At 41.3% G+C, this 227,383-nt stretch overlaps 10 protein-coding genes and 1 non-coding gene across 17 annotated transcripts in view; 2 read left to right on the top strand and 9 right to left on the bottom strand.

Annotated features, from left to right (window-relative positions):
- IARS1 (isoleucyl-tRNA synthetase 1) overlaps positions 1–6,365 on the bottom strand; it is a 91,911-nt gene extending 85,546 nt beyond the window's left edge. The window contains exons 1-6 of one of the 2 annotated variants that reach the window (XM_042823313.1): positions 6,296–6,365; positions 3,950–4,040; positions 2,726–3,085; positions 1,849–1,968; positions 1,181–1,337; positions 593–712 (exon numbers count right to left, since the gene is read on the bottom strand). In XM_042823313.1, the coding sequence (XP_042679247.1) occupies positions 593–712; positions 1,181–1,337; positions 1,849–1,967 (396 nt within the window). In that variant the 5' untranslated portion in view covers position 1,968; positions 2,726–3,085; positions 3,950–4,040; positions 6,296–6,365. The remainder of the gene's footprint in view (positions 1–592; positions 713–1,180; positions 1,338–1,848; positions 1,969–2,725; positions 3,086–3,949; positions 4,041–6,295) is intronic. The other variant, XM_042823312.1, reaches the window with a different exon arrangement.
- On the bottom strand, positions 2,902–3,036 carry LOC122163051. Its single transcript, XR_006169776.1, has one exon. It is a non-coding gene; the product is annotated as a small nucleolar RNA SNORA84 (small nucleolar RNA).
- Positions 6,366–41,834: 35,469 nt separating the features above from the next.
- NOL8 (nucleolar protein 8) lies at positions 41,835–56,958 on the bottom strand. The gene is made up of 17 exons (XM_042823415.1): positions 56,876–56,958; positions 55,834–56,004; positions 55,610–55,672; positions 54,623–54,701; positions 54,186–54,333; positions 53,880–53,948; positions 51,660–53,576; positions 51,247–51,363; positions 50,358–50,477; positions 49,931–50,015; positions 48,828–48,975; positions 47,099–47,182; positions 46,195–46,469; positions 44,272–44,398; positions 43,767–43,837; positions 42,746–42,828; positions 41,835–42,431 (listed from the first exon to the last, which is right to left on the bottom strand). Exons 2-17 carry the CDS (start codon positions 55,970–55,972, stop codon positions 42,372–42,374), a joined length of 3,585 nt encoding a protein of 1,194 aa, XP_042679349.1. The 5' UTR covers positions 55,973–56,004; positions 56,876–56,958; the 3' UTR covers positions 41,835–42,371.
- Positions 56,959–57,331: 373 nt separating this feature from the next.
- Positions 57,332–174,087, top strand: LOC122162666 (centromere protein P). Its single transcript, XM_042823175.1, has 9 exons — positions 57,332–57,437; positions 59,030–59,184; positions 59,876–60,033; positions 60,399–60,487; positions 63,362–63,450; positions 70,398–70,494; positions 172,281–172,360; positions 173,308–173,399; positions 173,697–174,087. The coding sequence occupies exons 2-9, from the start codon at positions 59,048–59,050 to the stop codon at positions 173,816–173,818; spliced, it is 864 nt and encodes a 287-aa protein (XP_042679109.1). The 5' UTR covers positions 57,332–57,437; positions 59,030–59,047; the 3' UTR covers positions 173,819–174,087.
- OGN (osteoglycin) lies at positions 72,750–83,716 on the bottom strand. The gene is made up of 7 exons (XM_042823174.1): positions 83,383–83,716; positions 82,518–82,770; positions 78,594–78,672; positions 77,264–77,422; positions 76,497–76,699; positions 75,878–75,973; positions 72,750–75,309 (listed from the first exon to the last, which is right to left on the bottom strand). Exons 2-7 carry the CDS (start codon positions 82,683–82,685, stop codon positions 75,139–75,141), a joined length of 876 nt encoding a protein of 291 aa, XP_042679108.1. The 5' UTR covers positions 82,686–82,770; positions 83,383–83,716; the 3' UTR covers positions 72,750–75,138.
- OMD (osteomodulin) lies at positions 91,720–96,379 on the bottom strand. The gene is made up of 3 exons (XM_042823172.1): positions 96,304–96,379; positions 93,082–94,042; positions 91,720–92,204 (listed from the first exon to the last, which is right to left on the bottom strand). The coding sequence occupies exons 2-3, from the start codon at positions 94,019–94,021 to the stop codon at positions 91,888–91,890; spliced, it is 1,257 nt and encodes a 418-aa protein (XP_042679106.1). The 5' UTR covers positions 94,022–94,042; positions 96,304–96,379; the 3' UTR covers positions 91,720–91,887.
- On the bottom strand, positions 107,805–123,213 carry ASPN (asporin). Its single transcript, XM_042823173.1, has 8 exons — positions 122,889–123,213; positions 116,962–117,232; positions 115,174–115,286; positions 113,288–113,501; positions 112,814–112,924; positions 111,335–111,428; positions 110,177–110,315; positions 107,805–108,998 (listed from the first exon to the last, which is right to left on the bottom strand). The coding sequence occupies exons 2-8, from the start codon at positions 117,206–117,208 to the stop codon at positions 108,801–108,803; spliced, it is 1,116 nt and encodes a 371-aa protein (XP_042679107.1). The 5' UTR covers positions 117,209–117,232; positions 122,889–123,213; the 3' UTR covers positions 107,805–108,800.
- On the bottom strand, positions 136,514–155,336 carry ECM2 (extracellular matrix protein 2). Of its 4 annotated transcripts, XM_042823170.1 has the most exons (11): positions 154,223–154,454; positions 150,764–151,077; positions 146,090–146,278; positions 144,336–144,887; positions 143,886–144,001; positions 143,409–143,544; positions 142,119–142,276; positions 140,711–140,850; positions 139,349–139,675; positions 138,367–138,617; positions 136,514–137,182 (listed from the first exon to the last, which is right to left on the bottom strand). In XM_042823170.1, exons 2-10 carry the CDS (start codon positions 151,050–151,052, stop codon positions 138,410–138,412), a joined length of 2,115 nt encoding a protein of 704 aa, XP_042679104.1. In that variant the 5' UTR covers positions 151,053–151,077; positions 154,223–154,454; the 3' UTR covers positions 136,514–137,182; positions 138,367–138,409. The 4 variants fall into 4 exon arrangements, with proteins under 4 accessions (XP_042679104.1, XP_042679103.1, XP_042679101.1 ...); XM_042823169.1 differs by lacking the exon at positions 154,223–154,454 and adding an exon at positions 155,150–155,336 and having other exon boundaries at positions 136,514–138,617; XM_042823167.1 differs by lacking the exon at positions 154,223–154,454 and adding an exon at positions 155,033–155,129 and having other exon boundaries at positions 136,514–138,617.
- Positions 173,590–198,393, bottom strand: IPPK (inositol-pentakisphosphate 2-kinase). The gene is made up of 13 exons (XM_042823171.1): positions 198,260–198,393; positions 187,678–187,725; positions 185,571–185,666; positions 184,940–185,006; positions 184,276–184,397; positions 183,777–183,866; positions 183,115–183,173; positions 182,700–182,772; positions 181,409–181,688; positions 180,652–180,802; positions 178,718–178,820; positions 178,139–178,218; positions 173,590–177,138 (listed from the first exon to the last, which is right to left on the bottom strand). The coding sequence occupies exons 1-13, from the start codon at positions 198,338–198,340 to the stop codon at positions 176,913–176,915; spliced, it is 1,476 nt and encodes a 491-aa protein (XP_042679105.1). The 5' UTR covers positions 198,341–198,393; the 3' UTR covers positions 173,590–176,912.
- A 13,992-nt stretch (positions 198,394–212,385) lies between these two features.
- On the bottom strand, positions 212,386–213,581 carry LOC122162898 (protein BTG1-like). The gene is made up of 3 exons (XM_042823656.1): positions 213,464–213,581; positions 213,029–213,380; positions 212,386–212,930 (listed from the first exon to the last, which is right to left on the bottom strand). Exons 1-2 carry the CDS (start codon positions 213,579–213,581, stop codon positions 213,031–213,033), a joined length of 468 nt encoding a protein of 155 aa, XP_042679590.1. The 3' UTR covers positions 212,386–212,930; positions 213,029–213,030.
- Positions 213,582–214,561: 980 nt separating this feature from the next.
- Positions 214,562–225,517, top strand: LOC122162922 (ATR interacting protein). Of its 3 annotated transcripts, XM_042823711.1 has the most exons (13): positions 214,562–214,871; positions 214,951–215,036; positions 215,797–215,967; positions 216,611–216,726; positions 217,050–217,216; positions 218,284–218,379; positions 219,119–219,284; positions 220,381–221,100; positions 221,798–221,940; positions 222,269–222,360; positions 222,942–223,025; positions 223,245–223,494; positions 224,403–225,517. In XM_042823711.1, exons 1-13 carry the CDS (start codon positions 214,562–214,564, stop codon positions 224,462–224,464), a joined length of 2,463 nt encoding a protein of 820 aa, XP_042679645.1. In that variant the 3' UTR covers positions 224,465–225,517. The 3 variants fall into 3 exon arrangements, with proteins under 3 accessions (XP_042679645.1, XP_042679648.1, XP_042679647.1); XM_042823714.1 differs by lacking the exons at positions 214,562–214,871; positions 214,951–215,036 and adding an exon at positions 215,052–215,217; XM_042823713.1 differs by lacking the exons at positions 214,562–214,871; positions 214,951–215,036 and having other exon boundaries at positions 215,052–215,967; positions 217,053–217,216.
- Positions 225,518–227,383: the final 1,866 nt, after the last annotated feature.

Below are 227,383 nucleotides of genomic sequence, written 5' to 3' on the forward strand. Positions count from 1 at the left end.
GGGCCCCCCCCCCCCCCGAGTCCTTTTCCCCTGATTAAACAGCCCCAGTTCCTCCAGTCTCTCCTCACAGGCCATATTCTCCAAGCCCTTCCCCAGCCTTGCTGCCCTTCTTTGGACCTGCTCCAGCACCTCCATGTCCTTCCTGTACTGAGCTGCCCAAAACTGAACACAATTTATTTTTTTTTTTTTCCCCCCAAGGCTCAGCTGAGGTTCAAATGCCTGAAAGCAAAGCACTTAGATGGATACATTCAAAACAGCTATGGAAAAAAAGCATCAACTAGAATCAACTTTTTAAAGTTTAAAAATTATTACAAAATATTTTAAAAATGTAAAAATTTTTAAATTTTAAAAGAATCACTGAAGTTTTTGAAATATAAAATTCAAGCATGCATGAGCAACTGCTAAAATTCAAACAGGCTGCACTTTTGATTCCACATCATGATTCCAGACACACAGCACAGAAACACTCGCTTCAAGTCAGTTCTCCAACTGCTGTGCTTCCTCACCCATACAGTGGCAACAAAAAGAGGTCCAGTAGATATACATACCATTAGGGAACACAGAATGGACTGCACACTGAGCCTTCACTTACCTCCCACTCCTTTGAGTATCTCATCACAATTCCTCTGCACTGATTGTTGTATTCTGCAATCCCCATCTTTGCCACATCCTCTGGCCCTTTGATGCCTAAGGTTTTGTCAATCTCATATTCCTGGGAACATTGAGAACAACCAAAACAAGAAGATCATAACAAAAGCTTTCAGAGTTTGTCCAAACAGCTTCTTTATGTTCTATGCATTACAATGGGGCTGAAGGGCCTTTCTTATTCTTCTGAGTTTTCCTGAGCACTGCAGGTGAAATAAGCAGATGTTCTGAAGGATAACCCAGGTGGGTTTGCATCTTTACTATCTTAAGGGAAAAACATGTTTCCTGAAACACACACCAGATTTGGTTACAGTAATGAACAGAGTGCCTGAAAAAAAGAAGGCTGTCTGACCAGAAGGATGCATAAGAAACCTCTACACAATCTAAGGCCAGAGCAACACACTGGCCAGTGAGCTCACATTGCTCCTTTCACAACAAATCCAGCATAAGAGCAACATAAAAGTGACTGATAAGCAAGTAATACTGGGGAATAGAAACCAACAGACGTGTCTGTAGGTAGACTTATTGCACGTACCACAGGTAAGCCATGGCAATCCCATCCAAATCTCCTGTCAACATGAAAGCCACTCTGATGAGCAAATCTGGTAACTATGTCCTTAATGGTTCCTGCAAGAATATGGCCATAGTGTGGAAGCCCAGTAGCAAATGGAGGGCCATCATAGAAGTTAAACCTGTGACACAAAACAAGATTATTAATGAAATCAAAAATCAATCATCAAATCTTCAAAAAGACTAACTACATCTCTGTACCAATGCTTCCTTAATAAGAAGTAACATATGTCTCAACAGGACAACATCAATTCCCTGGTCTGCTCCCAGTCAGCACAAGTTTCATGATGGCAGTGGAAATAAACCCATTCCATTCCTGATTGCCAGTTCTACCAAGATTATTACTGAAAATGCCAGAATGCTGCTCCCCAGCTGGCAGATGTGGTCAGGAACCATCCTTCCTTACCTGTGGATTTGTTTTATACACCCACCAAGCAGGAAGCTGTCATTTTATTTCTACTGCCTGCATACTCTTGATTCTCCATAAACTGAAACATGCAAGGCAAATGACAGGGCAGCTGCTATCTCCAAAGGGAGTGCTCTGTTAACAGAGCTGAGGCCAAAAACAGTCAATCCAGCTAAGCCATCCTTGCACTGTCACACACAGCACTCCAGCTTTTAGCTGATTCTTACCTAGGTCTATTCTTTGACTGCTTCAGGCATTCCTGGAAACAATTAAGCTTCTTCCAGAGCTCCAGTATCTTCTCTTCCTCATTTGGAAAACTTATGTTTTCTGGAACTTGTTGCACCATTCTTTCCCAGCAAGAACCAAGCAAAGAAAACACGTGTTTAACAGCAGGGAGAGGAAAAAAGGGACACAAACGACTCTAACAAATTTGTATCAGTGAACACATCTTAGCACATGCAGACAGCTTGTTTCAGCATCAACACAGAAGCAAACCCCACATTCTTAGGACATCTTAAAATTTTGATAGGTTAACACTGCACTTTTGTAACAGGAAAAAGGATTTACTATTTACTCATAGAGCCCATTACTTTTTTGGCTGTGACAACTAAAATCAGTAAGAAGGACAACAACTATTCCCACATCTACATTCTCAAAGGCTTAGAAACATGACTTTTCTCCCTTTGGCTAGGCCATCATTCTCAGGGACAACTAAAAGCAGCTCAGAGTTCAGACAGAGTAATCGAAACACATTGTAACAGAACATGAATGTGGGCAGAAGAAACTGAGCAAACAGATTAGGACAAATCTGGAGGACTTCAGCTGGGCTCCATCTTCAAAAGCACATCCGACAAACCAACCTTTTTTCCCCCCTCTCTTCATTTTACAATTATAATAGAAATAAGGCAGAAGTGGATACTTCCTGCTGGCTGTCCTGACAGTCTTTTACTTGGCTGGCTTTGAAAGGGCCCACAGAGCCCAGAGCCATTCTTCAGTTTTGGCTAAGTCAACAAAAATCACTACAAGCAAAATTACACAGATCTTTCTTTGCAATATAGAGAACTTTCAATACCATTAGACACAGACAATCCTGGTCTTCTGTACCTGCTAGGGGATTCGGAGCATCAGAGGCAATGGAGATGATAAAAGAATTCAGTCTTACAGTTCATTTCCTAGATATCGAGTCACTTCAGCAACACCTAATTTAGTGATGTCTGCTACAAAGGATTTTCACAACAGGCTCAGCGACTCTACCAGGTTAAATACACATCCAGGGTTTGCTCTGTAACTGTGACCGGGCTGTGGAAGCTGCTCACATATCACAGACTCCACGCGTAAATCACAGCATCACTTTTGGGCCATTTCTTCCAACTGAAGCACTGCACGCACAAACCAGTGTCCAGTAACCACAGGCCACAAATTCATGCTCTTTCCAGTCTTACAAGGAAAGTCTGTTATTCACAACTGGAGGAAAAAAACAATTATTGATGGTAGTTACTGTACTGAAGTCAGTCACTGCCAGTCAATTTTTTCCAGTTAGAGAACAGAATTCTAAAAGACAAACCTGATTTAAAAGCCATGCATGTCTCATCTCACCCTTAACTGAGCACAAAGTTAAACCAAGACGTCTGTGCTCAGTAAAAGCAGGACAAGCTCACACACTGGTGCAGGAATAATTCAGCATATTCCAAGAAGAAAAACATTCATGACTATAAACGATGTAAGTATTCTAACACCAAGAAAAAGCAAAGGAATCTCATGGCTTTGCACACAGACCGAGAGAAAACATCACAACTAATGACAATAAGATGGTTACACAAATGTATCTAACAATAGAGAGGATTGGGGTTGGAAGGACCTCAAGCCCACTTGGGTTGCCCCCCCATCAGGTCATGCTGCTCACAGCCTCCCATCTGACTGCGAATACCTCCAGCTCTCCGGGCACTGGCACCAGCGCCTCACCATCCTCTCTCTAATTAACTTCTTCCTAAGGTCTCATCTAAATCCACATGCCCTTCTCAATTAAAGCCATCCCTCCTTACCCTGTGCCTATCCCCCGATGAAGAGCCCCCTCCTCCCCCCACCATCATCTTTCCTGCAGGTCCCCTTCAGGTACTCAAACTGCCTGTCCTTATAGGAGAGGTGCTCAATAACTTTCAGGCAAGACTTCCAATTTCCATACAGATTAATAAAAACACAGGTTGTTTTGTTGTTTTGAGTTTTGCATTCTTGTTTCTCTGTTCATTTCCTTTTGACAAAAAGAAAAAAAAAAGATAGTTTAAGACAGTGCACCAAGGAATGCTTTATTTTTCCTAAAAGGACACTTACTTGTTCTAAAAGACAGTAACATTCAACAGCAAAGGCATCAAAGTCTGCAGATTGTGCTACAGCGGTCTCAAGCTTATGCTGAGCTTCTTTTCTAGAATAAAAGAACACACAAGCATGAAAACCATGAAAGTCTGTTGGAAAGGCTTCTTTTATATTAACATTTAAAAAAATGCATTATTCAGCAACAACAACAACAAAAAAAAAAAACAGCAAAAACCCTACAAAGATTTCAGAAATGCACTCAACATACAGCACACATGGACTAACAATTAACAGGAAGTGGATTTGAAGACTATTACTCACTTTGTCAACAGAAAAACTGAAAATAACCCAGATGAACTAAAAGCCCCCCTAATGACACTCTGATAAGCAACAAAGTCTAATGAATATATCACACTCTATAGCAGAGGTCTCCCAGCTTCGTGGGTTTTATGATCACCTTCTCAACCCTGTTCCAACCATAGCAACCCACAAGATATCCTATGAGACCTATGCAGGACCTTCCTTCCTTCCTTCATCCACACACACCCTTCCCAACTTAACACATCACTTTATGCTCACACAGAACTAGACTCTCATGCTGCCTTTTTATGCAATGAGCTTTGAGATAAGGCAATTTCTGGGGTAACAACTATTTAAATTATCATCTGATAACAAAGAGCATCCACTTCTGGAAAGGATGGAAAGAACGACGTTTAAAATGAAAAGGACAGGCAGGCACAGAATGCTAAGCCACAGAACATTCTTCTGAGAATCTCACACTGATGCCTATAATAGAGAATAAAGCTACAATGCCAACTCAAGACCTCAGAGCAGGTAAGAAAAAATTATCACGGGCAGCAATCTTTGAAACCTCTTTTTAAAGTGAATAATAGCATCCTGCTCTAACCAGCACCTGCTGTTAACCAACACCTGGTCGGAAGCAAGAACGAAGTTGTATTTTAAGCCACCAAAAGGAGAAGGTTGCCACCCTATTGGCCACCTTCCTTCATTCATCTCCCTAATTTCTCCTGCAACTCCTGAGAGAAATTACATCAGAAAAGAATGAAAAACAGGACTGCTATCACAGCAGCTTTGTACTTGATGGTAACAGATCAACAGTGACCTGATTATTTGACTAAGATAGCTGATGGCAACAGAAGCAATGAGTTCCAGACCTTTCTTATTGAAAAATATGTCCTAAAGCGAGCAGAACAGCAAACTAAAGTAAGAAAGTGGGAAGCTACAAACTCTAACACCTTAACTGCTAAATGAACTAAGGTTAGACCAATACGTGAGGACAGGTTTGGAAAAGTGTACTGAAATTAACTCCTATGAACCTATCGCTGAGGTGAAACACTGCCTGAGGTGGATTACAGCTCATCCCCTCCTCTGCAAGGAATGTTTGCTGGAACAGCTGCCCAGAGAGGCTGTGGATGCCCCATCCCTAGAGGTGTTCAAGGCCAGGTTGGATGTGGCCCTGGGCAGCCTGGTCTGGTACTGAATGTGGAGGCCGGTGGCCCTGCATGTGGCAGAGGAGGTGGAGCTTCATGATCCTTGAGGTCCCTTCCAACCCTGGCCATTCTGTGATTGCTCCCTTTTATGCTGGAAAGCCAATTAAAAGAGCACTAAATGAGCGCTCTGATTCCTATATTAAGGCTACATCTGGACAGAGACGTAGCTTTAAGACATCCTAGGCACGAACACAGCCCCACCCAATGTTATCTCTTCAGCAAGTTTCCCTGCTGTCTTCACACAATTGAAATTAAATGCACAAGTCCTCGCTGTTGGAAGGAAACAAGGACAAACCCATATTATTTCGAAATTACTTCAAACCACTGATCAAAACCCAAAGCTGGCAGCTGAAGCAACAAACGCTGCCGCTCCACAACAGCGGGGCAGGCACTGCAGTACTGACAGCAGCTCCCTGCGTGTCGCCACCGACACCAAAACAGCCTTCAGGCCGCCTTCCCACACCTCTGCCCTCCCCGAAAAGCACGCCGAAGGGGAACGCTGAGGGCACAAACGGCTGCAAGGCGGTTTGCGTGCTTCGCTCGGCTAAGCTAAGCCTCGATGAACATCACATCCTGCAGGAAGGGAAGCCCTTCCTTAATAACCGCCTCTGTCTGAGCGACAGAGAAAGCCAAGACGCCGCACGAGCACTCGGGAGGAACCCGCACAGCGCACGCAGCTCCAGAGCCCCAGGAGGCGGCCCCGCCAGCGGCCTCACGGAGCGGAGCCCTCCGAGCAGCCGCCGCAGAAGCCGGCAGGGCCGCCCCGCCTACACAAGGCGCCCTCGAGGCCCCTCCGCAGCCCCGACGCGCCCCGCGGAGTCGCGGGGAACAAACAACGCGCCTCTCCTCTCACCTCAGCGCCGCACCGCACAGCCCGCGCTGATGCAACCCCGCGCGCAGGCATGACAGGAAGCGGCGGCAGGCGCACGCGGAGCGGTCAGCCAATCAGCGCGCAGCACACGCGCACAGCGCAGTAAGACCGCTCGCCATTGGCGGTGCCCGTCGCCTAGGAACAGCGGGAGGTAGGGGGGCCGGGAGGGGCCGTGCGCGTCCTCAGGAGCGAGCGCCCCCTGGCGGCGGGATGGCGCGGGGCGCTCTGATCCGAAATTAGAGCGTCTTGTAAACGGGATCCCGTATGCAAGAAGAATTAAAAACTGGGAGAAATCACGTTACTGAGTGTACTCATCCGACATCCACAGACCCCTTCTGTACACAGAAAGCTTTCCTTGCCGTATACACAGGTGGATATTACATTCGGGGAGCCTTTCATTTAACAGCGGCTTCTGTTAGTTTCATTGGAACATTTTCCCCAAAGTAGCGCAGGCTTCTTCAGGACACAAAATACAACCGCCCAGGTTTGCAGCCCTCCGTGAGTTCCCTGGACATCTGTTAGCACACGAGATTCGAGGCTCCTTCAGGCTCCAGAAGGGGCATTTCTCAGACAGGCTCACTGCAGCCAATGCCAAGCCTTGCCATTACAGACTGCAGTTTTTCAGCACACAGTGGTGTTGAGGCCACTGGGTTTTAAATGGAGAATTATTTCCGAGTGGGACTTTAAGCAAACGCTGCCATAAGTGTGTACTCTTTAGCAACAACGAAAAACGTTGGCACGTTGCTGGTGACAAGGCTCGGGTTACCCTCGGATGTTTTGTACTTCCCCGTCACAAACGGTGCCCACATGGCAGCGGCAGCCTTTCTCTGTCACGCCCTGAGGGAAGCCACTTGGGAACAGCACTGAGCTTATTTTTCATAAACGAAATGACTGCAAAGACGGGCAGAATAGGGAAGACATATTTAGGAGTGTAGCGGATACGTCGAAAGACAAAAATAAGGTTCCAAGTTCCATTTGAACTTGGAACCTCGAGATCCGGGCACCGCCTCCCCGCGGTGCCACGGCAGCCATCCAACCCGGCGCTCAGGGGCGGCTTACGCAGTTTGCGTATCAGCACTGCGCCAGCGGAAAGCGCAGCTACGCAAAGAACCGAGCGCAAAAGGGGTTCGCGAATAGCGGGAGAGCAAAATAACGCTCCCCGAGCGCCGAGCCAAACCAACGGGCCGCGGGTGCGGGCAGATCCCGGGCTGCTCGGCGGACGGAAACGGCCGGCACGGAGATGCGCGGCGCGGAGCGGAGTGGCACGCGTCCACCGCTCATAGAGGGCGAGCGCCGGGAGGACGGGCCGCATCGGGAGCGGCCGTGCTCCCCTCCGTGCACCCCCGCAGCGCCGGGCCGTGGGCTGCGCCGGAGGGTATAAGTAAGGGTGTGCGGGTGCGCGCCGCCAGTCGGCGTGGGGCGGCGGCGGAGGGTGCGGTGTGAGGCGTCCTCCGCGGTCCTGCCGGGCCCGGCCGCGGCTCCTCGTTCCCCAGCGGAGCGCTGACAGCGTGGGAGCGGGCCGAGCGTCCGTCCGAGGCGGCTCAGCGGCGGTCAAGCTGCCCCACGGCCCGCAGCCCTTCGGCCAGGCTATGAGCTGCAGACGGGCTCCGCTCAAGAAAAAAACGGAGCGGATCGTGAAAAGGTAGAGGTGGCCGGCGAGGCCCCGCCGGCGGGGAGACGACACGGAGCGGCAGCACGGAGTGGCAGCACGGCTCCGGGGAGCGGCAGCCGAGCCCGGGGCTGAGCGGAGCAGCGCGGAGGGGCGGCGTCGAAGTCGGAGTCGGACCGTCCCGGTGGAGGACGGGAGCATGTGAGAGCGCGGCCGCGATGCTGCGACGCGCGGAGCCGGCGGCGTGGAGCGGAGCGCGGCGGCCCCGCTGGACGCCCGCCCGCGGAGAGGGGCTGCCGGGCTCCGGCTGCCCGCTGCCGAAGGGCGAGGCGCGGCGGGGAGGCAGCCGCTCGCGGTGGCCTCCCGGGCGGCGGGGCGGGCAGCCCGGCGTGTGGCGGAAGTTGCTGGGCAGCCGCACGCACAGCCACCTGCAGCACTCCCTGCAGCTGCAGCAGCGCTGCCGCGCCGTACGCCGCTGCCACCGGCCCTACCGGCCGCGGGTGCTGCTGTCCCTGCGGCCCGTCAACTTGCTGGGCCGGCGGGCGCCGGGGATGCGGGCGCCCCGCAACACCAACCAGTTCCTGATGCGGGAGAAGTACCAGCTCATGCACCTGCGCTCGGACTCGTTGGGCACCGAGAGCGGCGGGTCGGACTGCGAGATGGACCCGCTGGACATGGACTCGTACCTGGGGGTGCTGGAGAACGCCCGCGGGGCGCTGACGGGCACCGCCGAGGACTCGCCGCCCCGCCCGGCCGAGCCCCAGCCGGCAGCTTCTCTCCTGGCGCAGGAGGAGAGCCAGCAGTACTTCCCTTCCGAGGACGATGTGCTGGAGAGCGAGCTCTTCATGGAGAGGGACTTCCTCGAGTTCTGCAGCCGGATCGCCTGAGCCCGGCGGGGCCGCGGGCGAGCGCTTTATTTATTCCTCGGTCGCCTCTCCCCGTTTTTGGCAGGAGGCAGCGGCCGCTTTTAGTACCGCGCGTGTGGACAAACAGCGGGGCTCCCGCGGCTCTCTTGTAAATAAAAAAAAAAAAAAAACTTTTCTGCAGGCGAGCCTGGAGCCGAGTGTACTTTACTTGGGGGACGAGGGGGGCAGAGCGGGGACAGCCGGCTGAGCGCTGCTGCCCCCGGGGAGCGAACGCTGGGGTGGGGGGGGAATGGGGGGTGGATGGAGCAGCGGAGACCCGGGCACACCGCAGCCCCGCCTCGGCCGTGGAACCGCTCCTCCCGAACTCCGCTCAACGCCCGGCGGGAGAAGAGAGGGCTCCGTACGGCGGTAAACAGCGGAGTCACCGATTCTGCAACGCGTTAGGAATCCCCCAAGGAACGGCTGCAAAGTGGCACTTGGTGCACGAGCTGCCGCCTGCCCCGCTGTGCCGTTCTGTAACTGCCTGCCTTACAGTTACAACGGCGGGGGAGCCTTGCTGTTTTACTAACCCCAGCAGAGGGAGAAATGTCTAGAAAGAAAGGTCTTAAAAGGCATCCGAGCACCTAAACAGCACTGCCCGGCCCCAGAGCAGAGCTCTGCAGGGATGGGTAAGGCGGTAGGGTTAAAGTGCATGGGTTTTACCTACCACAAAGGTAGCAGATCGCGTAAGCCAGGCTAGAGCAGAGCCGGGAGGCACCAGTACAAAGGAGACCGACCTGAAACAGTTAACAGCGGCGGTTTACGCAACAGGTAACATTCCTGCAACTTGTTGCCACAGGAGCAGAGAGCGGCGAATGGGATCAGCGGGGCTGAAGCAGGCCGATAGCCGTGCCGTGCCCGCAGCCTGCGGCCGCGAGGAAACACGCTGCACTTAAAGGTGCCAGGGCAGGAAGGACGGAGCAGACCGTGGAAGCGGCCGCTCGTGCTCCTCTCCCCCACAGCCGTGCCCCGCAGTACTGCTGGAGCCAGGAGAGCCCCGGGCCTCATCCCGCGGGGCGGTCCTTACTCGCATCCCAACCACAGCCCAGCTCTAGGACGCTTAGAGCTGCAATACCATCTTTGTTTCCAAACCCGTTTTCCCTTCAGCTCCCGGAGGACTGCAGCATGCCTTGTTTTTTTTCCACCGCATAAAGGGGTGATGCGTGCAGGCTGCTGAGCTGGGAGAATTTGCTGCCTCTCCTCTAGAGCACAGCCATGAAACCAGAGTTGGATGTCAGAACCAACAGCAGCCCAAATGCCGGCTGATCCACACACAGCGCCCTTTGTGATCACACGCAGACAGAAGTTAACCCTCATCCCTACAAGGGAAATCATATTTTCAAGCAAAATCTATGAGATCTGAAATTCTTAAGTTACGGTCCGGTGAAAATGGGAGCACCTCTCCTATGAGGAAAGGTTGAGGGAACTGGGCTTGTTTGGCTTGGAGAAGAAAAGGCTTCGGCCTCATTGTGGCCGTCCAGCGAGCGTATAAACAGGAGGGGGAACAGCTGTTTACAAGGGTGGTAGTAATAGGACAGGGGGGAATGGTGTTAAACTGAGACAGGGAGGTTTAGGTCAGATATCAGGAGGAAGTTTTTCACCCAGAGGGCGGTGAGGCACTGGAACAGGTTGCCAAGGAGGCTGTGGATGCCCCATCCCTGCAGGCATTCAGGGCCAGGCTGGATGTGGCTCTGGGCAGCCTGGGCTGCTGGTTGGCGACCTGCACACAGCAGGGGGCTGGAACTGGATGAGCATCATGGTCCTTTTCAACCCAGGCCATTCTGTGATTCTATGAAAAACAATATCCAAAGGTAGTATTTTCCTAGGAAAGGAAGCTGCAATGCATTACATTAATGACGTGTATTTATTTGGAAAAAGCCAAATTGATGGCTATTTTTATAGGCCCACACAGATGAATTTCAGACAATACAATGTCTAACATGCTAAAACATCACTCTTACTGGCAACAACAGGTTTGTGTCAGTCATGCCTGTGCTGGGAGCTTTACTCCATGTTAAGCCCTTCTGGGCAGGAGATGAGGGATAACCTCATACAGGTGAGGGGAGCCAGGGTTTGCATCCACACAAACTGCAAAGACTTGGACTTCAGGATGCTTGTATGTCATTAATGAATCCAGCTCTGCACTAACATGCTAATTTAATGGCTTGAGTGCATGTTTTGTTCTGTTGTTTCTTTTTCCCTTCACTTGCTATTTGAACAGGTAGGACAAAAACTCACTCCTGAACCCTTATTTGAAACTTGGCCTCCATTCTGTAGTGCTGCTGGTGTATTTCCATTATAACATGAATCTGCTTGAACACAAGCAAAGTAAAACAGAAGTGTAAATTAACAGAATAGGGAAATAATTACAAAGTTGGTCAACATCAAAGCTGGGGAAAAAAGCCAAAAGCTCCTATTTCAGGAGATCAATCATCAACCCAGTGGCCAACAAACTCACCCATCTTCACAAGCTTCCCAACAACACGTTTTACACATGCATCATCTGCTTCTATTTCTCATGCCACTGACTCAAATCCAGTTCATACAGGTGCCAAAGCAGGTCACAAAACTACAAGGATAGCTCTCGAATGGATCAGTGCTATTATTGGGCTGAATTTATTATATATCTTGAATCCTCATTGCTTACTCTGCAATACTTTTTGCTTTGACAAGACTGATTTAATTGGCACAGTGATCTATCAGATCATACTACAGTGAAACACCAAACACTGACATTTGTAGAAGGAAAGGTAGAGCAGAAGTATTATCAGTATTTGTGCTGAGAACTACTGCGTCCATCCAGCAGTGAGTACATTATAAGAACTGCTGTGCCATTTAGAAATATTTCCACCTACATTTTCAAATAACTTCACCACAATATGTATTTTATAGCCACACAACTCACAAAGAAATTCTGTTACAAACAGAACCATACTGTGTTCTGCCATCTTGTACAGCAAGTCAGTCAATCATTGGGTTTTTGTTGCAGGACAGTTGGGAGTCACTGCTCTTTTGTACAAAAGTTCATACATTGTTATAAAGGAGAGGAGGCTTTCGTGGCCTGCAGAAAGTGACATGCAAATGTAAGTTTGGGAGGATCTTCCCTGACACATTTCTCTTACAGAGGAGCTGGTAGTTTCCAAGGATTGCCCATCATTCAGATAGCTCCTTGTAAACCTTCATACAGACATCCATCCCAAAATGCCAGCTGAGTCTTCGGGCAAAACGTAATGGCATTTATGGAAGTTGATGTTAGACTTAGTCCATCACATGGAATTAATTTGTTAAATATGAACCCACATTTTCATTATTTGCTATCTGATTTACTACAGTCCTTTCCAGAATATGATTCCTTTGTTTAATAGCAACAATCGTCCAAAAGTTGATTCAAAAATAATTAAAATTCCAAGCTCCAGAACAACTCTTTTAAACATAAGCCAGCAACTTCTGCCAAGGGAAAGAAAAAGAAGAACAAAAAGCCTCCTCCTGGCATGCCCGAGCATCTTGCTCAGGTTAGGAACCGTAGTGTGCTTCAGTCAGCAAAGCACTGGCCCTCACCAGCCCTGCACACTGCACTTGTGAGCCCAGTCCAACTGGAAATTGAGTCAAGGAGCTTCGTTTCAGCAGGAGGCCCCAGCATGCCATGGTAATGACACCAATTTTGCCATTCAGAGGTTCTTGCAGGAGTCAAATCAGTGGTGAAAAATGTAATACTCATCTTTCCTCACCAAATGAGTCAGTGCAGCAGTGCTATCTGCTGCCAAGTTAACGGCACAAAGTCAACTTTTTCCTCTCTGTTATTATCACTGAGACATGCCTGGACCAGCATTTCCTAATTATCCTGCTCACCCCTTTTTCTCTCCACAAATGAGCTCTGTAATTCAATTCCTCTCCTTAACTACCCCCAAAAACAGCACCACACTGACAAAACTACGCTGCTTCCAAATCCAGACCTGCTTCCATACCATGTCTGAATACTTCTTGTGCCATTGATAGAGTAACACGTCCACTCTTCGGGAAACATCAGAGAAACAATTATTTGACTTGGGTCTGTGTAGTTTGCTTCCATGGGATACTTAATATAGATGTGGAGCAGGGGAGAGATCACCTCCATGGAGAATGCAAACTGCTCCACATGCTAGTTGAACAGTAATTGGATAGACAGTGCAGAAAAGCAACTAAAGAAGTTTAGGGAAAGGGTACCATTGTTTCCCCCCAGTCAGATGGGGTTCCCTACACCTTCAGCAGTCCTCAGTGCATTTCCATTCTATAGACCTCTTCACTCATTCACACATAAAGAGCTTTGATATCCTTTGGGAAATAAGCTTCACAAATCGACAGTGCATTGCATGTAAGGTTCCCGTAAGGTTTATGCAACATCTCCAGAACTATTTTATTAGAAAAGATAGTGAACAGCCTGTTTATGTGTCTCACTAACAACTTACTGAATCATAAAATCACCCGAGTTGGAAGGGACCCCTAAAGGCCATCAGGTCCAATCCCCTGCAGTAAGCAGGGACGCCCACAGCTCCATCAGTGCTCAGAGCTCCCCAGTCTGAGCAGGGTGTCCTGTAGGGAGGGGGCAGCCTCTCTGGGCAACCTGTGCCTAACCATCCTCATTGTAATAACTTCTTCCTTACATCCAATCATTCAGTTTGAAACCATTTCCCCTTGTCCTGCTAACGAGTCTGTCCCCTTCTTTCTTACAGCCCTCTCAGATCTCCCTTTCTCCGTGCTGCACAGCCTCAGCTCTCAGCCTGCCCTCATAGGGAGGTGCTCCATCCCTGGGGTCATTTGTGCCCTCTGGACACTCACTCTCAGGCCCACATCTCTCCTGTGCTGAGGACTCCCATCAGGACACAACACTCCAGGTGGGATGTTGCAGAGCAGAGGGACAGGATCACCTCCCAGCCCTGCTGGATGCACTCCTTAGATGCAGCCCATAGTATGATTGGCTTTCTGGGCTGTGGGGACACACTGCTGGCTCATTTCCAGCTGCCATCCACCAGCACCCAAGTCCTTTCCAGCAGGGCTGTTCTCCATCCTTACATCCCCCAGCTTGTACTGACAGTGGGGGTTGCCACAACCCAGGTGCAGACTTTGCACTTGGCTTTGTTGAACCTCACGAGGTTCACCTGGGCTCACAGCTCAGCCTGCATTGGCCTCTCTGGATGGCATCCCACCCCTCAGGCATGTTGACTGCACCACACAGCTTGGTGTCATCCACAAACTACTAAGGGTGCACTTGATCCCATTGTTGATGTGCTCCATGAAGATGTCAAAGAGCACCAGCCCCAGCACTGACCCCTGAGAAACTGCAGCCTCTGCCTCTTGGGTCGTGTCTATCTTGACTGAAGAATTCCAGCCTAATCATCTGCTTCTCACATTGGTCAATCCTGTGGTTTACACAGAACTACACGGCAAGGGTTGTCACTCTTGCAGTCTTTCTAATCAGTTGTCTATGAGAGTCATTGATACCATCTAAAAAATTAATATCTAAAAGCTTAGTCTCTGCATCTTGTCTTGTTAAATTTCAGGCATCTTATATTAAGTTTATACTTACATATAAAAGGCCATCTTACATAACTTATATTACTTCACTGTAACCAAAAGTTATTTCATTTGTAATTTGTTTTTACTACAGATCAATTGCCACGACTCAAACATCTTCCCTATTTCATGTAATGGCTGCCAATCTCATCTCTGAAGAAAAAGCTACTAAAAGTAATTTAGAAAGAAAAAAAATCTTAGATTCAGTATTAGGAAGGAATATTTCAAATGCTGAAATTTTGCTAAGTGAAACATTTCCTGTGGTTAACTGAATGTAGGTGTCAAGTTGTGCTCACTGACTTTTATGTACTAAACTCAGTAAATTGTTCAACCAAGTACGTGCTTCCAAATGTGCAAAACCCAAGAGGAAAAATAAAGTTACCACTACTCACCAGTATTCCTTGTTAATACACATCATACATTTAAAAAAAAAATCTGTTATATGATTTGACAAGCCTCAAGGAGGGTGACATTTTCTATTGTATTACAGTCCTATCACTACAACATCAGGCTGGGGAAAAAAGTCAGTGCATACTGTAGTTCCAGCTGAAATTTATCATTCTTACCAGCAAGAAGACTGAAGCTTGTTTTCCAATACACTTATGCCTGGTGGTTGAGTTATTTTCAATATTTTTATTACGATTCTTTATCATGAGTTTATCCCTCACTGATGACAGAAAAATGACTCAGAAGAAAAACAAACTGAGAACTAAATCTGGTGTTTTATAATGGATGAACTCCCACTGAGATCTCCAGGAACAAACAGATGTGAGGGAATTGTCTTTCGTGGGTTCCTTCCTGTCCAATAAAGGTAGAGATCACTGCTTTCTTTAATACAGCTTCAGCCTATTTCTTCCTCTTCTGAGCAGAAATATTGATACTTCCTACCTTTGAGACCTCAAGGCCTCTCTTGACTCCTGTCACACAAGACAAATAGCAGGACACATGGTCCATAACAGAAGGCTAGAAAGGAAAAAAAAAAAAAAAAAAAAAAAATCAATAATAAATGTATTTCAAAACATTTGAACAAATGTTATTATTCTGTATCTTGTAGTATTTACAGAGTGAAGCTTTACAAGCACACACAAACAGGTGCGATCCTTTCTGAAATCTGTATACTGTTATCATGTTAGTATTCATGCTATTTTGTTCACAGATAATAGAACAATCTAGATTAGTGCCTCTTTTCAAAAAAGGAAGGTGACATGCACCTATGGCTGACACTAAAGCAACTGAAAACGTCACCATCTAATGAGATATAAATTAAGTAGAGCTCAGAGATGTTTACTGCGACGATTAAAATCGCTGAGTTCAGACTGCGAGTTCACGTCGCTCCCACAAACAACACCACCCCTTTTTATCCATAACCCTTGTCATTCAGATCCACAGCTACAGTCACTAAGTTTGGGAAGATAGAGACTCGATTGCTTTCCTCTTGGTGCAACGCACGTGGCACATACTGCATCAATGTCAGTTATCCACCCGCTGGCCTGCTCATTACTTGCCGTACTGCAGGTGTCCAACCTCTGGGCTTGCCTGGGCTGCACTGAGTGAAGAGGAATTGTCTTGAACCCTATATTACAAAAATACATAAAATATTTAAAGCATTAATGCATTAAACAGCAATTTTTATTTATTTATTTATTTTACATTAAAAAAGGAGGCAACGAAAACATAAAACTAGGGGTTGGGCATGCAGGGTATCCGTAATCACACAGTACTGACTGAGCCATGGCACTTTTTGAACCAGTGTATAAATCCATCCCTACGCTCTCTTCCTGGGGCAAGTAATCTGCTTTGCAACATACTTTCTTTTAAGGCAACTGCCTACTAGTTTCAATTTATACACCCCCCCGTTCTAACTGTTCTGGGACTCCTGACCATTCCTCAGACATTTCATACAGGACACTCAATAAACATTCAGTAATTTTTCAAAGCACAGAGCTATTCTAAGGCCACTGTGCACTATTACTCATTTTTTACACAGATACTTAGGACAGACAAGCTTTACTATTGTCTCATAGCCTAACCTTATGCAAGCAGGTCTACATGAGTGCCGCCACAGCCATACAATAACATTTTGAACCTGATCCTGCTTTGACATGAACGTAACTCCTACCAAAGCCAGTAGGAGCCCTGTCAGCACTTGACAAGGCTAGCTTGGTCTTTTTACAATAACAGCTTTCCATCCTCTGTGTTTCGTTCTCCCAAATTCTCCTGTTTTTTGATGTGAATCAGGAAAAAAAATGTATTAACTGGGAGAGAATTTGCATAGCCTTTTTCTGCCTCACCACTGGATCTGTCAGTCACTACCTGTGGGCTTTCCAAGGCTGTACAGGAGTGCACAGAACTCGTTTCCCAAAGAATAGACAATTAATTTTCTACCAAATTACTGTTTTTCTTTCTTTTTAAAATAAATCCATTCTTACATTCCATTTCCCCAACCCCTCACTCTCTACTGCAACATATTTTTCATCATGCAATAATCTTGCTCCCATACTCAGGAAATACAGAAACTGATGGAAGAAACAGCACTGTTGTGAAGTAGTGTAACAGGAAAGTGGAGCTAGATATTTATATTTGACTACTCAGAATAAACATGCTGAACCAATACTATGCCCCTCTGAAAAGCTTTAAAGCAAAACTGTAGCGTAAACCAACTTCTTCATTTATAATGAGATCCATTAGATGAGCAAACTTGCATTCATCTTAGTTTATGTTCGTATTAGTTATGATGGCCTACCAGTACATAGCAGTGCCTGCTAGAGATCTCCATAAATCAATTTTTGGAGTACAGGCAAGCCATGTCTAATCCTACCCATCTTTAAACTACTGCTCTGCTTTGCTTCTGTACACAAAGTGGCCAGAACCACTATAAGAAAAGACTTCATGCATCAACATCTCATCTGTCCAAAATATACCCTATCTGCACAGTGTTTCTGAAAGGAGAGAATCTGGAGAAAAATAACCTGTCGGATGAATTTTCAAATGCTATCTCTGCATCTTGCCCATCACTGAATGCAGAGACATAAAGCTTTAGGAAAATGATAGCAAATTTGCAAGGCACAGATTTTGTTCACCTGTGAACACCAATCACACCAATTAAACACCTGCCCAGTCACTGAGGTGACTACATGTATTATAGCTCAGTTTCAGGCTGGAATTTTCCTTGTTTAGGAAAATAACACAAACAGAAGACTTATTTGGTCTCTAATTTTAGCTAACTGCTTGCATGAGATTTGTGAATTATTCTAAGAGGTGACCTGATTTTTGTTCATTGGATCAGTGTTTCCTAATCTACTGGAGGTTATTTTGAAGAGTTTGGGGTTCTAACATAGATATCTATATATCACTACATCGTGTTGAGAAGACATGGCAAGCAGCGAGGCACCAGGACCCAGCAGAGCAGACAAGTGGAAAGGGTGAGCAGTTTGCTTTCCATGCAGCTCAGTGTCCATGTTGATTGACATCCGTAAACTTTTATTACTGGGGAAAAAGAAGTAGAAAGGAGAATAAAAAGCATCAGCTATGCTAAAAGTCAACTTCAATGTAACCTAGTTAAATAGGAACCAGAAACAATTAAGTCCCCCTTGAAAAAAAAAAAAAGTTTCTAATCAGAACTAGGAAGGGGGTTGGCTTTCAGCTATTTTTGACTTTGAACTTAATAAAAGCTGTAACATCAGCTTCCTATTCTGGCCAAGCTGCCCCAAGTCCCATCCAGACCAGTCCCCAGGGCAGCTCCCCACCCTGTTTCTAATGGGCCATATGATTTCTTTTTATGTCCAGGGTGGAAACAATGAGCCAGCACTACTCTACTACCTCAGACAGGGTTGTATTTTTATGTCATTACAACTTTGATTATTAATATTTCTCATCTAAATTGGCTCATGCTCTAAGAGGCAGACAGAACACTACCCAGCAGCCCTGAGCTTAATGAAGCCAGGCTCCTATGAATTCACTTAGCAAGACATGTGAGGGTGATGTTTTTTTTTTTGAGAGTCCCTTCAGTACAGCACCTCCCCAAGAAGCAGAGCATCAGCATTTGACTGTTAAAGGTATGAATTGGAAGAAGTTCAGGTGTGGAAGCAGGGCTAGGTACTGCAATACAATTCTGACCATGAACACTAGAAATTCCCCATTCCTGTACACACAAGAGGCAAAATCTGTGTTCAGCACACGTTAGCTGCAAAAAGATCCTTCATGCCAATAAATCCTGCCAAGTCCTGAAAGCACAGGCCACAGTCCTGCTTGTGCTGTGCAATGCATTCATGTCGTTTGTTCAAGAACATTACAGAGAAAAGCAGCCGTTTTCTAACAGCACAGTGTTTGCACAGCAACTGGTAATTTGGATACGCATCAGAGCTGTTGCACATCTGTCACGGTTGCTGTATCTCTAATGTAGGTGTTCAGTGCTCCCCAGACAAACTGGATTTAACTGCAGCACATGCTGCAAGTGCAGAAGTATAGCTCTGGGATGTACATCACAGCCACACCCAGCCTTGCTGCTCATTCACTGCACATTTACAAATCTCCTCTTAGAAGTTCTAGAGAAGACTACAAAAGGGCTGTGTTTAGAAAGCATCAAAAGAAAGGCTTTGCCATTAATACCACATTCATTGCTCAGCTGATAAATTGCAACAAATTCAGCATTCATGGTCATGGACTCAGACCACGTTCCAAGACTCGTAGTAAGACAACTGCTTCTATTTCTTCTCTGTTCTCTGCTTTCATACCTACTGCCTTCAGAAAGAGTTGCAGAGATCTCATTTGGATGTTGGTTTCCTTTCACTAAACAAGCAATAAGTGTGCCTGAATGTGGCTCCAGGAATTCAGTGCCAGTGAATATTTTATAGACACATTTTTAAAAATTCATATGAGAAAGAGGCTGGCTTGACTGGTATTTATCCACAGCTGCTGCTGTAACAGGAAACTAAGCTAATTAGAAACAACAGCAACTATAGCCAATGGGGGAGAGTAAGTAATTATAAAATGCAGACAACAGTTCTTGTAAACTTTCACTGTGACAAAGAGGCATTTGGTTTCCAAAGTTGTCGGTCTACAATATTTTAACATGGACTCATTTACCATTCACTAAAAATAAAACACATCCACTATATCACACATTACTCAGCTTCTAGCTTGTTCTTATCAAAAAGCAAGGAACAAAATCCTGCTAGCAGTTCAAACCCAAAAGGTGCTGCAGCTCACTGGTAGAGGAATGAAGGCTACCGTTCCAATGCTGTTGGGAAGCAGCAATGTTGAGTTGTGCAGGACAGTCTGTACTGCTAGCATTGCTACACTTGTGATCCTTAAGCAGCTTCCCCAACCCCTCCACGCCTCAGATACATCCTCTGCAATGGTACAAGGCTTCTCTCTGCAAGCTCTGAATGACTGCTTGTAAAATGCTTTGGTTTTACTGCTACATTTTCACAGAAGACGCTCTCACTGTATGTATTGCTTCCTCTACTGTACTGCCTCAGTGTGCCTAAACAAGCCTGAAACATGCACTCTGTGCTGCCCAGTGCTGTAGAGCGAAATACAGTAATGAGTAAAAGAACTAAAAAAGATAAGATGCCAAAACAAGTGAAAATAATAAGAAAAGCTCATCTTCTCTGCTACAGCAACAAGGCAGTGCACAAATCTCTACAGACTGAAAACCTGACCTTCCCACCAGTGCTTACCACAGAGAACCAAGATGTTGCCCCCGCTGACAAATCACAGACACTGCTGCCACCGACCAGGAACCAGAGACTACTTCACTATAAATACATTGCTCACTCATCTTTGAATTGGAGACGAATGTCCATGTAGTCCCAGGCCCTAAAATACACTGGTCAAGAAAGTGGATGCTGCTAAGACTGTGTTCTCTCCTAAGTTCTTTGTCCCTTATAAATCAAAAAACCTGAGGGCTTTCTTAGTAATGTGCACCAATGTCTTTTCATGATGCAGATTGAAAAGCCAGCTATTCTATGGTTTTCATACAGATGTACACTTGTATCCAATTCCAGTTTTGTAACTGGAACAAGATGTCAGAATGAGCTTCTCTATATTTCAGTCTGATTAACATTACAGTGGAAGGTCTAGATTATATGCTTGCTAACTTTTTTAAATGAGTAAACTGTTGAATTTGAGCAAAAAATGTTTGAAATAAGGGTTGTCTCATTTCTTATCTGGTCATCTGCTTGGCATAAGGCACAACCTGTTTCTGATACATGAAGCAACAATTCTGTAACAAGTCCTAAACTGAATTTTTCTTTTGTACCCATTTGGCCACAAGTGGTTCATTCATTCAAGAGATGCTTTTAAGCAGATATTGGAGTTGCAGCCAGGACCAAATGACAATAATGAGATTAGACAGTTTAAAACCTTGATATTGTTTCTTTTTCGTTCCCCACTGACACCCCATTGAGCTCTTTCCACATTTGCCTTCCTCTGCGGGAAGGCAAAAGGCACAGCTCAACACAAACAACATTAATGAGATTTCTAGTGGGATTACAATACATTTTTCTATTGGGACCATTTGGACACTACTATTTGCCTAATTATTCTTCTCCTAATTAATTCTATCGGCAGTTGCAGATCTTCAGTTACATAAACAGTCTCCTGTGTTTGCTCACTTAAGTGGAAAGATTCCTGTAACCTAATACGTTAACAGTGGGATTAAAAACAGTTACACAACCTCAATTCGATACAGAAAATATGGGAATTCTCTGTAGAAAATATACATGAAAGCTCCTCAGACCTCCATTTCCCAACTATAGCTGATTGCAATTTTCAAAGGTATGTTTCAAACTTTTTTTCCATCTTGCAGAGCTGGGACAAGGCCTACCATGACCAATGGGTACAACACAATTTCTTTGGATAGCAACATGACAGGAAAGAGTAATACAGCTTTACTACACTGAATGATACCACTACAATCTTGAAATATTTGAGAATAAAAGAGTTCAGCACTCTACTAAACTGTTCCACACATAAACATAGCAAGTAATGACAGAGTACTTGGTGTGTATTTATTTTGTCTTCATGGCTTCCATTCAAATGGAGAGGTAACTCATTTACCCAGCTCTTCGGAATCTGCAGCGCTGTCAACATCAGCCTCATCTCATAAAGGGAGACGAAAGTCAATTTTCAGGAAATCTCCATACAACGGATTTTTCTCAGTATTTGCAGAAAGTCTATCCTGCAAACAGTCAGACTGGCTGCAGCTGTCCACACAGTGTGCTTCAAAAGGAAGAGGCACCAACCAGCCAAGGTTTTGTGCTGAGCGCCCATTTGCCATCCAGGCATTCTGCCCCAGGCTGCCCATCCCACGTAACATTTTAGGCTCAGTATCTGCTTCAGACATGCACTTTTGGGAATATAAGCAGGATAGGTGAACATTTTAAGTAACCACATGTCAATGGTTTCCACACTTTCAGAAGTGTGCACAAGAAAATAATTTGGTTTGGTTCATTCATAAAATTTAGGGAACAAAACCTAGCCTCGTGTTATCAAAAACCTCAATAATTCACAAAAAATTTGCCTTTCAACTCTATAATGACATGACAACACTTCAATACTTCAGCACTAGATGCAGAATGAGCTTTATGAAATGACGATCTGGAATTTGTAAACCTATCATAAACAGTAGCTCCTTTAAACTCCTCCCTGTTTCATGGATGGTCTTGGGATGCCTAGCTGTGACTGTCTTTCAGTTACATCATTGAATTAAGAACTTAAAATATTCATAGGCAGGAGCTGTTAATGTGAAGTAAAGCTAGAACCAGTGCTTTAACAACTCCACTGCATTCTGTGCCATTCTCATTATTACTGTATATTTAAGACAAGCACCTTAGGTCACAGGCACAGACTGATCACAATGTCTCCATTGACTTCTCCTTATCACAAAGTTATTTACTTTCCCAGTTGCAAGCCATCACCTTTGAAAGAGCTGTTTGAATATATGAATGAGGGGCTGGCTTAGAGCTCCAGTTTTAATACTTCAGAAAACAGAAGTGATAACTACCAGCCTTTAAGGTCACTTGCCACATACTGCTTTCCACAAACACAAACAGGATTATTTGGTGTTACAAAACTGAACTGGACTTATTATTCTCTGGGACTGTAAAACTACGTCAGTAGTGATTAGCTCTATGTTTTCCAAATATTGTCACAGCATCTTCAGTTCTATTCAATGCAAAGACTTGAAGATGACTTTAAGCACCTGAACTCGCCGCCTGCCACGATACCACCACCTCCTCTGCAGAGTTAGTGCTCACATGAAGCAGTCTGCTATCTTATCACACAAGCAAAACTCCAGACAAGTTAGCTCAGGCCACCAATTTAAAGTACTAATCTTATCTGGCCCACTTTGCCTGGAGCAGGTAACAGGACACGGGTACCAGCCGCCAGCATGCCGCGCAGAGGGCTGCAGTCACCAGGAGAGGATTAGGAGAATCTGCAAGTCAGGGGAAACAAACATCTCATGACAGCTGCATGGATCTAATGAACATTTCATTTCAGTAGCACCACTGTCACTCAGACACTCAGTTCAAGCTTCATTTTATGAAAAAAGAAGCATAAAATGTCAATTTAAGCCTATTCATCAGCCTGGTTTAAAAATATTCTGACAGGCCACAAATTAACTAGAGTAGATTAAAATGCAGTAATTTTTGTGCATTATTTTGTAAATATTTACTTGTTCCTGTGATAGGAAACAAAGACAAATTTGACTTGATCTGTTCAAGCATCTCCACACAACGAAGAGTGCATTCTTTAACCTACAGCAATAACGAGAAAGTACCAGTGAACTGCCTCAGAGAAACCAATGCATTTTGCAAGCTAGAGGTGACCTGACTCCTCAAAATCAACCTTGGCTGCCCATGCTGTGCTGCTCAGGTCTCCTTGCTCTGGGGAGGGCTGCTGCCTTGGAATCCACACAGTGCAGACACACAGAGGCCATGAGGCCCATCGCGATGGGCTGTGTCACACAGCACGGGGACTGCCCATGTCCCTCCACAATCTGGAATTTCAGCATTGCAATCACACCTGGTCACGGCAAACCATGAATCAGAATACAATCTCTGCTAAGAACATGTACTGACATCAGGGGTAAAACTTCCAAAACACAGCACTTCCATCAATTTCTAGTTACACAAACTCTCTTCCAAGTAAGGAACACTGACTCTGCACACCGACATCATTCCTGAATCCTGTTTGTAGTGTGCCTGCATTTGGTTTCCTGCCATTTTCTCCATCTAAAGAAAATAATCCTCCAGCTTCTAATTTCTCCAACTATTTGACAACTAAATGCATTTTCTCTGCTCAGAGAGGCTGTGGATGCTCCATTCCTGGAGGTGTTCAAGAGCAGGTTGGATGGAGCCCCAGGCAACCTGCTCTAGTACCAGACCTGGAGGTTGGTGGTCCTGCCTGTGACAGAAGGGTTGGAAATCGATGATCCTTAGAGCCTCTTCCAACCCGAGCCATTCTATGTAAAACAACAAGCTATTACAACACATTTCAGTAATCAACACAGATAAGTATTTTATACATAGATTTAAACACTGTCATGTCACAGAATTACTGGCAACCCAAGTATTACCAAAATATACAGTCACAGAAAGACAAATGATGAGAGCAAAATAATCTGTATTATTGTCCTCATAAAAGGACAATTAGATGAAGAAAGGGAACCAAAATTGACACACTAATGTGCCTTGGAATGCTTAATGCAGTGGTTTCTTAGCTGTAAACTTCTTAATACAAATTATTAAATGTAGGTTTCTAACAATTTGAAAGAAAAACAGAAGATACATCACAAAGGTGATGTGACAGAGTGAATTGAAAATCCATAGAACATTACATCCATGGAAAACACAATCAGTGTAGTAAGAAGCCCTCTTTGAAGATGGATCCCCCAGTTCTTAGTGATAACACCGCACATCTCCTCCCCTTCTGTGCAAGAAGTTGTCTCTAAGCAAGTAGAAGTGGTTTTAGTACCGTCCATGGACAATCACAAAGCAAATTTACTCACATACTGCAGCGGGGGCACTCGGACAGGAAGCAGGCAAGATGCCAGAACAGCACTCAGTTCTGCACAGCCTTTCTACTTGTACAGCATACATGGAGTAATATACCACAAAAAACAGCCAAAAAAACCCCAAACCAACCCACAGGTAAGTACCTGGAAGCTATGGGTTACATGTTAAAAGCCACAAAAGAGTGTTTTTAATTTCTCTCCTTTCCCACTTCTGCCCTAATCCCCACTGTCACAGCCATGTGCTCCTCCTGCATCTCAAGATGGCTCTGGGACCCGACTACACCATGACCCAAATCAACTGTAACAGAAACAAAATTAACTGAAAGCACTTCTGCTGCTGGATTAGGAGATTAGGACCGGCTTGCTGATCATGTGGTCAGATGAATGCCAGGCACAAAAGGAGCACACACTCCTTCTGTCAACAGCAAGTCCTCAGCTCAGTTCATTTCTGCCTTTTATATGCAACCAAAGAGAAAAAGTAAGAAGATGTAGTGCAGAGGAGGATATGACTGAGGATTTACATAGTAACCCAATTCAGCAGGGATGAGACATCTCTAGCATCTGTCATATATTTAATTTTCATGTCATGTCTTTTATGAGCAGCAAAAAAATAAAGTCAGCATTTCAATAAATCCTGTATTTTACTGTCTGAAATATGGCTTCAGACAAAATTTCAAGAGAACAACAGCTGTTTGTTTTGTTCAGAGAGCCAGACAGAACAATTGGTATTCCAAACAATCCTTAAAAGCATCTGGAATAAGTGCCTAATGACCATTTCAGCTGCAGGTTTTAAAGCTTTCATGTACTGCAGAAGAGAACTTGGGCTCTGTATTGGTGCTATCAGAGTATCTGTATATATCTGTGCAGGAAAGATTACCCTCTGTAAATATTTTTGATGAGTTCTAAATGTCACTGCATCTTACATGCCACTTTAATTCTGATCAGGTTCATCTGATCAGAAATTAGTTCAATTCATTTGTGAAATAACAGAATAACCTTTCTTGTTTCAGATTGCTGCTTCAGTAGAAGGGCTGACAGAAAAGATTTCTCATACAAAAAGCATTTATAATTTTCAGCTACTTGCTGTCAGTCACCAGGGCTAATAGCAGTGGCTTGCCGTTCTATCCTACATCAGGATGCAATCAGTAAATTGCCTTTCAGTCCTATTTCTATTAGCAACTCAAACCAAGCCAAACTTAAATGGAGAGAGGTCTGGTATGAAATAGTTTCCTTGTACCCATGATAACTGAATGAAGCAGTGAACCTCACGCTGCCTTTCAGGAGGTCAAGGATGGGGACTTCTCTGCTCGTACAAGAAATTTTCCCTTTCTGATCTGACATTAAAAGAAAAGCTGCACAAGACAGAAGTCATGGGCCTACAGCTGCAGAGGATGGGATGCAATAACCCACGTGTTATTTTCTACAACAATATGAAATGCTATTATGACTTTTAAAAATTATTTATTTTGCTTAATAGTGAAGATCAGAAGCAAGAAAGGAAAAAAACAAAGAATAAAAAGCAATCAGGACAGGCAGATAACTACAAGGTCCACAGATAACCTGCAGGCATTAGACATATCATTTCCACTTGTATCCTTACAAATGACTCCTACTGCCAAAGCTGTAATGTTGTTTTCAGACACTACAAACCAGAGACATTGCTGCAAGATCCAGCACACAATGGGGAAAGGCACTGCTCTACTAATGCCAAAAAAAAAAAGCAAGTCACTATTAGCAACTAACTCTGAATAAACACAAAGCATAATAACACGGCCACCCAAAGTCCCAAAGCAGACAGTTCTTATCCAGTGTTACACTCAGTATGTGCCTGAAAGACTTCTGAGCCCAACATACACATTTGTCAGTTCTTCTCTTGAAAAATGTTATTAAGCAAAACTATTAAATAAATCAGAAGCAGAAACCAGCGCCTGGTGCAGCTATGAAACCTAAAATCAGCCCCTTAACAATTGTTTATTTCCACTGTCACGCAGTAAGACTTTCATCTTAGCTCAAAACAGAAGAATCCCAGGCTTGTGCCTGATGGTACAGAGAGCTTCTGAAAGATGGTAAGAACTGTAAGTATGAATAAAGTTAATTGCATGTTGGAAAGTTATTTATGAAGAGCAAGAACTTGGGGCAAAGGGAATCAAACTCTTAGAACAGAAAAAAAAAAAACTTTTCTACTTCCTCTGCTATTTTTATTGTACTTCCCTCCAAAGAGCAAAGGTGAAAATCTTGCTTTGCAAATCTGTTATCACTACAGAGTCCATTTAGTTGTTCTCTCAAGTGGAAAAGTTTTACAAACAAGAAAATTTGCCCTTTAGTAGATTTGGCACAGTTGCAAAGTTTAGCAGGACAGGAACAAATCTGAAGATCTCCATTTCAGGAAGCACATACTGAAACAGACTCCTTTAAAAAAGTTACAGTTTCAACTAATAATCTATTAAAACAAGAACATGAAATGGATCTTTGAAGCAGCCCATCACAACAACAAGTTTTCAGAAATCAGTCCCAATATTGCTACATGGGACTGGAATTAAGCACCACCAACCAAGGCACTGCTGCTGCATAGCAGGTTGCACATTGCAGCCTTTCCAGACTGAGATCTGGGAGACTGGAAATAATCGTATTTGTAAGGTATTTTTGTTGCTGTTTAGTCACAGTTCTGGTTAATTTAGGAGCTTTAGATACTGTTTTATTGTATCTTCTGCAGCATAAAAGCTCTTACCTGTAATTTTAATGCACTACTCCAGTTCCAAAGAAATTATTTATAGTGCTTTAATCCCCAGAGCTCAACAAATAAGGCCATACAAGCAGACATGGGCTTGATTTTTTGGGGGTCTGCAGAAACTAGTAAGCCTTGCCTACTTCTTAAATTGTTTTATTTACTTATTTTTAAACATCTTGACTTGTTCAACAGGTACCCACACGATGAGTAACCCAACAGTTCAGCTCTTCACTACTCACCATCATCTTCAAAGTATCAAGACTACCTTTTGTCAAAGATGAACAAGGCCACTGCATTAAACAGGTTTTTCCTACCAAGAACCATCACCTGATAATAATAATAACAATAATAACAATAATAACAATAATAACAATAATAACAATAATAATAATAATGCTGTCAGCCTCTCAAATTTCACTTACAATTAAAAACAGCGTCTGAACTGTATGATCTTGTTTCTTAGGCACTGCTACTTCCTGTCTTCTTGACAGTACAAATGACAACATTCATGCTTAGAATCTACTATCTTCCCAGTCACAGTGCAAAATATGTGAACATCCTAGGTATCTACACTGGTATCTACAGGTATCTACGCTGAAATACAAGTAGACTGTAACTCATCAGTTTGCTTATGCATAGTGGGCACAAATCACACCTGAGAGGACTGTCTGCAGAAGATGTCTAGAGAAAACCTGGAGGAATTACACCAAAAAAGAGATATGCTGTTGAGGCAGGAAAAAAATAAATAAATAAATAAAAATCAAACCCACAGCTGCCTTCAAGCAAGTACAGCATGCCAAATTCAGCTCTGCTTACATTTTAGAAAAATCCTTCTTGGAAAGAATGCAATATTTTTTTTTCCTCCAATTCTCACTTTTCCTCTTCTCCTTTTTCTAAAGATAGTATAGTACACAGATACACATCTTTCAAAGAGGAAACAACTGCACCTGAGAACCTCTGAGAAAGACAGTGCCCAGTGACTTCTCTGCTACCTATGCATTCTCCCCACCATTACTGCAATTTGGTACTTGCATTCATGGCAGGGACAAAAGCCAACCCAAAACAAGGAAATTCTAAAATCTGCAATATTTTACATTCCATTACTGTCAGAACCACATGCAGAAATCTAGCAGGTATAAATAGCCCTCAACTACATGCAAAGGATCTAAAATAAGATCTTACATAATGGATGTCTGGTATGGGCAATCTTATTTGAGATGTGCTGATGCAAAGCAGGTACTGCATCACCAGTGGCTCCTTCAAAGGGAGAATCCTGTAGGAAGAAGACTGTATAAACTTGTATTAGGTTTTCAGGAACTGCAATATGTGCACAGCTGAACAAGGGAACAGCCCACACAAGTAAACATATGAAGAGAACCCCACGTAAAGACAGAAGATCTTATATGTGACAAACACATGGGCAGAGGTCACCTGGCTCCAGACACACGGATACCTGAACAAGGTAACTTCATTTCTCAGATAAAATGCTTTGAGCAGTAAGACAACACCTAAAGCTGTACAGCCATTTGTCTTGTCTGCATTTCTGGAAAGGTAAAGAAAAAAAAAAAAAAAGGATTAAAAAAGGTTGTTCTAAGCCAAAACTTCAGCTCCCTCTAGGTACTGATTGCTCAGCACTCCCCTAGCTGCATTTTGACATGGTCTGTGAAGCCAGTGCTTGTGAGCATGAAGGGAATAAATGGTGAACAGAATCTGACTCTGAATTTGTCTCTCTGCAGCTGTCTCAGCTGTGCTGCCAGGAAAAAGCCAAACACAGTGACATTCTATGTTTGCCTAACTGCTAAACACCTCCATGAAATCAGAAACCACAAATTTAAGCATATGTAAAGAGCTTGCATAATAAAAAAAAAGACTATCTTAAGCAATATTTTATTTCTTTTCTTAACCAGAGGCTGGACTACCCATTAACAGTGGTTTGGTTTGATTAAGAACCAAGTGCTCAGCAGTTTGAAGAGGGTAAATATTGTCAATACACGCTCAGAACTCAAAGAAAAAATAGGATTTTTAGATTTATAGATTTAAGATATATAGGCAAAGTCTAGTGGCAAGCACTTCACCAAACATACTAATTGTCTTATTGCTGTTTACAGCAATAGCAAAAAAAATATTTGGAATAATGAAAGTTTTATTGCCCACTCAAGATGTAGTAGTCTCTCTAAAGGCCCAGGTGTTGAAATAATGATTTCAGTGGGATTTGATTTTCACCTAAAATCAGACAAGCAACACTTTCTATCTTTCAGCTTCAGAAAACAAACAAACAAAAACCAACAAAAAAAAACCAATAACCCACAGCAAAACCTCAAAGTGAGATCTTTGAGCTGTGAAGGTCTGCAAGCCCATTGCACTGAGGTCTGACCAGTGCTTTGCTACTACTTCAGGTTGCCAGTAGTGAGGAGAAATACATTGTCTTCATAGAAGGCAAAATAACTTTTAATGAGAATAACTATGATGTGTTTTAATGAACCTGCTATAATATACAATTATGGAACTATAAGAAGACACAAGACCATGATGCAAAACTGACTGGACTGTAATCACCTCCTAATTTTTGTTTGACAAAAAAAAATGGCATGCTGCAACAATGTGCACCAGTTCTAAGTCTGACACTGGAACACAGACATCTTTTAACAACTAGCAAACTTCCTCTCATTGGAACTTACCTTGGCTCTGTGGTTGGTAGAATTCACACCCTTAAATTGAGGTAAAAACTGAGCAGTGAAAATTCATGACAGTGATTCAGATACAGATTAGAGGCAGGAATGAAATAATTCAAAATAATATAGCACTTGCTGAACTGTACAGCATGGAAGAGAAAGAGAAGTTAACAGAAATAAACACATTGAAATCTTGAGCTACCAAAGTTCACATGAAACTTACTGTGCACTGGTTTGACTTACCAGCTTCCACTCTTTTTGTGCTATTATTCTGTACTGCTATGAGAATAGTGGTTTGTATTCTTATGATGCCAGTAAGACTACTTCAGCCAATGCCATTTCACCAACACATCTGAGATGTTGCTGTTTACAGGCTAGAATTATTTCATGCTGGCAGTCCAGAGGATATGAGGAATATATCCTGACCTTCCTGGTCTTCTGATGGTGGAAAGAATCATCACGGGTTCCTGTGCTTCTTTCATCTGTAACTCCTGCCTAGGCATCAAACAACTTACTCCACCAACCTGCAAAACTTGATAGACAGATCCATTCTTTTTTAAGTTATATGCGTGGAGAAGTCAGTGAAATATAGGAACCAAACTCAGTGTTGTTTTCTAGTCAGATAAAAGGCAACTGGAAAAACAGCAGAGACAGAGAGTTCCTTCTGCATTGAGAGGAGTAGCATAAGGAATAAGATACCAGGAAAAGAGGCTTCTCACTCCATTCTCCTCCTCTTCTATTCAGACAGTGACCTCTCAATCATGAACAAATGCAGTCAAAACAGCAAACGCACCTAAACTCAACAAAAGTTTTCTGTAGGGTAAAACAGGGCTGTCTAGCATCTCCTCAGAACATCTGCAAGTTGAAACTCGACAGTGAGAGCATCCCAATTCCATGCAGCTCATGGACTACAGGCTGTCTACAAAATAGTTACTTGTTTTCAGTAATGAAAGCAATAGTCAGTCTCCTTTTTCTCTCCCACTCCTACCTTCCCAAATACATCAGTTTCGAGTTTCTTGAACACAACTCTTTCTCTTACCAAGAACACAGGTAGCAGTGCTTTACTGGTCAGTGATATTTCCTGAACAACCAGCTGTCTACTGAACTTCCTAAAACAAGATGCCTCCCTTGCAGTCATGCACATATCTTAGCAATACGTACAGAAGTCACTGAAACACATCCATCACGTCGACCAAAAAGGAAAACGCGATACTTAAAGAGTGCTGCAGTACTACAGCTTGCTTTCCTGATGCCAGGATAAAAGCTATTTTTAGAGGCCAGTTTCACAGTGCTTTATTCAAAACACACCACAGCAAATTTAGCTAATTTCACTGTGTACAGGGGTCATGCCTTGGCATCCAGAGTAACGACTATTTCATAACAATGTCGCTTTTAATTCATAGAATGGTGACTGGTTCACAGCACCCACACACGGATCAGCTCTCTGTTTAGCTCTGTTCTGTGGCCTTGTACACATGTAGCATTTGTGTCACATATGGTTTCATTTCCCCAATTAATGGCCTCTTAAAACGGACCGCGATGTTTATTTCCACAGGAGGAGAACACAGAGCACCCTCTACAAGTATCATTCAATAAACACTCAGCTTGTAGCCTACTTCCAACTTGTTTGTAGGAAAACTGCAACACCAATAAAACTGCAGCCTTCCACAAACAACCTGCATGGATGTGTGGGTGAAAATGCACAAGTATTCTACCAATGAAAATGATATTTTAAGGTTTGGTATATATGGAGTTCAGTGTTTGCACAACTTTTTTTTACCAGAAAATAAACATCCCATCTTTTTCCTGATAAGCACTGGAAACACTTTCACTAAAATTGGTCTTTTAAAAGAGGACTGCTTGTTTCCAAAACGTTACAGACTTTGCTGTGTGATCAGTGCCCTCGGCCACATCTGACAGCTGAGCAACAGGCTGTCATTCCTTTGGCTTTGGGTAATACAGAATTCTAAAAAGAAATGCTAACAGGGCTGCAGGATATGAAAGACCATAAAACCGAATTCAAGAACTTGTCAAAAACAGCAGGACATGTTATTCTGCAGAACACAAGGCCTCTGTGTGTAACAACAGGAGATGCAATGTGTATCTTCCCCGAAACTCAGCTGCTGCTACTTTAGGTTGGACCTTTTTTTTTTTTTTTTGAACCAAAGCAAGGACACTGCTCACCACCACCATGATACAGCTTCACCAAACAGCCCTGATATCGGGCTGGAGATGTTCCTCAGCAGAAGAAAACTCAGCTTATTTAAGTAAAAGACTGATCTCCCTCTGTTCCAAAAGAGTTGCACAGAGCAGTGGACTGAGGCGCTTCAGAGATCATTTTCTTCTGTATTCCTATTATCCAGTGCATCCAGCTGTCTCAAATAGCTGTAAGGTGGGAAGAGAGTTCAGTTCCTCAGTACTAGCTTTTCTGACTTGCATTAATTCTTAACCTCTCCCATCTCCTCCCAGCACAAGGCTACTTGCCAGCATCATCTGCATGCACTATCCAACCCCCTCCGCCTCATTAAAGGAAACTCCTAATAGCAGAGCGAACCGTTTATGAGTCAGCCCTCTCTGATATGGTGAGCCACGTAATGCTGTATGCAGCAGCTTCCAGAACTCCCTCTGCTGTAGTCTAGTTAATCAAAACACACATTGAGAAACTAAACTAAAGGCCAATGAGATTTTTTTTTTCCTACTAAGTCCTCTTAGTAAAATGCCTACACACAAATTCAGACATCTTACTTAGATGAACAGCACAGCCAGCACTGCGAGGTACTCTCCAAGAAAGGCAGAGGAAAACAAAATACAGAACCTTCTCCTGGCAAACATGGCTCAAAACAAAAAGATTACACAAAACCAGCTAGGTTCAAATTGCAGTTCTTTCCAATATCCAAATTCTATTGCGCAGAACAGAGTGAAAGCTTCAGGATGCTGTCTGATGCTTGCAGTGGAGGAGGGGGTTCAGGAAAGAATATGGCCTAATTAAAAAGAAAAGCAGAGGAAGTGCTACAAACGCTTCCACTTTATCTAACACCTCCGACGATTGGCTGGAGAGCCGTTGCTACACAAACTCTGCCTGCTCCAGCTACACACAATAAGCCCTCCTCTGTTACAGCAGGCTGCTGCAGATGCAACCCCTGCCAACACAGCCCTATCAAACTGCACTGAATTTCAGCACCCAATGGCCGTCTCCCCTCAGGCTAAGAGGAAAAGCAATAAGCTTGCCCAAGAATGTACAACTCCCTGAAATTAAGCTCAGTGTATGGGCTGAAAACCTTCGTCTGCAGGATTTTCATGAAAACTTCTCTTCTTAGTTGTTTCCAAAGCAACAGAACAATGTGGTTCCAATCCCTGCTGGTATATTTTCTGATCAAAATCTTTTACAACAGTGTGAGTACTGGAGGAAGAAAAGTGGAGAGAACAAAGGGAAGCAATTTCAAAAGGCGCTGTATGAGATCTGGAAGCAAATTAACCCCCCTCCTAAATTCAAAACAAACAAGAAAACCAACGAAATCAAAACAATCAAAACAAAACCAAGAGAGGTCTTACAATTAAAATACCTCTCGAGTTTTTTGCCTGTTTTTATTAAACCACCCCCCCAACATTTTCACCTTTTGTATATTAAGATCAGTGCTGACAAGTCTGAAGGTCTGAAAGTCTCACCCCTCCCAGCGTTCACTCTTGTCACTAACAGCATGCCTTAGCCCAGGAAAAAGCAAAGGAAAAATACCTGCTGATTAAGATATGAAATGGGCAAGGCAGTGTACCACCTCCTCTGCTCCTTTTCCGACACAAACCAATGCTGAATTCAGAAGGAAAAAAAAAACAAAACAAAATAGAAGCATTTAATAAAATGAACAACTTCAGTGTTCAAAGAACTGATTTGCCTGAGCATGCACCAAGCAGGCCATGGGATTCAGTAGCATTCTTATTTATTAAAAAAGTTACATTTAAGTAAATTGTCCTAGGTAATGGGACAAACTACTGAGAAAATCATCCAGGAGTAATTAAAAAGAGTGAATTAATAAGGATGTCTGCATAATTCACATCTATCAATTGTGTAATTGTGACAGCTCAGGTGCCATCTTCAAAAGCAGCATTGATTTGAAACACCATACATGCAGACCTCAGCAATAAAGGGGACCTACAAATCCAACATTAAAGCACCCTTCGTTTGTGGTACGTGGGAAAACTCTCCTCCAGTAACCAAAAGCAATGGAATGAAAAGTTATGAGCCCTTTGTCACTAGAGTGAATTGCATGCAGAAGAAATAAGGCATGCACTTTTTGGCTTTTGTGACACACTGGAGTCACAAAGTGAATTATTGCACGTGCAAACACACCCTACCAGTAGGCTAAGTTCTGTTTTTCTGCCTATGCAAATTATCGTGTTTGAATATAAAGAGTGATTTGAACTCCACCAATGCTAAAGATCAGATGCCAGTGATACAGGCAAACAGCCAATCAGTGAGGCACTTCTACGTAACCCTTCTGTTTACTTACTGCACCCACAGGACACGCAATAGGAAGGAATGCTGCCACATGTCCCAGCTGCTCCAGTGTGCTTGAGTGGCTGCTTCCGCACAGGCAGGCACTGCAGCAAGCTCCTGTAAGAAACAGGAAACTGCATTTCTGCAGAGTCCAGTTATAAACATGAAAACAAAGAACAGAGGCCAGCAATATCTTATTTCATCAAAAATGGAAGATTATCTTTCTTAAACACATTAGTATTTCTTCCAATTTTTCAGCTTTGGATGAAGCTGAAAACACAGAAGTTGTTTCTGACAGAGGCATGAACAATTATTTTTCCAAGTGTTCTTTGCAATATGGGCTGTAATACCTTAGCCCCATATCTGTGGAAGCAGCACCATGAGTGAGGCTAATTGTTTTCATGGCAGTATCAGCACATAAACAGTAGTGTCACCCTCCCATTTAGGCTGTGCCAAAAGCCCTGTGGTTGGGAGCAAGGACACGCCATGAAAAGGAAGGCTTAGCTCCTCGAGGGAAGGTTTAGTAGGAGCTATTGGGAATAGGTGAACGGTTGGACTGGGTGATCTTTTAGGTCTTTTCCAACCTTGGTGATTCTATGATTCTATGATTCTAAGGTGAGCTCAACTTCACACATCAAAATTAACCTGCAGTTCTCTAACAAACAAAAAACAACTCCCTCTCTCAAAACAAAACATGAAAACCTTCAACTCGAATTTTTTACAGTTTGAAAAAGTACTCATTGCCTCATTGCCTACTTCTGCCCACAGCAGTGTATTTTGGCACGAGGTACATCCATCCCTTTATTTACTGCCTAGGCAGTTAGTACAACACTAGCTCATAACAACTGCTTTCTGCAGAAGAATTTCTATGCAACTGCTTGCTGAGGTCCTTCACCGATTTCTAACATAGAGATTGCCTTAGACTGTAGTCCTGTAGAGCTAGCACTGTCAAAGAACTGGCTTATAACTTCAGTGCAAACTGCAAGCAATATAAACCGGCTACCAAATTAAACATTAACTTTAGTTTTAAGACTTACCTGTGTTCTGAACTGCCTTCACCAGCTATCAAATGCCCCAGTTTAAAGCAATAGCCTGCCAACCTTCAGTAACACCTGCACTGAAAGTACAGATTTTAACTTAATTCCAATTATTTACCTCATCTCACCTTCCAGTGTCATCTCTAAGAAACTAATAAGTACTTCTAAGGGAAAACATTTTACATTTATATGTAAACAGAACTAAAAACAGAGTAACAGATTTTCTTTCTGTTCCATGGCATAACTCTCAGGGTTAAAAAGCCACAGATCTGATCATGCAAACCCAAGCTCCAGACACGTATTCTATAAAGAAGTCCCCTTTTCATCTTCTCAGCAACCAATTTGCACGGGTCATGTGAAGTATTTTTATTTTTTGAGACATAAAAACATCTTCAACTCTGTAACACCTTTCTTTGTTCTTCCTTCTTTAAAGAGAGCCACCCAAAAGGTGTCATTGCTTCTTTAACTGACAAAACGTTTCAAGAAAATTGGTAAGGGATTGGTCTCTCTTTCTTCCTTTGTAAATGATTGCCATTTTATCATGTTCAGAATGTTTTATACAATGAGAGAACAAATTATTTTCCATGGAAGATGAACTCTGCAGGACAGCATTGAGGATAGCAGCTGTATCATTCAGTTAACAATATGGCATCTATATTTAACGTAGCAAAGCATAAAACAGAAATAGAGAACAGAAGTCAGACTGGAATTTCTTCTATAATCTGAAAGCTAAATACAGGATGTACTGGAGGTAGAAAGATAAAGAAAGATGTGTCCAAGTTTTATTAAAGAACACACTTTGACAAAGCCAAGTTAAGTCCAAACATATACAAGTGAAACGGCCACTCAGGAGTGGAAAAGCAGGAACACCCCAGTCACACTTACTCTAAGAAAGGTGATGTTGAACAAGTTGTAATTATCAGTGGAGCTGCTTCAAACACTAAATGCTGCTTTTACAAACATGGGGAAGATTAAGCTTTAAGGGGAAAGATGCTGAGGAATGCTGAAAAAGTTAGAGCTCTATGTCTTACTGAGATGTAAGCTGTATATTAAAGGTTTATTTTCTCCTGCTCTAGTTGCACTGGATTGTAACTGCTAAAAGAAAACACAAGCTGCAAATACATAGAAAAAGAATGCACGTGGTATGGCTGGGGAGTTAGAAAACTTTCCATGCCAGGGAACAACAAGTCCTCTGAAGGCATCATTGGTTGGTTGAAAATCCTTTGGCTTCTTCCCTCAGCTGTAAATCATTTCAGGCAATCTACTCGCTGGCATGCTGTACTTGTGACTGTGCCAGCCCAGCTAACCTCTGCACAACTGCACTCAGCCTGACACCCCCCCCCCCCCCCCCCCCTCCCAGACCCAGTTTTAACATCACCACTTCTCCTTCCTGAGAAATCCTGGGGCTGGGGGGCAGTGGGGGCCCCATCCGCAGCCTCAGAGGCACACTGCAGGAGGGACCTCAGCCAAGCTGGCCAAGGGAAGAGGAAGGAAATCCAGGGAAACATAAACACTATCTCTAGGCAGCGGTTCACCCAGTCGCACTGCTGGTTTACTTCTTTCTTTTTTGAAGAAGTGGCAAAGCATTGTTTCTTTCAGAGCCCATTTTGTGCTTAGTTCCTTGGGGGCACTACAAGCACGTGGGAGGAAGAAAAAAGGACCGACTAGGGAGCTGGATCTTTGCCTCTGCCTGACTTGTAGCTGGCAAGCAGATTAGGAAGCTTGTGCAAAACAGGACATACCTGCCCCTTGCGTAACTGCCAGCCCGGACCACAAAGAGCTCCTCTCTCCCTCCACAGCTCGCCGAAGCTCTTAACACTACTGAGTGCTCTTACCTCCATTCACCTTGTTGCTTTAGTTTCTGATTTTTCCTCAATTAAAAAAAAAAAAAAAGAAAAAAAAGAAAATCAGATCAAATCAAGTATCGTACGACAAATTAACCAACAGAAGTTTCTACGTACAGTGAGCAAACAGTTTTATTATATTAACATTGCAGAAGTACTCCCCTAGCTGAGTATGCCACTTCCACACTTAGGCGTTGCAATCAAGGACTTTATACACAGCAGTTATCTACACTGAGATGTTAGACATCTTTGCATCCAGAAAAGCCTTGATTTCAAGTAGAAAAAAAAAGTCAAAGCCTCCTGGTAGGAATTTTTAGAAATTTCTATCAGACCGTGCTGTATTTGAGTCAGAGACTGCATCTCTCCAGGGCAAACGGATTGAGTCCAAATATATTAATGCACAAGCAAATCATTTTGTTAAGCAATATATGAAGATAGATATGGATGTACAATGCCTCTAATAAGAATGACTGCTGCAGCACAAACAGTTTTTGCAGGGAACATTGTGAGAAATATTTCTGTTATACTGAGAGGTATGGGGATGACACCAGGATATTGAAGTGTTTTTGTTTTGTTTTTTAAAGCATTTAAATGTTAACACTTATTTGGCTTGGATGGCAACAAAAGAAAAATTATACAGAATTATTGTTTTTCAGCAGAATCATAGGAATTGATGTTACAGTATAAAATGAACTGCCTTAAGCCTCTCTCATGCTGAAGATTTACTCCAGGTCGTCAGAAGCAATGGGATAATATTTTTGTCATTTCAAGGCTGTATACAGAACAACAGCACTACGATTAAGACCCAGCTACCTAACAGCTGCTCTGCATCAACCATCAGCAAGCAGGCCATTAGTCAGCAACAAACAGGCTAAAAAGCCATTTCTCATTGGGGTCTTACACTAATGCACCTTACTTTTCTGTTTCCAGGGAAATAAATTTACTTGCTGTTTCATTCAGCTACTGTGCTGAATACATGAATACACACAGATTTAAACAGCTTAGTAGCATGACCAAGCCTTCAAGAATTTATGTCCTCATGATCTGAGCAATATTCTCACTCCATAGTCACATCTGAAAATTATACCACTATGCCTCACGGCAGTAGAGTGACTACAGCAGCCAGACAAGGGCCAGTTTTTAAAGCCTCAAGTTTCAGAAACCTGTTGAGAACCCACAACCCTTGTTTGGCCAGCTAGCTCACTGTGTTACTATTTGAGTACTGTCATGCTTGGTCCAGCTGGATTGCAGCTAACTAGTGATATGCCTTCTGAACATAGCAGCACCATACCCTTAGGCTCCTAGGACCTTTAGGAAGAAGGTCCACACACTCCAAGCCAAACAAGCTATTTTTGTAATACGCAAAATGGATGACAATGTACCCGCAGCAGCAAAATGCTGGTTTAAAACCTGTCTTCAGCAAAGAGATGCTTAGCGATAGCTTCCACACTCATTCCTAAAATGTTGTGCTGCTCAAATCGTATTTCAAAAGTGCTTCACACATAAAGCTGCCTTAGGATAAGAACAAGAAAGCACACACAGGGAAGAGGGACAGTAGGTGGGGGAGGAGAAGAAAACAGTGAACGATTACGTAACAGCTTTTTTTTGCTTCAGGAAGCAATTGGTCTCTCATTTTTCCTCCCTGCTTTATTACAGTTTTCTGTCCTCTCTCACTGCATTACAGGGACTGAAAGCATACAGAACATGTTGTCAATTTAACAGCTGCAACAAATTGCATGGAAGAAGTTAGGGGCATCTTTTAGGTTCCAACAACAGATATATATTAACATAAGTACAGAAAAATAAAACTGTCAATCTAAATACTACTCCAGCATCTTGTATGTGCATAGACCTCGTATGCACAGCTAGCTAAAAAGACAGACATGCTCCTTTACCTATAAACCAGTTTGAGCAGACTGCAACAGTGCAGAATTTAAACTGTCCTTAAATACGTGCAGCAAAACCAGCAGAAGATGAAACCTCTATGCATCAGAGGAGACAACGCAGGGCTAAGCAGCTGCTAAAAGACCAATAAACAGCTCTGTCAACAAAACAGTAACAACACCAAGGCACAGAAACCCAACCTCATAGCCATGGAAAACCTACGGGGCTGCAATGTGTATAATGTTGCCTTTGCAGTTTCTTCATTTTCCCCCACCCATCTTCATTCCTGGGACTGTGCACCGGTCTGGTTGCTACTGCTCTGCCATCTGTTTTCCGTCTGCAACACTCCAATTGCAATGCAAAGTTGTACAACTGATGCCATCGCCTGGCAGAACCCGGTACACCACTCCGTGACAGCCATTGTAATGTAAATACGTTGGCAACTACAGCGCACAAAAACGGTACGTTTCTACTGTTGACAGACCAGGTGTGTTCACTGAAACACCGCAAATGTTCAATATATCATGCCAGCAGCATATCCAGGAGTAATATTGCAAACAGGTGACTTTTAAACACCACAGGAGAAACCACAGAATTGGCAGAGAAAAGAGGACATAGCAGAAGACAATGGATGAAACTGAAGACTGCACAAAGCTACTAAGGATCCCCATTTGAGACACTGTTAAACATGCCACATAATTGAGACAAATTACTAAGAAAACTATTACATCTTCAGATGCTGAAATGCGTTACCTTCATTTCATAAACATGTACAAATCTTTTTTAAAAAGCACTAATCTTTTCAAGTGGATGTTTTAATTAAGCGATTTGATACAGCAGTTTTCATTCCTATACCATTCCAAGGACATGAGCCATCTGATCAAGAAGATTCCAGGACAGCAGCAATTGTGAGTGAATCAAGTCAGCCATTTTGTGTAAGCATCAGTTCTGATGCACATATCAGCGCAGATTTACAAGAAAGAAGACTTTCTAGTTGTGGTAATGCATAACACTGCCTCTCCTCGCTACCTGGAACAAAGAAAGCAGCCATTCTTTGGCACGGTAAGGGTCAGGCAGAGAACTGAACTTAATGCTCCTTCAAATCTTCTCCAGCTGTCCTGCATGACAACCTATGCAGGTTGAAATGTACAGCTGTACAAACCCTAGCGACTCTGAAGAGCTGAGAGCAGGTGCCTAATACTCCCATCCCTTTGCAGATCCAGGGCCTTGCTGCATCTATTTCTTTATATCTAACAAGTGACAGAAAAAGAACGCCATATACTGCTGTAAGTAAGGACAGGCTAAAGAATTGTGCCCATGTGAACCAAATGAGGTTCAACAAGGCCAAATGCAAGGCACTGCACTCGGGCCAGGGCAATCCCAGGTATTTATATAGACTCCTTGAGAGCAACCCTGTGGAGAAGGACTTGGGGTCCTGGTGGACAAGAAGATGGACCTGAGCCAGCAGCATGAGCTTGCAGCCCAGATGTGACTCTGGGCAGCCTGGTCTAGTGGCCAGCAACCCTGCACATGGCAGGGAGGTTGAAACTAGATGATCTTTGAGGTCCTTTCCAACCCAGACCACTCTACGATTTTAAGTAAGACATCTTTATGTCTTTAAGATGCACTGTGCCAGGCAGTTAACCATGGAAAACCTCTGGATCACAGTTATGAGAACACTACACAAGAACTGCAGTGCCACAATAATTCTTACTCAGGAGAAAGCAGCATTGTAGAGAAGTTATAAGGCAGCACCCTGCAGAACGTGGCACCTACCACAAGCCAGAGGACTTCCCAGCCTCAGAAGGGGGATCATGTGCTACAGAAAAGAGTTTGATGCAAGAACTGTGTTCACAAAGCAGCATGACAAAACAAGGTGCTTAAAAAATTTTACAGCTAACAGACTACCCTCGAAAGCCTTTAGAAGGTTGAAAGAACTTCTAATGTGAAAATGGACTCTAAGGAAAGAAAGTAAAACTGAAAGAAGATAATTTAGACTAGATTCACACAGCATCGAGAAGCACACAAAAAGAGCCCTTCAAAACACAGCACTAGAGAAAAAAAGTTTTTCTCCTCCAGCTCTCATAACTTTCACTATTTGCTTTTTGATCTTCTGTCCTCTAACTCTTCTTTCAAGGATAGACTTGTTTTTGAAATTTCTTATTTCAGCAGCATTAAGAGCTCCTCTATCACTCACTTGCCATTTAAACCCAGAGACAGCCAGCTAACCTCCTTGTTTCCTAATGTAATGCCTGGCAACAGCAGTCTTTGTACTCCTGAGACCAGGAAGAGCCAAAGGAAGTTAAAACAAACCCTTGCTTTAAGTGGTGGACCCTGGCAAGATGAAGGTTAGGCATTGTGACAGAGTTCTTACAAGAAATTGCATTGCACTTGGAGTCAAATCCAACAAGCCTCACTGGATGCAACTAGTTATCTGCCCACAGTCCTGAACAAGTTTCTCTTATTACTTTGAATTTTTGCCCAGCATGCAGCTTTCAACCAAGGATAAAGGACAAGGGGATGCATGTAACAACTTGTACCGTGTGTGAACAAGTATTTGGGCATCATGGTCTGCAGTAAGGTACACTGAGTGACTGCCTCCAGGCAGATCACATACATGCTGAAACGTGTTTTAACTTCCAAGACAATTCGCCAACAACAGAGAATATCTTCACAACACTCTGTATTCTATTGCTGCCATGATTCTGCAGCATATATGCTAATTGGATGCGAACACCTCACATGTAAAAATATCATTCCACAAGCATACAACACCAGCATTTGTCCTTATTATTTATTAATGTCTGTACACAATTAAAAAGTAGAAAAATTATCTTTGTGAAGAAATACAAACCTAGTTTCATAGGTTTTCCCAGTTATATACATATCTTCATAAACTTCTGGTAAACGTTTACTTTGAAAGTAGAACATTCCAAAAACTTGTAAAGGATCCTCCAATAGGATCTCTACTACATTCAGCTGAATATAGGTTATGTAAACGTGGATCAGTCTGCTCTTCATCAACCCCGTGCAGCACAGGGGCCCAAGAACACAGCAAAAGAATCCACTGTTCCTCTTTTAAATGACCCACTTCTTGGTCAGTACACAAAGAAGGAAGTCACATTTAAACCACGCAGAAAAAATCCCAAACAAACAAAACCAAAAGAACTTCTTACATTGACATAATAAATATGTAGCTATTCAGAAATGATATTTAGGAGTCTTTTAAAATATTGCTTCCTGTTAGATCTTTGAAATACTAGAATTTTGAAGAAGTTGCAGAAAAATATCTCTTTCAAAGAAGAAACACAAAACATCAAGACTTATTGTTTGTTTTCACTTTCCTTCTTGCATCCTTATGTTTCTTCCGGCATTCCTGAAAATATTTCAATTTTAACACAGCATTATCAGAAGTTGTCAGTTCACCCACTTGTTTCAAACTGTTTTTTTTCCATGCAGTTAACTAACCAGCCCTGTGCAATACAGGCTTTCAATAACTTACCCAACTACATACAACAACATGAAGTTACAGGTTAAAAAAACAATTTAGCTTCCTGATATGACAAAGTTTGACTTTCTGAAGTTCCCAAGTTTATCTTTACTGCAAATTAAGCAAATAAACAGCCCCATTCCATTCTCATGCTGAGATTTCAGCTATAGTTTTTCAAAAAGGTTGTTTAAAATACTCACCTCGAGTAATAATCTACGCCTGTCTTCCCAGCTATCTTTTTCTTCATTGAGGTTAACTGATCTACAAAATAACTTGGGTCCCTCTGCACAGAACAAATTAATATGGTTAAAGCCATTGGAATATGGTAACACTTCTTAAGTCTCATGCAAAATAGTGAGAGTTAAAAATCAGATCATCTTCTGCACAGACAACTCACAACCCATAACTCCACCACACAGCTGACTAAAACAGGTTTCATTCATTGCAGCTTTGCATGGTAGGAAAAATGAAGGGTAGCTGTAGCTTTCCTTACTATGCTGAAATACAAATTGCTGCAAACCAGCAATCCTTACATTAAGCTCAGCACTGTGATTCTGTGTCTACCAAGAAAACCTATGCCTGCTATGAACTCAGAGTACTGTAAATCAGATACGTAGACCAGGTTACAATACAACAACTGCATTAGGTACACAGTAACTTTTGTATGCTTTTCTTTAAATCAATCTGTAACTTCTCTCAGAAAATGAACATTAATTAAAATTGCCCTAATAATCACTTCTATAAGATATCAGAACCAACTCCATTCTTTTTCTACTATGGGATTCATTACATTCACAGGAAAGAACACACCACATTACTTAGTACCAAGAACCATTTGGGTGTATATGGCTGATAAGCATATTGAATATTCCTAGTAAGAACTGAAGCATGGAAAAAAAAGATCATATAGATGCCTGAAAGGAACCAAAGATCTAGCTAGTTTACCAAGTGCCATTTGTAAGCTCTAAAAGATCAGCAAAAAATTAGGCAGTGATCTAAAAATAAGAGTGCAAGGTAACAGCTGCAGTTTCTGTTGGGATGCACTACCACAACCCACAGCACAGGAGATGACTGAAAGTTGTGATTTTTTTTTTTTGTCTTAACATCTCATCTGTATTTAAGTTAGAAACCATTAATTAATTAACCAGGCAATCTTTTTCCCTCTTCAGTTACAGTAAAGAGACTGGAAGGGAGAGAAAAGGTGAATAAACTCTGTTTCACCTCTTAATCGTTCATCATCTTTGGAGAAGAAGAAAAACCTTGCACTTCCTGATTGTGGTAAAGGGAGAAACCTAGAAAAACACAAAGTGTTAACACCATAGAACTTAGTATCAAGTTCCATTAGCATATATTAAAGCTGCAGTATTTCAGAGAATAGCAGTACTGAAGAACAACAGTGCTCCAAAGTAACCAAATATAGACTTCTGGATAGAAATATTGAAGAACGCTTGACATTATTTGACTTGGCCAAAACCAGTACCCAGTTAAACATCATGCAATCTACTAGAAACTCTATTTTAATATTTAACTTCAAATCAAGTCTGATAGCAACATTTTTTTAATATTATGTTCTGTGCAGTAAGGAGTGGTTTCTCTTAAAAAAGACTTTTCTTGGTTAAGGATGCACAGTGAAGGTTGTTAGTTACCCATGCTTATACTTGCTGCTATTAAAATTCACCCAGCATCAGTTCCTACCAAGAAGACAACAAATACAAAGAGAACTTGCATTTCTTTCTCTCTTTCACTTTCTGTTGCCTCTGGTTCATCATCATCCTCAGAGCTACTGTCCTGGAAACGTGGATCTTCTTGCCATTTGACTTTCATAGGTTTTATTGCTTCAAATACATAAGGCTCTGCAATAATAGCACAAGAATCAGATTACTCTTTTCCTTGCCAGTAGAGTTTTACTCAAGAGCAAAATAGTTATATTGGAAAATAACAGACTTGAACAGTACAAAGACTCCCTTCATATATTTCCTATGACCCTAAGGGCAAGTATGAATATAGCTTGCTTTTTCACATGTTACAAAGCCATCCTCAAAGCGTATCACTAGTATCAAATACTGCACAGGAAAAAAACACAGAAGTTCCTTTGAAGCCCACTGTTAGTGTCCACAGTTCTGATCAGGTTGTTCTGACAAAACAGTTACTATTGAGTTGGGAGTAGTTTCACCTATTCAAATTTTCAGCCTGTAATAAATGGAATCTAAACTTTCTTTCACTGTCTTAGAAAGGCTCTGTGTGACAGGACTCATTACTTTCCTATTTTCACATACATGCTCCCGCCTAAAAAATACACAGCCACTTGCTAGCAGCTCAGTTTACATGTGATAACTGACACGTGCACCTGAGCACTTACTAATCCCCTTAGCCAGAAGTTCTGAGGTTAGAGGTACCCTCTACTTTTAGTACATAAGCACAGTATCTGTGCAGCCAGAAAAGAGAAGATGGTTCTTCCTTATACAGCCCCCCAGCAACATAAAGCCATTTCCAAACCCAGCAGTAGACAGACTATAAAACAAACATTTTATTCCAGTGAAAACTCAGTAAGTTCTAATTTGGACAAAGAGGATTCACAGGGAAGAGAGTAAGTTTAAATGATCCACAACACACTTATAATTTGTGCTGCAAAAGCCATTCTATTCGTGTTCTCCCATCAAGGCTTTCACATGTCATACATGGCCTTTTGGAAGTCAGGTTGAACAAAACAACAAAAATCACTGGAGCAACCAAGGTATGTGAAATGGGGACAGACTTGTCTTTCTGTTTTGTATCAACACAGTAGCTTGCACAGCAGCCCCACAGTGCTACATAGGATTTTTAATCAATACAAGCCAATAAACAGATAACACAAGATAGTGCTTAAAGTGATTCTCATTGCTAGGAAGCCTGTGAATTCTGGACGCAGCCTGTGGTCAGGTATTTTCCCCTTTGCTCTAGTGAGCTCTTGTTGCTACACTGAAACCCTACTGTTTCAGAATGTTACTGAACTAATAGTACTACTCAAGGCTGTGTTATTTTTTCCTGTTTATGTTTCAGTCATCTTCACAGTACTACTCAGTGACTTTATTTCATTTTTTTAATCTTTATCATATAATATTGATTTCCCTTAGATTAGGCCTTCTTCTGTTTTATTAACTAGATAACACACGTGTTACTGAGTTCAAATTTTTCTGAAATTACAATTAAACACATTTTAAAATGTTCATGGATCTCAGGGGCACACTTAAGGACTTCTTCTGCTTGTAATAATCCCTTAATTAACAATTTATTAAGTCCTGCTGGGTTACATGAAACCTGATTGGACTAATGTATCTCTGTTCCTGTTAATTAAAAAAAAAATAAAATAATCAGTGGACAATAATTTTTCTCATTACTGTTCAAAGAATAACTACAGAGTAGTTCCTTCTCACAAGGTTATCCCTCAACACCACCCCTTATAAAATTCCAGGGATGCAAATATGATTAACTGCAATTAAACTACAGAGATCTTAGTAAGAGAAGACCATAATGATTTTGCTCAGTTAGTGACTTTATCTTCTGAAAACTCCCTGGTTCCTGAAATTAAAATACGCAGTGTAACTCCACAGTGTCTGGAATAACCAACTCATGAGAAACAGCACTCTTCCTACGTATGTTCTACTGTTACCTTCTTTTACATCAGACTGATCCTTGTCATCAAAGAAGGAAAATCTGAAATCACTAGAATCCTGAGCCGTGTTACTCTCAACATCAGGCCCCAGATGGTCACGTGGGGTTGATTCCTCTGCTTCATCTTTGTCCCAGGGTATTTCTTCTGTTTTTGATTTGTTCTTTGAAGATCCAAACAACTCCTTCAGATCAACAGCAATGTCACAGTATATTTCTTTAGACACTTCAGGCAGCTTCTCACTCTCTTCTTTCTTCTTCTTCCTTTTAGCCTTACTGAAATCAGAATGTCAATTAAAAAAAAAGATAAACGAACACCACAGTGCTTCTCCTCTTTCTCAGCAATTCCAGACTCTGGCAATAGGACACTCCAGGGTCTACAGGACATCATGGGCATCCTGTAGGTTCAGTTTCTAATCCATTTGTTTTCACCTCACACAAATTGCTACCCTTTGAAGGTAAGCACTGGGGAAACGCCTCAGGTTTGAATCCATGAAAAGACAGCAGCAATTCCACTCTGCAATGAATAGCACTCTGAATCTCCTTTTAATACATGACAATATCTAATTTAAATATAACAGTGTTCAGATCATGTTCTATTCCTGAAAAAAACCTGTTAGGAGCCAATGCTTTCTGTCCACAGATTTGCAAATCCCAAAGCCCAGAACTTGAAACCTGAAGGTGAAAAAGGAGGACAGAAAATAGCACATAAAGATAAGATAGATTAAAAAGACAACATATTACTTTGAGTTTCTACTGGTCATAATCTTTACCTTAGCAATATCAGGGTGAACTTAAAGAAATAAAGAGCTGTCTGCATAGTATCAAACAAATCAGTCACTGTTTTTGAAAGCCAGTATTCAAGGGAAAGAAACATCACAGCAGTTACCAAATTGAAATAATACCTCTCTTTTTCTATAGCTTTTGGTTTCTTCTCAAAAACTGCATGATCTTGCCTCGTGGGATCGTAGCGGAGAGCATTAATATCCCTGTAAAGATAGAGTGAAAACAACATAGAACAACCCATGTGACATTAAAATATCCAACTCAAAGTTACCCTAAAACTTTAAAATTTACTTCTTCACCAGAAAAGCTCAGAAAAGATCAAGAAAAATTACACACAATTGGCTTTAGTCAAGTTTTTGTATTGAACATAAAACAGACTTCAAGTTGTGCATCATAAAGTTCTACTAAACATGCACATCTCCTAAAAGATAAGCAGGCATAGGTATATGGATAGATATTTATCTATAGATAAACCAGCAGCAAATTTTTCATGTTGACAAATAATCAATCTGAGGGGAGGGAAAAGAAATAAAATGAAGACTTTCAACTATGATAATCAAAAGTTTAGATTGACCACAATACTAGTGTGGAAAAAACTATGCTGCTTACAACACAGGTTGAGTGCTTCTAAGTGAGTACATCACAGAATCACAGAATTGTAGGGGTTGGAAGGGACCTCCAGAGATCATCGAGTCCAACCCCCCACCAAAGCAGGTTCCCTACAGCAGGTCGCACAGGTCAGCATCCAGGCAGGTCTGGAACATCTCCAGAGCAGGAGACTCCACCACCTCCCTGGGCAGCCTGTTCCAGTGCTCCGTCACCTCACTGTACAGAAGTTCCTTTGCACATTGGTGTGGAACTTCCTATGCTGCAGTTTCCGGCCATTTCCCCTTGTCCTGTCTCCACTCACCACTGAAAAGAGTCCATACTCACATACTCACTTACTATCATTAACTGAGCATTAGAGAAAAACAATTCCCAAAAGAGTTTCCTAAAACAATCTCTGGGGTTGCACAGGTATTTCCTCCTGTAACAAGCAGGAAGATCAACAGAATGGAATAGTATTACAAGACATACAATGGCAAGGGAACTTGCACAACAGAAAGGTGTTAGAAAGAAAAAATGCTCACCCATTTCTGAAGATCTAGGCTCATAAGGAAAATGCCACAAGGAAAGGATCCCCAACCAGACATCCTTCCCCAGTGACAGTCAGCCCTTCAATGAGCTCTAAGAGAGACACAGCCAGGCTCCACCTTTTCCTGTCTCACAGCTGAATTCCCCTCACCTGCACTCCCAGTGCTGACTGGGTCTTTTCCCCAGGTGCTCAATCAGTGGTTAAGGCTGACTCAGAAGTCACCATACACCTCCTGTGTTTAGTTGTTAGAAAATAAAACTTGCACAGTAGTCAAACAAATAAGTGTGACTGTGCAGCAGTGGAATGGTATTTAGCAGTTAGCAGTCAATTGCTGCAACTCCAATGACAACTGTCTGTAAAAGGTTCCTAACTGCACATCACTACACTTAATATTGTTAACTTCTACCATTGCAGTTCATGGCTGTGTGCAAGAAATTCCTAACCAAATGAAGAAAAAATCTCCACTGGAAACTCTATGTTAATACCTTGAAAGAAGGACACTTACCTTACATCTCACATGCAGTCCAGAGAAAACAATAACCTTATTAACTCCTATGGAAGTAACAATCTAATCAGTGCCTAGCTCACAGTTCTTTGTCTAGCTTGTTTATGTTTGCCCCTGTAGGGAACAGGCAAAGACTAATTAAGATATTAAGTCTCAATCCCAACAATCCAATCATATAAAATTTACTGGAAGAACCTTAAGTACGTACTTGAATTTCTTAGCATTTATGGCCATTTTAGTTGTTTTTGATTGCTCCAGGTCAATATTCAATAGACTTCCCAGTATTTGCAGATTTTTCTTTTTCTCTGCAGCAAACTCTTCTTCTTCCACATCTGCCTCCATTGTATTGGTTTCTCCTAAATAATAAACAAATAAATAATGTTCCCTCCCAAATTATGACCAGAGTAAGCCTGTAACTCTTAATGTGTAACACTACTACCATAGTAGAGCTCATGCAAATAGGCAAGCTGCTTTCCTAGCTATAAAGCTAATTAGAGGCTTTCCTCCTTGTTATGCAGCTAGTCCGACTACAGATATTATGGACCCCTATTTCACGTGGAAATCAGACAAGTTTTTAAAAAAGTGAACAGAGTAAGTAATTATGCAACTTTTGTTTGTTTGTCTTTGGCATTTTTCAGCTTTTCTGCCTTCTAATATATAAACACATAATGGCCTCAAGTTGTTCCAGGGGAGACCCAGGTTGGATGTCAGGGAAAATTTCTTCTCCCAGAGAATGCTCTGGGAGGGCTGCACACGGAGGGATTTGAGTCACCACCCTCGGAGGTGCTCAAGAAACATTAGGTGTTGTAATAAGGAAGATGGTTTAGTAGGGAAATGGCCGTGGTAGGAGGACAGTTGGACTGGGTGATCTTGGAGGTCTTCTCCAGCCTTGGGGGTTCTGTGATTTTACTTCAAAGTTATCTTTCTTTCTAAGACTGCTAAATCAATGGAGTGCAAGCTGACTACAAAACAAAGAGCTGAAATGAATGTAAAAATCAAGAAGTTTATATTAGTTAAGTCATCCCTTATCCTATGAAAAATATGGGTAAATGGTATCATCCTGCATTAAAAAGATCACTTCAAACATTGATTTATCAGCTAAGTTAATACCTTGGTTAGTTACTGAAATGTGTTTGCAACATGTTTTTGAAAAAACACAGCGACCAATACACAGTAAGTACAGCTAGGTTATTTTCTGAGAACTGACCAGAGAAGCAAAAATAGTTTGTCTGTTGCTTCAAGCATCCAAAATTAAGGCTCCATTATATAGCCCTACTACTATTATTGCCTAGGAAACAAGAACAAGCTTACCCTCTTCTTCACTCTCACTTTCAAGGAATCGAGCATCCATGCGAAATCTTTCATCTGTGCCAAACCGTGACTGCAAATTTAGCAGCTAAATAAAAAGAAATTCTATTAAGTGCTGGAGAAGAAATCACCAACACATCACAACTTCTTATTTCCAACACTCTGTTACTACACACTGACAATCTTCAGCTTGATGCCTTTTTCAGAAATTTCTCCATATTCAAAAATGGCAACACCTGTGATTTCTCCTCACCCCCCCCCCCCCAACACGCATTACTTCCTCCACGGCCGTTGTTCTCTCTGGAGGAGACAATCTCATGGTAGCTTTGTCAAAATCATAGTGCACACACACAAGGCTACACATTACACACTTCTGAGGTGGCATTAAGGTGATTTATGAGAAGGTGAAGTCATTAATAGCTTCACTCACTTTTTCACCAGCTTTGCCTTCAAACTGTGGTTTAATTTTGAATCTCTCGTCATCTGTTTCATCTTGTTCATCTTCACTGCTTTCAAAGAGCCTTCTAGAAGATTTAGGATCGTGTTCCTTCTTTATTAAAAAAAGAAAAGCACAGAAAAGGAGCAATTTTCAAAAGCTTGAGAAAATAAGTCAGCATTAACTTTCTTCATGTGCTTCCCAACATATCTGAGAAAATCCACATAAAAATTATCTCAGGTTTTACAATATGAGCTAGCTGTAAAATTCCAGCTTCCTGATTATAGAAAGGAAGATCAACATTAAAATATCAATGTCTAAAACCCTTCTGAACAAGTCTCATTCACAGAACATAGTTTAAGTCAGTTGATAAATATGAACTGCAGAAAAGGTAAGCACTCCACAACTTCAAAACACAATTTCTTTGGACTCAAACATCACTTTATAAAACAACACTCTGCATGAATAAAGATTCTTTGTCCACTGTGTTGGAAAGAGCAACAAGCCTTCCCACAGTAGCGAAGCCAAAACCTTCCCTTCCTGTGACCAAAAGCAGAGAAATTCCAAACTAAACAATTATGCCTTGTAAGCTAAAAAAATCATGTCTTCTTTTTGTTTTTAAATCACAGTTAAAACACCTTGCATACAGATCAGTATCTCCTTACAAATTCTCCAGCATCCCCAGCTTTCACAGATGAATGATATACTCTTCAAATTTTGCTTCATGTTAGCTAGAATAGAATCACTCAAATTAACTGAAATATTTATTGTTTAAATTTTCCTTTCACTAAGCTATGAAAAATAGCCTTCAAAGTAAAAGCTCCAGTCCCATCAATATGGAATTGACTCAAAGAATACCAGAGTTCCTTCTAGCAACACTTACTACTCCATGCACATCTTCCAAACTCTCATCTTGCTTCAATGTTTCTTCCACTTCAGCTTCACTTTCCACATCTGAATTGAATATGATGTGTTTATGCTTGCTTGTTGGCTGGCTATCCTACATAATAAAATAGGCAGGTTAACAGTAAATGTTCAGCACAGTCACACAGAAGTATCTTGGACACATTTCTACGAGAGTAAAGGAAGAATCCAGCACACCTTTTGCATTCTAGAGATATCCCAGGAATTAGGCATGCAACATTTTATACATACTACAAAAACAAAAACTGAAATACAATCAAGAATTACATAAGCTTGCAAAATATCTTGAATTTTATATATAAATTATATATACGTATATTTTCCCCTTTTGCTTTACTGCCCGTTACTCAGATAAGATACAAGTGCAATTACCAAATTGGAAAGAGCTCCTTGAATGAGTTTCTTCTGTAATTGCCTTTCTTTCTGTCTCTCTTCCAGAGCTGCCAGCCTCTTCTGGTTATCCTGCAATTGCTTTTTTGTATCAGATTCCTTTGAAGCAGAACCTTGAAGTTCTTTATCATCCACCAGCCTCATCTTCCTATTTGCACATTGCTTAACTTCACATTCTGAACTTGTGCTGCTTACATCTCTTTTCATTTTTTTGGAAAGCAGTTTTGGGCTTCTCAGTCGTCGTTTTACATGTCTCTGTGACATGGCAGCATTACCACCCATGTCACTGCTCTCACCTTCACTTTCATCAGTGCAAGGAACAGTATCTCCGTACTCTGAATTCTGCTCACCTTGCAGAGAATTTGTCTTCGTGTTCTTTCCTTGTAAACGTGGCCCGCAAACATTCTTACCTGCTAAGGAGGCAGCATCTGACAACTCGTTGTGCTGTTCACAATGTATATTTTGTTTCTTTTTAGTACTGACTTCAAGAGAATAAAACGGATGGTTCTCAGATTGCCCTTCAGGTGACTTCTCTCCACAAAAAGGAAGAGAAGCTTCGAAACCTAAACTTTCTACAGATCTCTTTTTTAAATCAGTGCTGTCCTTAGTTGACTCATCACAAAGGGATCCCATTCCTCTGAAGGGCTGGAATTTCAAACATGAATTATTTCGTCCCTTGAAGCTTTCCTCATCAGCATCCTCCTCCCCATCTAAAATGGCAGCAAGTATATCTTCAGGACAGATGCATTTTTTTTTAACTGCAGGAGAAATTTTAGAATGTTTTGGCTTATGTACGACATTGCCTTTAGCACCTTCTTTAATGCTGCACTCACTAGAACTCTGTGTACTACTGAATTCTTCCACTGATGTCTCAGATTTCTCAGCAGCCAACGCTTTTAGGTCATCTAACGTAAGGTCTAGATGATAACAGTTTTGCATCATGGATTCATAATCGGAACTCATTTCAGACTCTTCTTCCTCAGACTCTGAATAAGAGCTCTCACTATGACTTGCTTTTGCTGTACTATTCCCTGCTGTACTCAACAAGGCAGAAATACTAGGTTTTCTCATTTTCCCTTTGCTTTCAACACATTCTCTTAATTTGTGAGTTTTCAATGAGGAGTCATTTACCAAATCACATTTCTTACTAGATAACATCTGTTTATTTTCCACCTTCTCCTGCTTAGCGTTTTCTAAAACCACACTTTTTGTGCTACTCAGACCTTTACTCTCAGCAATAATCTCATCGGTATCCGCCGAGTCATAACCATTGTCCCAGTCCATAGTGCCTCTCTCTTTACTGTTTCCTTTGACAACCTTCTTCACGCCGTCTCGGCTGCCTAAGGACCAGTGAGTATTGTATTTTAACTCAAAATTATCTCCAACAATTTCCAGGTGGTCACTTTCAGTCTCAGCATTTTTAGTTTGCTCTTTTTCCATCTTCTTCATCATCATTGCTCTGATTTCCTCTTCGGAATCAGTGTCACTGTCAGAAGCACGCATTCTCTTATTTGGAAACACAACTCTAGAAACACTGTTTTTATCCAATAGCAAACTTTGCCCTGATATATTACTATTAAGACTGCTTGGAGGTAATTCTGACTTCTCATTGGATTTGGTTTTCAATCTTTGATCCAGCTGTGATGAGCTTATGTTTCTCAAATGTGACTGACACCCAGAAGGCAGCACTTCCACTCCATTCACATCCTGTCTGCCCAGCTGCCTCAGTTTTTTAGGTTGCTCCTTAGTCACAGGAAACTCCCCTTGTCGCTTCTTGCTTATGCTGTCCTCTTTCTCTTCCAAATGCCAGGTAAGCTTGGATACAGGAACTACATGTGTCAAGTCTTCCTCCAGCTTTCTAAGGTTGTGGCAATATTTTGATGGGTCATACTTCACAATGTTCATGTGAATTAAGGAATAAAAGCAATGTGATTCTTCACGCAAGCAGAATTCTAATCTCTACAGACTAAATTCTAAGGGCAAGGACGAGGAATGCTGTGACAGCATGCCTTTAAACAAAGGCCTTGCAGTCTAAGGAAGTTGTTCAAAACACACAAAACTTGCTACATTTACTTAAAGGACTTAGTAAATCAAACTTGCCATAGTAGTCAATATGAAGACCATTTAGCAAATATATATTTACCATTAAGATGAAAGAAAGAAGGGAATTGTATCTATGCCCAACCAAAACAAAAAGGATATTTTATTTTTCTGTTGATTCCTAAGGCGAAGGATAGGTAGGACTCTGCCAAACTTACCCACGATCCAATTCTAAAAGAAAAGAAAAATTAGCACGAAAAAAGTAAAGAAAAGAATTCTTGCATAAAAGATTCATTACAAAAACGTCAAGGACTTGTAAGGTATTTCCTCAGACTACTTTTAAAAAGTTAGATGATCACATTTCACGTTTCTTTACCTACAGCATAAACGAATGCAATATGAATGTAATAAGTTTGGGCACAATTCTATTTCTTTGTTTTAATTCTCCAGACAGCTACTCCTCCATACCTTATGGTCTGGCACCTCTGTACCTGGTACTGCTCTCATATGAAAGTCTACAACACCAGCCTTTTTCAGTGATTCTAGAAGAACTGTTTCATCATTTCTCCGTGGCTTTTCTTTCTGCAGCTTTGCTTCCTCTCTCTCCATGGCAAGCCTGTATCAAAAAGTACACAACATATGTAAAAACATTTGCCTCTGTGTTAGATCATAACTGGCAGCAACCCTTCCCACAGAAGGAATTAACATTATTCTGATTATAGCTAAGCTTTAAGGGAATAATAGTGGCAAAAAGATTGTGCTATCAAATATGTGTCACCAGCCCACCAACATCAATAAAAATTAGAAAGATTAGGAGCATAGCAGATGCCTAAAGCACTGCCATAATATTACAAGTTAAACAGAAAAAGGGAACATCAGTAAAAAATTTGTCGATTGATTTTTACCTGTGTAAAAAGCTTTCTTTGGCAAATTCAATTTGCAGTGTCCTCCCTCCCCATTTGGTTTTATTTAAAATTGATACGCCTTTAAAAGAAGAAGACTGGAAATTAATATTTTCTACATTAAAAGATACACGCTGAACTTAACAATGATCCCTTCTGTGCATGAAAAGTCCAATATCCTACACTTAACAACGTCTACATTGAAAATGAAGGTTCTGACTTGGAACATTCTCTTTGGCTCTGTATGGATCAGCTCAAACACAGATGTTAAAATTCAGGTACACACACTCTGAAGCTTCTGTGCTGCTGTCAGAGAAACTCTTTGGTAATTAACATCCTGTTTTCTTTGAAAAATATAGTTAAGGAGCAAGGAAAACAACTTGGAACTTACAGAATCAAAGTAACAAGGGCTGGACTATCTTTTAACTAATCTCAAAGAGCTTTCCTATTCCTAACAGCAATGCTTCCTAAATAAAACACCAAGTCACCAGTGCTGCTTCTTCAGGTATAGTTATTGCCATCTGGTATTTTGCTGCTACCTATTATATGTAATTTCATAACTTTGAAATTCAACTATTCTGGAATTTGTGTAACAGTCAGAACACAAGAATGTTTACATGAACTCTCCTTCTGGGTTTCCTCTCATGGGAAGTCCCTTCTAATGGCTTATGGCTCTGAAGGAAGTCGTTGAAACATTTCCTATGTCTTTTGAAGAGCAAGAATAAGCTCATAAATCAGCTCTTCAGTTGCAAAGCAATTTTTTCAGCCTACTTAGTTCCACATACTGAAAACTCTGGCAAAATATCTTTCAAAAAAACTGCAGCTTAAAGCAAATGAAATGCATATGATAACAGAATAAAACTAGGTCCACCTTTACCACGTCCTGCCTAGACAACATCAGATGTATCATGAATAATGTAACTTGGTTCAAGAACATGATTTATTAAAAAAAAAAAAAAATAATATATATAGACACATATACATACTTACATTTTCTAAGATCTGTCTCAGAACTGCTGACAGTGATGTAAGCGAAAGTTTTCGTAGGGTTCCCTGCTCAATGATAAATATTTAATTAATTTCTACATACTTTCAGTTTTTCCCTTAAAGCTGAAAATTATGTTATTTCCTGAAAATAAAGTGCCTCTGGAGCAAAAATCTTACTTCACGTGTGAAAAACAATTCACTTTTAAAGGATGATGCAAAACTGTTACCCTGCTCATCTTTTCTGGTAATAATCTCTACATCCAAAACACGTCCAAACTTCCCAAATCTTTCTTGCAGTTCAGCCTTAGAAACTGTATGGCCAAGCCCTCCGACATACAGCCGTTTTGAAACTTGTTTCTTCTCCATATCGAGAGAGTCAAGCTGTTAAATCTGTTTGCCTGTAAAAAGATAGCAGCAGATCACTAGCACCTAAATGTCAGGGGTTAAGTCAATCACATCAAACACCAAATTATGAAAAAAAAAGCCATTCCATCAAAAGATCTCCACAAAGAACATCTTAGAGAACAATGCTATGGGGATATGAGGAGAAGCTACAAATCTGTTAATCACACAGAATCACAGAATTGTAGGGGTTGGAAGCGACCTCCAGAGATCATCGAGTCCAACCCCCCTGCCAAAGCAGGTTCCCTACAGCAGGTCGCACAGGTCGGCATCCAGGCAGGATGTTAAGAAACAGAGGAGCTGAAGGTGAGCAACTGAGAGGTTACGCAGGGCGTGGGAGCGAGCTGTGCCACCGCTCTGACACTCAACACATCCCCTTCTGGCTTAGCAAGTTCCCAATGGCAACAGCAGCAAGAACAGGGAAAGCCAAAGCACAAGCTCGTGCCTCTCACTCTGCAGCAGCCACCAGCGATCGCTCCTTCTTCAGTTATCGAAAAAAGAAACGCGAGTAAAGGAAGCCTTGCTTGGGATAAAGGGACCCAGCTGATGGCGCTAGGTCGTAAGTACTGATAAGATCCCCCCTCAGCCTTCTCTTCTCCAGGCTAACCAGCTACAGGGCTCTCAGCCTCGCCTCTTAAAGGAAACGCTAAACAAGAAGACGTGAATCACAGAATCACCCGGGTTGGAAGGGACCTCAAGGATCATGTAGTTCCAACCCCCCTGCCTAGCAGGGAAGAAAAAGAAAGAAACGCCACGGGCATTCGGGCGCCCGCAGCAGCACGGCGTGGAACGCACGAGGCGCGCTCCGCACACCGCTCCGAACGGCCCCGCCGCCCCCAGCCGCGAGCAGCCGGCTCCGAACGGCACCTCAGGGAATCTCAGGGCACCTCGGCGTCACCACGCGCCGCCCCGCTTCCCGCCGCTGCCCCGACACACGGGCTCGGCGCCGGACCCAGGCGCTCCCCTCACCGCTGCCGGGTTCCTGTTGGCGGCCGGGCGGGTTTGAGAGCAGCACGCAGCTCCGGGCCGGGGAATGGCGGGAGCTTTGGGCGCAACCAACCAGGAAAAAAAAAAAAGGTAGGGGAATTTTTCACGAGATGTAAGGGAGAAAATAAAAGCGCAAACGTAAATAGCTGCGTGAATAACAATAACATCTACTTCGGATAAGGGCCTTGGGACGCGTCCTTCGAGCTGCTCACCGGTTCCTCAGGGCAGCGGCTCTGAGCGGTGCCCCCCGCTGTGCTGGCGGCAGTGGTTGCGCCCGGGGCGCTGCTGGGCGCGCGCTTCGAAGCAGTGGCGGTGGCTGTGAGGGGCGGCTGAGCTCCCGGCGGCAACGCCTGCAGGCGCCGCTCCGTGCTGCCAGCCCGCTGAACGCGTTCCTGCCGCGTGAGCTGACGGTGCTGCTGATGTAAGCAGCTGACGACTTCAGGTAAAACTTTCTCCCGTCGCAACTGTTTTGTTCTTTGTTTTTGTTTCCAGAGGTTCTTCTGGTTACAGCCGTAGCGATCCTCAGTGCATTCTAGTTTTTCGACGAGCAGACGAAACCCCAACCTTAAGACGTGCTAAAACGCACTTTTTTAACTTCCTTTCGCTTCTGTTTCTCATCCCAGCACAGAGCAGGTTCGTTTTCCTGGTAAATTAATGTATCAGGGTTGAGTTGCACAGCCCTTTGCATGGGCTGTGTCTAAGCCTGGCATTCTAGTCCCAGTATTTAAATTAAAAACCTTATTTGCTTTTTGATTTAGTCGTGTAAAGAGACTGTTCCTTGTGCCTGTCCACTGCTTTTTGCTCGTTAATGCTTCCGTGTTTGCTAAGAGCAGCTGTGCTCCATCCCTCAGCGCTCCTGGAGCACTGCTCACATGCTGCCGCTGACTGCTGGTTTCCGAAGTGAAATCACAGTTCAAGATTCTCAAAGAAATCCTGCTACGCTGCTTCCCTCTTTTTGCTTTGGTATCCGTCGGTTACTGTAGTAATCGGAAGGATCAGTGCAATAGAGTGGTGATGCAGGAGGTGTAATGACAAAGGGACCAACGCAACGGAAAGGTGTTAGAAAGAAGTGCTCGCCCGTCTCTGAAAATCTGGGCTCACAAGGAAAGGATCCCCAACCAGACATCCTTCCCCAGTGGCAGTCAGCCCTTCAATGAGCTCTAAGAGAGGCACAGCCAGGCTCCAACCCTTCCTGTCTCACGGCTGAATTCCCTTCACCTGTGCTTCCAAGGCTGACCAGGTCCTTTCCCCAGGTGCTCCATCAGTGGTTCAGGCTGTGCCTCAACAGTTCCCATACAGTTATGCAGTGATTTATGTCTTGCAAGGGATCTAAGATTTACATTTAGGCTCTATGGATTCTGTTGTCAAGGAATTAATGCAACAAAGCCATTTTTTTTTTCCCCCAAGTTTTTACATACTTTGGAGAGTATTCTTTATTGTTGTTCATTTTTACTTTATTGTTTCAAGACAGTGGTTTGTTCTTTGTCAGATTCTTGCTGGTACAATTGTTAGCATTGTTACATTCACAATTGTTGCATGGAAGAAGCTGCTGCTTCTCCCATGTTTTATCTACTTGTAGACCAGTATCCTTATAATGGGGTTTCATAGGAGTTTAAATAGGAATTATGTTGATGCTAAAGTACTGTTGTATGAAGATTGGAGTTCTGCTTGTCCTGGAGCCTTGTTCTGATTTCAGGCTGATGGCAGAATTCCTGCTGAATTTAGTTGCAGAGTATCAAGGCTCACATATTAGTTTAATCTTCCATAGCAAACAGTGTTGCTTAATTCTACAAATTGATTACAGCAGTGTAAATCATTGTATTTGTCAGAGCTTCTCGGGAGATTTTAAAATGGTAAATATTCTTTAATTTTCAAAAGACATAAGATACAATTAGATTGTTTCACGTTATGGCAGGAGAAATGTTGGCTAATGCCATATTTGTATTTTAAAATTAATTATTTGGGTAAATTTAATTGTGAAATTGATCCATTTTGGGGGAAGGTGAGACCTAATACGTACATTTGTTTTCCCAGTATCTTGCAGTGTGAGAAATGGATCGCAGCGTTTATCAAGTTTATGAAGATGAAATTCAGCTACTGGAAGAAGAAATTAAGCTGTTGTCTGAAAAATATGAAGATATCCAACAGGAATCCACCTTTTTTTCTGATGAAGAAGTACAGATGTCATTGTATGTCTTCTGCTTGTATTAGATTATTGACATTTATCAAAATTCTTTCACTTATGCTTTTGTCTGTGTGTTACAGCATTGAGACTTGCACTTATTTTTGCAGCGCTGTTGTGATACAGATCTTGTTTAGGATATGGATCAGTTGTGATAGAAGATTACAAATAATAAGTAGTTAATTTCTTTTTAGTGACATCTGTGTGTTTTGTTTAGGTTTTTTTGTCTGAAAAAAGCAATAATGTCAGTTCATGTGTGGGCTGTGCAAAGTTGTGCACACAGATGTTACTTAAAAAAGAAAGCTGGGTTCTTGTATAGGCAGTCACACCTGTAGAAGTGGAGCTTTTCATTTTTCAATTGATATTCCATACTGACAGTATATTCTCTAGGTAAGCTATGTCAGGTTGCTAAAGGCATCACAGCTCACTTTTATTGTATGTTCCTCCAAGTGCTTATATATAAAAACTTAAAATAAAGGCTCTGTCTGCCTGGCAGTGAACACAAACAGGTTAGAAATTTAACTGAAATTAGATTTCTGACAGCTGATCTTGGACTGAAAGCTCTCAAACAAATCACAAACGCCTTTAATTTAACGATACAGTTGTACTGATTTAACAAAACATTCTCTCATCTCTTGAGTCTGTTGTTTGTTTATTTATTATACATTTTTTTCTCATTCCCATTTTTTTACTTCCAGAAAATTATTCCAAGGGGAATTTCGGGGAGAACTTAAGGGACATACGTCTCCATGGGACCTGAAGGCTGATCTTGAAAGTCTAGAGAGAGATCTCTCCTTTTTGATGAAGTTCACTGGTATTCAGATCACAAGTCATTCTAAGAAAACATTAGAAAAAAGTAAGCATTTTTGTGGCTGTTACTGGTGCTGTGCTGAACACGTTTCAGTTGATTACATTTGCAGATGCATGTTGTAATTCTACTTCAAATGTTAACAGAAAGAAAATGCTACTGTATTGCAGAATAACTGCCTTTATTGAGAAAACAGTTTCTGAGCAAGTACTGTATTTTTCATGTGGAAAAGCAAAAGTTTCCTATGAAGTTAACAGTTCTTAACATGTTTCACTTAATTTCGTGATTTCTATGATGAACAGAATTGTTTGGTACTTTAAACATGATTAGTGGAAGAAATACAGTAATGGTTGAATAAGTTATAAGTATTTTGCTAACTTTCTTTTTTTATTATTTTTGTATTTTAACAACAGCTGCAAATAGAACAGTTCAGAAGCACAGATTATCAGGAAATTGCCAGTCCTTGCCTTTTTGTTTGGAATTCCAGCTTCTTGAAGTGCAGGTAACAGCTAATGTTAATATTAAAAACAAATAAATAAACAAGCAAAACTTCAAATGAACGAAAGTTAATGCTTAAACTTTTAACTGGTGTTTTATCATTATGGCTGCTTCCTTGATGTAAGCCTCTCTATGACAGATGGACCCAGCTTTTGAGTTCCACGTGCATCCAAGCAAAATAATTCTAAAGTTCAAGTTCTACATCCAGTCATGAAATTCTTACCACATTCTCCTATAATCTGGTATCTTGAACTGGAGAATGGAAAGTTCCAAGCCCCACATCTCTTGAGGGTACAGAGGAAAAGCTAAAATGTTAAAAGCAAGAAGAGCTTCTTTTTTTACTTTGGTTATACTCTTACTCACTTCATTGGTGTGAACTGCCTTTTCATCATGGGGACAGCAGTGGGCAAGAGTTCGCAATAACTTTTTTTGGCATTGGGAAGTTTTCTTCTCAGGAAAACTTGATTTTCAGCTCAACTTTGGAGGTGGCGATGAGAAGCCACTGTGACTGTAGGAAATGAGTATTTGGTTACTCGTCTGTGATTCCATGATATGGAATTTTGAGAGCTGAGTTGAATGAAGTTATTTTGCAGCATGGCTAGAACTTCGACTCCTTGTAGTACTGCTGTAGCATTGATGTGTAGAACTGCATTTAGCTTTAGCCATGGAAATAACCTGCATCAATCGTGGGTCTTGATTATGTTTCTCACTCGCGTGGTCCTTTGGAATGATAAATTCTTTGTGTTCTGTGGTATTTGACGTTGATGGAGTGCAGATGATACATCTGACTGTTGAGTGTATTCGTGGGGTTCCAATACATTGTACCACTAGGTGGCAGTAGCCGCTTGTTTACCACCTAAAACCAGCGCTGACGGAGTTACACTTTGTAGATATGTGAAACACAGAAAACTGAGTGTGTTTGTATTAACAAACCAAGCCTTCCGTTAATAAAAATATAGCCTTTTAATAAGATTGGGTCATGCAAAGCATTAAAATACACAATACCTGTAGATTACTGCTTAAAACACAGTACATGTTACGTGTAAACGTAGCTTCACTTAATCAAATTTGTATCACCAACATTTTGTGCTTTTTCGTGTCTTTGAGTTGTGGCTGTGTTCAGCAAAGTTGTAAATTAGTCAAGCAGACAATTGGAGAGCACTTTTTTTTTGGCCACAGTACGTATGTCTAGGCTTTTGTTTATGCTGTTACCTACACAGGTCAGGAGGTACATGTGTGGTTTGTTTTTGTGTCTAGGGCTGCTGCATTTGGGCTTCTTGTCATTTGCTGTAGCCTAGGATTTTGTAACTGTGCCACTATTGCTGTGCTTTCCATCACATTACTGCATCACAATCATGCACATAGAAAGCTGTTTTCCAAAATACAATTGTGTGAAGACAAAGCAGGTAGATGTGAGTTCACTCTGGCTAGCTTTCCATAGCTGAAGTTGGCTGTGCTGATGCTGTACTGTTTGCTCACTGCTTGACATATTCTGCATCTTGGCTGATCCTTTAGTTTTGATACACCATCAGACTAGGAGAGAACATACTGAAAAGCTGATTAGTGTTTTGCTGGCTTGGAGTGCAAGTGGAGAAACTCCTGTTTGTTTACTCTTGTGCATAGTAGGTGCTTACCAAGGTCAAAATGTGGACAAACAAAGAAGTTTAATGTAAAAGCATTCATTTATTACTTTTCTTCTTGCTGTTTTTAGATGTTAGTAGCAGACGTGTGCAATTAGCTTGAAAATCTGCCTAAACAGATCTAAAACCATTGAGAAAGCAATCATTTAAAAAATTGCTTTCTTCTTGGGAGTTTTCATTTAAATTCTTTTATGTGACCCTGGGATGACATTGATGGCATCTTAGCAGATGTTCTTAGCCTGCTTCCTGGAAAAGCAGGTTTTTTTAGACAACAGTATATTACCTTATAACTGCTTACAACTTCTCCTCCATGCATGTGTTGAACCTTTTGCTCTCAATTTAAAATGGTTTTTCCTGATGTTACTTACCCAACCCATTACACTTTGTAGCCTCTTGGTTTGCCTTTTCTATCTCTGCTGATGGCAGTAGAAGGATTGCTGTGGGATGTTTGCATTTGATTCCACTTTTTCCCAATAGTTTCCTCTGTTGCTGTTTCCCTGTAGTGACTGAGAATAAAGATAAGTACAAAGTCTCCATAATAAAGTGAAACGTTTGCTATGGTCTTCAAGGTATTATTTTTCATTCACTGTTATCTGATGTATTCCTCTGGTGTGCTCAAGAATTTATAGAAAAAAAGATTTCAATTCTTCCATGGTTTCATTTCTACTGAATGATTTTCTTTTCTTGATGTTTTCTTAGTTTGTGAGGTATTTGAATTTGGAAACGTTTTATGATGTATCCCTCAGTGTTGTGTTATTGTAAAATGAGACAAGAGTTTGAGACAAAACAATAGGTTGTAAAATGGAAGGAATGCAAGCAGAAGAAGGACTTCTGAATTTTAGGATTTCAGCATTAGGATGTTTTCCAAAAGAGAGATTAAGCTTGAGATTTCTGGTTTATGTGATGGAGGAGTTGTGTTGAAAAATGAGAAGAATCTGCAGTTTAAGTGACACAGAAGGGAGTAGATGAAGTTCTTGTAAAGAAATCTTCTTTTACAGATGTCTGTTCTCTGCACAGAGCAGCTCAGATGTTACTCCAAAATCTTTGTTGCCTGGATGATGCTGATGTGTTGAAATGCAAAAAAAATTTCGTGAAGTGAGACATAGCTTAAAAATACAGTTTTGTAGGCTTTGTCTGTAGCAGTATTTGTGTAGATTTTGGTATATCTTATGTATGTGTCCCTATATTTCTTTCTAGAGAAACTTCTAAAGTATTGCATTGTTGTTTCTCTGATCTAGGACAACAAGAATGTGTCTGCTGCTGTTACTGACCTCCGCATCCTAATGGAATCGGGGCCGTATTCAGAATTAAGCAAATTTGTGTCCAGGTAATGTGGAGTGTTTTTGTTTAAGAAAAGTTGTTGCATGAGACACTCAGTGCTGAAGCAATACAGCATTCTGATGAAAGCTGTTTGTAATTTCTTTGGGAGGTAAGGTACTGTTAGCCCAACCTTCATGCTTCCTATCACCAGTGCATATCCCTGTGGAGACAAGATGGAACGGACATTGTTCATAAGGCCTGAAAGGGCTTAAAGGAATTCATGCCAAGCAGGAACATGTTTGGGGTTGTAATGTGCTTTAGATGTTTGGAATTGTTGGGTTCAGAGAAATAGGTAACAAGATAAACTCAGATACTGCGTTTTCATTCATGTAATCGTGAGCTTATCAGCTTTTAGTTCATGGGATGATATTTGAGGTTGCTCTGACGTGGGTGCAGGGCCTCGCTCTCCGCCTTGTTGAGCTTCATGAGATTTGCATGGGCCCACCTTTCAAGCTTGTTGAGGTTTTCTGAATGATATTCTTTCCCTCTGAAGCATTTAGCTTTAAACTTGCTGAGGGTACACTCGATCCCAGTCTATGTTATAATTAAATTATTATTACTGGATAGCTAACTTAATCTTGTCCTTTAATGTGTTACTTTTTAGACTTGAGAATGGGGAGGGAAGGCAAGTGTTTAGGAAAGAAGAAAGGTCTGTAAATTACCTCAGGCTTTATTAGTTCATAGGCACAGCTGAGTGTTTTGTTTACAAGATTTGAATTGCCATTCAAATCTATTACAGTTAGTGGTAGGAAGAGAAATAGTGGTAGATTTCTCTCTAGAAGCAGGATTTAGAAAAGGAAATTACTATGATTTTTCATGTGCATTTTTTGACAGCATAGTTGTCGTGGGGTTTGATGGTTATATCAGAAACTAATGTATTGAAATAGCTTCAGACTCCATTTCATCCTGCCTCAATCCTTTGGCTCCTGTTTTGCCTCTGTTTTTTTTCACTATTCTCCTCCTTTTCTACGTTGCACAAGTATTCATAGTAAATACAAGTTTTTGTGAGCAGCATGGGTTAGGGCAATGCTATCAGTAAAGCAAACAGTTCTGCTGTCTCTTCAGCTTCCATTTGCAAGTATCATCTGTTCTTCTCATGTGTGTACATTAATTAAGCTGGAAGGTAAATGATGCCAGTGTACTCAACTGGTTGAAAGAGAAATTAATGGTAATGTATAAATATAGCTCTTATACATTACATTTATTACTCATTTGAGGCAGGAAATACATTGTCAGAGTGGAGTTCATACTGGCAGTGTGTGTTTATAGACAGCAGTGCATCATTAGACTGGCTTAATCTGATGATGTGATGTTCCCTTAAGGTTTGTTTTCTCAGTCCCCCTTCTAGGTTCTTACCAATTCCCAATCCCTTCTTTTCATGCCTAGTTTCAGACTTCATTTTCCCTAATAGCTCTTCTATTCTTCAGTGTCCAGTTACTCTGAGAATTTTGATTCCTATGTCTTCCCTTCCTCTCCCTCCAGTTCTTGTCCACCTGAATCTGGTATTGTTCTTCTCAGTCTCCCTATCACTTTTCTCATTTTTCCTTCACTCCCATGGCCCAGCCTTGCCAAGTGCCTTTTCTCAGGTGGCCTGAATTTTTCCTCTCAGCCATTCTAACTTCTTTTGGTTCCATTTTTCATAATGCATGATCTTTAATAGCACTGGAGTTAGAAACTTGGCAGTCAGTTCTAATTCCCAAGCCCATCCTGCTTTGGAAGAAAACAAGAATAATAAAGCACTTGAGCAACATGTTTTTAAAAGGAGAACTCAAGTTTATTTTCAACGAGGTACTGTTGGAATCCAATAGTTGTTTAAGGAAGAGGTACACCTTTTAAAATATGCTGTAACAGTGAAACATCTGTACAGATAAAATCACAGTGCTTCTACTTTTGAGTTTTGCTCAAGTCCCCTTGCACAAGTTATAACCCAGGTTAAACTTTATTATAGCACTGAGGACTACAATATCCAAGGAAAATCCTCCTCCCCGTTTCGTCTTTTTATTACTTAACTAATCTAACAGGTGAGGGCAGACAAATGATTGCATGGACTACTTAGGAGGAGTTTATAGGCAGTTGGAAAACTGCTGATATGTTTTAGTAATTAATAGAATTGAACAGTAATAGTGAAGGATTTGTGCAAGGTCTGCATTACGTCAAACACTGCATGGACTTGCTATCTTGGAAGTGAGGTGAAACATAAATTATTCCTGCAGCTGTAAGAGTAATTCCTTGGTTTTATATCCCAGTGCAAGAAGTCTTGTGTACTGAACACTGAAATAGTGCTGCAACTTTAGAACTTCTTAGATGCTTTTGTGCTTTGTTGATGTTATACTGTAAAAGGAGACGGTGCTTGGGCAAAGGGCGTGTGATTCTAACCTGGTGCATAGTTAACACTGGGCTTAAAAACGCTGTTTGCTGTTTTTGGATAGCTTCTCTCTTACGTGATGTTGGCTTTGGAGATTGATGTTTTCTGTTTGTAACTAACTTTTCTTTTTTTTTTTTTTTTTTTTTTTTTTGACAGTTTGTGTTGCTTAGTTTGTTCCAAAAAGAGGCTTAAGCTTTAACTTTTTACCACCTTGTCGTCTGTAGGTTGCTCCTATTTCCATAGAGTCTACAATAGATATAAAGAGCACAACAACACTATTTGATAGAGCAAATTCCTAGCTGCAGAACACAGTTTTTCAGTACAATCTCCACCATTAGCTCTGCACTGCCTTCGGCACTACTGAACAAGAGCCTGCATGCCACGGTTGTCAAAATCTGTGCAGCAGAAGTGACCCACTGTCACCACTGCTGGAACGCAGTACCCACTGGGCTCACATCTTCTGTTTGCTCTCCATAAATGTCCAGCAAGCACTGATAAATGCCAATGGATGCAGTTTTTTTCTGCACAGAAGAGCTCAATGGCACACATTTGTTCCATGTTCACTTCCGTGTCAGATCCCGTTTTCTCAGGCTGCCCCTCTGCTGCCGTCTCTCATATGGCAACAACGTGTCACAGAATGGTGGAGGGAAAGTTTGAGCTCTGCTGCCCTCCTGCCAGCACAATCACGTAGGAGGCATTACTTTCAGAGCAGTCCTCATTCTGGAAGTGTTCTCAGCGTGTTGAGATTTGTGGGAACTGACATCAGCATTAAGAATTAAGCTAATTCTGGCTAATTGGGGATTTTCCTATTCTAAACCCAATATTGTTCTCTTTTTTTTTTTTTTTTTTTTTTTTTTTTTTTGTGATGCTATCAATGCTATCAGAACGTTCATTGAAACACAGCTCACATGTAGCTTTTTTGGCTCTCTGTTTGATCCAAAGAACTTCAATGTCAATCTATTTTCTTGGTGTGTGTTTTTTTCAACTGCCATTCAGCAGTGTTGTTCAGGGATGAAGCTGGGTGGTACGAGGATGGCACACTGACCTCCTTCACTCAACAGAAGGCAGTAAGTGGAGAGGTCCCTGCTGCCCAGTGAGCTTCGGACTGGGGAAGCAAGAATTAGAAGTCCTTACTTTCTTTCAGCACTGTAATTTCCTTTTGGCACCTTAGCCGTTTTGTGTGCCTCTTAAAATCTTTGATGCAACTGTTTCTCTGATCTTGTTACGAATATCTGTATTTCTCTACTTGATGATCTGGTCTTAAGAACTTTCAGCTACCATGTTGCCTAAAAAAACCAAATAACGTCATGTAGAAACAATGTCACAAGGCTTGCAACGTGCTTTTAAGCTGCATTAAATTGGTTACCCATGGAAGTGATCACTTTTAAAAACAAACTTCAAGTATGTAAATTGTTACAAACGTTTGTATTCCTCCCTTCCAGGTCGGTGGGCTTAAAATGTGTGTTGCTGTCTGTGTAGAATCAGATTTGCTGGATAGTGAGATTTGGGCAGTTGTTGCAGTCTTGAATTTTACTATACTGTGTGCAGACTTTGTGTAAATGATTGAGTTGTGGTTAAAAATAAAAATCCCATCCAGGACACAGAGATAGTTATTGTAAATGTGTGTGTCTACTTTCTTCCAGGGATTCAATTTAGCCTGTGCTGCCAGCATGGTTTTTTGTTTTTTTTTGTCTTGGCCTGGTTTTGTTGGCAGTTGTGACTACTTGGGTAATTTCCTTTAATGATGTTGTTCTTTCCAGGCTAGGATAAAACTTGTTTGGCTTTTCTTTTACATTTTCGGAATCTGAATGAATGTCCCATTTTTTTATATTTTTTTTTTCCAGTTTGTGTAATGCATAGCAGTTCCTATACATTAAGTAAAGCTGGACCTCAGGCAAAGTTCTCCCTTGAACTGCTGAAGTGAGTCAGTAATAAGCTTGCAGCCATTCTGCTGAAGGAGTCAAGTTTGGCTCTCATCTGTTCTGAACATCCAAAAAATAGCTTATCTCTAACAGGAAAGACATTAATGTTTTTGAAGTATTAGAAGTCTGGATTTCTGCAAGGTCTTTGCTATGTTCCTACATTACATCCTTTTCTCTGTATTAGGAAGAGAGGGGTTTGAAGGTGAGCTGTTTGGTGGATGAGGAGTCAGCTGGATGGCTGTGGCTAGAGTTGCTGCAGTGGCTCTGTCCAGGTGGATGCTGGTGATGAGTAGTATCCTCCAGGGTCAGCATGGAGACTGCTGCTCTTCTATGCCCTTATCAACAACCACAGGGTCAAGTGTACTCTCAGCAAGTCTGCAGGTGACGCTGAGTTGAGTGGTGCAACTGATACAGCAGAAGGAACAGATGCCATCCAGAAGGACCTGAATGAGCTTGGGAAGTAGGCCCACAGGAACCTTATGAGGTTCAACAAGGGCAAGATGTTGCACTTGGGTTGGGGCAGTCCCTGAACTGGGAGAAGAACTTGAGGTTTCTAAGGATGTGAGCCAGTAGTGTGCAGCCCAGAGTGCCAGCATTAACCTGGGCTGCATCAAGAGAGGAATGGCAACAGGGCGAGGGAGGGGAGCGTCCCACTCTGCTCTGCCCTTGTGGGGTTCCATCTGGGGTACTGTGCTCAGTCTTGGGCACACCACAAGAGAGACATGGAGCCCAGAGGAGGCCACAAAACTGCTCAGAGGGCTGGAGCACCTATCTCACAAAGACAGGCTGAGGGAGCTGGACTTCTTCAGCCTGAAGAAAAGACCGCAGGGGGACCTCACTGCAGCCTCCCAGTATTTGAAGGGAGCTCATAAACAGGAGGGAAAGTGGCTTTTTAGGTGGTCTGATAGTGACAAGGGAAGCAGTTTTAAACTAGACCAAACATCTCCTTCCTCTTCCTTTTCCCATACCAGCTCTCCATCTATTTTCTCTAGTCTGTCTTTTGTATTATGTTCTGTGAAGTGGATGAATTGTATTTCTTCTTCTGATTAATTAAAAAAAATTATATATATATATAAATATATATATATATATATATATAGCTTCTCAGATCTAATGGCTGCTTTTGTTGTGTTGCACACAGTAAAGAGGGTGAATAAAGTCTGTTTATGTTCCTAGTTAGATGATCTCTCTAGTTCTCTGATGGCACCCACCTTAAGTGTTCACGTCTCTCAATGCAATTGGTTCTGTTTGTTTCAAGGCTAACTTTTGCATGTTACTGATTTCCCTTGCCTGCCTTCGTGGACCATTTCAGAGGGAATGTAATGGTGTCTTACTAAAAATGTTGCCATTCAAACTAACATAGTTCTGCTGGAGGACACAGCAGTTCAGTGTATAACAAAAGTAACTTCAGTGCCGGTCCTTGAAGTAGAAAAGCTGCTTCTGTTTGTTAACTGCGGTCAGCAGAAATGGAAAAAGCTCACAGTGAGTGTGGAATCGTTGGACTTGGGTATTTGCAGTTGACATTATTCAGTAACTCTGAAAACAGCAAAGATAAATGATAGGAATTTTTCCTTTATTGTCTCACATTTTGTCTTTTGTATTGAAAACTCCTCGGGCTTGCCTTGTGTGACTACTGCTGTGACTGCTGCTGACCCCTCCCTTTTCAGTGGTGTTATAGATGGAAATTAATATTTCCTGTAGCATATTGCTGTTGAAATATTTCCTTGCCAAAATAGCATTTACATTTCAGTCTTGTGGTGTAAACTGGAAGCACAACAGAGTCCTTTCTGGTTCTATGCAAGCTGAGGGAAGGTGTCTTTGTAGAACACTAGAGAATTATGTAATGCAAGTGTAGGATTGTTCAAATGAATGAAACTGCATTTTATCCAGATGTAGATGAGCTGCTAAATCACGTGAGTCTAAAGCTGTGGAGATACTGAGGAGAGACCTGCAAGGATCAGCTCAGCTCCATCCTGGGATATTTATTAGCTTCTGCACAGGGTGGCCTGGCACTAATATCCCCACAGCCCATTTCTCAGTTGTGGATTCATTTGCATCACCTTTTTCCCCTCCAGCCTTACTGTACTGATTACTGAGAACATCACCATTTTTCTTGAAGAAAGATGGATGAAGATGTAACTGTATTTAAAAGGTTACGGTTTGTTAGATCACATTTGCCAGGCATTGTCTAATGAGAAGACTTTCTTGCTTTCTGTGGTTTCAAGGTTACTCTTGAAAAGATTGGATGGCACACAGGCAGAGATGGAGAATAAATTTCGCTCCAAGGTTGGGCTGGGTGGGACAGAAGTCAGATTATTCAGTGCATCGAAATGCAGTTTGGTTCGTTTTACCAGTTTTGCAGATCACTGTTTTACTGTGTGGCACTTGGAAATTTATTCAAGACGAAGAATATTAACGAACAAGCCTAAAGTCAAATTAAAACTTAACAGGAGAACTGCTTTGCCAATTTATCATGTTTTACAAATAGGCCTAATTCTGTTGCTGCTGCTTACCTTCTGGAGAAGCTTGAAATGCTTGGCACTTTTTTTTTTTTTCTCCTTCTACAAAATACTGCACTTTTACATTAAAGAAGCTGATTTTAGGCTATAGAATTGATACTACTTGTGCTGTTTGGGATAAACAGTATATATTTTTTTTTTTTTACAGCACTGAAGAACATGGAAATCTTCTGATGTTTTTCAGGAGCTTTTCATCTTATGCCGAGTGGTGCAAACATCGTAGGTGCACCTTCTTACATTTCAAGGTACTGTCTGTCAAGCCTCTCTATGTGAATACTCTGATTCTTAAGTGGTTGATTAAAAGAGAGCAATGCAGGTGAACTTTGTGTTCTTCAGACTGGTCTGGAAATCTTAATTTTGTGCATTTAGGAGAAGAGGATATTGGTTCAAGATGTTTGTGTTCGAGAGGCAATGACCTGGCTTGGTATTCATGTTGTTTTTACCATGCTATTGTTGGGTTTCCTATACATGGAGGAAAAGAAGTATATCAGTGCCTTTTCTGTGGAGGAGCAAGGCAGCTGTTTATTACTATTAAATTTCATTTTGAAGATCAGCAACAACAGGGGGAAAAGGAAAAAAAAGGCAAAAGGAAAATAAAATTAACGCTTGTGGTCTTTGGCATTGAAGCGTCAGCTCTAAAGGACTGCATCTGTCTCTTTTGAAAGTGAGACAGCATGTGTTTGGGCTACAGCACTTCCAGTTCTGAAATGTTTGACTTGAACAGGAGATAAACCATTCCTCCCTCTGAACTGGAAAATAGTGTTCAAATTTTGTTTTAAGTTACCATTATTTGGCATGTTTATTTTGTCTTTGGACTGGTTTTAAGATAAGAAACTCTCCCACAACATAAAAAAAAAAACAAATACTGCAGTCTTGCAAACGCTGAGCATTTTTTATGATGAATGGTTGATATTATGTGAGGGTAATTAGCTGCTGAATTGTTCTTTAGCTCAATTTTATTTAGCTCAAGCGTTTAGTGTAATTAATCTCAGCATAATCATTGCTTTTCAACTGTATTATGAAGTGTGAACTGCTTGCATTCCTACTTCTTTTTGTTTTGACTCTTTTAGGCTCTTCTAGCACTGTGCTAGGCGAGTATTTTTCTTCCATCTGGTTGCTTCATTCTGATAATGGTTTAAAAAATGTTTCCCAACTTTACCAATCCTTCAATTAGCCTCATGGTAGCAGTCACTGTTGTTCCAGGCAGAGCAGTTTAGTGAACAGTTGAAACTATTTTTCATTTTAAAAAATGGAAAGACATGAGACAGGAGATAGGAAATGTGGAGGTGGTTTTGAAGCTGGCCTGTGTATCTTAAGGGAACAGTTTTAGAAGTTAGTTGAGCTGAGTGTAAACCAGCAGTGATGTTGTCATGGCTTCACGGCTTTTCTTTGGTATTCTGCATCATCATACTGATGGAAACCATGAATTCATGACAGATATTGCATACACAGTGCTGATATTTCATGCATCTACGTGATGGTGTTTTCATTGAAGTCAGTGCATGCTACAGGTTTATGTCAATAGAGCATCATTTTAAAGTTACTTCTTTTGGCAAAGGTACTGTTGAGAAAAATATCAGCATGGGAGAATATTTATACAATCCCACTATAGGCTCATGAAGAGATTTTTTTTTTAGGCCTTCTTATTTCTGCCAGCATTCTTAATTCTTTTATCAAGAAAAGACGACTTTCTGGGATCAGAAAATTCAGAAATGGATGCATGATTAAATCCAACCTTAGTAGCCCTTGTAACTTTGTATCCTATGTCAAGTGCTGTGGAAGTGGCTAAGAGCAGCTTTTAACATTTGGATCATAGAAGTGAATAGTTGTAATGAGCATGTGTGTACTTTAAGTAATAATGGCCATTTCAGACAGATGATAACTGCGTATTTCAAACAAAGCTGCTGATCAGAAATGGCAGTTCTGTAGTGAATTTTTGCACTTAACAAAATAAATCATCCAATGGCTAACTGTAAATAAGCAGAAAAGCGACTTGTATTTGGCAGCAGGCTTTTCTTGTGCGCAGGAGAAGTTTAAGTAGATGTGAGTAGGGCAGTGCTGTGTTAGAAACATTCTGTGCTCTGCATCATATATTCCCTAACGTTGTGCTTTAGCAGTTGTGCATTTTTACTGGAACAAACTGGGATATCACCTGTATGCTTCATACACAGACTCAGGAGCTCTGCATAATGCTGCTACCTTCTGCTGGCAGTCCTCTCTTTCTGTGGAGGAAAAATCCAAGATAGGGCTTTAAATGGCTTTTGGAGAGATGAGTGAAACAACCCACAAATCTTTGGTTATGGGTTCTTGCTTTCTGCTGTGTGATGGTCACCTGGTGTTATCGGGATTGTAGAACTTGCTGCGCTCCAGCAATAAATGTTCATTTGCAAAATGGATTTACAGCTATGGAGAATTTTCTGGTCTACAGACACCTTTGTCTGCTTTGAAACTGCACCTGAAATAAGTGGGATTGTTGAAGAACAGATGAAGGAAGCTGCTATTGATTAACAAGAAGGAAGTTCAAGTTTATTGAAAATACAGAATAGAAATGAGGGGGAGGAGGGGGAATAGAATGGTGTACATTCAGCTTAATGCTAATCAAGATCAGAAAAACAGAAGGGGAAAAAACATACTGAAGCTCTTTCACTTAATGTTTTAATGAGTTAACTTGCTGTGAATGAGGAAAGGAAATTAAAACACATGAGTATTTATTGGCTGCATGGGGCTCACAGAATATACCAGTTGTCTGTGTTTTGCTTGCAGAATATTAAAAGCATTAAATTACTGTTGATATTTAGTACTTTTTCAAAAATATATACAACAACTTCCTATAAAATTTGTGATGTGGTAGTGGTTAGATCTTAGTGTGTTTGCATGCATGTGTACATAACAGAAACGAGTATACATTTGTGTGCATGATGTTTTCATAGGGAACCTGAAACACTTGGGGTGTTTATTGATCCCATTAATACTGGAGAGGGCTTTGTGTAGTAGCAATGATTACTTACGAGAATCAGATCTGAGACCACTGTTTATGTAATGTTATCATACTTCTAACTATGTTTTCTATATTTTAATTAGCAAATAGAGATGAAACAACTTGTGGCTTTCATTTCTTTCCTGATATAAATTTTGGATTGGATTTGGAATGTATTTTGATATGCTCTGCAGTAGTTTATCTTTCCCTAAGTGCCTGGAGACATAAAAGTTTCAAGATTCACATGGAAAAAATGAACAACAAGCACCGTAGGACTTGGTTTTGTTCTCAGATACTTTAAAACAATGGAATTTCTTTCTTGTTATATTAAAACATTTAAATGGAAGAGATGAGGACTGCTTTGTCCTTCTTGACTGGTCCAGGGTGAAAATATTTTGTCTTGATTTTCATAATTGCATCCTCTTTCAAGAAAGATGCACCCACTGTTGGTGCTTGACAGTCACCTGGATCTCAGCACTCTTAGTGGCAGAGCATCAGTATGTTCAGAATTCAGTTCAAATCCTGTAATAATTGTCTAGAGCACAAGCACTAACAAATCGAGGTTTAGCTACATAGACATAATTAATACAAAATATCTTATAAAATCAATACTGGTTGTGGTGGTAGTGATACGTTATCATGCATTTGTGCTTAACTATTTCTACAAATCAGAAATCTACACTAGCTTCAAGGTTAGTATGATGTTGGCTTAGTAACGGTAATTAGCACTTTTTTGGCATTTGTCAGTTAAAAGCATTTAAGCTTGTGGCTGGTATTTGAGGAGATAATAATACTTGTTTAACTCGTTTGAGGATAACACTTGGAATAGTGTTATGTTAGAATTTTAATTTTAAAGATATAATGTTATGCTTCTGCATATTGCAAAAATGTGGGGTGCAAGGGTATTTGTTTCTTTGATCTGACTTCTAGTTGAAAATCTGCTCATTTACAGGTAAGAGCATTAATTCAATTTCTTGTTAACTTTATTGTTACATTTCCTGTCAAGAAAAAGCAGTGGAAGAAGGCTCAGTCAATGTCACGTCTTCATAAAAAGGAAAAAACAAGTGCTTGAGTCATACCCTGCTGCATGCTGATGGTTGTATTAAAATGGGAAAGCTGAAGTGGCAAGAATGACTCCTATGAGCACAGCTGAACAAAGTGTCTATATATTATATATTTAAATCAAAAATATAATGTGTAAAAAACATTTATATGTAACATATACAGTTGAATGTGTTTATATGGATACATTCAATTGTAATATATAATGGCATTTGGATTATTTTGAAAGGAAAATATTAAAAGAAGATTTGATGCATACTTGAAATGTTCCATTCGCTTTGTTGCTTGGTACACTAAGCCTGAAAAAATTCTTCACCTTTTCCATAAGTTTTTAAGGAAACTTCAGTGAAGTTGAACTTGAAGAAATTCTGTCTCTAGACATAATTATCTTTCACATGTGATTTTTTTCCATGCAATTTTGGAGTTTTAACTGAAATAGTTTAATTCCAGGCCCAAACAAATTTGACTGGAGTAAAAATTTGGCTTACTCAAGAAATGTTTTGGCTTATCAAAGTAAAATATCGTGATTTTTTTTTTTCTGGGAACTGGTGAAGAATGTGAAGCAGCAGTTGCAGGATTTTAGCTGCGTGTAATGAGTAACTGCTGAATTGCAAGTTGGAAATATATGCATGTGTACTTATGTACTTTTACACTTTGATTAACAAAGGATTCTGAAGTTTGGGCGGCATTGCAACTCCTAAATAGAATAGCTGCTTTGAAATAATTGTCAGAGGAGACCCTCATTTCAACAGGGAAAATCGCTTTAGCATGGAGAAGATATAGACATGTAAACAGTAATAAGAATGATCTTTTGTTACCATGATTGAGTTTTGGCACGTGTAAGTAGTAGCTAGTAGTATGTTCCTACAGGCAGTGTTCTCAAGCAGGAGAAAGCATTGACATGCTTTGCCAGGAGGATTGGGTTTCCTTCCATCCTTATCTCATCCATACGTGTGCGGATGTACCGTGTGTTATTGGACTTGCAGAAAGTGTCGTCATTGATTGTAGTGATGTTGTTGTGCTGCAAAGCAAAACAAAGGGGGGGGGGAGGTATTTGAAATAAATGAATGCGTTCACACACATACAAGTTGAGAATTGTCAAGCTTTAACTTCCTTCTTGCTCACTCAATTTATCGACGCTGGGATTGGTTTGTGTTACGGATTGGTAAGAATCAAGTCTTTCAAACCAATCAATAAACGGTTTGAGGTTGTTACTGATGTTTGGAATTTATTGTTGACCAAAGGTTATTACTGTTTTGGTTTATTTACTTATTTATTTATTGAATTTGTGTGCCAAAATTTATGAGAAATTCCTGCATGGTAGTTAGGCGATAACTTCTGACAGCAAGGGTAACGCAGTTCTGTGTAACTGTAGGGAATTGTTTGAACGGCTTTTTCCTCCTGTATGTTAATAGAATAGACAGGTTGAACGCTGCTCAGTTGTGACCATACAGAGCAGAAGTAAGCTGTTGTTTGGAGGAGCACCAGGCAGTGATAGCACAACTGCAGCGCCAAGTGCTTTGGAAGGAAGAAGAGGGAGACTCGGTCTTTCTGTAATGTAACGTTAAGCAAAAATACTTCACAAGTACCTGAAGGTGCAGAATGCGCAGGCTTTCTGGTAGGTTAAGGGGAACAGATTCCAGTGCATTATGTCCTAAGTAGAGGTAGGCCAAATTTGTCAGTTTCTAGTGGAACAAAAGAGAGGATCAGTGCTGGTATTACTTACTCTCATATCTGTTATTAGACATCTGCATTTTTTCTCATCACAGATAAAGCTATAAAGGGATCTGACAAAACATTCTTTTGTTGTGAGTGTTGAATTCTGTTTCATCAAGAAACTCATAGAGCAGGCCTTTATGTTCTGCAAAATTCTGTGTCACTGTACTGGTTATAAAACTTGGCTCCACTCTGAAGATGTCATTATTAGCATTTCTGTGATCCACAGACCTCTACTGGAACCATCCGTTTTGAATCTACCATCTCTCTGTGTGTGATAAAAGAAGCAGGTAAAATTGTATCTTAATTTCTTTAGATGAACTTCATGAGAGGGCAGGTGTACAATGAGCCACTATTCCAGAGTGCCTTCACAACAAAGCGTGAAATGCTGCTTCTTACACATCTATTTCTTGGATTGCAGAAATGCAGAATAAATCAATATATTGGTCGTTATGGTTATTCATTTTATCTAGCTTGCTTGCCTAGACTTACCTTGAAAGCATTGTTTTTGATTCCTCTGCTTTTGATTCTGTTTTGGTTTGCATTAAACGTTGTCAGTTTGGGAGGTAGAACTGGAAGTTTCACAAGTCGGTTTTCAGCAAGAGAAAGTTCTTCCAATAACAAGAGCTTTGAAAAGGCTCCGTCTTCTATTTCTTCTATCATATTCCCACTGAAATCAATTCTTCTCAAAGTAGCTTAACACAAAAGAATGAAAATGTAAATACTGAATATAGAATTGCATGATGTGAAAAATCCATGGTTTAATGCAGGATGCTACAACCACTGTCATTGTAACATCTAGCAGTACTTAAATTTGCAGATCACAAACTAAGGGTTTTGTTTATATGTATAAATTTGATGAAACAAGTGATTATGCATTTGTGTGAAACTTGCTGTTTGGATTGAGGCAACGTGCCTTTATGTACTGGTAGGATTTGCTGTGTTGGAGGTGGGCAAGATCTCCGGAGCATTTGAAAGAAATAGACATGATTGTTGAAGACTGGCTGGCATACAATTAAATTTCATTTTTAGCTATTTGTTTTTGATGGTTTGGAAGTATTAAGGTGGATATGTGGGGCAAAATGGGTTTCCACATTGCCTTCAGAGCTCCTTTGCTGATACAAGCATTGAATTTTTAAATAAGTAATGCACATGATGTGAACTAGCAAAATATAAGGAATGTATATTATTTTGGTAGTTCTGGCAGAGTGAGAAAGGACACCAGCAGGTAAACAAATTAAAATCTGAATGTTACTTACTGATGTCAGCAAAATCTGAGACAGCTATCCTCTTGATTTTATTAAATCGTGCGTAAAGGTACGCGGTTTCCTTGGGCAGTGGGGGAACAGCTTCAATATCGATTTCCTCGCAGTACACCGAGCCGCTTAAACACACGCAGAGCAGGCAGGTAGGCAGATCTGAAAGGGAAGTATTTTGTGAGTGAGCAATCAAAAGTTAATCAGCTGACATCAGCTTCATTCAAACCAATTCTTTCTGGTATCTTCTAAGATTTTTCTCTCCGTTAAAAATTTTATTGTCCTACTAGCAGCATTTAAAACTTCTGAAAATCTTTTTTGTGTTCTATTTTCGTGCCATGTATATGCTCTGTTTTTATCTGAACTTGCCTTGAAATACAGGAGAAACATCTGAAAGGGCCCCCAGTTGATGTTGTAATTGCACTGGAGCATTTTTGGCAGGGTTTACCCACAGGATTTACCATTTTTGGATGTGGTACCTTATTTGTCATCTGTTAGTGTAAGAAATAATTAAAAAGAAATGTTTGTGAATCAATGGTGCCACTGTTTAAAAAGCAGTTGTTTCTGTGCTTATCTGACTAGGAGCCCTGGGCTTCTCCCAGGTCTGTTCTCCTTTTGATGGTGCTGTTGGCAGATGCCATTTGACAGTAATTAATTGCCCTTCATTAAAACTTCAGTGAACATCAGCATTTCAGTGGTCTTGCTGCATCATCTGTGATTTTTGGAAATTTAGATCACAGACCCAGAATGTCTCCTAGGCTGGTAAAGAACATTCTTGATGTTCTTGTGCTTCATCTGTTTCTATTCCCAAATTCATTTGTATCCCAATTCATTTCTGAATGTTTTATATTTCATCAGGGGAAAAAAAAAAACAAAACAGCCAGACTGGAAACTACGTAAATATTGGCCTCCTTGGTCATCAGATGCGAACTCTGAGAGGAGCAGATTCTTCAAATTAATCTGTTTAAACATGTTATGATATGGTTAAACTGTGGACCTTATTGGGACCTTTTTGTTTGTCTTGGTTCTCGTATGCCAAGCTTATTGAACCTGGGTGCACCTATATAGCAAATGCAACTGTAATCCTGTGGAGATTCTTCCAGCTGTGTTTTGTATATTCAGAGTTTACCTTGAGATACTTTAGTATTTCTAATTTTTTTCATATTTAATCTGCTCCATTAGAGGCTAAAGTTTAGAAGGCTTTCCCCAAGAGACATGAAAACATCATTTCTATATCCCTTGTCGTCCTTAGTACATTTAGTGTTGGTATTTAAAGCAGGTTCCTTAGGAGACCTCGCACAGAGCAATATCCACTTCTCCACTGCTCACTTACTTGTATCCTTTGTGGGCCTGGCACTCAGTTGGCTGTCATCTCCTTGCAGGCCAGTGTCAAGAGAAACATTTGTTCCATCCTTTGTGAAAGAGCAAAAGTTATTTTAAAAAGCAATAAACAGTATTCCAGGGATCTTAAATAGCGTATCTCTTAACATGAGCTTCCTACCTCATATCATCTTGTGACATTTAATTTTTAAATTGTTCTTATACGCTGGGTGACTGATGTGATGTGTTATCCCTCTTGTATGTGAGCTCTTCATTTTGGAAGGCGAGAAGGGAAAATGAACTGCTACTCTTCTTTGGATAAGACCAATAGCCATAAAGAAAAATGAGTAGAAAATACAGACCATGTGATGATGATGAAAGAACAATGTAAGCTCTGAATGTCTCCAAAAACCTACTCTTCAGAAGGCAGATTTTGTAGAAAACATGAAATTTTGAGAGAGTTAGATTGAGAAGTTAGATTGAGTTAAAAAATATATCCTTACATTTCCTTGCCTTTGAAGTTATTTGAAATCACCTGTAACGATATTAATTATCTTTTAAATTGCTTGAAAACTTGGCTTAGAAGTCTGTTCCTTTCAGGTATTGGCTGAAATTCAGCTATATGATTTCATTAAACTTCCCTGAAGGCTGTATTAAAACCTGGGCTGCTAACAAACGCAGCCTTGGGTGGTGTTGGAAATGGTAGATTTTCACTGATTACAATAGATAGAAATTTTAGAGAATTACCTATTATTTTGTGAGTTAGCATATACATACAGTGGATCATGCCATTGCATATTTTGGTGTTTGGAGGGAGGTGTTCGACTGATTGCAGCAACTGTGTTTGGCTGGCATCATTTATTGTCTTTTTTGATGGGAGAGAAGTTTTAGAACAGGATGAAGGTGCAGTGTGGTCTGCTTGGCTATTGAGAATGTGCAGAGAGAAAAGCATCAACAGATGTGGAGAACACTTTTCTTTAAGTGTGCTTAATGAACAGAATCCTGGCCTGAGTACTGCGATCAATGGAGAGATTCTGTGTGCACCAGTTGCTCACAGGAACCAATTTACTTAATTAACTCCCTCACTGAGGCATCTAGCACGCCTCCTAGAGCAGTGGGAGAACGCTGTCCGTTTCCTTTGGGTGCCAACTTTGGTGGTGGGTTTTTTTGTTTGTTTTTTTGTTTTGTTTTGTATTTTGGAATGTAAAAGCATTGAGCTGAAGAAACAGGTATCTTGGCCAGCCTCTGCTGTTGTGACTCTTGGCGTGTGAACTGTCCATCACTTGGCTTGTCCTGTCTCTATCCAGGCTGTAGCTCTTTCTTGTGGGTTGTTTTTGAGATCTTTGGGAGAGGCTCATCTGTTACTGCTGGACTTCTCTACACGAATTAGAATGCTGGTGACAGTTCAGTGTTGTTGCATGGAACTTATGTGTAGAGAGAGAGACTTCAAGTGTGTGGTGCAGAGAAGCTGTGGTGTAAGCTGGGAAGATAGAAGACTCAAACAAGCAGCAAGTCTTACAGGTTTCTGAAAAAAGTTTAGTTTACGTAGCTCTGTTGATTAGGCATATGAAATCAGGATCCTGATGGGTGTCGAGGCCAGTAAAGACTTATGGCTCATAAGGGAGACTTTTAATATGCTTGTATGAAGAATGTTTGCTGATGTAGCATACACCTGTACCAGGTGTAGGTTTCTAAAATGCTTGAGATGTGATCCAAGAATGAATATGCAAGTTCTTTGCAGAGCACAGTGCACAACTCATTGCTGAAAGGAATATCACAAAAAAAAAAAAAAACAACCCCAAACAATAAAACCTGATTATTTGCTGAATAATGTGAAATATGCAGGCAATGTATTCCCACTCACCCTCTGTAAATAGAGGTAGCCAAAATATTGGAAGAATTGCTTGGATAGCTAAAAAAAAGTAGTAAGCATGGAATATTGGTGGAGAAGTTCGTTTGGATGATACCTGCAGGACATTTATTACTTGCATTTATAGAGATTAGTACACTGAAGGAATGTTGATGTATTTTCACACTTGAATTCTACCTGTCACTTGCACCTTACTCCACAGACATGAATTCCCCACATAAAATCAGACTATTATGTGACATGTAAACACTCGAAACGTCTTTGGAACTTCTGCAAAGTAATTGATTCTTCCTGGTAACAAACAGGTGTGTGTTAGAAAGTTGAGTGTTTATACTCAGTGAAATGAATTAGTCCATACATGTGATGGTGTCTGGCTTCAAATAAAGCACTGTAGTTGATCACTACCACAAATATAGGTAGATGGATTTCTAATCTGAGAATTGGGATATATGTTTTTAGTGTAAACTTTAAAAATTGATTCAATACACAATAAGGAGTTAACTTGGTCGTGCAAGATTAACATTTTCAGATTGGGCAAGTTGGAGGAAATTACTGGCACGCATTTCAGTTACAGCTGAAATGTTCTGGAATCTGGGATTTGTATTTTAATAGAATAGAATGCTTGCCTGCATATCCAGTGACTGAAGTTGGGGACACTGGAATTTGTAGAGATCTATTTGTTGCACATATGGAACTAATTTATTATTTTGCAATGAAAGCACGTCACTGGAGAACTGACCTGGTGGAAATAGTGACCGACTGCATTCCTGGAATTATCACGAGCAGAACTGTTGGCCTTCAGTAGACCTCTAGTTTATGGTGCTGCCAGCACAGGCACTGCTCAGTCTATGGCAAATTGCAGGCATTATTTCCTTGTAGGCATCCTCCTACTGTGAGTAGCGGTGTACTCTTAGTAGAATGACGTTAGTAGAGAAAGCTATTTGGTGCTTTGCTCATTAAAGTTACAGTACATAGCAATTTAAAAAGTCTTACTCATTGACTGGATGGTCACTTCTTTGTTGAGTCATTTTAAATGCTCTTGTTCAGAAGTTGGTGAGGCATGTTGCTCCATTGCTCTGGCACGTGTCAGATTTAAGAATGCCTGGTTTGTTTCTGATATAAATACTTAGCTGCTGTTTTTAGCCTGGCGTGGAAAGGTGTGATCTAAGTGGAACTGGAAAAGTATTTTAAAAATAGAGAGAGAAATGATTTCTCTTATAGATGTTCTGGGACTTACTGCTTATATCACTTGTCTTCTGCTCTCCCCTTTTATTTCATTATCAGACTAGTTTATTGGAAGGAGGTGGGGTTTTGTACTGTGCCTTTCAGCTGAGGCTGTTGCACTTGATTTAACTCGTTTTTGTATCTCCTGTTTAAGCGTTTAAATCAACAGGCTCCTATATAGAGCAGCAGCAAAACGGTTCCGAGTTGTCCGTTTGGCCATATGGGGGTGCTGGTGAGTGCCGCAGGGCGTTTTGATTGCTATGTTGCGGAGTCTCAGTGTTAACACCGGTAGGTGACGCCCACGGTGCTGGGCATTCTGTATGTAGTACCTCAGAATTGCAAAAAGAAAACAAACTAAAAGCCCTGGGAAAAAAAAAAAGGTAAAACACACAACAGCTTGAGTCAAAAGAAAAGCGGTGGTTTATAACGGCAGGTTGCTTATGGTAAGATTACAGTTTCAAGTATTTCTTTGATTGTAAAAAAAAAAAAAAATCAACTGAATGAAATTACCCTCCTTAATCTGAATTCAAACTTACTTTGTTAATACAGCACTACCCAAACTGCCCAGCTAATGTGCTGGTATACCTTCTGAAACAGCAGGCACGTAGCTGCAGCAGAGTGAAAAGCAATGCTGTACTCTTAGCTGCAAAGAGTTACTCAGACCATAACAAGAGGTAGTTTTGTGCTTTTAATTTGAGTGGCTTTCTTATTTCTGGAACTATTCTGTGTTTTGCCATTATTAAAAAGCTTCTCAATAAAACTTGTATACATACATGTAACATCCAATTCATTTCTATCATGCTTAGCAGTTAAAATATGAAAGTGATTATATAAATGAAATACCTTTATTATATCCTTGGACAGCATTTCATAATCCTGTTGGATCAGGCTTCCCACGGCAATATCTGTCTCATAGTCATTAAACTTGGAGGAATCTTGCTGTGTTGTTGGTGCTGGCTTCACCAGAGGTACAAACGCCACCAGGAAAAAAGCAGCCTGCAAAGTCTTCATTTTCTCACAGAGCAATGTGCTTGGCTTGCACTGAGCTGATGGAGGTCTGCTCGTGTGTTGACTGTGGAGAATACTTTCTTTGTGACTGCAAATGAAAAAGCAATCCGTCAAAACAATATTTAAAGCCTAGAGAAGCAGTTGGCAGAGGTTTCTAACGCATAAGGAACATGGAACAACTTTTAACTCTTGGTATTCTTTAATTAGACTGAAGGATTAATAAAAGGTGCTATTAATGTGAAATGAAACTAGGAAATAATAAACAGCCTTTTCCAACTAGTAAAGAAAATATTACGTGTGCCTATTTGCCAGAGTGCTATTTCTGCCAATGGCAGGAGGATTTTACAAAGCATTTTATGAAACACTTGGCATATATATATTTTATCAAATAAAAATGATTTTTCCCTGTTGTCAAAATATGTTGCTATAAGCACTTGAGCTTGAAAATCATTCTCTCATTGCCTTTATCTTCACGTTTCAAAGCAAACAGCAGAAGGTAGTTCTTCCCCCCCAGTAATATTTTACAGGTTGCACACAATTGGGGCTGGGATGGAGGCTACAAGCACAGTTGAGAAGCATTTTAAATACATACACAGTATTTCTTAAAATCGATCTTCACACAGCATTTTGTTCTGCTTGCTGTAGGATGTGCTTTATTTAAGCTTTAGGTGAAGGTACTTTCAGAAAAAAGTCCACCTACCGTTTTAGCAGATTCCAAGTTCTTCTGTGGCTGTGTGCTAAAACCAGAAGTTCTTATGCGTGAGTTAAACCAAAGTAGACTGGTAAAAGAGTAAAGTCATGAATTACATCCAGGTTGCTGCAATGAATAAGTTTTCCAAGATTGACAGTCTTAAAAGTGCTTTCCATGGGGTAAAAAAGGCTTTGCCAGCATTCTGTCCCCAGGGTAAGAGGTAATATCCTGGAGCAGGGGGCTGTACTTAGCTTTAACATTTACAAATGTTATCCAGTCTAGTTCATCCTGCTTGGCAAAGTGGCAGTTTTCTGCTGTCTGGTGATTTACCCTTTCTAATTGCTAAGGCTCTTTCTTTGAATCGAGTATTAATTGTGCAGGCTAGAGGTCTGTAACAAGGCATGTGTTATCCATTTTGTTTAATAGTTTAGCTGAGAAACAAAGCAGCTGCTTGCTGACTGAGACAGAGGTAGAGCCAAAGCATACATACACTGCATTAGTCACATTTCTGTGAGTGGTTAAATGTTTCACTACAACTTGTTTGTGTTTACAGAAGTTTCACCTATGTAAGAAATAAAAACTTTTCAGTCTGAAGAATTCTGGAAGCCAAGAATAGTTTTTAGAATTTGGTGGGTGGGGCTTAAGTGTGATTTTTTTTTTTTTCAGCCAAGTAATTCTCATCTCAGTGCTTTATTGGATGAGTTGTTCCACAATTTATTTAGAAGTTGGGTTTTGTAATAAATGTTTTATGTTCTATTTCAGTTATAAGTTACTTAGCAAATATTGCCCAGGTGTAGAATTTTCATATGAACTGAAAGCTTCAGTTTTCTAGATTTCCAGTGTGTTTCTTCCTCTCCCATCCTTTTCCTTATTATGTACTTTTGGCAATCACTATAAATGGGAGCCAGATGGACACTTGAAAGTTTACAGTTGAATTTTTTTTATCTTTATAAAGTATGTGGCAATAAAACCTGTTGAGAATATATTCGGATCAATTTTTCTCTCCCATCTTTGTGGGCTTTTTTAATGAGATAGCGCTGACAACTGGGAATAATGTTGGAGATAAGCAGTGGACATATTTAGATTTCTGTGCAAGTCCTGTCTTGTTTAGAAACCAGATGTTGGTGAATGTGTAAATGCAAGCAGTGTTTGTTACAGATAGGACTTGCAGTTTTCTCTAGGATAATGGTTTTGCTGTAAGTGTATAACTAAAATATAAAGGGAAGAATCTCAGTAATGGTGGAAATTGGATTCCGAATCATACTGGCTGCTGCTGAGATGGAACAAAAAATTGTTTTTAGTGTTTTGTGGCGAAGATATTAACATGTTTTCCACAGCAGAATTGCAGGAACTTTCAGTTGAGAGGACTCTGACAGAAAAGGTGGACTTCCTACAGAAAGGACAAAAAGATTTGCAGCTTGTCAACATCCTCTCACCGTCTGTCGTGACCACGTGCGCTTTTCGGGAGCAATGATGGCATGTCTGCTTTGTAGCTGATCTCCTTCAGCAAGGAGCACTGGAACAGGCTGCCCAGGGAGGTGGTGGAGTCTCCTTCTCTGGAGATGTTCAAGACCTGCCTGGATGCCCACCTGTGCAACCTGGTGTGGGGAACCTGCTGTGGCAGGGGGTTGGACTCCATGATCTCTGGAGGTCCCTTCCAACCCCTACAATTCTGTGATTCTTTCCAGCCACCTGCTTCCTTTCCTCACCCTGCTCAACATCCACATTAAGACTTCGTCTGACTGTGTAGTTTTACCATCACTTAAAACAGGTAGTGCCAAATAAAGTAGTAGTCTAATCCTGTGATTTGTCTGTCGTCCCTTGTACCAGGAGAAATGTGCTGTCAGCAAGTAATTTCAGATAAATAGAAGGTTTTTTCATCTGAATTTATGTAACAAATGTTCAGCACAAAGAAGGGAATGGCTCAGATGGAGACAAACAAGGAAGAACTGTACTGCTTCTTCCAGAAACAGACTTCTTGCTCAGAATGACTTGAAATGCCCAACTCATCTGAAATAAAGATTGTGGCTCATATGCATTGGCAGTAGGGAAGCTAGTAGGAAGTATTCACCATGGCAAGCAGAGAATGCTCTTTAAACAATTTTAGCACTTAAGTGTTACACACAGGTATCCCAGTATTCAGTTACTAAGATTTATGTGCTTGAAGTGTAATTTCATTTCTGAAAAGCTAAACAAGCTCTGTTTAAAATAAAAATTGAACTCCAGTGTTTCAAGAGGGCCTTGAAAAGTGTTTAAGATGCACTTTCTGGTTTGTCAGGTGTACCTTATTTATCCCTTTTTCCTTCTTTTTACCTCTTGTATCTCATTTTCACAGGCTGTCCTAGGAGGTATCTCATGGGGAAATCAGGGAAAGAGACATTGGATGAGTTTGGGTGGGAGGCACTGGAAAGTTACGGGAGAGGAAGGAGAAAGTTAATGTAGCCACTCCAAACCATAGGTGTTTCTGATTATATTTTCTTCATCATCTGGAAAGAAATCTAGTATTTAGGAGAGTTTAGTGTCAAAAGCAGGTAAAGTAAAAAACAAAGCTGAAAATAACCTAGAGGAACTGAAATAGATATTTGTTTTGCAGGCAGAAAGGAGGATGGGTTTTGTGGATTCTTTGAACTGGCTGATTTTCAACTCAATCTATTTATCTTGTGCTTGGAATGTCGTTGTATCTTAAGACCTGTTCAGAGCTCCAGGCTGTCTTGTTTACTTCTGCTCTTGCCCTTCCCTGAAGGCAGATAAAAAATAAATTAAACTTCCCTTAAAAAAAAACCAAAATATTAAAGGGCATACTGCAAAATGAGCAGTTCTCATCCAATGTATGTTGGCAGAGAGAATGATGCCAGTTGCAATGGTAGGGCAGTTCTCTCCATTTTCTGTGGGTTTAAGCAAAAGTTTAGAATTTTTCATTTAATCCTTAGTAGCTTAGTACAAAAACATTACAAGAAAGCTTTGCTATCCTCCTTCATTGAGATGAAAGTGAGGACTGGTTGCTGGTAATTCTCCATGAGGCAGAGAATTGTCTTGTTGCTGGTAAACCTCCGCAAGGACTGAGCCAAGCAGAGCTGGGCTTCCAGAGGAGAAAGTCTTTGTTCCTTTGAGGCTTCTGGTTATGAATGATTTCTCCAGGTTGCCTCAGCAGGGCCTTGCACTGTCTGTGTAGATACCAGACTGTGATGGGAGGCAGAGGGGGGGAGAGGGAAAAATGAAGATGGAAACAGGAAAGGGACCTTATCTCTCAGAGGTGCATGGGTTAATAGAGGGGGCTGTAGGAAGAGTATAGTAGAGTTGATGTCAAGATATTCCTTATGAAATGAAGCAAAACTGAATGTATGTTTAAGCACTCAAATTAACTCTGTGTTTAAGAGAAGATGCGTTTTTACAGCTGCTTAAAGACCTTGGCCTTCATCATGTGTCATGGTCTCTAAAGGACAATGTTGGCGAGTTCTGTAACTTTCAAATTTTTATTGGTTTTAAATGTGCTTAGAAGAATGAATTATGGTTTATTGCTTAGCTTTCTTAGGAGCACTGGAAATCACACAATGTGAGGAGTGTACAATTAGTTGTAAGGCAATGCAAACCAGCATAAGCATGGGCATTACATTCATTCTGGGAACAAAAAGCCAGAGTATCCAAAAAGGGGGAAGTAACCTCCTGATTTCTTCTTCAGCCACTCACAAAAATCAGATTCAAGTTGATACTATGTAAGAATTGTTGTACACAACGTGTTAAGCAAAGTATGTTCCAATTCAGCATCCTTGGGGGATGGGGGAGGTTTTGGAAATGGTATTGGATCTAAGATAAACAGCCATCTTATCTAAAAAGAAGGCTTACAATACTTGAGATCCAGAATGATTGAAGAACTGGAGATAAGATATTTATGCATTTTGCTGTTTTTATGAAAAGTTATGACTGTTTCCAAGGCTCAGTTATTTAGAATAAGCTAAGGTCATGGTTGGAGCAACCAGCTGCAGAACAGACAGCTGGAAAATGACCTAGTGATTGTATGAGCATCCTTCCATATGTTTCTGATTTACAATCAGAATTTTTTAAAGCTGAAGACATTACATTTATTCTTTGCGCTTCTGGAAAAGAAAGAGAGTCCTTGTATCGGTTACTGAGTTCTAAATGAATAAAGTACATCTTAAAAAAAAGAAAATGCACAGGTGTAATTAGGAATCAAATAATTACAAATACAACTGATAAGTGGAGTAATGCTACGGTCTGCTATTCACTCAGCGCCCTGTTCTGAAGATAAGTTCTCTTGAACTTTTACATACTTACCATCAGTTAAATCCCGAATTAAAAGCCAGCCTGCTTCAATTTATTAAAATGGCTTGGAATTACTAACCAAACGGAGGTGACTTTTTATTAACAGTATCACTGCTTTAGAGCCATTGCTGTACGTCCGTGGGGACACGAGATGAGGCTCCAAGGCTCGCCGGCCTTATAAGCACTTCAGTTTGATATTCCTGTCGTGTGCTCCTTACATTATTCATAGCATCTCCTTTATGCACTGTATTTATGGTTAGTCATCGTATTTGTCTGTTTTGTGCTCTTGTACATTTTAATAGAGGAAGGTTAGTTGTTTTTTTTCCTGTTGATATTAAATTTATGACATGAATTACAAGATCAAGTGATTTGATTTTCTTTTAAAGGTCTAGATTGTTAGTAATGTAAATTTGGGATAAAACTTAGAGCATCGTATGATAATTCTGTGTATTTGTTAAGTTTTATGACTTTATTGGTTATGCATTGATCGGTTAATTCTGGAAAGTTTATACACCTGTAATATGAAAATGATTATGAAATCCTTAACATTTCTTTTGGTACATAATATTTTTGTTTAAAAAATAGTGTATCTTTTATTTCATATAGGAAATTCCTATGTTTATTGCTTGCAGTGATCAAGTTGGTAAGCAGAAGGAAATTGGTTCATGCTATAGGAGTGGAAATGGAATAAGTTATAAGAAGTCAAAGAAGAAAGCTTGAAATGTAAACCATCTGTTGTCCCTAAAGGGACTTTCTGTCCTAATCCATCTAATTTATTATCATAATACTGAAATAAATATCTCAAAGAATAATCTTCATCAGTATTAAAGCCCAACAATCAAGAACAGAAAAAGGAAAAATAAGTTCCTGCTGTTCTGAGACGAAGGAAAGGAACGTGAACAGTGGGGTTGAAACTGCTGTTACTTTATTTTTGCTTTTTTCATTATACCTGTATCATACAGTACAGACAGTGGAAAAATCAGTTTGTCAGTCATGTAGTTCTGAGAGCTTTGGTTTTGCAGTCAAAAGCTTAGCTGTAACTGAATGTTTTCCAGAAATCCATGAGATTTTCTCTATAGGCTTACATAGGTATCAGAATCTAAATAGGTTTTTTTATAGGTATTTATAGGTACTTAGCACTAGCAGTGCTCTAATAAAGAATTGCTAATTACCATGGATTGTGAATGGTACTGAGCTTAGATTACAAGAAAGTTCCACCCTTGTTTATGTAGATAAGACTTGGAAAACACAGTTCTTCTGAATAGTTAGGCCAAAGTTGAAAGCAGAAATGGAGTTCCATGTTTATCAGTTACTGTGTTTTCTGGTTGTGTTTCTGCTGGTATTTTCATTGGATCAGGAGCACTTTTTTGAAGTGAATCTCCTGGTAAGGCCAAGTCACTGTATTTTGATTCGTATCACAGATCTCTTAGAACTACTTGAACTTGGTTCTTTTGGATGTGACAATCCAGAAGATGTGTGTACTTGGGGATGTACCTGATGGCTTGTACTGCTAATGGATTTAATTAGTTGCTAGTGCTAGTTGGAATAAACATCCTTTCCGTCAAAAACTGAAGGTGGGTTTCGTGGCCTCATTACAAGTATTTTGTGTGCAAATCCACCCCTAGTGCTTCACCTTAATTGCTCATGTGGATGCAGTACTAGAGGCCAGGCTCTGTTTCTGTATTTGCTGTATTTCTGTATACAAACCATCGGACTTTTTGATACTTATTTAGTTCTTAATTTAAGAATCTGTTTTCTTTTGAAAAGGCCCGTGTAATATCCAGAAAATAAATAACAGAGCAAGCACCCAGGTAGCTCAAGGGGGCAGAACTCTACAGTGCTCTTAATGTCTATGTGAACAGCAGAATGGTGTCCAGCACAGGAGCCCCTGTTGATGTGGTACCGTCTGTTGTTACTTTCAAGTCTTGCTCCTGAGCAATGGGAGTCAGATCATGAATTTTTAGTTTTCACATGGAACTAGTGGTATCTTTTCCACGGATATCACTTTACATTTAATAATGTTGAATTTGCTTGCTTTCTTAGCATCCTGGAAGCTGGTAATTCTTCACTAGTTCTTAGCATTTTGTCGTCATCTCACTGATCAGTCCAGTTTGTTTATTTTTTTCCAAGTATATTAAATAGAATAAACCTAGGCACAGGACTTTTGCTGAACTCCTACCTGTGGACTCCCTCCATAATCAGAACTGACTATTCTTAAGCTGTCTCTTTTATTTGCTTTAATCTGTGCTGTTACCTCTTAATCTGTGGCAGCTAATTGTTAAAAGTTTGACTTTAATGCAACTTCAAAAAATAAAGCTAAGCAGACAGTTTCTGATCTTGTGTGTGTGTGTGTATGTGTGTGTGTATACACACTACTATAACTGAATAGTGTTCTTTTTAAGGCTGAAGAAGCCTTCAAAAAAGTGTCTTAATTTTGATTGTGCATTCTTCACTTAAAAGCTGAAAGAGGTGAAGATCTGCAGTTAACATACTGTGTGTTTATTTTAATAAAACTATTAAAGTTACAGGTGCTTATATTTGAATTTGTGTATGTGATGTCCATTACGTTTTTGAAGAGTATTTAAATATAATGAATATATTTATGTTTCTACGTGAAGCCAGAGGGTTCTTGAGGTTGATAAATGTTAATTGATTTTTTTTAACAAAGGAAGATGCATTCTGAAAAGCTGAAGCTAGATGTTTACGAATGCGTACCGTATCTTCATGGTCACTGCGCACGTGAAAAGAAAAAAATGTGGGTGCAGAGGAAAGAAAGAAGATGGAGGTAGTTCACATAAGTCTCCAAATCGCCTATGATCCTGTACATTTTGTATGCATAGATTTTTCAAAGAATTTGTTCTTAAGGACATGGTTATTTTCATGTGCTTATGAGGGCTTAATTTCAGTTTATAAATACAGACGCATGATTAAGGTTTTTCAGTTTGTTAGCATATTATTTGTTGCATTAGAAAACAAAATATACTAAGAAGGACTTCAGAAAGTAACTGTTACTATAAGAAAGCTAAAACTTTTTAGAAATTCTAGTACACATTTGCTTGTCTATTTCTATATTGCACTTCTAGTTTCCCTAAACTTAAACAATAATATAAATGTGGTAGCGTGATGTATGGCTTATTGCACTTGTGTTCTTCAGTGAAGTGCTGAAAAAATGAAGAATTTAATTGAACTAAAGGCCTTATGTGCTCTGTGTTCTTACCTTGTAGTGACTTGAATCTCTTTAGGTATAAGACATAACAAAAGCTTTCCATAGCTCAGACAATGTATGCTACTTTTCTTTGGATTACTTGAAGCAATTTTTGCTCAACTTTGAAGCAGGGGGTGCAGCTTATTGGTATTAGTTATGCTGAAGGGTAGTCTAAATTGTTAATGAAGCCTGGAGTGCCACTATCTGTGCCTGCTCTAGCTGATGTGCAGTTCTAATTAAAGCATTAAATTTAAAATGCCTTCTAAAATAAAACAGTACTTCTGTCTTACCTGTACTTTAGTCTAATGGTTCAGAGTTGTGTTAATGCACACCATTAAAACCTTTGAAAAGTCGTTCATTGCCTTCATGTCTAATCAACTAAAATCTTTTTGAAAGACTTGTGATAGCTGAAGCACAGGTTGAGAAGTAAAGAATACATCTTGGCACAAACAGTATATTAAGATCTGAAACTTGAAAGTTTGACTTTCCTTTTCAATTAGATATTGAATGAATCAACATTTGAGGAAGATGTGCAACAACACTGTGATCTTTTGTGATCTTGCTCTCATGTTTTTCTCTTGTATGTCTATTTTCTACTGTTTTCTTACTTCTTCCAGTAGTTGAACATCTAGCTGGACAGATTTTTGATGTTGTCCACATATTCACATATTCCTGTTGAGCATTACATCATCTGTGCTATAAATTTTAGCAAGTAGAATCACTTTAGAACATGGAAGTTCTAAAGTGAACTTTTTTCTACTGCTTAATGCTGCCAACGCACAAATAAGTCCATCATCAATACTGGTTATATATCATACTGCTACCAAATATTGACATGAGTATTCTTGCTGTTAGTATTAAAATTTTTTTTCTGCATTGCTAATGGCATATTTATGTACACTAAAATTCTATCTCCATGTTATAGATTATAGCTTAAAGATCCCAAAATATTTAACTGTTCTAAAATGGGCACAAATACTCCACAAGTAAGGAAGAATTTCTGTATGTACTCATTAACAATGATTATTTCACCAAAAGTGAGGAAAAAAATAGTTTTCTGCTTCATGCTCTTCCTCAGTTTCCTGATCATGTGTTTCATGATCATCTTCTATTTCGTCGTATTCTTCTGGTGTTAAAAGTCGTCGAAACACTGCTGCTCTGATTTGTGTGGACTTGTTGCCGTTTCTGTTTTGTTCTCCATAGTAAATGGTTCTAATATGAGGGAAGCAAAAGAAGGCATAAGTGCTTATTGGAGCTGTTAGCTTATTTTGGTCCACCCGTAGATAGGTTAGCTGGTTGGTGTTCATTGGATCAATAGATGGACACATCAAAGTAACATTTATCACTGTAAGAGAGAAAAATTTTAATTAAAATTCAGAAGATAAGGTTATATTTAAGAAGTATTTCATAATTGAATTTTGGAATTTAAAATGGAAAATACTTGTGATGCATCATATTATAGCAGCCTTTCCTCTGTTTTAAACCAGTTTCATACATGACAATTATAACAGTTCTAGAATTTGGAAAACATAAGATTGTGGGTAAAATGTATACATATAGTGTGGGTGCAACTACAATCTTAATTACTATTTTATATTAATTGGATATTTTTCATACAGTTTTTCAATTCTTATGTGATTTTTCAGTTGTTTCATCAGAAGAAAGTTTCAAAGTGATTTTAGGAGTTAAATGAAAAAAATTGCGGAATATTTACAAAACATCCACTTGGAAATCATGGGAAAACAGGAAAATAAAATCCTTTCTAGGTTGCCTTTGTTTCTTCTCAGCTAGCCAAGGATGTGTTTACATTCCATCTTGAAGAAGATGGAGCCGTACCTTTCCTGTGCTGTAAGTTAGAAGCTGCATAGCATGAGAGATATGTTGTGTATGAACTTTGGGTCAGTGCCTCGTTAGCTGGTTGGTTCAGAACATTAACAGCTCAATCTCGTACGTCTGCAAAGAGGGCTATCGTAATACTTCTTGAACAACATGCAAATTTGGATGACTCCTAGATTGTAAGCTTGGATTTTACACAACCCATCAGCTGACAGGTGACAGGTCTTCCTAATCAGTGACAAAATAAGTTTCTGATAGTTTTTGATTCAGGCTAAGGGATTAGGTGGTAAAGTAAAAGCTCATCCCACCCTCTGCTCCTTACAACCAACTCCAAATTCCATTTCTACATTTTTCAGCTTTTCAAGAGTGAAGAGCTATCAACGTACTTTCAATGTCATTGTCTTCAATATACAAATGCTGCAGACTTCTTGGAATATAGAATACTTGTTTCAATTTGTTATGTCCAAGGTTAAGTTCTATAAGGTTTGGTAGATTAATAAAGGTGTTGCGTGGAACGTTCTGCAGGTTATTGTGGGACATTCTTAGGGCAATGATTTTGGGGAGTTTGCTGAAATAGTTTTCTGGAATATAAGAAATGGAGTTATTTTCTAGAGAGAGATACATAAGTGACGACGGCAGGCTGGGAGGCATGGTCTGTAATTTGTTGTTGCATAAATTCAGCTGCATTAAGTTGCTCATGACTGAAAAGTGATTTCCTTTGAGTACTGAATCGTCAAGCAAATTATTGCAGAGGTCAAGCATGGTGATGTTTGGTAATCCGTCCAGTGCAATTCCAGGTAACTGGGAAATCTTATTGAAGCCAAGGAGGAGTCTCTCCAGAGAGCTGGGAAGTGGGAATGGAAATTCATCTAATTCATTGTGCTGTAAGTGAAGCTGCACTAAGTTTGACAATTTGGCAAAAACACCACGATCAATCATATGAGACTTAATTTTGTTGAAGCTCAGATTAATTTCTCTTAAAATGGTAACGTTAGTGAATGGTCCTGCAGGTACAGCTTCAATATCGTTGTTTTGCAGATAGAGTTGTTGGACGTGAGCAGGGATATTTGGTATTGTTTTAAGCTTACGATGGTCACAGTACATAGATAGCGGAAATTCTGGCGGACAAAAGCATTCTCTGGCACACTCGACTGGAAAAGGAAAGTGAGGAACCTCGGCTTGTGCGCCTGGATTAGAGTTAAAATAATATGGATGTTGATGATCTGGCTCATCATATTCGTCCCCAAAATCGTAGTCTTCATATTGGCAAAACGCAGCGGTGGTCCAAAGGAGGTAAATGATGGATAGTTGGCTCAGAGTCCCCATATTTAAATTGGTACTTCTACCCTGTTGATGAGAAAGAAAATAAGATGCCCAGGTAGTCATAAGTGAAATCACATATGAATCTCTCAGTGTCAAGGAGAAGCAGTATAAAACTACTGTAAATAAGCAGAATGACACATTTTTTTTCAGAGCCCTGTCAACAGTACTACTAGCAAAAACATTTTCTAGTTTGGATCTTTCAAGAAACAGCCATAAGCAACTGGCCTTGAAGTAAACTGAACTTTTCCTGTCTGAATTCTGATTATGAAGAGCTTTCTACCTGTGCTGTCCCTGATACTGAAGTGTACCGTAAGAGATGGGAGAAGGAGCAGGGAAATGGGAATGGGAATGTCTTCATTCCTTTCTCACCTTAATGTGTTACAGACAAGTTGCAAAAGAACTGTGTGTATGAAGTCCTGTGCAATCTGGGTTGTTAGACATTGTAATTGTTGCATTCTTTCCAGTATAGTGGGTTAAGCACCAGCCTAACGGATTGATTTTGGATGGGTGCAGGAAATCAAGTACTTACATAAGATGCATGAGTTACTCCTCACTGCAAAGATAACACAACTGGTTCTTTTTATTCCTGCTTACCAATAGAAGTTACTCCTTGGAAGTCTGGGAAGCTCAAGTTGTGGAAGGGAGCAGCTTAGCGTGCTGATGAAATCATCTGAGCAATAGCCTAACACAGCTGGAGGAACAAAAGATGTCCCTAAACCATACTTTGTGGTGAGGAGCCTTGTGGGAAGGCAAAGTAAAATAATAGCTTTAGTCCCTCTTCTGATTTGCCAGCGAAAAAAAAAAGCATTGTGCCACATCATCAGCTATTGTTGGTGCGGTGTCACAAGTCTGCAGGGAGATCCATTCTGTTAAAATCACTTTTAAAAAAATTTAAAGTACTTCTTCAGTGTTATCGGTTCATTAAAAAAAAAAAAAAAAACAAGTGTATGACTTCAAAAATATTTCAGAGGTCATGAGTTCATTTTGTGGTTTCTGTTACACTCAATCCGTTACCCAAAGAGTTCGTTCTTTTTGTTTGTTCTTTGGAGGGAGGAGGAGGTTAAGAAACAGTACAGCAAAAAAAGAAAAATCAGCAACCAACTGGCCAAAATCCTGACCTTGTGAAAGCTGAGGGAAAGCATGTGCTATAGAAAGGGTCCTGATGAATATCTTCAAATGTGTGCTGGCTTTTTTTCACTTCTCTGAATTTCTGTATTTCTGTATTTCCTGTTCTGCAGGAAGCAAACGCTCAGGCTATACGGCTTTAATATGTAGTGTTTTAAAATTCATAGTAAGTTTCCAGCATGTTTGTGGTAGCTTGTGTACAAAGAGTATGAGCTTTTGTATGAAACGGCCAGGAATGACATGAGAGATATAAACCAGCTTTGTGGTATGAGTGGAAATATTTTCCCCAGCTTTACAAGGGGATAAAAAAGAAAAGATATCATTGTGTTATTTTGCTGGATTACAGTACTTAGGATATATATGCAAAAATGGAGAAAAGGAGGGGGTGAGTTTATTGTTGAAGTAGAGATGTTGTTCTGGGTTAGTTGTGTGATTCATCAGAAAGCTCTAGGGAAGCAGTTTATTATAGTTCTGGATTGGTAAAAGAGTTGCATTATTTCTAAACCTATTGACAAGGAAAATTCTTCATCGAGAAAAGAAAATAACACAATAGTAAATTCTATTTTGGCTTTGAGCTTCCTGAGGTTGATCTATTTGACCTTTCCAAGTTTTTTTCTGTAGCATTGTGGACTGGAAATTATTAAAGAACCAAAATCACGCATGGTTTTATTTGGAATATAAACAAAAGCATCAGAAGTCAGGAGCAACAATAAAGTTGTAGGAGCAGGCAACATGGAATTAAAATTACAGCAATCATGTATTTATATGCAGAATACAGAACTGCAAAGGTTGAAAGAGTGAAATTAAACCTAAATAGTGCCTTATGAACTGTACTGTAAGCAGTTAAGTCACTACCATGGTGTAATTAAACCTAAGTAATATCAAATAACGAGTTACTGTTTTTTTTTAAAGTAATTAGAATATATTCCTAATGCTGAACCAGAGAAAGACATTTGAATTTATAACACCAGCCAGTGAAGTGTTACTGACTGCTACCAAATTAGTTGGTTTTATATTGATTTGCTTTTTAAAGTGGAAGTCAAAGGATATAATGCACAGTTTTGGAAGATCTGTTATATAAACAGTTCAAAATAAGGCACATGCAAGAATTAAAGCTATTTTCTCTAAAAATAAAATTTAACCAAATTTAAATTTCATACCTGATAGTTTTGTGTAGTTTTCTACTTATGATTGCGTCCTGAATCCTTGTTAGTTATTAGAAGACTTGAAATCTCACCATACATTTAAAAATCCATGATGACAGAGGAAAAGAGCCTGTCCATCTGAGAACTGTAGCAAAGCTCTTCCTTTACAGCATATATAGTTGCAGAAGATGATGCAGGGCCAGCCATGGGACGTATTAAGACTCATTTCTTTTTTTTGTTGCATGAGCTGTCTTGAATGTAAACAAGTTCTACTTTGTCATCTTGGTGAAATCTGTGTGGTTGGATCATCTTCTAGCTTTGGTCTGAACTGTGGTAGGAGTTTCCTTACAAGGAGGATAATGAGAGGATTAAATTTAACATCATGCCCACAAGACATCTTGTTTCGAAGGCTGTGACAAACCTTTTAAGTTCACTCGAACTTTTTAAAATAACATGTCTGAAGTTTTGAATTTCTTATTAACTCATTCAATCAATGAGAATTGTTATTGCTTTCAACTTTGGGTCTGAACTGAAGGCATTAGAGAGAAGACTGTTCTAATATTTAGTGATTTTAGGTGCTTAGCTTGTTGAATAAGCATGAACTTAAAAACTGTCTATTTGAAGTACGGAAGCAAAATACTTCCAGAGTAGGCAGGGAATATAACCACTGACAGCACAGCGGTGTGATTCGTGAGTCCAGAATCTTCACTTGGCAAATTGAAGAAAATCTATAGATAAGAAGATAAGAATTGACGATGTTGATTTGTTGCTTTCAGTGTCTGTACTGAAGAAAAGAGGATACATGATTAAATATAATGAGGAAATCTGAATGCTGTAATTTGGTTCCCATAAAGCCTATGGGTTTCTGAAGAAAGAAACAACCTCAGGCATGAATTATCCACATTGGGCTGCACTTCTAAGTCAGATTGTAGGCACAGAAAGAAAATACAGAAATAAAACTCTTTGCATCCTAATTCCTAGGTCTTAATTTGTTACTCACAAATGCTGTCAGCAGACCACTAGCAGCCTGTGTGACTGTTGTATGTGACCTGCAAAGGCACTTCTTGTTTGTGCTTGCTATTAACAGTAGTAACAGATCGTCAGATTGTTGCAGAATCTATTTATCCTCTATTTATCCTCTGCAAGAGCAGGCTGGAAAATGTGGGTACTGAAGCACAGAGCTCTCAGCTAATTAGAAAATCAGATACTGAATTGCTCAATTTTGCAGGGCCTTCAGTCCAGCCAGAGCCTGCCCAGAGTACCAGGTAATAACAGCTCTTAAAGACTTCCTGCTGTTTGGTGGAAAGTCATGCGCTGATGATGTCCCTGTGCAAATATGCATTTTTAAAGGTTGATGAAAAGGGGGGTCATTGAATAGTAAACAGGAAAGCTGTTCAATATGTGAGGCCATGGCTGCCCCTCACGTGGCCCTTACAGTGTGATCTCTACCTATTTCCCATTTTGTAGGTGATATTACATGATGAAAGCTCTGCAGCCCTTGACTTATGCAGTCTGTTTTACGCAAAGTGTTCTGCTTTCTAGGAGCTCGTATGAAGGATGTGTTGACCAAGAACAGTTCAATATAGGAAAAGCTACAACTCAAAAATAATTCTGGAGATTTACTAGACTGGAGATATTGCACATATTGACTCTTTCAGTCTGTTGCAGGAAGAGCATGTGTTACATTCATAGGTGGGTTTTCTTTTCTACAGCAGGGGCATTGAGTTAGTCCTCGTGTAGTTTCTGTTGCTATAATAGCAAGTAGTCAAACAATCAATGCAGACAATAAAGAGTTTAAAATATTAAAAATATTCCTTCCTACCACTTCCTCCCAAGTTGGTGCCATCTGCAGACTTGCTGAGGATGCACTCAATCCCCTCATCCAAATCAATCAATAAAGATATTAAGCTTTATGGGTACAACGGTCACATTTTCATACTTTTCCTGATATCTTAATTTACATCAATCTTTTTTATTAGTGTTTGTTCACTTCTAGCTGCAGGTTTAATGCATTTTTGTAAGGTACCTGAAATATACCTGCAACTTCAGATTGTTCCCATTGTTGTCTTCAATCTGCAAATCATATGTACATAGCTTTCAAAAACCAGCTTTTTTTCTGTAGAGACTTCATGACAAAGACAAGGGGTAGTTTTCAAGGTTATCTGCCAAGCAATTCCTGGATGATCACGCATAAGAAAATGTTTTGCACTGACAGCGATTTCCCTAATGTACTTATGATGGAAGATACTTTCTCTTTACTCTGTTATTTAGAGTTTGTTCAATGACAAAATCATTGCTTTTACAATGACTGTTGAATAAATCTACTTGTGTAGCACAAGAGCTTGTAATGCTAGTATATGAGCATGCCATGACAGAACAGAGTCTTGCATTGGATGAAACTCAGTATACCTAGACCTGTATCCACATTTCAGTAGGGGCTGACAGCAAAGTTGCAGGAAAGAATAGAAGAATGTGACAAGCAGTGAGTTGTGTCTGCAGTACATTTTCTCTGCAGCCAGAAACTGTGACTTGGAAACTTCCATAGAAACACTGAGTATTATTACATGTTGTCATTCATCTGTGCGTGTCCCTGGCATCTCCACTTATAAGGAAAAATATGATCTCGGTACTCTTCCTTCCAACCAGTTAATGCTCTGTTTTTCTGGATTTTCTTTATTTAACTCTGTTAAAGGAAGATACTTTTCCATACAGCTGTATTCTACCAGATGTGGAAGTACATTTGTTATTTTATTTATGGCGAGTAATCAACCTGAAGTTATTCTACTTTGCCTGAGTAATTGTGAGAAATGGCCTCTACTTGGTAGAGCTGAGGCAGTGTCTCATAATTGCTTCATCCCATCAATCTGTGGTGGGAAGCTTTCTATTTCTTCTATCGTTAGCTGTTCTGAGATTCTTGAAAGAAAGACTACTGGCTACTTCTGGTGAGGATTTCAATACAGTTCAATATTCTTACAGTCAGCTGCTTGAAAAAAAAACAACTCATTCCTTTACCTGTTCCAAAGAAATATTCATGGTAGCCACCATTTCACTAGGGAGGATGAGGTGATTTAGGCATTAGTTACTGATTTTCCATGGAAATCAAATGAGTGTTCTTGTTACTGTTATGCTTCCAGCACCTGGCTGTTGCCTTTCCCTATCGCTGTTCAGGAATAGATATGATACATGAAAATAGCCAAAATATAAATATTCATAATGCTTTTCCTCTTAATAAATTTTAGCTGAGTTTTAGTCTGGTGATGGCATGAGGCCAGCGCTTTGATTGAGGGGTTAGATTGAACATTGTCAGAACTGAGCCTATGGGGTAGCTGCATTTAAGAATCTCAATGCTCTACATCTCCATATGACAGCTGTCCAAACCTCCCATCACACCTTTGCCAAGCACTAGGCTTCTTGTTGGAACTCACAAATCTGCATGCTGTGAAAGCAATCAGGGACGTGAGTTGTCTAATTGTTTAGAACTGCCAGTGGCTGAACTAGATAATGGACTGACCCTCTAGAGTGTGTAAGTGAAGGGCACTCTTTGGAAGGAGAGAACAGTTAATCTATGAAGCAATTGCACTTCTTACAGATGTATTTTCCATAATCACATATTCTCATCTTCTCAGGTTCCTATGCACTCTGCCTTTGGGAGGGAACTGTTAACATGAGACATGTGTTACCCTTTCTGTTCTCAGCACAAAGCACAAGAAGCAGCAATACACGTCTATAATATACAGCTACTACTGCAGCAAGACGTTCCTGATAGCAGCAGTAATTAAAGATCTCTTCATGTATGTATGCTTTGAAGGAAAGTGCATGTGGAAATCATCTAAACGATTTTTAGGTAGTGTGGTAAGAAACTTTTTTTTAATATGCATTGCTTTAATTGCTTTATCTTAAATCATACAAGCTTTTAATAAGGAATAATGAGTTTTTTCTTCCTTTGGGTAGAAGCAGTAAGAAGAATGCAGTATGCTGAAGACTTTGAAAATCAGGCTTGGTTTCTACTTTTCTGAAATGTTGTGATTTCGCATTCATTCTGAATGCACTTTATTGAGCTTTGAACAGGAACACTGATTGTTCCTGGAAGGCTTTATCATCGAGAATTAGTTTTCAGCAGAGACGAAATACACAATAATTACAGTACTAATTGCATTATTTCCTACAGATTCTATCTTGGCAGTGGTTTCAAGGAAAAACAGTGGCCTATTAACCTTCTACTAGCTTATTCTGTTTTATATTCTGATAAGTTTATTGCTCTATTGTATATGTAGCTGCTTATAGCTAATCTTGATGGTTATTTGATGAATAAGGAATCTCTTACCATGTTTAAGAGAACACTTTAAGAACTCTGGCTGTGATAGTGGTTGATGGAGGTTGGAAGCACGTTTCCTTCTGCATGGCATCACAGTAGGTTTTGTCTTCAGTTCAGAGTGTGCCAGTCCTACAGGCCCCAGTATAGAAACATAGTTTGTCAAGTGTGACATAAAGCTATTAGCTTTACCAGTAGAGGTAGATGTCTGCATGCAGTGTAGCTTCTACAAGTATTCTAAGTGTTTTATCTCTGAATTTTTGGTATTATGAGAAGATTCTGCTGGCTCTTCTTAGAGAATAGTATTATGCATTTTCTGAGCTCGAGGGCAGAGCATTACACTGTGCTGGCATGTACTTAACAGTTCTGTATCTCTGAACATTGTTTATCTTTCCTTTTCTATGTTGTCTTACAAACAGTAAAGTTCTTCACAAAATCAGATTTGGCATTTGAGGTAATAAGAATGTTTGAAAGCATATATAGGAGGTTTACATCTAAACGGAAATTGTATACAGTAACGCAAAATATAAATGAAAATTCTGTTATTGGAAAATTAGAGGAATTCTGTGGAAGTACTGATTTCTGGCTATGAAACTCTTTGAGCAAGTAATAACACTGCATGACAGCATTTCTGCTGGAGAAGTGAGCAGACATTGCTTCCATTATTCTTGCAGAATAGTTGGTTATTGTACTGCTGCCTGAATCTGAGCATCTCTTGGTCAGGTTAATAGGTAAATGATTTCTTCAGTCTTCATGTAGAAAGGTTAGTCCTGTTGCTGACCCTTGTTTCATCCTGTAGAACAGAAAGAAGATAAGGTTTGAACAGAGCTGTAAGAAGAAGGCTAGTGTGATGTCTGAATGTTCTTTGTGGCCCTAAGTGGGATACAAATGAAGGCAGAACAGTGTATTTCATAATGGCAGGCTGCTTTCCTTTTCCACAAAGAGGAAGGAAGGGAGTTAAGCTGTTCTATGAAGAGTGTTTCTGGAAGGAAAGTGTTTACTTTGGTCTTCATATTTGAGAAGCACTTGTAACATGAAAATAACACAGGCTGAACAGTTAAGAGGCAAGTTCTTGCTTGTGCTGGTCACTTGCTTTCTCTGCACCTCAGGGGATTTCATATCTTTTGGCAAGCAGTCAATTAGAGTTTTATTTTCCTGCTGTCTTCAGAATTTAATGAGGGACTGTGATGATTTAACAGATAATCCAAGTGTAACTGTGAAGAGAACTTATTTGTTTCAGCATTTCTCCCCTTGACACCATACTTTGTGAAGGTGCTGAGTAATAAATGAGTAATGAATCTGGCTTATGAGATGTGCTGCACGAGCTGCATAGGTGATCTGTGTATGTATGCAGTTAGCCTAACACGTCCTGGCTTCTTAGCTGTGCACTCATGTACAGGGACATATAGCAGGGACATAGGTACAGCAAGACTTTCCTGTATGGAAATGTGTGGGATTCTCATCAAAACTGTATCCACAGTGTTATTCTTCCAGGGATATTGTAGTCTTCAAATTTTTCCTGACTGTGATTTTAGGACAGAAAAAGCGTGGAAAGAAAAACCTGGTTGCATGCTATTCCCTCTTCAGTCATTGCAACATAATGGTTAAATCCAGTATTGCATTGTTGAGTAGAACTGTTCATATTTTATGTGAAGAACTGCAAGAAGTCTGTCTGCTGGCAGCATGTTCTGTTGAGCTAAGTCTCTGATGGCTAAGGAAAGCTTTCAGAAACATCCTTGCTTCTTGTTTCAAAGTATTGATTTCTTTTGGAAATCACTTAAACATCAGAAAGCCTTTCTGCTTGTGCCTCGTGCTGTCTTCCATTTCAGGTGATCCACTGGCTATGCACAGTAATTCTTACGCGTATCTCAGCAGATAATTTTGGACACTGGTATGTGATACGTGGCATCTGGAGTTTGAGTCAGATTTTCATTTACTCCAGGGCTTTTCCGCATGTTTCCTATTAGCAGCTTTGTTCTCAAACCTCCCGTCTTCCCAGAACGAAGGAAAAAAAATGAGACAATCTTCAGTTCTCAACATACAAAAGGAGGAAAGAAAAACCTCCAAAACACAGGCTTCAGATTCTGACTTTATCATTATATTTGCATGAAATTAAAATAGAATGGAAAACATTAATGTTTCTTCTGCCTGCTGTGGTGGATGTTTGTTTTTCTGGATCAGCAGTGCAATAGTTTAACCAGAAGTTTTCTCTTGAGGCTGCAAAGTAATGAGCAGTGATGATTGGGGATATTCTTAATATTTTCATTTGAATTTTCATCTTTTCCATGACCTTCATTGAAAACTAATGCTTATGTTACTCATTTTCTACTTCTTACTAATTAGTCATTTAAGAAAATATGAGTGAAGTAGTTCTTGTTTTTTTTCTAATCAGAGCAAAATAGGAAAATATCTGTAAAGTCTGAGGAACAGAGAACAAATAGACATAACTCAAACTTGTTAAGTTGAAACATCTTGGATTTGTTCAGCTTTACTAGGCGATTTTTTAATGAAAATTTGAAGTTGCTTCAACTGATTCCACCGAGCCAATCCAACTGCTTTAGTGTTTTCAGGAGTAAATATCAAAATGTTAGCTAGAATCTTAGGCTTGAATGATTTCACTACCTAGGTTTAAGTTAAACTTGTGAAGAAATGTTGTAATGCTAGTGAATGGCCAACTGCAGTTGAAGAGGTATGGTACATAGCTTAATGCTGGTAGCTGGCAGCTGAAATTGCTTCATAGAACACACACAATTCCTTTTGGAAATTGTTAAATGTTTCAAGATTTTGTAATAGTGAAGTTGTGTTGGATTTCATAAGCATAACCTCCTGGATTTAGCTGCTGTGTCAACACTTTCAGTGAAGGCACGTGAGTGGGTAAAGCCTGTGTGTATGCTCCAGTCTTGGGCATCTGTCTTGCTTTTGGGAATGCTGGTTCAGGAATTTCTACCATTTGCTTCGCTTGCCAATGTGAAACTTTGGGAGCATTCATTATAATTACAATAGCCAAACTTTCACTTCTTGATTTCCTATGGAAAGGAAGTTTTATCTCTCAGGTTTGTCAGTTATTTCATCAGGTCAGTAACTTTTGACTTCATCACCAGTTATAACCAAATTTAACATAAGGTAAAAGCAAATATATATGTAGTTTTTAAAATCAGTGAAAAAAGAGCTGGGTAGTAGAAAGTGCTCCAAATAGGTCCTTCAGCAGGGGAAAAAACAGTTGTAGATTCTTGTTCTTGGAGCAAGCAGCCAGATGGCAAGGTGAAGCAGACGTGTTGACTAAGCCCTGGCATACTTCTAGCTCCGTCATTTGGCAGCCAAACAGGTGGCAGCTGTGGAACAGAGCTGTAGGAGAACATGCTGAGGTATTGGAGTGAGGTGGAAACAAGCTGGAAGAACCTGTGGGTTCTAAGACTTAAGTTCATAGGAATCCAGGCTTCTGTAGCTTCCTTGTTCATGTAGTCAGAGGCAGCAACACTGGAATGAAGGAATTGTCCTTGTTCTGCCACTGCAGCCAAGGATTCTGTTAGGCTGTTTTGCTGCAAGGGCACACTGCTGGCTCACATTCGACTTGCTTTCTTTTCTGCAAGCTTCTTTCTAGCTGGCCCAGCATTTATGTGTGCCTTGTGTTATTTCTCCCCCAGTGCAGAGCTTTGCAATTCTCCCTCTTCAGGGAAAGGTTTCTTCTTCAGGTTTCTATCAGCCCCTTCTTTCTCAGCCAGTCCACATCCCTCTGGATGGCAGCACAGCCCTTAGGTCTACCAGCCACTCCTCCCAGTTTTGTGTCATCAGTGAATTGCTAAGGATGCACTCTGCCCCATCATCCTGATCTCTGGTGAAAATGTTGAATAAGATTAGACTCAGCACTGACCCCTGGGGTTCACTACTGAGCTGTCATTTGGAGCTTCAAAATTAGTAGATTTTGCTTGCATTTTTGTTTGGCTTTCAAACCTGAATGTCGAGGAGGTCATGTTTTGTTACATGAAAGTTGGGATTTACACAGCATGCACTTCCCACATCTAATGGTGCAAATTAGAATCATGATTTGATGATATCTTGTATTCTTTACAATTTTGGTGTCTTAATAAATTTCATGGTTTTTTTTTTCTGTTAATTTTTAATTTGTTTCATTCTTAGTATCGCCGTGGTGTGAAATACTGGGGAAAGAGGCAGGAGGAATGTATGTGGAGATGAATACATTTCATTATTGGACACGTTACTGATAGAGCAGGGCACAGAATTTGAACTTCAAATGTAGTCAAACAGTACTTTGGTACTTAAATAGACTATTCAGCTAAATCATTATCTGTGAGGCTCACTGCTGTGTTATCGTGCAGTGTCGATCTTGGTAAGTTTATCTTTAGAGCTGCTTTCCCTTCGTTTGGTAACAGTAGGCTGCCACCCTCTGGTGAAATCTGTTAACAGTCTTGTAAGGGCCTGGTAGGTGTTGAGAAGAGAGAAATGCATTAGAATTTGGAAACCCTAGTTGGAATATACATGTATACGTATGTATATATATTTAATTACGGAATATAGATATTCATAGCAGGAATATGTATTAAAAGAAGAATCTTAGGAGAGTTTATAGCAAATCTCTCTTCTTCCCTTTTTCTATTTTCCATTGCATCTGCGGAGAATGTAGAGGTAGGGTTGGTTTCTTGGCAGTTTTCTGATACTCAAATGCATCATACTGTGGCCTTTCAACATCAGTGTGTGAGCAGTAGCTGGCTATCATTCTGATCAGGTGATTGCTGAAACTGTGTAAGGTGCATTTTTGTATTGACATTCAGTTGGTTTTAAATAAAAGCATGCCCAGGATACACAGCATTTGAGTTGTTATTGCCCACAAATGCTAGCTAAAAGGTGAAGAAAAGAGGAGGGCCACTGAATGTAAGTATTTCTCATAGGTGACAGACATCCTCACAACTGGTGTGAGATGGCATAAGAAATTATTGCCTTTTCTCTGAAAACAAGTCTTATGGGAGACAAGTACAACAAGCCATCGGAAACATCTGTGCTTTAATCCAGAATTGCTAATGCAAGCTACGTGGCAGGTAAAGTTGCTTGCCTTTTAAAACTAAGTGAATTTGCCTTGAAGGTGATGAAAAGGTAAGCAATTGGTAAGTCCTTCAGAGATCAGGTAATAAATGTGAGGGTAGAATTAGTGCACTGAAATAGTGGAACAGTTTCTTCTGTGAATGTTATGTGTATCCATGGATGCTGACTGTGTGGGGGAACAGGAAAGAGCAGGAAAACAAGCAGGATTTTAAAGCTTTGGAGGTATGCGATCGAGAGTATACAGTCTTCTGCCTTCTATGATTTTGGGACATTTTTACAAACTTTCCCCATTTTTATTGACTTTAATGGGCCTAAAAGCAGGACCTTTTAGCAGGAGATACTGCTTTCTAGGGACTGGGACTACTCTGCTGAACCCATGACTCAAGAAAAGTTTCAGGTGAAGTCCAGGTCCAAGGGATGTGTTCTGGAGTCTGTGTTAAGATCAGTCAATTAGCCTTAGCCAAAACACATTGCCAAAGGAGACCTAAAAAACCCAATGGCAGTTTTCTTTAAATGTGGTTTAAGGAGCTTTGTTTCTTTGTGTACTAACTTACTGGCTTTCAGGCATTTTTCATCTTTAGGAATTTTATGCAAAATGCTGTTATTAAGGCTTATTGAGAATGGAACATGAACAACTTCAGCTTTCCTAGCTGTTGCAAGATAAGAATAAGCATTTATTTAGAATCTTTGCTTTCTTCTTGAGCAGTCAGTTGTTACTGACAGTGCTCTGTCTCTCTGGTATGGGACGATGAGCTATTCATTCATGAGCCTGTCATTAGCAGAATATTATTACTTCCCAAAGTGTATGGATGTGCTGTTGGACTGTTACCATGAAGCAGGAAGTACTCCTTGGGAAGGAATTAAATGTTCTGTGTGACAGTTATTTACTATAGGATAAGTGACTGATGGCTTTGGAGTGTTATTCTTTGTTTCTATGCCATTTCATTCTCAGTTACTTATTTCTGCCATTGCTCTTTTCAATTTTCTTTCTGCTCCATATCAATCTCATTCAGGTTCTTCACAGATTTAGCTGTTTCTCTTGTCTAGTTTGTTAATGCTGGAGTTATTTTAAGTGCAATTATGGACAGGCTCAGACTGTCTTCACTGGGAATGCAGAGCTGCAATAAAGGCTGGTGTACGTGTCCTATATGAAGCGTGCAGCAACAGTTCTGTGTTTCTTCTGAATCTTGTAACTAATTCCCTAGTGGGGAAAAAACTGCTGTAGTATTACCTTTTTCTCCATGCATACGTAGGTTTGTCTTCTCACACAGGTCTGTGTTTAGAAATTCGAGCTCTTTGCATTCATGATGTGACAACCCTAGCTAAAAAAATCTAGATTGTAAACTAGACCAACTCCTGAAGAAAATCTATATATTCGTTAACCACTATTTTCAATACCAATCACTGCTTTACTCATGGTATTTACTAGGAAAGTTGCTCCTTAGAAACCTCTTCAAAACCAGGAATTACGTGTTCAGTGATTTGGAGGCATGGGGCTTAGTTTTATTTTGGGTGTTTGTTTGTTATTGTCTCTGGAAGGGCAAACAGAAATTCTGTAAAACAAAAGCTGTCTGTTCAGGAAGAGCTTCACCTGACCTGGCCTCCCTCCCCCTCCAATACAGGCTGTGGTCCTCACGAGTTTCAGGTGTGCTGGGTGAAGGAAGTGTGAAAGATTGCAGTAATTAGGCATTTGAATCATAGCTAATGGTGGACGTTGATTTGAAGACATAATTCTGCAACAGCGTAGTAATACTAGCAGAATATCAATACAAAAATATGAAGCTGATGGAAAAATACTGATGTTAGATTTGAGGTTTATTGGTTAGTGTGCCTAGGGAAGGAAGGAAAAGCAGAGAGTTTGGAATTGCTTCTTTTCTATGCCGTATTTTCTTCTGCTATTTTCTGTGTCATTTCCCATAGCTGCTTCAAGTGTGTTGTTGAATCTTTTAGTACAATCACATCACAGAATTAATATTTGCAGACTATGTAGTTTTTGAAAAAGGAAGAATACAGAAAATGTAAGATAAATGCAGATAAGAGTGAGAAAGGTGCTTGGATGTAATCTCTGAATGTTTTGATGTGACATATCATAATAAAGTATAGAAAGGCAAGTGTTATTTAAATTTATTTAATTTATTTTGAATCCCAATAGCAAATATACACTAAATAGATATATAAAATATCCCTTCTATACAGTACTGTCAGGATTGAGAATTCTGTTGTGCTGACCTGTGTAAGAAGTCAGGGTTGTTGAGTTCCAGCTATCTGCTTGCGTTCTGCAATTTTAGGATACTTAGTAAAATTAATGAGGGATTCTTAACCCGTGTGATGTCAGAATATAAAGGAAAAAAACTATATGAAAAATATGATTACAACTATTATAGGTAAGAGAAGATGATTGTGCTGGCCTACAGAGTTTAGTAAACAAGTCTATTAAGCTTAAAGCATATGATAAACCTTGAATTATCCTTTTATCATCGGGAGTGCATCAAAGTATATTGATAGAAAACATTGGACATTTCCTTGTTCAAGTTGCAAGAATAAATACCACAAACTTTTAAGTGTTCTTATGTGCTAATTCTTGATGTGAAAACCATTTTTTATCTCCCAAACTAAAATACATTCTAGTTTAGAGATGAAAGACCTCACAGTGCTAATGCTGTGCCACCTTCTTGCTTATTTGCCTGTTCACTGGTTACCAGAAACAGCACAAGAATTTGTCAATGTCTGGTAGGTTTTTGCATCTTTTTTAATGATACTATTTAGCAAAGGAAAGGTCCTTACTGTGGAATAAGTGACTCCTACTTTAGTGTTAGAATTTATTTTGAAAAAAGTATATGGCAAAATATGTGATTAAAGAATTCAACACCTATTACAGGAAACACCAAGCGCAGTTTCCAGTTTCAATTCCAAGAGTCCTTCCATGAGATATAAATATTGCTGCTTAAATTATTCAAATGTGGCTGGAACGTTGTCAAATAAGGCAATGGCGCCTGCTGCAATATCATTTCTAATTAATTTTGCCTGAAATAGTAATTACTTCATAAACTGGTTAAATGTTGTAAAATTGGCATTTTCAGGAAATTTCAAGTAGCGTAGAAACGGTTTGGACGGGTTGCTTTTGTAACCCCCGACCTTGGCATCACTTGAGGAAATTTCCAAGCTGCACGCTGTTCCTGGCTAAGATGCAGCGGAAGGTTGAAGGCTGCACCTCCCAGTACTTCACAGGGTTGTTGAAGAGGCTTATGCCGCTGTATAACGCTTTCTTCTTTCTCCTTCCTGTTGGACAGAAGTCGTTCACTCCCAGTTTTGCAATGTGGTTCGAATGGAGGAAGACCACCTGCAGCAGGAAAAAAGCAGTGAAGTGTGATAGCTCAGTGTGTAAGTGGGAAAACACTTCCATTAGCAAAGAGGTGGTTGAGATATGTGGTAAGATCAGCTGGATGCAGGCTGTTAGCAATATTAGGAATTGAATGCTTGTTTTAAGCGCTTAGGAAATTCTTCCCACCTATCACAATCTCTCCCATCCCACAAAAGCTATGAAATAAGAAACATACAGTATTTTATCACTGTGTTGTCAGATCTTGACTCTGTTCTTATGGAATATTCTCTTAAAATGCAACCCTATGTTCTCTTTTAGTAATGATTGCAGTGCTGTAGTACTGTATTCCCCTATGATGTTCATTCTTATTGATTTCATGCATTTCAGAAATACTCTCTGGAAAAGTTGGTAATGGGAGAGACTTGTTGGAATGGTTGCACAATTAGCTGCCTAATGCTAATGTAGCTTAATTTAGTAAGAAAATTGTGCTAGTAGAATTTTGAATTGAAGAAAATATTGTACATGGACTAAAGAATTCTTTTTTTCTGTTAAACTACATTTAAATTACAAACCAATGTTATATATCTATATTTACATACACAAACATGAATCAAAAACATTCCTTTTACTTGAATTGAAATGAGAAGTAGAAGGAAGTGATATTCATAGGTAAAAGATTTTACTAAACAGCTCATGCTCTGTCATCAGTGCATTTCTTCATGGCTTCTCTAAGCTGTGCTCTGGTCTGCATCCCAAAGCGTCTGACATCTTACATATGTTTTTAATTGCCATTCCAGATTTCAGGAATGGCAGGGTTTTGAGTACATCTTAATGTAGTATTTTTCTAGTTCAAAATACAAATACTAAAATTAAAAAAATATGTATCTTAAAATGTAGTCATTTCAGTCTTATAGAGAATGTTATTTGGAGATAAGATTTTTTTTCAGTGTAGAAAGGAGAAATTCCATCTGCCTAGCATGGAAACTGTAACAAACTTTTTGCAAATATCTTTTCTGTGTGCAGTGTGTTTTCCTTTTTTACTGCTTATTCTTCCTTTTGAGTTGAATTCATTTTTGTCATATGAGTAATGCCAAAATATCTCAGTGACAATTAGCTTTTTAATTGTCCTAATCTATACAGCATTGTAACAAACAAACTGTAACTCCCAAAGACTTCTATTAAGTTTAGTATATGACCTGCAGGTATTTCAGATCAGGTAATCCAGGAGGAACTTTCTTGAGCTTATTCTTTTCAAGATGGATTTCTCGTATACTTGGTATGTTGGCAAAACTTCCATTTTCCACGTCTTTGATTTTATTGTTCCCAAGACCAAGCCTAGAAACAGTACAAGGAACAGTTAATTGAAGATTGAGATTCACAACAGCATTCAAGGGCATGTTTTTTTGTTTTAAAGACTGAAATTCACAGGAGTATTCATAGGAAAAGCAGCTGGGGATGAATGATCAAGTCTCACCTTTGACAGAAAGAAGCTCCCATTGACCAAGTATTTTTTTGTAATTTAATCTCTGTTTAAAGGACAACAGTTGATTAGATGTGAGCTGTTGTCTAGTTTTAGTTGCACTTGTTCTTCTTTAGTCCAAGAGTGAAAGATAAGCGCCAACAAATCTACTTGTGAAATAAACCATGCCTTTTTATTGAGTTGTGTAGCTACAAAAAGAACCCTCATTCATTAATAAAAAGTGTTCTGATAAAGAGCCAAAGGACAGAAAATCGTGTAAAGAAACAGTCATGTTTGTAGCTTACCATCATGTTTTTAAAATTAGCAGTATTACTATCTTTCCTACTTCTACATTTTCCTTATTTAGGTCTTAATTTGGTTTTTATGCAAAACTCGATCTTGTGTTGCTTGAAAGGTGATTGAGCAGGTAGCAGCTTAGGCCTGTTTGCTCCTTCCATTCATCCTGTAGTTTCCTTTTTCTCCTTTCTACATTAATTTGTTCAGAAACTGAAGTAGGTATTTAAAAGCCATTCAGTAGTTCTTCTTTGGTTGTAATTTCTGTTACTCCATACAAAATCCAGCACTGCTCAGCCAAATTTTCAGGCTATTTAACTAAGCTTTAGAGAAAGAAGTTCATACTTCTGTAATCAGATGTTATTCTTGACTACTAATGAGGATTCTAGGTAAGACATAACAATAACAGGGCTAATATTTTAAATATATATAATATATATATTTTATATATTAAGTTTGGTCTTATCTACAGCAGTTCTTACTCTAAAGCATTTACAAATTTGAGTTCTCTATTGTCATATTCATAAAGGAAGTATTGAGTAAGAGGTCCTGTCAGGACTGACCTCTTGTCAGGTGAAAGCTTTCTGCTTGCAAATTTTACCTTTGAAGATCTTTATACCGGTTAAAGTCTTCAAGTTCGACTGCTGTGATCTTGTTGTCATCTAAGTGAAGCTCTAGTAGACTGGAGGGTAAATCTGGTGAAAAACAAATGCTCGGTGTGAGAAAAAGCAAACAAACGATTTAACAGGTAATTGTTGGAGTAGTTATTATATTCCTAATATCTTCTTTTCTTCGTGTGGGGCTGGGTTAGGGTTAGGGTCTTGGATGAGGTTGTGTCAAACAAGGAGCGTTAGATACAGGTGTGTAACATTTTCAAAAAACAAAACAGCAATACTTGTCAACGTTCTGTGGTTTAAATTGGTGCTGTTGTAGCTCTTAGCAAATGGTCTGTGAGGAAAGCTTTTGGAATTCTCTGAGTAATGGGTTATCAGATATCTTCTTTTCCATGCTGGTACTCAGAGTGATTTCCTCACGTGAAACCAAATAGCCCCAGTTCAGTGCTGGCTCTTCTGTGCTTTGTGAATAGGCCAGAAGACAAAAACCTTCTATACAGCATCCAGTTAGTGATCTCACCTTCGGTTTTGCTAGCATTTGTCTAGTTTGCTCCCTGACACCAAGCCAGACAAACCACATCTCTCTGTTCTTAGTATTGCCTCCCAGAGCCCTGCTCCTACTGTTCCTTGTTGTAGCCCCAACTGAGACAGGAAACTGCAAGGCTGTGCTTTACATTCTGTCGTTACTGACATGTTTGGATAGGCGTTGTTTTTTTAGTTTATATTCCAGTTCACTGATCCACAGAGTGCTGTTTCTGTCCAAGTTAGTATTGAGAGAAGATTACTCACGTGTCCACTTTAGAGTGGACACTTTAAAGTGTGGTTTGTAAGTTATGGGTGTCTGGTTTTGTGCAGAAAGAGGGATCTGGAGACAAACTTAGTTGCCACATGTGAAGAATGTCTTAGTATGAATTCCTGTTTCCCTGAGCCCATGAATTGGAACTCATGCTGTATTTTCTTACAGGATATTTCTCCATAACAAAGAGAAAATCTGAATCATTTTACATATATATTTTGTTCTGGTGAGTGACAGAGATGGCATTATGATGATACAAGAAAAATGTCTTGTGTGCTGGGATAGTGCTACCATAAGCATGCAGGTAGTTTCTGATCCTTGAAATACCTTGTCTTAAGAACTGATGAAAGCCCTGAAGTGGCTGCTGCCATTTCATTGTTTCCCATTGCTTTCCCTGACAAATGTCTCTGGATGGCAGTGGCAGGAAGGGAATGCCTATTGGAGCAAGGGGATGGAAGGGGAGACCTGGCTGTGCCCTGTGTGTTCCTACGTGTGTCTGCCTTAGGGATGCACCAGTGGGTATTTCTGTACACTGAGAACAAGAAAAGTGAGAAAGATAGGAGGTATGTATCTCAATGTATGAAATTTGTGATAATCATGTCGATGTGAGAACGTTGCATTTCAGATTATGCTGGCAAAGGCAAAGTAGATAAGGTAAAACAAAATGTACCTTTAGGAATTGAAGTTAATTTAGCTTCTGCAATTCTTATGTGGTAGATATTTACTCCTTCAAAAGCACCTGGCTCTATTCCATCATTGTTGAGAGGATTTGCACTCATTTCTGTGAAGAAGGGAAGAGAAAATACTTATGGCATAGGAATTTTATGTATGTTAAACTAGGTTATAGCTAACTGATTTCATTTTATTAATGAATGTTAATATTTTAGAAATCTATTCGTTTGTAACTTTGATTACCTTTTCCCAGGCTGGTGGTGCAAACCTATCAACGAATAACGGCTGTCTAACTAGGCTTGCAAGGTTACCAGGAACTTTACCTTTGTAGCAACCTCTAATAGAATTTAAATGATGATGATCATGAATATCTCTGTAAGATGAATTTCCACGCTGAGGAAATGTTTGAATGAAAGTTGTATGCAATATATTAATTTCTCAGTGAAGACTTTATCTTTCTGCTCAGACTTACCCAGAACGTGTAGAGACTTCATTCCTTTAAATGCATCCTTGGGGATTTTCTTAACCTTGTTAGCATGAATTCTGAGCTCTGCTAAAGTTTTTGGTAGGTTTGTTGGGATCTCAGTTAGCTGGTTATGAGATAAATACAGTCGTCGCAACTTCTTGGTAGGCTGAAAGGCTTTTGGATGGATCTTGGTTATCTTGTTGTTGTTCAAAGCAAGTGCCTATGACATGTGGGAAGAGCAACACAGAGAACTTATAGCGGTGCGTTATGATGATGAGGTCTTAAATCTGAGGTATAGTCAAACAACGAAATGTTTCAGCTCTCTAAAATACAAACTCCAGCACAGAACTTGTAGTGAGATAACACAGCCAACAAGCAGCAAGGTATCTGATGATCATTTTGCATGTCGGATCACCTCTCTACGCTTCTATTTCTACAAGAGTGGATTTTGTTCAGTTTTTTTCTTGAGGGGAGGCAGGGAGTTGTTTGGCTAATTGTTTTGTTTGGGATTTTCTTTTTTCACTTCTTTGTGCTGTTGGGAATTTGTCTTCTCCCTGGAGTTGTGAAAAAAACTGGAGCAAAGCAGAATTAATCTTTTTTCCAGCTAAAATGGGAATAGCTCAAGGAAATAAACAGGAAATGCTTCCTTCCTAATCCGTGTTGCCATCTGTGGCTTTGCTAAGGAGACCAATGCTCCGACATTTAGTACAAAATAAACTTTGCTTTAACTAAAAGTTGCTTTCATTCTTGCCACATAATCACAAAGTAACAGTTGAAAAAAATCAAAGCAGCTCAGAGTTTTTAGTTACCACATAATTAAGTGGTGACTCGAGTGCATAAGGTGGAGATTCCTGACGTATTCCAGTGCTTTTCTCTGTCACTGGAAGTTTTGTTTCTGTTAGAGCTTTTATAAACTCCACTTTTAAGTGTACAACCATTCTGTATCCAGACTGCATACTCTTAGGGGGAATTGGAAACTTATTGTTCCAAACAGTGCATCAGTATGATTCGCACTTCTGGTTTCCTAGCAATTAGAAAGCTCATGGGTAAACACACTCAGCACATTTTCTAATCTTGCTCAAAACCAAATATCACTAAAAAGGATTCATTTGATGTTACTTTAATGTGTACTTCATGTCTTTCTAATGTGCCAAATTCAGTAGATCTTCATGTTATGATTTGTGGGGCAGATTTTTCATTTTTACAATGAAAATTTTGTCATTGTCAGTGTTCCTTGGTACTGGATCTAGAGTGACATCTGGTGGAGATTGTACTCCAGAACAGATTTAACCCATCTTTATGGGTCTTTGAGCCTATTTTGTTCTCTATATTGCATACCGTAACTTTCTTGATTTATCAGTTGCTCCTGCTACTCATTTTAAAGTCTATCTCTATGCATAACTTGAGCATGTGAAGAATGCATTGAAAAGCACAAAGCTTTTTTTGCTAATTCAGTACTGCTTTATGTTCTGTTCAGGAAAATTGGGTATGTAAGCTCAGTTTCAGTGCTCTATGTATTGGTTGTGCATTGTTTGCTTTTGGAGATACTCTCTCATGGGAAATTGCAATCTGTGCATTCTGAGAGTGAGTTCTTTCTACTGTTTTACAGCTCAGCAGCCTTTAAAATGTAGGAAGTGTTCTTGTACGTGCCTAGAACTGAATAAGTCTTGAGGATCTTTTTGGTGATACATACATGGTATGTTTCCTGGATTTTTAACTTTTACAACTCAAAGAATTTCACTTCTTACTATGCCTGTGCAGCCAGCATGCAGACATTGGACTGCATTTTTCTGGATGCTGTTGGAGAAGAGAAATACCATTTATATTTTAAAAGTATAAAGATATTTAAGATTGCTAAATAGGATTTCAAAATTAGAAAAGAACAAGCTTACGTAAAGCGATGCGAGTCCTTGGAGGTCGTTTTCCTTGACCTCTCTTATTTTGTTGTTCTGAAGGTCAATCATGCGGGTATCTGGTGGAATGTTGCGAGGTATTGATGTCAAACCTATTTCAGGATGTGAGAGAAACAGAAACATTGCATTATGCACATCCAAAGAAATAAACTGCTAAGCAGGAAAGAAAAATCGGCGCTAAAGCACAAGATGGAGAACACTTTGATGGTGGTTGGAACTGATTATGTAAGGATGGATGTCAAAGTGAGTGGGATAATTTATTCCCGTGTTGATGGAAAGCTTCCATGGGGTGCTCATTACATGCTGCTGGAGCAGTTTGTTCTCAGACAAGCAGTGGCTGTTTTGTATTTAGGAGCGAAGTTGTTCCTGTGGCTTGGTGAGATGCCTGCTCCACTGCTGTCTGTTGTTCTGCATCTGCCCTCGGTGTCTGCTGGAGCAGCCCAGTTGCTCACGTTGCCATGCGTTAATGTCAGGGCTGAGCAGTGGGTTCTTGATGTAACCCGTCAAGATACGATGTTTCAGCTTCCAATGCTCAGTTATCACTTACATAAATTCCCCAGTCCTGTTTGATTACAAAGCTGCTCCAGTTCATGCCATCCTGACTCAGCAGGAGGGACCAGCGAAGGGATAGCAACTTGCTTGTTTGTATTGCTTAATAATGGCAGATTCAGAAACAAGCAAACGCAAAAACACAGAATTTGGATTCAATGTTTCTAAGATGGGAAGAGCCTGGGGTTAAGTTTGGAATCCTGGTCCTTTGGCTACCCTAAATCATCAGAAAATTTCAGTGAGACTAATTCCAACTGGAGCAGTTAATAATGAATTCATACTTAGGAATTGTGATCATTAGGGATGAATATGTATCTGTAACATTAATAGTGGCAGATTGGCCTTAGTTTAAAATCTTGTTAGCAGTGACATTCAGTTGTAACTGGAGTTAAGCTAAGCAAATAATTGGTATCCCACTTGCATATTTGCATTATAACTTAGTTATGGTTTACTTATGGCTGCTTTTCCCTTTGCTATCATGTCTTGATGTTTGAACTGTTCCTTTGTTTGTAGCTGTGAATGGAGCAGCTCTTTAGCCAAAGCCTTTTTTTGGCACAAGGGTGATTTATTGAGTACAAACCAAAGGTGGGGGAATTTTTTCTGCTTGTCCTCTTGTATATAATTTAATCAATTTTTAAATTTTTTAAAATTTTTATTATTATTATTATTGTTATTATTATTATTATTATTATTATTATTATTTTGCAATCCTGATTGGAAAAAAGAAATGTAAGCTGTATAGTAACAAAGAATCATGGAATCATTAGGTTGGAAGGGACACCTAAAGGCCATCTAGTCCAACTGCCTGCAATGAGCTCAGGCATCTGCAGCTCCATCAGGTGCTCAGTGCCCCTCCAGCCTCACCTTGGATGAGGCACCACCTCATTTCTGTGCATCCTGTGCCCGTGCCTCACTGTAAATAATAATAATAATAATAAATAAATAAAAACCACCACTTTTTCCTTATGTCCAATCTGAATCTCCCCTCCTTGAATTAGAAACCATTTCCCTCATCCTGTTGCAACACACCCTCCTGAAGTGTTTGTCCCCTTCCTTCTTACAGTCCCTTTAGAGGCTGCTCTCAGGTCTCCCTGGAGCCTTTCCTTATCCAGAACAAACAGCCTCAATATGTGAAGGTGTGCAAATTACGGAGCTGGAGAATTCATCCTTTAAAAACAGTCTTGCAAAGGAGAATTAAATGGACAGCACAACTCTTACCTAGATCAGAACAGTGGACAACTCTCACATAGCACTGGCATCCGAAGGGGCACGTTGGGAATAGATCAAAAGGGATTAGAGGAATAATTGGTTCAGTGGTTGGAAACAGAGAGTTGTCATCGTCATCGTCTTCATCTTCTTCTTCCATATCTTGGAGCATCATATTCTTTAGTGTAAAATATGAAGGACCAATGAGAGGTTTAGCAGAGCACAATGCCAAGAAGAGGAGGAGTGTGTATTCTTTCATGTTGTCTTAATCAGGATGGATGACCTTTAATAGAAAAGGAAAATGGAAAATCCCAGATTTAAGAGTCAGTGAACGTGAAACAGCAAACAGAAGTAGTGTACTGTTGTCTTCACTTCCTGCTACAATTGGTTGTCCAGAAAAATGGTCTGTTTTGAACATTACTATGTAAAGACTAAATATTTTAAATGCTCTCAGAAGCATGAAAATATTGAAATCATTAGTATAATAAGAAAATGAAAAGAAAATAATATTAAATTTAAGTGAAATTCATCAGACTTTAATGTCCCATCAAAGCTCTCTTAGTTCAGTTTTAAAAATAGTTTCATCATTTACTTTGGGCTCTGAAATTAAGGCTTTTAAAAGTGTAGTTTTTGTAGCAGTTCTTACTAGAGTTTGAAATTGAGGTTGTTGTATTAATTCTTAATGAAAAATACTTTTGATTAGGTATAAGGACATATGTGCATTGCTTGTTTCTAGAAAACTGGGAAATATTTATTAAGCAAACAGAGTGCTTTCATCAGGATACTCCTTAAACACCATTTATTCTACAGTCTTGACACTTCTGGTTAAATACTTGTTGGATCATTTAGGGCACCTCCAAAGCAGAAAGCTCCATGTCAGGTATCTATAATTACTTTTCATCTGATCTTCTTGAGGAATGCACAGGCTACTGAGGATTTCAAAAGATTTATCTTTACAAAAACATGGAAAAATGTTTTGCTATTCCAGCTGCTCATTCAGTTTCTTTCTGCTTCTCTTGAGATGGATTTTTACCAGATTTCTCTTAGCTGTACTGACTGAGAAAACCAGGAGTCTGAGTTGTCCAGTCCTTAACTACATAACATTGTGTTACTGATGATGGCGGTCCACAGTTCAAAGCCTTTGAGTGTTTTCTGCATGCTGTATTTTTATTCTAAGAATGATTTCATTGACCCAGATAACCTGTGAAATAGAGGTGGTAAGAACTGCCTCAGAATGTTTCGCAACTTTCAGAGAAAATACAGTGATCATAGACATCATTTAGATTCTACAAGCAAGTAACTAAGGTTTTACAACCAGAACATCCAGTGCTACAGGGAAGTCGGTCATCTGCTAGGAGCTATTGGCTTCTCTCTACTTCTGCAAAAATGTACCAAGGCTGAAACCAATGCAGTCTAAATTCTGTCTTTCTACTGCAAATCCTAATGATATGGGTTGGAATTTGAGTGTCGTACTCTCCTTTTCCATGATTTCTTTACCCTCCATACAAGTGGTACATGGGAATTTGGTTGTCAGCATGACTTCAGAACCTGTCTTTGTAAGGGATGTTCTCACCTAGAGGTTACAGAAAATACTTTTAAGTTTTGTTAGCAAACAGGAACTTGTTTCCATACGTAGGATACAGGTTTGAAATTCCTCTGGAGCATCTCAGAAACCCTATGAGCACAGCAGGTGCCAGAAGAGAGGGAAGTGATCTCTTCGGACCACAGGAGCTCTGATGGGTCGGTGGATCGTATGATCAAAAAGGCCAATGTCTTGTTGGGAGATATTAGCTGCTGCTCTTAATTGACGATTTTAGAGTAGTATTTATGGAAGAAATAAGTTTTGTCACCTTGAAATAGTTCATTAGCTGTGCATGCCTGCATGTTTTCAGTCTCATATGGGGATTAGTCAAATGTTAGTAAATAGAAACTGAGGAATTAATTGCTTCTCTAAGGCTTCTCTTCTGGATGCGTTTTGGGGATTCATCACAAACAGTACATAAAGTGGGTTTTTTTAATGTCATTTATTTAAAAAAAAAAAATCAAAGCACAATTCAGGAGGAGGCTTGGATTTTACTGGACACTGTGCAAACCAAGAGGGGCAGCTGCAACTTCTATTATGCATATCCTGTCATAAAGATGTTTCTGTTTAAACTATCGTATATTCTTTTAGGGAAGCACTAAATGGATGGCAGTTCTTGTTGAATCACCTGATTACGTACACCTAGTTACTCACTGAGCTGTTTATAGCTGACATATATCTTTCTGTAGGCGTTTTGTCTTTAGCCCTCAATCACAGCAAAAGCAGTGTGCTGATTTGTGCAGTGGTTTGAGTTGACTCATTCAGAGTTCTAGGATTTGTCAGTTTTGTGTTACATGCAGGATGATTTTGACGTTTCTTGTATATAGTTTTTAGCAACATTGAAACGCTGTGTACTGCATACACGATGCTCATGTAGCTGTGTATGTTTCAGGGTGTTTAAAATGATAAAGGCTACCAATATGTAGATTGCACAAAATCCACTCTCCTCAAAAAGAAGAAAGTGACCTCTTCCTCTCTAATATATCTGAAAACAAGCACAACATACATTGTATCTTAATATTTATTGTAACCTAGTTGAGAGCTCATCTGAGTATTGTATATTTTACTCATTTAACTGTCTCTTAAAAGAAGGTTCACATATATATATTTCCCATATTTTCTTTTTTTCTGTTCTGTTTCAGTGCACTTAGAAATAATTCAATAGTTATACTTGCAATCCTGAGCAATTTGTTCTCTTGAAAGGGTTTCTGAATGGAAATAGTGTGGAGATCAAGATATGGAACCTGCAATGTTTTGTTTGGAGAGAACTGCGTTCTCGTTTGGTGTACACCTTTGGGTTCTCTGGTCCTATTAGTCTTCTGCTGCAGCAAAGCAGTCAAAAGTTCCATACTTTTGTTATACAAAATGATGAGATGAGGAGATTGAGGTCCTTCAGACTTCTGAGTTGTTCTTGGCTGCGTGCCTTAATGGCTGAGTTCTCTAAGACAGGCGGTTGCCTCGTCTCCCTCTGGCTGCTTAGGTGCTGAGTGAGCGACCTCTGTGCTGTGCTCAGTGCAGTGCAGCCTGTGTGTAGGATGCCAAGCTTCCAAGTGTTCACTGTACCTTGGGACACCTACTTTCTAAGTCTTCTTTAGCTTCTAATTCTGATGGGCACTGTATATATAAATTTATTGTAGTCAAATAATAATCTTTCATGCCTGTTGTGACATGCTGCCCTGGATCTGGTGTTATGAAGTTGGCTGGTGAAACCACTTAAATCAATTTCCGTGCTTGTACCTATAGCAAACAGACTGTGTTTTTCCTCTCAGATACTAAAAAACATGACTTCAGACTTCAAGCTATGGAAAGGTTGAGGATTGTGACTGGAGCAATGGCCCTATTCAGCTCTTGAAAAATAGCTGTTGCTCACAAACACTTGTACAAAAGTAATGTTGTATTATGCCACTGGCAAAATATATTAGTCCTGTGAGCTAAATGTCTTGAAGACAAGTCCCTTTGCAAAACAAAGCCTGAGATGTGATCCATTTTTTTAAGCAAAGAGGAAAGGCCTTTGCCTGATGTGATCTTCCCATTTTGTCATTAGGAGGTTCTTACTGCTTTCTGTCTTAGCAGCTAGCAGCAGCAACCAAATTTGACTGCAGGGTGGTACTGGCTGAAGAACTACATGGGATTTTATGGAGGTTTTAAGTGATTTTTTTTCCTTTCTTTTTTTTTTTTTTTTGGCTGTGCTCTTGAGTTTCCCAGTAAGTAGCTGTTACAGGTCTGTGCAGGAATGTTCAGACTGTAGCACACTGCAGAGCAATAGCACAAACTTTCTGCATACTTAAAGAGTAAGAGAATGAATAAAGCTAAAGCCCAAAATTCACATTTGTAGTAATTTTTCTTTAAATCTCAAAGATTTTTTTACCATAATAAACTTATGAAGTATTTAATTTCTTCCAGAAAACACAGCTCATGAATACAGCTTTCCAATGGCGTATTGCTGCCACTTCAGGCTCGTTCTGCTTTCAGGCAAATGCTGTTTTCTCTTACCAGATCTTTCACCCAGGCTGCTCACTGTGCTGATTGAACTCACTACACCAGCAGAAAACTCGTGTCATTTAAAAAGTAAAATCCAACACACTCTTTCCAGATGAAACAGAATCGGTCCAGGTGTCAAAGTCAGCACAAAGAAATGGGTGGGAACAGCCGGGTTAGGGGGAAGGAATGTTAACAGGGAGACAGGGAAAAAGAAGAGTGAGCTAAACGTTTTTGACATGTGCCAGCTGCTAGATGGGCTCGGGTGTTCCATTGAACACTCACTGCTGTTTAGACAAAGTCTGCCCTTCTTCATTCTCATTTTTGTCAGCGGGGGAATTGTAGATGGGTTCAAGAAAGAATGCGGTGAATTCAGGGTGGGCTCAACTGCTTCTTTACATATTTTTATAGCAGTTCTGCTTTTGCTTCGGTTTCTTTCTGAATAGCACCTTCTCACTGGAACATCAGCCACCTCACAGTGAGGTAAAGGAACGCAGACGGTACATTTTACATGTGGGGAATGTGGAGATGCTGTAAGGCTGACTTTATTTAACAATCCTAAATTGCTGTGACATACTTATCCTCACTAATCTGGTGATCAAAACACAGATTGCCAAGTAGCACATGGAAGCTATAAACTTTTTCTATTGTTAATTTAGGATAACATTTATACCAAATTAAACACAGGTGATGTCATAGTATGGGATGGGATTAAAGCCACTTACAGACTGCCTGGGAAATTCCCACATAAGCATGCAACAGTTCTGTGACATGAGAATTATAAACGTGAGTAATGGGAGGAAAAGCTTCTTGTGGGGACAGAATAAGGCTGTTAGTAGGAGATGGCTGTGCTCCTTGGCACTGCTGCAATGTGTTGCCTCTGCTGCCTTACCCCTTACAACCTGCAGTGGTTAATAGGTAAGGTTTTAACGTCGTGAAACTCTAAGAAGTGTGTTTACAAAACCCAGTTAGCAGTGTAGGAAGGCACATTTCCTATGGCACTGTTTCTGAAAAGGAAATGTTGAAGTGGCACGCTGGTGGTCTTGACAGAGTCAGAGAAAAATCCCCGTGTTCATTAATAACACGCATCATTGCACTGTGCACAGACTTTGTCCAAAGAAAGGCAAGACCGCTGCTGTTTTGAAAGCTCTATTTAAAAATAGTTCTGGTTCTATTAGTCATTGTCCCATTCCACAAATAAATGAGTTTCTGTTTAACTCTTTGTCTACTCCCTGCTGAGCAATTTGCTTTAGGAAAACAGGAGGCAATGTTTTGCCAGTGGGATTACTGAAAAATTATTTTCTTGAGAAACAGTCCAGTCTTGAAACGATGTAATTCAATAATTAACAGCTTGTTTATAATAGAAGCAGTGTTTGGTGAGTATTTACTTTTCATAGAAAACGCTGCTTCACCCATGTTATTAAACGTTATCTAAGAGTTCTTAAAGTTATTTTCATTCGGAGAAGCTTATGGCTTTAAAATGTCATTTCAATTACTTTTCTGATTTTTTTACTTAACAGCAGCCCCTCCTTGAATACCTAAATTCAGATAGTTAATAGTAAGTTATAAACGTTAGAACTGTTATAACATAGAATTGAGTTTCAGAGATTGTAATAACTGGAGAAAAATGCTTGTTAGCAGTTGTTAAGAAGTTAGAAGTCCTTAATAGTTAAATAGTTCACTGTATCTTTTTTTTTGCTTTGCAGCTCAGATGTAGTAATCACAGAATTATTTCAGCTGCAAAGTAGGTTTTCATATGTTCCATAAAGAAATGGTATTTATTCTGAATTAATTGATGTTAATCTGCATAGTGGCTAGTATTCTGTTGCTGAATTCCTTATTGCTATACAAATATAGTAGGTATTCAAACTGGACATACCTTGCAAGTCTGATAGTTCTTCCAGAAGCACTCTGATAATCCACCTGAGATCTTTTTGTCCAGTTATTTCATTTACAAAAAAGAGAGGGAAAGGAAGTTAGACTGAGTGCAGTGAAGTGCAAAGCAGGTATAAAGAAAAATTCCACTTGCAAACTTCTTGATCCTCCTGGCACTCTGGATGACACCCGAGTAAACTGCTGCTTCAGATTAGCCCATCTTAGTACTGAAGAATGATATTAAGACGACTTGTTACCACTCATATGTTTTTCATCACTGCTTGTATGAGAGCCAAAACTTCTGGCTTAACTCTAGACGTCTAGTGGACGACTTTGTAAAACCTGTAGTTTAATAATAGTTGACATCAGGCCACTGGAAGTACAGTGAGGTCCATTTCAGGTCATTCCTGCTATGGAATCACACTTATTTTTGATTACATTTGCTGTTGTTCTTCTACGAGTGTGGCACTATTAAAAGTATAAAGCTTTAAGCAGTGGCAGGGTGAGCCAGTAGCCTGTAGTGATAAATGTGTTGGCAAAGCCTTCTGAAGGTACCACGTTGGTACATTGTTGTGCAGTTAGATATCAGTACTGCTCATGCTTTCAGTACAACGTATCTGTCTAGGCGAGATGGTTCCAAACATGCACAAAGCAGATCAGGTTGTTTTGGTCAATGTAGCTAGCTCTACTGAATATGAGAAATTAAGCAGATCTGTAAAACAGAGGCAGTATTTGCTGTGCTCTGTGACTAGGGTTGGAGCTGTGAGCTGCTTTAAACAAAGTCTCCGAGAGTTTGCACTGAGTTACGTTGTTTGTGCTGCCGTGCACATCACAGCGCTTAGAAAAGGAGCTGTTCCTTGTTTGCCCTCAGTAGGCTGCCTTCTTACGTGTGCTTCAGAACTGTGTGACCAAGGCTGCCACAGCATGAGTTCTGTAGCTGGTGTCTTTGCATGTCCACTTCATGGCATCTGTCCGGTTCCACACGCTCCGTGTGCATCTGACTTCAACTGAATCACACACAGAATCACAGAATCACCCGGGTTGGAAGGGACCTCAAGGATCATGTAGTTCCAACCCCCCTGCCTAGCAGGGCCACCAAACACACACATTCAGATCAGGCTGCCCAGGACCCCGTCCAACCTGGCCTTAAACACATCCAAGGACGGGGCATCCACAACCTCCCTGGGCAGCCCGTTCCAGGGCCTAACCACTCTCCTTGTAAAGAACTTCCCCCTAACATACAACCTCAATCTTCCCTCCTTCAACTTGGATCCAACTGGTTCTTTAGTTGACTTCCTTCTGTGCTAAGAAGCACAGCTTGGATTTTTATTATAACCTAAGTGTAATGTGTTAGCATTTGCAAAATGGCAGTTTAAGTCCCATACTGGTTAATTGGTCTACGGTTAGTTTCTTCAGGAAGAAATAGATATTGCACCAACGCTTAAACCATGGGTGAGATCGTGTCAAACAAGATAAGAGTTGTGTTACTTCCTGCATTGTTTTTCAGTTCCAGCAGAATAGATGAGTGATGATAAACTTTCTCCCAATTGCTGTTCCCAAAGAATGAAATTACAGTTTAAAGAGCAATCACATTCCCACATAAAAATCTGAGAGATGATCTTTAAGTCTATTGAAATCTCAAATTGCATGTATCTGCACTCCTGCCTGCATTTAGAAACCAAAGCTTCCTAACCAAATACTCTTGTGATTTGAAGACATTGGTTTGGATGCACTTTAGCAATTTAATACAAATTTGTTCTTTAAACCTCTAAAGTTTTCTTGGCTCTTTAACAGAAGAGAGGGTGCTCTGAGGGCTGTGATATGAATGCAATGGTTTCTTCTTTTTCACTTCTTTCAGCAGAAAAATGCTGAATCAACTGTTTTGGTTGTTCCTAGCTTTGCTGAAACCCTGCGTGTTCCTGTGCTTGGCGACAGCTCAGTTTTGATGCTTTTAAATATATATATATGTATTTGTTTTTTAATTTTCTGGCAAGTGGAGCAGTATCTGGAAGAAATGTCACCATCCTGTCTTGCAATAGATATCAATTTGATAGCAGTAACTACTGATCTCATTGACATGCTTACATTCTTGTAATGAAACTGTTTAGTATCACAAATACAAGCTTAGTAATTTTATTATGCGTATGGTTGCATTCTAAAACAGAATGCTCAAAAATAACCCTTCCAGGTCACAGGAGTACAAAATGCTGGTATTTAAATGTTGGCTGTTGATAGCAGTACTGAACATTAAAATAGGCCAGTGGTTTCAGTCTAATTTATGTGTCTATTAAACACAGCATATTTCCAATTTACGAAAACTAACTACTCTTGCAGAATTCCTCTCTGGGATCCCTGTTTCCAATTTACTTGAAGGTTTGGACCCAATGGCATTTCATGAGCCAGCACAGCAGGGCAGTTGTAGAGTCTTGAATGAAAGCTGGAGTGTGCAACTGAGAGGTTTGATGCTAGGTACTTGATGTTCTGCTCATCTCACTTTATAGGGTAAGACTGCAGTGTTCTTCTGTAGGACGTGGAGCAGACATACAAACAATTTAGCTGCAGTCTACTGAGCTTAGGATCAGCTGCTGCTATCTTGGATCTGTTATAAAGCAGTTGATTTGCGGTGATACATTTGCAGATACTATGGAAAGCAAAATTGATCCTACTGTTTTCTGCTCTTTTATGAATAGCAGATTTGGGTTTTAAGTTGGCTCAACAAGATGTGTGGCAGTCGTGTAGTCCAGGAAATTCGGGTTTAATTGACAAAAGATGCTCTTAAATAGAAAGGACTCTGAGCAACAGTATGTATGTTCTCTTCTATATTGGATGTTTAATAAATGAAAGTTGATTGAAAGTGGAACTGTTCAGGTGTTTACAGTGATTTCTACTTCCAACAGTGAAGGAACTGATAGGAAATTAGAATTCTGTTCTTAAAACGTTACCTTGATTTCTTTATCAAAAGGAACTATATTTTTATTGCTTAGTGTGTCTGAGCTGTCAAGCATATGCTGCCATATGTGGATTATGCTTACACTGCAGTCTTTTTTTTTTTTTTAGGTTGATCTTGTATATATTTGTTTTTGTAAGGCAAAATAAATACTTTTTCATTTACTAGCACTGTTTATAAATGTGGTTTACATAAAGTGATGAATCTAACATCAACTGCAAAAATCTGTCTTGGAGACTGCCCATCACATTTTAATAACATGACTTATTCCTTTCATGCTCAGAACCAGCCCATGTTGAGAGCAGTTGCACATTTTGATTTTAACCATTTCTTGGCTTTTCTCAACTTGAGCTACGGCATTCAAGCTGTCTGAAAGCAGAGAAACTGTACTCTTCAGCTTTTTTGTTTGTCTTGATTCTCCAGTAATTACGTGTCGGTACGTATTTAGGGATCATTGCTATTTATTGCAGTGCATTAGCTTGTATTTGTTAGTATGTACTTTTTTGCGTATTTTTGACAGCCAAGTTGGAAACAGCAACAACTGTTTCATTTTGCAGTCTGGCCTTTATTAACATATATAGATTTACTATCTACATGGAGAAATATGTCACAGCTTGTGGTGTTAAAAGAGCTGGGATCCAATTCTACACGTACCCATGTGATTGTCAGATTTATCATTGACTGTCAGCAGCATCTGCTAAGGGTTTGCCTTGTATTTTTAATGTTCTATGCATTCAGTGATCTGGCAATCATGACTGACTAGAGAGGTGAAACGGTAACCCAAAGAGACAGATCTAGTCCTTCACCCTTGCGGTTTGTGTTGCCTTAGATGAGTAAGTTAAGTTGGTTCTACCTTAGGCTGCAGATCAGTACAAACATCTCCATGTGGGAATACTGCTGAAGTCGTCCCAAGCTGCCTTCTTCCCTCCTTGATTCTCATCTCCTTGATCCTGTAAATAATTTAGAACTTAACTGGATGGGGAATCTGCTCTACCTGGGAAATAATTTGCTTGATGAAGAAAGGTCTTGAAATAGTTCTGGTTCCAGTACCTGTCAGCTATTCGTATTGCTTTGGAGTTTTGTGCAAAAACTTGAGTTTTGATAGCATTGTATGACAGTTTTATGGAATACAATGCTGATCTTTCTTATAGGCATTGGGAGCACAGACAGTGTTTCATGGAAAATCAAACAGTAGTTAAAATGAAAAGTTCTGCAATTAATGCCAAACTACTGAATCACTCAGATAATAGGGAAAATATTCTGTTTCTGAATGCTACATTCCCTCATAGAATACCAAGTGTTTACACTGTGAAAGTTTAACAATAAAATAAAAGCAAAAACAAAAACAAAAGACTGGTGGCCTGCAAAGTAAAGGCATCCTGTTTTTCCTTTTTTCTCTGTTTTATATAGAAGCCTAAATGATAGTTTTCTTAGAACCTTTTGAAAGGTTCATGTTGTTCAGAATGTAAGACAGCGTTTAAAACATCTGAGATCAACTTCCATTGAGTGTTAGATGCTTTGAGGGGAAAAAGAGAGCCGTGCCCACCTCGTTCTTTGTATTCCAGTACAACATGAAGTGTTCCGAGTCTGTTAGTCAGCCTGCTAAGATAATTTGGTATGGTACTGTGCTTGTATCTAGCTTTGCTGATCAACAAAAGCAATTTAAATTGCACTGGAAATTCAAGGATCTAAAAGAAAGTGCCTGGGTCAGTTTATGACAGAAACTATTAAAAGCAGAAGCAGTGTATGTGACACTTATAATCACTGTCCACAGTTTGCACGTTTAATGAAGTACATTAGTCTGTAAATAGATTGCATGTACTTCCAGCATATACTGTTTTATAGCTGGAAAAAGTAACATTTCTAGGAAGGTGTCCAAAGTCTGTTTGATTGCAAGTTTTGAAATACGCATTTTGTTACTGTGGAATAGTTGAAGACTTTCAGAAACATTCTTAATAAAGTAAGGCTATTATCTCACTAAAGAAGTTACTGCCCTGCTATATTACTTCATCTCGCCTCTGTTCTCAGATGCGTGCTTTGCTCCTGAGAATTCTGTAGGAGTGTCTCACTTGCGTCTCATTGGCACGGTAGCAGTAGAGCTGTTCTGCAGGGCTGGGTCTGACACTACATGCTTTGGGAAACTTCTGAAGGACTGCTCTTTAATTGTAGTTAAATACAGCTCTTATGGTTTTAATATTATTTTATCATGTAATTATGGAATCATAACTATTAAGCAATTTGTAGGATTTTTTTTCTACATTGGCACATAAAGAACAGAATTCACGTTGCTTTTATTTGCTCATATATATGTCATGCAGTGTTTTGCTGAATTTTAGCATATGTTTCATTCCTTTTCTTTTTCAACTGTAGAGGAAAACCACAAGTAAGTTTAAGAAGAAAAGGCACAAATATAGAAACTAAGTGTAAATGGGAGAAACCTTGCAGTGTTTAATATACTGTAGGTGGTCTACTAAATATGCAGTGTGAGGTGGTTGCACCTCTGTGCAAGCTCAGTCTTGCTTGCCATTGTACACACGGGACAGGGCAGTAGGCAGCATCATACCAAGCACTCTGAAGAAAACAATCCCATCCCAGCTGAAAATGAGGCATAGCTGTTAGAGCAGAGTTGGCAAGTAGGCAGATGAAAACCCAAGACACAAAAAACTTGACAGCTAAGCTGAAAGACCAGATAGAAACTAGCAGAGAAATTGGGATTGTCTGACATACAGCTCAATGTACTAATTTTAAAGGTATTTTGTTGGAAATGCAGGAATGCTTTAGTAAAGATGGTTGGTTGCCTGGATGGTTTTGCACTGCTTTTTATCATAGATAGAAACTCACTGATGATAGAACTTACTTTTACCACTTGGTGGAAATACTTATGTAAGTTGAAAGAAAACCGTATATTGTAATTGCATATATAAACTTGTGGTGTGGAAAATGAGGCCTTTTCGTAGAACAATTTGTTAAGCCAAGGCTGTGATTTTTTTCATGAATGCTTATATTACACAGAATTGTGATTTCCATTGGTTTGCTGGCAGCAGTACTAAATAACTTTGACTGTGGAAAGTAAGCTTACTTACCAATATTAAAAATTAAAAAATAAAAAAATAAAAAAAAACCCACAAAACCAATCACTGAGGTAATTTCTCTACACATGATTTCAATAGAAGTATACCATTGTTTTGTTGGTTTTATTATAATTTCTGCGTAAGATGTTAAGGTGAAAGGTGCACATATCCTATTTCTTTGCTCAGAAGATTGGAGTGAGATTTAATTCAGCTAAAATAGAGTTAGCCAATGTTGCTTTCATTCATGGCATTACTAGAGTCTATCCAAATAATCTTCAAAGTAAATATATATTGTATAAAACCCAGATCTGTTTGAATCCATGTGTCATCCAAAAAGAAAGAGAATAATAATTTTGCATTTTCCAGTACAAAACAAGTACAACACAAAAGAAATGAGTGCGTGACAGACTCGAAAGAAAAATATTTCACGCAACTGTACATACATATGAATGAAACATATGCTAAAATTCAGCATACAGGTCAGCAATGGAAACATGCAAGAAATTGTAGTAGATTTTAATGTTCGATTTATACCCAAAATGTAATTGGTCTAATTGAAAAAGAATATATCTTCCAGAATTCTCCATTATGAGAGTCAAACTTGGTGAAAACTGGAAAAAGAGTTCTCCCTGGGAGACTGGTATTTGGTTGGGTTTTATTGAACAAGTTCACAACTGCCTTCCGTTAGAAGAAAACAAGCCGTATGTACATGTGTGTATGTTTTAAACTAAGAATATGCATTGAAATGGGGATCTGAACCATGAGAGAGAGATTCACAAGGGCAGTCAACCTCTAGCTCAGAGGGCTTTTAAGGAATGGAAAGCCTGAGGCTGGAGGATGTAATGTCATGGCACAACCAACCTTCAGGATTTTAGAGAAATTGCTGTGAAAAAAATGAAGTCAATTTTAATCCTTCTTTTCGCAATTTTCATCCTGTAAAAGTATCATTACATAATCACTTAGAAGATTTTTGTCTTGTTTGATAGTGTTGTTGAATATCTAATATTTCCACAGCTGTGTTCAGTATTATTCCTTTGAGAAAAATATGTCTTGTGGAAAAAAATAGGTCAGCTTTTATATATTTTCCCTAGGAAGGGCTATCATATGAAAAGTTCCCACAGAGAAACATGGTTATATTTTGCTAATTCTCCATGCAGAGCCTGGTGTTTTTCTGTGTGAATACTCCTAATGCTACACTTGGAACAATTTTTTTTATTCTGAATTGACAGAACTGCCTCAAAATACTTGATAGAAAATGGTAAATTAGCTGATCTGTTTATCTGCACTGTGTTAATACAAAGACCGATCTCAGTCAGAAGCTACACATTACAGAAATTTTACCTTCAGTAACTATGCAGAGATCTGTGTCCTGTACAAAGAATAAGCAAAAATGAAACGAAATTTCTACCAAACCACAGTAACCATTCACTAGTGGCACTAGGAAGTTCCTTGCAGCAGGTTAAAGGAGGCGTGTGGTGTTTGTGAAGGTGAGCATTTTAAATAAAGCCAGCGTTTATGCTTTAAGTTACTTTAATTGAGAAATCCTTGAAAAAAATCCATTTAATGAATGAAGTTGGGATGGCTCAAGCAGGCATTACTGCTTTGGGGAATTCACTTTACTTTTGAGAGTTTGTTCTCCTCTTGTAGGGAAGATGCAGGGTGTGTGTCATAGAATCATAGAATCACAAGGTTAGAAATGACCTGCGAGACCATCTAGTCCAACCGTCCTCCCATCACCATTACTGCCATAAGCACTAAACCATATCTCACAGCTACTTATCCAGACTCCTCTTGAACACTGCCAGGGACAGCGACTCCACCACCTCCCTGCGCAGCCATTGCAGTGCCTGACCACTCTCTGAGAGAAAAAGTTCTTCCTTATGTCCAACCTAAACCTCCTCTGGTACAACTTGCGGCCATTTCCTCGGGTCCTGTTTGTTGCCTGGGAGAAGAGGCCAAAGCCCTCCTCACCACAGCCTCCCTTCAGGAAGTTGTAGAGTGCAGTGAGGTCTCCCCTGAGCCTCCTCTTCTCCACACTGAACAATCCCAGCTCCCTCAGTCGTTCCTCATAAGACTTGTGCTCCAGACCCCTCACCAGTTTCGTTGCCCTTCTCCGGACACGTTCCAGAGCATCAATGTCTTTCTTGTAATGAGGGGCCCAAAACTGAGCACAGCAATCAAGGTGCAGCCTCCCCATGCTGAGTACAGAGGGATGATGACCTCCCCGCTCCTGCTGGCCACACCATTTCTAATGCAGGCCAGGATGCCGTTGGCCCTCTTGGCCACCTGGGCACACTGTCGGCTTGTGTTCAGACGAGCACCAACCAACACCCCCAGGTCCTTCTCTTCTTCACACTCATCCAGCCCAAGCCTGTAGCGCTGCATGGGGCTGTTGTGCCCAAAGTGCAGGACCCGGCACTTGGCCTTGTTAAACCTCATCCCATTCACCTCAGCCCAGCGATCCAGCTTATCCAGATCCCCCTGAAGGGCCTTCCTACCCTCAGGCACATCGACACCACCTCCCAGCTTGGTGTCATCTGCGAACTTACTGAGGGTGCACTCAATGCCCTCATCTAGGTCATCAACAAAGATATTGAACAAGATGGGCCCCAGTACCGACCCCTGAGGGACTCCACTTGAAACGGGTCGCCAGTTGGACTTAACTTCATTCACTAATACCTGCTGGGCACGGCCCTCTAGCCAGTTCCTTACCCAAAGCATGGTGTACCTGTCCAGGCCACGGGCAGCCAGTTCCCCCAGGAGAATATTGTGAGAGACCATGTCAAAGGCTTTGCTGAAGTCTAGGTAGACTACATCAACACCTTTCCCTTGTCTACCAGTCTGATCACCCAGTCGTAGAAGGAGATGAAGTTGGTCAAACACAGCCTGCCTTTCCTGAACCTGTGTTGGCTGGGTCTGATCCCCTGGATGCCACGCACGTGCTGTGTGATCTCACCCACGATGATTTGCTCTGTAACTTTCCCTGGTACCGGGGTCAGGCTGACAGGCCTGTAGTTCCTCGGATCCTCCCTAAATGTCCATTGCGGTTGGCATGCTTGTAGGACTGGATGTGATGTATGAGGCTGGAGCATCATTGCCTTTTGACATTCATAGGAAAAGAGGATAGCTAAACCCCTGCAAATCCCAAACACCAGGCAAACGTTCATACAACAGTCATTGCTATGTTGTTGTGGCATTGTACATTTCTCCATGCTGAAAAAAAGGCCGTTACTGAATATACAGCTTTGAAGGTAATGCCCAAAGTAAACCTCATTACCCATAAAACCGAAGCTCATAAACTGTGAGAATAAGCTACAAGGATAATTAGTTACAAGGATAGAGTTTTAGGGGATAGCTTTCCGTAGGCCTACGAATAGGTATCAGTGAAAGACAGAGCTGTGCTTCTAGATTTGGTGTGTGACTGAAGCAGGATTCATGCATGCTGTGAGGACTCACATACAGCAGCACAGCTCCCAGGTGGTGATGAGAGGTGAAGTTGTCAACAGCTCTCTAGCACACCTCCCTGTTCAAATGAGAAGCCCCTTCATTTGTATCGTGTAGTGTCATTGAAAACGTGATTCATTGCTGGGCAATTTTTAGTATGGAGTGAAGAGGCAGTCATATATTGCTGCAAGAAGCTTCACTGCAGTGCCCAGATTGTGTACTGGGAAACTTTATGAGCTCTGTTCACAGGCTGGAAGTTCTATTCAGCACCGGTTAGACGAGGCTCTGTACAAAGTGCTTAAGAACAGCTGTACTGGATCAGATCAGAGCTCATTTAGTCCAGACTCCTGTCTTTGGCAATAGCCAAAAATAGTTCCACAGACAAAGGGTGCTGCAGTTTATTATATTCCTTTGCTTTTAGTTTCCCTAAAGTAAAGTTGTGATTTTAAGACAGCTCCTCTGTTCAGCTTTGAGATTAATCTTGAGATAATTTGACTTTTTTATGCCTTACCCTTGAGGACTGCTCATTTATTGTGTGAAAAAGTTGACACTATAATGCTAGCAAGTCTGTTAGGTTAGTCTTTCTTTACTAACTGGAGTATTTCAGTATAATAAAATGAATGATAATTTATCCTGGGTTGTTTTACAGTGTGACCAGAAACAGACCTGTTTTACACAGTATTGACTATGTAAGTTCCTTCACAGAACTGTTTTACACAGTATTGACTATGTAAGTTCCTTCACAGAACAGTATATAAATGTTTTCACAAGGGTAATTTAGTGAAGTAATAGCTGTTACAACTTGTTCATCTCGTATGAGCTATAACATAAGTTTTTGAAATGTCCTCTTTGGTATTCTCCATTCCCTTCTTCAAGCAAAAGGGAAAAAACATCTTTTTCCTTTAAAATTTATGGATTTTGCCCTAAAGTGGGGTCGGGTGTCTATTAGCAAAGAACATGTAATGACACTTTATAGTTCACATACGGATAACACCAGGGGAATGTATTTCCAATGAATCACCGTAGCAGTTCTAACAAAATTGTAAAAACTGTTCTTGGTGCTGTTTGGGTGAGGCTTCTTGGTTCTTGAATCAGTGTAAAACTTTAAAGCACTGTGGTAATTTTCTAGGATAACAGCAACTAAATACACGGTGATTACATGATTGCTTCTTTGTGTGGAAAAGCAGATCTGTTTAATACATCTTAGAGTTTTGTATTTGATGTCTTCCCTACTTTTAGATGGAAAATTTGTTCCAACATTTTTCCACAATATTTTGAGCCTTGCAACTGTTCATAAGTTGTTGACATCATTAAACCAGAGCTCTTATTTCATGTCTGCTATTTTTCCCCCCATTTAAAATGTTTTTCAATATGCCAGAGGAAATAAAATTAAAGCCTTTTACCTTGAAATAGAGAGTTTGGGATGTGATGGTAACTAGCTATAATGGAAGGGTAATGTTACTAAATAAGGAAGAGCAGCAGGGATCTCTCTTTGGTCCATTAGAAAACAGAGAAGTATGTCTTTTGAATGAGTCAAACATGTTATTATGAACTAGTTTTTTTGGATTGCTGTTTATACTTCTGTTACTTTTCAAGAAGGGCACTAAGGCTGTTGTGCAGACTGTCCTCCAAACGAGGCCAAGGTGCACAGCTGACTGCTGGTTCTGGTCCGCCGATCTTTACATGTCACCTGCATGGAGAAAAAGCTTTAAAAGTAGTTTAAAAGTAGGTCTCTATAAAAGCATGCATTTTTTCCAAGGTAGTTTTCACCTCTGTGGTTCGGACCTTTCACAGAATGGTTGTAGTGTTGTTATACTCCCCTCAAAGCACTGATTTGACCTGACTTTTGGTCTTCCACAACTTGATAGCATAACTATTTTTTCACAGTGGAGAGTTATATAAAAGTTATAACACGTGCTGATACTGCTTGCTCATTTTGTTTCATGCCTTTAAACAGAAGTTACCCTTTGCAGGTTGTTTCAAACTAAAAAAAAGTCTAAAGAGGCATTACCTGTTGGCTCCATTGTGCCAGCAGCTTCCAATGAGTAGAAGATTTCATGGATTACATTAGGAAGCTTCCAGCTTGCAGACTACCAGATATCTTACAGCTCTACAAATATGCAATCTGCAGGCTTGTTTGTTGAAAATTGCTTCATGTATACAGTTATCACAATTATCATGTAGGATTATTTTGGTAGTATTATTTCATATTTGTAACATTTTGCTGGACGTAATTTTGTATTCTCTGAAAAAAAAAAAAACGTACATTCGAATGTAAATATAGAATTTCAAATTAGAAAATGTTTTCTCATTTAGAGAAAATGAGAGTTTAGGCTAGTTGTCATTTGTATTACTGCACAACAGAGATGATCTATTTGTTTTGTTGCCAGGATATAGCTGTTTTTAAAGTTTCCCCCATAAGAGAGATGTTACAATTTCATTTATTTCTTTCTGCAAAACAGCAGCCAAAACACGGGGAGAGAAATGATGAACTCGTGCTTTCCAGTTCTGATTACTGAACACTAAGATCTTTTTTCAGTATGTGCCAGTGTGATGCTTGCAGAATCGAAATTTGGGAATGGTGTCAACCACTCTCTGTTGTGCTATGTGAAACAGTGCCCTGGGTGACATTCAATTTGTTTTCTTGGGTCATTACAGAGCTAGAAGTCATGCCTCAAACCTTCTCTTGAGGCAAAGCTCAGTGATTTGTAACCTAGACAGGAGGAAATCTCTTCATTCTTTTTTCAGTTGAAATGGAAAATGGAGAACTGTGGAGAATGGTATGTACTGTGAGCTGTACGTTTTTGGGAATGCAAAGGTTCTAATGGCTGAAACATGTGGAATAATTAATAGTGCTCTCATTTCATGCAAGTGAGATGGCTATTGCTTTTCTGAAAAGTTTTTGAAGAAAGTGCCTGTACCTTGTATTAGAGGAAGCATTGACTCTAGGTGCTGCCTCAAATTCAGAAAGCTATCCAATCCTCTGTGGTAACAGACTTTGCTGGATGTGTTAGCACTGCATGTCCCTGTCTGCCCGGTCTTAGCAACCTGCAGCTTGTTCTCACTTGAATCTCGGGGTCAATACAAATGCACCTATGTCTGCATCTGGAAAACAAGAGAAAGAAGAGCATTTCTCTGCATCCACCCACATCTGATTTTGGTTCAAAACAGTTGCTTGATTTGTGAGTTTGTACTGACTGAATTTCTGCTGGCAGTCATGATTCCACCTGTCTAGGAATAACGTGGAGTCCCTCCAAGCATCTCAGCTGAGCTTCTTGTCAGACTAAAAGATCAAATGGTGCCAACTTCTGTAAAATTTAGCAGATTTTTGAAGTATTACTGTTGGCTCAAACAAAATGTTTCAATTCCTCAAGAACATTAAATTAAAACAAAAGTTACGGGGTTTGATCCATAGTATCTTTATAAAAGCCTTCTGAGACTGATAATACTTTCACAGAACTATATTCTAGTCTTAATGTCTTCTGAAGTGTTTTCATTACAATGCAAATCTGCAAAAATGATTTACTCAAATACATTGCAGGGACTACCCAGTAACTGTAGGGTTGCTTTTTTTGTTTTGTATTTTTTGCTGCCTGTCGGATATTTACCGTGCTGGTGGTCAAAAGATTCTGAGTTTGTTCCCCTATTTTTCTGGACCAAGAATGATCAGGTCTCGTCTGTCTCACTGTCACAAGATATGCAATGGTTATCATCCTGTTCGCTTTGTTTATAAAATCCTTTGAGGTTCCCTGTTGCAAAATAGTAAGATTTATTCGTTTTATAATAAAGCCTATTTTACCTTCTTTGTAGTTTCTAATTTAGAAGAATGAACAGACTAAAACTGCTTGTGTTTGACATATGAAAATGTTATCCAAATTTAATTTCCCATGTATTTTTAAGTGAGTATCCATCCATTTGTTGCATAACTTCTATCCCCTGACTTTTTTCCCTTTCTTGGTCTTCTGTCTCTGCTACTGCTCTGTTCTGACTCCAAAATTGTTTTCCTTCAGTCTCTCTGTTTCTGCAGCATTATGTTAGCATCATAACTTTAAAATCATGTTTTGTTATCAAGTGCTTCTTGTATGAGCAACTTATGATAGCATGATGCTAAATGAGCTTGACATGCATTGTATTACGTGACCAGAGGAAAAAATCTTAGACAAAAGATTTGCATAAAATCCAGTTTTATGATATTTTAAAAGTGAAAAAGCACATATTGGAGATACAAATCACTACAATATGACTTCTGAACATACTTGACCAAACGAAACATCCAAAGCAATTGTTTTACAGAAGTCCACATACCTTAGGAATGTTTCTTACATGGAGGTTATATTTTGACTCCCTGCACAATGGTAACGCTGTGCCTTACAGGTGATGATTTATTTGGATGAGAGAACTTTGACTTAGAGCTATGCAATTTTGTGTTTATTGTTGTTGTTTAGCTTCAGAGAAAATAGAATTCAGGAGGTTTCTGTATATTTTCTGTGTATTCTGTGTATCTCTGTATCTGGAATGAGCTGAAATGTCTGTGTTTTGAGGGCAACCACCTTTGCTGTTAAATGGCCACGAACAATGTATTTATGCTGATTACACAGAGTGTTTGCTGGCAGAAGATTGAGATATTTGGGAAACCATTTTCAGAGTGAGGGAAAGAATTACAGTTCAGTAGTTGGTATGTATCCCCTGAGGGTTTGTATGGTATGCAGTTGTTTACAGCTTTTATGTGCCTTTTAAAATGTCCCAAATGTCAAAATGTCAACATTTTAAGCCGTTTCATCCTTTGTTCCCATCCATTCTGAAGAAGATATAATCAAGCAGCAAAAACCTATAGTACTGGGGAAAAAAAGAGTAAATGTTGTTATTTCTTGCAGAATAGCCCAAGAAAAAATGGAAAGTAATTGCATGAAAAATAATGACCTGTCAGTCCCCTCTAGTCGTTTATTGTCAGCAGCCCACTCTTTCAAGAAAATACTGTCGAATTTAATGAATATGGAAGCTGTTGAAATTACTTTCAATTTTCATGGAATATATTCTTTAAAAGAAAAATATTAACTGTTTTCTATCAAAAATTTAGACCGCTTTATAGAAAGAATGTAATACTAAAGTTGGAGCAGAATATTAATTTTGTTCGTTTTTAAATCTTTGAGAGAATAAACCAACTTCTAGGGAAACATCCAACTGTAAGTACGTACTTGTATACCCAAGTGGACATTACTATCAAATATAAAATTGAAATGGCTTCATCAGTATTGTCTCTACTGGGGTGATTTAAGACTATCAGTAAGATTTCAGTTAACAACAAACTGGATTTTTGACAGTTTCAAGAATATCTGTCCAGTCATCAAAATAGACAACATGGTCTGGGCAGTGTAAAGATCTGAGCCAAGTAAGGATTGTCCAAGCGAAGAGGACCAACCATGCTTTTTTCTTTTTTTTCTGTTTGAAAAAACAAAAATAATAATCCAGGCAGAAGTTAATTGCTCTAACTTGTCAAATTCCATGTTTGAAGACTGGAAGTTTTCACTGTCCCATGTTTTGAAAAGAATTGAATGCTTTTCCAACGAAATTTCAGATGGAAATTGGGTAGGAGATTTTCTCTATTACCGCGTGTGTATTAAGAAATTTGATTCTTGCACTACAGGATGTTTGTAGTTCAAGGTCTTTCAATGGAATCGATTTTGAAACTAATGATACCATTTAAAATGGTTTAAATTCAGTTAATCGGATCAGATTGGACCAAGCTGGCTGCTGAGCTCTATTCTCTTCTGAAATTTGGTGTTGTGGGGCTGTGTCTGAGGTCACAGTTTTGTCTACTGTATTTAAGTAGAAGTTTTGTTGGTAGAAATAAAGATTTGACGGGTTTGAGCTTCTGTTTTTACATTTAATATTTGCATAGTGGAACAATATCAAGAAATACAATTCTACCTTCGGTAAATAATGTCTTCTATCTTATTTGTAGTAGTAAGGGGGGTTAGAGAGAAATAAGCAGGCATGTTAGTGGCAGAGAATAAATAAACCTGTTTTTCTAGAAAGGCGTTCTGCAGTGCAAAAGTTGGGTATTTATTTGGTCTTCTGTGGTTTAAGAACAACGCTGCAGTAGGATCTTATGCATGAGAACGAATGTGGTGATAGCTGTCTTGTGTTGATGTAATTGTTCTCAAGATGAACGTGTTCCAAACGTGAATCTTCACCCTCGTCCTCTTCACTGTTGTAGTGAACATCATCGTCGTGGAGGTGGGTCCTGCAGATGCGTTCTGGAGGGACCGTCCTGTGACAGTGTGGGAGGAATTTGACTGATTAAAACAACTCGTAACTTCTTCATTTAATTTAGAAATGCAATTTATTAGTATTTCAATATGTTTATCAATATGTTTTTTTAAGTAATCATTGAAGACTTTTGGAAGTCATTCTTCCTTAGATTTTCCCCTTGCATTTTCTCATTTATATCATATACTTTTTTTGAGAAAAGTATTGCCAAGTTGCATGAAAGTGTGAACTTTCTGCATGACATACATAAACCCCTTTTACTTTGTTTTGAAAGGAAAGTAGAAAGGAATTAAAGAAAATGCCTGACTTCACAGCTGGAACTGACTGAAAAATGCTCGAGAGACTTTCAGCTGAAGATTCTTTTCAGTTTTTGTTGTTCCTGGGCTTTTTTGGTGAACTGTTTGGTCTGCGGTTCAAGAGCAGCAAGAAAGAGATGTACTTTGCTGTGTGCATCCAGTTGTGGCTGCCTTGGTGGGAATGTGGCCCAAGCAACATTAGAGATTGCTTTTCTAGAGAGAACTGCTGCTCAGCACCTCTGTAGCATTTTTACAAATAGGATAAAGGGTGAAACTGTAGTTTTCTCCCATTATGTGCAGAAGAAATACTGCAGTGGAAGACTCAGGATTTAGCTCCTCCTTCAAAATTTACGAGATGAATTATTTACTAAACGTGAAAAGCTCTGGAAAGAAAGCACGTCTTGTAAAACTTTCATGACATTAAACTTGCATTTACCTTATTTTATTGTTGTTCAGTCTTAGAAAACGTAATTTTCTCATTTCTTCAATTCCAAATGGTACAGACTTTAAATCATTGTGATCCAAAAACAACTCTCTCAGAGAGTGGTATGCTCCAAAAAACGACACCGGATCTATTCCATCATCAGTAAGTTTGTTGAAGGACAGGTAGAGATACTCCAAACCTGGCTTCATATGACCAAAGACATATCCTGGAATCCTTTCAATCTGATTTCCTATAAGTATCAGGTGGAGTAAAGATTTTGGCAGGTAGGAGGGAACGTGATACAGCTTATTGTATGAGAGATCAATTGATTCCAGGTTTCTGCATGAAAGGAGAAAGAAAATGGGACAGAAACATCATAGCGTGCTGCATTATTAATGCTGCATTCTGTACAGAATAACAGACAGGAATGAGTAGAGATTGCTTGAGCAGAGGAAACTGGGTAGTTTGTGATTTAAAAGCACTGAGAATTGCAATTAAAAATTATGTCAGGATATTCATAATAAGCTTGGACATTTACTGTTCATCTCATTGGCCTGGATTTTTAAGTTTTATTCTAGATCCCATCTGAAACTGTAGCACTTTGTGAGTGGCTGCTTCAGCATTATTCCAGAAGCTGTCAGTAAAGGCATGGTTCTTTTCAGATGAAACTGTGTGTGAATCCAGAAATGAACTGTGGCTTACAGGCTATGGCAAGGCATGCTATGTGACTTTGCAAGTAATTTCCTTTGGAAACTGCTTGTGTGCTCCATGAACTTTGAGTAGTGAAACTGTAAGTATCATTAACTTCCATGTGACAGAAGAGTGATTTGGACTGCAGGCTTATTTTAGTGAGAATCATTCTTCTGAACTTCAGAATCATCCCACTGTTTCTGTAATGAGGCCTACTTAATTATTGAATGTTCAGATGGTTGATGACATATTCTGCTCTTGCACGACAGGAATACACAGTCTTCTCTTTGTTTACTTTTGCAGTTTTTAATCTAACATGAAATTAGGCTAGAACGACATTTAATCATTTTTAATTACCTCTGAGATAATGATTTATTGATTCAAAATTATAATTGTATAGAGTATTATTGGTAATATTCGTTTTTGATTGAATAATCAGAAAAAAAGTGTTTACTCTTCATGTTAATACAGCACAGATTTGAGATGTTAAGATAATTTTTGTTTTAAAGTTGACAAAAGATTTCCTAGATTATACAATTTGAGGAAAGGAAATTAAGAAAAAAATAGACAATTAGCAAATTGAAAGATAATTTAAAGTTAAAAGTTATGACATAACTATTAATTTCATTATCTGACTCACTCGTAACAGAAAGAAATAAAGTATTTGAAATGTTTTATACTCACTCTTGGTTTATCCAAGCCAAAGGTGCTATTCTGTGTTCTTCTAATTTGTTGTGCTTTAGCACAATGACATTTATTTTTCTTGTATGATTAAAGCAAATTTCTGACACCTCTTCAATTTGATTATTTTCAAGGTATAGCTCCTATAAGTGCATTTAGAAAGAAAATTTGTGAAAGCAAAATATGCTCTTATTTCCCATTGCAAAGTAAAAAGGTAGTTGTTAAAGGTCCTTCATATTACGTGGTAAATATTTTAATTTGTGGATAAAAAGCAAATAATCTGAACCAGAGTTTGTAGACGTAACACAACTTGTGGTAAACAGTGATTTTCAAAGCAGATGGTTTTCCTCATTTGTGAGAACGCAAATTGCTTTGAAAGATGAAACAGAATAGCAGTGCTTTAATTTGTCCTGCCAGAAGTTGCATGCTTTGTGATGAGGGATTGATGAGATTGATAGGAGGCAAATAAGTAAATATGTGTATTTCTTCTTCTGGAAAGCCATTAGTGGGAAAAACATCACAAATTTTTACTTTCTTAATATACTTGCTGGGTACCAGTGAGCTTTGAAACTTTTAAATTTAAAGGAAAATTAAAATGTTAATGTTTTACAAAGCTTAGTGCTTTGAGTCTGCAATGTATCAAAAGTATGTTTTACAAAACCATAGATTGACTTCCCAATGCCTTGTAAAGAAAGATAAACATGTCACAAACCAAAAGTGAGCAACAGCTGAAGTATGTATAGGACCTGAATAAACAGGAACAAACAAAAGAAGTTCAAACTCTGGCAGGGGAATGGGATAGGAGACTCCTGGAAGAAGAAATTTTTTCATTAAAAATCAAGGGAGGATGAAATTGTTCAGGGCAGGAGTCTTGTTCAGCCCCTCCAGTTCTGGAGGAATTCTGCAAAGGTTTGGAAAGTTGAGACATAGAACAGCCAAAAAATAGAAGAGGACAGTTAGCCATAGGCATCAAAAGAATGTTTTTATTTTCTCTCTCTCTCTGAGTCTATACAATCTTGGTTTCTTCAGTTTTTCACTATGAAACAGGCTTTTCTAGTTTGGTCATTATTCTTGCTGCTCTCTCATGAATAATGTTTTTTCACTAAAACTATCTCTATTGGATTATGACTGTTGCGTGGATGAAGAGGCAGAACTGATGGTTTTAAATGTTAATGTTCTTGCAGCCATAGTATTTTGTGAGAGCATACAAGAGAAATTTGGACTTGAAACACCCTACTGGGATGGAGTCAGTGAATAAATACGTTTCTGTGAGTAAGAATTAGTGTACCTCGAAACAAAATCACACAGTTTGGACCAGCTTTGTCTGATGATAGTAAAGTAGGGAAAGAAATAACAGTTACTGAAAATGGATGAAAAAATAAAGCTGGTTTTTTTTTCTTTTTTGCTTTACCTCAAGTGTGGTGGGAAGACCTTGAGGGATAATCCTAAACTTATTTCTTCCCAGTCGCAAATAAGAGAGGCTTTTCAAGGGGTAGAAGGCCAAAGGACTGACGTTTGCTTCACTGAGTTTATTTCCTTCCAATTCCAAGGTGACCAGGTTCTTTAAACCTGAGGAGAAAAGGTTTGAAGTTCTGTTAGTGACTGCCATCTCAATCTAGTTAATTTTAAGTTTAAAATTTACCCATCTTAGACATCACAACGATCGCAGTAATGAAAAACCGTAATGTCTTCCTGACTGGGTTTAAATTCATTATCTCATTGTCATAGAATTGTATTTTTAATTGGTTTAATGCAAAATGAGGTTTTTCAGCTGCAAGAGCTGTGGGTAGTTCTACCCTTTAGGCCTCATTACTCAATCAGCAGACGCTTGCAATGCCGTGTTGGGGCTGACCTCTGTGCAGTCAGTTGCCCAATGATCCCCAGTCTCCACTCACTTATGTGACACTGGGTACATCACCCCTGCTTACTCATACCTTCCCCTCCCCGCTGGATGCCATTCAACCACTTGCTGTACCAAGTGTTGAGAGCTCTTCACAGATTATATACTGTTCCTCTTCCTGAAGGAACAGACCACGTAGATCTCAGACATCCAAATGCAAGGCCACAGAAGAAAGCACTGATTGGTGTATGTTAACAAGAAATACTATTTCATAAGAGGTTCCTCATTCACAAAGAAACCTACTATTGTGCTTGGTTTTGTTTTAACAGAAGCTTTGATCATTTTAAACTAAAAGGCCCTTGTAGCCCGTTGGCCTACATTTCCTTTCTCAGCTCCAGCATTTGTATTGCTCCACAGAGAGCTATGTCACCAAACCATTCCAGTTTCCATGGGGACCCTTTTGGCAGAAGAGGAAAGGGATCAAAAAGTTCAGCTGAAGTTATGGCATGGATCAGCCCACATTTAGCTTTGCTAAAAATGGTTGTGAGTTGCTCTGATTATGTTATGAGACACAGAGTGGTCAGGTTACGGTTCAGTACTGAAGGTGTCTTCAACACACTCCAAATCAACCTCTACTTAGCAACCGTAAGCCTGAAGTGTTACTTTGTTGAGTGGTGGTTCCCTAAGAAGGGAAAATGCAATATTTCAAAACTCGGTCATGCAAAACTTTTAGCTTTTATTTGTTGCCTTATGGAAACGTGGCAACTCTCATTATATCTAATCAGATGTGCTTGTTTGAACAGTTTGCTTTCCAAAGGTATTTTTATCTTTTCATGTGATTGGTGTTATTTTCCTAGATACCTTGCAAGGCCTCTTCATCAATGGCATGGAGTTGGTTGTCATTTATTTTTATTTCTTCCAAAGTTGATGGCAGTTCAGAGGGAATATGTACCAGCATGTTTCCATCCAAATACAAACGCTTCAGCTTTTTCAGGGTCTCAATTAAAAGGATGAGTAAGAGAATACAGGTCATGAAGGTGTAAATTACATGGGTAAACATACGTTATGATCACAGTTACCATTTGAAAACTTCAAAGCAGCAATGCAGTAATGTGTAGTGCTTCTCATGATTGCTTAACATTTAATGCTTGGTTTACGTCATTTAAAAATCTCTAGTTATTCCTGATTGCAAGAGAAATTCCTTGAAATAGCCAAGTTTTAACTGCATTGTAAATATACAGTGATTACTTAGGTAAGTTTTAGATCCAGAGAATTAAAACTGGAAAAACTTCAGGTATTATTCAGCCATAAGATAACAGAAAAGTTGGGCTTTCTTACCTTGAATGCATGTGGACCAATGCCAGAAGAGGAAATATTATTTTTACTTAAATCAATCCATTCCAAATTCGGTATCCCATTGAATGCTTCATTGGAGATGGTGGTAATAATGTTTCCTAGGAAAGAATTCAATAACGTAGTTTGGGTTATGAAGTACAGTATGTGTTGAGTTGTGTAGTGTTGTACATATAAAAATATAATACCATTTTATTATGTAAAATATTTGTGGATATCTATATTCATATTAGTATTTAAATTCTAGTGTAAGCAAATTAGCATATCTTAGCAGTTATAATTTATGGCGTTAAGAATCCCAGCTGTAAAGTAATTAATACATTTGTATGACAGGAAATTACAGCGTATTAATGCTACTGCTGACTGAATATTAGGTAATATATAGGTAATATTAATTTAAGAGAACAAATAATGTAAATTACACCCACTAATTACCTGTAAGGTCTAGACTTGTTAGGTCTGGATCTGAGATAGGTGGTATTTGTGTAAGCTTGGCGTTAATACAGCTTACTGTGGATTCTGAGGTGGAACATGCAGCTGGCAATGGAGGAGCTTCTATCGGTGGAACAGGAATGGGGAAAGTTCCATCATCTTCATCACTTTCGTACTGTTCCTCTGCATCTCTCTCTCTTGTTCTTACTCCTTGCCTCTTCTTTATTACTTCTTTTTCAAGTTGCAGCTCTTCCTCTTCAAACAGTCTCCTTCTTTCTTCATCCTTCATTCCATCGGGCTTCTCTTCCTTCTGATGATCTTTATACTTCTGTTGATTTTTTTTGCCTTTCTTCTTTCTCCTCTTCTCACCCTTCTTATGAACCTCTTTGTCTTTAATCTCTACCACTTCTGTTCTAAGCAGTTCATCCATTTCAGTTTGAGTATGTGCAGATGACAGCACGTTGGGGTTGTTGTCGAGGTTGTTGGGTTCTGGCGAATCACCAGACAATTCAATTATATCATCCAGTGAAACAATATTTGAATCCAATGAGGAGGCTGACCAGGTAATGAGAATTAAAAAAAAAAACAACAACAAAACAATCTGTTACAGTTTCAGTAATTATTCCTTTCATATAGTAAAAAAATGGTCACTGTAGAACGGCAGTATTCTCCTCAGGTGATGAGTCAAGAAGAATGAAAATATTCCTTTATATTCCTGCTTGACAGAGGAGTCAGTCTGTGCTGAATGATTAAACCAGCTATGCAAAGCCTTCTGTAGGAGGGTATGACTCCCTGCATTTCCAGAACAAAGGGTGAAAATTTGAACATAGCCTTTCTTACCTTCCTTTTTGAATTAGTATACCTATTTATTCATTCACTTATTTTATGTTGGTGCAGGGTTCTAAAGAGGTAAAAATAAAATTTGCTGGGAATGACAGAAAGGGAATTTGAATAAAACTCAAAAAGGCTACAGCTGGTTCTCCTGTGCAAGGGACTGCCAAGGGTGGAGATGGATGTAGATGTAGATGTAGAGTAACAAGGGAAAGGTATTCACTCAATTACCAGAGGTTTCACTTGCCCAGTAGGGCAATTCCAGTGAAGAGAGTTTAATTGTTTCAAATAACTTCTTGTTCTTCAGTTAATTTCTGTTGTGTCTCAGTGCATTTCTATGTGTGTGTGTGTGTTACACAGCTGCACAGACAAAGAGGCTAAATATTTTTACAGTAAGAGGTTAGGTATGGGGAATGGGAAAAAGAAATCACAGTCTCCTCTATTTTTCATTAAAAACAAAAAAGCTTTTATATAATTTCTTCAATGAAGCACAAGTGTGATCGTAGTCCTGTTGTTTCTCTTAACTTTCCTCTCTGAAGTCAGCTAGGTGCACGTGTTTTTACACTTTCCACAAATATTTACCAGACTTTATGTTTGTGAGTGCTAGTAGTTAATTATCAATCCTTTGTAAGTAAAAGTGGGATATAAAATGTAACCGGATGTTTTCTTTCTTGATCTATTTACCAAATTTTTATACAGGGGAAGAAAAGCAGAAAAGGGGAAAAACAGAAATAAAATGATCTTCTTTACATATTTTCTAAAAATTAAAACAAACTCACCTAGAGCTGCTCTTACCACATAATTCAGGGCTTTTTTTCTCTACAGAAGTATTATGTGTACCAGGTAATCCTTGATATTATGAAGTGTATATTGTATGTAAGGTTTTGCTTGAGGTAGTTTTAAAATAGTAAAAATATGTACTATACCAGTATCAGAACAAACTGGGCAGCATTCTCCTGCAGGTATGATGGTCTGGGGACATTTCAGCGGATGGCACATGGTTGTGTCACAGATCACTTCTCCTTTTGAACAGAGACATGTAATGCAGGGCTTGGGAGACCAGACAGCTTTATCGAACATGATCATCCCATTAGCTGTGCACTGCCCCTTTTTTCCTACCAGAGACAGAAAAAATGGAGTTAAATAGCTTAAACAGAATTACAAGCAACAGTGTTTATTTAAAACTTTGCAAGAAAGCATTGCTATTTTGTTCACAACTTGAAAACACATGAAATACACCCTATTCTAAGTATCTTATGCTTATCCCTTGGTTTTCTTGACCTTATCATCTTCGGCTCATTAGCAGTCAGCTAGAGAGTCACGGAATCACAGAATCACAGAATGACGAGGGTTGGAAGGGACCTCAAGGATCATGAATCTCCAGCCCCCCTGCCACAGGCAGGGCTGCCAACCTCCACATTTAATACTAGACCAGGCTGCCCAGGGCTCCCCATCCAATCTGGCATTGAACATCTCCAGGGACAGGGCATCCACAACCTCTCTGTGCAGCCTGTTCCAGCACCTCACCACTCTGTAAAGAAAGCAGTCTCTAATCTCTCCTTGATTCTTGGCCTCAGCTGTGAAGGCAGCCAAGGGGGAGAAACACAATTAAGGTGTGTGTAGCTGTTACCTGCTTACAGCTTCCTGTCAGCAGAGTGCAGGCTTTCTGTCCCTCTATCTGCTCGCCCCTTTCAGGCAGTTGCCATAACCGTTCATTTCCTTCTTTTCCTGGCCAGCTGATGAAATGCCCTACCAGCTTTGTCTTCTGGAAAAGCTTTTGGATTCAACTTCAGAGATATTCTTGAAAAAGGAAAATTAGATCTAAATGATGAATGTCTGAGAGTCTTGTGCATGGCAGCTCCTCTTTCCTCCCCATCCTTAGAAATCAGAAGCAGAAATCACAGACTTCAGTGAAAGCTGCGCATAGATTGAGCGGAGAAAGAAGCAAAAGTTCTCTTCATCACAGTGATATTAGAACAAATCATGCAGAACATGAGAATAAGTTTTTCCAGGTCTCCCTTTGTTTATCTCTTGTGCGAGTGACATACCCACTGATGTTTTGTATGCTGAATGAGAAAGCTTTCTTAAGGCTCTGTGGAACCAGGAGGATGTCAGTATTCACTGTATAGTGACTGTTCACAGGCTTAATGCAAGGAAAATCTGTTCTGTAACAGCTTGTAAGATGGCAAGCATCATCTCTCCTTGTACCCTTCTTTGTCTGAAAAAAAAACCCACCTCTCTGCTTAGAAAATAGCCAGGTTTGTGCAACTTCTTGTACTAATAAGTACTTTCTCCAAGGATTCTGAATGTGAACCTAATGAAAAAGAGATTTCCTTGGAGTAGTAGTTGAATATTCCAGGAAGAAATGTATAAAGATTGCAAGCTACACTCATAGATTCAGTAGGCAAATTGTTCAGGGAGCATGAAGAGACTGCTCCAAGTCTCTCTCTTTCCTTCCAGTGGTGGAATCTACCTCAGCAAATATTTCCCTAGGCAGCTGTCATCCAGGCTCCAGGATAAACATTGTGCTTTAGCATGACGTTTTTGTTGTGGGATTTTTTTTCCTTTTAAGCAAGGAAAGGCCAAGACAGAGATTCTTTATCCCATGCAGTTCTTTTGCTATTAGCAAGCATGCTTCTGAACCTAGTGAGAAATTCTACTGAACATATCTTCCTTTTCTCTGCCTAATTAATGAAGTAATGTATTGCTGAGGGGTTCATTTCAGACTGAAGTTTCTTTGCACTTTCCTGTGTACAAAGAGAAAATTTCCTCTTTGTTTAGGGATGGTTTGACTTTCTCCTTCAGCCAGTATAAATATTTTCCAATACAGTGGAAAATTTTTGTCTCAACTGAGTTCACATGTGAGAGGCTTGTCTATCCTTTGAGATAGACAGTGTCTCTGTAAGGATTGTGTGCAGCATTAGTTGCCCCACTATCTGCCTGGTCCATGCTTGGTTGTTCAGTTGTAAAGGGAGAGCATTCAGGATTCTCCATGACCATCCTGGCAAGATCCCTATAGATCAGATTCAAATAAAAGCCTGAAATATCTCTGATATTAATATTTAACTCAAAATCCGTCATTTTGTGAGGTCCTTAAAGGCATTTCAAGTCTCAACTTCATAAAAAGGTATTCCTGTTGTTCATATCCTGTTGGATATGAACTTGTCTTCTAGGATAGAGGTTATCAGATTCATTCTGTGATTGGCTGACAGAAAGGAGGAGGAATTAAAAATTTGCATTTGTGATTTTCGAGGGGCCAATTAGTCCAAGCTGTGTATGTATGGCTTCTGCTGCATAAAGTTCTGCTCTCATTAACTCAAGCCATGTTAACTGAAGGATATGAGTTAGCCCAGGGCAGAGGTTACTTGGCTGTAAGTCCGTCACTGTTTGCTTCTTCCCGTCTTCTGTTTTTTATGTGCTTGCCAATAAGCCACTATTTTTGTTTGAAATAATCTGCAAAGGAAACGCATGCCTTTGGAATTCACATATGAGAGGGAGTAAAGACTGGGTTGAGATTCCCCTTAAACTTCCTATCCATTGAGTAACCTCAGTATAGTAGCATGCGTAGGAAGAAGTGAGATTTATGAGATGTTAGGAATAATGCCACAGTGTACCTGTGATTCTCTGCTTAATAGGGAAACCATAGGCCATGGCGGGCAAACAACTGAATTGTTTTATGTTGTGGTGAATTGTTTGATTTGAGTTTGTGTGATGTTTATAGGGAGGAAAGGGAGATGTCCAGCTGCCGTGAAACCTCTACTTAAGCTGCTAATTTTCAGCCTGCAAATTCTATTTGTAAGTTGTTTCTTTTTTCAGGCTTCTAACAGCAGATTAAGTAGCTAGAAGAGTGAAAATTCGGTTCTGGTCTTTGGATTGCATTTTTTTTTCTGTTTTGACACATGATTAATAGTAGTGTTCTATTATTTAATAGGTTCTGTTTTTTCCAAATCTGACATTAACTTGCAAAAATCTTGAACTTTAAAAGCTAGACTGAAAAATACCTTGTGGTTGAAGTGTTTGGCATGTAAGCACAAGACTTTTAACCTTTGGAAATATGGTGTAAATCCAGCATGAGGTTCCAAATAAAATGAGTTCAGTGGTTTTAGCTCAGCTTTTGGATGGGAGTCCACATAGAGGGAAAGAAACGAGGAGGTGGCGGGGGAGGGACCATGCATTATTTCAGCATGACTGATGGTCTCTGATAGACTGGAATATCTTACATAAAGTGTATGCTATTTATGTGGTATTTTGCTCTGTTTAACTTTAAAATGTATTTTTAATTAAACAGTTTATATGAGTGGTATTTTAGTATGTGTTAAAATATTACAGTCAAGAGTTTTTCTAGTTTCCCAATTAAAACTCCTTATTTAAAAATATTTTGTTTGAAATGGGAACCTCCTCTAGGGCTCCTGCTTTAGCAGAGGTGATCTCCAGAGGTCCCATCCAACCTACAGTTCTGTGACTGACCTAGAGCTCATGCCTCATGTGATGCACTAAAAAGCATTCTGCCTATAGAAATAGAGTATTATTTTATGGAGAAAAGAGGTAACCAGGGCTTTCCTGTTTTGTTCATAAAATTGCATATAATACTTTTATTTCATGTGTGACCTTTCAGTGCTGGAATAGAAGTTTTTACACCTTTATATCATTCATGAGCTGTTAGTGGACATGCCCCTGTACTGGTGTTTCACAGTACCTCAGTGTCTCCTCTTCAACCTTTGAACTTCTTGCTACGGAAAGAAATGAGGCACTGTATTATCTCCATGATTATTTAATTGGTTACAAACTGGATTTGCAACATGGAAACATAATATTCAGCTCTTCAGAATACATCTATTTTTAGACTCTTGTTGAATCTTAATTTCCCATTTGTGACATTGTGAAGTTGCAAACATTGTAGAGCAAGACTACTCTCTTCCCTTACTGCATCAAAGATCAAAAAGATACTTAACAACTCTCTGTTTTCAAGTACTTGCTAGTCCTGCATTCTATGAGGAGTCTGCAGAGTGTCACGCTGCAATTACTGAGATAGGTTTTAGTAAAGACCAATGAAATTATGATTGTTTTGGTGTTTTTTAAGACATAAAGTTGTCATGCAGCTATTACTGTTATTGCTTTATTTACAAAGCCAATAATTATTCCCAAACTATTGCACATAGATGCTGTTTTTCAAGCACAACAAAAGTTTAAGAGCTTAATAGTTGTGTTATTGGTGTTAGGGCCTAAGTGAAATGTTGTTAATTGACTTAGGAGGTGAGCAGGGAGTTCTTCAAAATGGCCTTCAATCCTCCTACACATTTGAAGTTATGAAAATATTATTCCAGCTAAATTTTTATTAGATGTAATGGAGCAAGAGTGCAGAAAATATTACTGTGATGTGGCTAAGTAGGCTTTTCTGTAAAGATTAAGCATAGGAGATTAAAAAGCTTCCTATAGTAAACACAAAATTACTATAAAAGGCAGTAAAATTAGGTTAGAAAAGGTAACCAGGTCTTACTTCAGTGTGTGTTGCAAGTAGAGCTGAAGCAAAGCTTTAAGGAGTTTAATCTGAAAACAAGAGAAATTTAGCCCAATCCAAATAGTAGAAGTTCAATTCTTACCTGGTAAGACACTGTAACTGGATTCATGTCCACCCAGACCTATGAGCGAGTCAAATACTCCCACGACACCATCATCAATGTTAATGAGAGGTATGCTGGGTGCTGCAGGAGCTGGAGGCTTCATCCTTGGCTGTCTGAGGAGCCGGCGCCCTGCGTAGGAGCCCTTCCTCAGCCCTCTGTGTCTCATTCTTCTCCTTTGCCTCCTAAGGGCTGCACTTGTTTCATTTTGTGACAGATCAATACACAGTGAAACAAGCAGGAAATAATAGATGAATGACGAGGCCTGCATGTTTTTGAGTGGCTTGGAAAGAGTCCTGAAATGGGGAAAAAGCAGACAATTAGCTATCTGGAGAGCTTTATTAAGACGTCAGAAACATGGCGTACCACTTAAAGCAAGAGGACCAACGTATGGTACATCCATATAACCAAGTTTCCTCTTGGAAACAAATTGCCCTGAGACCTCATTTAAGCAGTTCAACCTTTGTGTTCTCTGCGCTTGTGCACAGCACTCAAATTCAGTCATGCAATTGGATAGAGCGAGAATTTATCAGCTGACTGCTGAGTGAGTCAAGTTGAGCATAAAAGTGTATCTTTTTCAATCAATATTAATCATTAATCTAAAAAGATGGTAGTTTTGCATTTGGGGGTTGCATTTTTACAGGTACTTCAGATGCACAGAGCCAGCAGGCATTTCTAGTTTAGCAATTGTTGCTGCTTCCAGCAAGAGAGTTCCTGAGAGCTATAAATTTTCTGCTTAATTTTGGTTGTTAATATTTCCTTCATGTTGTTGAAACTTCTGAAAGCTTTTATTAATTGTACGTAGTCTAAAAATGATGGGCTGCGTTCTGCATTTACTTTCCAAGAAATTGAGAATGACTGCATATCTGGAGCCTTCTTGCATTCCATCACTTACACTGCACGTACTGTCACCAATAGGTGGCATTCCAGAGCAGAGCGGTCAGGACCCAGCAGTATGCAGGGGAACAACATGAGGCATGGCTGTGCCACTGTGGTAGCCAGTCTGTGCGTGCCCAAAGTTAATACTGATTATGATAGCATTATTTTTTGAGAAAGGAAACTCTTGTCCTGTGACCTCTGTAACTGAGACTAAAGACACCAGTGTTCTTGTAATGCTGAGAGCTAACGATTGCTGATGAGAGTTGGAGATTTGGAGCATCTGGTCATTGTGTCTCAGACACAGCTTACAGTATGTCCATGGTTTTAGTCTAAGGAACTCTAAAGGGGATTCAAATGGCTTTTTCTTAATGTTTGTCGGCCCAGCTTTATGTGGAGCTTTTCATCTTGGAGATACTCGTTGTATAAACGCTAGATAGAAATGCAAGTAGATACTGTGATTCTGCCTGAATTTTTTTTTTGTTGTATGTTTTTACGCCCTTTGATATTTCCTGCTTCATATAATGGGTTAAGGTCTTGGGACAAGTTTCCTAGTTTTTTCTGTGACATAAGGCATATTGGGATTTTGTGCTTTTGATGCTTTCTCTGGCATAATTCTCATATTCTGTTTTCAAACGTGAAGTTGGCAGTAGATGAGCTTATAAAAAACATAGTTTTACTCTTTCCTAGTACTGCAGTTTTTATGTTCAACTGATTTAATTTTAAAGTATTGCAGCAAATACATATTTACTTGCAGATTTTTATTAAGCCAAGCCAATACTCCCATATTTAGAGAACTTGAGATGGAGGTGTCTCACACAGGTTCCTATAAAGTCCCCTGCAAGCAAAACAACCCGGGCTGTACATTACTCAGTTCTCTTCCTACCCACCAGAAGTCCGTTGTTCCAAAATGCTAGATAGGTCTATCCCAACCTTTTCTTCAACGAAATGACTGTCAGCTAACGTTTCAAATAGATGCAGAAGCCTGCACTGTGCACTGGTGATCTGTTCTTTTTCAGGAAGCGCTTGCCTCTTAGCACCTAGTCCTGCGGGACAGATGGCCTAATGGCTTTGGTTTCTAACTTTCTCGCATGGTAATGACTGACTATAAAATTGTACAGTAAACTTCTGTTCTGTGTGTTTGCATTGAAAGCAGAAGGAGCCTTCAGGGAAAACTGAGTACACAAAGAAAAACCTTGAACATGTGTATTCATTCTGTTGAGTTAGTGACATCTCAATTAGGGTTACATTTTATAGTGCACTTTATAATAACACCATAGCTATGTAGTTGCAATGTTGGTACATGACATTTGTGCACTTTAATGTTTAACCATTTCTTCTTGTGACCAGAGTTACACAGCAACGTGACTGAAATACTTTTCCATTCTCAATACAGGTATTTTTCCGTCTCAGTATTTTTGCTGTTAACCTCCATATTAATAATAAAAGTAAAGTAAGTTCCATCATTACAAAGTGCAGGCAGTTTTCATAAAATACTAGAATTACAAATTTACAAAGAAAAAACCAGACACCTTTCCACCCAAGGCCAGGCCTGCCCTGTTCACATGAGTCCGTATGCTGTATTTTTACAGCAGCTCTTCACTAGTGAACACTCAGTGCTACTCCTTAAGGCCAAAGAGTGTTCCTCACACACAAAATACTGAAATATGTCTTTGTTTCTTACACTGACTTATCAAATAAGAGATATCTCACATTTTCAGGCCCAAATTTTGAATGTCATGCCTTAAGTTTGCTGGGCTTTGTCCACCCATGAGAAGAATGCTCAGATTTCAGGAAGTTGCAATTAGTTGAGTGCCAGACAACATCTAATTTGGGGAAAATGCAGCCTATTCATCTTATAAGGCTTTTGCAATAAAAAGATTAGGCTTCAAAATAGAATTATAGATGGCTAATAAATTGAACTTGCTATGTTATTTTGTTGCCAGGCACACTCAGTATGACTACACCTTTCTGGTTTTACCCATGAACATTTAGATCATGCATGCTATGTGCAAGCATTCTTAAAACCTTTATCATGTAACACGTTCAGTAGTTTGTAACTTTCGGAATGTTTATCTTCAGTAATTTCAATAACAGTTATTTTGCTGCCATGGTAATGGAAAGGGTTAATTTTTAAAGCAGCAATCCTTCAGTACCAGAATATCAGGATTTATTCAATAATCTTCCTTTGTCTGGTCAGTCTATATTCAAATGCCTTTCTCAGTTGTCCTGGTCATTTCTCATGATACACAGGAGTTAAACTGGTTTACCAAGGCTTTTCACGTTCTCCTCTTTAAATTGCTTGCACAGAAATGAGTTACATTCAGCCATACCTGCAGAACTAATTGCACTTTCAGTTAGTTTAAGCTCAAAGTGTATGGCACGCATTCACACCGAACAAAAAGCAGATCAACGGGTATTGCATAGTTTATCTAGAAAAGCATTCATGTTCAGTATTGCCAAATATAGCTAGTATTATTTCATACATATTTGCAAAGTTAACAAGTAGTTTAAGCCATTCAACGCCACGCTTTAAGCAGTAATTTAAAACGTAAAACATTTTACCTTGTAATCTAACCTAACAGCAGAATCTGCTTGGTGTCATTTAGTCTCCAGTTGCAAATGAAATAAAATCACACTGATATCTTTAAAACAAACAGAGAAACAGTAGGGGTTGTTGAAACACGTGAGATGATTCCTTAGTTAAGTCTGAAATCGCTTCGTTCCCTGGGGACAAAGCGCTGCTCTGCTCTGTGTGCAGAGAATCGGCTGGAGCTCCTAGTTGGGGAACTGAAAACCTCCGCTAAGCGAAATGAAAAGCAGCACAATGTGTTCGGTCCGTAGGCTGACAAGGCACAGCTGGAAATTCTCTCCCACTACTTACAGTTGCATGAGGAGCAAGAAAATTGAGTGTTTTCAAAAGACCTGAAAAATGTGCGTTCGGTTCTGTTTTATGTGCTTAGAAAAATGGTTTCCAGGTGGTGCAGTTTTAGTGCAGATTTACTGATTTGCAGAGATAACATATATTTTGGCAAGCATAAACTTAATGCAAAAACATCTATTAAAATTAAAGCATTTTTCCTAAAATCTTTTTTTCTTAATCCTCTCCTGCAATGTGTAGCCTATAATCTATCAGAACCAAAGCTTTACATTGAAGTCTTAGCATGGAAATGTTTTCTTTTGTCCATTTACAGCAATGATTTCACCATAAGTTGTAGCTTATGCATGGAAAAAAGAGTCACTTAAGCATTTTCCCTTCATTTTTTGTAAGGGTAATTACATCCTGAAACATGATACGGAGGCACAGCAATCCAGAAGTAATCCAAATATGAGAGCTGAGCGTGGGGGAAGGGAGGGGAAAAAACGGTACATTACCACACGTCCTTTGTGTGCCAGCAGAGCCCTTTCCTTCATCCTCAGATAGAGCTGCTGCCGTGTGCCATTCTTCGAGGAGACGATGAGTCTGCTCAGCTCCAGAAATGACAAACGTACCTGCTGGATGAAGTGAGGCGTCTGGGTCCTTCTGACGTTAACGATTTGTTGTTTGCTTGAATTCACACTCTGAGGAATGCTCAGACAGATAGTCACAGAATGGTACAGCCATTGCGTTAACCATAATTGTTAGCCTGTACGTGGAGGAAAGATGCTGGGAGAATGCATTGTCTCTTGAAATAGTTATTTGGTGTCCGGCGTGCTTTGCTCTGCAAAGTCAAAAGTAGAAATAACAAACTTTTGTGGCTTAGCTGCAGCTGCTTAAGAAGAATGGAGATGGTTATACTTAACGAATGGGACTAGAATCTGAAATGAGATAGCTGGGCTCAGTTCCTGTGCTAAAAACATTGATTTGTATATAGAGCGGGTCAAACAGTAGGACAGCAGGTGGCAGAAAAGGATGTGTGTGCCAGGTAAAAGACTTTATGCATATGAGTGATGGTGTACCTACAAAAGACAAAGTGATGGCACTCACTTCTTTGCCTGTTTAAATGCTACTACTTATGCTTCTGACCATTGGCTCGGGATCACCTGCTGATGCTCAGCTCAGGCATCTCCTGAAAGCCTGCTGAGCAGGGACACAAGGCTGCCTGCTAGTGGCCAATATTTGGGATCTGGCCAACCTTGCTCACGCAAAATTCTGGTTTAATGCATCTGCTTTGGACGTGGCTGAATTCTATCTAGTAAATCCCCCAAGTTGGGCTTCTAGAGTAATGTCACCAATTTATTTTTGGCTAGAGTGGTCTTGTAAATTATTTCAGACACCTGCAGCTAATTGGTCTTTTATCTTTTAAAAGTAGTATCCTGAGAGATCTAATATTTACTGTCTTCGTGTGAATTATTCACTCTGCTTCATCTCCAAGTACAGTTCTGCCTATCAACCTCAAATGCATTGCTACTCACGACATGAGTGAGCTGTGCAACATGCATGCTGTTGTCCATTAAGATGTTATAATGCAGATTTATCTCCTTTGAAAACTGAAGAGACAAACATTAAGCAGCAATGAGTAGTCATTTTTAACTCTTCTACCTTATGGCGAACTGCCTCCACTGTTACACCGTAAAATGTGTGAGATGACTGTGGAAGTGTGGAGCCTTTTGTGTGGATTCTTCATGAAATGCAGGCTGACCTTGTCCTCAGAGCTTGTCATTCGTAGAGGAAACAGCTTTCCCTCTCCCCTTGCTGAAACTAGCCAGTGGAAATTCTTCAAGGAAATCATCAGTGAAACAGAGGGGTTGGAATTCAGGTTGGCATCAGGCTTGTTTTTAGTGGTAAAGGCAGGTTTTTATAACATCTCTATTACCTATTAGATGACAAGCAGTATTGGAAGTAGGCTTTTAAGATATTTGATACGGTTGGAATAAGTGGTTGTTTTCTATTTCTGCCTCAGAAGACACTCTTTCCAAACACTGATCTCACTTCTGTGAGTATAATGGATCCCGTGAGTTAAGGCAGCTACACTTCTGAACCGCTGTATTGGTATAGCTTCTGAATTTTAATTATGTGAGGCTTTTAATCCACTGCCACATTAAGAGGAAATTTTGTAAATAATTAGAACGATAGCTTTTTGTCCCAAAAGTTGGATTCTTTAAGTATCAGTGGTTTCAGTAAGGTGTGGTTTCTTCTTTCTGACTAATAGCTGAAGGTAATACATGAACACCCTTCAGTGAGCTGATTTAATGCTAGGTGTGAGCTAGCTTATCATAGTAAGGCGAAGAATGATTTATTTTAGGCAACTGCCTATAATTGATGATATGGCTTAAATTAACTTCTTAACTTACTGTAGAAGTGTACATCTGGATGTGAAATCATAAAATTATGGAGCAATTCATGTCTGAGGTGACCTCAGGAGATCAGACCAGGTTTTGTCCAGCTGGTCTCAAAAGGCATTCACAGAGCTTACCCAGCTTCTCTTGGCTGCCATGTCCCATTGCCCTCAGTGAGTTTGTCTCTCACACTTCTGATGTTCACCTCGTTGACGAGCTGTGCTTTGTGTTCTCCTAGATATAGCAAGGCTGCTCTTAGGATTTCCCTGAGCTGCCTTTCCTCCAGACTAAACCAGCATCTTTTTTCTATTAATAGTTAGCAAACCCCAAGGAATTTGGAAGTGGTTCAGAAGGGGATATAGCATTCTTGGTTATGAAATGTCATTGGAAACAACATTAAAACAAGCTTCTCAAAAAATAAAATGAAATTAAGGTCTGCTTCGAGTGGATATGTTTTCCTGATGTATGTAACTCTTCTCTTATTCTGTGTATTCTAAACAAGATTAAAGAAGAGGCTGGCATGGCTGTCTGAGTGCAGCTGGCTCTGAGCTCTCCTTGACTAGGTCTCCATCAGGATTGCTCACAGTGCTGACTCTGGCTGGTGAGGGGTTGCCAAGTTAAAACCAGGCAGACAATGTATACAGCAGGCATGCAGTACAAGCTTTGTTGTTTCTGGGGTTAGAGTAAACACAGAGGAAATTATGACCATAAAGACAGAAACTGTGCGAGCGGAAAGCACTGCAGCTTTCTCATTTCTGAAGTTGTTACGCTCTCTCTGTAATTTGTGCCAAAAAGCCCCCAGTGATGGGGCCGTGTTTTTATGTGCTGTGAGCATTTGGGGTTTTGTAACTTTGCATATGGAGTACACGCACGGTGTTTCAATTTTCTTCTTTCTTTTCTCTTCTTTTTTTTTCAGTTCCTACTAAAATTAAATCTGGAAATCTTCCCAAAAGAACTTCACAATGTTATTTGTAACATGAGTCTCCATTTCTCTTTTTTTTTTTTCTGAAGTTATTTCAGAATTATCTGATAGAATTTTATAGTCTGTCCTGAGATGATTAATTATGTTTAGGTAGCAGTATATCTTATTCTACATATTGATGTTCTGTTGAACATTATTAAATGAATGATGTAATGTTTCCAGCAAAACATCAAGTTTAATTTTTTTCTTTGTTCTACAGTTAGAAACTTATTTTAAGAAATATAATAAGAAATTTTGGAAAGTCCACATCTTCTGCATGACTTATCCAATATCAGAAAGAAGTAAGTTTTTTTTCTTAAGAATACCTAAAGTTACACAGTGGGTGGATTTTTCTTCCTTGCTAAGGTGTAGATCATGTTGTTGTAGGGACCGTCCGTCACTTCAGCTCCATTTTTTCTCCTGAAGTTGTTAGGATGAAGTTGTTGGGATGTTCCATGTTTCTTTTTACATCCATACTGTTTTTAAACTTTCTAGATTTCAGTGCTTTTACAGAAGGCATCCATCAGCCACGTACTGGCCATATATTAATCTCCTGAGCAGTATGCTTCAAGTTGTGATGACTGTGCCAGCGGTATCGAGTACCTGCAGTAGGTTAAGTGACGTGTCTTGGATAAGACCTGCTGTGTATTCTTAGTAAGCTGTGCCAGCCAGGGCAGTGAGGAGATCTCCTTTGTGTCACTGGCCAAGCTTTAGGTGTTTAATCAAGATCATTAAGACTGTTGTGGTATTATTGCCTTCCACTCTGTTCTTCTGCATGGGCACTGTTGAGTCACGGCCTGAACCTCTGATTGACCACGTGAGGTGAGCACTGGGTCAGCCTTGGGAGCACAGGTGAAGGCAATTCACCGGTGTGATCGGAAGGGGTGGAGCCTGGCTGCACCTCTCCTACAGCCATTTAGGGGCTGACTGCCCCTGAGGCAGGGTCTCTCTCTGGAGATCGCTCCTTGTGGAGTTTCGTGGGTGCCTACAACACTGGTGAGCGCTTTTCATTTAATCTCTGATTATCCTTTCTGGTGTGCTAATCTTACCAGCCTAACTTCTGAGTATGCTTATGGATCGTGCAGTACTTTGCAACACCTGTATACTTGTTGATCTTGCATCTTCAAACTGGACTGGCAAGTGAAAGTAACGGCTCAGTGCTTGGTAGTTTTCTCTCTTGCAGTTACTAACAGATGTTTCATGATGCCTCCTGTTGTACTGCACTATTTAGAGAAGGGTTCTGTTGAAGTAGGCCCCGTTGTTGAATTGATCCCAAAAGCACTGCTTTAGATGTTATCTCTGTGTGTCACGTAGCACATCCACATGCATGTAACACTATTGCTGCTTTGTTCAAGAATCTGAAGGAAAGGAGGCAGCACTGAAAATCACTGCAGCTTTTTCTTTTTAAAGCTTTCAGTAAAAGAACACAATGAGTTCTTGAAGTTGTTTTGCTCTTGGTTGTCGTGATGGATTTTTGCAGTTGGGGCTTTATGATCAGAGACAAAGATGGAATCCTAAACTTTGGGCTTAACCAACGTGTTGGTTTAGGTTTTTTTTTTATAAAATAAAACACATGATTTTATAATTGGAAAGAATAGCAGTGGGAGAAAACAAATTGGTAACTGCTAAAGTCAGCACAAAACATGAGGAGGGGAATCTGGGATTGGCAGTACACTAAATTTCTAAAACCTATAGCAGTTACTGCATTCCTTTTTGTAATCGGTGGTAACCAATATTGTTAAGGAAAAAAGCATCAGAGGAGGAAAAAATGTCGCTGGGAAACATTAGAGGAAACTAAAAACAGATTGTTCTTACGTGTTTAAAAATACTAACTTCATTACAGAATGCATTTAGGTGAGAATAAACCTAAATGTGCAATATGAGATGCGTGTAGCATTTTTTTTTTTTGCATAAAAAAAAATTGCAATTCACTTGCAACGGCATCCCAATTCCAGTTCTTCACTGAAGTGCTTAGAAGAGGTACAATACTAACTTCCTCTTGCCACAGCTCAGTGCCTTTTGGTTGGGTTTACGTTCAGTACTGTAGCACTGCTTTTAGTTTGAGAAAAGTTTTTCTCACTTCAAAATGGCAGCGTGACAGAAGATAGAGGAAAGGTTTACGAGTTGTTTCTATCTGGCAAAGATGTTTTTGCTGCTGATAAGGAGCACAGGCTGTACCTCACTTCTGGCTTGAGGATTTGCCTACGTATGGGTTTTACTGTAATGACTGCTTTTGTCTGTTACAGAGTATTTTGTAGGTCTGGTTGCATTTATGCAGCTTTGTTTGCCTGCTTTCTGGCAAGTGTTTTGGTAGTGGAGGAAGATACAGTAGGTACTAATAGCCTTTAAGAGAAGCAGCCAACTGAAGATTGAGGCTGATGTGTTTTACCCATTGCCTTTAACTCCGTGATCTGTGAGTAAATGCAGTGGAGCTGTCAATATTTTGTAATCTGAAGCCTATTCCCGGTGGAGTTTTGATGCAAAGTGTCCACCAAGCTTTACTAATACGACTTTAAAACACTGAATGTTGTAGTAAGCATAAATATTAACTATATTCCTGTCTTTCAAATAATATAATGTTATTTTTCAGGTTTGGATTCTGGCATCTCCTTTCATGCTGAATAGTGATGTTTCAGCAGTTTTCATTCGCAGACTTGTAGTTTTCCAAAACATTCAGCTTTGCAGTCAAGCGTGTCTTCTGCATGGTTAAAATAGCACCAGGATCTTCCTTTGGGGGTTGGCTTTTTCATGCACCAGTATTCAGTATTGGTGCTTATCAATATATTTGAGGTTTCTCATTTTTTTTTTTTTTTTCCAAAGGTGATCACATCTTTAAGCACAAAAGGCAAATGTTTTCTCTTGTTCTTGCCGTAGTTCATACAATGACATCTCTGACTTCTATATGAAATACATTTCCCTAATATTTTCAGATGTTGCAAGTTGTTTTTGTTCTGGGAGAGCCCATGATATCGTCAGTATCATTCTGACATATTTGAAGTCCTCTTTTCAGTTCTGGGTCCTCAGTAATACTTTGTGTTTAAGAGATTCTCTTCTGTTTATTTCTTTCATAAAATAGTTGGCCTTCTTTTCTACTGGAAGCTGGGAATGGAGAATTTAGAAGGATCCAAAATAGGATTTGAAAGGTCACAGCAACTGAAACAGTTGTTAAATTTCTGGCAGACAGACATATGCCTATGGGGCTTTCATTCACATCCTGCTATTGCTTCCTCAGTGCAGCCCTTTTTACAATCCCATGCATACCTTTCCCAGAACCAAAGCTTCTTCTATGCCATTTAGGTAAAGACTGAACTAAAATGAAGATACAGAAGTCTATCTTTCAAATATAGAATATTAGAAAGATTTTATCTGTGTATAAATACTGTAAATAGATTTTTAGGATTCACTAAAATTGTGAATATGTAGTTATTAGAATGACCTTTCCCTATTTGCTTGCAATGATTTACTTTCCATTTACTTGATCAGGCTAGGTTACTCTTGCCTAGTATAGGTAGAATGGCAAGGAAAGTGTTGATATAGAACACTGGACATTTCTCTGACAGGTAACACATTTCCTTAATAAACTTCTTTTCTAAATTATTGCCATCTTGCATCAAAGTGAAATAATATCAAATGTATGTGGATATTACAGATAAACATGTCATGAGCTTTCACCTGATGGGCAGACAGCAGGGTTCCTGCCGCTGGTTTCTTACACTGCTTGCTTGTTGCCTGAGGCATTTTCACATCTGTTGGGTTGAATATTAACCAGAAAATAATAACAGGATGCCTCACCACTGCGTGACTGTCTCAGGAAGGAGAGGTAAACTGAGGAGACAAGTATTTTGGAGCTTTGTAGTTAAAATGGAGGGTTTATTGGCAGCTGGAAAGAGAAAACACCGAGGAAAATAATGCAGTTTGCTTGCGGTTTCCTTTTAAATCTAAGAACTAGTTGTCATTGCCTGCTGATTCATGTTTTCTCCATTACAAGCAGTGGAACCAAGTGATTTGTTTGGGTTAATTAGTGGAAAATGGCAAAAATTACTTGTACAGTAATTCTGTTATGAGCTACCAGCGAGAGTTTGAGGGGAAGAATGAAAAGCATATATATATGTTTGTGTGTGAAGAGCTAACTTTTATTTGATTTTTTTAATATAGCATTGATATTTTTAATGATTATGTAATTTCTTGACATACGTAATTTCACAGCAAACATAATTGAGGATTGAGTGTAAGCTGAAAGCACCTTGTGAAGTAATTACTTGTGTTTGCTTTATGATGAGAGCAGCAGTTGTGGCCCCATTTGTGCAGACTGGGAGCTGCTATTTCCTGGAACTGCAGCAATGTTCCCCCTTGTGTTCTCTTACAGAACAGGTTGGGCTAAAAACAAACAAAACTTGGTAATTTCTACAGAACGTGCTGTTGTGGAGGAATGCATTTGTGTTGTGTAGCAACTTGCCTCGTTGAAGCAGAACTTTAGTGTTGGAACTCTTTCAAAGCTCGGACAGACTTTTCCAGTTCACCTGTTTTACTGTAATTTCTGCCTCCTTTTTGCCATACACTCTTTGCATTCTCTTTCCTTTATTATCTGGAAGACTGGTGAAATGACTGGAGCAGTAATTTTTGAGATCCTTGCTGAATCTGTCTCTGAAATGTCTTCATGACATAAGGTAGGTGGCAGAAACCTGCAGCTGAGGGATGCTCTCCTTGCAACAGATGATCACTTATGGCAGTGCATCCCCTCTGCAGGGGCTGCAGGCCTTGCTGTACCCTCTGGGTCAGTGCTTGCACAGCTCAGGGCTTTTTGCTTCAAAACCAGTGGTTTCCTCTTCTGGAAAATGGCAACCTCATCAGCCAACAATTTCAGGACTGGGATACTGTTTATTGCAATAGCAGGAGCCTCAGAAGTTATGTTGTAGTCTTAGCCAAAAACTTATCACTTAGCTCCCATAGATACAGGCTCTTTCTTCATCAAGGTGCTTTATTTCTTGGCACCATGGGTTAGGAAGCTGTTTGGTACAGAAGCTGTGCAGTTTTTGACGCACTAGTACTTGCCTCTAGCTAGTTCCAATGCTCCAGCAGCTCTCCAACTGTTCTTTTATCCTGCTTGCTCACTTTACAACAGCTGTTTGCCCGAAATAGTCAGTGTCAGGAGATGAAATCTTTGGTGGCAACATTATTCATTCTTGCTTCAGTGCTGTGATGCACTGTCTGCAGATTGTTTTGCTGCTACTGATTTTGTGGCTGGGCCATTAGTCACAATGAGGAAACAATCCTTTTTTTTCCATGCCTTCTCCTTTCTGGTCAGATACGCTGCAGCTGCCCAAGCAACTCTGCTGGCAGATGTGGGGCTGTCGGTAGCTGCTGGAAGGAAAATGGGGGCAGGAAGGACAGGCCCGAATTAAGTGGCCCAGGATACTTGTCTTATGAAACTGTGTTTCAAATCAGGAACAGAAAAACAGAAATAAACTGACAGAATTATCTGTTCCACCAGCTGAAACAAGCTAATTCAACCCTAACCAAGAAGTAAGACATCTTCTCCCACGGCTTGAAAGATCCTAGATGCTCTTAAGAAGCTTCTAATGAATCAGCAGTTCTATTTTATTGTCTTTACCTGCACTTCTTTCCTTGAATGCTGTGCCACTGCTGCAGCATCCTCTGTTATGGGCCCCAAGTGACATCAGGCTGCTGCTACTGAATGCACGTTGTGAGCCGGGACTGACTTGAGAGATTTTGGTTTTCCTGTATGCATTCAACCTAGCCACAGCCTCTCTAATCAGAGTTCTGATCGATATGATTATTATGGGATGCAAAAGCATTGCTTTTTTTTTACTCTCAAATCTGATGAATTGCATAACAATGTTGGAGGCTGGCTCACTTAGGTTTGTCTCAAGTCAAATACATATAGTATATTTTTGTGTGGGGCTGTTTAACTTAACTGATATTTTCCTCAGCTTCTGTGAAGACTTTTGAAAAACACAGCAACGTATTCCACCCAGCAGATCAAAGTGATCCTGCCTTGGTATATTATTACTTGTAATATTAGTAAGGCACGGTGATCCAAATATGATGAGCATAGGAGCCAAAGGAGTTTGCAGTGCTGTGGTAGTTTCAGCCTGGTAATAGCACAGGTTGAAGGCAACCCATGTGAGTTTAACTGCCCAGGTGGCTGAAATGCTTTCATTGCTCCTTTTCCTTTCAAGAGGGGATTTGAAAAGATTGAGTTCTCTAAAGCTAACTTGAAATAATTTGCAATAGTGCTAAGGTTATTTTTAATTAATAAGCATTAACCAGCTTTGATTAAAGCAAGCCGTATTTTAGCCCAGCAGTTCTTGGAACAGATCCGTCATTTAAAAATCAGAAGATTTCTTTAAACCATCCCTTCGGAGGGTTAGAGAGCTCTGAAGGGGTGCAGGATGTTGGATTTTTGTTTTTCATTTGTTCTGTAAAGTTCTTACTGAAAATTTCTTAAGCCATTGTGTCTGACAGATTCCTCTAAACCTGAGTATTGTATATTTTAAAATAATTTTAAATCAGCTAAAATCTTTAGCAGGTTTGTCTGCATTTTATTCCTATTTCAGTGAGGGAAGATGAGCAGAGCTCCCTCTGTGTGGGAACTAGAGCAGCCAAGAGAAAACCTGGGATTGAAATAAACTCAAATATTTTTTTCTGTCTCTCTGCCTTCCAGTCTGTAAAGTCAACATCTATACTTTCATCTTATGGGATGAAAAAAATCATAAATAGAGTTAAGTGTTCCCCTGCATCAAAGAACTGGTACTTTTCGTACTGATTCAATGCCTCTATCTGCCACAATGCCCCAGTATGTTCTATGTATCTCACCTTTTGTGGAAACTTCAAGAAAATCACAGAATTGCTGGACATGCATTAGCTGACTCCAAGCAGTGCCCTGCTGCATGCTGTGCATTGACAGCATCACTCTTGTGTGCAGCGTGACACTGGCCAAGGAATTTGGGATGAATGCACACAGGGAACAGAAGCTGCTTGTGCTTCCTCAGACACACTGGACAGGAACAAAGAGACAGTATGAGCAGCGTAGACTTCTACAAGAACAAGATTTATTGTTGCTGGCAGTTGTTTGAAATATTTCTGCAATGCCAGCTGTTTGTATTCACACAGAATTGCCTCAGAGCTGCACTGACGGTGAATGAGTTACGCGGCAGCTCGTGCTGGTGTTACCACCTCTGCTTTGTTCTGCAGCAGTGCCTAGCAATAGTGCAAATATTTACACACACATCAGAGTGCATTCCTGCTGACTGCAGCTTTGGCACTGAAAAACCAAATAAGGTGTGTTCTAAGTACAGTTTTGCCTGGCAACTGCAAGTGCTTTCTTGTAGTGCGTTTGCTAAGGAATTAGCATCGCTGCCCCAAAAATTCTTCTGTAGCTGACAATAGAAAATGCTTAACTTCAAATCATCCTTGCTCTGAGAGGTTTAGCCTATGGAGTCCTATGGAGTTGCTGAGTAAATGGTGTTACGGTGCTCTGATGTAATGATAGCTCCTCATTATGCTTTCTGGCTCTTTCTCTGTGATGTGTTTTGTAGCTCCAATTTGATGAGTTAATCATTTTTAACTGGTCTGTTATTGAGTTGGCCACATTATACCTTTACACGTACAGTAATTGTCAAAATATTAAATGCTTTTGAGTACCAAAAATCTCCTCCTGACTGTGCTTGTATCTTCTCAAGTCTATTTCACTCTTGATTATGCTAAGAATGTGTTTGGTAAACTGAGGTGTTGGATTTTTTTTAAATCCAGCTGTCCAAAGCACGTGTTTGGACATATGAGAAAAGAATTCAGTGTATGATGTGTTATGAGAATAGATCAGTCCTACATATCTGTATGTTTAAGCACTGATCTGGTCCTTACGACAGCTAGACAAATGAGGGCTATTGTACTGCATGCATTAGGGAATGCTGTGGACATGGATATCATCTGGGTGGAACTGAAAAATGAGCATGTTTTGATTCAAGTACCTATCACACAAAAGTTCTCATCTGTATTTGTGGAAATGCAGATTCACCTTCAATCCTGTTGCCCGAAGGAGGTGGCAGTACAGCTAGTGCATAAGGTACCTTAAGAAATGGAGGAGCTGGCTACCAATTGACCCAGATCCTCTCTGTTTGCCATAAGTGATGAGAGGTTGACCTCTTAAACACTTTCTATCCCTCTCAGAGAAATGAAAAGTGGTATTTTAGGTGTTTCAAATGGGACATAAATATTCGTACTTGCTGAGACAAACGTTTGCCCACAAAGCAGTGAACAGCCCTTAGGGCTCTTTCAAAAAGGCCCTTCTCTGAGTTTTATCCTGCTTGCTCCTTCATCAGGACATCTAATACCTTTCCTATCACTGGACTATCAGTTGGCAGTGTTAAGGACTAATGATAACTGAAGTTTGTTAGAACATTTAACATCTTCCATGTGCCATCCTTCTTGCTTTTAGTTTCTCTCTCTGCACAACCTGTATTACAAAGGCAACTTGATGGAGGGATGGAAGTGGTAGTGCCACAGAGCAACTGGTAATATATACTTGAGTATGTTGTATGTATTGGCTAATGAAATAAAAACCCTCCTATCACAGATGTGTTTACATTAGAAGAGCATATCTTAAAGAACTCAGTTACTGTACCAACGTGCAACTGTTCTTTTAATAGCAAAAGTGGAGTTCATCAATTACCAGTAGTTGAAGGCAGGCTCTTGTCCTTGCTGCAGTCAGAACGAAAGAGCTGCAACAGTAAATACCAAGCAGAAACTGAGTACCTTGTCTGGAAACTTTCTTTAGTCAAGCTGTGAAGGCAGTCGATGCCCAACGCTGTGCTTATTGAGATGAACTGGATGCTTTGGGTTATGTCCCATGATTTTTTATTTTTTTATTTTTTTTAAACATCAGGGTTCTTGGAGAAAAGCTCACAGAGCTCTAGAGCCAAGGCACTAACTAAATTCAGATGCTTTTATTTATGTAATGCTTAAAATGTGCTGTCTGGACTAGCTCGTTCTTGTGCAGTTTACATTATCAAGTTGGGCTACGCTCGATGATCAGCATCTCTGTGGTATGTCAGATCCAAGCTGTGTTATCCTTGCATTAAGGCATCAAAAGGCTTACAGAGAACCTGTAGCATCTTTCACAAAGAAAAATACTTAAGATCTATAGCGTAACTTGCTTTCCTTATACAGGAAGAAGACACAAACATAGCTTTATTTCTCTTCCATAAATGCCTTTCTTCTAGTCTGCATCTTTTGGATTATTGAATAACTGTGGGTCATTTTTTTTCTTCCCAGACTCGTTCTTCACACTGCTTGTAGTATGGCATCATTGCTCCTTTCTTGCAACCTTTTTGGTCTCTATAATATCTTTGACTTATTAACTCTTTTACCAATTTAGACGCATCTGCTGCCTTTTGTACTGTGCCTCACATTGAGTTAATCATCAAAGAGCACTGAGTTAGCCACAGCAGTGGAGTGGGGGGGAGGGGGGGGTCAAAATACAGTATAATAAATGGTGACTAATTGACAGCTGCTGCTTGTTATGTGCACCACACTACCTTGTTTTACCAAGCAGAAGGTGCTGCATTGCTTTAACCTTAGATCAGCTGGCACAAAAACATTGTGGCTATGTTACAATGTCTGGGTGCTTTTCTGATGTGTGCATACATATATATATATATGCATACATATATATATATATATATATATATATATATGCATACCAGCAGTGAGTTTGTGTTACAGGTGTACCAGCCTCTGTGGTCCTTGGGGCAGGCAATAAGGAGAAGAATTCAGCTGACTTCAGTTATTCAGACTTCTGGCTAACAGCAGCACAGAAATGTGTGTAAAATTAAACAGGAATGGTAAAATTATTGGAAGGGAAACTGCTTTTCATTTGAGGAGAACGGTGACAAACTGAGTCATTGACTGCAGAAATCACAGTTGAATCAAGTATGAAAAATAATGTTATGGAAATGTGCAGAAGGAAAATAAACGGCAACGGAAATAGAGTGGCGGCCAACTGCAATCAACTGAAGGGTAAAAACAAAGCAAAGAAACTTCCTTGTCTGTTTGCTTTTGCCACACAGGCTTAGGGCTGCTGCTGAGAGAGACCTCCCAGGCCCAGGGCGTTAGGCACTATTCTGGAGCGCTGACCTAAGCTCACAAGGTTGCTGTGTGCTCGGACAGTGAGCCTTAGCCAAGGGATCTGCAGCTCCGGCCTGCTGGAAAAATACAGCTCTGAAACTACTGGACACAGGGCAGTTCTCATGCTGTACATGTCTGTGCAGCAGCACGTCTTGGTAAACTTCTGCAAAGATTTTCCCTGTCAGCAGTGCAATCCGTAATGCTGTTCTCTAACCGTCCCCCCAGGTTACCCTGTCCCCGCTTTCCTCTGCTATGAAGGAAACATGCATGTTATGGCATCGCTTCAGGCTGGCTTTAGTCTTTAGTCTGACAGAAGGCAAACGGGTTGCTGTGCCGTGGATAACGTGATGGTGACACAGAACTTCTGTGCACGTTTCTGTGCAGCTGTTCCTTGGTTCTGAGCATGCTGGAGGTTCTGTGTCACTCGCAGACCCCAGCAGGGCTGTTTTACTCAAGGAAAATGTTTAGTTAGGCAGCAACTGTGTTTGTCCTGAGATGTAATGGCAAGCGGTGAAGTTTCACCAATCCATTTGCAATTTGCAAACTGTTCATTTGCAGTGTATTTTGGTTGTAAGGGAAGAGTTGTTGTCTTTTCCTGGTTTCAGTTCCCTTAATTACACAAAATGAAACACCGTGTCACAACTTTTAAGGTCTGTTCTGCTTTCAACTCCCAAGTCTTTGTACTTTGGTCCTTGACTTCAGCTCTTTCAAAACTCTACCATTTCATTTTGTGTTTCTGTGTTTCAAACACAGATTTTGCCAAAGTTTTTCTCAAGCAGTGGTAATAACTCATTTTCATAGCTGTAATTTACTGCATATTCTGATTGCTACAAATTGTTATTTAAGCTTATCCAAAAAGTATGCTGTAGTCTTTCTAAGTATGGGATGAAAATTGACCTCTGACGTTCTAACCATTTCTGTAGTTCTGTTTTAACTGAAATTTACTTAAACACACCATTTAGCTCCTTTAAAAAACAAAAACAATTGCCATTCTTTCCTCTAATTTAAGTCACTGTGCTCAGTAGCACGACTTACTTACAAGTCTTTGTATACAGCTCTTCTTACAGAATTTGAAGTGAGTGGTAACCCTGAAGAGTTGTTCCACCTATGAGCAGAGTAGGACGTTTTCTTTGTCGATGGTCTGGAAGGAAGTTTGCCTGCCTTGAGATAGCTGCTGCCCTGCCAGATCTGCAGTGCATTCCTAGCCAGGCCTCATAAGCTAAACATATTGCAACTGTTTTCTTAGAAGAGTTTTCAATGCAGTTTTCAACAGTTTTTAAAGTATTTTAAGAACACAGATTACAAGTTTACTTGCCCTGCTGGCTGTGTGTGAGTGTGTGCATGCAACATCTTTTGTGAGAGAGGGGAGATGGTGTGCTCAGTCATAATGGCTGTGCCTTCAGGATTGGAGGCTGTTTCTGTTTTAGGCACAAAGTTCCCATAGGATTCCCTGCTTGGAATCCTGAAGGGTCTGGGAAAACCGTTTCTGCCCAGAAGTAATAATAGCACGGGCTTTTATTTTTTGATCATGAATGACATTTAAAAGTCATCTGGGGAAAGATGCTTCTTGATTGAAGACAGGCTTTGTTTCATGCAGCTGTAGCTGATCTTTCCCATCTGGTATCGCAGTACTTGGAGTGACATCTCCAGCTGAGTGGGGTTTGTAGGGGTGACATTCCCAGGAGACCTGTGAGCAGATGGGGTTATTCTGCTGTGCTGCTCGCCTTTGTCCCCAGGGGAACGCCTGGAAGAGTGGCAGCGGCTCAGCAGGGAACTGATAATCAGGTCAGCTGATAATTCAGAACCTACCAAGTGTATTCTGAACTGTAGTGATGTAAGGACTTGTTGCAGCTCTTTCACACTATGTGCCTAATGCTTCCACTTACGTGCCAGGTGTCCATGTTCTACCTGGGCGATATAGGCACCGTGTTTTAAACGTGGCATCTGAAAGGTAGATGGTGTTGCTGTTTCCTGCCTCCTACGCCCTCAGTGTTTAACACTGCTCACTTCATTTGGGCAGTTCAAGTTCCCACTGCTGCCCATTGTCATTCTGAGCAGCCATCCCAGCGTAGGAACCCAGCCTTGCACAGCTCCTGGCGACATATTGCCAAGTACTGCTCCAAAGCCTGCTGTCACTTCAGGTTCAGAATGTAACACAACTGAAAAAGAGAAGTGGATGTTCCTATCTGGGATTTTTTCTGTGTTTGGTGGATTGCTAAAATATGATCTTTCCTGCTAAGAAGCTGGATCTTATCCTGAATCCTGTGAGCTTCACACAAGATCAGATTCTCACAGCGTTCAGACTGATTGCCAAAGCCCTTGCATTTATTAAGGCACAGAATAACTGCTTCCTGTGTGCAGAACTCTCCTTTCCCACGTACCAGGAAGCTGTTACACAACTGGAAACTGTACTTTGTGCTCTGGTTTCTGTACAACATAAAATTGTTCCTCTGCTCTGTGCTGTGACACCACCTGGAGTGTTGTGTCCTGATGGGAGTCCTCAGCACAGGAGAGATGTGGGCCTGTTGGAGAGTGAGTGTCCAGAGGGCACAAATGACCCCAGGGATGGAGCACCTCCCTGTGAGGGCAGGCTGAGAGCTGAGGCTGTGCGGCACGGAGAAGGGGAGGCTGCAGGGAGACACTTCAGTACCTAAAGGGGATGTAAGAAGAGACAGACTCCTTAGAAGGTCTGTTATGACAGGACAATTTTATGGTTTTTGTGATGATATGATAAAATACCAGCAGTAAAAGGGTCGATTATGGCAGCTGCAGAGGTACTCATTCACAAACTACCACTTCCTCAATATTCTTTACTGAGAAAGAAGGCCTGAAAAACTTCTGGCATCAGAGGAGCACAATTCCACAAACCGTAAAGCTGGAGATATCACTGTGCTGCTAGGCTCCTGTCCTGAGAGCAGGCACCTTTTTATGCTATAGCTACTATGCACTTTGTTTCCCTTTATACATCTTTGTTTCCAGACTGTGGCCTTTATCCACATTTTAAATACAGCACTGGATACTCCAAAAACTTAAATTGGCAAATTCCATGTGTTTTATGTCATCTGGCATTCTGCACAAACCCCCTTCAGTTTGTCATAAATTCCTAAAACAGAGCAAGGTCACATCTGGTAGCAATTTCAGTTTGCCAGATGAGGCATAATCCTATAAAACCAAACTCATTCTCTCCAGTGCCTTTCAGAGATGAGCCCTCCTGCTCCTTTTCCTAAGACATAACGCTTGCCCTGTGAGCTCTGCAGAATGACTTAGGCTGGCAGTCTGTTCACACTTCATATGAACTGCAGCGTTTGGAACACAGGTTGGTAAAAAGGACATGAGGCAGTCCAAGCAAGTAAGCGTGCTGAAGTCTCCAAGATACCAAGCTGTGTCTGGATTCTTTCCCTTTGCAATAGCATGTCCCTGCAGGATGCAGTCACAAGCGTTCCTCCTCAGTGTTTGGATGCATATGGATCTGCTCTTGCTCTGACTAAACTCCTCTTCCTTCATAGCACCCGAACAACACACACGTAGCTGCTAGTCTGCTTCTCTTACGTGCTGTAAGAATACTTGCAGCAAAAGTTACATTCAAGGTAATTCAAGATATTATTGAAGACAAAACTATTAAGAGCCGTAACAGAAAGATGGGATGGCTGCTCGCTGACTCTTAGCACACTGTAGAAGCTGTAAGCAGCCCTGTTTCCCACCCAAATGGACGTTCAGCAGCTGTCATTGGTGTTTTATCACTTTCTGCTGGCCCACCATATTTGGAAAAGCAGTTACATTGAGATCTCATTGCCTTTGCTGTGTTAAGCTTTCAGAGCACTACATGGAGATGCTGATCCTGTTCCTCTAAAGGAACATCAGTTGTGTCAAAGCAAAGTTAGCTAACTCACAAAGGTTTAGGTTGTGATTTCTTTTATTTTTTTTTTTTTTTGTGAAATGAGGCTGTATTACAATGCATTACTAAAGAGAATTAACAGAACCTACCCACGCTGTCACGCTTCTGTACCTCTTGCACGAGGACTTCCTAGACCTTTGTGAACAGGCCTGCCTTTTTCTCTGAGGTGACCAAATTAAATGTCCCAAAATCATACTTAAAGAAGAATAATCGTTAAAAATTCTGATGGTGTTTGTGATTACTGTTAAAAATGTAAGTGCATTAACTAGCAGCACATTGCAGCTGGACAGATCTCTCTGGAAGGCTTCTTGTCTGCTCCTGTGTCACCAAATTTATGCCTGTTTGAATGTGTTTACTTACAGGCCAAATATCCCAACATCGTAATCCTTCCAGAAGGACAGGAGGGAGATCACATCATTCTGAGGAACCGTCAGCTTCCTGGGTAAGGCAATAAGAGGGATTTTGTGCTGTTTCTAAGCAAAAGGGACAGATTTTACTTACCACAGAGGGGTGACTTATGCACAGTAATGATTTCCAATAGTCCTGCTTCAGTATTAAGATACTCTTTGCTTTGCAGTAACTTCTCTAAACACAGAGATGGGGCGATGCCTGTTACAGTTCAGTGTTATCATGGCACACTGAAAACTATCAGAGGCAGAGAGGGAAAAAAAAATAAGAAATGCCTGTAGATGCTGCTTCTGTGTGGTCCTGGTAGGTAAGCCAGCTGCGAGGCCACCTTGAGTACCTGCTCCTGCATTTTAAGGAAAACAGCATGTTTTGGAAGCTCATTTCATAACAAAGGATCTGAATTCCAAGTTTAGTAATGTGAGACACATCTTCCCTCCCGTGCATCAGAAAATATGTCAAGTTCAAAGAGATTCATTTCATCTTGCCCTTCCTCTGCTGTTTGTTTGGGCTTCCCGGGCACAGCTGCATTTATTGCTGTGTGTGATCCTAAAAAGGGCAAAACCTCTGCAAGGGTGGATCTCACCCCCAGCCCAGAACATCATGCTCCTTACGGAAATGCTTGTGAAGTTGTTCTGTTGTTTTCATGCTGACCTGAAGTTGCAGAGAAATCTCTCTTCACTCTGCATAGCGCCATTACCGCTGTGCTACAGAAACTTACAATTTATGAGACAAATACAAGAGCGGGAGGGGGAAGAAAATGTGGTGAGGTTGAGAAGTTGTACGTACCTGGAAATGAGTAACATCTCATCAGCAAATTATTGGTTTTCCTTGGCTCAAAAATGGAAGCATTTCTGATTCCCAAAAACAAAGATGTGAGAGTTGCATCACGTGAGTGAACTTTGTGCTCTTGAACGTTTTCTGCTTTGAAGAAACGAAGCCGGTTCCCTGGTTAGCATCTAACTTTCCTCTGGCTGTGTGCAGGTTTGAGTTAATGATTGTTTGGAAGATGCTCATCAGTGAAGAAGGGACAACTACACCTGTTCTGGACCTCCTGCCCAAAGTACCAGAGCAAGGTAACACCGCTCCTTGCAGAGGCCATTTCTGAGCTTTTAAGAATGCCACCCTCCCCCTCATCCCCCCCCTTTTTTTTTTTTTCTTTTTTTGGCCAGCTTGGCCTTAGATAAAATGGAAATACAAGCTGCTGAGCTTCACCTCCAACATATTTTATTTAAAAGCAACTACAAAAACAAGTACATCTTGTTTAAGGCAGCAGGCAATCTGTCCTACCCTGAAACGCGAGGCTGCCAGCTGCTGTAAGGAACAGCAAATATGTGTGAAAGTAATGTTAATTTTTTGCATTCTTCTTGTAGTTGGTGAGCAGAAGAAAGCAGCCATTGACAGTGCACCCACCTGCTTCCGAAGCATGCTGCTTCTGTTTGGGATTGAAACTGCTATTGAGAATCTGATTCAAGCATTCAGCTTGGAAAAATGAATACCAGCATAATGTACAACAGGTAGCAATTTCAAAAGTAGTTTTAATTAAGGTATTGTGTTACGCAGTCTATAATTTTATTGAATATAAACATTAAGTTATTCTCCATTTAGAAACCATACTCATAAAACATGCTATCTGTACAATTATGGCACGTTATATATAAATTGTCATGACATGAAAATAAATACAGCCATTTAAATACAAAAATGCCAAATAAAATAGTTACATGTACAGAGTGATTTCATTATAAATTTATCTTTTTTGAATCATTAATGTACCAGAGTGGTTTATCTTTTTAACATTTTCTAGATGCCTGGAAAGTGTTAAAAGATCATGCACTGTCAAAATCAAGTCCATAAAAAGTGGAAGTTCCATTTCACAGCTCTGTAAAAGTACAGTGATTTTAAAATGACCAGAGAACAGCAAGAGTAGAGTAGCTTTCTTATTAAATTAGGCTGGAAGTAGGCAAATAATTTGAAGATTTTGAAGAAATGTTATGCTTAATGCCACTGTGTGAACTAACTCTTTTCCGTAGCGGAGTTGGGTGGAGATGGCATTAAATTAAAGCAGAAAGGCCCGTTCTGCTTTTGTAAAAGCCCATGGGTGAGTTGAGTACTGCCTGCTGTGAACGGGAGGTAATCCTCACATTTCTGGGGGGAATTTGAGTAGATAATATAATATAAAAGCACCACATTTCACACCTTCCTCCCTGAAGAAACCAAACATTTGACAGACGTTTTGTCATCTTTCACTTCTACTCCATGTACCATTACCTCATTTGTGAGCTGTCAGCATTTTTCAGGAGTTCCTGCCCTGCTGTAGCTGTCACTCAACAGAGCTGTTCAAACCAAGGTGTACAATCTGAAGTCACCTAATTTTTGGGCAGAGTAAGTTGTTCCTGGAATCAAGGGCCAAAGATGAGAATGATGTGGACTCCCAAATAATACTAGGAGGCCTTCCTTTTCAAGTCCATAGCTGCTGTAAGCATGCATAAGCAGCACAACTGCCTGCTCTGCACTCGAGTTATGACAAAGCATTACACAGCAATAGCAAAACAGCTGGGGAAACCAATAATTAAACCTACTGATTTCAAAACAACAGTAGTTTGAATATTGCAACAGTCTCCTACTGTTCTGGAAGATTGGGAGAAACTAGTTTGTGTCAGAATCTACAGCAGAACAATGCCAGAGATTACATTTTGATGGACAGCAGCTCAATGAAATATCTTGGTAGATATAAGGCAGACTAATTTCAAGTTTGAAACCCAGTAGACAGGCAAAATTCATTGCTACTCTATCCACTGACATGTTACTGGCTTAGCTAGTTTTGTGCAATCTTTATTTCATCTTTAGTTTCTTCTTGCATGGCAGTGAAACTTTTATCAACACGTACACTTCTATTTGCATATGAAATGTCTTTTGAAGTTACAGCATAAAAACCTTTTCAGCTGTGGATAATTCTTCCTCAACTTCTCTAACAGTTGCAGATTCTCTTGTTTTTAAAAACAGACCTCTTTTTTCCCTGGCTTTCTTACAAAAGCAGCAGTTACTCCTGCTGTTAACTACCAGCTCCTTACACTCGGTATCGCAGTGGAGTGAGAACAGCCCATGACCCCGCTGCACAAAGGCAGACTGTCACCTGGAAGTGGAACACAAGAGATGGCAACATGGTGCCCTGCTGCTATACGTGTGGGGGTATTTTGCATTTCCTCTTTCTTCTTGAGTTGAGGCAACTTTACAGCATTGTTTGATTCTGCTTTTTGAATTTCAGGTAACAAAACAGTTCAAACACCACACTGAGATCTCAATGTAAATATGTTTAAATATTAGCCTACGTTATTCTTGAAAAACATTACCAGTAAGCAGGCATTCATCACAGATAACAGCAGCTCACTGTAGCTTCAGTAGCACCTCTCTGCATTTTAGGGTTTGTAATCCCCACTCCTGGGGGGAAAGTGGCTGTGGATTTTATCACACTACCCCAATTTTGAGTTTATCTTCAGTCTCTGAATCGGGATCTTCTTTGCAAATGGACTTCTGCAAAAGTCACACAGGCTTCCAGCTGTGTGTATCCATGTTTACAAAGTAAAGCCATCAGTAAACTGCTGAAGTAGTGATATAAACTTAGCTGTAGTACTCATCATGAGAAAGTGACCTCCTAAGCTTCAGAAAAGAAAATCAGAGACTGTCACCTCTTTTCTGTCACTTAAAAGAATGAGCCTTGAAAGCAGCTGCTCATGCTATGCAGTATGTGGGATGTCTGAGATAATGCCAACATCTGACATGATCTGAAAGACCCAAAGTAATGTGGAAGATGTAGAACATGTTATTCCTGTCACTCAGTTTACATTAGGAAAGAGTGAGCTGTGGCTTCACCTTCAATAGCAGCACATAACATAGAAAATAAAAGACAAGTATGTCAGACGAGTTCAGCTCTCACACAACATTCAGATATGCTTACCTTTAACCCTCTTCACTTAGTTTCAGAAGCTTTAGGGAGACAGAAAGTGATTGCAAAATTTCTGGAGGCTGTCGGGTTTTCTTAACCTCCTGCATTAGTACTTGAGTGTTTGCAGTAAGGTGGTCGTCCCACACATCAGTAACACTTGAAAGCCACTGCAGTTCTATTTTCAGTGGATTTAATGCTAAAGATTTCTATTAGCTTTTGTTAGAGCATTCCTTTCCCCTCTAGAAGGTAGGAGTGGGACTTCAAAGCACAAGCTTCAAGGCAATTTTCTTGTTAGTAATTAGGTTTTCAATGTTAGTGCAATATTTCAGGAAACCTTTACTTCTGTGCTATCTCAATTCTAAGGAAGTGGACTTTTTGTATTAAATTGATCTGTCCTCTAGTTGCAAGGTTTGGCACGTTATCTGTTCTGTCATATTAAGTACATTCAGTAAGGTTACACAGCCAATGCATGTTCTAGTGCTACCCCATGTCTTTTTAAAGGCATTCCAATTAGAAGTCATTTCTTAAAGCAAAAACATTCACAGCTGAAAAATGCACTGAACACAATAGAAAAAAATCACCATAATTGTATTCCATTGATCTCTCACTTTCTAATGTGTTCTAAGAAAAGTAACCTTAGGAGTTACACTTTGTGGAGAACTAATGTGCAGTCTTCATTCTCCTTGAAGAGACTGGACATCACTGGGTCATCTTTGGCCTGTACATTCTTCAAATAATAGTTTACTATCTTGCCATCCAGTTTGTACTGATGAGGAATGCTTTCATACGGTTTAAGATCGAGGTCCAGGACAGAAACAGAAAAGGTGAATCTTGTTTTGGATGCAAGTACCACAGGTCTTTGCTCAGAGCTGGAAAACAAAACCATATTGCACATCTGAGTCCCTGAAATCAGTATTTTTCAGTCATGTATCTCAAGTCCCCTTGCAAAAGTGACTCTCGTTTCTTTTATGCATTCAGTGAAAGCCAAGGCAAATAAACTTCATTCAGCGTGGCATTTAGAAACTGCAGCTCCAGCTTAACAATTCTAAGGCAAATTTGTTGGTACTTCTTAGACACATTTTCCTTTTGGTTTCTACACAGCACAAGTTAAGACATTACTCACAATTGCTGCCTCTATAGCTAGTAAATATAATCCATCTCTAAGTGATGTTGCATACAAACCAGAACCCTTACTAACCAGCAGGAGCAATTACTGCAACTCCCTCTTAAGTTCAAGGTAATACAATTTAGAATCAGAACTGCTGCCCACATACACTGAAGGATAGAGAATTTAATAATAAGGCAGCCACCGCACATGCCATCTCCCTCCTGAGTATTTTATTCAGGAACTGCAGCACAAATGCAGGAGCCTATATTCTCTAAAGCTTTGGAAAAGCAAACTGCCCTAAGAGCAAACTTAGTGCTGGCACAATCACAGAAGGCAATGCTGTGGCAAAGCCCCCTGCCTTACCATGCAAAATGTTCCCTCTCAATTATTGCCTTACTGATATGCTTAACACAGACTTGTGCTTTCTAATTAAGCAGTTCTGGGCAACTCATCTTGAAAAAGAAGTTTTTCATATAAGGACACCATGGCAGAAAAATTCTAACTAGTCAAAACTAGAATTCTAGCTAGAGTTCTACACTGTGAACAATCAAAAAGGGAGTAAATATGAAAACTTGACCCATTTTATCAACATAAAATTCTTCACAGATTGCTTCTACTCCTATCTTAAATTGGAACTCCAACTTATTAATATGCCCACAGCCAAACAGTGGAGGCACCCCTCCCCAAAAAATCAACTGCTAAAGTTACATGAATCGACTGAACTGTGCTTCCCATTCACAATGAATTTGAGTTGTTCTTACCACTCATCTTGTAGACAAGGTGAAAGGGCAATCATGATGGAGCAGTCTTTAGCAGTCATTGCAATTCTGTACTGTTGCACCTACACAATAAAGAAATACCTTCAATTCTCCATTAGGATTTGTATTTGTCTAGATATCAAGCATACAGCTCCTTATAAAAGGCTTTATAAGTGTACACAGTATTGTAGTAAGTTGTTTTAAGAGCTAGAAATGATCTCTACAGCAGATGTTTAGCAGAAAAGTAGGTGGTATTACAGCAACCTGTGTAAGAATCACCTTCATTTCCTACAGATTCTGTTACTGAAGGCCAAAGAAGTACCTGGTCATGTAAATGCCTCCTCAGCTTAGGAAGGAAAGAGCTAGCTCTACTTCCCCCCACACCCCCTTCTAAGAACAGATGCTAAAAAATGTTTGGCTTCAACTACTTCTGCTATATAAACGTACAGCCTTGCACACTGGCAGAATTACTCTTTTCCTGTGCAAACCTCTAACAAGACAACAGTGATGCTAGCACACTATGCCCTGATTTCAGTTAGGTGTTTATGACACTTGTCAGACTAACAACACCAGGAAAAGTACCTTTGTTAATGCAAATGCTATCGTCCCATCGTCTTCTGTTGAAAGATCTAGCAGCTTCTCATAAAAGGCTTCATTGTAAGGTCCATCTATCTGTAATGTACTTCTAAATAAATGTTAAAAGAAGATTTACAAACAGCCAAGATGATTTACTGCCAGTAAGATCAACAGCCCCAATGTTCAGATTAGAACATACCATGAAAAGCACAAAGGATGGAACAGGTTAACACTCAGCTAACCTGTTCCCCACCACGCTCACTTGTCTTAAGATGTGCATCCATTTAGGTTGTGGTGCTAGGGTTTTCTTTGTTTTGTTTTTAATCTGCTGCTACCTGTATGTCACAAGAACATGTATTTCTCAGCAGAAAGTTCCAAAGTTGAGAACTGCTTGTTCTAAACTGCTTGCTCAGAAGCTCCCGGAAAGCCATGCTAACATCAGGGTATGATCTTTTCTGATAAGGACCTGTTCTGCCCCAGCTTCACAACATGTGCAGGCACTGGAGGCACCAGCACTGGGATTGTTCCTTTGGCAACCTTCCTTCCCACGTTAAATAGCAGAACCCCTGAAAATCTGAACCCCTAAAAATGAGGTTTGCAGCATAAAAACACCACACAGATGAAATACATTTTAAAGTAACTTGCCTAATGTATAGATATCCAGGTAAGCCACACAGTGAATGATTTAAGCAGAACTTGAGGCCAATTCATTGCCCTCCAGAAGATAAGGCTTCAGCTGCAACAAAGGAGGCCAGAAGAGCTGAAGGAGCACAAGCTGCCATGTCTTGCAAGTGAAGCCAGAGTGCCCTCGTGTGAGCACGGGCAGAAGTACAGGCAGTTACTCAAGAATGCAGGAAGCATCCAGTTAAGTCTTTTTACAGCCATTATGTCCACTAATAAGCTTTATTTCAGAATGAATGCAGCATCTTGAACTGCTCCAAAAGTAATGCCTCCTATTTGATTCTGTTGGTGGGATGGCAGTAGAGGTTGAAGCTTCTCATTAATACTCCTTTACGTTGTATTGCCATGCAGCAGATGGCAGCAGAGGGGCAGTCTGACAGAATGGCATCTGACATGGAAGCGCCTAAGAAGCAAAGGTGTGTCATTGAATTCCTCCACGTGTAACAAAGGCACCTACTGACATTCTCTGACACTTGCTGAACAGTTATGGAGACCAAGCAGTGATGTGAGCAGAGGGAGGCAGTGGGTGATGTATTTCAGCAATAGAGGGTCACCTCCACAGGTGCTTGTTTATACTAGCATGGCATGCAGGCTGTTGATCAGTGCTGACAAAAATGAAAGCTAACGGTGTAATGCCGAAAGAGCATCTTGTAGCTGAGAATCTGTTCTGTCCAACAGCATCACTGCACTCATTCTCTTTGCTGTAGCTTCCAGGGGAATAAATGGGAGGCATTACTTTCAGAGCAACCTACATACAAAGGGCAGGCTGGTCAAGAGCAGATGGACAGATAATAAACTGTTATCCATTCATCTGTTCTGTGAGAACCTGCAGGATAGTTTGGGCTGCAGCTGAACATCAAATTAAGGGTTTTGAAGTGCTGGTAGGAGGTAGACTAATATAGACTTGAGAATGACTGTAAAAATATCATTATTACTGCAGACATTGTTCTGCAGCTTCTGAAGGCAGGGGAAAGCTACCGTCCATTTACTGTATCTTCCCTCCAAGGAACAGTATTTTCTTTCATATTTTACTGTGAGCTTCCTTTAATTAGTACTTTAAAATTCATGTCAAATTGACTAACATCAAAACCTGAAGCAATAAATCTCATCATTTCAGACTTCAAATTAGAAATTCAGAATACACAGTGCTGTTAAGGGAGGTTGCTCACAGCAGTAAGTTAACAAATAGCTGTGTATGCACAGAACCAGACCTGTCTGCAAAACCACTTGATCAGAACTGAAATGGCATCAAGTCTTACCTCTCCTCAGGAAATTCCTCTAAGTACTGCTCAACCCTGTTGTACAAAGGGTAGAGTCCTTCAATATCCAGCATGTCAAGCATCTGAGCCTGAAGAGTTTTATAAAGGAGGCAACCCCTTGGTAAGCCAGAGCTTTCCAATTTATGTTTACCTAGAAGAAAAGGTGTTTTCAAAAAAGGCAGCCACGAATGTCTTTGTATTGCTTCACTTTGCCACGGCAAGTGCTCGTTCACAAAGCAAATCCAAATATGCTTCAGATCAATCAAAGGAAAAAAAAAAACACTTTGATTTTCCAACACCTCCACTATTCACACCTTCTCTTTACCAGGAGTGGAGTAGGAAAGAAAACAAACTATAGCCTAGCTGGCTGGGGCTGTCAGAAAGGGTAGGGGAAGGCAAGAACCAAATGCTATGTAGCTAATCAACAAAAAGCAACCAGACTTCATTACACGCAGCGTAGCCCCAGTCACTTCAAATTATCTGTCACTGTTGTCAGCTCACGCTGGTGTTCAATTTATCCTCTAATGCCTTCTGAACTATTTTTCATCCCCTTGCATAGATGGAGGTGGTAGAAGTGCTCCCTACAAGGTCACACTAAAAACAATGACCTAACAGCAGTGCAGCTCAGAACTTGGTTGTTTGCTGTTGTTTGAATTGCTAGAATTCTACCGTTTCAGTTCTCACACCAGTAAAGAGCAAACGAGAAGCAAAGATCCACATCCCTTGTGACAACAGTGCTCAAGGAATTCTTTCTTACCATTTCTTACCAGCTCCTTATTAAAAGCACTTGCTTCACAGTAGCTTCTTCCTTGGGAGACAGGAACTGTCTTCATATCACCTGCCCTGCAGGCATCAGTGCTACTTAGTAGCGTCAGAGTTATCACCTGGATCAGTTCTTTAACAATTGTCCTTGTGCAGTGTGGGCCACTGACCAACCCATTGGAAGGAAAAAAGAAAGGTTTTAAATGACGAGCGAGTTCATTCCAGTCAGAGGAGCACTCCTGGTCGTCCTTACAGCCATAAATTAGTTCCCCATTCTGCAAAAGAACGAGATAGATGTCGGCACTTCATGAAATCCAGTTACTTGTACGCAGTTATCCCAAGTACCACACTGAGTAGTTTGAAATGACACATGGTGAGAAAAGAGTCAATTAATCTAACAGTCTGCATGCAAATACATTCCCAATGTTTTCCAAATTCACCCAATTTGTTTAATAGATATCCCAGGTAACGACTTTTGAATTAGGACTATCAAAAAACACAACACGTAACTCACACACGGCTTTACTCCACCAAATCCACTGTAAGTAATTCCAACAACAGAGCTGATCTGTAGCTAATTTCCCTACCTGTCCTTTCTGAATAATGTCAGCAGTGAAAAAGTGCCATATCAAACAAACTCCTTTGAAAGGCACACTGGGAAATGGAAGGCTAGAATAACGTGGGGCAGAAAAAGCAAGACAGTTACCTGTACCTGGATGGAACCACTGGGACAATTCAAGTTTAAGTAATTGAAATAATTGGTTTAATACTGGAATGAACTGAAAATAATTTTAAGTATTTAGAATTAATCTGAAAGTCTGCATAATCCATCAGTTTCTGCTTTATATTTTCCATTACATTATTTCCACATAGAAAAAAGTGACTTCTTACTTTTTCAGTGAGGTGTGTTGCACATTGGTCTTCACGTTGTAATATTATTACATTATTCCAAAAACATTTGTAGCAACATGCAAAGTTCTCCATTTTCTTCCTCTTGAAGAACGTACAGTTTTAAATCATTTGAAAGTCTCTATCAGCTGCTTCTTGCTGATTCATTCACTAATTAGTTCTGAGAAATTATTACTTACCTGCCCTAACTTGAAATCTAACTAAGAATTTTCCCATTTTCTTCCACTTCACAGTCCAACACTGACAGTGCCTATTAGGCACTTTGAAGCAGGATCTTGACTGTCCAAGTGCTGAAATCAATTTGTTCAAAAGCCAAGGCATAAAAAATTAAACATTAAAAAGAAAAACCAATCAAGCAGACAAATCAGACTGTTTACCTTAAATATTTTCAAGTTGTTCTGTGCCTCCTGCAATAAGCTCTTCAAAGCAAAGTGCATTCTTTGTTTATTTCTGGGAAAGAAAGAATCCAAGAATGTTTTGCCGCTACCTTTACTCATCCTAAACTCACCACAGAGATTAAGTGACTTCTGGAAATTAGAACTTCTAATCTGAGTAAATGAACACTTCTGAGGTTTCATGTTATGTAGCAGAAGATACTGCTTCATTAATAAGCAACGCTGATTCCTGGAAGAAGCGTGAAGAGGTGCAAAGCACCTCAGACATCCACTGTGTGAGTCAGGCAAGCAGGCATTAATTATCCTTAATACTACAGGGACAGTAAAAGTCATCTGAGAAACAAACCTACACTAGGCTTCTCTGGCAAAAGCACCACGGAGTCACGCGTGTCCTTACCCTGAGAAGAGATCCACGGGGCAGTATTTGCTTGGTCGCTTCCACTTCCCATTTGCTACCTGTTGAAAACCAACGCCACTGTCAGTCATGTTTGGGAGTAACTGTTGTCAGTGATTTTAAGTCAGGCGTGTGGCACTAACGTGCTGCATTCAGAGGTCCCATGACATTTAAACCCCTACGGAGTTACAACGCATGTCTGCTAAGGGTCTTCATCTTCATGTTGAGCTCAAATCACACCAAGTGCATTCACAAATGGAAAGCAGGAAGAAAGTTCACGTTACATTTCAATATGGCACAGTTACATCCTTCCAGGCATACAAAGGGCACAGGTCAAATAGATTCCTTGTGTGACATGCCATTTACATGCATGTATTTGCTGAGTTGTGTTAGAAAGGAGATTTGACACAGGAGTTTACCTCATCAACAGCTTTAATAGTCCTCAGAGACTGTTTGTTTGCTTCCAGCTTCCCACAGAACTTCTTCCATCTCTCACTAAACACATTCACACCCAGCAACTCAGATGCATATACACCCACTATCTTTAGTCATATCAGAGACTTAAGCAACAATATGCAAGTTTCAGCATGATAACAAGACTGCAACTGCAAATAAGAAAAATAGTATAGTCAAAGGAAAGCAGGATGACAACCAAAAGAAATTACCTTGAGATGCTGATGCATACAGTAACGACACACCTTGTGCTTTATCTCCTGTGAAACATGGCTGGAGAAAGGAATGAAGCCACACTTTGGCTAAAAGGAAAACAAAAAAGAGATCACAGATACAAATGTATTTATTTTTATAGAAGGCACACAGCATGCAAATCTTTCAAGCGTAAGGACACACGAAAAAAATCCATCAGTATCTGCATTCAGAGGTCCTATCTGATACTTAACAGCTTTGCATGCGTCCCTGTACACCATTCCTGAAGTCCTCATTTAGGAATTAAGGACACAGAACTGCTGTTGCTCACGAAAGACACCTTCTAATACCCAGGAATTTCCTAAGCTTTGAAAGGTCACGAATTTGGGAGGTACCTCATCCTATGGGCCTGAGCTCTGCCATACCCCACTGCCACACTTCTTTGAAACTGCTCGGGTCAATACGAGCTTAAAGAATGCGGAGGGAAAGAAAACAGAAGCATTTTCTCCTGTTTAATACCTTAATCTCTATGCAGAGGATTGGCCGGGGCTCCACAAAGCGATAGGTCTGCAGCCTGGTGAGATTAGGAAGGCACATTGCATAACCACTAAGTGTGTCCATGTCTTTGTCACAGCGAGACTCTGCAGAGAGGGGGAGCAAGAAAAGACAACACAAGAAAATTAAATGTGTGGCTGTTTATTTTTACTCCGCAGTTGAGTTGTTCACCAGCTGGGGGAAGAAAGAAAAAAAACAAACGTGGAAAGGCAGGACAAAGTTTAGCAGGATTTAGTTGATCATGAGCTTGCTTAAATCTGCCCTTCTTGCTAGCAACACACATCTTGTTTTCTCAAAACTTTACAGGCATTAAGTACTTTTTAAGTACTTAAAGACCTGCTTTGGATGGCCAGCTTCTCCCTCACCCTAAAAATGGTGAAAGGCCTGAAACAGCAAAGGAGTGCATTCAACAGGCCAAGAACAGGTAGATATTTATGTTGTATCTTTGAATGCAGTTATGTTTTCTTGCTAAAATTGCACGCAGTAAAATGATCTCAATTTGTCACTGTTTGGAGACTGAAAGCAGTTTCCTTGTGTCCTAATGAATGATACTTTTTTACACTTCCTAATAGGGCAGGAGGTGCCACAGCTTGAAAGACCCCCCTTCAGTGCTGTCGCCAGCACTTACCTGGCCTCTCCGGCTGAACCTTCAAACAGAGCTGTCTTACGAAGTCTAAAGGCAGTTGAATAATTTCCTAATTAAAAAAAAAAAGAAAAAAAAAAAAAGAGGTAAACATATGGATTTCAACACAAGGATTACAGCCTAAATGGGAGTCCTAGAATGGAATACCAAAGGTCAGTGTGTCACAACCACCAGACTGACCCATATAAGGAGCTGCTTCTCACCTCACATTAACCTGCATGAAGAGCTGTACCTGAATTCACACACAGTATAAAACCCGCCCTGAACAACAGCGCATGGCAAGGAAGAGCTGACTGCACAGCAACCTACACAATCTGCACAAGCCACATTTCCCCCCTTGTTTTGCAAAAGCAGTCTCAAAATCTCTGTCAGCTCTCACCTTACATAGAGCAAAGAAATGATTACTTTTCTCATTAGCAGCTTGAAACAGATGAAGCCACAGAGCAGGATCCCGTCAGCTCTTCAGCACTGGGGAGGGTGCTCTTCATTCTTGTGTGTGCAGCTTGCTCAGGAGCACCTGCAAACCCTGTCTGTAGTTTTCAAATGGCGTTCAGGGTTCCCTAGGACTTCAAGTTTACAATGCAGCACCCATTTATTTGAAGAAGGAAACACCTACCCCATGGTGAACGTAATTCTCCCCAAAGAACTGCTTCATAACGTGTTTTCCAAAGTCTACAATGTTTTGCAGATGGTGCAGTATTTCCTCTGAAGTCTGGAAGAAAGAAATGCACTAATTAACTTATGAAATGATGGTCATCACTGCTCTGTACATACATAACTCGCTGTCCATCTAGCAAAGCAATGCTCAGCGAGTGCTGGAACGAAATGGACACACGACTGCCATTTCCTCACAGCAGTTTGAGATGCTGGGGTGATCATGGAAACAGAAAAAATGACTTTTTGTCTTAAGTTTCTGAGGAAAAAAGGACAGAAATAATGGGGAAAAAAAAAGTGGCAGTGGGGGATTGCTCAAGCTCCGTTGTTCTTCTTCAGCAGCTCCAAGAGCTGTGTGTAAAGCAGATGCCCTCACACCAACACTCACACGCAGGAGAGCCTGCATGCTGCAGAACACTGCACCTGGAGCTTCTATTCCACAATACCATTACGACAGGCAGCTTTCTTTTTGCCACCAGGAAGCTCTACCTAACAAATGTACATAAACTGCACCAGTAAGAAAGATTATTTCTTTACTGAAACACAGGTCTACTGAGACTGCGTTCCAAGTTCAACATGCTCCCTTTAGCAGGATTCATTTTCCAAACTGAAAGAGCACCTCCTGCAGTAAGGGGAAGCTCACTGGTGCTCATAGGCTGCTCCCACCTGCTTTGCTGGCATGCACAGCACCACAACCACCTTTTTTTGTTAATTATTTCCATTCATTTTATTATTATTTTCATTCCACGAGTTCTGATAGGAAGAAATGTAACCCGCAGTTACATTGTTTGTTATCAGGACTTTTTGTTAAAGCAGCTAAGTGTGAAATTAACATCACAATTTGTGTTAACACCACTGGGGTCCCTCAGTGCTGACCCACAAACAAGCAATATAAAGGCAAAGCACTTTTTTACAGACTTCTTCCAGAGGAGGGAAGCAGAAGAGTGAGATGCACATCTGCATTTCAGTACATCTCTTACTAGGAAATACCTTGCTTCCCCTGGTTTTTGCAGGGCAGATACATTTACATCTCGCTACTAGAAGCAGCTTCCTTCAGCCACTTTCATGTGAAAGAATAGCAGAAAGCAGATAGCTTGTATCACTGCATTCATGAGTCTCCTCTGCTTTCAAGAGCTTCTCTTTGTCCCGTTAAACTGAAAACTCCGCATTTATCTTTCTGATTTAATGCAAAAGCCCACAAAACTCTCCCTATACACTGACTTTGCTTGCTTCCTTTTATTTTATTTTTTCCCCCTAAAACAACCCCTCACTCTCAATACAGCCACATCACTTTTTATACTTCTCCTGGAGGGACAGAGCACAGAGCTGAAGCCACGTCTCTCACAGAGAAGCAAATGGCAGCAGTTGAACCCCCTGCCTCCTCTGCTTTCCTTTTTTTCCCTGGGAGCGCAGTGCTGACACTTCATTCCTACCCACCACCTTTGTCTCCCAATTGGCTTTTATTCCTTTTAAAGCAAATCTAAGATAAGTCTTTTCAGTTCCTTCTCAAGCAGAAGAGCCACAGCCCCAGGAAGCGGCCAGCTGCTTCCCACCACGATCTTTTTGCAGCAGATAAGACAGGGAAGTCCTTTCTTTCACAATTTCCTACCCTTGTCCAGAGTACAGAGGTTTTCAGCTGCCATCCCTGCAGGCAGCAGCCCTGTACCACCATCCAGCCCTGTGCTGCTCCTCTTCCGTCCCACCTAACAACACTGCAACCTGCTTTTCCTCAGCATCACTGCGCTCACATACGTTGATATGCAACACTAATGCTTCCTCCACCACCACAACCCCCCTCACAGAAATCCCAACCTCTTCTCCGTGTGCTGCAGCCTTCCAGTCTGCCCCACACAAAGGCTGTGGTACAGCACTCACATCCCCTTGGTTACATCACATCATCTCAGATTTCCCCCTTCTGCCAAAGCTCCCGAGGCACAGGCACGTTTCAAAGCACCCCTTATTCTTGCTCCCATCAGTCACAGTTCTTCTGTGGGTTTCCTATTTCTCCTCCGACAGGTTTTTTTCAGCTTACCTGCAGACTTTTATCACCAGCACTCCCTACATCTTACCTTGTTCTGGTTGGGGGGGGACTTCAGAAACCGCAGCACCACACAGCGCTGAGGACAGATGAGAAACAGTAAGATTTGTTAGTACTTAAGCACGCCACAGTCTCAAAGTAAATTTCATCTCAACAGCACAATGGTTCATTTAAGGAATTAAAAAAAAAAAAATACAAAGAAAAGCAAAATAAATAGGTATTTTAACTGGTTACTTCACTCAGCTTGAAAATCAAGAGCACGGCCTTCTGTTCCCACATCTTCCTTCTCCTCTCCCCGCTGCCTTACCCTGGCACCACTCCATGCCCCAGTGGCACCAGGGCAGCTGCCTCTGACACCCAGTCTGTTCTGTCAGTTCCATATTATCATCAGTACTCCAGCTGTCTTTGGCAGAGGCTGTGCAACTCACTTAAACAAGCCCTGCTGGTGACTTTTTGTAACGCTGTGCTGACGTCGAGGGGATCCCAAGCAGCTGGCAGCAACTCCACAGCTCTATGGAGAGATACCACCACTGCCACTTCCAGACTTCCAAAAAGCAAATAGATGCCACTTCAAATCCCTCAGCTTTTGTTTTTAAGGGTCCAGATGAAAATATTTAGAGGTGTACTGAGTGCCTTTTTCCTTAAGACTATTCCACTAAACAAGCCACCTGAAGTATCTTTCTTTCAGCAAAGTCTTGGTAAATTTACACTAAATAACTACTGCCACTTACTGTCTGAAAAGCAAATTTTGACATAGTCTCAAGGAGGCAGAGACCCTCCCAGGCTGGGTCCCACAGAGCTGCCCCTCAGGTGAGGCTGTGTCACCATCTGACCCACCAGTATTTCCTTGCAGGGATGCACTGATGCCTGTTCAAACAAGACATGGATAAAACCAGTTGGGCACCACAGTAGGTAAAGAGTGACAGCTGTTATCTGAATTTCAGTGCTCCGTTTGCACCTCTCCACACACCAACAGGGGTGGTGTAGGAACACACAAATCACCCAGCAACAGCAATGCAGACTAAAAGTCCAAATTACACTTCGGGTTCCTAGGATCTAAGCTTCTTCCCCAGCAAATGACCAGGATGGAAAACACTCTCAGGTGAAGGTATTCTGCATTCTGATTGACCTCGCGCTGCAAGATCTGAACAGCTCAGCTGCTGTCACACCAACAGAGACGATGACTGAGACCCCTGCCCATCAGCTGGACCTGCTGCTGTGCCCACAGGGCTGCTGCATGGCTTTCTGCCCTTCTGGCCCACGCTGGCAGCTCAGCTCAGCAGCACCAAGCACTCGGTGCACGCAGCGCGATGGCTGCACAGGAGCGCCCGGTTTGGTCTCCTGCTTTAAATATTAATGAACAAGTGGATCAGTAATAGAGAGATCTGATCATCACTTCTTAATCAATTCAGTCACTTGATCCTGGAGTATTTCAAGGGTGCGGTAGGCACTGCTTTATTCATCAGTTCCCAACCAAGGAACTTCCTCCAGCCACCGCTCAGGGAAATCTCAGCTTCTGTAACAGCACAGCACCTGTTCCTTAAGAAATCTTTTGTGCAGATGCACACTGGGGCATTGCTTATGGCAAAAGAACACGTTGCTTTTCTGAAGGCTGGGCGCAGACGTCAAAGGAAGCAGTGCAGAGTTCCAATAAAACACAGATCAAATTTAACCAGCTGCCATCGACTTCATCCTGCACTGCCCTGTAGTAAGGCTGTCAGCCACCATATCACTGAGTAGCAGATCCAGATCTAAAAATACTAATCATCTTCTTGTTGGGTAGATTTTCAGAAATCGCCCTCTAAACCCATCCTTTGTGCATGCCCCTTACAGCAAGGTCACCCACACAGCAGGGCAGTGCTGAGGGTAGCCCAGGAGACACCAACAGCTGGGTGAGAACTGTCACCACTGAAAGCACCACTCTGCACCTCTTATTATATTGCATGACTGATGGAGTCGGCGATTCTTGGAAACACCGTGGGCGGCTGTTGCCATGAGGCTTTTTGTCTGTTATCTTCAGTGCTTTAGATTTATATTTACACACTGAACATCAAAGCCAACGTGCTTTTCTGCATGCAAATGAATGGCCAAACGCAGAAGAGAACAGATTTCTTAGGAGCTTGTCACTACTTCTTAGCACTCTGAGGGTCAGATCAGCCAGACCCTACAGCTCCATGCATTTCATTCCCTTTATGCACTCCTGTAAGCCCTCAACACTGCTTAACCTGACTGCAACAAAGAAACGTGTCCAGTCATGATAGAAAACTCAGAACAAGCAGTAGCAGCATGGACACAGAAAGCTGTGCCTGTAGAGGCAGCCCTGAGGCCACGCTGTACAAGAGCACCGTAAGGGGCCACAGTGGTGTGAGAATCCAGCTCTAGGACCAAGAGCTTAAAGGCACATAGTCCTTCAGCACCCTGCCAGACAACACTTGTTTGTTTCACATCACACCCGAAAGTGTGCTTGCCAATAAACATGCAGTACCCCATAGGAGGGGCTGCAAAATGGGCCTGAAGAAATTCTTGGATTCACAGATGCACACAAGTCTTAATGGATCCCAGAAAAAGATGGGTTTCTGCTTCTTCTCCAAACGAGTGACTACAGCCACTATCTTAATGTTACTTCCAGAAATCCAAACGCTGCACAACCCCTGCTGGGCGAGCCGAAATAACAAAGAACGACTGGTGTGAACCTAGGTACTTTGGATTAGGCAGCTGCATTGCAAAACCAGGATAAACACATTTCTCTCTTTACAGACTGATACTGAGAAACTAGAGCTTCTCAGAAATCTCTCTGAAGTCCATTCTCGTAAGACCAGACTCCCGCTCAGGCCGGCTCAGGGAGCTCCCACAAGTTGTGTACCTCTGTGACAAACCTGCCATCCCCACACTGCACACTTCAGAAAAGATGCTTCACTCCAAGGAGGTGGTTTCAACTTTCAATCTCCACATTATGAACAAGATCTGTGGCAGAGCTGCTGCCAGTGCAAGAAACAGGAAAATACGCATAAAGCGAAAAAAAAAAAAGATGTGCACTTTCCTTCTGCTTGCCCAGCTCAGCTCATGTGGTGTTCTAACAAGGTTCTGTATGGGAATGTGAAGTTAGCATGTCCAAACACAGCGCCTGGGAAACGTCCCTTCAGCTCCTGTCTTTCCAAACAAGCAGATTCACAGCATTTGTTCTTTTGTTGCCACCGTTGCTCCGAACAGCACACACTGAGTGCTTTTGTGCAGAGGCAGAATGTTGATATCTGGAGAAGAGTCTTATCTCATTGATCACCAGCTTGTGTTCACGTAGGCAAGATCTTCTGATACACAGTGAAGCCCTCTGGAAGTGCAGGCCGGCCAGCCCTCCCTCGCTGTGCCCCTGAGCCCAGCAGCACTGCCAGCACTGAGTACCGACCTCCCTGCTACAGTCCATGGTCAGCACCTTTATTTCAAAAAGGCACACAACAGAACACTCGATTTTTGTACAGACAGCTTTAAAACAATGAGCTTCCAGTTGTAAAACACGCAGGGAAGCTGAGCTCAAAGATTGGTAACAGACCTTTTCCTATAATTAATACTACATCACTTGCTGCAATCAATTTCACGCACAGCTGCCCTCCACTCCTTAAGGAGATGAAGACACAAAGTTGCTCCTGAGAAGGTCACTGCATGTCTCAATACAGGAACATCTGGCTCTTCAATTCAGAATCTTTTCCTGCACCCCAAGAGCCACCCAGCACAGCTCCCCCCCATTTACCCAACACAACTCAGTCACAGCGGGTTCGCCAAGGGAACAGCCATGACTACAAGTGCATTTACCTGCACTGCAGCACAGGGCCTGGGGTTAAGTTGCACAGAATCACTATTCAAGCCCCTTTTGAAGTTACTGATACCCAAATACTAATTAGCGACACTTTCAATGGCGCTAAATATGAACTGCAGACCTGTTTTGCTCACATTAAGCTGCTTCTGCAGAACATTTGAACGGCATGCAGTATTCACCAACAAAATACACCATCCTGGTATCTTCTATTCCAAGTCTGCATCCCACAAGCCCTAGGCTTCTAACTCTAGTTTGAGGCACAGAAAACACTGGTTGTTCAGAGACCCGCTGCGGATGGGGAGCAGATGGACAGAGAGGTGTCAGAACACAGAGCTGCACGGAGGCAATTTCTCCTTCTGAGAACTAACAGAACTCGGTACAATCATGCCTCTGTGCTGCCTGGGCTCCCATCAGTGCCCACCTTTGTGCTGCTCCACAGATGACACCATCAAGGGCTCCTCACCCAAGGTGCCAACACGCTGGGCAATGGGAGCCATGGGAGATGAACACCAACTCAACACTGGGCAATTCCCAGCTCTGGAATGCAGAACACGTGGTAATATTGTACAAAACGTTACGTTTCCCAACCCAGTTTCGTTCTGTGTAAGAATGTGGATAAGCTCACACAGAACAAAGTGAGGAAAGCTCCGTTTCCTGCCAGCATGGAGGAAGTTTAGCAATTGCTTACGCAAAGCGCAAGGAAGCATTTAAGCATTTGAAAACTGAACAATACTGTTCTATTTGGCACAGCAGCTCTTTAAGAACAACCCCGTGATTGCTGTTTATCAATACAGAATCTCTGGCATAGCACTTGGTTGACCACTCAGTATTTTGAGCCATTATTTGGAAGCAAACCGGCCGCAATACGTGCTGCCTGCAGCACAGAGCTCACAAGTTGCACCAGGCTTCAGGTACTCAATATTCCTTCATTTCCTTTTGGTTACAATCCACATTCCCACTACAGAGAAGCACCAAATCACCAATTCTTCAAGAATTCTGTGGATTGGTGCTAGCCATGAGGGAGAAGGAAACGTTTGCCCTTCAGCTGCAGCACCTCATCACCTGAAGTGCTATCAAGTGATCTGCCCACTGGAAACTCACACTGGGAGCAAGTAGCATGGGCTCTCCAGGAGCCCAGCTGCTCTCTGCTAAGGCACTAACATCCCTGACACCTGACTGCCCCAAACAAACAGAAAGCTTCCCCCAGCATTTGACAAATATCTCAGTCCTCTGTGAAAACGGGTGAGTTCCACAAGCAGCAATGTGAATACGCACACTGAGCTTCCTTCCTCAAGCTCCTCAGCATCTCCTCCATGTACCACCAACAGGTCCCAGTGCAGATGGCTGCAGGCAGCTGCCCAGCCCGCTTCTGGTGTGCTGGGGAGATGAGGTGCTTCAGGACAACAATTGCAGGGAGAAGAAACAAAAAGTCAAAACACTCAGATTAAAATGAAGTAGTGATGAAATGCAGAGTTGAACCAAGTTAATTCCAAACACCCCGACACCTCTGTAACTCAGCTACAAGAAGCCTAAACAAGCCTTGAGCAACCCTTCAATCACACACAGTGTCTCAGCTCCTTCCTGAGCGGACCCACGAGTGTGAATGTGGTTACTGAGCATCTCCAAAATCATACGCTGGCACAAAGGAAACATCACAGGCAGGAGGGGAGGACAGAGCTGAAGCAGAAAACACCACAGGTGGTTACTGAGCGCTCCTACCCACCGGTTGGGGCACCTCCATCACCCCCCCAGCAAGCAGTCACGGCGTGTCCTGCCTACAGCTGCTGCCCACTCAAAGCACAGAAAAGACAAAGAGCAGTCTGATGAAATGCACTGCCACTGCACACACAAACCAAAGCGTGATCTTCCAAAGAATGGCATTAGAGGACAACCCCGCTCCACCACTCTTGATTATTCTTAGCAAAGTCTGAAGGTACCTCTGAGAAACACCATCTGAGATACAGTGATGAGTGGGGCTGCTGCTGCCACAGCACAGCTGTCACTGCTGCAGCTGACCTGAGTCTGCCACTGCTTCTGTCCCCCATCTCACTCCACAAACACGTTACGTTTTCACACCTGCACCTACAGAACCTGATGTGCTCGCACTGTAAGAGAAGGTTGCAGACTTTGCAGACATCATGTTCTTTCTCATCTCTTCATTCTCCTACCTGGCGTCACCTTCCCTTTTGCCTCAGGAAAACTACCACTGACCTGCACTGTGCTCAGAGCATCCCTTCAGCACAGAAACCTGGGGAAGTCGAAGAAAAACTGGAACACGACATCAAAATTCTGTACAGACACTGATTCGAGTGGCTGCTTTAGGACAAAAAAAAAAACAAAAGCTTTGCAGGTAATCCCCAGAATTGGAAGCGCTTCCAACTTTGGATTCATGCACTCTGTAGGCTGCACTCCAGTAGAGCTGGTCCAATCACCTACACTGTTGACAGCCACAGCTGCACACCTATGTAGCCAAGGAATCAAACAAGTACAAAAACATCTGCCTTTTTTGCAGTGATTACTGATGTCTATTTAAACATTAGCTAGCCAAAGTTAACACAAGGAAATGTATGGTTTCATAGAGGCTACAGTTCCGCACTGGATCCTGAATTCCAGTTCAGCCAGTCACTGCCTCCTATTCCCGAAAACTTAATTGCTGTTTACAGCAGGGCTCACATCTCTTCCTTTCTTCTCCACTGGCGCCACACCTTGATCACATCCGTGGTTCTCCTACTGGCTTTCACAGAGCTGCTTCCTTCAGCAGACTCCAGCAGGAGCTCCTCTACTCGCTTTCAACAAATACACGAGATAAAAGTAATTACAAGTAGGAAATTAAAATCAAAGCAGGATATCACATTTAGTCAAACAGTTTTATTGCTGGAATTTCACACTGGAATCTTGTTCCAACTCACTGACATGGAAGTTCTGCTTTCCTCAGAAAATCTGACAGAGCCAGATGCAAAGCTCCTCCCTACGTTATATTACATAGCTTTGGTGATTCACTCAATGAGATGGCCATTAACGATCAGCATCTCTTCTCTCTGCCAGAGGAGCAAATAGGAGAGCTGCAGCTAGCTGCTGATTCTGCCTGTAGTTTTCACTCTTTCAGCCCAACACCTCTGTGTCTAAACACACACTTTTGTTAATGGCTGTCTCCAAGTAAGTCAATTACAACAAAATATTCCAGTAAAGGACTTCTGATTATACTTTAACACAAACCAAACAAAACCAACCAAACGACGACAAATCAGGAAAACCACTTCGTACCCAAGAAGCAGCTCTAGGAACAGCTACACAGCTCTGATGCAAAGCACTGCCTCAGACACTGAATGAATCTCACTTTATGGGGAGCAAAACCAAATCAATCTCCCACATGCAGGGTCTTCCTGCACATACTGTGCAGGCATTGTAATGCAGCTGCTAGCAGAGGTAGCTGCACTGCGACCGACACCAAAGACTGGCACCTAAGACCAGGACAGCTGTGAAGCCAAGCAGGGGGTGGGAAGGAGATCTGTGACAGAAGCACTGACAGCAGTGCAATATCGATACTTCATCCTTAGCCGTACACCCTGAAGGCTTCAAACAGAAAAACATAACTTAAAAATCTGAAAGAAGGGCCGGATATCATTCAGCTCTGACAAACACCAACTACAGGAACCTTCTGCAGGTTTGGTTATCTGAACTGACTCCCTTCCTCAGCCCTGCTTCATTTACCTTCTCCATCTGCCATCTCCCCTGTCTATTTCATAAGCTCAGATATGCTGTGCAGATAGCTTACGTGCTTACTAACAAACCCTTATCAAAGCCCAGAGCTGTCTGCTAGAGCTGCCAGCACTCCAGGACCAGGAGATGGGCACTAACGATCAAAGCACCTGAAGATACACAACCTTTTGCCAACACACACCCAGGATCCTCCAGACTATCTTACTGAATCAAAAACACACTGGGAAAAATCCTTCTCTTGTAGCACCTCCACGTAGTCACCCTGAACTACAAACTTAATGCCCAAGTGTATTTTAAAAGGAAGCATTAGACTGCCATAAAATCATCCGCAGCGAGGCACAGGAATTCCTGTGATGTTGCACAGTGCTTTACCTCAAGAAAGGAGCTTCCAAGCAGTTTCAGTGTTCAAAGGAAGCCATTATTTATAGAGTTGCTTATGCTACTCTAGAAACAACAATTTCCTGAAGTCTTTACGAAATGAAGAGTTAGCGTCCCTGAGAGGGCACACAACTGATTGTGATGCAGAACTGCAAAGAGCATTTCCAGCTCACTTCTGAAACACCAGATATCTCCACCTCAGAAAGAGCCAACAAGCAGCTCACAGGACAATAACCTCTGTGGCAGCTCCTCAGGTCCCTCTCCACTGCTCAAGAGTAGAACGGGGAGGTAAGGAACAGCGTGTGGCCGCCTCTTTAAACACAGAGGCCAGGTTTGATGCAGAGGAACAAACACTGCCATAGAGCACAGACAACAAGGAGCATCCTTTCTAACTGCCTGGCTGCATGCAACAGTGCCTTTTTGTTTGGTCAGTTTGGTTTTGTCAAGCTGGATTTGTATCACAGCACTTCACACATCCCTGAGACAGCGGCTACAAGAAGTCACCAGAGGATCCCCTGTATGGGGAAGCATGGCAAGTTAAGTTATTTGAGGAGGGTACTGTGATTCAATCAAATATTCAACACTGCAACGTGTGGACGACAATCACGCAGATACTAAATGAATAAACTTTGAGTTTCTGTGTACTCCAGGGGGATCCATCTCAACTCTGTGCTTGATACATCAAGCACTGACTTCAGAAACCAGCAGAGTTGCCAGCTGTTTCCCACTGAAATGGATGATGTAGAAGAACGGTCCACTTTCTAACAGAAACTTTTCATCAGGCTACAAACACAACACAAGAGCTTTCTGACCACGATTCATTTTCAGTTTGGATTAAGTTAATCACAGCTGCATTCAAAACCAAGAGGAAAAGCTTTATTACCAGAGAACTGTGCTCTGTTACATTGTATACTTAATATATGATTTCACATTCATCAGAACTACTTTACCAAAAAAAAAAAAAAAAAAAAAAAAAAAAAAAAAAAAAAAAAAAACCAAACAACACACAACAGTTTGCAGCATTTTCAATGTTCCATAGAACACCAGTGGGGCTGACAGTCAGGCTTCATCTATAACCCACCATCCGAAGGCACTGCAAGAAGCCATTCATTGGTTGCTTGAATCTTGGGCTTATCAGCTCCTTGCTGGCACAGCTGTTTGTTGGCCATGTGACTCTTCCATGATCAAGTTTTTAATTTTGGCACTGCAATAACTTTGGATTAACAGTGCGTTACATTCATGTCTTAAAGATGCAGGGGATGGGAAGAGCCACAGAAACAAAGAAAGGCTTAAAGACAGCAGAGCACCATGAACTGAAGCACGCCTCATTCTTAGCCTTCACCTGCACTCCATGCAACCTGCAATGACAGCGTGTATCCAGGCTGCCTTCTCCCCCACCTGGAACACTGGAGGCTTCCAAGAATGGTCCAGAAGGCAGGAGCTCATGGAATCACACAGTGGTTGGGCTGGGAGGGACCTGATAGATTACCCAGTCCCAGCTCCACTGCTGCAGGCAAGGCTGTCACCCACTAAATCAGGCACCTGCTCAAGCTGCCAGGGCCCCATCCAACCCACCCTGAGCACCTCCAGCAGTGGGGCAGCACAGTGCCAAAGCTGAAGCAAAGCTCCCTGGATTCACAAAGGGCAAAGAAGCTCGAGCCCTTTTCTCCACAAGGACAAGGGATGTTTTAGTTTGCTTCTGTTGGTGTTCCAGAAGAACTCAGAGGTTCAGACGCAGACAGGCACGGACCGCTTTCTTTCTTTCCCACATTCCAGCATACAACTGTGCATGAGAAGGGAGAACACGGAACCAACAAGCACACAAACACTTCCACCCTGCTCTCCATCTCACCTCCCAGCCTCATCTCCTCTCCGCAACCAAATCCCTGCCCCTCCCACTTGCCTTTAAGACAAAAGTCACGAACTGAACGGGGCAAGAGGAGTAAAACAAAATCACTCCCTGGATGACGCCAGCCGACAAGCCCTTGATGCAAGCACGTCCTGTTTGCGAGAGGCACAAAGCAGCGACCCGTGTCCAAAGGCTACCTCAGAGCTGCGGTTTGACAGCAGCTCACCGCCAGCAGACGCGAGGCTGCGAGAGCCGAGCTGTGCTGGGTCAGAGCCGGGCACCAACACTCACAGCTGTCTTCCTCGCGCGTCGCCAAGTTCCAGGCTGCGGCCGAAAGGAGAAGTGCCGGCTTCCCACCGCGCTGCACGGCCGGCCGACTCTTATTGTTCGCCGCCTGTATTTTTTAGCTGCTTTTAGCGAAGCCCAAATTTAGGCAGGAAACAAAATCAAGCACGACGTTCTCGCGGGAAGCGTGAGCATCTAATGACATTTCACGTGCGGCTGGAGGGGAGCAGGGCCGCGGCAGCGCCGTTCGGAGCCCAGGCGGCCACGAGCTTCCAGCATTTTCCCGCAGCGCAGCACGGCTCACACCTGGCTCGCGCTCCCGGCGCACAGCAGATCCGGACACCTGCGAGGAGCCCGCGGCCGAACCTGCCGTGTACCGAACGCCGCCGCTCTACAAAGGCGCGGAAGCCGCGGTTCGGCTCAGCGCCGGCTTTGCCCTCACGGAGCGGCGGCGGACGCCGCGGCGGAGCGGCTCTCCACCTCCCCCCCCCGGCCCGAGGCGACGCCCCCTCACGCGGGGCCCGGCGGGGGGAGGGGCGCCCGCTCGGCGCCGGCCGTTACCCGCCTCACCTGGCAGTGGGAGACGACGAGGCTCTGGTTGCCTTCCCCGTGGTACTTCCACTCGTTCTCGTCCATCTTCTCCGCTTCCATGCCCGGCCCGGGTCCCCGCCGCGCCCTGCGGGGACGGTGCCTGTCGCCGGCCCGCCGAGCTCACGCCGCCACCATCGCGGCCCCGCGCCGCCGCTCCGCCCCAGGAAGTCCCGCCCTGCGCCGGGGGCCGAGCTTGGGCCGAGCCCGCCGCACTCGCGCCGCCCGCCGCCATCTTCGAGCCGGGCAGCGCCCCCCGCTGCCATCTTTGTGCCGGGTAGCGGCCCCCCATCTTTGTGCCTGGCAGCGCCCCCCGCCGCCATCTTTGAGTGGGGCGCTCCCCGCCTCCTCCCATTCCTCGAGCGGGAGGAGAGCCGTGTGGGCCGCTGACCCCCTTAACAAACGTGACGTCAGAAGAACGTTTGGATATGCTCATCGCCTCGTGGGTTGGATAAACACTGCGCGGCAACTAATGGAAATAGAAAGCAAAAAGAAAAAAACAATCACGCAGTGTTGTTCCAACTCGTCCAAAAGCATCACGGAGAAATGTCACTGTGCAGGACATCAGCGAAAGCGCCATACCACGTGAAGTAGTTCAGGCACAGCAGCGTGAATGCTTGTAGGACTGACCGAATAAAGACACCCCGCGTGGGCAGGAGGTGCGGCAGCACTGCGGCCATTGGCGGTGCTGGGAGCAGAGCTGGGGGCTCGGGTGCAGCAGGAGATGTTCCAGGTGGAGCTGGGAGAGATTCATCCCAAAGAGCGGTCAGGCACTGGCACAGCTGCCCGGGGAGCTGGGGGAGTCAGCGTCCATGGAGGCATCCCAGAACCGTGGGGATGTGGCACTGAGGGCAGGTTTGGGTGTGGGCGATGGGACTTGATGTTCTTAGAGGTCTTTGCCAACCATAATGATCATATATTCTGTAATATTCACAACATATTGACGTACGTAGAAGTATTCTGTCTGAATTTTAAAGAAATTCTACCATTGTAAGTTGATCCCTTTTCTATTTTCACGCCTCCAGAAAGTGTGCTTCGGTACCATGCAGTGGTTAAATAGAACAGTGAAAAAGCCAGCGCAGCTGAGTTCTGGTGCAGTCAGTGTCCATCAGGGCCCTCCTGATCCCGAGTGTGGAATTACTGCTTTGCTGCACTGCGGGGCTGTTCTGAAAATGCACTGTTTCTGAAAATGCTCTGAAATAGAAGAGACAACAAGGTACTATTTCTCTCTACGTTATCATTTTTTAAGTGTTACTTATTTTAGATGTGATCTACAACGTGCTCAAACCGAAATATCTGAAGCATCTGTGCTGCTAATGGCATGAAAGCGTTGCGTAACTGGAATGTGTCTGGCAGGGCTCTGTCTGGGGGTAGAAGTGCCGTGTGTGCAGGCACACCTGGGTTCGCTGTAAGGCAATACCTGCGGGCTGCCAGCACACAGCTCTCAGCCTCCATAATAATAAGAGTTCTTATTGGGTAGTTCCAAGTTCCAGTGGATAATGAGAGTTCTGTGATATTCCAGTATGCAAACAGCTACTTTAGAACCAGCTCAGGAATGCGCAGGGTAATCGCAGCTCCAGCCCCATGCTCCCACTTGATCCCTGCACCATTTTCTTTTGGACGCACTCTTTAAATCCACGGGAGAGCAGCACAGGTCTAAGATGCATCTCCATTTGTCTGGACCCCAGTACAGCACCAGGTGGTTACGTAGAGCTCTATGTCACAAATCCTGTTTTGGGGACTCAGCATTGTTGGGGATAAAATACAAAAGTGGACAAACAGCACTACATGTATCCGCAGCCTTCAGATCAGTGCTGCACTGCACTTCACTGTGCCGATAGCCTCTGTGCAAGATAAAATGCCTCATAAAAGGCACTTTACTACAAGATAAACAGATCGTATGACTTTCCTGTAAGCTAATAGAACAATGCCATAAGCTAATAGAACAATGCCATGAAAGGCTAGTCAAACAGATGTGCAAAGTGGGAGAAAATATCCGTCCTACCTTTTTAAATGAAGGCAAACAATACAGCAGCTATTACAAAATTTCCTTCCAGCCTCTCACCCATCTCCTCATGCCCAAAATGGTATTTTGTTATTTCTTGAAATTTGCATGCAACTGTGGCACTGATCACTGACTTTACATCTGCAGTTTGTTCATCCATACCCTCCCAGGTCACCCCCCAGCACACAGAGCAGTCTCGACCAAAAGCCACCAGAGCAGGGCTCCCCTTGCAGCTCTCAGCTCAGACATGCTGCAGAGCTATCAACACCAGACTCTCACATATGCACTCCTACAGCTTGTGCATCTACCAAAGAATGAGAACAAAATGGGGGGAAAAAGCAGGATGTGTTTACTTGGAGGCAAATACACACAGAACAGGCAAGTGTTTTGTGTTAATATTCTGATGGTTAAGAAAAATTCATTATGTGCAGGTCTGAGCTAAAAACAGCATTACCTGGGACTCGGGATAAAATCAGCTTGTCTTGTAAGGCAGTAGGAGGGATTTTTGCAGTAACAGTTACATCTTAGCTTTCCAGATCACTAAAATGAAAGGCTTCTGTAAAAAAGGGTTTTGGGTTTTTTTATGAAAAAGAATAAGCAAGACACAGAAGATCCTTTCCTGGCCCTTTCCTGTCTGCCTGGAGTCATCACATTTAAAAATCAAAAATTCCAACAACGAGGCCAAGAATATTGAATGGATATGATAACACCAAAACCAAGTCATGATACAATAACAGTAATTCTTTTTTTTTTTTTTTAAATCAAATGCACCATTCTTAGTTTTCAAAAGATGTGATTATGTTAAAGTTACCCAACAGTTTTATGCTACTCTCAAGCCATCAAAAATGGAGTGTACTTATGTAACTCACGCCTCATCATGATTTTGAAGCTTTGCCGTTTCTCTGTTATCAGGCTTGCACAACCTCCATGCCTTGTTTTTTTTTCCTCAAATCCGCTGTTTATCTCTGTAATTTCATACATACAGCAGAGATGCAGGGAACCTCATGCTTCAGTGATCATTTCACCATCTCTCAAACTGAGTGGCACTGGAAAAAAAAATGCAATATGGCTGTAATATATTGTTTGATAGCTGGTTTAGAAAGCATACATGGTACTCCAAATCACAATAAAATAGTTTAGTAGCTACATCAATGGCAATAAGACAGCAGAAAGAAAAAGGTTGCTTAAGGTGAATGAAGGTAAAACAGCAGACTTGTTGACCAGAAGAGCTCACAGAATCACACCCAGCCATCAGGGCAGCAGGCGCAAATGAACAGATACTATAGCTGTTAGGAGGCTTAATTGCTACTTGGGCTGGGAAGGGAGGAAATGAAGACTTGGAGCGCAGATAACTTCTCAGCATAATAGATAAAACACCAACAAAGTGCTTTTGTGTGTGAGATCATTAAACACGTGGATTCCATGGGTAGGAATCCTGAATGCTCACTGAGCGGCTGGGGGGACAAATCAGCTGGGGGCACATCGTGGTGAATTCTTGGGATGGAAAAAGAGATCTACTCAGGAACTGCAGGAGGTCCTTAAAGCGGAGCAGTGAGGTGAAACTCTTTGGTGCGGTATTGAACTGGAACGGAACAGCACTGATCCCAGCTAAGCACCTCCCTAAAGTCTGTTCTTACAGCATTTGATCCTGCAGGCGAGGAAGGAGAGATGAAGGGATAAGGAGCTTTTAATCTTGCCTGGTATTAAGTGACACACCAGCAGCTGGGACAAACGCTCTTTACAGGCAGAGAGGAAAGCCAACCACCCGAGTGGAGTTTGCAGCCTGAAGTCACATCAGTAATAGTTCTGCTGCTTTTGCAACAGAGCACCACTTCTGACAGCAGCTACTTCGTGTTCCTGTTATGCTGTCAGCTGTGACCAAACTCTTGCAACACATGTACCCTTGTGTTGTCCATACCACATGCACGGCCTCATCTGTGTGCAGCTCTCGGGCCTGTTAATGGTTAAAGGAGGGGACAACTTCAGGCACGAGTCCTGTACAGCCATCTTTAAACAGGAAAGGGAGTGCCCCCGTCTGCCTGGTTGTTAGCCAGACTGCTATTGCTCAGTAATGCCACGCTGCAGACCTTGAGACCTTCTCAGTTAAGACGTGGAGCTCTCTGAGCACAAGGTCTCTGGATCGATGACAAGTTGACGTAAGCCCGTCACACATCATGTTTCAGCTCATACACCAGCACAGCAAACTGTGGAGCAATATCAGGACTGCAGAGCAGTTACGTTTGTATGCTTACTGATAAACGTGATGATCCTCAACACAGCTGTGAGATACCTGAAGAGATAAAACGCCCCAAGTTCACAGACAGCACATCTTTATTGGCTGTAGTGGAGTAACTGCTGTATCCAAACTGTGGCATGAGAGCTTTTTTTCATCCTTCCCAAACCAACTCCCTTAAAGAGCACAGTTATTGGACCTGCTGTGATTGAAATCAATAATTAGAAGCTGTAATTTCAAGAGACATTTTCTCTGCACTTTATACTTCAGTTTCTGTTATCTCTGCTATGTAAACAGAAACACAATGCAGTTTCAGCACAGCAGCTAATAAAAACTATGCTATCTCAAAAGGTTCTTCTCTCCAAGCCTCCCTGTGCTCCTGCCCCCTCTTTGCATTGCTCTTAACCCACATGGCAAGCTGCAGCAGCTTACCAATTAATGGTGAGGTTTTCTTGGATTTTTCTTTCATTTTGTTTGTAATAATTACTGGTTAGCAGCTCAGCAAAGCAGCACAGCACTGCAGAGCCACGCACGCCCTCCAGCTTTTCAGGTACAGGAAAAGGAGCACCACCAAAATCAGCAGGGAGCGCAGCATCAGGCACTTTGCTGCAGCTCAGCTGCAGAGCAGGGGGAACTGGATGGGAAAAGGGACTTCCAGCAGCACTGCATGAGCAGCGAGGTGAAGGTGGGGGGGCTTCCCAGGGAAGAGCTAAAAGAAGGAACAGATGTTTCTGGGTGTGCTCTGAAAATCAGCAGGGAGCACATGAACAAAAGAAGTGTCTCAGGAGGACAAATTGTAGCCTCCATTCAACAGACCAGGGTCCCTTGAAGAAGAAAGGTATTAGCTCTCTGCCAGCACTGCAGTGCCAGGTCTGCCTGAGTTCATGATCTGCACTATCAGAATGTCAGTGATAACACAATCTACTCAATCGCTTTATTGATTTAGAACAGCTCTTTCAAAGGTAACAATTCACAGTTCTTTTAAAGAGTAACGAGGTGGGCATTTATTGAGTGATTGTGATCAAGGTTCTGATGGAATGCTTGGCAAAGGCAAGTGTAAAGCAATATCCACTGCTTTTTTATTATTATTTTTTAATGAAAGTATTTCATTTGGAAGAAAAGTTTTTATGTGAATAGTGAGTGTGCACCTCACATCTTCTATTTCTGGAAAAAGAAACCCAAATTGCTCAGGGAAGAACTGTTCCTAACAGCGACAGGAAAACAAGTGCACCAAAATATTAACAGATGTTCCAAATCTCTCCAGTGAAGACCTTTGAGGAATGAAATTTCAAATGCCAGAGAAAGCAAGAATTCCTGAGCAAGTCCTACACTTGTTAAACAGAAAGAGGCCCAAGAACAGTGATGCCCTTCCTCATGCAAGGCTTGGCCTGTGGGGAGGTACACAGCAGTGCAGAATGGATGTACAGATCCCAAAAATGTATCTTGACATCTAATTCCTGATTGTTCTTGAATCTACTTTATAATGAATGAGCCACAAAGAGTGGCAAGGAAGGCATTTACAGAACTGTTTTTGGAGATGAACTTACAGTGAAAGTGGGGAGAACAGTGACAAGGACATACTAACAGTTACTGGAAAGGAAATTGTGAAAGCCTTCAAAATAAACCAACCAACCAACCAACAAACAAAAAAAGCAAAAAAAAAACAGCCAAAAAACAGTAGAGAGACCAAAATAATTACTCAAGTAATAATTGCTCCTCAGCTAGAAATGATCATCTGGAAAGAAGAGTACATTTCACAACGTAAATCCTTCAATGGCAGAGTAAGAGAAACTGACAGATCTCAAGGCTGCTGATTGCAGGGTGGCTGTCTGAGAAACAAAGCAAGCTCCTGTATTTACTGCATTTCCATTTTCTCCCTCTGCAGAAGGGAAGTGAAAGCTGTTCACATATCTGCTTTACCTACATTACTTGGATGAATGAAAAGCAAAGCAGCACTGACAAAATAGCAATACTAAGCTGCTCTTCTTTAGCAGCCCCTCCATTAATACTGATATTTTGTCCAGCAGCTTTCCCAGGGTTGTACAGCGTTACAAAGTAGGTGTGATGGGAAACAGCCTCACCTGCTGGTTTGAGGAGAGGAGAGGCAGCCAGGTGCTCACACAGCTCAGTTCTCCTCCCCTCACACCTCCAGCACCCCAAAGGAAAATCACCTTTCTTCTTTGCTGCTGCACTGTATTCTATAGCAGCAGCAAAAGTATTTGATAGAGATCTTTGCTGCTGTTTTGTTGAATTCATTTTCAAAAATGGAAAGAAGAAATAAAAACAGAAGACTGTGCTGTCTTATCTCATTAAAGGTAGGACCTTTTATTAAGAAGTGTTATCTGTGTATTGGAACAACCAAAGAGCGAGAAACAAAGCAGATGTCAGGTCACCACGAAGCTACACACGTATCTCTTGCTGCTTTTTCTGCCTCAATTAAATCAAGTTCTAAACTCCTGCTGGGGCACTTATGTAAGCCCACCACATCTCCCCCTCCTGCAGACAGTCCCTCTTCTGCCTTTGCAAGAAGCTGCTGCCCATCCCTATCTCTGGTACATGCCTGTGCACAGGTGTGCTCACTCCCCAGGGCCGCAGGATGCCATGCAGGAACACATTCCTTCAGCGTGCTGGTCCAAAGTGAGTGGAATTTCCAAATGAATTGTTCCATTTTGCTGGTTAAGACTCTAATGACTGTCGTTGGTTCATTATCTTGATTGCAGAAAACATTTACAGAACAGGGGTCACGGAATGTTATTTATGTCCCCCCTCGGCTTCATAACTGCACACTTCCTTTAAATAGGACTGATTTGACTTTCAGAGGACTGATGGCTTCCAGTTCCCATGAGAAACAGAAGGCTCTGCACTCACTGCACTTCCAAATGTCAGGCCGTGCTATTTCAATGGCCGTGCTCAGATGGGAGAGCTCAGAGTTAGAGATGCTCTGAGGAAGGGCTCAAAGTAGATGGAAAGAAACTGAAAACTTCACTAGAAATGAGCAAGCAGACGGCAGCTACAGAGATGCACGTAAGGAGTCGTACTCCTTCCAATTCCTGACCGCTTCCCAGGGGCTCTGCTGAGCTTTGAGAAGTCGGTTGATTTCGTCCCCCCATCCATTTTGCCCATTCGGCTCTTCCTGTGGGACATCCTTGGCCAGATTGACACCATCAGTCTGCAGGCCAAGTCATTCTGCTTATGCACTGTTGTTTCTGGAAACAAGGGACCATTGAACACAGTGACAAAGAGCTATCAGAAAGAAATAAAAGAAAAAGAGAGGAAAAACCAACCAACCAACAAACCCAACATCCATACAGGCTTATCAGGAATTGTATCAACCTAACAGTGGATTTTAGAAATGAGTCTTTGGTTCGTAACCAAAGATGCCTTATCTGACACCCAGTGAGGTGTAACAATTTTCCTTTCTGCTGGAGTGCTTGCTGTATTTGTTTGGACAAGAACAGTGCAGTGTGGGTTTTTGTTATCTTCCCTGTATGTACATATGTGAATCTGCACACATTTTATAAATAACAATGCAAATAAGTTATAGTATGTGCATGGCAAAAGAAGTGGTAGTTTGCTCTGAGTAAGAATGAAGAGTTCTGTGACTGCTTCCACCTTCCCTCGGTCACTGCTGCCCTGTGTCATTCCACTGAGCATTTTCTTCTCAATTCAGTATGGAACAGTCTAATAAAATGCAGAAATCAAAACCAGAGATGAAACTGATGGGGAAACAAAAAGTCGCTCAACGGCCGTTCCTACGGACAGCCCCACATCTGTGAGCTGATCCACATCCAGGATATTCACAGCGCTTCCCAAAGACGAGCACGTCCACAGGGGTGGCAGCAGTGAGCTAAGTGCCAGCAAGCAGATGCGGAAGGAGAATCTTTGCTCCTAACAAATATTTGCTTTGGTAACGGCGCCCTGCGAGCTGCTTTCCCAAAGCACTCATTTCTAGCACAACGCCGACCACAGCAGCATTACGGATAGATCCTTCAGCAAAAACAAACACGTAGGGCCTCTTTTACCTGGAGGGGAATGCTGTGCAATTACATGAGGGAAAGAGCGCTCACGTACTGCTTTATTCTGCTGTATGGAGGTGTCCACCAAGGCACCACTTGTGCTACATACAAATATCACAGGATTACCCTTTTGGACCCTCTCCCAAAAAGTCTATGCAGGCAACAGCAATGCACCAAGGTTGAACGGAGCATTTCTCCAACAGTTAAAAGCGTTTGTCGGAACAAACAGCTGCAGCTGCAAATGGGAAGCGCCACGTTCTGGGTAACAGGTAACATTTCCAAATGACAGACTGCAGGGAAACACTCAGCACTCACGGACAAATGTGGTCAGGACAAGGCAAAAGCCATCACTGATGTGACACAGGCATAAAGGAAACACCACGAAACCCCTTTCTGCTTACGGCCAGGGGAATTCCAACATGAAAACAGCACCTGGATTGGGGGGGAAATACAGGCCAGTCTGCCAGGTTGAAGGCAGTTAGCAACTTAGGCACACACTTCTGGCAAATAGACAAGCAATGGGAAATCAAGCACAAAGCTCAACACAAGAGTCAGTTACGTTGCAGATATTTTTCAGATGGAGAAAAAGATCAGCTGATGTATTTTGGGGCCATTTGTTCACTGGGCGCTGCAGGGAAGTAGTAGCAGATGTAGGCATGGTGCTGAGGTGCCTTTGCTGGGAAGGGAATCCCGCCTTTAATTTGTTTAGGTGTGAAGCAGTGCAAATAAAGCTGTGATGAGCTGCGTGTTGAGCAATTCTCTTGCGGCGGAACGACCAGATCTGTGCTACAAAACCATGATGGCCATGGGTGGCTCATCCCAAGATTTTCACAGCGGGGCAAATCTTAGGAAAAACAAAATGAAACCAAACAAAAAAAACTGCTTTTCAGAAATATGAAATTAAATCTCCATAGGAAGCATCTACTCTAAATAAATAAATAAACGAGCGAACGACTGAATAAAATCAAGTGTCCTAAAACTTCTTAGCAGCAGACATAGAAACCATGCGCGTACGGCTTTCTAGAACCCTACTTAAGAAGCTTTGTAAACCGTCAGGGAGCTTCCCTCAATCCATGGCTGCTTCTCCGCACTGATTTGACAAAGCTGATGCAGATCTCAGTGTTCTCAGGCAGGGACGCTTGTGAAAGGACAGCGGAACAGACGGAACGGATCGCTCTGCTTCTGAGTGCAACTTCTGGGTCATTTAACAGTGCGACTGCAATAAGAAGAGAACACAAAAGCAACATGAAGGAATGGCACCACGCTCCCCAGCTTGGCTGGAGAATAAAGGGCCAGAAAAATATCTCCAAAGCCCAGGGTTAATCTCCCCTGGTCAGTCCAGTGCTGGTTACTGTGTCTGCTCTGATGTTCCCCGTCGAGAATGGTGGCTGCCAACAAACCAGCATGAATCTCTTCTGATTTCAAGCTGGTATGGAGGGTTAGAAAATTTCATGAAGGAAAAAAAAAGATTATTTGACATAAAGGAGAAAAACACAGAAAGGTAAAAAGGAAGAGAAAAATAAGAAGTCGTGTAAGGAAGTAAACTGAATTAGATATACAGCCTGCTTTGGATCACAAGGCAAAAGAAGACCTCTAATTTCAGCTAACAATGGTTTCCAGCCTTGTTTCAGTTTTCATGTCACAAAGTGTCTTCAGACTTCTTGTGGAAGCAACAGCCTTCTCTTTACAAGCAGCAAGGAGCAATGGCTGCCAGAGATTACAGCCAAAGCGTGCAGAAGAAATGCTAGCAAGAAAAATCACGTGTCCATTAATACTGTGGCTCACAATTCTCAACCAATTTTGTTTAGCAAAACCTCTGTCCACCAAAACACTCAATTCCCCATCAAACGTTCAGCACTACTACTGAGTTCAAGTGTGTATTTAATTACCATCGAACATGTTTAATTACTATTGACCGAGGTTTTCCCATGTATGCTTCAACCTCTTGAAAAAACAGCTCACAGCCCACATGGCAGCATTCAGTGCTTTCTGTTTCAGTATCAGCCCATCCCGTTCTGGGGCACAAAGGACAAGGTGCTGCTCTCCCAGTCCATTTCTACCCGCGCCCTCCATGCACCGAGTATGAAGTAAGCACAGTAAAGGCAAGTCCCTTTTCCCGGAGCGCAGTGAGCATCCCGTGCTGGCATGCAGTGGGCAGTGAAGCTCAGCTGTTTGAGGACTCAGTGGCACCCTTCCTCCCCACAGCGCTCTCTGGCCAGCTGCAGCTCACAGCAGTGCGGGCTGGCTGCCTTCAGAAGGCTGTGCAGTCATACTGACCACAAGCAGGGGCAGCCGCAGTGCCGAGCCACAGCTGCAAGTAGATGGAGACACAGGTGTGGCCCTAAGACCTCTATGTGTACAGATATAGAAAAATCTCTATGTGAATGTGAAATACTGCTCTCCTGAGAAGCTACCAAACTTACGAGCTCACATTGGCAGTTTGCTTCTCAGTGAAGGCTTGCCATAGCTATATACTAAAAGCAAAATAGCAGCAGTTGTCACTGGGATAGATTAAATCCACAACAAGACCACAAGTAAAATAGATGGGCCCAATACTCACAACATCAAAGCTATCAAGAACAGCTCTGGTGAAACAAGAAAAGATAAGTTAAGAAGCAAATACACCAATGGAGGGAGCAGAACATGAAGCCAGCAGACGTGGATTCTCAAGTAACAAAACGTGAAGAGAACCAGTAGCCTGACAGGAGAATTCCATGGTTAAAACAAGAAAGAATAAATAGCTGTGCAAAAAGCAATGATCTCTTAATGTATGCCACCAACTAAAATCACTCTAGTGCTAAGATGAGGACAGTAAAGTTGCTGAAACAAGGCAAACAAGTATTGCCTATCTCTATTTGATAACGTGGGTAACTTGCTGCTATGCAGGGATGAGGAGATGCGTCCAGGATTCCAAGCAAGTAATGCTGAGATCGTGTTCAGAATTTTGTAGGGAAAAGCATAGCCACAAGAACCAGACAAACACTCCATAAAATGTAGGATAGCGGTGGGACGGTGATGGCAACTCCTGCTGAGTTTTGGGATAACCAGGTAATTGCTCACAAGTGGGTGTCCTAAGATAGAAGAAAATAATAACTAATAATTGCAAGAGATGGGTTTAATATAGCACTAATTCACTTCATGATAAGGACCTTTATTAGAAGTAAAGCACTGTCATTAACAGCAGTGAGCAGTGTCCTACAAAAGGGCTGTCCTGCCCAAATCCCGCTCTGTGCTGACCGCATCAGGACACGCTGCACCTCTCTAAGGTGCTCCACCAACAAACAGCATTCTAAGGCAAACAAAGACACACAGCAAAGAGCAGGTTGTGTGAATGCAGCTGGGTCGGGCAGAAGATGTCGTAGCTAACGATTACGTCAGCACTGCGTCTGCACTGATCTGCTGTTGTTCTCAGTGCAGTGAAAAACCACCGTAAGGTCAGTGCTGATGGAGCGGCAGAGGACGGGAGGAGCACTGGGATCCGGACCCACGGCGCTCGGTTCTTGGCACAGAGCTCAGGCATGTATGAAGAAATGAAGGCTTATTGCTCAGCACCGCTCTGTTCCTTCGCTGAGGTGGGGACCAGCCGTGCGATGTGCGGCAGGCAAGCGGTAAGGTGACACCAGCTGACAGGACCTCCTGTCTGAGATGGGTTTTGCTGTGTAGTTCACAGGACAAAGATTATTCATCTTTGCAGCAAGGCAGTCTTCGGAGAAGCAGGCAAATGCAAGCTTGGTCATGTGTAAATGTTCCTTCCTTTAGCTTTACTTACCCAGCAGGTAACTCATCTTCCTACAACAGATATCATTCCCCATGCACTTCTACTGCTCCAAGAAGGCTGGCATACATTAGTTCTCCCTACAGAACCCAAAACCTTCTCTTCTAAATCACACCGGAGCAGATGTGGTCAGCCTTGTGCAAGAACTGTTGCCATTTCATGTATTTTGTATTGTGCTGTTGCAACAAGAAAGCCAAACCCCTCCTCTTCTAAGGAAAACACACTAAGGTTACCTTCTTCATCTAAACAGCCCCCTTGGCTTTCTACCAAGAGCTGCATTCCACCAGAAAAGCCTTTCTTTGTGCTGTTGGGAGCCTCTGATTTTAAAGCAGTGGAATGTACTTGTAGATGTCACAAGCTCTTTACAATGTATTTACTTGCAGCTCTTGATTTGGTGTGTTTGCTCTGAACCTCCCAGCCCCCTTCACCCAATGGGCTACAGAGCAGATTAAGAATACGCAACTGAACTTGAATTACACTGACAAAAAAGTCCTTTCTAATGATTAGCACCAAACCTGCAGGGCAGGTTCAAGTACAGGGATACCAGGGACAAGACACTACACACAGTGTGTGAAATATCCCACTGAACATAGTAGGATTAACAAACCCTTACAAAAGCAACAGAAGGCACACGGCTGGATTCATCTTACACAGCAGGCAAGAAAAGAGCACATGAAAAAGCCACCGTATCCTACTTTGTGTCTGCCCAACAAGTCCAGCACATAGAAACCATGCCCAGCTGCCAGTTCACCTCTAACAACTGCCTCAAACACTTCCTGCTGTGTAAGAGCTGCTGTTAAGTGAGCGGGCAGCACGGAGTGCTGTCCTCCTAAGGGCACTCAGCCACAGAGGGCAGCTCTCTGCGCCAGATTTTAAGTTACTCTGTTCAATTAGCAACAAATGCATCGAATTTGACCCCTGGAGGTCCTGAGGAAATAAATATTCAGTGCAGGCAAATCAATCAGGAACAGAGGTGAAGGTTAGTAAGGAAATCAGACAATGCTATAAGAAATGATTTTTCAATCTTGTTGTACTAAAGGCAGTTTGCTGCAAAACCTTAAACATCCGTTTCTTAGTAAAAGTAACCCAGACACTCATTTCCTGGAGTGACAGGCAAGGAACAAAATCAATTTTTACAAAGTTTTGCTCACTAAGAACATGGCACTGTGCATTCTGTTCAGATTAAACAGAGCCTACCAGCCAAGCCTGCCTCCAAAACAACAGGGCAAGCAGCAATCGAGGCAAAGTGCAACCAGTAAGCCACAGCTTTCTGTAATGCAAAGAGAAAAGCTCCTTATGCAGGCCGGGTTCTACCCTTCCCAGGCTGCCCAGACTTGCCCCCTCGCTGCATGCTTTACCACGTTATTGACATAGCACAAGATGGTTTTTGCTGACAGATGAACACGAGACAAAGCTCCTTTTCATCAAGCACCCAGCTCTGCTCAGACTGCAGGCTACCAGAAGTGCAGCCTGCATTGCTACCTTACAAACCGTGGCTTCTGACACAGCACAGCCATAGAATGGGATCCTTCACCGGACTACCAAGTCATCACACAAACCAGAAACACACTTTGGCTGTTGTAGTGAACCCACTGCTTCTGGTTCTGATTTTACTAAGCTGCAAATCCAAGCTGACAGAAGGAGAATTCTGAGCTGCTGTAAGGAACAGCAGTTCCTTAACTCCCAGCAGATCAGCAATGGCAAATATCACAGCCTTTCACTCCAGCTCCCTACATGGGTTTAAGTCACTGCTTTAAACAAACTCAATGAATCCAAAAATACTTCTGCTACAGATCAAGTGTTAGAAGCATATTACTGCTTCCATTCAGTTTCATCCAGCACACAGTGAACCACACAGCCCTGCTCAGGCACACTGCTAAGCAAGCTTTACTGGTACTAAGCATGTTGCAGCGAGCTGAAATAAAGGTGAATATTCAGAGCTTCTCCCTGCTAAAGGTGCGGGATCTGCAGTGACTAGAAAGAGCTGTGGCAAGCTTTGAGAGCAATGTCTCAAAAGGAAAACAAGAAAAATCACAGAACAGAGACCAGACAACAAAAAACAAGTCAAAAGCACTTTGAGCAAGTCTTTATTGTTCTACTTTGCTAACTAGAAGTAAGATAGACAAATTCCCCAACCCCTTCTGTCAGAACATCGGGGCGTGATGAAACCCAGCTCCCAAATAATCACATGCTTTGAAAAAGGTAAAAAATACTTCTGTGATTTGTGCCCTGCAGCCAAACTTGAATGACCCTGAGAAAAGTCTGTGCAGACAAGTCAGTGGAGATTGATGTGCAGCTCGCTGCTTCTGCTTTAATCCCCTTTGTGTTATTGCTTTCAAATTGAGTTTGTTTTTCTGTCGTTTTTTTTTTTTTTTTTCCAAAAAAAGTGTTAATCTTGACTAAAATCCACCATGAAGTGCTACAGCGTCGCTTTTTATTACAAATACCGGAATTTCCTCGAAAATATAAATGTGTAAAACAACCAACCGGCTGTACAGCGCATTTACAGTACATGTTCCAGAGTAACGGGCAGACTGAAGAGCTGCTTTACACGTTAGCCCTTGGCCACAAGGATTGGCAGTACGGTTACAACTCGGATGATACAGGGTGAAAAGCTCCCGCCGCTACCAATAAAAAAAGAAAAGAAAGAGTCAAGACCTCAGTTACAATTAAGTTTATCACAGAACTGGGATACATACATAACTGTACAAGGAACAGTAACCTCTAACTAGAAACCGTCATCATGTTGTAACTCTCGGACGGGCTGGACCGGCCAGTTCTCCACTTCTTACAGCTGCTCCTGCTCTCCAGGGCTTTGCTCGCCTTCGCCCCGGGCTGTGGACTTTCATAGAGGACGCAGATGGAGCCGTCCTCGCCTATCCGATAGGACACCTCGAAAGGGTCGACCCAAAGAGTCAGTTCGCTGGGCAAGAGCTGGAAAAGTCTCTCGTGGCTCAGTCCGATCATCGCCGCCGCCTTGCCGATCAGCGGGTCCATCTGATGGTTGATCCTAATGCACCGGTACCCAGAGCCCTTGGTCGGCGCCGTGGGGAACCAGTGGTGTTTGTAGTGCTCTGCGGGAGGGAACAAAGAGCGGCGTTAGCGGCGTTAGCGGCGTTAGCACCGCCGACGCGGAGCGGGCCGGGCCGCCGCTCACCGCGCAGCGCCTCCTGCAGGTACTCCCGGAAGCACCGCAGCTGCTCCTCGCCGATTCCGCCGGCGGCCCGCAGGAGGCGGGTGACGAACGCCGCAGCCGTGGAGGTCTCGGTTCTCATGGCCGCTCGGCCGCCGCTCGCCGCCGCTCCGGCCCCGGCCCGCCGCTAGCGCCGCCGCGCCGCTCCGCCCGGCCCGCCGCTCCGGCCAATGGCGACGTCGCGCAGTAGCGCGTCACAACGACGCGGCCCGCCCCGCGCCCCTCCGCGGCCGCCGAGCCCGATCCCCATTGGCCGCGGCGGGCGCGGGGCGGGGCTTACGGGCGGCCGCGCGCGGCCATTGGGCGGCCGCGGAGACGGGCCGTGTTTGTTTTGCTGGCGGAGAGGCAGGGCCTCGCCGCCGATTGGCCGGAGCGGGAAGGGCGGGAGCGGACGAGGCGCGCCGCCGCGTGGATCTCCCGGCTCCGGCCCCGCTCCGCCCCGCTGTCTCGTCTGGGCTCTCGTCGCTCGTACGTCTCAAAACACGCACGTGGTCTGTAAACCTCCATCCATCTCTTTTCAGACGCGCTGCTCCGGGGCCAAGACTCCAGATCCAGGCTCAGAGGCTCCACCAGGAGGGCGATCCAGGCGTGCATTCCACGTTTTAATGCACTTTTCTGCAAGATTCCTGCAGCAGTGAGTTGAGAAACGAAGCAGCAGGAAGAAATGAAGTAGGACTACCAAATACAGAATCTGCTTGCACACAGAACACGCCGCAGCTCGTCCCAGCGGGCCGTGGCGCGGTATGACGTCACCTGACGTCAGCGTGACGTCACCGCTCCTCACCGAGGAGAGCAGCGCCGCCACCGCCGTCGGCCGCCGCTCTCGCGCCCGCCCGTCCAATCAGCGAGCCGCTCACAGCGCGAGTAGCGGCGACCAATGGCGGGGGCGCTTGCGGCCGGCGGTGTTGAGCCGGCGCCGGGATTGACCCTCTGGGGCCGCCGTAGGCGCGGCCGCCCATTGGCCGGGGAGGAGGGCAGACCGCCGCCGATTGGCCGCGGCTCGGCGCGCGGGCTTCCGGCCGACGGGGTCGCGGGGCGGCGCGGGGCCGAGTGGCTCTCGGCATGGCCACCCGGCCGCCGCTCGGGCCGCGGAAACGGAGCGGTCCCGCGCTGTGCGGGGCGGGCTGGCCGCGGGGCAGCGCCCCGGCCGCCGCGCTGGGGAACGGCTTCCCGCCCAGCAAACGCCCCAAGGGGCCGGCGGAGGTCGGGGCGGAAGAAGATCCCTTCGGGGACAACGACGACTTCACGGCGGACGACCTGGAGGAGATCGACACGATCGCTTCGCAGGCGCTGTCGCAGGACGCCGCTGGACGAGGCCCGGCCCCGGCGAGCCGCCCGCACGGCGCGTGGAGCGGCGCCGCGGAGCCCGGAGGTCAGCGTGGGGCGAGGGGGGGGCGGAGGCGCGACTGTCGCGATAGAGAGACCACAGCTCTCCCGTTCTCTCTCCGCAGCGGGTGGCGGTGCGGACGGCGCTCAGCTGCCAGGGGCGTTCCAGCTGCAGGTGCTGCAGGCGCAGCACGAGGACGCCCGGCGGAAGGTCAGCGCCGCCCCGCAACTCTGTGGAGCCCGGGGGCGGGGATCCGGTCCTGCCTCTGATCCGGGTGGTTCGGAATCCGAGCGTGCGGTGTATGAAAGGAGTCCTAATGGAAATGGCTCCAGGGCGTCCGAAGGGAGCGGTGTTTGTGCCCCGGGCATTTCGGATAAGCAAATGCTGATCTGTCAGTTTTTGTCTTTCCTGTTAAACCCTCCCTCTGTCCTGTGCGGCTGCTCTTTGTCACTTAATGATTTGAAAGAGTGCATTTAAGGGGATGGTGTTACTGTGCTTTATGGAAAGGCACCGCAGTGCCCAGGGGCACCCACAGCTCTATCTGTGCTCAGAGCCCCCCAGCCTGAGCTGGGAATCTGCAGGGATGGGGCATCACCAGCTCTCTGGGCATCCTGTACCATTGCCTCATGATCCTCATTGTAATAATTTCTTCCTTATGTCCAGTCTAAACCTCCCCTCCTTCAGTTGGAAACCATTTCCCTAAAAGAAAGGTGTGACAGCAGTGCAGAAAAGCCCACAATCTCTGACAGGCAGCAAAACACTGTAATTCTATTAGAGAAAGTCACAGAGCCTGATTTAATCAGGAAAAAAAAATAGAAGAGAAGCCACAGTGCAGGATTTCTACACTGGGTTATAGCAACTATATAGCAACTGAGCTGCAGCACTCAGCCTTTGACCTTGTAGAGAGCAATATGGGTACTTTTGGCTGAATGTACTGAATGTATGCTTAATGGAATTCATCTCTTTGCAGCTGAAAGAAATGCAGGATGAAATTCTTACTAAAAATGGGGAAATCAAAATGTTGCGTGACTCTATGCAGCAGATGGAGCACACTATGGATGAGCAGAGAAGGTCGTACATGCTGTTGGAACAGCAACAATCTCAGGCCCTTGGTGAAAAAGAGAGAGAGTTCTCCAAAAAGGTTTGTAGCTCTGTCAGTCGCCTCAGCACCACACATAGAAAGAAGCTCACAGTGTGACTTCAGTGCTGCCACGGTCTGTTCAGTCAAAGAAGGAATATCTGTGTGACTCTTCTGAGTGTGCCTTTATTTTGTTATGCAGAAGAAAACCCTTACAAGAACCTGACAGGGCATTTCTTCTGCCAAAATAAGACTGAAGTGAAGATGGCAGGTTTTTGCTTGCTTGCTTTCTTTAGCAGTCCCCAGAACATTACAACTGGAAATAGAATGGTACATTACAAACAATTGTAGAATGGAAAATGAGACAGAAGGTGCTGTGTGACTCTGATCAGATTGCTGTTCCTGTTGCAGTCATCTTTGTGAGAGCCCTGAAGAGGACAGTGGCTGCTTTTGTGCTGTTAATGGCCTGGCTGTGCTCATGCTCTTGTGGCACTTGGTCTGTCTTGCCAAGTCATTGCTTCTTGCCTGACCCTGGGCACTTGGTTCTCAGATAGTATTAATTGGATTAGCATAAAAATGGAGAACTTGTACAGAGATCACAGTAAGTAGCCAGCAACCTTGAAATCTTACAGAAATTTGCATTGCTTTGCAGTTGGAACAGCTTACCTATTCTGTAGCAGTGAAACCATCTCATTGATTCTTTCAGTTACTGTCACTGCAGTCAGAGTTGCAGTTCAAAGATGCAGAAATGAACGAATTAAGAACGCGGCTTCAGAACTGTGAAAGAAACAAACACTCAGCTCAAACGGTTGTGCCACAAAGGTATGTGTGGGTTTTGGGAAGTAATCTGTGTTCTTTTCATGCACGCTTGAATACGTGCACAGGTTTCCTTTGTCCGTGTAACTCTTAGGTCATTTCCTTGAGAAAATACAACCAAAACCATTCTGTTGAGCTGAAGAAATCTTTCTGTGACAGAAATGCAGGGGGTGTAGAGTGAAGTACCACTGAAACGTCAGTGCTGAGAAAGCTATTAAATGGATCTGTGTTGTTTAATAAAATGCTCCCAAAAAAGATATTGATTCATTAAAGCTGGAGGGGGATTTGTTGGTGTTTTGTTGTTCTTGTTTGTTTGTTTGTTTTTTTAGTAGCCCTAAAAAGAATTTTACAGTCCAGATGAAATCAGAAGGGTGTCCTCTGCAGCCTGGAAAAAGGTCTTTTCCTACAAAAGAGTCTTTCAATGCTGAAACAGCTGTCAGACCCTCTTCTTCTTCTTCAGGAAATTGTTTTGCACAGATGGTTTCCAGCAAGGAAGGTAAACCTGCAAACAACTTATGTATACAACCTGCAGTATTTTTAGCTGCTTTTGTGAACATTCTGCCTTAGATTCAGACTTTTGCCCTGTGTGACCCAGCAGTTGCTGTAAGGTCAGCACAGGCACAAGAGTGGTTCTTTTGGTGTGACACTGCTTGTGCTCCATATGGCTCCACCTCAGGTTTGCAGGAGGATCACTTGGCAGTGAGGTAAATGCCAGGGAGCTGGGTGAAGTGTTTGCTGGCTCTCATGAGAAAGTCATTTATTATGAGATGAGCTGCAATGTCCAAACTGTTACCCACGTTCCTCACTCAAGGAGGAACAGGAAATAATTTGCTTATTTGTTGAATAGGTCTACCAGTCAGCTAGTGCGTTTTTTATAGTCCTGAGGTTTGGGCTGTGATAACAGTTCTCTTTTTTTGGTATTTCATTTTAAATGGTGCATATTGAGCCACGTTAAAGCGAGCAGCTGCAGGGCTTCGCTCATTTCCTCCTTTATGTGTTGAGCAGGTAATTCTCACACAACTGTGACTTTAAAGTCATTGAGTAAAACCTAGGGAACACATGTGTGTGTTTTTCTGTGTATTACTGGTATATGGAACAAAAATTGTGCTGCTTTTTTTTTTTTTCTTCTTTTTTTAATAGCAGCCAACTGCTGCGTTGAGACAGTGGCACATTGCCAGAGGGAAATAATGGGAGACATGAGGAGCTGTCCCTGCCTGGAGCAGAGGGTTGGAACTACATGATCTTAAAGGTCCCTTCCGACCCAAAGCAGGCTATGATTCTGTGACCTTCACTGCAGGCTGATGGAACCTCTGAGGCGTTTCTGTCAGCTGCAGTATTCAGCCAGAAGCAGTGCTGGGCAGTGTGTATCAGCAGCCTTAGGAGGGTTCCTATAGTTACTTTTTCAACGCAGTGGTGTTTGACACTGCTGAGTATTTTATATTGGCCTGTGCTCTGTGTTCTTACTGCACGACAGCTGTGGCTAATTGAAGGTGTGCAGATGACAGATGCAGGTGTCTGAGCGATTATTCCTTGTATTTGAAACATAATTACTGTTTGCTTTAGATAGTAAGATGCCCCATCCTGAATTGTCATCCATAAAGCAGGAAGCAATGGGAAGGAGTGGTTCTTGCAATTCTGTACCTCGTCGGAGCATTCAAGGTAACATATTCCTGGCAACACAGAAATAATAAGCATGAAAAAATAGATGAGCATTTCTGAGGAGCGATTAAGAGGCCATTAGTGAGTGCTGTCATGTATGTGCAGTGCCACTGCATGGATTCCTGCCTGGGGAGTTAGTTGCTCTTAGCTTTGGTTTTGCACTGGAACATTTCAGGTTCTATTATCATATATCCCTGCAGCACTGGGATATTGTTACTCTGTTTCAGAACATTGTTTGCCTGGGTTTTGCTTTTCAGAAGGGTATGGACCAAGATGTACATGGAGAGACGTCTTCCAGGCTTGGCTGTGTAAACAAACAGTGCTGTCTGTTGTGAAGAGAGCAGGAAAAATGTACATTTCTTGTTTCTGAAAGTGGAAGGAGCACATCAGTGCTTAAGGTGTTCAACACGTTATTTCCAGTTCAGAATTGCTTCACGTGGTTTTAATATTCAGACTGGAACATGGAGGCCATGGCCCCAGGATGACTGCGTTGTTATAACCACTTGATTGAGGTGTTTTGCTTATAAAGGGACTGTAGTTAAAATCTCCTTAAACATGCCTTGATCCACATTTAAATTGTGATCTATAAGATTTTGAGAACCGATGGATTTAAAGTATTATTTTCTTCCCGTATTCTGTCTTGTAAGAGAAAGGAAATTGATGATGGAAGAACTGATCTTTGAGGTTGAGAGCACCGTTGGTGAGGTAAACCTTTTGAAATATGTTGCTGTTGTTGCAGAGGATGGAAGAGCCACTCCAAAGGCAATCTCTCCAGGTTCCGCCTTGCTGAGCGCCCTGCTGAAGCAGCCCCTTGTCTCTGGGTCCCTGCTGGGACTTTGCCATCTTCTCAGCAGCAGCGCTGAGGCTCTGCCAGGAGCTGTGCTGCAGCCCGACCTTCTGCAGACGTAAGGACTGTAAAATTGCATCTGATGTGTTGGCAGCACAGTGGGATGCTGTGTGAGACAGGTGTTGTGTGTGGGGCACCTGGCGCCTTGTGTTCGGCGCCCTTTGGCCGAGTGATTGAAGGCAGAACTTGGAGCATCATTCTGCAGCTTTGGTCACCTGTCCTTGGTGATTGTAGGTACTGAACGCAGGAGAAACACGAAATTGGAAACTAGATTGATTCTGTATTAGGGGAGGGCACAGAAATTAGGAAAACTTGGAAGTGGCTACAAGCAACTGCTGCCTTATCTTTTTAAGGATATGTTTAACTATATAAAATATCTGTTATATATATACACACACACACATATACATGTATCCTAAAATCTAAACCAGTGCTGTATTTAAATATGAAGTTGAATATAAAATCAACTGTCTGAACATGGTTTCAAATATCATGTTCATTCATCAGATCTTTGTTGTTAATTGTTTGATGGCTCTTTTGTTGAGGGCCCTTTGTTTTGCATTTAACATTTCCTTAGGCTTGTAGGCTAGCAATTGCTGAATTCAGTGGGATAGTTTGGAAAGGAATTAGTTGCTCACAAAACCTGGGTTATACCCTCTATTTTATAGGAGGATGCACACCATGGTAACTTACAACTATTTGTCTGCACCTGTTGGTTTAGGAGAACTTCTAATAAAGGTTTTTGGTGCAGTCTTATCTGCTCAGCCTGTTTTACTGCTTAATAAGACTGTAACCAACAATGCTTACTGTCACTGTATTTCTTGATTATTATTACAGGAGATGAATGCATTAAGCACTTAATTTAACTACTGCATTTCTCTCCTTAAAGAACTAGACTTTATCTCATGAAATACCTTTGCTTTTCTGACACTCTGTAGTAGTTATAGTGCTTTGTGGTGTTAGCATGGCTCGTGCCTCACTGCCCTTCCATTTCATGCAGGCAGCATACCTGCATTTGGCCTCTGTAGCTGCAGTTTGAGAACAGCCATCCCTGGCCTTCCTATTCTTTGATTCAGAACACAAATAAGCACATTTTCAGCTCTGTTCTCTACTTTTTCTTCCACCAAAGTATTTTCCTCCCTTTCTTTGGGTAGGCAGCCCACGCAGACGCCTGGCACCAGGGCAGCCCCGGAAGAAGTTGCTCCTCTTGTGTCCCTGCAAGAAGCTCAGAAGCTCGCAGTGACAGGGCTGAACTTGATCGCTATGGACGAAGGGCCGTGCGAAGGGAGCCCTGCAGGGAGTGGGAGCGAGGTGTTGTGTTTGAAACGCTGCAAGATCCGAGGAGCTGTGCACCTCCTGCCCTTGGTGGAACACCACATCGGTGCTTACTGTCGAGCGGTGCAGTCGGCAGACAAGTCAGTAAATGCTTCTTGTGGAAACCATGCAGTCGTTTCTTCCAGAACCAACACAAGTAAGGTGGCGAGTAAGGAGGACTTCAGGTTGTCTCTTGAAGAAGCAACAGTTCTGTCGCTAGGTATTCTTTATTATTTGGCGTTTTATAGCTGGGACGTTGTCCACGTGTTGCTGGCTAATGAGGTGGAAGAAAGTTCTGCTGTTGGAGAAGAACAGCTTTCCAAGACAGACAAAAATGTGCTGTGTGATAATAAAGAAGATGACAGGACGCAAGGAGGGCTGCCTGACGCTCCGCAGGATGCTGACAGTAACGTTCAAGCACAACATTCTTTGTTCAGGAAGCTGCTCCAGGTTTTAGCTTTTTCTGCCACCGCGGGCTCCCAGATGGATTGCATCCTGCAGCACAGCCTGAAGGTTCTGGTAAAACTGGCTGAAAACTCAACGATGGACTTGCTAATCAAGTAAGTAATAGTTCATCAGTGATTTCAGGCTCTTTGTTGTGTAGCAGTTTTCACTGTTGAAAATAATTTGTGCAGGTGGCAGTAGAAGGTGTGACACCTGTGGGAGAATGTCACGTTTCTTGGCTCACCTTTGGGATGCAGTGGAGGATCTGACCACTGCCTTGGCTGCTAATGAATGTGATAATTGCCCCAGCTCGATAGTAAGATCTGCTTATCATGCATTTATGTGAAGCAGATGCTTTTGGCTCCTTGCATGGCTCTCATTTTGAAGTGAGAAAGCTTCTTCAGTCGTGTGGTTGATCATTTTTTTTATTTGAATTGCTGGGAGATGCATAAGGAATGAAAGCACAAGGCTTCCTGGTTTACTTATTTATTCTATTTCTACTCTATGTTATAATATTTATAATTCTCATATTCTGTTTATAATTACGTGAAATATAATGTCTGTTTATTCTTGTGGATGAAATGCCATTCCTGAAAGTGTGATCCTTGCTTGCTAATGGATGCATGGAGCCATCATATGAACTGCAGGCTGCCTGCAACACGTAACAGCATATGTTTTGCAGCTTTCTTTATTTCTGGTGTGTAAGTGGAGCTTGTGTTTTGAATGGCTGGAAAAGGTGTGAGTTACGAAGCAGTGAATTACTTTTGACTTGTCGGTCACTTCCCATTTGTAACTGGGATTTCTCTTTGCAAGTTTTCAGCACCTCCTGAGCCACCAGGTGCTGCTCCGTGTCCTGTGCCCAGCTGTCCCTCTGCACACAGTTCTTCTGACCGTGAAGCTGCTGTCCATACTTGCACAACACCACTTGCTGGTTGCTCAACTTTGCTCCCATTCAGGTACAGAATTCCTTCACACAGCATTGTTAGCAGTTTAGTATTAGTCAGCCCAACTAAAAATCATACAAACGGGCTTTGTTCTGTAGTCTTAACCCCCACAGCCCAGGCTGCCTGCAAGCTTGTGCTTGTGCTGAGTTTCATTGCTGTTTGAAGAGCACCTCTGGTGTCACCTGTGTACCCTCAGCGCTTTGGATTTTCACTTTCCACACAAATACCTGTTGTATTAAAAACTGCTGAGGAAAAAAGGAGTTCTGGGGGGTTGAAAGCTAACAAAAATATCGCCTGCTATTGACTAGCTGTGAAAAGAACTGAGTTGACTCTCTTCCAGATAGCTGCCTTCTTCTTGCACTGTACATGTACATCACATCAAGACCGGACAAATCGGCCTCTGAGGTGCATTGGCTGCAGCTGGAGCAAGAGGTAGCACTGCCAGGTCCCACAGTTTGTCTTGTTGAAGGGGTGGGAGGAGCAGGGCAGTGCCTGAAGCATCCGAAAAAGTTCTTCAGCTGTAACAGAAGCTGAAAGTGTGAGCTTTTGGTGTGGAATTACATTGGTTTCTATGAATCACTGTTGGAAATTGAATCAGTAACTATTCTTCAAGATAACACCAGTCATAGCAGTCAGAGTGAAGTCACTGAAAAAGCACGAAGCTGCAAATGAATTCAAGACTGCAAATGTTGTTTTGCTTTTAGGTTGGTAGAGAGCAAGACCTGTGTACCGTTTTGATCCTGTAATTCACTTTGAGTTGCTACACATGAAAGATAGAAACTGAAGATATTTATTCACTGCATTTAGTGAAGTTAAGTCAGGCAGTTAAGTTTTACAGCAAAGATTACACTAACTAGTTTGGGTGGAGTAAAAAAGATCAGTCATTAGTTACAGACTGTTAGAAGCCAGTAACAAAATGTCATTCTGACTTGCCTTGATTTGCAGCTCAGTAGTTTGCTAGCTCTGCAGAAGCCTGCTGCTCACTGTAACACATCTGCATGTCTTTGGAACAGGCAGTCAGGCTCCTGACCCGGTGCGTGCGGTTCTCCAGCCCAGCAGTTTTACCCCCTGCTGCACACTGCCAGTGTAATCTGGAGGTACGTCACTGTAGCTACTGAATTTCTTCTGCTGAAAATGTAGGAGTAGCCTCTTATCCTTTTTTAGCTGCTGTACTTCAAAGCCTGCCTTCTGGAAAGTTTGATTTTGCTTTCCAGCATCTGATATCTGGAGAACAACTAATGCAGTTCATAATGCAATGCGTTTTCTGCTGCTGTGATTTCAGTTTGGGTACTCAGTCTCTTTTTTTCCTCTGGCAGGTGGTTAAGGCACTAATAATAATGTTACACAGACAGTGGACAAAGATTAGAAGATTTGAGAGCAGCTTGTGTGCACATAAGGAGCAAGTCATTCAGTTCTTAAGGGACGCTGTCCTACTCTTACACAGCCTGTGTCAGAAAGACAAACTGTTTCATGAGCACTGTTTGGAAGTACTCCATCAGTATGACCAAGCCATGCCAGGCATTAGAGCCATCCTCAGAAAAACCAAAAAGCTGAGCGCCTGCGAAGGTAAATGGAGCCACGTTGTGTTGTGTTGTGGTTTGGGTTTTTTCCCTCCCTAGCATATAAATAAAATACCACTTCTGTCCCGTTCTCAGTTAACTGTGGAGTCACTAAGGTTGGAAAAGACCTTTGGGATGATTAAGTCCAGCCATCTTCCTACCAGCACTACTGCCCACGTCCCTCAGTGTCACATCCCCACAGTGCTTGAATGCTTCCAGGGACGGTGACTCCCCAGGTCCCTGAGCAGCCTGTTCCTAATGACTAGTGGTTAGCAGTCCTAATAACCACTGTCTACCAACCATGGATGTTTTGTTGGTTTGACCTAAGAGGGTACTCCACAGTCGTAGTGTTTCTCAGACTTCATTACACAGAAGCACTAGTTCTCTCTTCTCTCCATAGAAATATGTCCCTACTGTCTGATCAAATAAAATCCTATGCCCCAGCTCCTTGCAGAACAATAATCTTTGCTGTGTGTTGCCATGTTTAACAGTATTCCAAGTTTTCCACTAACATTACACTTTCCCCTAACAGTTCCTTTTTTCCCTGCATCTCAAACACCTTCCTTCATCTTCCTTCTTCTATCCGTCCATGTTTTCCACTATTCCAAAAGCTCCTCTAGCTCGTGTAACATCAGAGCTTTCCCTTTGCTTTGCTCACATGCTGTGTCTGTTTCCTGCAGAGCTGATCTGGTGCTTTTGCCTCTTCTCCCTGCACCTCGATGCCTCCTGGTGCCCACTGTACACCCTGTAGCACAGTGTCATTATCCGAGATAGCTGAGCACTTGCCTTTGGCACTTGCTGTAGCATACTACAGGCAGCATGTTTTACAGTAAATCAGATCCCAGCTATTAATTTTATCAAGTACAAAAAAACACCTTTCTGAAATGTGCTTCGTGTCGTTTGTTGTTGTTGCAGAGCTGATCTTGGATGAGTTGTACCCTCCTGAGCCAGAAGCAGAAGATCAGGACTCCAGTTAGCCATGTGGCAGTGATCTCTGCCCGTACTTCAGTCATCGTAATCACTGCCAGAGTAAACCTGATCTAAATCAGCAATTCTCCACAGTGATAACTCAAAAGTTGCTCTCCAATGCACAACTAAAACACAATTCTTTGTTGCAGTTATTCTACCTAAGTGCTATCCAAATGAAAACAAGGGAATTGTGATGTGAGGACAAAAATAATACTGCCATGTACTGTTTTGCTGTGCAAAACCACTGGAAGGATGAACTTAGGAATGGTTCTGTTTATGAGCATCGCCCTTCATGAAGCTGCTGTGAATGGAATGGAAACCTTACTGTGTGTTCCCCATTTACTGTGACTACAGCTGCATTTATGCTGGTTTATGATGCTGAACGTCCTGGGACGTTTGGGGTCACTGAGTTCCTATGCAAGTCTTGTGACAATATTTGTTGTTTCTTTTGTAGCTGTACCACTTCCTTGCTTGAGACTTTTGTGTTGAAATTAGTAAATTGTTTACTGTGACTTTTTTAAAAAATAATGGCAGAAATAACTTGTAGTCGGCAGTTCCCTACTGAGCAAGGCATTTATAAAAGGCCTGGGCTCATCAGCTGAGTTCACTCCTTTTTTCAGTTTCATGAATGTGCTGGAAGTGGCACTGCTAAGATGCTCCACCCAAAGCTGCTGGAACTCAGAGAAGAACCAGGTGGCTGAAGGGAACGTTGTACTGAGCAAAAGAGGTTCAAAGCTCTGCAGAACCTGAGCTGTAGCACCCGGGTCTGTGCTGCAGTGGAACTGAATGAGCAGCTAATTGCTAGGATATGGCACGAATGATTGCAGGAGTTACTGTTGCTGTGTTCTTTCGGTGTAGTGGGCTGCTGTTAGCAGCTGAACCTTAGATCCCGAAACCAGAACTGTTTAATTGCTACTAAAAGAAGCCCCTTGGTTTGTGGTGCAGCTATGGGGTGCCTTTGAAGAAGGAACTAACCCTTCTTTATACCAACAATGACCTTATATAGTGTTTATGGGGAAGTGAGAAATTAAGTTCATAGCTGGTAAACTCAAAAACATCAATCCCAGCATTCAGTCACTTTGTTTTTATGTAGTGTGTGCTTCCTTACAAAAAGGGAAACGCGTGTCTTTAGTGGTCGTGAAGGAAATTTCTGCTTTGTATTCCTAGATTTTGCAGTTAACAGGCTTCATATTGCAGCTGAGTGAATTGTGATGGCATCAATTCCTGCAGCAAGGGAAGAGGGGCTCCTACCAAGACAGGTTGCATTGAGGGCAGAAAGAACACGGTTAGGTGTGCTCTTAGGTTAGAGCTCAGTACTGAGGTGATAAAGCAATGGTGAAGTCTATAAATTCCTGTTTTTATCTGCTGTGTAACTAAACTAGCACTATGCCTTCCTATCCTTTCGTCTTCAGTATGTGGGAAGCATATGAGGACTGTGGGGCCGTAGAACATCACACGGCTTCTCAGTGCCTCTGCCAGGGGCAGGGTGGTGGCAGGAGAGCTGGAGTGAGGGCATGGCTATAGGCACTGCGATGGAACTCTGACTGGTCCCGGTTCCCTTCACCTTCCATTCCCTCAGGCACTGTCTGGGTAGGGCTGGATGCGCCCCAGAATTTCTTTTGCACCAACAAGTCAGCCCTGCCCAAATCTTACAAGACGTGGAGCAGAGACGGAGCTTTAGAAAAGGTCCTTCCTGACAAAGCTTTCCTCCTCTGTGGTCTGAGGGTAGCACTCGGGCTGTGCAGCACCAGGCACTTGCTGCCTCCTGCAGCACTGATGCACAAGTGGCCTTCCTGCAGCGGCATCCAGAACGGGCCTGGCTCCAAGGGCCGGAATGGAGAGCAGCAGTACTGCAGTGGGAGGTAGGCCCTCGGAAAATTGGGAAGCATCCAGTCCTCTGGTCTTAACCCAAAAAGGCCGTGCCGTGCCCTGGCGTGCCTGGGCAGGGAGCCCTGCTCTGCATGCTGAACGTGCTCTTGGCTGGGCTCTTGCTTTTGAAGAGAACTTTCCCAGAAACAGCTGTGCAGGAATAACGGGTGCAGTAAGTCAACATCTCCCTCCAGCCAAAGTTGCTTTGCTCCCTCCTCCTGCAGTGCAGCACGGGGACGGAGGGCCGGGCAGGGGCTGCTGGGGGGCTGTGAGGAAGCCTGGCTGTGAGATCCTGCGTCTGGTGCTCAGCCCACTGGAAGGGCAAGCAGAGCTGTCCTGCTGAGATGCCATCATCACAGCACCCCGCAGTGCAGCACTGTCAGCTGTTAATTGCTCTCTGCTGTTCTCACCAACTGATCTCTACGAATATAATTTGAGTGTAAGATGGACTTCAATCACTTTAATCACTTCTGATAAAATACTGGAGGAGTTTGAACTAACAGGAGTTAAGGAATCCTGACTTGTTGAAGCAGTTCAAAGGTATAAAAACTGTTTGGAAAAAAAATCCTGGCCTTATCTCAAGGACAATTTGGTAAAAGGGAGATGTGTACTACTGCTAAACTTCACATAAATTAGTATTATCTGTGGAAAATGCAATAGGAAAATATCATGAATTGTTCCCTTCTGGGCTGCCGTGGCATTTTCCCTTCTTTGTGCTCTGAAGAGGGAGGCTGTGAGAAAACCCAAACCTTGTGCTCTTATGGGCAGAAGTAACGTCGTGGAATTACAGGATGGAGCAACAGCTTCTAAAACCTTTACTTAACATTAGCTGCTAAGACAGAAGTGAAGCTGCTTGCTGTGTGACCTTGAAGTAAAGCAACTCGGATTGCTCTAATCAGACACTCCCTGAAGAAATCGCAGCATGGCAGTTCTCCTTTCAGGGACAGATGAACAAACAACATCTGGTTTCCATCTTGCCAGGACTCAAAACACATTTGTGAGAAAGCAGGCTTTAATAGGTGAGGATGGCAAACAAAGCACTGCCTGCAACATCTGCC

Source organism: Centrocercus urophasianus, unplaced genomic scaffold (assembly GCF_019232065.1).
Source record: "Centrocercus urophasianus isolate 14NV4802_14NV808 unplaced genomic scaffold, USGS_Curo_1.0 seq_22, whole genome shotgun sequence".
Lineage (NCBI taxonomy): Eukaryota > Metazoa > Chordata > Aves > Galliformes > Phasianidae > Centrocercus > Centrocercus urophasianus.

Coding starts and splice junctions, on each gene's coding strand:
- NOL8 (XM_042823415.1), bottom strand. CDS start 55,972: ATGGAGAAGAAACAAGTTTCAAAACGGCTGTATGTCGGAGGGCTTGGC. Junction 53,949..54,185: donor CAGAGGTGCCAGACCATAAG/GTATGGAGGAGT, acceptor CTTTTCTTTTAG/AATTGGATCGTGGGTAAGTT. Junction 51,364..51,659: donor AAGGAGCTCTTTCCAATTTG/GTAATTGCACTT, acceptor TTTATTATGTAG/GATAGCCAGCCAACAAGCAA.
- LOC122162666 (XM_042823175.1), top strand. CDS start 59,048: ATGGATCGCAGCGTTTATCAAGTTTATGAAGATGAAATTCAGCTACTG. Junction 59,185..59,875: donor GAAGAAGTACAGATGTCATT/GTATGTCTTCTG, acceptor TTTTACTTCCAG/AAAATTATTCCAAGGGGAAT. Junction 63,451..70,397: donor TTAAGCAAATTTGTGTCCAG/GTAATGTGGAGT, acceptor TTTTTTTTACAG/CACTGAAGAACATGGAAATC.
- OGN (XM_042823174.1), bottom strand. CDS start 82,685: ATGAAGACTTTGCAGGCTGCTTTTTTCCTGGTGGCGTTTGTACCTCTG. Junction 78,673..82,517: donor TGTCCAAGGATATAATAAAG/GTATTTCATTTA, acceptor TCTTTCACAAAG/GATGGAACAAATGTTTCTCT. Junction 76,700..77,263: donor CTCAGATTTTGCTGACATCA/GTAAGTAACATT, acceptor TTTTGTGTTAAG/CTACTTTGAGAAGAATTGAT.
- OMD (XM_042823172.1), bottom strand. CDS start 94,021: ATGGGGACTCTGAGCCAACTATCCATCATTTACCTCCTTTGGACCACC. Junction 92,205..93,081: donor TGAAGACAATGACATTGAAA/GTACGTTGATAG, acceptor TCTCTCTTACAG/TGATAAATGTTACTTTGATG.
- ASPN (XM_042823173.1), bottom strand. CDS start 117,208: ATGAAAGAATACACACTCCTCCTCTTCTTGGCATTGTGCTCTGCTAAA. Junction 112,925..113,287: donor GAAGTCTCTACACGTTCTGG/GTAAGTCTGAGC, acceptor CCTTCTTCACAG/AAATGAGTGCAAATCCTCTC. Junction 111,429..112,813: donor ATTAACTTCAATTCCTAAAG/GTACATTTTGTT, acceptor GTTTTTCACCAG/ATTTACCCTCCAGTCTACTA.
- ECM2 (XM_042823169.1), bottom strand. CDS start 151,052: ATGCAGGCCTCGTCATTCATCTATTATTTCCTGCTTGTTTCACTGTGT. Junction 144,002..144,335: donor AACAAGTCTAGACCTTACAG/GTAATTAGTGGG, acceptor ATTCTTTCCTAG/GAAACATTATTACCACCATC. Junction 143,545..143,885: donor TTGGTCCACATGCATTCAAG/GTAAGAAAGCCC, acceptor CTTTTAATTGAG/ACCCTGAAAAAGCTGAAGCG.
- IPPK (XM_042823171.1), bottom strand. CDS start 198,340: ATGGAAGCGGAGAAGATGGACGAGAACGAGTGGAAGTACCACGGGGAA. Junction 182,773..183,114: donor CCCGTGGATCTCTTCTCAGG/GTAAGGACACGC, acceptor TTTCTTTCCCAG/AAATAAACAAAGAATGCACT. Junction 181,689..182,699: donor ACAACTTGAAAATATTTAAG/GTAAACAGTCTG, acceptor GTTCTTTTGCAG/AATGGGGAACTAATTTATGG.
- LOC122162898 (XM_042823656.1), bottom strand. CDS start 213,581: ATGAGAACCGAGACCTCCACGGCTGCGGCGTTCGTCACCCGCCTCCTG. Junction 213,381..213,463: donor CCTGCAGGAGGCGCTGCGCG/GTGAGCGGCGGC, acceptor TCCCTCCCGCAG/AGCACTACAAACACCACTGG.
- LOC122162922 (XM_042823711.1), top strand. CDS start 214,562: ATGGCCACCCGGCCGCCGCTCGGGCCGCGGAAACGGAGCGGTCCCGCG. Junction 218,380..219,118: donor ACCTCGTCGGAGCATTCAAG/GTAACATATTCC, acceptor CTGTTGTTGCAG/AGGATGGAAGAGCCACTCCA. Junction 221,941..222,268: donor TCAACTTTGCTCCCATTCAG/GTACAGAATTCC, acceptor ACTCTCTTCCAG/ATAGCTGCCTTCTTCTTGCA.